Below are 288358 nucleotides of genomic sequence, written 5' to 3'. Positions count from 1 at the left end.
TTACACGAGATTTTTTTTACACATGTAGCTGATGTGCTTCTTCCATGTAAGATGTTCATCAACTATAATACCCAGGAATTTATGTTTATCAATTGTTTCAATTGATAACTCTGGCTCAGTATCCACTTGTCTTGATTTGTAATTTAGCATTAACTCCATTAGAATTGTCTTTTCCTTATTTAATGCCAATTTATTTTTAGTCATATATTCTGTGATGAGGCTAGTGTTCTTCATATTATTTTGCACTGCTAGCTGTTTTGCAGGGCCGCAGCTTATGAAGGAGGTGCCATCGGCATAATTCACAAGGTCTGCATTTTTTGGAATTATTATATCATTGATGTACACAAGGAACAGAAAAGGCCCAATAATACTTCCCTGAGGGACTCCACAGTTGAGAATAGTGAGTTGAGTGTGAGGAAGTGGGTGTGCCAAAGTCATGGTATGTTCAAGACAGTCTTTAACCAGATCAAAGGTGAGCTGCATGCACAGGATCCAAGCCATCTTATGTTCACCTGTGGTATTCTTGATGATTCTTAGGAATCAGTGTAACTCTCGGAAGTCCTGCAGCAGCAACGGTTGACAGATGAATTCTGTTCACCATGACATAGGACATATGATGGTAGCATTGATGATATGTCCAAGAAGGAAGATCTCAGTTTGTCGTAGTTGCCATTTTTCTTTGTTAATCAGAACAACTTTATCAGCAATGGCATCAAACACTTGTTTAATACGTAATTCATGTATATCCTTGTCTGGAGAAAATATGAGGATGTTGTCTAGGTAGGCACAGCAGATAGGGAGCTTGAACAAAATACTGTCAATGAACCATTTCAAGGTTAGAGCCATATTCTTGAGGTTGTGTGGCATAAACAGGAAATCAGATAAGCTGAAAGACCATATAACCACTGTCTTGTGAACGTCTTCTTCAGTCATGAGTGTTTGCTGCGATGCTTGCTTCCAATCTAGGACAATGAAAATGGAAATGACTGCAAAGCAGTGGGTAAATGTCAATTATCATATGAGCATTAAGAGCACATAAGTGTACAGCCCTTTCTATCTTGGCCTCTGTCTTAGTGGGTGAAGACCATGAGCTGTCCACAGGTCTCACAACTCTGGCTTTTAGGTCTTCATCAAGCCCTGCCTTAGGGCCACAAAGCTCATCCAGTGGTAACTTGAGCCATCTATGGTGGACCAAGATGACTCAGTGAGGTGGTAATCATGTGTACTATCCTGTTCCTGTACACTGTGTAAACCACACTCACGGCGAGACTGGGGCTGCAGGAAAACACTGCATTTCAGTGGGAAGCACGTGAGCAGGAGGCACATTACTAACCTTGTGCACAAGTCAGGGCTGTGTTTGACAGAGCCACTTCCTCAGAGACTGCCACTGCTGTGCCAAGGCCAAGTTGTTTCTGGTGAATTTGCAGCAGACCCCACACTGTGGTGAGTTCCACCACTGTCTTGTCAATTGCTTATCATATGGTCTCATTTTCCTGTTCTGGGCATAGGGAATCCACTAATGTTTCAAAGTGGTGCAGTTGGACTTGTTGAATTTTGATGAGCAGTGTTATACAGCCTTGTAGATAATGTAGATAATCATTTTCTGAAGTGCAACACTGTGTGTTGTCTGAAGGAGAGGCAGCAAGGATATGCTGTGTTGCTGGAAGGGCATGACCAATGATTCCAGCAACAGAGTGGCCAATGTACTACCAGTCAAATCCAGTACTAGTTGGAAATGGCAAAGAAAGTCATTGCTGATAACAACTTCACTGATTTCCTTGATAAGAAAGTTCTATGTGATCACATCTTTCAGATCGAGATCGAGTGATTGAAGTCACTGTCCCAGGCTGGGGCTGGGATGTTAAAGTCGGTGGAGATTGGTCTGGTTTGGCTGGGCTCAGCTGCAGCTAGGGGGTAGGCATGTAGATGCTGTGGTCCATGTGCAATGGTACTGTTGATGCATTTCATTTCATTTCATTTCATACATACTTGCTAGCAACTATGATAGGATGGCAGAATATGTATTTCTATCTGGCATTCTATTATGCCATAATAAGGCCGTATATCATAACATATTAGCTGAGCTCATAGTGCCAGACAAAATATCATTCAAAATTGAACCAGTATCCACATCAACATATGTAACATGACTATACACCCGTTAGCAATCTGAGTTGCTTCTGGAGTAAATCAGAGACAAAAGAACAGATATTAATTTGTTTATTGCTGGTGATGTATTGATGCATTGTTGGTGTTGAGTACAGTGAAGATCCAGCCTGCTAATTTTAGTTCTCTATCCCAGACGAGCCCCCACCACCTCGCCCCCCCCCACCTCCCCCCCCCCCCCCCCCCCCCCCCCCCCCCCCCCCCCCCGCTCCCATGAACCACAGACCTTGCCGTTGGTGGGGAGGCTTGCGTGCCTCAGCGATACAGATAGCCGTACCGTAGGTGCAACCACAATGGAGGGGTATCTGTTGAGAGGCCAGACAAACGTATGGTTCCTGAAGAGGGGCAGCAGCCTTTTCAGTGGTTGCAGGGGCAACAGTCTGGATTATTGACAGATCTGGCCTTGTAACACTAACCAAAACTGCGAACGGCTGAAAGCAAGGGGAAACTATGGCCGTAATTTTTCCCAAGGGCATGCAGCTTTACTGTATGGATAAATGATGATGGGGTCGTCTTGGGTAAAATATTCCGGAGATAAAATAGACCCCCATTCAGGTCTCCGGGTGGGGACTACTCAGGAGGATGTCGTTATCAGGAGAAAGAAAACTGGTGTTATACGGATTGGAGCGTGGAATGTCAGATCCCTTAATCGAGCAAGTAGATTAGAAAATTTATAAAGGGAAATGGATAGGTTAAAGTTAGATATAGTGGAAATTAGTGAAGTTCGGTGGCAGGAGGAACAAGACTTTTGGTCAGGTGATTACAGGGTTATAAATACAAAATCAAATAGGGGTAATGCAGGAGTAGGTTTAATCATGAATAAAACAATAGGAATGCGGGTAAGCTACTACAAACAGTACAGCGAACACATTGTTGCGCCCAAGATAGACATGAAGCCCACGCCTACGACAGTAGTACAAGTCTATATGCCAACTAGCTCTGCAGATGATGAAGAAATTGAAGAAATGTATGATGAAATAAAAGAAATTATTCAGGTAGTGAAGGGAGACGACAATTTAATAGTCATGGGTGGCTGGAATTTGGTAGTAGGAAAAGGGAGAGAAGGAAACGTAGTAGGTGAATATGGATTGGGGGTAAGAAATGGAAGAGGAAGCCGCCTGGTGGAATTGTGCACAGAGCACAACTTAATCATAGGTAACACTTGGTTCAAGAATCATAAAAGAAGGTTGTATACATGGAAGAAGCCTGGAGATACTGACAGATTTCAGATAGATTATATAATGGTAAGACAGAGATTTAACAACGAGGTTTTAAATTGTAAGACATTTCCAGGGGTAGATGTGGACTCTGACCGCAATCTATTGGTTATGAACTGTAGATTAAAACTGAAGAAACTGTAAAAAGGTGGGAATTTGAGGAGATGGGACCTGGATAAACTGAAAGAACCAGAGGTTGTACAGGGTTTCAGGGAGAGCATAAGGGAACAAGTGACAAGAATGGGGGAAAGAAATACAGTAGAAGAAGAATGGGTAGCTTTGAGGGATGAAGTAGTGAAGGCAGCAGAGGATCAAGTAGGTAAAAAGACGAGGGCTAGTAGAAATCCTTGGGTAACAAGAAATATTGAATTTAATTGATGAAAGGAGAAAATATAAAAATGCAGTAAATTAAGCAGGCAAAAAGGAATACAAATGTCTCAAAAATGAGATCGACAGGAAGTCCAAAATGGCTAAGCAGGCGTGGCTAGAGGACAAATGTAAGGATGTAGAGGCTTATCTCACTAAGGGTAAGATTGATACTGCCTACAGGAAAATTAAAGAGACCTTTGTAGAAAAGAGAATGGCTTGTATGAATATCAAGAGCTCAGATGGAAACCCAGTTCTATGCAAAGAAGGGAAAGCAGAAAGGTGGAAGGAGTATATAGAGGGTCTATACAAGGGAGATGTACTTGAGGGCAATGTTATAGAAATGGAAGAAGATGTAGATGAAGATGAAATGGGAGATATGATACTGCGTGAAGAGTTTGACAGATCACTGAAAGACCTAAGTCGAAACAAGGCCCCGGGAGTAGACAACATTCCATTAGAACTACTGACGGCCTTGGGAGAGCCGGTCCTGACAAAACTCTACCATCTGCTGAGCAAGATGTATGAGACAGGTGAAATACCCTCAGACTTCAAGAAGAATATAATAATTCCAATCCCAAAGAAAGCAGGTGTTGACAGATGTCAAAATTACTGAACAATCAGTTTAATAAGTCACAGCTGCAAAATACTAATGCGAATTCTTTACGGATGAATGGGAAAACTGGTAGAAGCTGCCCTTGGGGAAGATCAGTTTGGATTCCATAGAAATATGGGAACATGTGAGGCAATACTGACCCTACGACTTATTTTCAAAGCTAGATTAAGAAAAGGCAAACCTACATTTCTAGCATTTGTAGACTTAGAGAAAGCTTTTGACAATGTTGACTGGAATACTCTCTTTCAAATTCTGAAGGTGGCAGGGGTAAAATACAGGGAGCGAAAGGCTATTTACAATTTGTACAGAAACTAGATGGCAGGTATAAGAGTCGAGGGACATGAAAGGGAAGCAGTGGTTGGGAAGGGAGTAAGACAGGGTTGTAGCCTCTCCCCGATGTTGTTCAATCTGTATATTGAGCAAGCAGTAAAGAAAACAAAAGAAAAATTCGGAGTAGGTATTAAAATCCATGGAGAAGAAATAAAAACTTTAAGGGCCCGCCGATGACATTGTAATTCTGTCAGAGACAGCAAAGGACTTGGAAGAGCAGTTAAACGGAATGGACAGTGTCTTGAAAGGAAGTTATAAGAAGAACATCAACAAAAGCAAAACGAGGATAATGGAAAGTAGTCGAATTAAGTCAGGTGGTGCTGAGGGAATTAGATTAGGAAATGAGACACTTAAAGTAGTAAAGGTGTTTTGCTATTTGGGGAACAAAATAACTGATGATGGTCGAAGTAGAGAGGATATAAAATGTAGACTGGCAATGGCGAGGAAAGCGTTTCTGAAGAAGAGAAATTTGTTAACATCAAGTATCGATTTAAGTGTCAGGAAGTCATTTCTGAAAGTATTTGTATGGAGTGTAGCTTTGTATGGAAGTGAAACATGGACGATAAATAGTTTAGACAAGAAGAGAATAGAAGCTTTCGAAATGTGGTGCTACAGAAGAATGCTGAAGTTTAGATGGGTAGATCACATAACTAATGAGGAGGTACTGAATAGGATTGGGGAGAATAGGAGTTTGTGGCACAACTTGACTAGAAGAAGGGATCGGTTGGTAGGAAATGTTCTGAGGCATCAAGGGATCACCAATCTAGTATTGGAGGGCAGTGTGGAGGGTAAAAATCGTAGAAGGAGACCAAGAGATGAATACACTAAGCAGATTCAAAGGGATGTAGGCTGCAGTAAGTACTGGGAGATGAAGAAGCTTGCACAGGATAGAGTAGCGTGGAGAGCTGCATCAAACCAGTCTCAGGACTGAAGACCACAACAACAACAACATCCAATGATTCACATTCATGGGTGGTCATGGCAAATTGCTCTTGTGGCGGAAGTTTGACCATCCATAAGCTTTAAAGTGTGTGGTTCAGAATCAGTTGATAATCAACTAATGTGTGCAACACGTGCCAGAGCTGTGATGGAGAACAGTTACCCAGTTGTTCATTGTAAATCATTTGCTGTAGTTGTTCTTCCAGTATCTATGAGAGGCATTGCAGAACAGCTGATTTTGCTGCTATGTACAGGTTATTTATGGGGAGCATAAAGTTAATGTCACTTATCAGATCAGCATGCTCTCCTAAGTGACTGAGCAGCATAATAAATGTAGCATAATCGCTAATGATGTCATACATGGGAGCAGCTGGTTTCCAGGAGCCCAGGAAATCAGTCAGGGATCAGTGGTTCATGTCTTGGAGATAGCAGCACCACCATAAGCTTGGTGTTGGCCATTACAGACTGGACATCATACTACTGTTCAGTGATGATGGGCTAAATCTAGGGGATTTAAATACCACTATCTAAGGCTGATCATTGTGGAAGGAGTCATGATACTGGGTGCGTTGAAATGTCTCAGACATGATAGGTGTTTTAGATGTGGCTGCCGTCACTCAGGAGGAGGTCAATACATAAGTAGCCCACCAATGAGTGTTTGCTGCAACAGGTCTCTATCCAGGACTGCTGGTGGAGATAGTAGCCTGGTTATCTCTCTGGACAGGGCTAAGTTTCATGCCACTACAATGCAATGAACTGCTTAAAAGCCATCAGCATATAGTGCAGAAGGAAAGAGAAATGTTACTGTAGTGCCAGTAAGCTTTAAGGAAGGTTCCACCAAGGGGCCTGGGATGTGACTGGGGTGGGGCCTAACCTTCCTCACAATATACCCACCCCCCTTTATGGAACCCAGAGCCGAAAACAGCCACACAACTCAGTCATGAACCTGACTCTGTACCTACAACATCCTTCCTGAGCACCTGACTAGCTACATCCTCGCCCAGAATTACTACTCTTCCTCTTACAAATAAATTTCTGGGAGAGCAATAGGCACCCACGTGACGTCATCTCATGCCACCTTATTCATAGGCCATCTAGAGAAATCCTTGTGAAGACACCCTGTCTACATTTCTCCAGAACATTAACATCGCCTCCATGCACTTCACCTGATGTTCCTCAACCCAACAAGCCATCTTTCTCAATGTTGGCTTCCCGCTCAAGGATTGCTATATTAGTACTTCTGCCCATGAACCAAAAGCAATACCACCACTTCAACAGCTTTCAATACCTGAAAATCCCCACCATACAGCCTAGCCACCAATGGTTGTAACATCTGGAGTGATGAGCTGTCCCTCTCCAAATATGCCATGGGTTTCACTGGTCTTCATAGACTCAAATTACCCTTCTAGCTTTGTTCAGAAACCAATATCCCATGCTCTGTCCCTCCAGTCACCTACCACCTCCCATATATCCACTGTCCAGCATCAAAAGAACACTCCTCTCATGAATCAGTATCATCCAGGACTGGAGCAGCTGAATTAAATTCTCAGCCAGGCTTTTGACTACCTCTCATCATGCCCTGAAATAAGGAATACTGAACCCACTATCTTTCCCACTGCTTCCACAGTGGTGTTTTGCCATGTGTCAAATCTATGCAGAATTCTTCTCCATCCCTACTCCACCTGTGCTCCTACACCTTTTTCTCATGTCTCATATCCCTGGGATAGACCTACACCCAAGACCTGTCCCATACATCCTCCCACTACCACCTGTTACAGTCTGGTCACAGGTATCTGCTATCCCATCAAAGGCAAAGCTACCAGTAAAAGCAGCCACAAACAAATTTGCAACCACTGTGGTGGTTTTTATGAGGGCATGGCAACTAACAAGGTCCTCATGAATGGCCACCACCAAACTGTGGCCAAGACACACTGGGACAACTGGTTGCTGAACATGTTGCACAGCATTCTGTGCTTCACTTCAATAACTACTTCACAGTCTGCACCATCTGGATCCTTCCTACCAACATCAGCTTTTCTGAATTCCGCTGGTAGGAACTCTCCCTACAATGTATCTTATGTTCCCACAACACCCCTGGCCTCATCTTTTCCCCTTCTCTATACCTTTCTTTCACCCTCTTCCCTTTTCCACTCCCTCATCCATCCCTATGCTGCAATTCATCCCTTGTCCCACCCCATACCACCTCCTTACCCTCACCATCCACCACAGATTGCTGCTTACATCAGACATAATCACAGTCCACACTCGCAGTGGCCGGAGACAGAGCCATTTGTGTATGAGTTATGCTTGTGTACTTGCTTGTAATTTCTATTTCCAAAGAATGACTTTTTTGTCTGAATGTTTAAACATTTAGTAGTTTTCTCATTGTGCCTGTCTACAACTCACCTCCTTCTCTACATGCTGAGTGGCAAGCTATCCTTTTCATAAAAATGCTATACAATACAGTGATTATTTGGCACTGTGAGATGAGAAAAATGTTATTGCATATGAAAGTTGGATGTCTTCTGTTCTGATTTATAAAATCCAGCCTAAGAAGAATTGTGGATTAATAATTGCACATAATAGTACTAACAGAGAAGTGGAACTTTGAGTCCATTTGGGATTCGTACTACAAAGAATCATTATCTATGAGCACCTTCAAAAATGAGCACAAAATTTGACATATGCATCCAACAGAGAATCTTAATTCCAATTAAGTTTTTAATTACAAACCTCCCTGTTAAACAGCTTATGGTGTCTAAATTTGTGTATGCATACAACGTAATCTACATATTTCCTTTATTGACGATGTGAGGTACTGCTTTATGGTGCATATGCCAGTGTGCATCTTTACAGGAGTTAGTTTCAAATGTTCTACATAGACAAGTATAAATTTTAAAGGCCTTCAGTCATACTTACTTACTTACTCACTGGTCATACCGAACTCAAGAGTCCATTTCGCAGCAATGTATTTTCGCTATCTGTCCCTGTCTTGGGCTATTTCCTTCCATTCACCTTCAATACCTAGGCTCCTCAAATCAGCCTTCACATTGTCCTCCCATCTACGCCTCAGTCTCCCCACAGAACGTTTTCCTTCTAGGTGCCCTACCAGTACTCTTCACGCTGCCCTGTCCTCATCCATTCGATCTACGTGACCCGCCCATAGTAGCCTACGTGATTTAATAATACTGATTATGTCACAGCTTGAATAGAGTTCGTGAACCTCTTCGTTATGCAGTTTTCGCCACTCTCCACTAATGTCATCCCTCTTTGCTCCGAAAATTTTCCTCAAAATTTTGTTTTCAAATACTCGAAATGGCTTTTCAGTTTTCATAGTGAGAGACCAGGTCTCACACCCATACAGCATAACTGGTAGAATAATAGTTTTGTATATTCTAATCTTTAAATTGCTAGACAATATCTGTGATGAAAGTAATCTATTCAGTGAGAAGTAGCACACATTTCCTGCCCGTAATCTCTTCTTCAGTTCGGATTAAGAGAAGAAGAAACAGGGATGGTTCATCACGCCATCGCCTGCTCCCCACCGGCTGCCCGCAACTGCTTATTTTTTGTATTTGCAGCTACCCTTCATATCTGAAGGCCGTATCCCCTATCCGCAACCTGGGTACGCGCTGTGTCATGGTCGTAGGGGCCCACGAGACAGAAGGCCTTCAGTCATGCAGTATGATAGTATTTTCGCTTAAAATCACTGAAGTAGGAAGCGTGTTTCAGTGCATTTATTATATTTTCCAATAGCAGGAACAGTAACTTACAGTTTGTTAAAAGAAAGGCAGTTTTTAATTGCACATATCTTCAGCCTTGCTGGTATGGTATATGTTCTAGTTTCATTTTCTTTCAAAATTCATGCAGATTTAAAAGTGCACATGTCTTTAAAGCTAACATAAATTGAGTAGTTTGCTTTTATTTAAAGTAATGTAATAAGACAATTAAAGCCTGCATACATTCCTAACCGTGCTATTATGGAAATGTGATGTACTGTGTGAAAGTCTATACAACAATACTACAGTGCACATAGTTTTGCAGTTGGAAATAGATGAAATCTTATTTGGCTTTAATCATCAGATAGTGAAACTGTGCATCTAGAGTTTTGCAGAACGATTGTAATTGCTAAAAACACAAAGGTTTTAACTTTCCTTACTAAGTTTAGGTACATTAAATATTTTTGTAGTCACAGCTTTACAAGTGAATGTAGTGAACTATCATTTCACCAAGTTCATGCAGGAAGGTAATTTTGAAACATATGCATTATTAGATTCACCATAGAAAATTGTTATTCCATTTTGTAAAACTTAATGCATGAAGACAATTCACAACTACTGTCAGGGTTAACATATTTAATAAAAAGCTTTTACAATTTTTCAAAGCTGAAGTTTACAAGCAGTAATGAGATTCTGATAAAGCTAAGTTTTCAGTCTATAGTCAAACAGTGGAAAATCCAAGATGGAATGTAACAATATTAGAGAAGGAAAGTTGCTACTCACCATATAGCGGAGATGCTGAGTCGTGATAGGCACAATAAAAAGATTCACACAATCATAGCTTTCAGTCATTAAGGCCTTTGTCAGCAGTAGACACACACACACACACACACACACACACACACACACACACACACACTCACGCAAGCGTAACTTGCACACACGTCTGCAGTCTCAGAAAGCTGAAACTACACTGCGAGCAGGAGCACCAGTGCATGATGGGAGTGGTGACTGGGTGGGGGTAAGGAGGAGGCTGGGGCAGGGAGGGGAGGGATAATATGGTGGGAGTGGCGGACAGTGAAGTGTTGCAGTTTAGACAGAGGACAGGAGAGAAGGTGCAGAGGCGGGAGGGGGTAAGTAGCGGAAAGGAGAGAAATAAAAATAAAAATAAATTAAAAGACTGGGTGTGGTGGTGAATTGATGGCTGTGTAGTGCTGGAATGGGAATAGGGAGGGGGCTGGATGGGTGAGGACAGTGAGTAACACTCCCATCATGCACTGGTGCTGCTGCTCGCAGTGTAGTTTCAGCTCTCTGAGACTGCAGACGTGAGTGCAAGTTGTGCTTGCGTGAGTGTGTGTGTGTGCACATGTGTGTATGTGGGTCTACTGCTGACAAAGGCCTTAATGGCTGAAAGCTATGATTGTGTGAATCTTTTTATTGTGCCTATCGCGACTCAGCATCTCTGCTAAGTTTTCAGTCTATAGCTCTCACAGTATTTTAAAAAGTATGAACTTTGAGACAGATTATCTAATGGTAATTACAAGCATCTGTGTTGCTGATATGGAACAAGAATAATGAGGATGGATGTGATGTTATTTAGCAGTGGCCATGGTTCAATGTATCATTGTGTCTTCAGATACGGATGCCTTTTGTGATAATGTACGTCATGGTTTAAGCACACTGGAACTCGTTCAGCAAATAGTGGGATAGTTATTGTGATAAATTTGACATTATTATTAGCATTCCTTCTTAAGTGAAGTGATTTCACTATAAAGATTATGATTTATCTAATTAAATTAATGTAATTAATCAGTCCAATGAAGTGCACAGTACTAACTGCTTGGGTAGTCTTGAAAAGATATTGTCATTACAAGTGAAAATAATTAAGGATATAACATAGAAGTGCAACAGTAGTTGATGCTACTTTGAATTTTGATAACTTATAGGTTTCTTAGAGGGGGGCGAAGGGGAAGAGAGAATAGGGCTATTAGAACCTCAGAGCAACTGCATGCTTCCTGTCACATGAGGTCATCAAGAAACTACTAAATGTCTTTCTCCTTACGAGGAAGTTACCTAATTCTCTCCAGCATGCATGAACAACCTTGCTGCCCATGATGGCTTCACCAGCATTCCCTGCTAACTTTTGGCCCATCATTGTTTCCACCAGGCTTGCCACTGTTTTGCACAAGGTACCGGCAGCACAGTTAATGTGATTGTTGTGGATGAGTGTCAGTAGGCATTCATCCTTTAGTACAAGATGTTGGAAAATACATTTGTCTCTAACTGAGCTCACACCAACACAGTTCACTATGCCACTCTGTCTTCATGACATCACAGGACTTTTCCAAGGTGTTTGACTTATTAAGCCTTGCTGCCCTCCACCCACTACTGAGGGTGCGTGGCCTACCTGAGGAATTGTGGATTACATCAAGGAGCGTTATGAGGGCAGCATGACAGTAATAGCAGGTGGCACTGGTGAGTCCATGGCTATGCAGCCATCTACAGGGCTTCATCAGGGTGATACCCCTGCCCTGTCCTTAACCTCATTGACCTGACCATAGATACTGTGTTAAGTAGCTTGCCATCTCACATCGGGGAGTGGAATCTCTGCTGTCAATTCTGCAGCCTTTGTTGACAATGTACTTTTCTTTGCTTCTTGGATGGTCAATGCCCCTGTCACAGAGAGAGAGAGAGAGAGAGAGAGAGAGAGAGAGAGAGAGAGAGAGACGCTATTAGTGGCCTTGTTCTGTGGAAAGAAGGAGAAGGTGGATCCTGCCATTGTCTTGAATTGCTGGCTACACTGCCAGCATCTGTGTATGAGCAAGTTCTTCTGGTATATAGAGCTGCAGTTCTCCTCTGCTCAACAGTGCCTATTCCGTCGAAGGGGTCACTTGGAGGAGTAGCTGACCATCATTAGCTGGTTTCTTGGGATGGCTCCACAGCACAAGACCACTAACAGCATTTCTCTCTCTCTCTCTCTCTCTCTCTCTCTCTCTCCCCTCCCCCCCCCCTCCCCCCTCTTCTCTCTGATCAGTGTATTCGAGGCACAAGACATCTGCATCAGATCTGCCATCAGAAGACACTTACGTCTGCCAGCAGACACACGCCAATACCACTACCGTGCTCTTACCGCTGAGAGGAGGCCTTGGTATTCCTTTGACACAATGGATGCAACCAACCCACTGGCACGGCAGTCTTTCGACATTGCAGAAACTCAGGTCAGCCATTAACAGCATGGTCCTGAAAGAGATATGGAGGGATGGAGATGGTGGACTCAAGTGCCACATGAGGAGGGTTGGTCATTCATGGAAATTGTCAGTGCTGGTCAACAAGATGTGGGGAGCTTGTCTGCATGTTGCCTTTGACAGAGTAGCCCGGTCAACATCTGTCACGACACCAGAGCTGCACCATTGGGTCCTGTACTCCACTCATTTTCTGTCTGGGTGTGACTGTGTATTGAGCATCTGAACACACATGGACATCTTCCACACAAAGGCAAGGAGATGTTGTGGGCGGGAGGTGGACACTAGATTCTGTGCAGGGTGCAGTGACATGGAGACTGTAGGGCACATCATTCAGTTATGCATCCAGACTCATAAGAACCACATGAAGCCTCACAACACTTCCATCGAGTACTTCTGACTGGCTCTGTGGGGCTTCTTTGTCACTGTGGAGCCCTGTTCTCCAACTTCAGGAGGAGTCCAGAAGATGAACATTCTAGAAGATGAGGATAGAAGCCGCAGAATATCAACATCGAAATTGTCATTAACTGTCTCTGTCTCTGCTGGTGCCACACTAAAAAGGCAGCAAAGCATCAGTAACCCGACTTCCATCATGCTGTCTGGACTTGTGACGTGACGTTGATGAGGTCATGTCATCAACGGGCACCTCGGAATGGCATGGGACCTGTCACCATCCTCAGCAAGGGACCTGCAACAATTTAGATTTCATGAGAGTGAACTTTCAGTGCTCAGTTCACATGTGCTAGTGAGTATGTGGAGTATGTGTGTTATCCATGGTATTTTTGAGAATATGATAGCCTGATTTAGGCTAGAGAGCTGGACTAAATCTCTTCCTGACACCTGGGGCACTGCAAATATATGCAAGACATTTATGATTGAAATTGGTTGTTTTCCCCTAAAGGTCACACATTTTGTGTGGTTTTACTGTAGTTATAACTTTGTGATACCTATGTAATGATATTTTGGAAAAATAAATTTATGTTTAAGCATCATATCCCAAGAACAATCCTTGCATAGGTAACTTGTTTTTCAAATTTCAAGAAAGGAAAATTGTTCACTTTGCTGAGAGTTCCATGCAACATATTTGTCCATAATGTCAAAACTATTCATGATAGCAAACTGAAACTGAGTCGGTTGGAAAGGTCTTGGGTTTTAGCTTTAATTTGATATGTGACATAATAATGTTGATAAAATAGTCTCCCAGCTGGGGACTACTCAGGATGATGCCATCATCAGTAAAAAAAGAAAAAAAAGAAGAAAAATAAAACCAGAAAATTAGAAGTGAAAGAACGTAAGATAATGAGGAAAATCCTAGGACCAAGAACTAAAGATGGGGTACATTATCCAAAACCCAATGCAGAAATATATAAAAATATCTCCAAAATAACAGACACAATGCGCATGAGAAGAATCCAATTCATAGGGCACTTAGAAAGAATGGACTCAAACAGGTTAACGCACAAAATCCATACATTCTTAAAGAACAAAATTACAAGACCAAACTGGTACAAACAGACGGAAAAAGACCTGAGAGAATTAGGGTCTCCAAATCTACATGATAGAAATGAAATCAGAAAAATCACAAACACACGGGGTTTTGAGGAAGAAGAGAGAAAAACTAACCGACATACATGGTCTACGCAACGAAAGCCAGCCCATTCGTTGTTTATGATGGAATACTTGGCGAAAAGGAAGGCCAACAAATGTTGATTACGTGTGGTCCTAAGTGATCCATCCGCGAAGAAGAAGAAGAAGAAGAAGAAGAAGAAGAAGAAAACCAGGTATTCTACAGGTCAGAGAATGGAATGTTAGATCTATCAATGGGGCAAATAAGTGAGAGAATTTATATAGGGAAATGTATGGGTTGAAGTTAGATATAGTGGTAATTACTCAACTGCAGTGGCAAGAAGGGCAGGACTTCTTCTCACGTCAGTAGAGTGTTTTCAACAAAAAGTCAAATAGAGGTAATGAAGGTACCAGACCAAATAACGAGTGTGGGTATGTTACTATGGGCTACATAGTGAATGCATTATTGTAGCCAAGATAGACACAAAGCCAATACCCAAACCAGTACAAAAGTTAATACACCAACCAGTTCTGTGGATGATGAAGGGATTGAAAAGAATATGTGGTGAGATAAAGGGAATCATTCAAATAGTTAAGGAAATGAAAATTTAATTGTGGAGGGCAGTTGGAAGTTAAGGAAAGAAAGAGAAGGAAAAATAGTGAGAGGATGCAGATTGGGAGAAAGGAATGAAAGACACAGTCACCTAGTTGAATTTAAAACACAGCGTAATTTAATCATCACTGGCACTTGGTTTAAGAATCATGTAAGAAGCTGTGTTCATGGAAAAGAGACTGGAAGGTTTCAGATTGATCATGTAATTTATTTACATTTTTGTGTGGAGTCACCAATATTATGGGTTTTGCAGATGTCTATTACATTTATCTCTTAGTATTACAGGTAGCAACAAAACACAATCAAAAATGCTTGTCAAAATACATTACAATCTTTACAACAGAAATCCTGAATTTACCACAACCTATGAAATCTATATTTGATAAAAATCATCTTGTTGATTTCTGAAAACACTTGAAATATCATATGTCTAGCTTGCATATATATATATTTTTTTCCAATACAACAATGGACTCTTAATCTTTGCTGCTTCTAAAATCAGTATGTGAATTGAGGCACCTTTCAGTTAAGAATTTTGTTTTTTTAGTTTTGATTTGAATTGTTTTTTAATACTAGTTTTCAGGGACTGTTGCCCTGTATTACACCACATCAGCCCATTAATGCATGGGGTCTGGTCTGTCCTTTTTAATTTAGTTTTTTCTTTGAAGTAGTCACATTTGGATCTAGTGTTGTGGTCATGTATATCATTACATTTAGTTACTTCAGCTTTCTGGGAGATGAAAGAAGTAGGTTAGGTCATAGACATACAAAGAATAGATGGTGAAGTATTTGTGTTGTAGGAAAAGTTGACAGCAAGGATGTTTACAGCCCAGTCCATACATACTCATAAGCCCCCTTTTTTATATAAACAGTACTCTGTTAGAGTGTATATCTAAAGAACAACCCCATATTTCTATGCAGTGTCTAAGTTAAGGATAGATTGTCCCATTTCAGGGTGTGACCGAACACCAATTTGGACAACTGGCTAAAAAGACACAGGCCATTGCCAATTTTGTTACACACAGCATTAAAGTGGTTAATCTAGACATTTGCAACTGTTTGCTTCCTCTTCCATTATTCCACTTACCTCATTTGTGCAAGAGTGGTATGAGCTACCAGTTGCAAATATTACTATATATGATTTGCTTACATTGACCTTTAGTCCTTGTGTGGGCACAGAGTGAGGTGGTGCTTTGTTTGGTGCATTGGACTTGCATTTGGAATGATGGTGATTCAATTCCATGTCCGGTCATCCGGACTTAGGTTTTCCATGATTTCCCTAAATCGTTCCAGGCAAATGCAAAGCTGGTTCCTTTCAAAGGGCACAACTGATTTTCTTCCCCATCCTGGATACATTTCAAGCTTGTGCTCCTTCTTCAGTGACCTTGATGTCAATGGGATATTATACACTGATCTTCCTTCCTTCCTTTTGCATGGAAATACGTTCTTAATTCTAATACACCATTAGTTGCTGAAAATTCCAGTTCCTCACAGTCTTTGCCAAACAAAAAAACTGAGATGTCATCAGCATAATTTACAGTGCGCAAATTAAAGTGGTGTACAATAAAATAAATATACCACAACTGAGATTGCTTTGGTCCAGTTTTTTACTGTCTTTTTTTATAAGTGACAAGAAAACAATGGATAGTAGCAGAGAGGAAAATTCAAATACATTTTCTACAGTTGTCAAAGACTCCTACTATCAATTAAAAAGGTGTATTAAAATAAATTATATTTTTCCTGTGGTTCTATATATAAAAAAAATTGGTTCAATGTTAACCACACTTGGGGTAATTTGACCAATTCACAAGCAGAGCGCACAATGTTGGGATCATGGATTTACTTCAGACTTTGCACACCTTTAGTAGACCATTAAAACAGCTTAAGCTCCAAGCAGTAAGGTTCACTTCTCTGGCAATTCTGAGAAAATCGCAAAAGAAGTTCTACACATCTATTATGTAGTGGATGTATCTGTGCGTAGCTACTGGACGATAGAGTTCATGGTGGTCAAGTGGTTAGCGTTCATGCTTTGTAATGCAAATGTGTATGAGGCAACAGTTTGACTCCTGCTCAAACTTGATTTTTAATCTTTCTTTTTCTTTTTTATCATTGGTCACATTATTCAGTTTATATGATAATTTGGTAGGTAATATAATTAAAGAAAACCACTTGTACTTGCATGAAGTTTTAGTGAATTTCATGTTATTTGACTACTTACTATTATAAATTAAATTTAAATATTAGAACAAACATATTTATAACTACCAAAAATTAAATGAAGAAATGTGTAGGATTTTCCTGATATTGTATGCCTACTGTGATCTGCGAAATCCCTCATACGTGCAATCTGATAAGGTATCCAGAACTACATTGCACCTTGATGCTTTGAGCTGCAGACACATAGGCAGGCCCCATTTAACATTTAACCTGTGTAGTGGTCAAATGTTGCTAATGTAGCATGAATTTACATTTGTACTGCAAAAATTAAGGTTTGAGTGGGGTTTGAACTGTCGCTGTGGTGTCACCACCAGACACCACACTTGCTAGGTGGTAGCCTTTAAATTGGCCGCGGTCCGTTAGTATACATCGGACCCGCATGTCGCCACTATCAGTGATTGCAGACCGAGTGCCGCCACACGCCAGGTCTAGTCTAGAGAGACTCCCTAGCACTCGCCCCAGTTGTACAGCCGACTTTGCTAGCGATGGTTCACTGACTACATACGCTCTTATTTGCAGAGATGACAGTTTAGCATAGCCTTCAGCTATGTCATTTGCTACGACCTAGCAAGGCGCCGTATTCAGTTACTATGTGTTCTGAACAGATAATATTGTGACTCATGTACTGTCAAGAGTGACATTCATCATTAATGGATTAAAGTTAAGTATCAAACTTATTACATCCGCTTTCTGAATTCTAATTCCTTGTCATGTTCCAGACCTCACGTCAGCTAAAACATGTGCATTTCGGCCTCCTCTAGTAACACGGTGTTGGCCCTTCTGCCAACACAACAGTCGCCTCTTACACATTTGTCTTACAAAGCTCAAACACTAACCATTTGAACACCATGACCTCTAACATGTGTCTCCTATGCGCAGATACATCAGTTTTTTAATAGCCTACTAAAGGTGTACAAAGTTTGAAGTAAATCTGTGATCCCAACATTGTGGCCTCCCCTTGTCAGTCATTTTTTCATGAAAAATTGGTAATATAATGTTGGCACAAAGTGCACTCAATGAATAACTCTAGAGTAGACATTCAAGACCATGAGGGGCAAACAGAACACTAAATTTTGAAAGCAACAACAGGGAATATTGAACTTTAGAAAGTGATGTGTAGATGTACAACTGTGGTATATTTCTCCAGCTGACTAATTCATTTCCAAGTTACATGTTGTACTATGGTAACTATTTTCAAAGGAAATATATCATGTTAAGGATACAGTACAGTATGAGAATGAGCCTTGTTACAAAAATTACTGGAGCTCTGGCACTCGAAAATAACCAAATTTTATTAGTCATGTTGGACTGATAAGACTTATCAAATCCTTGCAAGGATAAAACATTTTATCTTTTTGCACTATCTTTTGGAATAGGATTTTGTTTTTCCCATACAGATCCCTTAACACCCCCACCACTCACGTCAGGATACAGTGCCTGAAAAGATCTAGGTGATGGTCTGCCAGTGTGATGTGAAATCCAATGTTCCACCTACTGTGAGAAGCTTCAGGTGTATAATGTTTGTACATATGTCTTCCCATTGCACTGCTACCACTATCTGCAGGGATTGTGGACATCTGCTGCACATGAACATTCCTTGTACCCCACCCCCCATCTGTGTAAAATGTGGTGAGCTCCACTCTCACTGACACCATATTGCTCAGTATTTAAGCATACAAGAAAATCCAAGAGTGGAAGACCTTGGACATGCTCACATATCAAGAGGCCAGAAAAAAAAGTTTGAGCATTTAATTCCCAGACAAATGACGTGATCTTATGCTACAGCTGCAACTTCACAGTGCCTTCCTCTGTTGCATCTCTTCCAGGGGGTGCTCAGAGCAGCCTGCTTGATACCTGCCCACCAGGCAGTCGGGGCCCCTTCTGGTGCTTGCACCACATCCACTTTATGAGCATTCTCCTCCGGCTTCTCTAGCTTCTTCCTTGGTACTCTTCCTTCCATGGTTCCTGCTGGTCCACAGCAAGATACCTGCCTGTGACTGAAGGAACTTTGGATTGCTGGCTGTCGGACTTCACATTCCTACTCTGCACCCAATTCAGGGAAATCCTCATCTTCTGGGGAGAAGAAGGACAAAACAAAGTCCTTGAAGACAGCAGAAACTCTGGTGGCCATCATACACTGGACTCTGCATGTACACCTGTGCTCAAGGTGGATATCCCGGTGTTCCCTGAGGCACCAGATCTCACTAGACAATGTGCCACAGAACCTATGTCAGTCGATCCCCTAATGTTTCAGTTGGTGGCACTACCTGACCTTCGGTCATAGCCTGCCCCCCCCCCCCCCCCCCCCCACAACCCTCCTGGTCACTTCATGCCCCTGCAGCATTCACACAGTTTTATCCTGCAGTGGAATTGTAGTGGATTTTTCCACAACCTGGCTGAGCTAAAGCAGCTTTTAAGCACATACCCTGCATCCTGTATTGCCATCCAGGAAACATGGTTTCCATCAACTCTGACCACTGCCCTTCATGGCCACCGAGGTTATTTTAAGAATCATACTGACTATGAAAGGGTATCAGGTGGAGTTTGTACATATGTGCTGGACTCTATGTACAATGACCTTGTACACCATTGGAATTGTGGCTTTTTGGGTACAGGATGTACTGTCTGCATTACCCTCTCAGCTTCTCCACTATTGCTAGTCTTGGGTGTCTTCTATGCCGCTAGCCCTTTGAGGGGTGGAGCAATGATCACTGGCCATGGTAAAGATATTGAAACCTTACTAGCACAACTTGATCTTTGCCTCTTGAACTCTGATACCCCCATGCACTTCAGTGTGGCACACAGGATTTATTCAGCCATTGATCTCTCCTTTTGCAGTGTTGATCTTCTACCATCTATCCACTGGAGGATCCACAATGACCTGTGTGGTAGTGATCACTTCCCTGTCTTCCTGTCCTCCCTCAACATAGCTCCCCTGGACACCCACCCGGATGGCTTCTCTATAATAGTGACTGGTATGGGTTAACCTCTGCTGTCATCCTTAGGACAAGGCTGTATTGATGTGGCTGTTCAGCATACAATGGCAGCTATTCTTCTGGCAGTTGACCAAGCCATTTTGTCTTCTTCGTCAGAAGGTGGTACCCTGGTGGACCCCAGAGATCACTGCAGCCATTAGAGATTATAGACAGGCTCTCAAATACCAAAAGCAGCACCCTTCAGTGGAGCACCTCATGACTTTAAATGGCTCTGTGCCAGTGTTCGCTAGTTCATAAGATAATGAAAGCAAGAATCTTGGGAACAGTACATTTCCACCTTTGGATCACGTACCTCTCCATCACAGGTATGGGCAAAGAGCAGACGGCTCTACACCTTACAGGCTCTACACCTCTACAGGCGTACCAAATACTTCCTTAGATGGTGCCATTTATACTGATCCAGAAGTTGTCACTGAGCATTTTCCTGAGCATTAGGCTCATGCATCTGCATCTAAAAACTACCACCCCACCTTTTGGCTACTAAAACAGCAGGAGGAGTGAATGTGCTTATCTTCTACTACTCACCATTGCCCTGATATGGCCCCAGTGCAAGATCATATCCACAACCAAGTCATGAAACTTCTTTCAGTGGATTGTCAGTGCCACATCTTTGCCCTCTTTAGTCGGATATGGAATAAGGCTGAGTTCCCATATCAGTGGCAAGAAACTAGGTAAGTGCCCACTCGAAAAGGACAGTTGTTGCCCAATCAGCCTTATCGACATTCTCTGTAAGTTGCTCGAATTCATGGTGAGAAAGTTTGTGTGTTGGGACCTTGAGTCCTGGGGCAATTTCGCTGCATCTCAGGGCAGTTTGCACAAAGGCCATTCCACTGCCGATAATTTGATTCACCTGGAGTTCACCATCTGAATGGCATTTCTGTCTTTTCTGACCTACAGAAGGCTTATGACATGACATGCCATCAACACATCCTTACTCATTACATGAGTTGAGTCTCTGGGGTCCACTCCCAATTTTTGGCAATGACTTTCTGTTGCACCATATGTTCTGGGTTCAAGTGAGCACTTCACACAGTACCACCCATATCCAAGAGAATGGGGTTGTGCATGGCTCTGTACTGTTCCCCACTTTCTGGTGCCCATCTGTGGCCTAGCAGTATCACCATCCTTATATGCCAACGATTTTTGTTTTTATTATTGCTCCTCTAGTATGGTTGTTGCTGAGCATTGCCTACAGGGTCCATGGGAAAAGCACATTCATCGGCTCTCACACATGGCTTTCAGTTTTCAGCCACCAAGGTATGTGTCTTGCATTTTTGTCACTGTCATACTGTCCAGCAACACCCACAGATTTACCTAGACAATCAATTACTTCTTGTAGTTGAGACGTACCACTTTCTGGGACTAGTCTTTGATTCCCAATTGATGTGGCTTCCCCACTGTGCTGTAGCTGTGTCCAGCTGTTTGAAAAGCACGACAGGCAGAGTGCTTTCACTTCACGTCTAGTTTTTGCAGTGATGCTTTTGGTTTGGCGCACTGCTTGGATCACCACTGCCCTCTGACGGGAGGTGGAGCAAGTGTACGGTCATGTGATGATCGAGGAGTGTGTACTGGGCGGTGACCGGGAGATGTGATGGCACCAACGGGGCCCGGCTGTTGGGGGTTGTCAACTGCTCGCCACGTACTTTGCCTGACCTCTTGGCTGTCAGGAGCTGAGTTTGCCTTACCCGCATGTATGTGGCCTATGAAGCTTAGAAGCCGTGGTGCAGGAGATCAGCGCATGGGACCGTATGTCTTCTTATCGGCCGTTGAAACCACTGGCAGCAGTTGGCTCTGATGAGCATTTGGAAGTGCAACGCATTCCCGGCACTGTGGTGGAGTGCGATATATATATTTCTTCACCAGTGCTTTTATTGGGGTCTTCCCACCACAGTTTTCGTTTGGCTGTCCGTGGGAATGTGGTAATTGCTTCTTCGTCAGGCCGTTTCATTCACACTTTGACTGGGTGATTTAGGGTTGGTGTCACGTGTCTCTGTGCTTCGGAGTCTGTGCAGGCCCCGCCCTTGCTACATCTTCTGGTTTTGGGTAACTCGGGGAGGTGGTGGCTTGTAATGGAAGTTTTGGGGCTGATCTGCTGTGGCCCTGTAGACCACCAATAACTATTCCGCCTATTGTCATTTGGGCCCCTTTACACATGTCACTCCCTCACTGAGCTAAGGAAATTTTTTTTGGGAACTGCCTTTAATGTGAAGGTTTGTGTGCTGGCTTATTCACATTTATCTTGTAACAACTGACAGGTGTAAATTAAGTTATTTAACTGGCGAGAGATAACTATTTTAGCTTTAGTACAAACTAGCTACTTAAAGGTGTTTTTTTAAGGAATTGTTCTCATATAGATATAACAAGTTTAAAATCTTATTGTAGGGAGGTTGTTAATGTCATATCATGCAATATCCTTTACATAGAGAAAATTTGTCAGCTATTTAAAAGAGTTTTTTAATTGTTGTCTTATATATACAAACATCAAGTTAAAAATCTTACTATTGGGAAGTTGTTAACTTGCTGTGACTTACCAAATGAGAAAGATTTGGTAGACAGACACAATAAAAAACACACAAACACACACACACAAATTTCAAGCTTTTGCAACCCACGGTTGCTTCATCAAGAAAGAGGGATGGAGAGGGAAAGATGAAAGGATGTGGGTTTTAAGGGAGAGGGTAAGGAGACATTCCAATCCTGGGAGCGGAAAGACTTACCTTGGGGGGAAAAAGGGACAGGTATAGACTCGCACACACACACATATCCATCCGCACATATACAGACACAGAAAGACATACGTAAAGGCAAAGAGTTTGGGCAGAAATGTCAGTCAAGGTGGAAGTAAAGAGGCAAAGATGTTGTTGAGTGACAAGTGATGTACGAGGGGCGGCAACTTGAAATTAGCAGAGGTTGAGGCCTGGTGGGTAACGGGAAGAGAGGATATATTGAAGGGCAAGTTCCCATCTCCGGAGTTCTGATAGGTTGGTGTCAGTGGGAAGTATCCAGATAACCCCGACAGTGTAACACTGTGCCAAGATGTGCTGGGCGTGCACCAAGGCATGTTTAGCCACCAACAAACACTGTCTGCCTGTGTCCATTCATGCGAATGGACAGTTTGTTGCTGGTCATTCCCACATAGAAAGCTCCACAGTGTAGGCAGGTCAGTTGGTAAATCACGTGGGTGCTTTCACACGTGGCTCTGCCTTTGATCGTGTACACCTTCCGGGTTACAGGACTAGAGTAGGTGCTGGTTGGATTTTTACATCGGGGGCGGTTACAAGGGTAGGAGCCAGAGGGTAGGGAAGGTGGTTTGGGGATTTCATAGGGATGAACCAAGAGGTTATGAAGGTTAGGTGGACAGTGGAAAGACACTCTTGGTGGAGTGGGGAGGATTTCATGAAGGATGGATCTCATTTCAGGGCAGGATTTGAGGAAGTCGTATCCCTGCTGGAGAGCCACATTCATAGTCTGATCCAGTCCTGGAAAGTATCCTGTCACAAGTGGGGCACTTTTGGGGTTCTCCTGTGGGAGGTTGTGGGTTTCAGGGGACGAGGAAGTGGCTCTGGTTATTTGCTTCTGTACCAGGTTGGGAGGGTAGTTGCGGGATGCGAAATCTGTTTTCAGGTTGTTGGTGTAATGGTTCAGCGGTTCAGGACTGGAGCAGATTCATTTGCCACGAAGACCTAAGCTGCAGGGAAGGGACTGTTTGATATGGAATGGGTGGTAGCTGTCATAATGTAGGTACTGTTGCTTGTTGATGGGTTTGATGTGGACGGATGTATGAAGCTGGCCATTGGACAGATAGAGGTCAACGTCGAGGAAAGTGGCATTGGATATGGAGTAGGACCAGGTGAATCTGATGGAACCAAAGGAGTTGAGGTTGAAGAGGAACTTCTGGAGTTCTTCTTCACTGTGAGTCCATATCATGAAGATGTCATTGATAAATCTGTACCAAACTTTGGGTTGGCAGGCCTGGGTAGCCAAGAAGGCTTCCTCTAAGTGACCCATAAATAGGTTGGCGTATGAGGGGGCCATCCTGGTACCCATGGCTGTTCCCTTTAATTGTTGGTATGTCTGGCCTTCAAAAGTGAAGAAGTTGTGAGTTAGGATGAAGCTGGCTAAGGTAATGAGGAAAGAGGTTTTAGGTAGGGTGACAGGTGATCGGCGTGAAAGGAAGTGCTCCATCGCAGTGAAGCCCTGGACGTGTGGGATATTTTGTATAGGGAAGTGGCATCAATGGTTACAAGGATGGTTTCCAAGGGTAGCAGATTGGGTAAGGATTCCAGGCGTTCAAGAAAGTGGTTGGTGTCTTTGATGAAGGATGGGAGACTGCATGTAGTGGGTTGAAGGTGTTGATCTACATAGGCAGAGATATGTTCTGTGGGGGCTTGGTAACCAGCTACAATGGGGTGGCTGGGATGTTTGGGTTTGTGAATTTAAGGAAGTAGGTAGAAGGTAGGGGTGCGGGGTGTCGGTGGGTTCAGGAGATTGATGGAGTCAGGTGAAAGGTTTTGTAGGGGGCCTAAGGTTCTGAGGATTCCTTGAAGCTCCGCCTGGACATCAGGAATGGGATTACCTTGGCAAACTTTGTATGTAGTGTTGTCTGAAAGCTGACTCAGTCCCTCAGTCACATACTCCGGATGATCAAGTACCACAGTCGTGGAACCCTTGTCAGCCGGAAGAATGACGATGGATCAGTCAGCTTTCAGATCACGGATAGCCTGGGCGTCAGCTGTGGTGATGTTGGGAGTAGGATTAAGGTTTTTCAAGAAAGATTGAGAGACAAGGCTGGAAGTAAGAAATTCCTGGAAGGTTTGGAGAGAGTGATTTTGAGGAAGAGGAGGTGGGTCCCACTGTGATGGAGGATGGAACTGTTCCAGGCAGGGTTCACTTTGGATAGTGTCTTGGGGAGTTGGATCATTAGGAGTAGGATTAGGATTATTTTTCTTTGTGGCAAAGTGATATTTCCAGCAGAGACTACGAGTGTAGGACAGTAAATCTTTGATGAGGGCTGTTTGGTTGACTCTGGGAGTGGGACTGAAGGTGAGGCCTTTGGATAGAACAGAGGTTTCGGATTCGGAGAGAGGTTTGGAGGAAAGGTTAACTACTGAATTGGGGTGTTGTGGTTCCAGATTGTGTTGACTAGAATTTTGAGGTTTTGGGGGGAGTGGAGCTGGAAGTGGGAGATTGAGTAGATGAGAGAGACTGGGTCTGTGTGCAGTGAGAGGAGGTTGAGGTTTGTTGGAAAGGTTGTGGAGTGTGAGTGAGTTGCCTTTCCAGTGGTGGGAAACCAGGAGACTGGATAGTTTTTTTGAGGTGGAGGGTGGTATGTTGTTCTAATTTGCGGTTGGCCTGTAGGAGGATGCTCTGAACAGTCGGTGTGGATGTGGGAGAGGAAAGATTGAGGACTTTGATTAAGGATAGGAGTTGACAGGTGTGTTCATTGGCTGAGTTGATGCATATGTGAAGGATTAGGTGGGTGAAGGCTATGGATTGTTCAGTTTGGAACTGGTATAGGGACTGATGGAAAGAAAGGTTACACCCAGAGATGGGAACTTTAAGTGTGAGGCCTTTGGGGGTAATGCCAAATGTCAGACAAGCCTGAGTAAATAAAATATGGGAGCGTAATCTGGCTAGGGCAAAGGCATGTTTGCGGAGGGAATGTAAATAAAACTTAATGGGGTCATTGTGGGGATGTTGTGAGGGTGACATGGTATTAGAAGGTGGAAAGTGTAACATGAGGCTAAAGTGAAAATAAAAATATATGGGGAGAGATAAAGGTGAACTAAAAAGCAACTGGGGTTCTGGTGTGAAAAAATTCGAAAATGTGTTGGTTTAAGCTGATCTATGTTGATCCTGTGGTGAACTTAGGTTGGTAAACAATGATGTGAACAAAGGTTAGGTAGTTGTGTTGCCTCAAAAACACGTTAAAGGGTGGAGAAATTCAGGAAAATTTCGAAAAAACTGCATGTAAATGTATTAAAAGGACTGATTATGTGTTGGCAGATTATGAAAATGAGGCTAACAATTGTCTGACGAAGAAATAATAATGTTAAAACCTATGGGAAGCTGCTAAAAATGATCGGTTATGTGGGAAAAACGGGACTGGAAATAAAATGAAAGTTGTTAGAACTAGCTGAAATGGTGGTTTAATACGTGAAAGGAACTGAATTGTGAAACAGTATTCACGAGGTTACACTTGAAATGTTTGTAAACTGGGAACGGTGGATTTTATAGCAGCAGTAGTGTTGAAACCGTTAAAAATTTTTTGGTTATGGTTTGGAAGTAAATTACGTATTATTGAGTACATATAGGCAGGATAAATTGTATGGTAGATTACGGAAAAAAGGGAAGGTGAATACAAAGTGAAACTACTTGCACAAACAAAAAGAGAAAGTAGGATGACAGAAAAGATTTCGAAATGCAACAATGACAGTAACAAACGTAATTGTTGGGTTCAAATTAATGATATGAATATAATAGAAAGAAACATTCCACATGGGAAAAATATATCAAAAAACAAAGATGTTGTGACTTACCAAACGAGAAAGCACTGGTAGATAGGCACAATAAAAAACACACAGGCCACCAGGATGCTTATTTTGGAAAGGAGGGGTCCCAGAATGAGACATTCAGTCGTTTATATGCCATTGCTTGCTGGAGGTCTGGAACTCAGAATGGTCTGGCCTGATCTCCTCAAACAAACTGAGGTCAATTAAGAACACCATGACTATGTGAAAGTCTTTCCTACATGTTTCTCACAGGGGATTCATCGTCCTCTGTGGACTACACATTGGCCACACTTGTCTGACTCATGGCCACTTTCTCAGACTGCCCACTGCCAATGCAGAGCCTGCCTGAAGATGGTGGCCCACTTACTCAAAGACCACCCTAATTTGGTTGCTTTGAAGCAGCATCTTAACCTTCCAGACACACTCCCACTGGTGCTAGCGCATGACGCCAACTTGGCTGACCCGTTGGTTCATTTTGCCCGTGAAGGTGGTTCCTATTCATCCCCCACCTCCCCCCTCCTCCATGGGGCCCTTCGTGGTCCTTGCTGGGTGGCTCAGCCCTTCCCACCATTTTATTCTCTTTACCATTTATTATTTTTTGGTTTTAATGTTTTGTCTTGAGTGGTCTTTTGATGACTTTTCTGTGCTGTCTTTTTCTCAGCTTTATCTCTGTTTTTTATTGTGTTAGATACACTTAAGCTTTCCAGGATCTTCTTCTGTCTCCTTCCCTTGATGACATCTCCTGGTATGCCACTTAACAGATGAAGGGACTGATGATCTTGCAGTTTAGTTCCTTTTATTCCAAACCAACCAACCAACAATATTGCTTCATGAAACTAACAATGTTCTAGACCATTCTTCACACATTATGAAAGTATACTGTGTTGTTTACTCCATGCTAATGATGCAATTTTAACAAGAAAAAAATTTTTAAGTGTTTTTCCAACCAATGGGTGAAAGTTACCCTCAAAGGGCCAAAGTAACATAGCTTACTGTATGCTAGAAAAAAGAAAGGTCCAAGAAATGAGCCTTGAGTGCCTTTGTGTGTCAATGTTTCAGTTGTGGAGTTGAAAGCTAAAATCTTATCGGTTTTAGATATAAGTTTGGTACACTATTTCCAAGTCATCAGGCACATGGCTAGAAGTTTCACTGATGTGTTGTTGATAGTGTGTACCCTGATTTTTTTTTTTAAGAAAAGCCCATGGTTTACTGAGTCAAAGGCATTTATCAGATCTGGAAATATTCTGGCTGTGTGCACACACTGCTCTGTATTACTATGTAATTCATGGAAGAAACTGGCTGTGTTTAGGTCCATCCTAAATCCATGCTGTGATTCAGTAATCATTTCAAGTCTTCAGAAAAGGGCTGTTAGTTGTGATAGGATAACTGTTTCAAGTATTTTAGTGAAGATGAAGGTTAGTGATATTGGACTGTAATTAGAAACTACTTACTTACTTTCTCTCTTATGGACTGACCAAATTAAACTTATTTTAAGGCACTTGTGTATTTTCATTAATACTACAATTGATATGCTAGGTGAGGAGTTTAGTAATTTCATTAACATATTTCTTTAACACCACATTTGAGATACCATCCCATCCAGATGAGTGCTTGTTCTTTAGCATCTGTATTGCATTAAATATCTCCTGTTGATTCACCTCCACTAATTAGAGCCCTATATCATCAGTGATATTATTGGGTGTGTGAGCCTGTAGATCTATAATAGGAGCTATTTGGTCACAAAAACAAATTAAATTGCAGTTGGATATTTCACTAGGCAGTCTTAATGTCTAATGCTAACTGGTTCATACAGCACCTTGCTGACAGTTTTACAATGTTTATCAATTGGTCTCCAGGATACCTTAACTATGCTCTATTGCATTATTGTTTATCTGTTTCCTCAGCTGTAAAAGGTCTACCTTTAAAGTTCTTTGGCATGATTGTACTGCTCCTTAAATATGTATAGCTTTGTTTCTTTATAGAACTGTTCAACATCATAATATTCTGTCTTAACTTAATTAGCCTAGGTGTTAGTTTCAGTCTACTATTTGTTTCAATATTACAGGTTGCTAGTACCCTGGTTATTTCTTTGAAAGGGCAGCAGTAGTCAGAAACCCTTAGCACTGATCTATAAAATTTACCTCATTTGTTTTCTGATCCTTTAGTTTGGTAAATGGTGTCCCATTTCTTCTCTGTCAGCTTAGTTTTGTTGACACTGGTGTTGGTGACATCCAGAATCCATTTCTTCTCAAATATTTTAATTGTGTTTGTTATAGCAAAGCTTAAGTACCTAACAAGTGACAATAGTGATCAGAATTATTAAACTCAACACTTCAGCAACTGACATAGTCTTTTACATTGCTGTTGACTATTGCATAATCTATTTTATAGGAGCTTGACTCTATTACCATAGTGTCAGGGCTTTTTGAATTTGTGAGATTGTGTGAATTTAATATAACTGTTAGTTTAATTTTGGTTTTACTGCAGGAGTTCATGTCAATATTCAGGTCTCCAACTATAGTGAGATCAGTGAGGCCTGTTTGCCCCACATATCAGTGTATTCCAATAATTCTTTGTTTAGCTAACCTACTTGAATGAATGCTTATATGGATGACATCAGCCTTTCAGTTGTCCCTTCTTTATTTCTTCAGTGTGCTGTGCAACAAATGAGATTCTTTTCAATGTAAGATGTTCATTAACAAATATTGTGACTGCACACACCTTTGTATTGTTGCCTGTTGTAACTATCTGCTGCAAATTGAGCTTGTTTCTAAGATACTGCAGAATTAGTTGCATTATCCTATTTTTGTTTATCTTTTGTTCTGTATAAATCATAACAGTTTGAGGTATGATTCTGATAAGTAAAATTGTTACACAGGTCTTTCACACTGCACTGAACTGACAGTTGATTGACTTCCAAGCTGCTTTCCCTGCCTTGTTAACAGGGTTCTATCACATCCGGGTGTTTAATTCAATACATTCACATTTCTTCTTGTGCATAGTGGAGCCCGTGTATGGTATATTCTTCCCACTCTATTTTGTCTATATCTAGAAGGTCCACATGATTTCATTTTTACATGGTTTCTGTAGCTGAAGTTGTGGCACTCAGTTTCTCTGTTAACAGTCAACCACTGAAGGAGCAGTATGTTTATTAAGGTGACATTTCAGAGTTACTAAATAGTGATATTTAGTAACTTTCCTTGCAATACATCCTACGTTTCCGTAACCCTCCTGGTCTCAACCTTCGTTAGTCACTGTCCTCACCCATCCAGCCCAATCCCCGTTCCCATTCCAGCACTACACAGCCGTCATTTAGCTGCCCCCAGCCTTTTAATTTCTTTTTATTTCTCTCCTTTCCACTACTTCCTCTCCCCCCCCCCCCCCCCCACCTCTCTCCTGCCACTGTCTAACCTGCAGCACTTCACTGTCTGCCAGCCCCACCGTACTATCCCTCCCCCTCCGTGCCCCAGCCTCCTCCTTACCCTCACCCATCATCCACTGGTGCTGCTGCTCGCAGTGTGGTTTCAGTTATGAGACACTGCAGATGTGTGTGCAAGTTGCGTTTGTGTGTGTGTGTGTGTGTGTGCGTCAATTTCTGACAAAGACCTTAATGGCCGAAAGCTATAATTGTGAGATTCTTTTTGTTGTGCCTGTCACAACTCAGTATCTCTGCTATAAGGTCAGTAGCAACTTTCATTCTCTAATATTGTTACATTCCACCTTGGATTTTCCATTGCTTGATTTTTACCTGATGGCTTTTCTTTGATCCTAACCCTGTGCAGTTTTCCTTTGTCACTACTTTCTTTTGCAATGCTACGCTCAATGTCCATCCTTCTTTCTTTTCTTTCTTGTGTCTCTCTTGTTACCTTACAAACCGCACTGCACGCTCTACTTATGAGCCACACTGTATCAACCATCTCGGTTGCGTGCAACAGATGGCCTCAAGACCATGCTGATTGTTGGTGCAGCATCTTTTGTCCCACATTACTCCAGCCAATATAATTAATCCAATACTTTCAAACTAATCACTCTCCCTGCATCAGTTTCCATATTTTTGCACCTCTACAACAACAACTACCAAACCTCCCCCCCCGTCCCCTCATAGTTGACAAACTCTGTCTTGAAGACCTACTACACATACCCCTCCCTCCAAAACTTCCTCCCACCACCACACAGAACCTAAACAGGCCCACAACACAGTCATTCAGTTTATTCACCATTGAACAGGCCCACAACGCATTCAGTTTATTCAGTATTCAGCTTATTCACCATTGATCACTTACAGTGGAATAGGTCTGAACATTAAATATACAATTAACAATAACTTTACAGTAAAGTTTTTACAATTTAATTCCACTTCTTTTAGGAATATTCTTATATACTAATGTCAATGATTATTTCAAAATATTCTGTTATCTTATTAAATGAGTGTTTGAGTAACCAGTCATAAATCTTACGTATGAAAATATTACTGGTCAGTGACCGAGCAGATGCTGGAAGTTTATTGAAGAGTTTTAAACTCATTATTTAGTGTGAGTTTGCAGTCTTTGTGAGTCTGTGTCTTGGTATGTTGAAGTCCAGTTTGCCTCTGGTGTTGTGGCGATGTATGTTCTCTCTGGTCTCCAACTCATTTAAGTTGCTTTTGACATAGAGCAGTGCTGTGTAGATGTATAGATTCACAACAGTTAATATCATGTGCTTGATAAAGAGGGGGCAGCAGTGTTCCTTGGGCTTAACTTTGCTCATTATTCTGATTATTTTTTTTTTAATTTCACTGACAAAGCAAGAATGTCCCCATTCCAATATGCCGTAGGAAATGTGTGATTGGAACAGGCCAAATATACCACTTTTAGATACTCATCAGTGACTCCATCTGTCAGTCTCCAGATGGGATAACACACTCTTGCTATTCTCTTGCAGATATGACTAATATGTTTCTCCTAGTTCAATTTTGAATCAATGTGGAATTCTAACAATTTTACTGATTTGCTTTCAACGGCTGTAGTTAAACCCAGAATTAGTTATTGTGTTTTATTAGGATTACATAGGAGTTCATTAGAAGGAAACCAATTCATTACTAGTTCTAGTTTTTCCTATGTTGCCTGATGCATTTCTGTTGTGTCATGGTGTGTATTGAGCAGTGTTGTGTCATCTGCATAACACACAATTGAATTTGCTCCTACATGGTAAGGTAAATCATTAATTGCAATGATGAACAGAAAAGTATGAACCTTTCCTCCAGAAGCCTTAGTCCCACAGAAATATCAATCTTTTCCAAAGGCCTCGCCTTTTGCCCGACTCCCAAATTCAATCATGCAGAACTTGTTAAAGACCTTCTCTCCTTCTCCTGGTCTCTACAGTGGAAACACTTTTTCGCCACCAACCCGGCCAGCCAGACTCAACCAAAGACCAATATTGAACCTTCCCTAACCCAGTTCACTCCTCTATCCAATTGTGATCCACCCCCACTGGCTCCAAGCCACCCCCTGTTCGCTTTCCAGAGTTTCTTAACATCGAACCTTGCCGCACCATCATTCCCCAAATCCCTCGACATGCAAACTAACCTCACATCCACATAAAAGAACCACAGTCCACCCGCTAAAAATGGATCCGACTTAATAATACTACCTGCAGACAAAGACTCCACCACCGTTGTTTTGAACCGCAAGGATTACCTGGCGGAAGGACTCCATCAGCTGTCAGATACTTCCACCTACAAACCTTGCCACAGTGACCCCATCCAGTAATCCAGCAGGATCTCCAGTCACTACTCAAATCCTTAGGCCCATCTCACAACCTCTCCCCAGAGTCCATCTCTCTACTTACCCCTAACACTCCCCGCACCCCCACCTTCTACATGCATCCTAAAGTCCATAAACCCAACCATCCAGGACGACCCATTGTGGCGGGTTACTGTGCCCCCAAATTAGAGAATCTCTGCTCTCATAGACCAACACCATCAACCTATTATCTGGAACCTATCCTCCTATATAAAAGATACCAACCATTTCCTCCACCAACTCTCGACAGTTCCTGTCCCTTTATCACACAGTACCCTGCTCATCACTGTTGATGCCACCTCCCTGTACACTAACATTCCTAATGCCCACAGCCTGACTGCTATTGAACACTACCTTTCCAGATGCCCTATAGATTCAAAACCAACAACCTCTTCCTAGTTACAATGCCCAACTATATCCTCACCCACAATTACTTCTCCTTTGAAGGCATTACCTACAAACAAATCCGGGGTATGGCTATGGGCACCTACATGCCACCATCCTATGCCAACCTATTCATGGGCCATCTTGAGGAATCCTTCCTAAAAACCCAGAATCCCCCCTCACTTGGTTCACACTCATTGATGACATCTTTGCTATTTGGATTGAAGGTGACGACACCCTATCCACATTCCTCCAGAACCTCAACAACTTCTCCCCCATTTGCTTCACCTGGGCCTACTCAACACAACAAGCCACCTTCCTAGATGTTGACCTCCATCTCAGAGATGGCTACATCAGTACCTCTGTCCATATCAAACCTACTAACCATCAGCAATACCTCCACTTTGACAGCTGCCACCCATTCCATACCAAGAAGTCCCTTCCATAAAGCCTAGCCACCCGTGGCCATCGCATCTGCAGTGACGAGCAGTCCCTTTCAAAATATACCGAGGGTCTTACTGAAGCCTTCACTGACCATAATTACCCTCCCAATCTTGTACAAAAACAAATCTCCCATGCCTTACCTTTCCAGTCTCCCACCACATCCCGAAGTCCCACCGTACAGCCACAGAGGAGCATTCCCCTCCTAACTCAGTACCACCCAGGACTGGAGCAACTGAGTTACATTCTCTGCCAGGGTTTTTATTATCTCTCATCGTGCCCTGAAATGAGAAATGTCCTGCCCACTATCCTTTCCACCCCTCTAGACAGTGGTATTCCGCCGTCCACTGAACTTTCACAATATACTCATCCATCCTTACACAACCCTTGCTCCCAATCCCTTACCTCATGGCTCATACCCCTGTAATAGACCTAGATGCAAGACCTGTCCCATACATCCTCCTACCACCACCTACTCCAGTCCAGTCAGTAACATCACCTATCCCATCAGAGGCAGGGCCACCTGTGAAACCAGTCATGTGATTTGCAAGTTAAGTTGCAACCACTGTGCTGCATTCTATGTAGGCATGACAAACAACAAGCTGTCTGTCCGCATGAATGGCCACCGACAAACTGTGACCAAAAAACAAGTGGACGAACCTGCTGCTGAACATGCCAAACATGATATCCCTCATCTCAATTACTGCTTCACAGCCTGTGCCATATGAATCCTTCCCACCAACACCAGCTTTTCTGAACTGCGCAGGTGGGAACTTTCCCTGCAGTACATCCTATGTTCCCATAACCCTCCTGGTCTCAACCTTCGTTAGTCACAGTCCTCACCCATCCAGCCTAATCCCTGTTCCCATTCCAGCACTACACAGCCATCATTTCACCGCCGCACCTACTCTTTTAATTTCTCTCCTTTCCACTATTTCGTCCCCGCACATCTCTTCTGCCCTCCGTCTAAAATGTAGCACTTAAGATCAAATTCATCACACACAATCACTACATGACCAACTAATATCATTTATCAATTTCAGATTCATGTCTGCACAACTTTTGTGTAATCAGAAGTTGCACTTCATATACTGGACATCCTTCATCATATGCTTTTTGCATTCTTTACATGAAGAGTTATTATAAAATTGCTTTTTAAATGAGGCTGAAGTAGCACAGCACTGACCTACCTGTGCCATCTTGAGATTTTCAGTGTGGAGCTGCCCCATAGGAACCGATGCAGAAGTTACAATACTTGACAATAGCAGAAATTGTGATGGGAGGGGGAGGGAGAGGAAGAGGGGGGGGGGGGGGAGAGAGAGAGAGAGAGAGAGAGAGAGAGAGAGAGAGAGAGAGAGAGAGAGAGAGAGAGCTGCATATTAAAACTGAAGGACCTGAAATAAGGTAGGAGACTGTACCTGGAAATATTGTTATGACTGTTTAAGTTAGTTGAGAGTTTCAGAAGGAGCATTAGATGATTGACTGAAATGGGAAAGCAATACAATAGTAGATGAGTGGGTAGCTTTAAAAGACGAAAAAGTGAATGCAGCAGAGAATTAAAAAATATCCAGTAGGATCTCTTCAATTATACATGAGTTATTGAATGTAACTGATGAAAGGAGAAAATATAAAAATGAAGCAAGCAAATGGGGATATTGCGGTCAAAAAGCTGAGACTGACTGGGAGTACAAAGCAGCAGACTTACCTTAGATTATAAATTAAACAAAGGCAAATCTACATTTATAGCATTGGTAGGTTTAGAGAGAAATTTTGACAGTATTAACAGGAATACTTTCTTTGAAATTATTAATGCAAGAGCAGGAAGCAAAGAGTATTTACAACTTCTACAGAAACCTGACTGCAATTATAAGAACAACATGAAAAGGAAGCAATAGTTGAAATGGGAGTCACACATCATTGTATCCTGTCCCAGATGATGTTCGATTTGTACATTGGACAAGCAGTAAAGAAAGCCAAGTGGAAATTTGAAAGTTGAATTAAAATTCAGGGAGCAGAAACAGAAACATTAAGGTTTACTGGTGGCGTTTTGATTCTGTCATGGACAGCAAAGGGCTTAGAAGAGAAGTACAATGAAATAGACTGTGTCTTTGAAGAAAAAAAAGCTATTATATGAACATCAACAAAAGCAAAACAAGGGTAATAGAATGTGGTTAAATTAAATAAATGATGCAGAAGGAAATGAGAGACAAAAAAGCAGTAAAAGAGTTTTTCTTTTTGGCCATAAAAATAACTCATGATGGCTGAAGTAGAGAGAATATATGTAATCAGAAACAGTAAAAGAAGATTTATTATAAGTCAGTCTGCACAGTTAATATGTAATGGTTTACACTCAGTGGTGGATGGCAATAACACACACAAATGATAAAACAACAAAAACATCTGAAAAATGAAAGTTAACATAAAAAACAAAGTACTGCTGCCTTAAAACAATTTATTTATTTATTTTTCCATCCATAGACAATAAATATTGTATGGTTGTTGTCCAAAAGTACATGTAAATTTATGGGAAACAATTTATGGAAAAGGAACATACAAAACTTTACGTTAAGTAGTACAAAGAATAGAACATACAAAATTGTACAAAAAACATACAAAGAATAATACTTGGTCATACAAGACACATTAATACAACTTTTGTACATGTATACTGACAGTATTGCAATTGCATAGTCCATTTGTCCTAAGGCTTTACTTTCGTCTTCCCTAAACAGGAAGCCCTTATAATCACTGCAATAATTCAATAAAGATATTACCAAACTCAACAGCTGTCAATCAGAGATGCAAAATTAATGGAAACTTTAGGGGATGAAAGACAGTATTTTCAGTTTTGCCTCAGTATAAACATTATCAGAATTATTTATTGGCCTAAATAGTCATTTACCAAGTAAAACCATTGTTCAAGTACAAATTCTTTTAATACTACTTTAAATCTGTTTTCATCGTCTAGCTTTCTGATGTTGGCTGGCAGTATGTTGTAGAGTTTTGTACCAATATGGCTCACATGCCTTTGTGTGCATGCTCTTTTTGTTCATTGGGTATGGAGTGCTGTGCTATTTTGGGTGTTGTAGTTATGCAAGTCGGCATTTGTCTGAAAATCTGCAAGGTGGGCCCTAACATATAACACAGTTGTATGTACACTATGTGATCAAAAGTATCTGGACACCTGACTGAAAATGACTTACAAGTTTGTGGCACCCTCTATCGGTAATGTTGGAATTCAATATGGTGTTGGACCACCCTTAGCCTTGATGACAGCTTCCATTCTCGCAGACATATGTTCAATCAGGTGCTTGAAGGTTTCTTGGGGAATGTCAGCCCATTCTTCATGGAGTGCTGCACTGAGGAGAGGTATCGATGTCAGTCAGTGAGACCTGGCATGAAGTCGGCATTCCAAAATATCCCTGAGGTGTTCTATACGATTCAGGTCAGGACCCTGTGTAGGACAGTCCATTCCAGGGATGTTATTGTTGTGTAACCACTCAGCCACCGGCCATGCTTTATAAACAGGTGCTCAATAATGTTAAAAGATGCAATCACCATTCCCGAACTGCTCTTCAACAGTGGGAAGCAAGAAGGTGCTTAAAAAATCCATGTAGGCCTGTGCTGTGATAGTGCCATGCAAAACAACAAGGGGCGCGAGCCCCGTCCATGAAAAACACGACCACACCATAACACCAACCCCTACGAATTTTATTGTTGGCACTACAGTCGCTGGGAGATGACATTCCCCGGGCATTCGCCATAACCACACCCAGACATCGGATTGCCACATTGTGTACCGTGACTCGTCACTCCACACAACGTTTTTCCACTGCTCAATCGTCCAATGTTTACGCTCCTTACACCAAGCAAGGCGTCGTTTGGCATTTACTGGCGTGATGTGTGGCTTATGAGTATCCGCTCGACCATGAAATCCAAGTTCTCCCTGCCTAACTGTCATAGTACTTGCAGTGGATCCTGATGCAGTTTAAAATTCCTGTGTGATGGTCTGGGTAGATGTTTGGCTATAATACATTATGGCCCTCTTCAACTGTCAACGGTCTCTGTCAGTCAACAGATGAGGTTGCCTTGTAAGCTTTTGTGCTGTACGTGTCTCTTCATGTTTCCACTTCACTATCGCATGGGAAACAGGGATGTTTAGGAGTGTGGAAATTTCACATACAGACGTATGACACAAGTGACACCCAATCACCTGACCATGTTCGAAGTCCGTGAGTTCTGCAGAGTGTCCTGTTCTGCTCTCTCATGTCGTCTAATGACTACTGAGGTTGCTGTTATGGAGTACCTGGCAGTAGGTGGCAGCACAATGCACCTAATGTGAAAAATGTATGTTTTTGGTGGTGTCTGAATACTTTTGATCACATAGTGTATACGAAGAAGGTATTGTTAGAACTTTAAGCTTGTCGAATAAGGGTTTGCATGACTGGACTGATGACCAGCCACGGAAATTTCAAAAAACATCTACACACAATGGGTATAACAGAATAGGACCCTAAATGTAGGATCTGTGATAAAGGTGAAGAAACTGCATCACACCTAATCTTCAAATGGAGAGTAAAAGATACTGAATCTTTGGGACAACTAGACCTGAAGAAATTGTGTCTATTAAAAAACTAGTAGAGGGACTCCTTGCACTATTTAAGGGCACTGGTTGGCTTTACTAGATATACAGGGAGCGATACCGCACAATAAACCTAGTTTCCCTGCGGGCAGTGGCAGGTCACCTAAGCTGTTTTAGCTTCCCTGTTAAAATCAATCAAATCAATCAAGTGTTTGCATTGTGTCTGCAGATGACTGTGTGTTATTATTCAAATAGCCCTCTTCTGTAACAGAAAGATTTGTTTTAGATGGCAAGTGGTGGAACCCCAAAATATTATTCCATATGTTGCAAGAGACTGAAAATGTCAAAATATGCCAGCCTGTCATCCTGTGCAGTACAAACATTTGCAGTAATTCTAAGAGCAAAACAAGCCGAGTTAAGTTTCTTCACAAGTTTCATTACACGGTTATTAAAATTAAGATTTTCATCTACATGAATCCCCAGCAATTTTGTTGATGCCACTCTGTCTATGGCCTTGTCACCCACCAGCAGACCAAGATTTACATTTTGTCATATTTTCCCAAACTGCATATAATTTGTTTTATTTGCATCTAATATCAACTGGTTTGCATTGAACCAAGTGTAGACATTCTTTATTACTTGATCAGTAGTTGTTTGCAGCATTTGCTTTAGTGCACCTATTATCACACTAGTTTCATCTGTGAATAGTATGGCCTTTGCTGCTGCATCTGAGGTGTGTATGTCATTTATGTAGACAAGGAACGATAAGGGATCTAGAACACTGCCCTGTGGCACTCCTGTTTCCACTCTTTTTGCCTCTGGTATTAAATTTATTTTGTGGTTGGAATAATCTGACATCAGTCCTACAACCTGTGTCCTGTTTTGTAGGTATGATTCAAACCACTTTTTCCCTGTCCCATGAATACCTAATGCTTCCAGTTTTTCTATAAGAATGCCTTGATTGACAGTATCAGATGCTTTGGAGATATCTAAATTTATTCCTATTACACAGTTGTCTTATTCTAGATTTTTGATTATTTGTTCAGTGTAGCACATTAGCGCTGTTTCTGATTTTTACGTGCCTGGAAGCCACGCTGATTTCTATTTAGTAGCTTATGTTCATTTAGATATTTGTTGATTCTGTGCTTCATTAATTTTTCTATTATTTTGGAAAATGCTGGAAAGAGGGATAGTGGCCAATAGTTTTCTACCCACCATACCTCTCCTGCTGTATGGGTGTCATACTGTTTCAGCATTGTTGGTTCATGGCAGTCACCTCCCACTGAAGATCCACACTACGAGGATGTGGAGGAGAGGGGGAGAGGGTATGCGGGAGAGGGACATTGCAATGCAACATATCAACCTCACTGACTAATGGCTGTGCTCTCAAGCAGGTGACCTTTTGAACTGAGAGTCTGCTGGAGCTGGTTCTATCGCTGGCTCTTGTATGGATGTTATCTCGTTCTGTGGTTATTTGTGTAATAAAGAGAGTACTGTCTCATACCAGGATGTTATCTACAACCCTGATCCCATCCCAGAGTAGGACATAAAGATATACAATTATACACTTTAACAGTATTCTCACTGCTTCTGCTGTATAAACATTTTATTTACTTTATGTGCAGAGCCTCAGAAGATAATTCCATAACAATGGAGTGAAAATATGCAAAACTAGCCAACACACTTGTCTATATGTCAACACAATGAGAAATACTTCTATTCACATATAACACTAAACTGAGCTTCATGATCAATTTATCTATCTGTCAACTCCATTTTAACTTGTTAACCATCTGGATCCCGAGAAATTTTACAGTGCGTTTTATTTAATACATGACTACTGATGTCTCCTTATAGTGCTAACAGCTCAGTAATGACTATTTTAAATTTGATAATATGAATTTTTGTGATGTTAAGACTTCTATGTGTCTTCAGCTATCACTGGAGCTCTGTCTGCTGAGGTTGGTTTGGGCTCTTTATTAGTATGTCAGCATTACCAGCACACATTAGTTTTTGAACAACCATTTAGTCATTGTAACATCATTTATGTAACATAGACATAAGATTGTGCCAAGTGCCAATGCCTTTGGCATTTCACGTGTTATGTTCCCCCATTCTGACATTTGTTTAATGCCAGAGACATTTTGTCAATGAGACCCTCTGTGTTCTGTTATGTTTGTTCCATAGACCATTTGAACAATTCTTTTATCAAAATGATGTGGAATGAGTCAGTTTAAAGGATATGTATACACAATTAGTGTTGACATTAATAAACACATTATTTTGTTAGTCCTGCTCATGCAACTTCCTGCTACATATTATTCTTACTGCTCACTTTTATGCATTCAGCACTTTCTTTCTCAATGGCGAGCTACCACAGAAAATTATTGCATAAGATATTATTTAGTACAAATATGCAGATATGTCAGGAATTTAATTCATTTATTTCAAAGATTAGAAATAATACAATGGACAAAGGTAGCTAACTGTTTGACAAGCTCAGTATTTTGCCTTTTACAGTTCAAGTTTCCATCAATACGAACAAACAAAAAATTGGAGCATTCTACGCCATTTAATGGCTCCTGCTCATGTGCTACCTCAATTGTTGGTACTAATGTGAAGGTAGAATTCCATCCATGTATGAAAGATCACAATAATGCCATAAGATTCACATTCACTTTAGTGATCTCATATTTCTTTGGGCAATCATAAGTTTTTGATTTTATTTTGCTATGGAAATTTTACAACTGCACAAGAATATCTCAGATTTAAACTTAAAGCTCTTCCTTCATACTGCTGTTCTTCACTACATGCGGTATAGCACATATACAACAAAATATTCACAGTGGCATTTGTTTTAGCAATTTCGGGAAAAGCTCCAACATGACCATAACAGATTTTGATTAAACTTGATATGAATAGTCACACATGTTCCCACAATCAACATCAGCAAAGTTTGACTTTCCACCAATTTAATATTTGAGAGATATATTTAGCTCTAACGTGCAGTTTTCAAGAGTGCGCCCTTCAGTTTTTGGCAACTTTCAAGACTTTATTTCTTTGACAATATTTTCATGAAAGAAACAAAACTAGGCTATCTTGTACAATTTTTTGTGTCCTCTGGTGTGAAATTACATTAAAACATTAAAAAAGTTTACATGAGCAATTAACATATAGAAAGTCGACATAAAAGTTTTCTGGGTGTGGTTGTTGTTGTTGTGGTCTTCAGTCCTGAGGCTGGTTTGATGCAGCTCTCCATGCTACTCTATCCTGTGCAAGCTTCTTCATCTCCCAGTACCTACTGCAACCTACATCCTTCTGAATCTGCTTAGTGTATTCATCTCTTGGTCTCCCTCTACGATTTTTACCCTCCACGCTGCCCTCCAATGCTAAATTTATGATCCCTTGATGCCTCAAAACATGTCCTACCAACCGATCCCTTCTTCTAGTCAAGTTGTGCCACAGACTCCTCTCCTCCCCAATTCTATTCAATACCTCCTCATTAGTTATGTGATCTACCCATCTAATCTTCAGCATTCTTCTGTAGCACCACATTTCGAAAGCTTCTATTCTCTTCTTGTCCAGACTATTTATCATCCATGTTTCACTTCCATACATGGCTACACTCCATACAAATACTTTCAGAAACGACTTCCTGACACTTAAATCAATACTTGAAGTTAACAAATTTCTCTTCTTCAGAAAGGATTTCCTTGCCATTGCCAGTCTACATTTATATCCTCTCTACTTCGACCATCATCAGTTATTTTACTCCCTAAATAGCAAAACTCCTTTACTACTTTAAGTGTTTCATTTCCCAATCCAATTCCCTCAGCATCACCCGATTTAATTTTACTACATTCAATTATCCTCGTTTTGCTTTTGTTGATGTTCATCTTATATCCTCCTTTCAAGACACTGTCCATTCCGTTCAACTGCTCTTCCAAGTCCTTTGCTGTCTCTGACAGAATTACAATGTCATCGGCGACCCTTAAAGTTTTTATTTCTTCTCCATGGATTTTAATACCTACTCCAAATTTTTCTTTTGTTTCCTTTACTGCTTGCTCAATAGACAGATTGAACATCAGGGAGAGGCTCCAACACTGCCTTACTCCCTTCCCAACTACTGTTTCCCTTTCATGTCCCTCGACTCTTATACCTGCCATCTAGTTTCTGTACAAATTGTAAATAGCCTTTCGCTCCCTGTATTTTACCCCTGCCATCTTTAGAATTTGAAAGAGAGTATTCCAGTTAACATTGTCAAAAGCTTTCTCTAAGTCTACAAATGCTGGAAACGTAGGTTTGCCTTTTCTTAATCTTTCTCCTAAGGTAAGTCGTAAAGTTAGTATTGCCTCACGTGTTCCAACATTTCTACGGAATCCAAACTGATCTTCCCCGAGGTCCGCTTCTACCAGTTTTTCCATTCGTCTGTAAAGAATTCGCGTTAGTATTTTGCAGTTGTGACTTATTAAACTGATAGTTCGGTAATTTTGACATCTGTCAACACCTGCTTTCTTTGGGATTGGAATTATTATATTCTTCTTGAAGTCTGAGGGTATTTCACCTGTCTCATACATCTTGCTCACCAGATGGTAGAATTTTGTCATGACTGGCTCTCCCAAGGCCATCAGTAGTTCTAATGGAATGTTGTCTACTCCCGGGGCCTTGTTTCGACTCAGGTCTTTCAGTGCTCTGTCAAACTCTTCACGCAGTATCTTATCTCCCATTTAGTCTTCATCTACATCCTCTTCCATTTCCATAATATTGTCCTCAAGTACATCGCCCTTGTATAAACCCTCTATATACTCCTTCCACCTTTCTGCCTTCCCTTCTTTGCTTAGAACTGGGTTGCCATCTGAGCTCTTGATATTCATACAAGTGGTTCTCTTCTCTCCAAAGGTCTCTTTAATTTTCCTGTAGGCAGTATCTATCTTACCCCTAGTGAGACAAGCCTCTACATCCTTACATTTGTCCTCTAGCCATGCCTGCTTAGCCATTTTGGACTTCCTGTCGATCTCATTTTTGAGACATTTGTATTCCTTTTTGCCTGTTTCATTTACTGCATTTTTGTATTTTCTCCTTTCATCAATTAAATTCAATATTTCTTCTGTTACCCAAGGATTTCTACTAGCCCTCATCTTTTTACCTACTTGATCCTCTGCTGCCTTCACTACTTCATCCCTCAGAGCTACCCATTCTTCTTCTACTGTATTTCTTTCCCCCATTCCTGTCAATTGTCCCCTTATGCTCTCCCTGAAACTCTCTACAACCTCTGGTTCTTTCAGTTTATCCAGGTCCCATCTCCTTAAATTCCCACCTTTTTGCAGTTTCCTCAGTTTCAATCTGCAGTTCATAACCAATAGATTGTGGTCAGAATCCACATCTGCCCCTGGAAACGTCTTACAATTTAAAACCTGGTTCCTAAATCTCTGTCTTACCATTATATAATCTATCTGATACCTTTTCGTATCTCCAGGATTCTTCCAGGTATACAACCTTCTTTTATGATTCTTGAACCATGTGTTAGCTATGATTAAGTTATGCTCTGTGCAAAATTCTACAAGGCGGCTTCCTCTTTCATTTCTTCCCCCCAATCCATATTCACCTACTATGTTTCCTTCTCTCCCTTTTCCTACTGACGAATTCCAGTCACCCATGACTATTAAATTTTCGTCTCCCTTCACTACCTGAATAATTTATTTTATCTCGTCATACATTTCATCAATTTCTTCATCATCTGCAGAGCTAGTTGGCATATAAACTTGTACTACTGTAGTAGGTGTGGGCTTTGTGTCTATCTTGGCCACAATAATGCGTTCACTATGCTGTTTGTAGTAGCTAACCCGCACTCCTATTTTTTATTCATTATTAAACCTACTCCTGCATTACCCCTATTTGATTTTGTATTTATAACGCTGTAATCACCTGACCAAAAGTTTTGTTCCTCCTGCCACCAACTTCACTAATTCCCACTATATCTAACTTTAACCTATCCATTTCCCTTTTTAAATTTTCTAACCTACCTGCCCGATTAAGGGATCTGACATTCCGCGCTCCGATCCGTAGAATGCCAGTTTTCTTTCTCCTGATAACGATGTCCTCTTGAGTAGTCCCCGTCCGGAGTTCCGAATGGGGGACTATTTTACCTCCGGAATATTTTACCCAAGAGGACACCATCATCATTTAATCATACAGTAAAGCTGCACATCCTTGGGAAAAATTACGGCTGTAGTTTCCCCTTGCTTTCAGCTGTTCGTAGTACAAGCACATCAAGGCCGTTTTGGTTAATGTTGCAAGGCCAGATCAGTCAATCATCCAGACTGTTGCCCCTGCAACTACTGAAAAGGCTGCTGCCCCTCTTCAGGAACTATATGTTTGTCTGGCCTCTCAACAGATACCCCTCCGTTGTGGTTGCACCTACGGTACGGCCATCTGTATCGCTGAGGCACGCAAGCCTCTCCACCAACGGCAAGGTCCATGGTTCATGGGGGGGCTGTGGTACTGCATCATAATGTATAAAACTACTGCTCCTGGAGAAAACCCAACATTTTGGCCACACTTGCAGCAGCATACTTCTGGGTCTGTGTCTACGTCTAATAATTTTATGTCGACTGACTATGGCCGCAGAAACCTACGCAATTACGAGGGCTATCCACAAAGTACATTACGTTTTGGAATTAAAAATAAATAAAGTATTGGAATTTTTTTTTATTATATACAGATGAAAGCCACACTTAAATACTAATTTTCTACATAGTTGCCATTTAAATTAAGGCACTTATCGTAGCGATGGACGAGCTTGGAAATTCCTTCGTCATAAAATTCGGCCGCCTGATTATTCCTGAATAACATACGGTTTCTCTGTTGAATGTGGTAGTTCTAATTTACTTGATTAGAAAAATAAAAATAACAAACAGCCATTTGCGGTCCAATTTCAGTCATTTTCTACTAATAATATATTTACATTTTTGCCATGTTGCTCACTTGACCCCCATTTTATTTCTCCTTTGTCTTCATGCAGCCCCCCCCCCCTCCCCCCCCCATTTCCCAGCCCTTCATTGTCTCCCATCCCCCCACCCCCTCCCACTACAACCACGCTACCACCCTACACACCCATGAGTGTGGTTATGCTATGTCTTCCTCAGGATGGCACATACATTTTTGGTGCTTTGTAAAAGACAACTTTGTGGTATGATGTCTTTTACCTGGGACATCTTAGAAATGTTAGAAAAAGTTGTTTGATCTTCACGTAATTTGTAAAAATTGTTACGATGAAGTTTTTATGCTTGTAGAGGGTCAGAAGTGATGAACATTTTTAATTTCCTATTGGTTTGGTTTCTTTTAATGCTAACACTGTTGTTCTCATTAAATGATTTTTATGTGCCAACACGACATACAACTTTGTAATACACACAGCATGTGGCGTTGCTGTGTTTTGCTGTTCAATGAATTTAGTTTTTGGTAAAGGTTTGAAAAGTATTAATTTATTGTTGATGTGTATGGTTATTGTATTAACTATTGTATTCTTAATGGATTGAGAACATTTTAACACACAAAAAAGGTTTCCTATAACCATCCTTCCCGAGGTTTCCTTAAGGCAGTGGAAGGAGTAAACTGCCTGTTATCTGTATGCACTGTAACTGTTCATTGCACGTTTTTGACACGGTTTTCACGTCCTTGGAAATACCATTTTTTACTATGTGACATAAGTCTTGGAATGATATTTCCAGTGTTTCTGGCACACGCTTGAAAAAATTTGCTAATACCAATTCTATACATCAGTGTAAATTTGGTTTTCTGCCCTGTAAAATGATTTGAAAATAGGTCTTGGCACAAAACTAGCTATCAAGTGAATATAAAAGTAAAATTTGCAACTCTGAACTTGTTTTTCATTGTTCTGATTAACAGAAGTTGCTGACAGCTACTCCAGCATACTGGAGGTTCTTAAATATGTGCCATGTCAGGAATTAAGGGATGCATGTGTGTATGTGTACAGAAGGTTGAAATTGGCAAAGGCATGTGCGAAGATACGGTTAAATCAAAGATGTCTCCAGAATGGTAATGTTCTGAAGTATGCAAGGGTAATTGTCAACAAGTTAGGAAGTGCAGTGATGGTGTAAAGGAAGGCGGAAACCATGTGTGGGTTAGGAGTGAGATTAGGATAGCCCATGGTTCAAAAGACAAACTTAACAAAGATCTTCCTTTTGTATTTGAGATTGGTAGCATGTATTGGATATTACAATTCTTACTTTGTAGCAAGGGGTCAGGTTGTTCACTTCGGCTACCTATGTCTGAGAGCGATGTTGCAAATTTGATTTCTGAAGTTAAGGCAGCATGCACATAAGGAAAATTGGATTGCCTTGAGGGGACGTTAGTTGCCGTCAAACACAGGCTAGCTAAGGAGTGTCTCATTGCTTAGGGCAATAGGGCCAGGGATAGTGAGAAACAGGTTTTGGCTGGCATCAATTGTAAATTAAATAGAGAGAAGATGTTAACAATAAAAACCAATAAAGGAAATACATTAGTCATCTTATCAGAGGTAATGTAACAGGATAAAGTCCTGGATTTTTTGATAAATAACGGTATGCAACAATTGATAGGATCCAACAATGTGAATGTAGCTTTAAAAAAGAAAATTTATGATTTGCAATTCTTGATGACAGCAAGGGAAAAAATGGGAGTCTGATATGTATGAATCCAAATTTGCCTGTATAAATTCTCCAGTAATTATAGTGTACTAAATAGTGCAGTTTTCACGGCTGAATGCCAGAAATTTAAAATGACAGATGATATGGTAATAGCTTCTTCTGATATTATGAATTTGTACAACAATACCCCAATCAAAGAAACCCTTTCCCTTATAAAGAATAACATTTTGCATAATGCTACTATGAGTTGAGGAGCTAATTGAGTTTCTCCATCTCCTCTGGTTCAGTCTATCATATAATTACTTTGGTTTTCATAATATGGTCTACCAACAGCCAGATGGCCTTGCTATGGGCAACTGCCTCTCAGGCTCATTGGCTGACATTTTTATTAATAATTTGAAGACTAGAATTTTTAACTGAATCAGGACCTCTGTGATGAAATTGTTTTTTTTTTTTATAAAAGATATGTTGTTGATGATTTCGTGATTATGAAGGGCACTTACGACAAGGTGGTATACATTTTTAATTTATTCAATGAGCACCATCCGAAGATGAAGTACATGTTGGAAGTTGAAATGGATTGGAAATTGAGTTTCCTGAATTTAATTATTGCAAGAAATGATGAGAGCATTGGCTTCTCAGTTTTTCAGAAGTCTACGCAATCTGATGCCATAATATGCAACGATTCCAATCATCCCATCAGACACAAGATAGCCTCATTTTGTACTATGGTAGCATGACTGTTGAGTTTGCCTCTAAATGAGGATGTAATTAATAAAGAGTTAAAAATTTTGAAGTGGGTTGCTCTGGCTAATGGCTATAACCAATTGCTGGTATCTGGTTTGTACAGGAAGCACAAGTGGATGAAGCCACTAAGGACAGATGTTATAAAAAAAGAACCTAATGTTGAAATATAGGGGACCAACCTCCAAAACGTTGGCCTGCTCCTTCCCGAAAAGATTTTAGGGTAGGATTCCGTACAAGTGGCCAACTAAGGCTATAAGTTGACACACAGGCTTGGCAATAAGGGAGGTGGCAAATGTAATTCATGCAGTGTATGTAAGTTGCAATGCCAGTCCTGTAACCATTATATTGGTCAAACAGGTAGAAAATTTGTCGCTTGTTTTAAAGAACATGTAGATCTTTCTAATAGGACTACATTTGGACAGCATTTAAAAAATGAGGGTCATTGGGTTGGTACTATACTTAAGGTTTTGCATCACACATCAAATAGTGTCTGTTGGAAAATTTGGAAGAACTTGAGATTTTTCAGAGCAAAATAAAGGAGCTGGATAAAGCATTGAATGAACAAGTCCATTTTCAGTTTAGTCAGTTTTTTGTTCTGTTCCGGGTTTTCTGCCCCCCCCCCCTCCCGCTGACATCCACTCAATTTCTAATATTCTCATAGTGACATTCTGCTCCCTGGGTTCATTGTCATGTACTGAGTTCAGTTTCCAGCTTTTTCATCTATCTGACTATTGGCCGCATATCGTACTTCCCTGTAGAGTAGGTCTACATAGTACGAGGCGTTGGTTACCAAAAAGTCTTTTAAGCCCTATTTAAACTGAGCTTTATCTGAAACAAAGTGTTTAATAGACAAGTTTTTAATAGTTACTGGCAATTTATTGAAAATGTGAGTTCCTGAATATTGGACCCCTTTTAGGACCAAGGATAGTGCTTTGTCTTATTCCTAGTATTGATACTATGTATGAGCTTCTGGATGGAAACAGAGACATATAATTTGCAAAAAATTTCATTAAGGAATAAAATATTGAGAAGCAATGGTTAAAATACTGAGTTTCTTGAAAAAGCTTCCACGTGATGTTCTTGAATTTACACCCCAAATGAGGCTTGTTACATGCTCTTGCTCACTTTGACAGGTTATCTCAAAATATGATCCCATTTGAAATAATAGAATGAAAGCAAGCAAAGTACGCAAGGTTGTGTTGTGTGTTCCCTCCTACATCTGATATCACTCACATTGCAAATACGGAATTGTTTAGGCATCTCAGCAATTCTTTGGTTTGCCCTTCCCAACTGAATTTATTATCAAGTTGTAATCCCAGAAATTTAACGCTGTCAAAATCTTATCTGCATGTCTTCAGATGTTATACACATGATGGACAGAAATCTCTTACAGATTCTGAAGTGCATATAGTGGGTCTTGTCGAATGACAGTGATCATCTTTACACCATTTACTAATGTCAATGAAACTTTTATTTGCAACCATTTCTAAATCTGTACTTGACTTGCTATTTATTGGAATGTTTGTTTCATCTGCTAACAGAATGAACAGAACAAAATTAGCATCTGGCAATGTAATAGACAAGGTGTCATTAATGTACACTAGAAAAAGCAGTGGACCCAAGACAGAACCTTGAGGTGCAACTGGTACCAACAATGTCAGTGGACAACAATAATGTTGAATCTGGCAATGGAACTTAATTCTTGGGTTTTCCATAACTTAATTCAACTAGCACAAAATTCAGCAAAGTATATATTATGGTCAGATCAATTAGGAATGTTACAAACACGAGTACACTGATAATAATGTATTATGCTCTTTTCTCACACTGCCCTAGTAAGGGAATTGTTTTTTGGGTCAAAGTTCTGAGTCAGTTGAATTATTTTAACTTCAAAAGAAAATAACCAGAATAATTTTATTCAAACTTTCGTGCCAATACATACTAGCAATATTACGTTCCACTAGGACAAGCATTAACAAACTTGACAGAAGTATGGACTGTCACCATCATGACAAGATCATAAAGCTTATTTATGACTAATTCCCCACTCAACAAACATGTATAGCAATGGTGTTAAATGTATGGTAATAAAATTATGCAATCACCTTCCAGCATCAATAAACAAAATTCAGGAAATAAATTGTGCAATCCTAAAGCATCGACTGCACACCAACTAAAGCAGTGCTGTGAAACAGCAGCAAGCAGGCACCAACTCGCGCGCCATGTTCAGCGCCCCCATCAATGATGATTTAACCAGCCACCCATTGCTGGTAGATCCATATCCGTTGAGAGCATCCGTATGGAGTAATAGGAAGCTGATACTTAGTCTGCAGTCTGTCAGCAGTAATAGTAGCTAAAGTACTTGCAAGCAGGAGGCACAGGAGACACTTCATAAAGAGAAGTTACATTTATTTCCTTTTCAGAAATGAAGTATTGCGATAATTTAAGTTTAATGTACAGATCATTTTGGTTTCCTGCTCTCCTCCTTTGTCTGTGTCAGTACTGAATTCCACAGTAGTTGATACAGCACAAATAAATTTTAAATGAATGTAAAATCTCTCTAAATAAAATATTGTAATTCCATGATCCAGGAAATTTTTTGACTCTGACCTGCCCTAACAAAAGTATACCAAAACAGTCATCATATAAGACATTTTCATGTGCTGCTTATGCTATCTATAGAAATAAAAGTAAATGAAATGAAAATGTTACTGTTTCAGCATACACGTCTTGTAACCCAATCGTGTGTCACACAGGAAAACAAGATAATGAACTACATGAAGCTGTAGCTGTTAGAACGTGTGCTATATATGTAAAATACCAATATTATGATGTTCCTGTCTGCTGTTCATAAACGGCCTTTAACAAAACTCTGTGAAACTTTTGTTTGATATTTGTGTTATATATGTTTAATATGTATTTTTGTACTGACTTAACCCATGTAATATGTATTTTTGTTTTCACTTATCCCATATCAATTGTACAAGCTATGTGTCTGATTTTATCCATGGGACAAATAATGATAAATAAATGCAATCTTCCAGCAGCCACAAAAGTCTTATGATCTGGGGTAATTACAACAGACAACATGCACAATTAACCTTCCAATACAAAAAGAACTTAATTAAATCTTGAGGGCCTAATTTTGAAAGTCTGTACATTTGTTTAAAATTCAATTTATAAAAATTCAGGTACAAAAATCACTGAAAGGCTTCACAATGCACAACAAGACAAAGGTTTCAAACACTGCTGTTCTATCTCAACATGAACATCCATATCAACCAATTCAGCAAATACAACAGAATCTTTATTACCCTTCCTGCACGTCCGAATCAGAGTTGTACATAACATGGGCTGAGGCATAATAACTAAGGGTTGGAACGACTACTCACAACTCTTTAACCTTCAGCATTGTTTTTATGTTTACTGTTCCCTGATCCGACAACCTCATGTTTCAATTAACTCTGTCAGCGCTTTGTATTGAGGCCTACGTATACGTTTATAGGCTACCATAATTGTGTCTGCAATCTTTTTATTCAACAGGCGATTCACTTCTTAACGTTTATTGTGAATATGATTTCCGCAACGTGGAATTAAATGACAGAATCAAAAAACCAACGTAAAACCTTGATGGAAGTTTATGACTGAACTCCCGACCAAATAGAATGAGGTAGTAATATCAAATCGTACTTAATGGGTTAACCAGAAGTAGTGCACGGCCTACTTCTTCTCGTACACAGAGTTAGATTACTACAGACTACTTTGAAAATTTCTAGTCTGCCACGTTTACATAGGCTACTGAACTGGAACTACTTCACGACAAGAAAAATATTGTACACCTGTCAAACTTCCGGACACACTCATGCATTCCCCTTCGTCTTTCAGAAACAAATGCTACCCTCGATCAAAGATATCGTGCCGAAATGCATTCTGGTAGTGCTGCCACGTAATTTGTGACGTGTAGTTACTTCCGTTGATAACAAGTCAAGATCATATGTGAAGCTATGTGATAAAACATGACTTTCAAATTGGCGTTAGGATTAAAATTGTGATTGCAGAGGTGGTCGGTGTGTATATTTTCTGCCCGTTGTGTAGCCATTTCGATAGAAGTCGGTTCTATTCTTACATTTAATCCGCATGTTGTAGGAGTTGGCCGGTTTGATGAGATTGCAGATCGTGGTAGCTTTCATTTCGTCTGTCAGTGTAGGAATTGTAATCTTACTGCTGTGTATTACTGTAGCAGAAAACACAAGATAACACATTATTCGTTGCGTAGGATTGCTTGCTATTGTTCCTAATACTGTGATTTAGTTTCATGACATGACATACTTATTCAAGGTTATTTTTTTCATTGGTAATGTAGTGTTTCGTATATAGTGATTTAGCGTTTCTGCTACTTACAGGAGGATTATTGTTGTTTATCAGAGTTAAACACATTTTCACTATGTAATCTTTGAACTAAGTGTGTTTCATGCGCTGTGTAGTAGTGTAATTATTGGCTTTAAAGCTATAGTAGTATCAGCTTATGTAATTCCCTTTTCAGTACTGCAGTTGAACAAGTTCAAGTAGCAAAATAACAATGTCTCAACAAACAGGGTATACGGATACTACACCTGTCATTCCAGGTCAGTGTTTGTCTCGTAATGTTCTCGTCGATTCACTTTAGGGCGTGTATTTTTGAGTAATGTAAACAGTAATTACAGGACTTGGTGCTTCACCAGTACCTACGCTAATACCAAATGGTCAACCTCCTCAATGGACAAAGCCACCAATTTCGTATTCTGCGAAACAGCAGAGACCACCAGTGAATGGGCAGCGGCCTCAAAGTTCAAGTAATCCATTTGCAGCTAATGGAACACAGACACCTCAAAACCCTGGTATGTTATTACTATACTAGATATTACATATTATGTTCTGCTTAGTTGTTTTTGTTGGGGTGCTTTCGTGACTGTCACAGAGCTAGAAATCAAAAGAGTAACTTCATCAGCCTGATTTTTAAAAAAATTCTATATTTCTTTCTACCCCTGACATTTTAATTATTTACAGTATGCATCACAGTTCTTAGTTTACTGCAATAGTGTGTGATTGACGTGGTTATGTGCATATAGGCCTACTGTGTTTCAAAGCCAGTGCAAGAAAGAGGGATGAAGGATGTGAGGTTTAGAGAATGGGCAGTCATGGAAAAGTTGCCGAGAAGCCAAGGTCAGAGGAGATTTAACAAACGGAATGGAAGGAACCAACTCGGAGTGCACAGATTTTGTTTGTTCATTTTTATTAAATTTCTGTGTTATGTAGATCCTAACACGAAGGTGAACATACACAGATGTGTAACTAGTAAAGCTATATACTAATAAAAAGACAGCTGTTTGAAACAAATTCTGTTCCCAGTGATTCATATCAGTAAACTACTCAAGCCCGTCAACTATTTGTGCTTACATAAGCTAGCAAAAAGACTATGACTTTAGGAGAAAAGTTGCCACTAATACCTCACATATACTTAAATGTTTGCAGTTATACCAAATAGATATTTATGGATTATTGCTAGCCTAATATTTAAATGTATTTGTATTGATTATCATTACCTGTGAAATTATTAGTGGAAATTTTCAGTAGTTTGCACCTAGGTAATCGTGTAAGTTGGAGACACAGCTACAAATTTCAGTGTTGGATCATTCCATGTCAAATCACCCAGGTCATGTCACCCACCATCTCAGATTTACATGAAATTTCATTTGTTTGCATACACTTCTAACCTAAGAACTTCTGGAACTTCCTTTTTGGTCTCAGACTAAAACTATTTTTTTAAGTATTGATTTTTTGGTATAGTGATGATCCGGTAATTTCGCTGTGCGAGAATGTCCATGCAAAGTTTTACATATTTATAGAAACTCTCATAACTCAGGCACATATTAAGCTTTTGATTTGGATTTTTTTTCAGAAGTTAAAAGAGGCACATTGTTAACAGAAACACACCTATTTAAACCATAAAGTTACAAAGAAAATTACAAAAACATATTAACATAGGTCACTTTCAAATTTCTAGAAGAATTACAAGGATGTTGAAAAACATTTACGTCACGGTTCTCCAAGCTGCTGGTGATCTAGTTTTGGTCTTAAATAGTTCCCAAGATTGTAGGCTTTCTAATAAAATGAAAATATTAACACAAATAAATCAAGACTTTATTTTGATGAAAAATGGGTCATTCCTAATGAGTGCATGTGGGTCCGATGCCCACTGCCTCAAATTTTCATGAAATATTTTTACTTATTACTTTTGTAATGGCAAAAAAAAAAATTCTTCTGTATATTTCACATAGTTTTTGAAGGAGATGTGGCAAAGTTTTCGAAAAGCTTACATTGTGTCAGAAGCTTCCATTTTGGATTGCCTTACTTTGGAAAAGAAACAGAGCTTAGCTAATTTTCAACAAATCACCAATATTTTTCCACATACCAGAAAAAATTTATCTTTATGGGAAAAAATAGTTAACTGTCTCGACTTCTGGTAATAAAGAAAATCAACTTAAATTCTTATGGCTCAAATAATAGACCAGTTCTTTTAACTGAAATTCAAATATGATGTTTAAAAAACTAAAAAACAGCATGGATTCTGACAAACATAGGATTTTCCTTTTCACTTTCAATTTATTGCGCATAATGTGTAATTTTACATGCATGTGCATTTTCAGCTAAGTGTGAAGTTTTTACAGTTACAATTTTTTACTTTACATTTTTCTTATTACATTATAATTCATGATAAATTCAAGTTATAAGAGCATTTTTGGATAAGCCATTACTTGAATTGCTTTTTAAAAGTATCCCCTGTCAATATCTTAACTTTGTTTGGTGGTGAGTTATTAAGAACAGCTTCTTTGACATAAGTGCTTTTCGCTGTTGAAGTTATTCTCATGTTAACCATATGAAAGTCTTTCCTATGTCTTGTTTCATAGTTGTGAATATCCATGTGTCTTTTTGTGATCTTAGTGTCTTCTCTCACTAGCATTATAGTTTCTAGTATATACATGGCATAAACTGTGAGAATATTGTGTCTAATGAATAGGGTTTTGCAAGACTTTCCTGGTTTTCCATTTGCTATGATCCTCAAGCCTCACTTCTGAAATATGAAAACTCTTTTCATATTAGTTTGGCATGTTCTACCCCACAGTACTATTCCATTAGATGAGAAATGATACACTAATCCATAATATGCAGTCCTTAAGGATTCAGAACTAAGATATGGAGATAATCTTCTTAAAACATATAGACCGGGTGTTATTTTTTTTACAGACATAATCATCTTGCTGCTTCCATGAAAGTTGATCATTATTGCATAAACCCAAGAATTTACAGTCTGTGCAGATTTTTGGTAGAATTTCACCGATCACAGTATTTTGTCTGTTTGGACCACATGGTTTAAAATGGATAATATTAGTTTTTTCTATGTTTACTTTTAGGTTTTCTCTTTCAAAGTGAGCTCTTGCCTTTTCAATAAAGTTACGTACCTCTTCAACTAGGGTCGGCTCACTGTCTGCACAGCAGACACCAGATGTATTGTCTGCATACATAGTGATCAATTACTTATTGTTAAGAGATCTTGGGGAATCATTTACATAGCATATGAATAGGAATAGGCATAAATGGAACCCTGAGGGACACCAAAGTGTATATTTCTTATACTTGACCTTCTCCTCGCCAATATTTCTCCATCAGAGGATATAATTTTCGTGCACTGCTGCCTACCCTTTAAATATGTTTTTAGCAATTGCATGAGTTTTCCAACTTTTCTCAATTTTTGATAGGAGCATGTCATGATGTACTCCATCGAAAGCCGTTGAGAGGTCCAGGAATACTCCTGTTGCTTAGGATGTTTCATTTATCATTTCAAGTACTTGATGGACAAATTGTACTGCTGCTGACGCAGTACTTCGATCTCTTCGGAAACCATGCTGGAAATCATCTAGTATGTCAGCATTGTCTTAATGTTCCAGGATTTTTTAAATATTATTTTCTATATCAGTTTGTTGAAAGTTGAGATTAGGGCAATGGGTCTGTAGTTCTGTATGTGTTTCATTTCACCCTTTTTGTGTATTGGTTTAACTACACCTAGTTTCAACTTGTCGGTGATCAGTGTCCTTGAGAACACATTTCATTAGATGAATTAGTGGTTTCATTAGTTCGTGTTTGCATTACTTCAATAGATATGGAGAAATTTCATCTAATCCTGCAGATTTTTCATTTTGGCGGCTATCAATAAGCTGCAGTATGTCCTATGTGCTTATTGCGAGTAGTTTACTGCAGTTCTGTTTGTTACTGGACTCAATTGTGTGCTGTATATCATGTTTCATAGATACATTATTTTCGACAGTATGTATGATATAATTATTAAAAATATTCCTAACTATAAGGGGATCAGAGATATCATTATTCACAGTTAATTAATAATGTACAATTTTAGTTTCCGTTTCATTGTTTCTGATTTTATTTAAACTGAACGGTAGGGCTTTGAAATATTATCTGAACCTCCTATCTGTTGGCTGATTCTTTCTGCTTTTAAATCTCCTGTCTTCTTTGTTCTACTTATATTTGTACTGCTTGTAGAGTTCTTTATGTAACTCTGAGTTAGTCAGTCTGTGTAGGCTATACATGTTTTCCATTTTTTCTTTCAGATGTTTTGTTTAAAATGTAATGGCGCAGGTTTTGATTTTAAAGGTTAATTTTTTTGTGGAAACGCACTTTTTTAAATGACATGGCTCTATTTAAGTGCTCAGTCAAAATTTTTGTGAACATGTTCCATTTGTTGTTGACCCCAATGGTAGTAATAACTGATTCCCATAATTCCTGGCTTAAAGTATGTCTTAGTGTGCCCGCCACGCTAGCTGCATGGTCTAACACGCTGCTTCCTGAGCGGGAAGGCATGCTGGTCCCCAGCTCAAATCCGCCCGGTGGATTAATGTCGAGATCTGGTGCCAGCCAGTCCGCGGATGATTTTTTAAGGCAGTTTTCAATCTGCCTCGGTGAATGCAGGCTGGTTCCCCTTCTTCTATCTCAGTTACACTATGTCGGTGACTGCTGCACAAACTATGTCACCACATACATGTACACCATAATTACTCTACCATGCAAACATTTGGGGTTACATTCATCTGGTATGAGACGTTCCTGGGGGAGGGGGAGGGGGTTTGTCAGCTGGGGGCTGAACCACACAATAACCCTGGGTTCGGTGTGCAACAGTGACAGGGTGGGTGGACTGCTGTGGCCTGTTATGGGGTTGTGAACCGCTGAGGGCCAAGGCGGGATGAAGCGTCTTCATCGTTTCTAGGCCCCCAGTTTGCATACACAATACACACGATGTCTTAGTGTTGCAGTGTTGTTTGCAAATAGTATTTGCCTGTGCTCATATATTTTTGTTGGTTTGAATTTAATATTACATTTTAGCACTAGTGTTTGGCCTAAACGGTTTGAGAGGTGACAATTTAAGTCTGTTGAGATGATGTGGCCATAATTTGTGATAGCATGATCATTTGAACTACTGTGTGTGTTAGCGATACTAGTCCAAGAAGATCTTTAGCCCCATAAGAAAGGATACATAGCCCATATCAATTCAAGCAGGCTAGGAAGAGAATCTTACCTTCATAGTCTTGGATCTTATTGAATTTAGCATATGTTAGAATGAAGGACTAAGTAAGGAACATACTTTTTTTTTGTTTTCTCCCAAAAAGTTTCTGCTTAACAGCCCTCCAAAGATGACACTGCACATATAATTTTGAAGGTGCAAATTTTGAAATAATTGTAAAATGTTGTATCTCTATAACAGTTCTAGACATTTTTTTTTTTATTTATTTATTTTGAAGATAATTGCTTTATGATTTGGACTTATCTGTCAAAGTTCTTGTACTATAGCATTCTGAAACTTTTTTATAATTCATAGAAAAATGTTTTTTTCAGAAACGAAAATTGATAAATTTTGATAAATTTTTTTCTGTTGGTTAGTACCATATAGTTCTACATTCCATGAAAAAGAGAGCTTCCACTTTTAAGTTGAACAGGTTCTGTAAACAATTGGAATTTTTGCCATACATAAAACCTGTTTTATTACCACATTATCACATAACAGGCTCATAAAAATCAAAACCTAGCCTTATATATCTAAAAACAAAGATGAAGAGACTTACCAAACAAAAGCGCTGGCAGGTCGATAGACACAGAAACAAACACAAACATACACACAAAATTCTAGCTTTTGCAACCAACGGTTGCTTCGTCAGGAAAGAGGGAAGGAGAGGGAAAGACGAAATGATGTGGGTTTTAAGGGAGAGGGTAAGGAGTCATCCCAATCCCAGGAGCGGAAAGACTTACCTTAGGGGGAAAAAAGGACGGGTATACACTCGCGCGCGCGCGCCCACACACACACACACACACACACACACACACACACACACACACACACACCCATCTGCACATACACAAGCAGACATTTGTAAAGGCAAAGAGTTTGGGCAGAGATCTCAGTCGAGGCGGAAGTAAAGAGGCAAAGATGTTGTTGAAAGACAGGTGAGGTATGAGCGGCGGAAACTTAACATTAGCGGAGGTTGAGGCCTGGCGGGTAACGAGAAGAGAGGATATACTGAAGGGCAAGTTCCCATCTCCAGAGTTCTGACAGGTTGGTGTTAGTGGGAAGTATCCAGATAACCCGGATGGTGTAACACTGTGCCAAGATGTGCTGGCCGTGCACCAAGGCATGTTTAGCCACGGGGTGATCCTCATTACCAACAAACACTGTCTGCCTATGTCCATTCATGCGAATGGACAGTTTGTTGGTGGTCATTCCCACATAGAAAGCTTCACAGTGTAGGCAGGTTAGTTGGTAAATCAAGTGGGCGCTTTCACACGTGGCTCTGCCTTTGATCATGAACACCTTCCGGGTTACAGGACTGGAGTAGGTGGTGGTGGGAGGGTGCATGGGACAGGTTTTACACCGGGGGCAGTTACAAGGGTAGGAGCCAGAGGGTAGGGAAGGTGGTTTGGGGATTTCATAGGGATGAACTAAGAGGTTATGAAGGTTAGGTGGGCGGCGGAAAGACACTCTTGGTGGAGTGGGGAGGATTTCATGAAGGATGGATGTCATTTCAGGGCAGGATTTGAGGAAGTCGTACCCCTGCTGGAGAGCCACATTCAGAGTCTGATCCAGTCACGGAAAGTATCCTGTCACAAGTGGGGCACTTTTGTGGTTCTTCTGTGAGAGGTTCTGGGTTTGAGGGGATGAGGAAGTGGCTCTGGTTATTTGCTTCTGTACCAGGTCGGGAGGGTAGTTGCGGGATGCGAAAGCTGTTTTCTGGTTGTTGGTGTAATGGTTCAGGGATTCCGGACTGGAGTAGATTCATTTGCCACGAAGACCTAGGCTGTAGGGAAGGGACCGTTTGATGTGGAATGGGTGGCAGCTGTCATAATGTAGGTACTGTTGCTTGTTGGTGGGTTTGATGTGGACGGACGTGTGAAGCTGGCCATTGGACAGATGGAGGTCAATGTCAAGGAAAGTGGCAAGGGATTTGGAGTAGGACCAGGTGAATCTGATGGAACAAAAGGAGTTGAGGTTGGAGAGGAAATTCTGGAGTTCTTCTTCAGTGTGAGTCCAGATCATGAAGATGTCATCAATAAATCTGTACCAAACTTTGGGTTGGCAGGCCTGGGTAACCAAGAAGGCTTCCTCTAAGCGACCCATGAATAGGTTGGCGTGCGAGGGGGCCATCCTGGTACCCATGGCTGTTCCCTTTAATTGTTGTTATGTCTGGCCTTCAAAAGTGAAGAAGTTGTGGGTCAGGATGAAGCTGGCTAAGGTAATGAGGAAAGGGGTTTTAGGTAGGGTGGCAGGTGATCGGCATGAAAGGAAGTGCTCCATCGCAGCGAGGCCCTGGACGTGCGGAATATTTGTGTATAAAGAAGTGGCATCAATGGTTACAAGGATGGTTTCCGGGGGTAACAGACTGGGTAAGAATTCCAGGCGTTCGAGAAAGTGGTTGGTGCCTTTGATGAAGGATGGGAGACTGCATGTAATGGGTTGAAGGCGTTGATCTACGTAGGCAGAAATACGTTCTGTGGGGGCTTGGTAACCAGCTACAATAGGACAGCCAGGATGATTGGGTTTGTGAATTTAAGGAAGTAGGTAGAAGGTAGGGGTGCGGGGTGTCGGTGGGGTCAGGTGAAAGGTTTTGTAGGGGGCCTAAGGTTCTGAGGATTCCTTGAAGCTCCGCCTGGACATCAGGAATGGGATTACCTTGGCAAACTTTGTATTTGGTGTTGTCTGAAAGCTGACGCAGTCCCTCAGCCACATACTTCCGACGATCAAGTACCACGGTCGTGGAACCCTTGTCCGCCCGAAGAATGACGATGGAACGGTCAGCCTTCAGATCACGGATAGCTTGGGCTTCAGCAGTGATGATGTTGGGAGTAGGATTAATGTTTTTTAAGAAGGATTGAGAGGCAAGGCTGGAAGTGAGAAATTCCTGGAAGGTTTGGAGAGGGTGATTTTGAGGAAGAGGAGGTGGGTCCCGCGGTGACGGAGGACGGAACTGTTCCTGGCAAGGTTCAATTTGGATAGTGTCTTGGGGAATTGTATCATTAGGAGTAGGGTTAGGGTCATTTTTCTTCGTGGCAAAGTGATATTTCCAGCAGAGAGTACGAGTGTAGGACAGTAAATCTTTGACGAGGGCTGTTTGGTTGAATCTGGGAGTGGGGCTGAAGGTGAGGCCTTTGGATAGGACAGAGGTTTCGGATTCGGAGAGAGGTTTGGAGGAAAGGTTAACTACTGAATTAGAGTGTTGTGGTTCCAGATTGTGTTGATTGGAATTTTGAGGTTTTGGAGGGAGTGGAGCAGGAAGTGGGAGATCGAGTAGATGGGAGAGACTGGGTCTGTGTCCAATGAGCGGAGGTTGAGGTTTGCTGGAAAGGTTGTGAAGGGTGAGTGAGTTGCCTTTCCGGAGGTGGGAAACCAGGAGATTGGATAGTTTTTTAAGGTGGAGGGTGGCATGCTGTTCTAATTTGCGGTTGGCCTGTAGGAGGATGCTCTGGACAGCCGGTGTGGATGTGGGAGAGGAAAGATTGAGGACTTTTATTAAGGATAGGAGTTGACGGGTGTGTTCATTGGCTGAGTTGATGTGTAGGTAAAGGATTAGGTGGGTGAGGGCAATGGATTGTTCAGTTAGGAGCTGGTATAGGTACTGATGGAAAGAAGGGTTGCAGCCAGAGATGGGAACTTTAAGTGTGAGGCCTTTGGGGGTAATGCCAAATGTCAGACAAGCCTGAGAAAATAAAATATGGGAGTGTAATCTGGCTAGGGCGAAGGCATGTTTGCGGAGGGAATGTAAATAAAACTTATGGGGTCGTTTTGGGGGTGTTGTGAGGGTGACATGGTATTAGAAGGTAGAAAGTGTAACACGAGGCTGAAATGAAAATGAAAATAAAAATATATGGGGGAGATAAAGGTGAACTAGAAAGCAACTGGAGATCTGGTGTGAAAAAAGGCGAAAAAGTGTTGGTTAAAGCTGGGCTATGTTGATCCTGTGGTGAACTTGGGTTGGTAGACAACGACTTGCATAAAGGTTAGGTGGTTGTGTTGCCTCCAAAACACGTGAAAGGGTGGAGAAATTCGAGAAAATTTCGAAAAAACTATGTGTAAATGTATTAAAAGGAGTGGTTTTGTGGTGGCAGATTATGAAAATGAGGTTAACAATTGTCTGACGAAGAAATAATGATGTTAAATTCTGTGGGAAGCGGCTAAAAATGATCAGTGATGTGAGAAAAACGCAAATAGAAATAAAGCAAAAGTTATTAGAACTAGCCGAAATGGTTGTTTAATAGGTGAAAGGAACTGTTTGTGAACTACAAACGGTGGATTTTATAGCAGCAGTAGTGTTGAAAGTGGAAAAAATTTTTTTCGTTATGGTTTGGAAGTGGGTTACGTATTATTACGTATTATTGAGTATATATCGGCGGGATAAAATTGTATAGTAGGTTACGGTAAAAAGGAGAAGGTGAATACAAAGTGAAACTACTGGCAAAAACAGAAAGAGAAAATAAGACGACAGAAAAGATTTCGAAATGCAACAGTGACAATAACAAACGTAATTGTTGGGTTCAAATTAATGATATGAATATAATAGAGGGAAACATTCCACGTGAGAAAAATATATCTAAAATCAAAGATGATGAAACTTACCAAACAAAAGCACTGGCAGGTCGATAGACGCACAAACATACACACAAAATTCTAGCTTTCGCAACCAACGGTTGCTTCGTCAGGAAAGAGGGAAGGAGAGGGAAAGACGAAAGGATGTGGGTTTTAAGGGTAACCTGCCTACACTGTGAAGCTTTCTATGTGGGAATGACCAGCAACAAAGTGTCCATTCGCATGAATGGACACAGGCAGACAGTGTTTGTTGGTAATGAGGATCACCCTGTGGCTAAACATGCCTTGGTGCACGGCCAGCACATCTTGGCACAGTGTTACACCGTCCGGGTTATCTGGATACTTCCCACTAACACCAACCTGTCAGAACTCTGGAGATGGGAACTTGCCCTTCAGTATATCCTCTCTTCTCGTTACCCGCCAGGCCTCAACCTCCGCTAATTTCAAGTTGCCGCCGCTCATACCTCTCCTGTCTTTCAACAACATCTTTGCCTCTTTACTTCCACTTCGACTGAGATCTCTGCCCAAACTCTTTGCCTTTACAAATGTCTGCTTGTGTATGTGCGGATGGATATATGTGTGTGTGCGAGTGTATACCTGTCCTTTTTTCCCCCTAAGGTAAGTCTTTCCGCTCCTGGGATTGGGATGACTCCTTACCCTCTCCCTTAAAACCCACATCATTTCGTCTTTCCCTCTCCTTCCCTCTTTCCTGACGAAGCAACCGTTGGTTGCAAAAGCTAGAATTTTGTGTGTATGTTTGTGTTTGTTTGTGTGTCTATCGACCTGCCAGTGCTTTTGTTTGGTAAGTCTCATCATCTTTGTTTGTAGATATATTTTTCCCACGTGGAATGTTTCCCTCTATTATATTCAAAACCTAGCCTTATTCAGAATAATCTTAGTTTTGAAAGATGAATAAGAGACTCATTTTTCAAGCATTTTAAATGGTTCCAAAATGTATGTGAAAGGTCCAAAGACTTAAAGGTTTCAATTTATACAACTTCTGCACATTTTGTTTTGTACTGAAATTAACCAGTCAATGAACTAAGTGTTTCACTGCTTCAGTATCTTCCTTTAATATAGAGTTATTCCTTCCTGTTGAACCAGTAGCAACTGGAGCACTTACAATCTTCAAAACATTGTGAACAGGAAGTGAGCACTGATGGCGTTGTTGCTGTCCTTCAGCTGGAAACCTATATCTAGCAGCTGGTCCATGTGGTAACGTAAAGTTCACTACAGTTTCGTTTAACTTGTAACTGGTGTCTATAATCTCTGCAATCCGCCAGACACAGTCATACACACATGCCACAAACATCCCCCTTCTCAGGTTGTGAATCTGAATATTATCCTGCTGTTTCTGAGGAGTTGGCCAAACAAATGAAATTTCTTCTTTCTTGCTTTTTAAAATGCGTGAAATATGAGTTCATCCATCACTTTCAGTCCAAAAATGTGTCTTCTGAATTCCTTTCACAGGAGTAGTTTGTTTGGACCATTCTTCTTTTTCCTGCTCACGGAATTCTTCGATTTTCTCTTTGGACAAAAGAATGAGGGCTGTGGATGTGTAAGATTTCACAACTTGTAAAATCCTCAGCATTCTGAATCACAGCTGTATTTGGTCTGGAAAGATTGCTTTGTGGCATGGTGCTTTAGCAGACCCACACCATCACAAGGCCTGTTCCTGTGACCAGTAGGACTGTATACCCAGTCGTTTGGCACAAGTTACTTACTCCATTCAAAAAGTTGATAACAATTTTTAAAATGACTAGGAGTACCAACAGAAATAATGATGATCTTCTCTACCCCCGTTTGCAGTTGAAGAATTTCGCACATTGCTAGCAAAGCATGTGTTGAGTCATGTCCTGTGTCATCACTTATAACTGCAACACTTGTGGTATTGTATTGAAAATGTCACTCTTGTAAAAACTGAAACCTGGTCATTACTCCAATGATACTTCTTGTGGGAGAATTACACACCAGTTCTCAGCAAAATCACAGTGAAGCACTGAACATAGTTATTTAGCCTATACACATGATTTCACTTTTGCAATGTGTTGTTGCAATTTCTTCAGATGCTGGTGTGTCACTGCTTTCACTGACCATTTACTAAGTTCATCAATGAAACTGTCAAATGCAACAGTTTTCTTAATTAGGCCTTAGTATATTTTCCTCCCATGTTGCATGTGTAATTTCTGCAGAGTTATCTGCTATGTCTTCCAGGCGAAGTGTCTGTAAAGATGGTCCTCCTTTTCCAGGACAGTCACCACATTCTTAAAACATACAAGTCTCTCGCTTTACATCACAGACTACTAATGACTTCACACGCCCAACCGAGGGTTCATGTTATGTGCTCCAGCAAGTTCTTCAAAGTTGCTGCACAAACTTCAAAATTCGCACAGTACGCACATTAACGGACGTCTCTAGGTGGGTGTGGAACTACCCACTTAGGTTGTAGAGCATAAAATTTTGATCTTCCAATATGTGAAGTTATATAGTTGCTCTTATAAATTGCAAAAGCTTCTTTAATACGGCAGTCATGTACCTCCTCACTTTCACAACTTTTTGTCCTTTAACTGTTACAGTTATATTTTCATTTTTGTTGGCACTCTATTGAGAGCAGTCCCATTAATCTTCCAGATACAATGACTGCACTATTTAAACTTGAGCTCCTTCTACAGGATGACCATAATAGGTATCTGGTCTTCCAAAGTCTCCTTTTACAGACCTCACATTTCTTGATTTGTCTACCATGTTCTTCAGTACTGATGGAACGTGGTTGAAAATTGTTTTCTTTGGAAAATCTCTCTGGAAAAATAGTTAAAACTTGCACCTTTTCGCTGTAGGATGCACAATATTCAATAGCTGAATTGATATTTGTGAAAAATTCCTGCCAAGAGGTGCAAGAGTGCTTTGGTTCATTTTCCTCTGAAGATGGAATTTGTACTTTGAAAAGTGTGGTGAGTTTTGCTGCAGTGTATTTCTTGATGCATAAAGCGTATGACTTGACTTCACTGACCACGGTTTCTTAACAGGACTAGCACCTACCTCTGTAGTTGACTGATTCAGGGTATTTAATTCTTCCTCTATTGATGCGAAGTCTGCATCATCTGCACCATGGGAGGCTTCACCTTGGTCAGATACTATCATGGTTGTTATTCTGTGAAAACATTTAGAACACAAAAAGTCGTCACTGGAAACTTCTTCACTTTGAAACAGAGTCTTCAAATGAGAACTCTTATTCCCAACCTGAACAAAGTTTGTTTTTTTTGTGGATATGCAAATATGACCCCAATCAGAAGTCATTTCAGACAGTCCTTTTCGCAAAACACAGTGCAACTTTGTCAACTGGTAAATTCCTCACAAAAACACAAAACTCTCTAGATAGTCTCAGATTTCTTAAAAACTTCTTCAGTAAACAAATTAGCACTGAGCAACTACAATACAGAAACCTGCAATGAAGAATCACGACAAAGAAACTGACAAGAAACTACAACAAATTGTAAGAAATATCTGCAACAATGAAAGTGAAAAGAAATAACTGCAAGAAAGACAATCGAAGTAACAAAGAAATTACCAAGAAACAACTTCAGTGAAGACATAAATTACCCTTGAATGTTAAAAAAAAGATTTTTCAAAATAAAACTTGTCCAACTTAAAAGTGGAAGTTCTCCTTTACAGAGAATATAGTACTACATGGTACTAACCAACAGAAAAAAATCTAACTTTTCTGGATCGGCATTTGAAAAAAAAAAAAAAAAATAAATAAATAAAATTCCATAAATTATAAAAAAATTCAAAAGGCGACAGTAAACTTTGACAGGTATGTCCAAACGTAGGATACCATTGTAATCATAAAGCAATTATCTTTGAAATAAAAAACCTCTAACAAAATACCTAGAACTGTTACAGAGATACAGCACTTTAAAAAATTTTCTTAAATTTGCATCTTCAAAATGGTGTTCAGTGTCATCTTTGGAAGCCTGTATCTCGGGGCAGGAATTTTTTTGGAGCAAACAAAAAATACGTGTTTCTTATTTACTCCTGAATTTTAACATATACTAAATCCAATAACATCCAAGACCATGAAGGTAACCCCCTGCCTGAAGTGATACGGATTATGCCATTTGCTTTCCTGACCATCATGTAAAGTTTTGATATTCAGATCTCCCAGTATGACAAAATTTACACTTCTACAATCTGACATTAATTTACTTAAAACTCCACCAAGTGATTTCAGAAAAGCATCAAAATTTGCACAGGGGGCTCTATATGTACCTATGACATAGAAAGGAACAGTGCAAAATGTGAGTTTAAGAATTGCAGTTTTGAAATCTTTGTCAACACAGAAATTGTTCCCCCATAGCACTTTTTCTGTGGTGGTTATGAACTTACATTTTCTTGAGTACAGTGCAACACCACCACCTTTATTGTGTGTTCTACAGCAGAACGTACCTAGGTTGTAGCCTTCTAATTTGCAACATTGAACGTGTTCACTGTTTTCAGATTTTATGTAACTATTACTCCATGTGGAGATAGTCTTGTGATAAATGATTCAAAAGCATCTATTTTGTTTCCTAAACCCTGTACATAATGCAAAATTATTGTTTCACTGACCTGGCATATCGTCATTTATTCTCCCAAGAATTCGTTATTTTTGCCCTTGAGAGGGATGGCCTCTGTAGCACAACTTGGTATATTCAATTTGCCGTTTACTACTTCTTGGATCCCTGTTATAACTAAGTCCTTCCCTAGTCTATTGAGATGTAAGCCAGGGGATGCGTGGAACCTTCTTCCTGTGCAGCTTATGTTGACAAATGTAGCATTTTTAAATTTCGTGCATATATTTAGGATCTGTCTATTTGCACTTCGCACTTTTTTATTTACACACAACCAGATTGGCAAGTTGTGTTGATGTAAAACAGAGAAGATGATATGTTTGAGCTTCTCTGCTCATGTTGCGTTCTTTTGAGACAGATCACTAGGTCATTTCATTTCTTGCTACATCATCTGGTCCCGCTAAGAACATGAAAAAGTCATTATTTGTTGTTGCTGTTTTCATATCATGGTTCATGGAAGTCACTGCTTGAAATTTTGCACCTGGTTTCACTATGCTAGTTATTTTGTGATTGCATCTAGACTGAAATTCGGCTGCTATGTTCCATGCATGATTATCCGCAAATAAGTTTGTTTTACACATTTTTGCTGGTTGATGATAACTATTTTTAGGCCTGCCAGTACTTGGGTGTTGTGTGGTGGCACTGTTTGTTTTGTAGTTTTTGTCCACAGTAGCTGATAATCCATCTTGAGGGACATTTTATTTTGGTTCACTGTCAGTGACTACATTCACAGTTGAATTTTTTTCTTTTTCCTTTGGTTGAAAGCAGCTCTGTCATTCTTTGTTTTTGATGTCCTTTTTCTTCCCACGTGGTTCGACACAGCTCGTTGAGATACCAGTTTACAGTTTGAAAGCACTTCAAATGGGTTTTCGTGCACAATGAGTGTGTCACTGGTATGTTTGCTGTTTACACGATTTTGCGGGCCTTGCATACTATTTTTGTAAATGATTTTAGTCCACTTTTTGCTAGCAGGCATGATGCTTTGTGGAACTTGTCAGATATTCAGCTCACTTGTTCCAAGCTGAAAATTCAAGATATCCACTTTCAGAGTACTGATTGTAAAATGTAAGCTCAACACAGGTTCCTGTAACTTTGTGATTTTGTCTTTGCAATTTGTATGCACCTTCTTTTTAACAGCAAAATTAACTCTTTCCGCGGAGAAACGTGTCGAACTTTTGTGTTGGCCGCCATGTTGTACCTGTGCCCCTTTATATATTAAAATATTTGTAACATTGTTCAGAATGTCTTTTAAAGCATATTATGTAGACTGCTAAGCTTTAGTACATGTCTCACATTTTGTTAAAATAATAAAAGTAGAGAGGCAAAAGTTATAATTTTAATTGAAATACTAGGTCTACAACTTTGCTTCCACCTTTTTTTCTGGAAGTTCGGGGCTTTATTGTGAAAAACTTAAAACTTATAAAAAAATTAAGATTCATAGTATTGCCCATCACTGGCCACTACATTCTCCCATCTATTGGATAGCATACAAATCCCGTGGCGGGAGAACTGGGCGTCTTTTGGGGGGATCCATGAATCAATTCACCGTATGTACTCTAATCTAAGCCGCACTCGAATCTTAAGCCGCGCCTGAAAAATGAGACTCGAAATCAAGGAAAACTTTTTTATCGAATCTAAACTGCACCTGAAATTTCAGACTTGAAATTCAAGGGGGGAGAGAAGTTTTAGACTGCACCTCCAAATCAAAACAAAGTTGTTCCTTTGTAACATGAGACACAATTTAGGTTGAATGGATGAAGATACAGCAACAGTAGTTTGGTTCGAGTTGAAAGCTTAACAGTTAAGCTTTACCAAGTAGCCATTTCTATGTGTCAGGCGCTCCGTCCGTATTTATACGGGTACCCTTCATTTTTCACGTGCTTCATCTGGTTTGAATTGATTGCTTATTTTGCTTTGATCTGATAAGTGCCGTTCTCTTTGTTATAGGTGTTTACGTCACTCTAAGCTGAAAATGCATTATTGTACTGTGACATGCATTGTTTGTCGCATTCTGACAATAAGTGTTTACGTCCTGTCGCCGCTCGCGGCATGGCTTGCTTTTGTGCGCGCTACTGCCGCTTGCAATTAAAAAAAGAGAGGAATTGTCTCATTAGCAAAACAATGGCAAGAGACTGCTATTTGTTGTTACTTACACTGGTGCTTTTTTTGATAATGATCAACAAGAACCAAATGATAGACTGCGTATGATAGCAGATGTTCTGGATGAGAGTTTACCGAAAATTTTTCTCCGTTTGAAAATCTTTGCAGACACCTCTTCAGTACATTACATTCTGCACAGAAATTAGTCATCTTAAATTTAAAAATCTAGTCAGTTGCTGTGCTTCATTTCTGACTGTATCACTATTCAGCATAAGTTTAATACGAATATAAACATGACATGATATATATATTCTTTCGCGTTTGCTGTTGTCTCACTCTAGTTTCGTAGTTTATTAGGCAGACAGGATTTAAATGAGGTAGCAGCAAACACGAAAGAATAGATGGCATAATGTTTACATTCCTCTACCTTGTCTATTAATTTACTTACTGACACAGAGGTTTTGGCACCAGTATTTATCTTTGTGCCTCCAAAGCATGCCTTTGTAGCGTCACATATATTCGACGGCAGAAGTTAGTTGTGCCGGCACCTACCAACATTTTTCAGAACTTCCGCTTACTTTGCACTCAATTCTAAGCCGCAGGCAAATTTTTGGATTACAAAAACCAGAAAAAAAAGTGCGGCTTACATTCGAGTAAATATGGTCAATTTTGCACTTGTTCGTATGATCGGAAGTACTGGTCAGACGGACTGTATGCCACTCATCGAAAAAGGTATCACTGTATTGTGGCCGTTTATGTATCAGTGCTGGGCTCGAACGCATCAGTTGCTTTCGATAATGATGTCCTGTGACTGTTTTCGTCTGTTTCAGTAGCTACGAAAGTGTTCTGTCTTCCACGTCCATGCCAGTCTTTGACATCAAAATCAGCGTTCTTAAGGCATTGAAAACATTCTCTGCACGGTTTCCACTGATAGTTCCCTCACCATTGTTCTTACCCAGCATTTTAAGAGCCACAGCCGCAGCCACAGATTTCTTCATATTAAAGCAGAAAATTAAACTTCCCACAAACTGCGAAAAATGGGTACGTAAGTTGACGTACTTAACCGAGAATAACCTTATCATGCAATCACAAATCGACTAATATTTTTATGGCCTTATGTTGGCAGATGCCTAAGCTTATTGTATTACACCTATGACCAACCACCCGAACCCCACTTGCCGCTACTACCGTCTATTGTAAAACGGCAGAAGCAAAGTTGTAGATCTAATATTTTCGTTGCTGATATTAACATTATTAAGGGTAGCAAATGAGCATGTTTAAATCACAATTATTCTATGCAGACAAATGTTTAAATTTAAAACTTACATGTTCAGTGAAGATCCTTGGAGTTCTCAGGTGAAAGTTGTAATAACGTGTCTGTTTTGAATACACTGTGAGAAATTAGATTCTGTTGACTTAATATCATTTTCATTAAAATAATACACTCTTACTAATGTGCTTAATTCAGGTGCACCAACAGTACATACAGTGTTTCCAAAGGCACAAAACAAGAATTTTTCTTCTCAGACCAAAAAGAATGACACTGACAGTCCAAATAACAATTATTGAACTATATGAAATAAAATCACCGTAACTTCTGAACAGTTAGCGTCAGGACGTTCAAACTGCGCTATTGGTCGCAGAGCATGATGGGAATTGGCATGCACACACACTTTGTTTTTGTTGGCCATTTACACATGAAAATGTCATGGTACAGATGTCATGGGCCTGAGTGTATAGTGCTTGTGAAGGCCTCTTTGCGAGCACCAACAGCCCAACTGTGGCTCAAAGGAAGTTTGCGACCAAGTTCAAGCTGAAGGCGACTGGTCCAAGTGTGCTAACAATCAAGAATTTGATCCACAAGTTTGAGAGAACAGGTAGTGTTCACCATGATAGTGTTGGCCATGTCTTTCATCTAAAAGGGTGAAAAGTCTGAAAACATTGAGAGGACATGCACCGTGTTTCAAACCAGCCCCAGGAAATTGATCAGACAAGCTGCACAGCTGGTGGGAATCAGTTGGGAGACACTGCGACAAATTGTCGTTGAAGTCCTGCATCTCTTCCCATACAAAATTCAAACCTGTCATCTATTAAGTTGCAGAGCCATAGAACAGTTGTTGTGTTTCACCAACACTATTGTTCACAGAATTGACAGGACTTTGATGTGGGTATGGGTTGGATTAGCAACGAAGCCCACTTTCATTTGGATGGTTTCGACAATAAGCAAAATTCGCGCATTTGGGGGACTGAGAGTCCATGTTTCACAACCGAGAAGTCACTTCACACTCAGTATGACTATGTGGTGTGCAGTGTCCAATCACAGAATAATTGGTGTGATATTCCTTGATGGCATGGTGACTACTGAATGGTACATGAACATTTTTGAAGATGATTTCATCCTCATTATCCAAAGTGCCTGATTTCAGCAAGATTTGGTCCATGCAAGATGGAGCTCGATTCTGTTTAATGCCCTTGAGGAGCACTTAGGGAAGTACATTCTGGCTATAGGTTAGAGAGGCCACTGGCATGGGCCTTGATTGGTCGTCTTATTCTCCGGATTTGAACACATGTGACTCCCTTTTGTGGGGCTGTATTAAAGACAAGGTGTACAGCAATGATCCCAAAATCATTGTTGAGCTGAAAACAGCCATTCAGGAGGTCATCGACAGCATTGAGGTTATGACACTTCAGCAGATCATGCAGAATTTCGCTATTCATCTGCACCACATCATCGCCAATGATGGCAGGAGTATTGAACATCTCATAACCTAAATCTGAATATCTGTAGTGACGTTTACATATTGAACAAAGTGTGTCCATGCTTGAGTCTGTAACTAATTTATGTTTTTCTTTTTTTTTCCCCCCCCCCCCCATGTAATTCAACACTTGTTGCCCTGTAGTTTCTTGAATGTGTTCTTCTTCGAAAAAGAAGTTTTACATTTTGGTGGACACCACAGACACACACTGAATGAGTGCCTGCTGTACCAGCTCAAATACACTACTCTGGTCTTAGTGAACAAAATTTAGAAAAAAACAATGTTAATGTTTGGGTTCTCGCATTTAAAACAATAATATAACTCCTTTCGGCTGCAGTGGATAAATCTTTGTTATATATAGACATTCTTCTGAATGCTAACTTTGTTTTTTGCTCCTGGTTATGTTTGAGTACATTAACCATTTTGCTAAAAATCAGTGACAAATTTTGCAACTTCATCAGTGATCATTTTACCGCTTTTTGGCTAAGGAATTGGTAAAATACCTATTCTGTTTTCAGTTTCCATGCCTGTCGAACTACATACTTTGTAACAAGGAATTCTGACATTTTTCCCTTTTGATCAAGAGGAAGGAGCTAAAGATAAAACTTGAGTTTTCCAGATCTCCCTACGCCAGCTGCTCTTTCTTTCATTAACAATGCCGTGGCATCAAAATCTTTGTTTTTCTTAACAATTTCATCATCCATTTTTTCCTCTACCTGTCAAGAATTTCTGTACTGCAATACAATGCCTGTTACACTTTTTCTTTAAAATATGCTTCACTTTTTGTAGTTTCAGTTTGCAATATGGGGCATTGGGGTGAATTTGGAATGGAATGAAGTTGGGAAAGCACCCAAAATCATCCCAAGTTTTATTTGCATCATTGATACTTTGACTTTCTAACACTGACTCATGAGTTGTCACCTCTGGGTCACTGGCATCACTGTCATTTCCATCACTGATCTAATTTTTTTGTTCACAAATACTGAAACATGACCTGTAGATTCAAACTGAAGAAACTGCAAAAAGGTGGGAATTTAAGGAGATGGGACCTGGATAAACTGAAAGAACCAGAGGTTGTAGAGAGTTTCAGGGAGAGCATAAGGGAACAATTGACAGGAATGGGGGAGAGAAATACAGCAGAAGAAGAATGGGTAGCTCTGAGGGATGAAGTAGTGAAGGCAGCAGAGGATCAAGTAGGTAAAAAGACGAGGGCTAATAGAAATCCTTGGGTAACAGAAGAAATATTTAATTTAATTGATGAAAGGAGAAAATATAAAAATGCAGTAAAAGAAGCAGGCAAAAAGGAATACAAACGTCTCAAAAATGAGATCGAAAGGAAGTGCAAAATGGCTAAGCAGGGATGGCTAGAGGACAAATGTAAGGATGTAGAGGCTTATCTCACTAGGGGTAAGATAGATACTGCCTACAGGAAAATTAGAGACCTTTGGAGATAAGAGAACGACTTGTATGAATATCAAGAGCTCAGATGGAAACCCAGTTCTAAACAAAGAAGGGAAAGCAGAAAGGTGGAAGGAGTATATAGAGGGTCTATACAAGGGCGATGTGCTTGAGGACAATATTATGGAAATGGAAGAGGATATAGATGAAGATGAAATGGGAGATACGATACTGCGTGAAGAGTTTGACAGAGCACTGAAAGACCTGAGTCGAAACAAGGCCCCCGGAGTAGACAACATTCCATTGGAACTACTGACAGCCTTGGGAGATCCAGTCCTGACAAAACTCTACCATCTGGTGAGCAGGATGTATGAAACAGGCAAAATACCCTCAGACTTCAAGAAGAATATAATAATTCCATTCCCAAAGAAAGCAGGTGTTGACAGATGTGAAAATTACCGAACTATCAGTTTAATAAGTCACAGCTGCAAAATACTAACACGAATTCTTTACAGACGAATGGAAAAACTAGTAGAAGCCAACCTCGGGGAAGATCAGTTTGGATTCCGTAGAAACACTGGAACACGTGAGGCAATACTGACCTTACGACTTATCTTAGAAGAAAGATTAAGGAAAGGCAAGCCTACATTTCTAGCACTTGTAGACTTAGAGAAAGCTTTTGACAATGTTGACTGGAATACTCTCTTTCAAATTCTAAAGGTGGTAGGGGTAAAATACAGGGAGCGAAAAGCTATTTACAATTTGTACAGAAACCAGATGGCAGTTATAAGAGTTGAGGGGCATGAAAGGGAAGCAGTGGTTGGGAAAGGAGTGAAACAGGGTTGTAGCCTCTCCCCGATGTTGTTCAATCTGTATATTGAGCAAGCAGTAAAGGAAACAAAAGAAAAATTCGGAGTAGGTATTAAAATCCATGGAGAAGAAATAAAAACTTTGAGGTTCGCCAATGACATTGTAATTCTGTCAGAGACAGCAAAGGACTTGGAAGAGCAGCTGAACAGAAGGGACAGTGTCGTGAAAGGAGGATATAAGATGAACATCAACAAAAGCAAAACGAGGATAATGGAATGTAGTCGAATTAAGTTGGGTGATTCGGAGGGAATTAAATTAGGAAATCAGACACTTAAAGTAGTAAAGGAGTTTTGCTGTTTGGGGAGCAAAATAACTGATGATGGTTGAAGTAGAGAGGATATAAAATGTAGACTGGCAATGGCAAGGAAAGTGTTTCTGAAGAAGAGAAATTTGTTAACATCGAGTATAGATTTAAGTGTTAGGAAGTCATTTCTGAAAGTATTTGTATGGAGTGTAGCCATGTATGGAAGTGAAACATGGACGATAAATAGTTTGGACAAGAAGATAATAGAAGCTTTCAAAATGTGGTGCTACAGGGGTAGATCACATAACTAATGAGGAGGTATTGAATAGAATTGGGGAGAAGAGGAGTTTGTGGCACAGCTTGACAAGAAGAAGGGACCGGTTGGTAGGACATCTTCTGAGGCATCAAGGGATCACAAATTTTGCATTGGAGGGCAACGTGGAGGGTAAAAATCGTAGAGGGAGACCAAGAGATGAATACACTAAGCAGATTCAGAAGGATGTAGGTTGCAGTAGGTACTGGGAGATGAAGAAGCTTGCACAGGATAGAGTAGCATGGAGAACTGCATCAAACCAGTCTCAGGACTGAAGACAACAACAACATAGATAAGTACTACTTTGCATGGACATTCTCACAGGACCAAATCATCAGGACATTGTTATGTAGAAAATTCACTATAAAAAAGTTTTAGTCTGAGCCAAAAAACATCCAGATGTTCTTATGTTATAGGTATAAACAAATACACAAAGTTTCATGAAAATCGGAGAGTGCGGGGTACAAATTCTAGAATTATTGGGAGAACTGTCATGGATTGACCCTTTCGTGTTTTGAATCTGTAAATATTTAGGTTAGGGTGTGATACTGGACAACCGCCTCCCCCCACCTCCCCCCCTCTTCCACCCACATGAAATGTTGGTTGTGGTGACACAGTTCTGTAGCATAGCCTGAGGTCTTTGTTTGGTTGAAAAGTAATAATTTGGTTAGGAGTTGGGGAATCAATGAAAATGAATGCCAAATAAAGGCTATTGTAGTTGAGTGACCTTTAGTGTAGCTTAAAATTTGTTTCTGCTGTATTTAATTGCACTTTACCATATTTAACACACTTTTTATGATAAAAACTATAACTGCAAGGTAAGTCTAGAAACCATAAATTAGATAATGAACAAATCTCAAGACTATTTTGTTCCATATTATGCACATATATTGTACATAAACTATAAAAAATGAAAGGCTCGTCCACATTGTAACTATTATTCTGCGTTATTATTTCTATCAATGTGTGTACTTTTGGCTAGATAAAGAGGAAGAGCCAGAAAACTATTTGAATATGGTTTGTTTGTGTGTGTGTGTGTGTGTGTGTGTGTGTGTGTGTGTGTGTGTGTGTGTGTGATTTTTGACTTCAGTCCATAACTTGAGTAGTGTACCGTAGTGTTGTGTAATAGCCTATAGTATTTGACTAAATATGGAAGAGACAATTGCTTCATTTTAAAATATGTTGTCAGTCGAACGGCTAACACAGTGATAAGTGGTGTTGTCATACAGCAGTAATACATTGAAGAGCCAAAGAAACTGATACACCTGCCTAATATCATGTAGGGCCCCCGCGATCATGCAGAAGTGTTGAGTTGTGACATGGCATGGACTTGACTAATGCCTAAAGTAGTGCCAGAGGGAATTCAAACGATGAATCATGCAAGATGGAGATCTCTTCTGAACAGCACATTTGCAAGATGTGCCAGATATGCTCAATAATGTTCATGTTTGAGAAATTAGGTGTTGACAGGCCCAGGCGAGGCATAAAGCTTTGTGTCGTGCAGTCATCAAGCGTACATGAGTACCGGATTCCGGATATTCACGGTACACTTGTGAAATGGTCATAAGGGAAAATCCCCATTTCATCACTACCTCGGAGAGACTGTGTCTCATTGCTTGTGCACAGACTATAACACCACGTTCAAACTCGCTTAAATCTTGATAATCTGTCATTTTAGCTGCAGTAACCAATCTAATAACTGCGCCAAATAATTTTGTTTTATATGGGCACTGCCGATCGCAGTGCAGTATTCTGCCTGTTTATGTATCTCTGTATTTGAATATGCAGGCTTGTACCAGTTTATTTGGCACCTCAGTGTATAAATAAACAATGAGTCAAGAGAGAAAAAAAAAATTAAGATTTGTGCAAGAAAATGCTCCAGATTCTGAGCTAGCAGCACAATCCCACAATGAGATGCCTTCAAAATAATTAGCAGGGTGGCGACCCATCTGGAAAAATTGAAATTCTTGTGGATTTATATTTTATCATGAAAAATCAGTGAATTTCATAAAACCTTAAGGAATTCTGTATTTCTAATGTAGCACTGAAATTTAATTTTATTGTGTTTTGTAAATCACTAGTTTTAAAATACTTAATATTTCAGTGTTTGTTAATAATATTATCCCATATAAATCATCATTTCCTCCATCCCTGTCCTGTTAATTTTCCTGTAGCTTCTTGACATCCTCTTCCTCCTCGGACTTGAGATTCTCAGGAACCAGAGTGATACAATTTAAGTTTATTTTATTGCTGTTTAAGTAAACTAGGATTTGAACTGTGATTTAGCTCATAAATATTTATCTTGGTAACATACAGAAGCTACTCTTTACGTGTGTACATAGTACAGTCCGTGCTTGCTTGTGTTACAAAAAAAACGATGTGCCCACTTGAAAGTTAACTAGGCCAATTTGACATTTATTTAGTCATTCATTGGCATTATATTGTTTTCAGTCTCCCTCTTTGTTCTCATTGTTGGTTATAAAGGCAAACTGAATTATTGAAGCGTTGTTGATAAATGTGATAAATGTTTTTCGTTGTACATGAAATGATTTTATTGGTGATCATTATCACTAATTTTATACATGACCACTCGTGTCGTCGTGTGTGTGTGTGTGTGTGTGTGTGTGTGTGTGTGTGTGTGTGTGTGTGTGTGTCGCCAAAAATTTGCATGTTTAGTAGTCTTTTTCTTGCGCGTATGTGTGACTCAATATCCCTGCTGTACGGTGAGTAGCAGTCTATCCTTTTCGTAAGATTAACAATGCAGGAAAGGACAGATTGTTACTTACCATAAAGAAGATACTTAAAGTTGCAGTCAGGTACAATTGAAAGACTCCCATATAGCTTTTGGCCACAGCCTTCATCGGTATAAAAACACACACACACACACACACACACACACACACACTCTCTCTCTCTCTCTCTCTCTCTCTCTCTCTCTCTCTCTCTCTCTCTCTCCTCTCCCTCTCTCCCTCCCTCCCCCCCCCCCCCCCCTCTCCTGATGAAGGTTGTGGGCGAAAGCTATACGAGTGTGTCTTTTATCATGCCTACCTGTAGCTTGACGTGTAAGTAACAATCTCTCTTTTCCTACATTGTTGATATTTGTGCCTGAGTTTCCATTGTTTGCTTTGATTTTCCATTGTTATCGAACTAATAAGAATTTATTTGAATCTAGTTGGGTAGAAAAGAAAATTATGACACAGCTTGACTAAAAGAAGGGATTATTTCATAGAACCTTTGCCAAGGCACAAAGGAATCATCAATTTGGTAGTGGAGGGAAGTGTGTTGGGTATAAATTGTAGAGAGAGAGACCATGGGATGAATATAGAAAGCAGGTTCAAATGGACGTGCGTTGCAGTAGTTGCGCAGAGATGAAGAGGCTCGCGTGGGATAGAGTAGTGTGGTGAGGTCCATCAGATCAATTTTCAGACTGAAGGCAACAGCAGTAATTATTGTGATTGGAAATTTTTATCTTCATCTTTGCTTTTTCCGTCAAAGAATAATCTGACTTCATATTGGCTTTGTGTTTGGCTGACACATTGAGAGTCTACATTTGGAAATATTTTGTTCCTTTCATCTGGTACAGTATTGCTTCCTTCCATATTTGTCGGTTCAGTGTGTATTCTGCCAACAAATGTGCATACACTACTGCACTTTCAAATCATTCTGTCTCTTATTGCATTTTGTTTATTGTTAGTGGCAGTGACATTAGAAGCAGACCGAGCGAGGTGGCGCAGTGGTTAGCACACTGGACTCGCATTCGGGAGGACGACGGTTCAATCCCGTCTCCAGCCATCCTGATTTAGGTTTTCCGTGATTTCCCTAAATCGTTTCAGGCAAATGCCGGGATGGTTCCTTTGAAAGGGCACGGCCGATTTCCTTCCCAATCCTTCCCTAACCCGAGCTTGCGCTCCATCTCTAATGATCTCATTGTCGACGGGACGTTAAACGCTAACAACAACAACCACCACCACCACCACCACCACCACCACCACCACCACCACCATTAGAAGCAGTCAGTGAAGTATTGTTACCACAGACATGACAGATAAGATTGTGTTTAAATCATTTACATGAATCGTGAAGTATGACTTCCATGAACTAGTGTTTTAAGTAACTGCTCACAACAACTGTTGCTTCAGTAATTGTGTATAAGGTAGTATAGCTGGTCAAAAGTCACTACTTCCACAATTTTGGAATTTATTCTTTTAGGTTATCTTTTTAGTATAGAGTATGTATGGTTTTGTTTCTTTCATAGATTTTAGTTTAAAATCTTTTAATTTAGAAAGTTAGTCACCAACACTTGTTTGTTACTACTTAAAAAGTCAAGTCTGCAAGTGGAATGAGTGTGAAAGTGCTGGAAAATGTGTTAGGATACTCAGTTCACTGCAGTCTGTTCACCACTACTTTTCTAATTCAACAGTATTAAATTTTACTGGTATTGGTGCTTTCTTTATTTTTCATTCTATCATACAGTTCAAATGCAGGGTGACGTAGAGGAACCATGGCACAAGTAGAACTAATAGTTGACCAAGCACTGGGTAGACATGTATGTAGTAGAGCAGTTTATGATGGGAGGGACCATTCATTGTACACAGTCACTTTGAATAAACAGATACTACTTTATGTAAAACTAAACATAGGGCTGTACACAGGAAGATGCTGAAGGGAATGGGTTTGGCTGTCAAGAGGGGAATATGTGAAGCCATCAAAGACTACACTAGCAGAATATTATTGAGATACCTGGTACAAAACCCAAAGGAATCCTGTCAGATGCAAGAGCAGTTACTGGCCCCAAAGTTAGTGTCTCGACATTTGGGGATGACAGAGGAACTGAAACTAAGAGTAGAAAAGCAAAGCCAGAAATAGCTAAGTCTGTTTTGATATGTTCCTTTGCAAAGGAAGGTACTTAGGTACGGCCCCAGTTTAATTCTCATACTACTGCAAAGTTTAGTGATATATGAGGGTTCAGTGAAAAGTTATGCACCACCTTTGTTTCTTGTGTTTTGATGAGAATATGTTAATAAATCAGACACAGAAATAACCTATAGGATGTTCTCTTTAATATTCGATACTCACTTCAGCACATTATCAGTGGACTACTGAATACACTTCTGTCGGCAGTGAGTTTTCTGAAGTCATCACAGAATGTTGTTTGTAAAACAGTAATCTGGTAGCCAAGATTGCAGGAATTCTTATTATTCCATGATTACCGGTTGCGACGAAACTAAAGCCGCCATCATTGTATCTAGGGAGGACAGAAAACACTATAAAAGTGGGCTTGGATTCCACTTATATGACATGTATACATATAAATTTATTTACATACCTTAGGACATATACAGTTTACAACATAAAGTGGTGATATTAATAGTTGCCTATAACACGCAGGCCTTACAAAATTGTCATACATAGCGCATAGGCGTCCAAGAGAGATGACATAAATGTTAAGAGTCTCCATCACAGAGAAGCGTACGCTAGGTACTACCACAACTCCGGCTCTGTTTTTACACTACTGGCTGTGTCGCGAGATGGTGCTAGCAGAAGAGGCGCCAATGAATGTCCCAGCTTGCGTCATAACAGGCTCTGCGTGTGTGGTAACACTACATCATTAGGGCTTGTACATAATTCTAGATATTACTGTATCACATAAACATATACAAAACTTACGAAAGCAGCAGACCTACACAATTGCACATCTGCCTGCTCACATACACGACCTATCGAGAAGCAAATGCAAATTTCATGAGAAGTGCGGAATTACAAAAATGTAAATCTATCTGGTCCTATACGTAATAAGATGCGATCATACACAGATATTTTATGGGATCTGCAGGGTTATACACTGCACATCAGTCTGGTGATATATAAAATTTACCAAGAGTATATACAAAATTTTAAGAACATTACAGGCTTACACAGTTTGTACCCATCTGGTCATATATAAAAATGCCAATAAAACACACCTTGCGTATGGGCGCAGATTTTTCCAGTCATATCAAATGCACATCTGCCTGGTTACATATACAAAACATACCAAAAAGAAATGCAAATTTTTTGGGACTACAGAGTTACACAAGTGCACATCTGTCTAGTCATATATAAAACCTACCAAAAGTCATATATAAATTTAAGAACACTGCAGCGTTACACAAATGCATATCTGTCTGGTCTTATATTAAAAAACATATGATAAAATACACATTGCGTATGAGCCTATGGGTTTTGCTCTTAACGGGACAGATGTACATTTTTGTAATTCCGCACTTCTCATGAAATTTGCATTTGCCTCTCGATATGTCATGTATGTGATCAGGCAGATGTACAATTGTGTAGGTCTGCAGCTTTCATAAGTTTTGTATATATTTATGTGTTACAGTAATCTCTAGAATTGTGTACAAGCTCTAATGACGTAGTGTTACCACACAAGCAGAGCCTATTATGATGCGAGCTGTGACATTCATTGGTGCCTCTTCTGCTAGTGACATCTCACGAAGCGGCCTGTAGTGTTAGAACAGAGACGGAGTTGTGGTAGTACCTAGCTTGCGCTTCTATGTTATGGAGACACTTAACATTTATGTCATCTCTCTTGGACGCCTTTGTGCTACTTACGACAATTTTGTAAGGCCTGTGTGTTATAGGCAACTATTAATATCACGAGTGTTTGCTGTTTGCCTTGATGCCGTAACCTGTATGTTACTAAATTTATATATAAAAACAAAGATGAGGTGACTTACCGAACAAAAGCGCTGGCAGGACACACAAACAAACACAAACATACACACAAAATTCAAGCTTTCGCAACAAACTGTTGCCTCATCAGGAAAGAGGGAAGGAGAGGGGAAGACGAAAGGAAGTGGGTTTTAAGGGAGAGGGTAAGGAGTCATTCCAATCCCGGGAGCGGAAAGACTTACCTTAGGGGGAAAAAAGGACAGGTATACACTCGCACACACGCACATATCCATGTATGTGAGGATGGATATGTGCGTGTGTGCGAGTGTATACCTGTCCTTTTTTCCCCCTAAGGTAAGTCTTTCCGCTCCCGGGATTGGAATGACTCCTTACCCTCTCCCTTAAAACCCAGTTCCTTTCGTCTTCCCCTCTCCTTCCCTCTTTCCTGATGAGGCAACAGTTTGTTGCGAAAGCTTGAATTTTGTGTGTATGTTTGTGTTTGTTTGTGTGTCTATCGATCTGCCAGCGCTTTTGTTCGGTAAGTCACCTCATCTTTGTTTTTATATATAATTTTTCCCACGTGGAATGTTTCCTTCTATTATATTACTAAATTTATATGTATACATATTATATAAGTGGAATCCAAGCCCACTTTTATAGTGTTTTCTGTCCTCCCTAGATCCGATGATGAGGGATTTAGTTTCGCCGAAACCGGTAATCATGGAATAAAAAGAATTCCTGCGATCTTGGCTAGCAGATGCTTGTTTTACAAGCATCTAGATCGCTCCCACACGAGTACAATGTGCTCCCTACAAAACAGAAGGTTGTTCTGCAACCAGCCTCTCCCAGTTCTCTCCATGTCCTCAGATGCATAGTGGTGCCCCCACATATCTCGTTTCATTATCAAGAATGGATGAAAGTCAGGGGGAGGATTACTTGGAGGATGCCATATGTTGGAGAGCTTCAGGATCTGAATTTCTGCTGTGGTTGCGTGTGAAGTGTGTGGTCTGGCATTGTCGTGGCATACGAGAATATTTCTTTTTTCCTTTTGTACTGTTGTTGCATGTCATATCACAGTCATCGGCATTGTGATTTAACACCCTGAGTTGATTGTTGTTCCACGTTCAAGGAAATTAACATTTATAGCACCATCTGAGGGCTGTGTCTTGATTTTCTTTTTGTGCAGGAAACCTTTGTGTCAGTATTCCTTTGACTATTCATAGTGGTGTACCCACATTTTGTCTCCTGTCACAATTGGAATTCAGAAACACGAGAGGAGTTCCTATCAAATTTCAAGTCTATGTTCTTTAATTTCAGCTATCAACATCTCTAGTACCCATTGTGCACAAATCTTCCAGTAACCGAGAAGATTAAGGTGTTGTAATCATTTCATCTTTAGCTTCAACATTTTGCCTGTACAACTCAGTAGTTGCTGCCAGAAGATGATCAACTCTTTGTCATGCAAGTCTTATGTTTTTTATCTCACCGATGTTAAACACAGTCACCATAAACAGCTTGCATTCTTTGATGAATTTCCTATGAAGTGACACTTGCCATCAAGAATTCAGTGACAGCACACTGCTTTAATCACATTGACCAACCATCTGTGCAGGATTCCATTCTGTACACTATAACAACACAAAAGTTCTCTGCTAAGACTTCGCGCCATTTTAAATTGTAGGTGAGCCTACCTAACATTCCAGTATGTCACATATCAGTGGTGCTATCTTTTGTGGGGTTAACAGAGGTGGAGCATTACTTTTCTTTCAAACTGGGTAGATATTTCTGTCAGTGACACTGAGAAACTGCTAAAATTGAACAAAGCTCCAGGACAAGATGGGCACCCTGCCATATTTTATACAGAATTTGCCACTGATGGGAAAACCAAAAGTAATAATCATTTAGAAAAAGGGTAGTAGATGCCATCCCCAAAACTGTCACCCAAGCTCATTGACATCCATCTATAGAATCTTTGAATGTGTTTTGAAGTCAAACATAGTGAAGTATCTTGAACAGAATGACCTCCTCCACAACATTGGCCAAAGATTCCAAAAACATTAGTCACATGACATTTCTTGTGACTTTATGAAATGTATAACTCAAAGAAATCTTTTGTGCTTTGTATTTTTTTGATGTAAGGAATGCATTTGACTCAGTCCCCCCTGCGGGTCCGGGGGTTAGAATAGGCCCGAGGTATTCCTGCCTGTCGTAAGAGGCGACTAAAAGGAGTCCCTCCCCCTTAAGGGGGTAGTTTGCGCCTGCATCCGGAGATGGACGGTTCCACGACATTTTGGTTTTTCACTTATTCTGGTTTCTTCCTTCCTTTGTTTGGTTCCTTTCTTTGTCCTTCTCCATCTCATTGTCTTCCTTACTTTTTCCCTTCCCTTCTCCTTCTCCTTGCCTCCTCCTCGTTGCCTCCTCCTCGTTGCCTCCTTGTCCACTCTCTGGTCTCTGCCTCGGCATTTGAGACAGTCTGTCCTTTTTCTCCCTCTCTCCCTTTTTTTTCCCTCTTCTTCTTTCCTCCTTGTGTGTGCCTGAAGGCCGACCCACGCGTTCGCATGCGAAGCCAGTGACGGGATAACGCGTAATTCCCCGTCCTGGGTAGACAAGTAAGGCACGCATGTACCCCCTGGTAAAGGCCAGTAAAGGCCAGGCCCAGGGAGGGGTGATTTCCTGAGCTGACACCTTCCGACCATGCTGATTGGTCCCTCCATCCGTTTCTCGGGAGGTGTGACCTGAGGTGTAAACATTCACCTAAGGCGGGAGTGCCCTCTGAGAGGGTCCCCACAAGGAAGGAGCGCGCTATCGGAGACGCTGGCAATCATGGGGAATTCATCCACAATGGCTTTCTCTTCTTCTTCTCTCTCGACTTCTGCCCAAAAACGGAAACTTGACCAGCCACCAGTCACAAAAGTACTACCGCCTGCCACAAAGTTCCTCGTAGTTTCTCGATCTGAGGACGGAAAGGATTTTTCATCTGTCAACCGTTTTCGTTATCCAGAAGGGCGTAGACGCCATAGCCAAATCTGTCAAGTCTTGTACCAGGACGCGTAACAGTACCTTGTTGTTAGAAACTGAAAGCACCTTTCAGGCACAAAAACTGCTTCGGGCCAGACTCCTGTACACATTCCCTGTCCGGGTGGAGGCTCACCGCACTTTGAATTCGTTGCGTGGTGTGGTATATACTAGATCACTCGACGGATTGACTGATGCGGAGATTCAGTCTTTCCTCGCTGAGCAGGCCGTGACGGCTGTCCATAGGGTCATGAAAAAGGTCAACAATGACCTTGTACCGACCCGGACACTTTTCTTGACCTTTGATATTGTTCAGCCGCCGTCGCGCATCAAAGTGGGCTACAAGGTTATTTCTGTTCGCCCCTATGTCCCGACACCTACGTGCTGCTACCAGTGTCAGCGTTTTAATTACATTCGCCAGTCTTGTTCTAATGTGGCTAAATGTGTCACTTGTGGCAGGGTGACCATGCAGCGTCCTCCCGCGACTGTCCCATCTACAAGGATTAACGCTGTATACAGGAAATTCGAGTCAAAGGGAAAGTGTCCACCTCGGCTGCTCGCAAGCTATTTGCTAGTAGGAAGCCCACGCTGCTCCCAGCGGGGAAATACAGTACTGTCCTCACCTATCCTCGGACTACCAGGGAGGTGGCGCCACAGACATGCAATCTGACCTTCAGCACTACGGTTGTCCGTTCGGCCAGTGTTAAGATCGCCCGGTCAGCATCTCCTCTTCCTCCCGTCACCCCTAAGACACAAGCACCTTCATCAGCTTCTTGCCGAGACTAAGACCCAGAAGTCAGATGCACAGGCCTTCAAGAAGGAACCATCCCATGCAGACTTCCTACGTACCTCGAACTCCCAGCCATCGACCAGTACTTCCACTATATGACCTTCCAAGAAGGCTCATAGGAAGCAAAGTTCTCCTTCTCCACCACAGCACGTTTCTTCTCCTGCGGCACCCAGCGGTTGCCGTCCCAGGCCGTCATCTGTTTCGCCTGGCCACACCACTGGTAGTCGAACATCTGGCCGTTCACCGGCGGAGGAAGCTCCCCCTCCCGGCCATCTTAACAAGATGGCCGATGAACCTATTGAACCAGTGGAGGATGACTCTCCACCTATTGATAGTGGCGGCAGTGCTCGCTCGAAGCCAGGCCCTCAGCGGCCTTCGAGGTGACCCCTTCTTGCTTCTCCTTTTTCTTTTTCTTCTCACGATGGCACTTCTTCATTGGAATATTTGCGGCATTTGCTCCAACCTAGAGGACTTAAAGTTGCTCCTACACTTGCACTGTCCGCTCGTTGTAGCTCTCCAGGAAACAAAGCTACGCCCATGCGATCAAATTGACTTGGCACACTATGCCTCTGTGCGTTTTGACCTACCGCCTGTGGCAGGTATTCCGGCTCATGGAGGGGTTATGTTGCTGGTCCGGGATGATATTCACTACGATCCCATCACATTACACACCGGCCTGCAGGCAGTTGCCGTCCGAATTACTCTCCCCACTTTTACATTTTCCATTTGTACCGTTTACACTCCATCGTCGTCTGCCATTACCAGGGCAGACATGATGCAAATTATTGCTCAGCTACCTGCACCATTTTTGTTAACTGGAGCCTTCAATGCCCACCATCCCCTTTGGGGCTCTCCAGCATCCTGCCCGAGACGCTCCCTGTTAGCATACCTTTTCAACCACCTCAATCTTGTCTGCCTCAATACTGGTGCCCCTAATTTTCTTTTGGGCACAACTCACACTTTTTCCCATTTAGACCTCTCTATATGTACTACCCAACTTGCACGCCGGTTTGAGCGGTACGCACTTTCTGATATGTATTCGAGCGACCACTCCCCTTGTGTTATCCATCTCCTGCATCATACCCCCTCTCCGTGCTCAACTAGTTGGAACATCTCTAAAGCAGACTGGGGGCTCTTCTCTTCCAGGGCGACCTTTCGGAATCAAACCTTCGCAAGCTGCGATAGCCAGGTCGTACACCTCACGGAAATCATTCTCACTGCTGCTGAATATTCCATCTACTTCTTCTCCACGTTGCGTACCGGTCCCCTGGTGAACCACAGCATGTAGAGAGACTTTACGTGCTCGTCGACGTGCTTTACGCACCTTTAAATGCCACCCTACGATGGCAAATTGTATCAATTATAAACGATTACGTGCGCAGTGTCGTCGTGTTATTAAAGAAAACAAGAAAGCCAGCTGGGCTGCTTTCACAAGCACCTTCAACAGTTTTACTCCTCCTTCTGTTGTCTGGGGTAGCCTGTGCCGGCTATCTGGGACTAAGGTCCACTCACCAGTTTCTGGCTTGACGGTCGTGAATGACATCCTTGTGGCCCCTGAGGATGTCTCCAATGCCTTCGGCCGCTTTTTTTTGCAGAGGTTTCGAGCTCTGCTCATTACCACCCTGCCTTCCTCCCCTGAAAACAGGCAGAGGAGGCAAGGCTACCTAACTTCCGCTCCTCGAATCGTGAAAGTTATAATGCCCCATTCACCATGTGGGAACTCGAAAATGCACTTGCCCGGTCACGTTCCTCTGCTCCGGGGCCTGATTCCATTCATATTCAGATGCTGAAGAACCTTTCTCCTGCGGGTAAAAGTTTTCTTCTTCGTACTTATAATCCCATCTGGATTGAGGGTCATGTTCCCACATGCTGGCACGAGTCTATTATTGTCCCGGTTTCTAAGCCGGGGAAGGACAAGCTTTTGCCTTCCAGTTATCGACCCATCTCCCTTACCAGCTGTGTCTGTAAGGTGGTGGAGCGAATGGTTAACTCTCGTTTGGTTTGGCTGCTCGAATCTCGACACCTACTTACCAATGTACGATATGGATTTCGTAGGCGCTGCTCTGCTGTTGACCATCTGGTTACCTTGTCGACCTTCATTATGAATAACGTCTTGCGGAAGCACCCGACCGTGGCTGTGTTCTTTGATTTGGAGAAGGTTTACGACACCTGTTGGAGGGCGGGCATTCTCCGCACCATGCATACATGGGGTCTTCGCGGTCGCCTTCCTCTTTTTATTCGTGCCTTTTTAATGGATCGACAGTTCAGGGTACGTGTGGGTTCTGTCCTGTCAGACACCTTTCACCAGGAGAATGGGGTGCCACAGGGCTCAGTTTTGAGCGTCGCTCTCTGCGCCATAGCGATCAATCCAATAATGGATTGCCTCCCAGCTGATGTATCAGGCTCCCTTTTCGTGGACGATTTTACCATCTATTTTAGCGCGCAGTGTACATGTTTCCTGGAGCGCTGTCTTCAGTGTTGTCTTGACCGTCTTTACTCCTGGAGTGTCGCCAATGGCTTCCGTTTTTCTGCCGAGTAGACAGTCTATATTAACTTCTGGCACTACAAAGAGTTTCTCCCACCGTCCTTACGACTCGGTCCCATTGCTCTCCCATTTGTGGAGACAACAAAATTTTTAGGTCTTACATTTGACAGGAAACTTAGCTGGTCTCCAAGTGTGTCATATTTGGCTGCCCGTTGTACCCGTTCTCTAAATATCCTCCGTGTTCTCAGCGGTATGTCATGGGGAGCGGATCGAACCGTCCTACTTCACCTATATCGGTCGATCGTCTGCTCAAAGCTGGATTATGGGAGCTTCGTATACTCCTCTGCGCGGCCGTCCATCTTGCGCCGCCTCAACTGTATACAACATTGGGGTTTACGTCTTCCGATCGGAATGTTCTATACTAGTCCCGTTGAGTCTTCATGCTGAAGCCAGTGAATTGCCACTAACCTACCGGTGCGATGTACTGCTTTGGCGGTATGCCTGTCAGCTATTGTCAATGCCTGACCACCCGTCTTATCGTTCCTTTTTTGACGACTCTCTCGACCGTCAATACGGGTTGTATGTCTCTGCCCTGCTACCCCCTGGAGTTCACTTTCGTCGCCTCCTTCAGCACCTTGATTTTTCACTCACTGCAACCTTTCAGTGGGCGAGAGCCAAACACACCTTGGCTCCAGGCTCAGGTTCGCGTTCACCTTGACCTCAGCTCGCTCCCAAAGGAGGTTACCCCAGCTTCGGTATACCACTCCTGTTTTGTCGAACTTCGTTCAAAGTTCATTAATATGATCTTCATTTATACAGATGGCTCTAAGACCAATGACGGGGTCGGGTGTTCTTTTATTGTCGGGGTACAAAGTTTCAAATACCGGCTCCATGGCCATTGTTCGGTCTTCACAGCTGAGCTATTTGCCCTCTACCAGGCTGTTCTTTACATCTGCCGCCACTGACATTCTGCTTATGTCATCTGCTCCGATTCCCTGAGTGCCATCCAGAGCCTCAGTGATCCGTATCCGGTTCACCCTTTCATGCACCGGATCCAACGGTCTCTTCAGCAGCTGGCGGACGACAGTTCCCCGGTTAGCTTTATGTGGGTTCCTGGCCATGTCGGTATCCCTGGGAACAAAGCTGCAGATGCCGCGGCCAAGGCTGCGGTCCTCCAGCCTCGGACAGCTTCTTGTTGTGTCCCTTCTCCAGATTGTAGCAGGGTCATTTGTCAGCGCATTTTATCACTGTGGCATGCCGATTGGTCTACACTTACTGGAAACAAGCTTCGGGCCTTGAAACCTCTCCCCACGGCTTGGACGACCTCTTCACACCCTTCTCGGTAGGAGGAGGTCGTTTTGGCCAGGTTACGAATTGGACACTGCCGGTTCAGCCATCGCCATCTGCTGACGGCTGCGCCGGCGCCGTTCAGCCGATGTGGGCAATTACTGTCGGTACGCTACATTTTAACGTCCTGCCCGAATTTTAATACACTGCGCTTTGATCTTGGCCTGCTGTGTACTCTGGATGCCATTTTAGCAGATGACCCAGGAGCAGCTGCTCGCGTTCTTCGTTTTATCCACTTGACAACCATGTCTAAGGACATTTGATTATGCTTTTTTTTTTTTTTTTTTAATCGTATGCCTGCTAATGTCTTTTATAGTGTTGTCCCTTTTAGTTGCTGTTTTAACCTTGTGCCTCGCGGTGCATTGCTAACTTAGTCTGGGCGCTAATGACCATTGTAGTTGTGCGCCCTAAAACCACAAAAAAAAAAAAAAAAAAAAAAAGAAAGAATTAGGGTGTGAAACAAAATTTGTGATGAGATTGAGGATTTTATAAAATGTCAAATGAAAGATGCATTCAGCAGTCTATATTTCCACTTTTACTTTATTTTTGTGACCAACTTTATTGTTTCACTGCATCAGCTTATGACCCCTCAACTGATTTGTAGGAAAAATGCAACCTCATGTGCAATTGCAGTAAGGGTCAGCATTCAGTACGTGATATCTTTAGAGGTCTTTTTAACAATGTGTTCACTTTATTGATTCCAGTGTGCAGTTGACGGATGATGAGATTGTGTTGTTAAAAAGAAGTCTACGGATACCCGTTACTGAATGCTGGCCCCTATTTTGATCATGCCTGAGGCCCAATTTTTCGTACACGGGGCCTGAAGATGGCACAGTGAAATGCTAAAACAGGTTACACAAATAAAATAAAATTGGAAATATAGACACCTGAAGATAATTTTGATTTGACATTTTATGTTGAATATCCTAAGTCCCACAACCGTCCTGTATAAAAAGGAGCTTACAGAGCCTTGAGGATTTTGTGGTAGGGAAGACATAGCATGTAATCACAGATGTAGAGTCATCAAAAGAAGTAGAAGTAGCTTCAGGTGTGCCAGAGGGAAGTGTGTTGAGCTGCTTTCTGTTTGTAACTCTTCCGGCTTTCCCGGCGAGATCTTGACATGTGGAATAAACGGGTCTACTGCCGGATGTTTGTGTCGCTCTGGCACAATATTTTGGCCATGTAACTTGTTGCCTTCTTCAGGTGCTACCTCAGACTGCCATGTTTGAGTATCTTGTCCGGTATTTATGCCCAGAGGGCACTGGGTGCTGTTTGTTTTGTGGTAGATAATATTACTACTAACCACAGACTTTTTGCAGTTAATGCAGTTATCTGTACTAAAGAAAATATTCACAAATATCTTTAAGATTTCAAAGTGGTATTAAGATTGGTAAGTTGCTTTAAATGTATGCAATTTAAAATTATGAGCTTCACAAAATGCAATAAAATTGTATCATATGGCTACAAGTTTCACTGTGTCACGCTTAGAACTGGTCAACTCGAATAGAATGGTTTGTAGGGATACGAAATGGGATGACCGCATATGCTTAGTTGTAGGCAGAATGGGTGCAGATGATTTGTTGGCAGTATTTGGGGGAAATGTGATTAGTCTACAAAGGAAATTGCTTACAAAATGCATGCGTCCAATGTTAAAGTATTGGTCAGATGTGGGGGACCCATTCCGAATAGGACTAACAGGCACACAAATGGTGACAGTCAGTTTGGCCCACAGGAGAGTGTTATGGAAATGTTGAGAAACCTGAATTGGCTGATGCTTAAAGATAAGTGACAATTATTTTGCAAAAACCTATTTACAAAGTTTAGAGAACCAATATTAAGTGAGGCATATGAAGATATACTTCAGCCACTTTTGTATTGCCACCATATGGATGGCAAGACTAGGTAGAGTAACTACAATGCACAAAGAGCCATTGAAGCATGTAAGAAACCCTAAAGTGTGATATAATACTAAGTACCCTTTGCTATGCACATTAGTGTTTTGCAGAATACATGTCTAGATGTAGAACTGGTGAAAATATGACATAAAACATGCCACCATCAAGGATGGAGCAAGACAATGCTGAAATTCAGATACAAGTATTCTGAAGCACAGTATCTCCCACAGGCATGCAGTTAGATGTCAGCTGCAAGGAGATGGTACAGGTACACTCTATAACTCATTGAGATTGAAAGTCTTGACAAAAGGGGGAAAATTAATATCTACATAACCACTTGCAGTACTCAGTTCTGATCTACAGCTTCTGTAGAGTTGGATAGAAAGCATCTTAACATTTTTTGAAGAAGTGCAATGAGGAGATTCTTTGGGATCTGTTAAAGATGGACAGTGGAAATGTGAAAACCAAGCACTGTTTCATAATTTTGTATTTGATACCGGAGAAAGAGCATAAGAATATTCTTTGTCTAACCTCGCTGCTCAGATAGTGCACTTTGATTTTAGATTAACAGAAAATTGTTATATTTGTACTGTTTTGTTGTAGGTAGTCTGTCTTCACAATCGTCAAGGGATCCTTCGCCGGCACCGTCAAGTGCATCTACCCTATCGTCTTCTACTCCAAACCTCGCGTCCCTCGATAACACTGGGCGGCAACCTGGAAGAGTGCCTGTATTGCCTTCCAACCCGTACACCCCTTTGCAGACTGGGTCGGGGTCACCACTGAGAATAGCACCACACGGTAGCAGCCATCCACATCTCTCAGCAGGTGCTTCATCTGGCCAGCAAGTGCAGCCAGAACAGAGGTTTGTTATAAGCAATAAGCAAACTATTTCTATTGTGTTGCACATAGTCATTACTTTCCAAGATGTACTTAATCCAGTTATCCTAATTTTCGCAATAAGATATGCTACTATAGTGCAAGTTGTTTTTTAACATTGTTACCAAAAATCTCAAAGTTGTTGACTGATTTACTTCAAATTTTTACACGACACTCTAATAAACATTCAGACAGACGTAGGCTGCATATATTTTTTAACTGATTCTGAGAAAGATAATTCTGCACTGCTGTGCTGCAAAAATGTACAGTTTCATTTTCTTGGACAGAAAGGAGGGAGAAGGAGATTAGGACATGTATCCAGTTCCCAGATAAATATACACCGAAGAGCCAAAGAAACTGGTACACTCGCCTAATATCGTGTAGTGCTGCTGCAAGCTTGCAGAAGTGCCACAGCACGCCATGGCATGGACTCTAGTGATGTCTGAAGTAGTGCTGGAGGTAATTGAAACAATAAATCCTGCAGAGCTGGCCATAATTTTGTAAGAGTACAAGGGGGTGGAGATCTCTTCTGAACACCTTGTTGCAAGGCATCCCAGATATGCTCAATAATGTTCATGTCTGGGGAGATTGGTGACCAGCGGAAGTGTGTAAATTCAGAAGTGTGCCCCTGGAGCCACTCTGTACTGGAATTGCCCAAATCTGTTGGAATGCACAATGGACATGAATGGATGCAGGTGATCAGACAGGATGCTTACATAAGTGTTACCTGTCAGAGGCATAGCTAGACAATTGCACACGCCCCACACCGTTACAGAGCATCCACTAGTTTGCACAGTGCCCTGCTGACAAGCATGGTTCCTGGCTTCATGAGGTTGTCTCCATACCCATACACATCCATCGGCTTGATACAATTTGAAATGAGACTTGTCCAACCAGGCAACATGTTTCCAGTAATCAACAGTCCAGTGTCAGTGTTGATGGGCCCAGACAAGTTGTAAAGCTTTGAGAGACAAGGCATAAAGCTGTGTGTTGTGCAGTCATCAAGGGTACACGAGTGGGCTACCAGCTCCAAAAACCCATATTGGTGATGTTTTATTGAATGGTTCATACGCTGACACTTGCTGATAACCCAGCATTGAAATCTGCAGCAATATGCCGATGGGTTGCACTCCTGTCATGTTGAACAATTCTCTTCAGTCGTCGTTGGTCCCATTCTTGCAGGATCATTTCCTGGCTGCAACGATGTTGGAGATTTGCTGTTTTCCCAGATGCCTGATATTCACGGTACACTCGTGAAATAGCCATATGGGAAAATCCTCACTTCATCAGTACCTTGGTGATGCTGTGTCCCATTGCTCATGCGCTGACTATAACACCACATTCAAACTCGCTCAAATCTTGATAACCTGCCGTTGTAGCAGCAGTAACTGATCCAACAACTGCGCCAGACACTTGTTGTCTTATAGGTGTTGCCGACCACAGCACTGTATTCTACCTGTTTGCATATCTCTGTTTTTGAATATGCTTGTCTATACCAATTTCTGTGTTACTTCAGTGTACTTAGCAATTGTAAAGCTCTGTTGGATTCACTAGCACATTTAAGAGAGCGTACAATATCAAAATAGGAGCAAGATCCCTTAGTCTTTTGTCCAGTGCCCTTTAGTGATGTGTGAACTCTAGCGCCCCCCCCCCCCCCTCTCTCTCTCTCTCTCTCTCTCTCTCTCTCTCTCTCTCTGTGTGTGTGTTTATGTGTGTGTTGTCTCCCAATATTGTAGCCTGGCTGCTTAAAAAGTTTGCACGTCCTTTTTTTATGTGCTTATTTACTGCTAAAGATATCATATGTTTAGTAAAACATCATTCTGTCCTCTCATATGAAATATATTCGATGGTGGGTTTCCTTTATTGCTTATTTAAATAATATTTGAGAGAAAAGGGATGGCTCTGCTTATTAGCTACCAAGATGTAACATTTGGAGAATGGATAAGCCCTGAAGAATATTAAGCCATTCACATTCTACAAAGGTAATGTTACTTGTGTTGCAACACAATTTGACCACTTAAACAGTAGAAAATTTTTTTTGTCCAGGAAAAAACCGCGAAAAATCCAGGAATTTTTCATTGTTTTAATCTTGAGTTAAAGTTTTGTAATTTTGACTGGTAAGAACTGATAGTCTAACAAAGAATTTTACTGTACCCACTACTGGGGAATAGTACTGCAGCAATAAAATGTAAACGAGAGAATAAAACCAAAATAAAACTTACAATAATAAAACTTAAGTTGCAAAAGGTAATGCGCCATTTACAACAACAAAACACAGTGCACACACAAGTGCCTGTCAAAAGCAAAATGTGTCAAAGGCCTTGGGATGAAGACAGTGGAATACTTGATAACAGCAAAATACTTCCAATGAGCCTGACATCATAACTGTTTACATTAAGTTCGGTTTGAGCCAGCGGGCTCATGCGCATGTACAGTTGAGTTGTGTATGAGCAGTACCTTCTGCTTCTGGCTACTTGAAGAGTGGCTGCAGCATGACACGGGGAAGTTATGGGACGCAGAAAAATTTTTCTGGTGCGCCTAAGCTGCCAGATTCGCGCATGTACAGAGCAGTCTGGGTTGTATTGGGGAGGGGGATAGTGACCAGTGTTTACATTTAGTGATTTTGATGCTTTCTCTTCATTTACATTTCATACGACAAATGAAAGCAAAATGGATTTCTGTGGCTGGAAGCTATCAAGGGAATTAAAATATAGTCACATAATTACAGAAGGCTAAAATGTGTCACTAGTTTCAGTTTTCTGATTTTATTTTATTTCTATGTTTTTGACAGTCAAGCATTAATCGCCTTGCACAACAACGAAGTTATTTTTGTCGATTTTCTACATAATTGTGGGTTTTATTAATCTTTGCCACACATGCAGTCAATTTATAAGAAACAAAATGTTTCATTCCACACTATTGGCTAGTTTCAAGTGTTCACTGAATTTAAAGTGCACATTTTCATCTTCTGGCACGTATGACATTTTGTGATAATAAAGAATCAAACATGAGACAACACAGTACTGGTACTCCAAGAAAATTTGCATCCCGAAAAGCACAATAAAAAGCTCAGTGTCAGGTTGTGGCCTACTTCATTGTAAATCTGGACATAAGAATGTATCCTTTAAGCTGAATTATGCATTTTAGTGTGGTTTACAAAATTCCTATATTCTTGAAGTATTCTCTGATGTCCTATTTCCTTTATGATGATGTGTAAGGACTCACTGCCATATGTGAATAAACATATGGACTACCTATATCACCGTAGCTGCCCACGTGCAGTTACGTCTGTTTTCTGGTGCTCTCAGGCAGCTGTTGAAACAACCCATTTCGAAGAGGTCGCAGGAGAATATTGCGAATGGTTCTTTGAGAAGCGTTATTTTCAAAGGAAATTACCTTTTATGCAAGATGAATTGTTATGTGTGAGAATGAGCAATGAATTTTTTTAAATCGTAGAGGATTTGACTCTCATTTAAAACTTAACAATTTGAGTACCAAACCACTTGGAATAATTTCGAGTTCAGAAGACCAGACATTAATGTCATTGTTTGAAATTTTACTGGCACATTTGTGTGTTGTATCTTAAAGTATAACTCTCGCTAAAAAGACTAGTGTTATATGTGAAAGCTTAACTTTTCTTGTAGTTTACTAATCCTCAAGATCAGTATTATTCGTGAAAGCTTAGGTTTTCATGTTGCTGCACTACATACATTAATTTAAGCCATTAACTTTTCCTTTTTGTGTGTTCACGCTACTTAACAGTGATGTTGCTGCTGGGTCACTACATCATATGTCATGCTCTATCTGCTGTCATTGGCTGGCAAGATCACATGAGATGAGCTATGATTGACTTGCAAAAGTGCATTGCACTCTCTATTTCAATTCTTTTGAAATTAACGTGCTGTGTTTGATGGAATTCAGATTTGTACTTCTGTAATATGAAAATATGCAGTGTATTGTAATATGAAAATGTGCAGCGTATGTGTTGCTGCACATCAAAGATCTTTCCAAAATGTGTCTTTTCACCAAGTTTCGTTTTCTAAACTGCTGGGAAGTTCTATGCTGGTGTATAAAACCTTTACCATTCAAAGGATTGTTGTTCTTACTGCTCTGAGGGAAACTACACTGTTGCGTATCATGGAAAAAGTGTATTTTAACCTCAGAAGAAGAGTATTTTCACGTGGGGAAAAGTTCGTTTTTAACCAAGAGCCCCGGAATTTTTCTTTTTTCTTGTCCATGTATACACCCTGTAAAAGTTTTAATAAAGCAGTTTCCAATGCTACTAATTTTCTGTAGTCCTGTACCACCTGCATGAATCTGTGTAGCAATGATACATTTTTGGGAAGCATGTTCTTGCTCCCACTTCAAATGGTGGCCCTAATAACTACTTTGAAACTCTAGGGCACACTATAGTAATCTCTCTTCTGTTAAGGCATTGTGAAAGCAAATGTGCTGTTTGTTTTACGTATAATTCCACACATGTTTTATTTACAGGTACAGTCCAGCTGTTCAGCAGATGGGCTTCTCATCTCCACATATAAATGGCCCAAATGTGGGGATTCCTCCCACTTCGAGGATCGTGCGAACTAATATGGAAGGAACTGTTGCGAGGAGTGATGTGCAGGATGGCTCGGAGCATCTCGACCAGTCACCAAAAAATCAAGAACTGCAGAGACAGGTGCCTTATGCACAACCTGCTGTAACACAGCAGCAAAGCAGTGGACAGGTGCCTTCTTACCCCCAGCAACAAGGCCAGAGAATGCAAGGGGACCACCAGATTTCAGCTCAGTTCATGCAGCCTGGTCAGCATCAGTTACAAGGCCCCCCCACTTTGTACAGTGGTGTCAGTCCTCAGAAGATTCAAGGAATGTCTAATGTTCAGCAGGCATCACCAGTCCAGGCTGCTTTCCAGACTGTGAATCCAATTTTTAAGCCACAGGTGACTGGTCAGCAGCACATGGATCAAAGTTCTCCCTCTCAGCAACTTTTAAATCAGAGGAAGCCAGTCGATAGACCTCAGCCCCAAGGGCTTCAGTCACAGACCCCTGCAGGCAACCAGTATCAGCAGAGCGTGAGTGTCTACGAAAACCAGGGAGCGAATCCACAGGTACAGCAGGCACCGCAGCTAGCGAGGACAAACTTAACACAAACACCAGTGAATCGTTTGCAGGGACAGAATCAGTTTTCCTCTTCTACGACAAACCAACGACTGGTGAACTTGCCGGAACAAACTTTTGTTCAGCCTCGAGCCCAGGGTCCAAGTCAGATAATGCGTCCACCACTTAATCAACCTGTGGGACAAGCTTTCACTTCTGAGCCTCCCAAGAGTGGTACACAGTTGCAGCCGACAAATCAGTTTCCACAGCCTCCAAATCAGCTCTCAGCTGGTGCTCCCACTCAGCAACCGTATACCCCAAATACTTACGGACAGGCCAGGAACAATCCACCTGCGAATCAGTTCTCATACGCTTCGAGTCAGCCGTATCTGCAGAGTTCAGATTCACATGTAAACTCATCTGCCAGGCAGATGCAGCAGCAGCAGCAGCAGCAGCAGCAGCAGCAGCAGCACATTCCAGGTCAGTTCCCTCCACAGCAGCCAGCTGGTGCCTCTTATCAGTCTGGAATCACTGGTCCTGCTTCACCAGGCTACCCAGGACAGAACATTGTGACTCAGATGGGCACACAACAACAGCACCACCACCACCACCACCACCACCACCAGCAGCAGCAGCAGCAGCAGCAGCAGCAGCAGCCACAGCCACAACCAGTACCTTATAAACCTGGAGCATCTGCACCAACATTAACACAGTTCGCACCATCTATTCCAAGGAGTCAAGATCAGGGCCCTTATTTGCCAGCCTCACAGGGACCACCACAAATGACACATCCTCCACAGCTACAGCAGCAGCAACCACAGCAACAGGTGCCTCAACAACTACAGCAGCAGCAACACCAGCAACAATTGCTTCAACAACGTCAACAACAACAACAGCAGCAGCAGCCGCAGCAACAACTGCTTCAACAACAGCAGCAGCATCCGGTAGCTCCATGGCTCAACACGCAAGTGACACCCATTCAGCAGCAGCAGCAGCAGCAGCAGCATCACCCATTGGTCAAAAGGTATCCACAGCAGGTACGTACAAAGTACAAAAATGTGAAAAATGTTAACTTTGAGAGAATAAAAGCTGACTGCAATTATATAAGCACTTTTTAGGCTGCAGATTTTCAATATCTTGGATTCAAAGTTCCATATTCCAGTGTTAGAGAGAATAGATGGAAATTGAGTGGAATGAAACATAACAATGATGTACAGCAAATGGATTATGTAGATAAAGGCAGCAGAGTGTTGCTAGAATAGGGATCACAGTTGATGTAAATGGTTTGCTTTCAGTCAGAGCAGCCTACTGGTATGAGTTGTAACAGGGTTAGTAAATGTTCACAAATAGTAGTGTGTCATAACAGCTGACACAGTGTGTGGAGTTGTGCCCAGCAGCTTGTTTTACTGCTAGGTAGTGGATGGTTAATTATTGGCTGCAGTATGGCAGCCACCGTTTATTTGTGTAGACAGATGGTTGGTTCGGCACGTTATTTGCATACCACATTCATCAGGAAATTGCAGAATGTAGAAGAGATCCATTGCATAAGTGCTGATTGACCAACTAAATAATTATGGAAAGCATGAGGATGCTCTGGCAAAGGCACGGAGTAGGTGCAAGAAATTAGGCAACGAGACATCTGTGAGCTTTTATGGGAGATAGTAGCTCCTGAATTTGAATCTGACCAAAATGTTAGCACTGTCAGGATGACCTTACTGTGTGTGTCAAGGTACCCATGGTATTTTAATCTCTGCAGTTAGTGTTGTAATCTGGTTTTATATATGAGTGATATAATTCTGCATCTATATCTAAATGCCGGCCGAAGTGGCCGTGCGGTTAAAGGCGCTGCAGTCTGGAACCGCAAGACCTCTACGGTCGCAGGTTCGAATCCTGCCTCGGGCATGGATGTTTGTGATGTCCTTAGGTTAGTTAGGTTTAACTAGTTCTAAGTTCTAGGGGACTAATGACCTCAGCAGTTGAGTCCCATAGTGCTCAGAGCCATTTTTTTCTATATCTAAATGCCATGCGGGATTAGCTGAGCGGTCTAAGGCACTGCAGTCATGGACTGTGTGGCTGGTCCCGGCGGAGGTTAGAGTCCTCCCTCGGGCATAGGTGTGTGTGTTTGTCCTAAGGATAATTTAGGTTATGTAGTGTGTAAGCTTAGGGACTGATGACCTTAGCAGTTAAGTCCCATACGATTTCACACACATTTGCACATATCTAAATCTATACTCTACAAACCACAATGAGCTGCATGTCAGAGGGTATGTCCCATTTTTCCCGTTTCTAGTGTTCCTTCCCATTCCATTCACATGGATTGTGGGAAGAATGATAGTTTGAAGGCCTCTGTGTGTGCTGTAATTATTCTAATCATGTCCTCATGACCCCTATATGTGCAATACATAGGGGTTTTAGTATATTTCTAGAGTCATTTAAAGCTGGTTTGTGTAACTTTGTTAATAGACTTTCTCAGGATAGTTTGCATCTACCGTCAGGAGCCTTCCAGTTCAGTTCCTTAAATAGGTCTGTGACATACTTCCACAGATCGAACAAACATGTGAGCATTCGTGCTTAAATTGTTTGTATATGTGATTATACCATGCTTGTCCTATTTTGTATGGGTCCCACACACTTGAGTAAGGTTTGAATTGAAGTTTGTGTTAGGGTGGACATTGGACTTAGGTAGTCTATGCATCTGTATTAGCCCCAACGATACAGTGGCATAATGGCTGGCACATCTGTCTAGTAAGCAGGAAACATGGGTTCAAGTCCCAGTCGTGGTACAGATTTTATTTCATTCCTTTGGGTTCTGTCCTTACCATATTTAAATGGCTGAACATTTAAAGCAACTTGTCAATCTTTGCACCACTTTGATCAAGATCTGACTGACTATTTATGCAGCTTCTTTCAGACAGTACTCCATTATAGATAACTGCATCATCTGCAAAAAGTCTGAAGTTACTAATAATATTGTCTTCATGGTCATTAATATACTTACAACATGAACAGCAAGTGTCCCAACACTCTCTTTTGAGGCACACACAAAGTTACTGCTACATCTGACAATGACTCTCCATCCAAGATAACAGGCTGCATCCTCCCTACCAAATAGTTCTCAGTCCAGTAACAAATTTCCCGTGATACCCCTTATGATCATACTTCCGACAATATATGTAGGTGTGGTACAGAGTCAAATGCTTTTTGGAAATAAATAAATACTGCATCTGCCTGACTTCCTTGATCAAAAGCTTTCAGTTGGCACGTGAGAATTGTTTGAGTAGGATTTTGTATGATGGATGTTATCGGTATATATGCTGGTTGGCATGGAATGGGTCATTCTGTTGGATATACCTTAAGATAATATGTTCTAAGATTGTACAACAAATTCATGTCAGGGGTATTGGATGGTAGTTTTGTGGATCACTTCTATTACCGTTCTTGTGCACATGCTTGACCTGTGCTTTCCTCCAACTACTGGGCACGATTTCTTGTTTGAGGGATCTACAATAGATTATAGTTAGAGAGGGGCTGGTTCAATATAGTAACTGATAAGGATACCATTAGGCCCTGTAGCTTTGTTAAATTGTGACGGTTTTAGCTGTTTCTCAACGCCACTGACACTAATACCTCTTTCACTCATCTCTTCAGTGGTACGAGCATTAAATTGGAGCTAATCTCTTGGGTTTTACATTGTAAAGGAACATTTGAAAATAAGAGTTAATAATTTCAGTGGTTGCTTTGCTACCCTCAATTTCAGCTCCTGTCTCATTCACTAGGGACTAGACACTGACTTGGTGCCACTAACTGCCTTTACATATGACCAGAATTTCTTTGGGTTTTCTGAAATATCATTTAACAACATTTTGCTATGGTAGTCATTGAAGGCATCATGCATTGCTCTCTTGACAGGCAAATGTGTTGCATTCAGCACCTATTTGTCTATAGTCATACGCATTGTTTTGCATCTATTATGCAATAGTCTGTTTTTTCTTTAGAAGTTTCTTTACAGTGGCTGTATACCATGAAGGTTCCCCCCTATTATGAACTGTCTACTTGGTACCTATATATCCAGTGCATGGTCAACTATTCTTTTAAACTTTAGCTATAGTTCCTCTACATGTTCTTGCCCTGGGCTGAAAGTTTGAAGTTCCTCATTGAGATAGGACACTGCTGAATTTTTATGTAGTTTACTAAACATATGAGAGTTGGAACTTTAATAGTGACAACTATTTATTTACAGCTCGTACAAAATAGATGTTGTTGTTGTGGTCTTCAGTCCTGAGACTGGTTTGATGCAGCTCTCCATGCTACTCTATCCTGTGCAAGCTTTTACATCTCCCAGTACCTACTGCAACCTACATCCTTCTGAATCTGCTTAGTGTATTCATCTCTTGGTCTCCCTCTATGATTTTTACCCTCCACACTGCCCTCCAATGCTAAATTTGTGATCCCTTGATGCCTCAAAACATGTCCTACCAACCGATCCCTTCTTCTAGTCAAGTTGTGCCACAAACTTCTCTTCTCCCCAATCCTATTCAATACCTCCTCATTAGTTACGTGATCTACCCACCTTATCTTCAGCATTCTTCTGTAGCACCACATTTCGAAAGCTTCTATTCTCTTCTTGTCCAAACTGGTTATTGTCCATGTTTCACTTCCATACATGGCTACACTCCATACAAATACTTTCAGAAACGACTTCCTGAAACTTAAATCTATACTCGATGTTAACAAATTTCTCTTCTTCAGAAACAATTTCCTTGCCATTGCCAGTCTACATTTTATATCCTCTCTACTTCAACCATCATCAGTTATTTTACTCCCTAAATAGCAAAACTCCTTTACTACTTTAAGTGTCTCATTTCCTAATCTAATCCCCTCAGCATCACCCGATTTAATTTGACTACATTCCATTATCCTCGTTTTGCTTTTGTTGATGTTCATCTTATATCCTCCTTTCAAGACACTGTCCATTCTGTTCAACTGCTCTTCCAAGTCCTTTGCTGTCTCTGACAGAATTACAATGTCATCGGCGAACCTCAAAGTTTTTATTTCTTCTCCACGAATTTTAATACCTACTCCGAATTTTTCTTATGTTTCCTTTACTGCTTGCTCAATATACAGATTGAATAACATCGGGGAGAGGCTACAACCCTGTTTCACTCCTTTCCCAACCACTGCTTCCCTTTCATGCCCCTCAACTCTTATAACTGCCATCTGGTTTCTGTACAAATTGTAAATAGCCTTTCGCTCCCTGTATTTTACCCCTGCCACCTTCAGAATTTGAAAGAGAGTATTCCAGTTAACGTTGTCAAAAGCTTTCTCTAAGTTTACAAATGCTAGAAACGTAGGTTTGCCTTTTCTTAATCTTTCTTCTAAGATAAGTCGTAAGGTTAGTATTGCCTCACGTGTTCCAACATTTCTACGGAATCCAAACTGATCTTCCCCGAGGTCCGCTTCTACCAGTTTTTCCATTCGTCTGTAAATAATACGCGTTAGTATTTTGCAGCTGTGACTTATTAAACTGATAGTTCAGTAATTTTCACATCTGTCAACACCTGCTTTCTTTGGGATTGGAATTATTATATTCTTCTTGAAGTCTGTGGGTATTTCGCCTGTCTCATACATCTTGCTCACCAGATGGTAGAGTTTTGTCATGACTGGCTCTCCCAAGGCCATCAGTAGTTCTAATGGAATGTTGTCTACTCCCGGGGCCTTGTTTCGACTCAGGTCTTTCAGTGCTCTGTCAAACTCTTCACGCAGTATCTTATCTCCCATTTCATCTTCATCTACATCCTCTTCCATTTCCATAATATTGTCCTCAAGTACATCACCCTTGTATAAACCCTCTATATACTCCTTCCACCTTTCTGCCTTCCCTTCTTTGCTTAGAACTGGGTTGCCATCTGAGCTCTTGATATTCATACAAGTGGTTCCCTTCTCTCCAAAGGTCTCTTTAATTTTCCTGTAGGCAGTATCTATCTTACCCCTAGTGAGACAAGCCTCTACATCCTTACATTTGTCCTCTAGCCATCCCTGATTAGCCATTTTGCACTTCCTGTCGATCTCATTTTTGAGACGTTTGTATTCCTTTTTGCCTGCTTCATTTACTGCATTTTTATATTTTCTCCTTTCATCAATTAAATTCAATATTTCTTCTGTTACCCAAGGATTTCTATTAGCCCTCGTCTTTTTACCTACTTGATCCTCTGCTGCCTTCACTACTTCATCCCTCAGAGCTACCCATTCTTCTTCTGCTGTATTTCTCTCCCCCATTCCTGTCAAATGTTCGCTTATGCTCTCCCTGAAACTCTCTACAACCTCTGGTTCTTTCAGTTTATCCAGGTCCCATCTCCTTAAATTCCCACCTTTTTGCAGTTTCTTCAGTTTCAATCTGCAGTTCATAACCAATAGGTTGTGGTCAGAATCCACATCTGCCCCTGGAAATGTCTTGCAATTTAAAACCTGGTTCCTAAATCTCTGTCTTACCATTATATAATCTATCTGATACCTTTTAGTATCTCCAGGATTCTTCCAGGTATACAACCTTCTTTCATGATTCTTGAACCAAGTGTTAGCTATGATTAAGTTATGCTCTGTGCAAAATTCTACAAGGCGGCTTCCTCTTTCATTCCTTCCCCCCAATCCATATTCACCTACTATGTTTCCTTATCTCCCTTTTCCTACTGACGAATTCCAGTCACCCATGACTGTTAAATTTTCGTCTCCCTTCACTACCTGAATAATTTCTTTTATCTCGTCATACATTTCATCAATTTCTTCATCATCTGCAGAGCTAGTTGGCATATAAACTTGTACTACTGTAGTAGGCATGGGCTTTGTGTCTATCTTGGCCACAATAATGCGTTCACTATGCTGTTTGTAGTAGCTAACCCGCACTCCTATTTTTTTATTCATTATTAAACCTACTCCTGCATTACCCCTATTTGATTTTGTGTTTATAACCCTGTAATCACCTGACCAAAAGTCTTGTTCCTCCTGCCACCGAACTTCACTAATTCCCACTATATCTAACCTATCCATTTCCCTTTTTAAATTTTCTAACCTACCTGCCCGATTAAGGGATCTGACATTCCACGCTCCGATCCGTAGAACGCCAGTTTTCTTTCTCCTGATAACGACGTCCTCTTGAGTAGTCCCCGCCCGGAGATCCGAATGGGGGACTATTTTACATCCGGAATATTTTACCCAAGAGGACGCCATCATCATTTAATCATACAGTAAAGCTGCATGTCCTCGGGAAAATTTACGGCTGTAGTTTCCCCTTGCTTTCAGCCGTTCGCAGTACCAGCACAGCAAGGCCGTTTTGGTTAATGTTACAAGGCCAGATCAGTCAATCATCCAGACTGTTGCCCCTGCAACTACTGAAAAGGCTGCTGCCCCTCTTCAGGAACCTCATGTTTGTCTGGCCTCTCAACAGATACCCCTCCATTGGGGTTGCACCTACGGTACGGCCATCTGTATCACTGAGGCACGCAAGCCTCCCCACCAATGGCAAGGTCCATGGTTCATGGGGGGAGGCAAAATAGATATTGGTTTCAAAGTTTCACTGACCTTCAAAGTAGTCACCAGCATTGTGTATAACACATTGCCAGTGATGTGGAAGTCGTAGGTTACTCTTAACAGTGCCAGTTGTGTTGACAGTTCAAGCAGCACAGTCTATTGCCTGACAATTGTAGCAGTTCTGAAGTGAATGCCGTGAAGTGTTTCCTTCAGTTTATAAATCGAGTTGAACTCCCGAGGGCTGAAGTCAGGGGAGTGCACTTAGCAGCTCCATCAGTGAAACAAATCAGTAACTGTATGGTCTTGAGCATTGTCCTGCAAAATGATGGTCAGGTCCTGCAAAAAGTGTCATCACTTCTGTCTCTATGCTGTTGATTTTGGAACACAATCTACGACCAGCTTAGACACAGAAGTGATGACGCTTTCTGCAGGACCTGACGGTCATTTTGCAGGACAATGCTCAAGCACGTACAGTGCAAGATGTTACTGATTTGTTTGACTGATGGGGCTGCTAAGTGCTATGCCACCTACTGCATTCCCCTGACTTAAGCCCTCGTGAGTTCAACTCGATTTATAAACTGAAGGAAACACTTCACGGCATTCGCTTCAGAACTGCTACAAATTCGTCAGGCAATAGACCGCGCCGCTCAAACCTTCAACACAACTGGCACTGCTAAGAGTATCCTATGAGTTCCAAATCGCTGGCAACGAGTTATACACAATGCTGGTGACTACTTTGAAGGTCAGTAAAACTTTGAAACACACATCTATTTTGTACGAGCTGTAAATAGATAGTTGCCGCTATTAAAGTTCCAACCCTCATACATGTGTTTCTGTTTGTTTTAATTGTCCTTTCTACTTTGGTAATCATTGTTGCCACAATTGCGTCATGATCACTCATACCAGTTTTGGTGTGGACATTCTCAAAGAGGTTTTTTTTCGTCACGAGTGGAGTCCCTAACTAGATTTTCGTGGTAGTTTCCAGAAAAGGCATTTAGTAATATCCCACAAGATGTCTTTATCACATCCACCATTAATAAAACTTTTACTTTCCAAATTAATTATTGGTTGATTAAAGTCTGCACCAGTGATTGGGGAACTTACATACAAGTGAACTGAGGTTTTCTCTAAAGTTTTCTGTTACATCTGGAGATGAGTCTGGTGGACAATAGAAGGATCCAAGTATCATTTTATGCCCACTCCTGATACTGAGTCTTGCCCAAAGTCTCACATGCAGCTTCAATATCTACCTTGGTGGATTTGAGTTTCTTGACTACTGCAACAAATAGAGCACCTACATTTCTCGTTTTCCTATCCTTTCAATACACACTCACATTTTCCCCAAAAATCTCACAGCTATCAGTTTCAGATTTCAACCAGCTTCCTCTACCTATTTTTATTTGAGCTTCACTGCCTTTCAGGAGTGCTTCAAACTCTGGCTCTTTGTTGCGAATGCTTTGGCAGTTAACCAATAGGATTTAGATACTTTCACCTGTGGGGGAATCATTTCTATCAATCTTACACTGATTCTTCTTGGTTTCCTACAGCTGTGAGTATCTGGATTGGATGAAGAGTGTACAGTTCTCAACCATATGGCACAAGTTCAGGAAGTCACGGGCTACCTTGTCACAGAGCCTTCGAAGTCTTTCCACTTCACTCTGAACCAAAGGGCTACAATTAGTTCTGGGGACAATCCTGCAGATTGTGAGATTCGTTTAAACTCCATGTGCAAAGCTGATCTTCTCAATCTACTTTGTCAGTCACGGAATGACAAGTATGACCCTGGAGCCCAAACAACAGGCATCATTTGTTCCAGCATGTGCCACAGTCTGCAGTTGATTGCATCCTGTTCGCTCGAGGCCGAACGTTTGAACCGCCAATGTTAATAGATCCTGTATCCTTTTGTGTTTACCTGTGCTTGACAACTACAAAACAGGTTTCCCCAGAAAGTTGAAGTGAGTCCCACTGGCTCAGTCTCAGTGAAAGACAGCAGCTCAAACTTGTTGGTTAGGGGGATCAATACACCACTTGAGTCTTTCCTCATCCCTGTCCATCCTGTACAGGATGCCAAGATCTGTCATTGACATGCCATTTGCGGTAAAGTGGATGAGCAATGACAGATTCTATACTTTCTGCAGAGGAGATAGGATCCGTAGGAGAGAATAGTACTTGAGTTACCACTGGTGCCGGTTCGCAGAAGCTCTTCCAACACACTGATTTGCAGCAGATGCCTATTGTTTGACAGTAGGCAGGGCGATTTCCAGCTTCTTACGTATGTCAACCAATTAATGTAGTTGACGTGTCAGATTGACTCATTTTGAACATTAGTTTTTTCTTGTTGTGCTTCTTTTTGTTATTTACAATAGCTTAACGCCTTTTCTGACAGTGTTACCACAGTCTTATTATGAATCTTGCACCATCCTCCTCAACTCTGCCTGCTGGTGATTAAGATGGTGGTGGAAAAAAAGTGATGAGTTTGTTTTCAGGTGGATGCCGGCTTGTAGATATTCAGTGAGAAATGGTCAGTTTTGTTCATAAGAACTGGTGTAGTAGAAAATGGTGTAATTTGAAGGGGGAAGGAGAGGGGAGATGTGGGGAAATGTAGCTTTGAGATAAATTTCAGATGCTAAGGAATGCATGATATTTTTTGTTCCTTTCTCATTTGTCCCTGTCCTATTGCAACGGAGGATGATACTACTTGGATACTTTTTAAAAGTTAGTGTATCGAATGGTTTTTTAATTAGTGATGCATGAGTAAAGTGTTGCTCACATAGCAAGATTGTTTTGTTGGTATCTTGCTGTTACATGCTTCTGCCGTGTGTGTATTGTTACTTCCTAACTGTTTGCAATGATTGATTGCATTGTTAACTGTAACAGGTAGAAAATGCAATTTTGACTGAGAGATACACTGATGCAGCAGTGTTCATCTTCAGCATGCCACTGTAGAAGTTGGCACAGAAACAGCTGAGTAAAAAATCGGTGCAGTTCACACATTTATTTATTATTCAAAACAACTTTGGAGTTCATGTGAGACAACTTGTGCAAGATGTGTGTGCCAGTTTGAAATTCTAGATTCACACATTTTACTGTTGGCGTCGCTTCTGTATATTCTTTCATTGATTGTATCAATACATATTTGTATTGTGCTATATTGTGAAATTTCTAACACTCCTACTGCCGTGGTAAACTTGTACTGTTGTTGTCAATTGTAGCCTCAAATTTAGCGCTCTTTCAAAATTTTTGAGATCGGTAGGCCTACCTTCATTCAAAACAATCTTTCTCTAATTCCATTGTACAACTATGTGAGAAGCAGATCTTTTTTGAGAATTTTTGGACACTTACAAAACTATTTTTGTAAATTATTGTTATGAGTGTTTTGGATAATTCATTTGATAGCAAATCAACGTTTGTGATTCTCAGTTACTGCCAAATAATAGATCATCACATATTTCATTGTATATCAGTACAAATAAATGAGCATTTTTGAGAATTTTCAGAAGGTAGCATTGTTCTGTGCATAATCTAATTTGTAGTAAATTGACATTTATGATTTAGTTCCTGTAGCAGATATTGTAACTAACACATTATGTTAAAACTTGTTTTCCTTTAAAGAGAACTGTATATTTGTTACATATACTGTAGATTAATTCTATTTTAGGGTTTGCTAACAACTGCAATTAACCTCAGAAAGTTTTAGGAAACTAGTAATTTTTACCGTGGGTTTTTCAGTTGCATTGATTGTAATCTTTGTTTTGTGTATTTGCTTCAGTTCTTAGAGGAAATTAGTAAGTTTCTAGCCCAACTTATTAAAAGATAATCAGCAGCTTAGTTTTAAATTATTTATTCACTGTCCTTTTATACATTGCACCAGCCAAAATGCAGCCCCACTCTAAATGCTGTTCTTGAACATGGAATGAGTTGGGTGACATTTGTAGGCAACTGGAAATCACACTGACTAATGTCAAATGATTGGCAGCTGCTGTGAATTTCTGTGCTGGAAGAGCTCCCAAGAGTCGTGTACCTATGGTACACCTCAAGTACTGTCCTCTCATGTGGGTCGTATCTCCTCTGCAGGAAGTATGGGACCAATTATTTCTTGTCCACTTGACTCCGAGTGGTGTTTCAATGGTAGGGTAGGCGCCCTATAGAGGGTTCACGGGGACTAGGGAGGACTTGGATTGTTACACCAACTCGCTAATAAAAAATTCTGATGTGTTGTCTTTCACTCTAACTGAAACTGAGCCAATGGGACTCAATTCACCTGTTTGGGGGAAACCTGTTGTTTCTGGTGTCAAGGGGAGGCAAACACAAAAGGGGAGGAGTCTATTCATCGTTGACAGTTCAAACGTATGGTGAATGATTGAACCCCGTAGGGAAATGGCAGTAAGGTACAGGAAAGGACACCAGGTGCACTCTTTATGTATGCCTGGGGTCTCATTCCACATGTTGAAGAGGCTATTGCAGCAGCTGTTGAGGAATTAATGTGTAATCAACTGCATGTTGTGGCACACATTGGAACAAACGATGCTGTCATCTTGGTTCAGAAGTCGTACTTGGAGCATTCCATCGACTAGCAGAGAAAGTTGAGAAGACCAGCCTCATGCATAAAAATTCAATGAAGCTCACATTTTGCAGTATTGCCCCCAGACCTGTCATGCCCCTTCACTTCTGCACTGAGTGGAAGGATGGAACCAGAACCTTTGAAGGTTCAGTGACCAGCCAGGCTTCAACTTCCTGGACTTTTGCAATAGTGTTGAGACCTTTTTCTCCCTAATCAGGCCTACCCAGATTTCGGATACACTGAAGGCTTTTTTTTTTTTTTTTTTTTTTTTTTTAGGTTAGGCAACTCTCCATCCAATCCAGAAAACAATGTTGTTGTTGTTGTTGTGGTCTTCAGTCCTGAGACTGGTTTGATGCAGCTCTCCATGCTAATCTTTCCTGTGCAAGCTCCTTCATCTCCCAGTACCTACTGCAACCTACATCCTTCTGAATCTGCTTAGTGTATTCATCTCTTGGTCTCCCTCTACGATTTTTACCCTCCACGCTGCCCTCCAATGTTAAATTTGTGATCCCTTGATGCCTCAGGACATGTCCTACCAACCGATCCCTTCTTCTAGTCAACTTCTCTTCTCCCCAGTCCTATTCAATACCTCCCCATTAGTTACGTGATCTACCCACCTAATCTTCAACGTTCTTCTGTAGCACCACATTTCGAAAGCTTCTATTCTCTTCTTGTCCAAACTATTTTTTGTCCATGTTTCACTTCCATACATGGCTGCACTCCATACAAATACTTTCAGAAACGACTTCCTGAAACTTAAATCTATACACGATGTTAACAAATTTCTCTTCCTCAGAAACGCTTTCCTTGCCATTGCCAGTCTACATTTTGTATCCTCTCTACTTCGACCATCATCAGTTATTTTGCTCCCCAAATAGCAAAACTCCTCTACTATTTAAGTGTCTCAATTCCTAATCGAATTCCCTCAGCATCACCCGACTTAATTCGACTATATTCCATTATCCTCGTTTTGCTTTTGTTGATGTTCATCTTATATCCTCCTTTCAAGACACTGTCCATTCCGTTCAACTGCTCTTCCAAATCCTTTGCTGTCTCTGACAGAATTACAATGTCATCAGCGAATCTCAATGTTTTTATTTCTTCTCCATGGATTTTAATACCTACTCCAAATTTTTCTTATGTTTCCTTTACTGCTTGCTCAATATACAGATTGAATAACATCGGGGAGAGGCTACAACCCTGTTTCACTCCTTTCCCAACCACTGCTTCCCTTTCATGCCCCTCGACTCTTATAACTGCCATCTGGTTTCTGTACAAATTGTAAATAGCCTTTCGCTCCCTGTATTTTACCCCTGCCACGTTTAGAATTTGAAAGAGAGTATTCCAGTTAACATTGTCAAAAGCTTTCTCTACGTCTACAAATGCTAGAAACGTAGGTTTGCCTTTCCTTAATCTTTCTTCTAAGATAAGTCATAAGGTCAGTATTGTCTCACGTGTTCCAACATTTCTACGGAATCCAAACTGATCTTCCCCGAGGTCAGCTTCTACCAGTTTTTCCATTCGTCTGTAAATAATACGCATTAGTATTTTGCAGCTGTGACTTATTAAACTGATAGTTCGGTAATTTTCACATCTGTCAACACCTGCTTTCTTTGGGATTGGAATTATTATATTCTTCTTGAAGTCTGTGGGTATTTCGCCTGTCTCATACATCTTGCTCACCAGATGGTAGAGTTTTGTCAGGGCTGGCTCCCCCACGGCCGTCAGTAGTTCCAATGGAATGTTGTCTACTCTGGGGGCCTTGTTTGGACTAGGTCTTTCAGTGCTCTGTCAAACTCTTCACGCAGTATCGTATCTCCCATTTCATCTTCATCTACATGCTCTTCCATTTCCATAATATTGTCCTTAAGTACATCGCCCTTGTATAGACCCTCTATTAAACAATAGCTGTAGAAAACCCGGAAATATCAATGTAAGATTGAAAGTAATGCCTCCCACAGATAATAATAGTTAACTGACGAAGCATTTGCAACAAAATGCCGGAGTTCTTGCTCCTGAAAAGGAGTGAAGCACACATAATATGAGGAGCAGAAAGCTGTTTGAAACCTGAAATTGATAGCAGTGAGATTTTTGGGGAGAATTTCAGTGGATATTGAAAGGTTGGGCAAATGGGAAATGGAGGTGGTGAATTTGTTGCTGTAGACAAGAAAGTCAAATCCATGAAGACAGAAATTGAAGCTGCATGGGAGATTGATAGGGTAAGACCCAGTATCCCGTGTGGGCATAAAATGGTCTATTGATATGATTGAGAACTTCAGAGAAAACCTCAGTTCACTATACGTAAGTTCTGCAATGATTTATTAATTGTCAGTGGAGATTCTAATCATCTGCCAATCAATTGGGAAAATTAAAGAGTTTTGTTAAGCCATCCTGTGAAATGTTACTAAATGCCTTCTCTGAAAACTATCTAGAACAGATAGTTAGGAGTCCCCACTCATGATGGAAATGTATTGGATCTAATGTCAACAAATAGACCTGATGTCTTTGAGGATGTCCACATCAAAACTGATAACAATGTCTGTGACACTGTTGTGGCAGCAATGAGTACCAAAGTACAAAGGACAGCTCAAACAAGCAGAAGCACATATATGTTCAGCACACTAGATAAAAAATCAGGAGTGTCATATCTCAAGTGAGGAACTAGAAACTTTCACCACAGGACAGGAGTATGTAGAGGAACTGCGGCTCAAGTTTAAAAGTATAGTTGATGATGCAATGGATAGATATGTACCCAGTAGAACACTTCATAATGGGAGGGAACCTCCATGATATACCGTCACTTTGAAGAAGCTTCTAAAGAAACGGAGATTACTGCATAACTGGTAGCATAGGGCTGTTAATAGAGAAATGCTAAATGCAATGCATTTGGCTGACAAGTGAGAAATGCATAAAGCCTTCAATGACTATCGTCTCAGGATACTGTCAAATGATCTTTCACAAAACCCAAAGAAATTCTGGTCGCATGTAAAGGCTGTTAGTGGCAGCAAAGTTAGTGTCCAGTCCCTAATGAAAGAGACAGGAACTGAAATTGGGGGTGCCAAAAAGGAAGCTGAAATGCCTAACTCTATTTTAAAATGTTCCTTTACAAAGTAAAACCCAGGAAAATAGCCCCAATTTAACCATTGTACCATTGAAGAGATGAGTGAAACAAGTCTGTGTTAGTGGTGTTGAGAAACAGCTGAAATAGTTAAAATAGAATAAAGCTCAAGGCTCTGGTGGAGTCCCTGTCAGATTATATACTGAATTTGTGGCTGATTTAGCCCCTCTTCTAACTATAATCTTTTGCTGTTTCCTCGAACAAAAAACTGCCAAGTTCTTGGAAAAAGGCAGAGGTCACACCTGTCTACAGGAAGGGTAGTAGAAGTGATCCACAAAACTGCAGTCCAATATCCTTGATCGATTTGTTGCAGAATCTTAGAACATGTTCTGAGCTCAAACATAATGAGGTATCTTGAACAGAGTGTCGTCCTCAAAGCCAACCAGCATGGATTTCAAAAACATCGATCATGTGAAACCCAACTCGCACTTTTCTTGCATGACATACTGAAAGCTTTGGAGCAATGCAACCAGGTAGGATGCAGTTTTCCTTGATTTCCGAATAGCATTTGACTCTGTACTGCACACACACACACACACACACACACACACACACACACACACACACACACACACACACTTATTGTCAAAAGTACAATCATATGGGATATGAAGTGAAATTTGTGAATGGATTGAGGGCTTTTTAGTCAGGAGGCAGCAGCATGTTATCTTTGATGTAGAGTCATAATCAGATGTGGAAATAACTTCGGACGTGTCTCAGGGAAGTGTGTTGGGACTCTTGCTGTTCATGTTGTATATTAATGACCTTGCAGACAATATTATATTAACAAATGTTCAGAAACGTAAAATTGCGCAATTCACAAAACAAAAAACCATGGTATTCTATGACTATAATATCAGTGAGTCACAATTGGAATCGGCCAACTCGTACATATACGTGGATGTAACACTTTGTAGAGATATGAAATGGGATGATCACATAGGCTCAGTCGTGGGTGAAGCGGGTGGTAGACTTTGGTTTATTGGTAGAATACTGAGGACCTGCAATCAATCTAGAAAGGAGATTGTTTATAAATTACTCATTCTAGTGGTTCTAGAGTATTAATCAAGTGTGCGGGGCCCATACAAAATAGGGCTAACAGGCTATATTGAATGTGTACAGAGAAAGGCAGTATGAATGCTCACAGTCTTGTTTGACCCATGGGGGTGTCCCGCAGAGATGCTGAAGAAACTGAACTGGAAGAATCTTGACGATAATTGTAAACTATCCCAAAAAGTCTGGTAACAAAGTTTCAAGTATAGTTTTGAAGTGAGGGATCTAGGAGTATACAACAAGCCCCTATTGATTGTGAGGATGAGATTAGAATAATTACAGCATGCACACAGCTGCTCTCCATATGTGAATGGAATGGAAAAAAACCCTAATTACTGGTACAGTTGTACATGGCCTGTGCCATGCACTTCAGTGTTTTGCAGAGTGTAGATATAAATGTATTTGTAAATTGCTTGTGAAGCGTAGTATTTTATGGGTAGTTATGGATGAGTTTCAAAGTGGGATATGGAGAACCAACATTATGATGTTGCTACATGGGAGAACCTTGAATAGTGTCCATGAGACTATTTAAGATTATTTTCTCGTCTGATGGACATACCACCTCATGCATACTTCAACGATTTTGTGTAATTTAAAATGTCTTAGGACATGTGAGGCAGATGTCAAATTTGGATGAAAGTTTTGACAACTTTACCTATATTTGGCAACATCAGCTATGTGGTTGTCTCCATATAATTTCTACAGCTTTTGTTGCCTACGTTTCTGTCCAGCTTTTGTCAGAGGAACTGTTGTTTCTGAAACTATATAACTGTGACACTATCTTTGTCAAGTTTCAACAGCATTATATGCCGTTAAGAAGTTAATCTTCTGTGTCCCTTTGGTATGAGAATTCATTTTAAACATGTAAGTAATTTAATTTACTATCACTGATTTTTATATAACAATTTGGTATGCCTCTGCTACAGTAGTTCTACATTGTTGACTAAATTTTTTGCAGCCTGATTATCAGCCTACCAGCCCAGAGAATCTCAGTCAGATGATGTCTGGAATGTCAGTTGCTCAACAAGGTTTCAACAAATTGTGGGTAAGTATATCTCACAATGTAATTGAGTCTCTTGCCTGTAAGAGAAGTTCTTGCTTTCTTCTGCTATACCCTAATTTTTCTGTCTGAAACGACAACATAAAAATTTGTGGAATATAATTGTTAGTGGGTGGTGTTCTCTTTGTAGTGTAGAGAAAATTTTATAACTATTCTAGAGTAAATTTATCTCCAAATAGTGTGTTAGAGGTGGCATTGATTTGTCAACAAACAGTGCACTACATCTGGTGTGTTTTATCAGATTTTTCTCAATTCTGAGGACTACCAGTTTCCAGTCACAGGAAGCAAAGCATTTTATTCTGTTGTGATCAGCTGTGTTCTTTCATTAAATAAGCTAAGAATGTTGGTGTCTAGCAAACTCCTACCACAAGAGATATATAAAGATCTGTACAAGATGTAATAAGCAATAAAAAAGGAAATGTTGAAGTCGGGTAATGTAAGATCGTTCCCAAAGATCAAGGACGTCTTGCAAAGGGCGGCCTACCTGAACTGGCAATGGGCTGGCCACATTGCTAGAGGCAAATATGAGAGGTGGGCAAAACTGGTGATGCAGTTGAGTTCAGGAAGCAGATGAAGGTCCAGAAGAAGACCACCAGACTGGTGAAATAAGGACAAGATCACAGTAGTGCTGGAGGAACCTGCTAAAAGTGCACCTGAATGTTTGACTTGAAGAGCCCTTGCCATTTTGTGATAGAAATGGCTGATCATGATGAAGCTAAAGATATCAGACAGTGATTTTGCATGTTTTTACTGGAGTAATGTTTTCAATTTTGAATTGTTCAGTAGAGATACTTCTGCAATGTTTAGCTGTTTTTGGTAACACTAAATAATTGTTCTGAATTACCTGTATTAATGTGGAAGGCATCTGAAATTTTCAATCTTTTTTTTATTCGGTCTGTTGGTTGGGTATTGGAAAGATCACCACCAGGTATTCAGCCAGGTTGCCAGGTTGCGTCATCCAAATTGTGTGATACTTTGCCAAGATATGTAGGCATCGTCAGGCCATCATGATGCCTGAATATCTTTCTGTGAGTGCCAACTTGTAAATCCTCTCCATGTTATTGAGGAACAAACAGTGGCCATACTTGCTGAAAAGGATGGGAAATCTGCCACTGGAACATGACCTGTGGTTTGTGAGAGACTGCTGAAAACATGTGTGTGGTGTCATTCCAGCACCTCAGTTGGTGTGGCATATGCCATACTTTTAACAGTGAAGACACAGTCTGAATAAGAGTATTCAGTTATATTAAATAGCACATTATTATGATGTACAGTCAAGATCACAACTGTATTTCACCAATTTCGAAAATTACTAGTTTTGGCCTGTGAACATATTATGAAGACTAATGTCTGCTACCAATGAAAGCCAATGGGAGTATCTACATATTGATTTGTTAGCCATTTTTTTTACATTTTGACATATTTATTGTGGACCATTGTAGTAAGTATAGACAGTGTTCCATGATATTGTCTTCCTGTTTGGTAAAGAACATTTTAATCAATAATTAGTCTTTTAATAACTACATCATCATCATCATTTATTTTGCTGGAGATATCTAGGACCATGTTAAGTCTTGTTACATTTGGCAGAGAACTAAGCTTTCTTTGAAGCCTAGATATCCTTCATGCTTTGTGAATGGGCGTGATTGCTCTCCATCATTCAAGGGGCAGCACATCTTTTTATTTCCTTCAGCTTGGTTTAGCCATTCCTCAACATCGACTTCTGGAAGAGATTCCTGTAGCAAGTGACTTTGGGTTTTATTTGTTGGAGTTCAAGGATTTTTTTATTTCTAAACTAGAGAATTGTAGATTTCGGAGTTGAATAAAAAAGTGGAAGATCTTCTGGGTTCACCTGTTCCTGCCTATTCTTTTGAGGTACCTTAAAATTGTTACACATCTTTTGCAGGTTGTCTGTAATTCTCTCTGTTTTGCGATGGATTCCTTATTGGATCAAGTTTGCTGGATGTTACTCATGTAAATGGATGCCATGGATGGTGGTCTAATGATTCTGTGCTCTTTTTCTCCAGTTCTTTGACAAGCCTTTTGTGTGCCTTTAGGGATCGGGTTGTGGCTCCATACATAGCTATTGGCTTCAGAAGTGTTTCATAGTGATGTATCTTAGTGTTTTGTGAAAAGCATTTCTAGTTTTAGATCGTGTGTGATGTTCGATAGGCTATTTCAACTTTATGCTTCCTTGTCCAGTCTATTTTTAGGTTTCTTTAGTCCAGTCGGTAAAAATGGAACCCCCAATAGGATTGTTTTGTTGTCTACGTCTGTCTGTCAGACTGTTCAAATCCCTTTTTCTCAGGAATGGGTTCCCCCAGGGGCTCACTGTTCTTTCATGAGTTATTGCGCAGCACACATTGGGCCCTGAGCTATTGCAGCCCATTCTTCATTCCCAGGCTGCATTTCCTTCACTGTGACCCTCGCTCCTCATCCTCACTCCTACTCTGCTGACCCTTCCTTCCCTTCTCTTGGCATTCTTATTTATGTCAATCTATCTGTCCATGTGGTTCCCTGTATTCCTTGCGGTTTCGTTCCTTTTGCCTATTTGATCTCCACTTCTAGATTTTCTGTCTTCAGTGTGAGCCATTTGAGGAAGAATTCCCTCCCTAATGTCCACGCTGTGGAGCCCTGCCCTTTCTGCCCCTTGCCCCCCCCCCCTCCTCCCCCTTGCTTCCTTGCCATAGCCCCCCTTCTGCCCTGCTAGGTCACCAGCATGTGTTAAAAGTCTGTGTGGTGAAGCTGTTGTATATCTGTCAGGCTGAGCCCCTTGACAACAGAGGTATCACACTACTGATACCTGAGCTGTTGCTTCCCCATGTATGCCAAGGAGTGGTTGCTTGTCATCCTGGAGCATCAGCATCTCTGGCAACAGCCGCCATGCCGGACGACACGTACTGTGGCTGGGTAGCGGCCATGGGGGAGAGCCCCTGCTCGGAGTGGGTGGTATCAGGGTAGATGCTTGGTGCATGAAGTGAAGTGGATCAAGCAGCAAAAATCTGGCTGTTCTCAAATGGCTGTCTTGGGAATGGTACCGGATCATTGACTACTGCTTTGTATGACCCTGAAACCTTCCCTTTCCGGGTCACACCCTGGGAGAAGAGCCGGGTTCGCCATCTTACGATGAAACACTGTCCACACTACCTGGTCTGTACTGGGATGGGTGAAGACACATTCACCACCACAAAGCCATCGTTTTTTTGTGGAGAATATCAAGGACAAGTTTGGTGAAGTGGAGTCTCTCGGCATGATGTGGTTGGATCTCCAGTTAATCAAAGCTGCTTCAGCCACCCAGTCTGCAGCTCTTCGTGCTTGTGATCATCTTGGCGATCTCCTGGTGTTTATTGCCCGTCATCAGTCTCTGAATATGGTCCGGGAAGTGATTTGTAATAGGGACCTCATACTTCAAATTGATGAGTAACTCTGGGCTAATCTGAAACGACACGGTATTCAGTTCATTAGATGTGTGCAGAAGGATCATAAAGACTAATGCATCAATACTGGTGCCTTTGTTTTGGCTTTTGAGGGGGTATCCTCCTAGGGAGGGTCAAAGTTGTGTGTTACCAATGTGGTGTGAAGCCATACGCCCTGCTACCCACAAGGTGCTTTTGGTGCTTGCGTTTTGGATATATGTCTTCGTGCCGTAAGGCAGACTCACTGTGTGGTGACTGGACACCCATTCCATGAGAGAAGTCGCTGTGTTGTGCCACCTGTGTGTGTGCAAATTGTCATGACCACCACTCTCCCTGCTCACCAGACTGCCCTGCTTACAAGTAAGAAAAGAATATACAAGACTGTAAGTCCGTGGATCGTCTATCTTATAGTGAGACTCGTCAGCAATATGACTGACTCCACCCTGTGTCAGTGTTTTCTACTTTTGCCTCTGTTGCATCCTTTCTCCCTCCTATACTTGGTCCTGTCCCCCCTCTCCTGTGGTTTTCCCTTCCCTTTCCTCCTCCCCAATCGATCTCATCTCTTCCCCTCAAGGAACTGCTCCTCCTCCTCAGCCAGAGAAGAAATCCTCTCCTCTGGCTCTTGCTTGGGACGGGGCTCCCTCTTGGAACACCCCTCCCTGGCATTCTCAAGATAGAAAGCCTGTAACCTCGGCTCGGACAAGGGAACCACACTCAAAGGTCCCAAAGCATGTCGCTCTCTGTCCAATCCGAACATTGCTGCCACCTGCTCCCTTAATGATAACACCTCCTTCCACCCTCTAACGGAGGAGGAGAGGAGGAGGAGGAGAAGGAGAAGCAGTAGCAGTGCAAGTCCAAGGATGAGGCTTCCCTGGTATCCTAGGGGAGCTCCACCCCCTCTTCACTCCAAATCAGATCCAGTTTTTATGGATGTCACCCTATCCTCGTGTGTGTGATGACCACTGACCCGATGACATGATGTCTGCTCGGCTTCTTTGTGTCTAACCTGGACTCTCACCACTCGATAATCCAGTGGAATTGCAATGGATATTACTGTCACCTACTGGAAATACAACTAGTTTCCTTTTTTCTCCATCTGTCTTGCTCTTCAAGATATGCACTTCCGTGATGACCACTCTGAAATGTTTGATTGTTATTGGACAGTTCTGTCAGAACTGTGCCGTTACCGAGATAGCATCTAGAGGGGTCTGCAATTTTGTGACATTAATGACTGGATTCCCCTTCTTACCAAACTGGAAGCAATAGCGGTATGAGTGCAAATGATCCCCAGCAATCACTATTTGCAGTGTCGACCTCCCTCCAGGTAGGCCATTTCCTAATGTTGAACTGCCTACCTTAATACAGCAACTCCCGCCCCCATATCTCCCCCTTGGGAACTTCAGTGCAGACCACCCCCCTGTGACTAGAGATCTTCTAATTGGCCAACTTATTACAGACTTTGATATGTCTCCTCAATGATGACGCTCCTACACACTTCAGTGTTGCTCATGGCACCTTTTCTGCCATTGATCTCACGATCTCCTCCCCTGCTCTCATGGCTTCACTACATAGGTCTCACCTCATGATGAGCTTTGTGACAGTGTCCACTTTCCTGTGATTCTGTTGTTTCCCTAACACCGCCAGGCAGACCGTCCCCCATTTTGGGCATTCTGTAGAGCCAAGTGGCCCATATATACATTTGCTGGACACTTTGTCAACTCTCTCTTAGATTGCATTGATGTGGTTGTGCAAGACATCTCTGACACTATTCTTCATGCCACTGGCACTGCTATCCTGCTATACACACGCCCCCTTCATGGTCGAGTGGTACCATGATGGACCGAGGATGTAGCAGTCGCTATCCAGGACCACCAATGGGCACTGCAACAAATTAAATGACACCCTCACAGACTAACCTTATCGCTTTTAAGTGTCTCCGTGCTAAGGTTTGCTACATTATTAAACAGAGTATAAAAAAATACTTGTTTCTTCTCGGGGGATGTAACCCTCTTCATTGTAGGTTTGGTCCAAGGTCTGTAGCCTTCTCAGCAGCCAGTGACTTTCAACTGTCCAGGGTCTTATCCCACAGGGTGTTTTGTGTATTGATCCATCGATCCTTGTAGAACACCTCGCGGCAGCATCGGTGTCCTCATCCTATCCCACTACCTTTCTCTGGCAGAAATGATGAGTTGTAGAACCCACCTCTGTTTCAACCCCACCAAGCTGAATCTTGTAATGAACCCTTCACTGAGTGGGAATCCTGGTAGGCTCTCACTTCTTCACATGACGTGGCCTCAGGCCCAGATTCCACCCACAATTGTCCTTAAATCAGGGAATAATCCAAGGTCTCTTGACAGTTACCAGTTGATTAGCCAGACCAGCTTACTTTATAAGTTGATCAAGAGGATGGTTAGCTTCTGATTATGTTGGGTGCTTGAATCTTGGAGCGTTTTGTCCCCGTATCAGTGTGGCTTCTGGGAAGGATGATCTACAACTGACCATTTACTCAGATTGGAAACAGCAATATGACGGGCTTTTGCTAAATGCAGACACCTTGTTGCAGTCTTCTTTGACCTACATAGGGCATAAATTTTAGTTACCTTCCATGACTGGGTATTTCATGACCCCCTTCAGATTTTTATCTGCGAGTTTTTATCCCACTGGCCTTGCAGGCTAGACTTGGCTTTTCACTCAGCACCCCTTGATCCAGGAGAATGGATCTCACAGTGTTCTTGTATTAAGTGTCACACTCTCTCGATGCCATCGATAGGCTTGTAACTTGTGTTGGAGTTCTGGTTACTCTGGCATTATATGTCGATTTTTGCAGCTGGAGCAGCTCCCACTTGGTAGCAGCTGCTGAACGCTTGCTCCAAGGCGCCAGTTTTCTCCCTCCAAAACTCGGGTCATGCATTTTGCTGTCAACCCACAGTACATCCCGATCCAGAACTTCATTTAGGCAACCACTGCCTAGATGTTGTAGCACAGTCTTGTTTCTTGGGCCTTATATTTGATAAAAAAAAACTAACATGAATGCCCCATATTCACCACCTGAAGACTACCTGCATGCTGGAGCTTAATGCTCTCCGCCTCCTGGCTCACACATCTTGGAGTGCAGACAGTACCACTTTTCTCCATCATTACCGTGCTCTGGTCTTGTCCAGACTAGATATGGTAACCAAGTTTATGGCTCAGCGGCACCTTCCACTTTGAAACTGCTTGACTCCTGTTCATCATTGTGGGGTATGTCTGGCTATTGGTGCATTTCACACTAGTTCCATTGACGTCCTCCTCACAGAAGTGGGGATTCTCCCTCTCAAATATGATGGAGCCACCTCCTGGTTTCTTATGCAATCGCCATTCGCCAATTCCCCGACCATCCAATGTACCCTGTCTTCTTTGCAACGAGGGATGTCTCCCTCCTGACACTTGCCCATGGGTGGGATTGCCAGCTGGCATGTATCTCACTTCCCTCTGTCAGGATCTCCACCTCCACTCACTGAAATGCACCCCGTGTCTTCCCTCCTATTAACACCCCCCCCCCCCCCCCCCCCTCCTTTTGGATGGCGCCTAGACCACAGATTAGGACTGATCTGTTCCAGGGTCCTAAGATCTCTGTCGCCCCTATGATTTTCTGGTGCCTTGTATGTGCCATCCTTGCAGAGTTCCAGGATGCCACCATCTTCTACACTGATGGTTCTAAGAAAATTGATAAGGTGGGATGCACTTTGTCTCCTACTGGCATGGAACGTCATATACTGCCGGAATCATGTAGTGTGTTCACAGCAGAGCTGCTAGCCATTAACAGGACCCTCCATTTTGTTAAAGAAATTTGGAATAAACAAGGTTTCACAGAACAATTAAGGGGCAAAAAATCAGAACATTGTTAATTTGTGATTATATCATGCGAAAAAAAACTTCAGTATTTGTTTGCTATTCAAACTTCAAATATTCTCAAAACTCTTGGAATTCCCGGGATCAACATGTTGCCAATATTGATGTTGATAACAGGCAAAAATCGTCGAGATTTTCGATTCCTGGGATGGATGAAATGTTTATATGCACAATTAAATTTGTATGGAACCCTCAGAGTGAACTCCCACTCGCACCTGGTCAGTTTCTTCTTGATGATCTTACCTAGGTATTTAAATTTTTCTACCCTGCTGATGTCTCTGTATTTCATTCGGAGTTCTTGGGAAGGCCATCTTTGATGTTGATCATCGCTTCTGTGTTGTCAAATTATATGTACAGTCCAGTTTGATTCACAGTTATGTTAGCAGTTAGAGTTGAATTGTAGCAGTTTGTGTCATTTGACAGTATGGCTATATCACTGGCAGAAGTTACAGACTGTCATGATTACCTTGGATTTACTTCCCATTCTCATTAGGTTGTTGTCAGGTTCCATCAGTCTTGGTTACCAGATTTTTTTTTTCTTCTTCCTCCTCAATCATAGCCATATGTATTTAGATTTAGTGGCTTTTTAAATACTAATTGGTAAGTAATTTTTGTTTTGTGAATTTCCCATTTTTGTATGGGATAATTACTATGACTGGTGTTTAATGTAATACATAACACCATAGTGTATAAGAGAGTATTTTATCACGTATGTGATAATAGCACTATCCAGCAGCAGCAACACATCTGTAAAAAAGGGTAATGATATTAACAAGGCATTAGCACATGTACTTGATACCTGCATCATGGTCATGACAAGATACTTTGGTACAAAGATAACACTGAATTTGTATGTTATGTTTTATATTTGTGTGTATTTTATGATTGTTCAATTTCTCATATGTGCTGTTCTGTTTCCATAACAGAAACTAAAGAGATATCTACTGGACAATACTAGTAAATAGGAAAGCATGTGCGACATAATTGAAATCTTAACTGTATATTATAAAATACACTTTACTCTTTCTTTATAATCAAATTGTGTAGCTGAGGTTCCACCAGTTCCTTTTGGAATGCCGGGAACAGGTGAATACATTCTGGGACTGTCTTTCATTGCCATCTGACGAACATTTGAGAGTAATTCAAAATAATCATTCTTTGAAAGTGTGAAATCTCTCAAATTCACCACCACTTGTGAAGCTGAATGAAAAGCTAGGGAAGCTTGGTGGAACTTTTACTAAAGTAGACAGAAAGTAGACTCTTCTGTGCATTGTGTGTTGCTTTTTCAAAATAATGTGTTACAACAAGTGATATATACTTTGTGGAAAACTACATGAATGGGCGGAGTAATAACAAACAACTTATGCTAAGTCTGGTTTGTTGCAGGGACATGAAAGCTGTGATCTTCTACAGAACCGGAACATACTACCTACTGAGAAAATTGAACCACCAAAAATTAGATTACACCAAGAATTTTTGGATAGTGTTAATTGTAGCCCAGAGTAAGTGAAGTTTTATTGTAGTGACTTGCTTTTGTGTTTACTCTTGTGTATGATTTCATGTTTGGCACAAAGTTCTTTAAGGCTAACTCTGTTGTAAATCTACATTTCAGCATTTTTAGGTGCACACTTACCAAAATACCTGAAACGAGTTCTCTTCTGCAGAAATCAAGATTACCTTTAGGAATACTTATTCATCCCTTCAAGGATCTTAATGTAAGTTCAGATTGATCTATCTGATCTTATTTTAGTCTTTCCTTCTTATCCCATCCAGTAAGTCTTCCTGGACCTGGGGTTCTGGTTGACTTTTCCAAAGTCTACCCCTTTTTGTAAACTTCTTCCTGTTCTTTCCCTTTACCCCTCTTCCTTCCCCTACAACCGTTTGCCAAGAGAAGAAGCTGCTGGCTGTGAAAACTTACATACTTAATACGTTTTTTTTTATATGTGTGTTCTTCTGCCCCTGCTTGGGGTGCTTGCGAGTGTGTGTGTGTGTGTGTGTGTGTGTGTGTGTGTGTGTGTGTGTGTGTGTGTGTATAATTTAATGTGACAATGCCAAATGCAACCTGAAATACAAATAATAGAATGACTGAAGATAACACTTTACAGAAGAGGTACTGTGTTCTGTGTAAATAAAGTAGTTGTTAAACATTGTAGTTTAGCTTTTGAATGACACAGGTTTCTGGATCTACATAATGTATTACAGTTGGTTAGTTCACTAAGTACTACATAAAGTCCTGTTCCTTTCATTATGCCTGCCTTTTGTTGCAGCACTTGCCTGTTATTCAGTGCAACACCATTGTCCGCTGCCGTTCGTGTCGAACTTACATTAATCCATTTGTATATTTTGTGGACCACAAACGATGGAAATGCAATCTCTGCTTCAGGGCAAATGAATGTAAGTCATTTCTTGCTCTTCATTTCTTAAGACAGTAAATATTAAACTTAAATAAAAGTCCAGTATATGAAATTTGCTGCCATGACCAGTCTCATTCATTTCTCTTTTCAGTACCAGAGGAGTTCCAGTTTGATCCTGTCAGCAAATCCTTTGGGGATCCGTCAAGGAGGCCTGAGATAAAGTCTTCAACCATAGAATTTATTGCTCCATCGGAGTATATGGTGAGTGAAAAGTTGATGATCTGCTGAAATGAATAACTTGATGATGATGATTGTCTCATTTGCCTATTTATGTAATATTCACAGTACTGGACTGTTACAACATTGTTTTAAACTTTGATTACATTTTTTAGCTACGGCCACCGCAGCCGGCTGTGTACCTCTTTGTGCTGGATGTAAGTGCTTTAGCTGTTGAGTCTGGATACCTTCAGATATTTTGTGAGACTCTGCTGGAGGAACTGGATAAACTGCCAGGTGATGCAAGAACCACTGTGGGCTTCATCACGTTCGACAGTACAATTCACTTCTACAGTCTCGCAGAGGGCCTCAGTCAGCCACACCAGATGATTGTTGTGGACACTGATGGTCAGTAACGCAGCCAAATATAAACATGTAGCTAAGTTGCACATTTTATTGCCTCTGCTTGCGAGAAATTCTCGGGTTTTTTAGTTTATCAAATTTCTCCGTGCAAGTTGATAAACAGTAGTTTTGTAGTAATGTATATTACCTTAATTGCTACTTTTTTGCTTGAGTAATTTTTTTTAATGGATCCCTAAAAAAAAGTTGCAGTTCAAATCTCGGAAATTTTTTAGGTTTTTGGAAGTGTGCGTGTGCACTTTCATCCAGTTGCAACTACATGTAACAGTTTTCCCTTCATGGTATCTAATCATTTCCCACCTTTTTAACTTTATGATTCACCAAGTTTGTGGTCAGCTATTGAGAAAGTTCTTCATTCTGTTAAGTTGAACTACAGACAGGACTTCAGCAACCGTGCAACACACTCAACAATGCTCTGTCACTAACAGTAAATGCAAAGATCATTTCTTTGTAAGTGTGACAGTAGATGCCCCTTTGCCAGCTTGTATATCAGGTTTCTTTAAATGTGACATTGATGAGTAAATGATGTAGTGTAGTCTCTGACATCAGATTTGGAGATACTTCTGCTCAACAAAGTATAACAAGAAGAAACATTTTTGAGAGATATTTAATGCAGTGCATCAATTAAAGCACACTTCTAAATAAGAAAACCACCAAATAAGGCACTTCAGCTTAGCAAACATGTAAATCAGAATGGCATCTGCTTTGTTTTCTTCTATCAGCCCATCAAAACACATTGTATGTGAAGTCATGCAGACATCATTCTCACTGCACAGAGATCAGAAGATTCTAAACCACGTTGCACAAGGCGTATGACAATTCTTATGGAACCAAGTTAATTGTTTTCAAAAAATCTCAACCAAATTATCACCTTTGCTCCTAACTGGATGTATGGCTGTGCAACATATCAGGCTCTCCACAAACTTCACTCACAAAATGATGTGGAACAAATGTATTCATTGTTAAGTTTTTTCACCATAAAAACTGCATGGTGTTGAGTACCCTGTGCTGTGACTGGCTGATAGAAGTGCCTCAATATGTGGTATGTTGATTTATGTGCTTGCGGAGCTCAAATTTATGGCATTTATGCTATTTTACTGTATGACTGATAAGGAAATACGGCACATGCCATAACCCGATCTCCCAAAACTTTGCTCATTGGAAGAGGGGCGAGAATAAGCAAACAAGTATCTTCGGTTATCTGTATATATTAAATTGTTTCTGTGTTGTTGTTGTTGTTGTCTTCAGTCCAGAGACTGTTTTGATGCAGCTTTCCATGCTACTCTATCCTGTGCAAGCTTCTTTATCTCCAAGTACCTACTGCAACCTACATCCTTCTGAATCTGTGAATCTGCTTACAGTATTCATCTCTTGGTCTCCCTCTACAATTTTTACCTCCCGCACTGCCCTCCAATACTAAATTGGTGATCACTTGATGCCTCAGAATGTGTCCTACCAACCCATCCCTTCTTCTAGTCATGTTGTGCCACAAATTTCTCTTCTCCCCAATTCTATTCAGCACCTCCTCATTAGTTATGTGATCTACCCATCTAATCTTCAGCATTCTTCTGTAGCACCACATTTTGAAAGCTTCTGTTCTCTTCTTCTCTAAACTATTTATCGTCCATGTTTCACTTCCATACATGGCTACACTCCATACAAATACTTTCAGAAAGGACTTCCTGACGCTTAAATCTACATTTAGTGTTAACAAATTTGTCTTCTTCAGAAACAACTTCCTTGCCATTGTCAGTCTACATTTTATATCCTCTCTACTTCGACCATCGTCATTTATTTTTCTCCCCAAATAGCAAAACTCATCTACTACTTCAAGTGTCTCATTTCCTAATCTAATTCCCACAGCATCACCTGATTTAATTCAACTACATTCCATTATCCTCATTTTCCTTTTATTGATGTTCATCTTATATTCTCCTTTCAAGACACTGCCCATTCCGTTCAACTGCTCTTCCAGGTCCTTTGCTGTCTCTGACAGAATTACAATCTCATCGGCAAACCTCAAAGTTTTTATTTCATCTCCATGGATTTTAATTCCTACTCCAAATTTTTCTTTCCTTTCCTTTACTGCTTGCTCAATATACAGATTGAATAACCCTAGGGATCTCCCCCCCCCCCCCCCCCCCCCAACCACTGCTTGTCTTTCATAATCCTCAACTCTTATAACTGCCATCTGGTTCCTGTACAAATTTTAAATAGCCTATCACTCCCTGTATTTCACCCCTGCCACCTTTAGAATTTGAAAGAGAGTATTCCAGTCAACATTGTCAGTATTGCCTCACGTGTTCCAACATTTCTACAGAATCCAAACTGATCTTCCCCAAGGTCAGCTTCTCCCTGGTTTTCCATTCATCTGTAAAGAATTCATGTTAGTATTCTGCAGCCATGACTTATTAAACTAATAGTTCGGTAATTTTCACACCTGTCAACACCTGCTTTCTTTGCGATTCGAATTATTATATTATTCTTGAAGTCGGAGGGTATTTCGCCTGTCTCATATCTCTTGCTCACTAGATGGAAGAGTTTTGTCATGGCTGGCTCTCCCAAGGCTTTCAGTAGGTCTAATGGAATGTTGTCTACTCCTGGGGCCTTGTTTCAACTTAGGTCTTTCAGTGCTCTCTCAAACTCTTCATGCAATAACATATCTCCCATTTAATCTTCATGTATGTCCTCTTCCATTTCCATAATATTGCCCTCAAGTACATTGCCCTTGTATAAACTGTCTATATACTTCTTCCACCTTTTTGCTTTCCCTTCTTTGCTTAGAACTGGTTACCATCAGAGCTCTTGATATTCATACAAGTGGTTCTTTTTCCTCGAAAGGTCTCTCTAATTTTCCTGTAGGCAGTATCTATCTTACCCCTAGTGATACATGCCTCTACATCCTTACATTTGTCCTCTAGCCATCCCTGCTTAGCCATTTTGCACTTCTTGTAGATATCATTTTTGAGACGTTTGTATTCCTTTTTGCCTGCTTCATTTACTGCATTTTTATATTTTCTCCTTTCATCAATTAAATTCAATCTCTCTTCTGTTACCCAAGGATTTCTACTAGTCGTCTGCTGCCTTCAATTGTTCCCTAATGCTCTCTCTAAAACTCTGTACAACCTCTGGTTCTTTCAATTTATCCAGGACCCATCTCCTTAAATTTCCACCTTTTTGCAGTTCCTTCAGTTTTAATCTACAGCTCATGACCAACAGATTGTGGTCAGAGACCACATTTGCCCCTGTCGTACAGTGTCTTACAATTTAAAACCTGGTTCCTAAATCTGTCTTACCATTATATAATCTATCTGAAAACTTCCAGTGTCTCCAGGCCTCTTCCATGTATTTAACCTTGTTTCATGATTATTAAACAAAGTGTTAGCTGTGATTAACTTATGCTCTATGCAAAATTCTTCCAGGTGGCTTCCTCTTTCATTCCTTACCCCCATTCCATATTCACCCACTACTTTTCCTTCTTTTCCTTTTCCTACTGTTGATTTCCAATCCCCCACACTATTAAATTTTCATATCACTTCAGTATTTGAATAATTTCTTTTATCTCATTGTACAATTCTTCAATCTCTTTGTCTTCTGCGGAGCTAGTTGGCATATGAACTTTTACTGCTGTGGTAGGCGTGGGCTTAGTGTCCATCTTGGCTACAATAATGTGCTCACTATGCTTTTCTTAGTAGCTTATCCACATTCCTATTTTTTTTATTCATTATTAAAGCTACCCCTATTTGATTTTGTGTGTATTCACCTGACCAAAAGTAGTGTTCCTCCTGCCACTGAAATTCACTAATTTCCACTATATCTAACTTTCACCTATCCAGTTCCCTTTTTAAGTTTTCTAACCTACCTGCCCAATTAAGGGATTTGACATTGCAAGCTCCGATCCGTAGAACGCCAGTTTTCTTTCTACTGATAACGACATCCTCTTGAGTAGTCCCCACCTGGAGATCCGAAAGGGGAACTATTTTACCTCCGGAATATTTTACCCAAGAGGACGTCATCATCATTTAATCATACAGTAAAGCTGCACGTCCTTGGGAAAAATTACGGCTGTAGTTTCCCCTTGCTTTCAGCTGTTCGTAGTACCAGCACAGCAAGGCCGTTTTGGTTAATGTTGCAAGGCCAGATCAGTCAATCATCCAGACTGTTGCCCTTGCAACTACTGAAAAGGCTGCTGCCCCTCTTCAGGAACCACATGTTTGTCTGGCCTCTCAACAGATACCCCTCCGTTGTGGTTGCACCTACGGTACGGCCATCTGTATCGCTGAGGCACGCAAGCCTCCCCACCAATGGCAAGGTTCATTTTTCATGAAGGGGAGGGTTTCTGAAATAACAACAAATAAAGTTTTTGAGTAAATAGTTCAGTTGAAGCAGTGGCATGGTGGTTAGTATTGCAGCATTACACTTTCACACCCCATGTTTGAAACCTAGTTATTATCTTTATTTTTGTTTTTTATTTATCTACCTGTGCCTGTAGATTACTGCATGAATATTTCCCATTGTATATCAGAATAATGGTGTCCTCCTTCATTTACTAATTGTGTGTTCGGTGGATGAATTTTAAAAAAATATGGAATAATTTTTTTTGGTTAAATTACTGTAGTGAATCTTGATTGATAATCAGTTGCAGGTGCCAGTTTTCAAAAAAGTGACCCATTACATGTGGTTTGCTGTGACATTATTGCAGACGTGTGAAATAGTCATCAATGTTAATATTTCTTTCCCGAGTAAGACCGTACAAAGCAATGTCACTGTGGTAAACCTGCCTTCGCGTGGTGCTTGTGGTGTACAGAATTTCTATGTTTAGAATGTATCTATGATTTGTATCATCCAAGGGAATGCAACAAATCTCCCTGAAGTATAAGCATAAAAATAAAATATAAGAGTTAAGAATTGATAAAAGAATAAGATATAAAAATATGAAAATTTAAAAAAAAAAAAAAAAAAAAAACACCAGAAAATAGCGCGCACACACACATTTATAATAAATGTATGACACAAACTGTGAAACCCAGTTGTAATTTTACAATAAATATAATGCCCTAAGTTGATAAGAAGCATTCATGTAGTAACCTTCTATGGGCGTGGGTAGGTAAACAAAAAATAAAATAATAGACAATAATTGGGTTTCAAAAACAGAATGCAAAATTTGGAGGCCGTGACGCTAGTCACTGTGCCACCAGTTTGGCTGAGCTTATCACATGCTGAAAGGCATCTGAATTACGTCTAAAATTTTGATGCTCCTGTCCTTAGAAACGGTAGAGTATCTACAGATAAGCTGGAACACTTTCACTTATTTTGGCTCCTTTTCCACTGAGCGAAGTTTCTGGGAAATTGGGTTATGCTACTTGCTTTGTTCTCCTCTGGAGTTAATGGAAGAAATTTCATTCATAAGTTCGCTCATGCATTTTTAATTTTTTTTTTTTTTTTTTTTTTTTTTTTTTTTTTTTTTTTTTTTTTTTTTTTAAACCAACTGTATTAGAAATCTAATATAAAAATCCCCTGATGCAGTCAATGTTCCAGCACAAAAGTCATGATTAAGGCTTACAATTTGGTATCTGACCAATTTAATTCACTGCTACAATCAAATACTGCTGCTATCTGTGACTAATAAAGCAAAGAAGACTTAGATACAAATCTAAGAATAAACAGTTCTCCCAACTTCAACGCTTGCTAATGAAAAGAAAACTCCGCATATCACATAGCTACTCATTTCTGATTGTCAAAGATTGAAAGTTGAACTAAAAATCTGCATTTGTTCTGCAAAAACAATACAATCACTATGCCTCATAGTAAGAGCTTGCTAATATTCTTTATATGGAAATAATTCAGTAATCCTGGGCTGGCCCAAAGAAAATCAATGTCTGTTGAAAAAGAATAAAAGGCAGACTGAATACAATTAAATTTTTATTCTTCATTCATCACTGGCTGGTTTTCATGACTGTGCCTCTTGTTCCTTACCCATTATTGTGCTCTTTCATTCCATCTATGTTGGATTTGATTTAATTTTGGGAGAACTGAAGGGTGATCTGTTTAATTGTTAAAAATCATTCAACATCCAAAATCACATAAAATATTTATTTTTTAATCAAGCCATCTGGTTTCAACAGACTATGCTGTCGTCTTCAGGTCTTAAAATTTTTTGTTGTAAAACATGTTCATTTTACGCTTTTCTGCGTACTCTGTCTGTTGTGTTGTGATGCTGCCTACTAGCCACTCTTCTTCGATCGCTCAATAAAAATTTTTAATGTATTACTTTAGTTTTATATTTTGAGTGAATGCTGTGCTGAGGAATAGAAAGATGAATATAACTGGACTTTGAAAGTGTCATATTTGGTGTTTATACACACACACACACACACACACACACACACACACACACACACACACACACACTTACTTACTTACTTACTTACTTACTTACCTACCTACCACGAAAATAGTCTTTTTCTTCTTCTTGTTTATCCTGGCTTCTTGAGATCTCTTGTGAAGAGACACGATACAAGAAGTTCCGTAGTGGTGTAGGACAATCAATGAAGTTGCACAACTGTTAATAGTTTAGCTTTTGAAACTACCAGGTTATTGGCATGTATGGAAAGAAAGACATATATGGAAAGAAAAACACTCTCATACTCTCATGCGGTCAGCAAACTTCGTGTAACATTTTGTGTATGTAATGGGCCTTACTACGTCATAAATAGTTCTAATGAATTAAGCTGCTTTACAGTGTTGTTAGGCAATGTGATCAACAAGGTGATAAATGTCTCAGTTAAAACTAGACCTCGATATTTTGAATAAACTTTCAGTTAATTTTTTAAAATCAAAATCAGCACTTCTCTCAAAATTAATTTCCAACTTTGTGCATTAAGTCCAAATGCATTTGCAACTATTGTACTCGATTTACTGGACAGCTCGATCATGCTTTGGCATGTAACGTATTTCAAATTGAGCATGCAGGTTTCAGTTTTCCCTAATGGGCTAAACGATTCTTTTGTAATTAAGAGTTTGAAGATTGCGTTATTGTGAGAAAAGGAATTTTTGGTGTTGAAACCAGCAAGATTTTGAGAAGTATGATAGGACAAATACTTTGTCAGAACAATGAAACACCATGTGTTGTACCTTCATACTGCACTAACAGCTTGTATGACCACAGATCTGTACAATTCTGTTCACGGTCCAAATTTCTTATTTCAGACAGGGTGATAATGATGAACTTGATTCACTGATCAGAGTGTAGATTTGATTAAGGGATACAAATTCCCTTTAGAACTTAGTGCTAAAGCAACTTTCATGCAAGCAGTAAATGTGGACATTGTCAAATGTCTACAGTTGTACTGAATGCAGTTTGTCCTCAGTTTTCAAATATAATGTGTTTTCAGACAATAAAAAAACTGTTGTCAGATTGTCAGCATGATATTCCAGAAGAAAACTTTGTAGTTATGGCAATCTTTCCTTTTGAAAACCTTTCAAATGTATGGTTATAGAAATTTTTTCTTTAATTGGGTTCATTTAATAGATTTGATATGTAAATGTTTCTTTTTTCCATTCTTCTTCTTGTTCTTCTTCTTTTCTGAAATGTTTCTGTACATAAATGTGATGTACCACTGATAGGTAAGTTTTTGACATTCAACATAAAACTGAAAAATGAGGCAGCAATGCCTTTAAATATTTAAAGACAATCAGTAAATAAATAAATAAATAAGACAAAAATGGATGACTTGTGTGTTTCAGAAATAAATGGACAGCAATCAACACAAAAATTAGTGGAAAGCAAAATTCAAATTGGCCTTAAAGTAAACCAATTTTGCCTTGTTCCTACATATAACATATCTCCTCTCAAATAATGTTCTGATCCTGTGGATGGATTTGCCACAAACAGTGCCACACTTCTCAGTGCTGTAGACATTACTGAATGCAAAACACTGGTGTCAAATAGTGATCCAGCAGTGTATGTTACTTAGTCATTTTTGGTCAAATGCTGATGATGAAAATTCCTTTCATCACCTAGATTCAAACTGCTTTCATCAGAGTAGAGTTTGTTTGTGTTCTCAGCTGTTGTGGTAGGTATTTTTGATATGCCTTCAAAGCATACTTTACTTTGTTTTTGGTCAACCAATATTTGTTAAGATTTTTATGACAAATCAATTTTTCACTCCTGAGTGTGTCACACTTGTAACAACCGACATGATTGAAGGTTTTGGAGGGATTATTAATTACAGTTAGTTATTGAGGCTGTCTCAAAGCAATTCATCTTCTTTTTCATGATATGTTTGTGTTCTTAAGTATGTAAACTGCATGAAATTTATGGTTGCAGATGTTTTCCTGCCATGTCCTGACAATCTGCTCGTCAACCTTGCCGAATGTCGAGAGCTCGTGAGAGACCTGTTGCAGCAGCTGCCTCAGAAATTCTCGGTGTCTCATGACAGCCAATCAGTGCTGGGTGCTGCCCTGCAGGCTGCCCACAAGTTAATTGTAAGAAACACATACAAGTTAGTCTTTCTTCTGGGCGTAGTTCTCTGCAAAAGCGTTTGTGCTGTCATGTATATTACTGTCAATTAGTGTACGTTTGATACTTGGTGGCTGATAAAATATTCAATTTTGTTGTCAGAGTATTGATTAGATGCTCTGGAATTGATTCCACAAGTTTGTGGTGGTGAAGTGTGTAACCTTCGATATTTGTTTTAGCCAAACAATTGGAGTACAAAAACCACACATTATTTTCTATTGGGTGTTAGCTATTTTTTAAAAAAGTGACTGAAGTAAAGTTTAGCAGAAGTTAAGACAAGCACATTCCATAGAGTAATTTCCAACTTCTATAGAATGGCAGGTGTGCTGATGCAGGGACAAGGCCTTGTTTTTGTGAAAATCACTTGCTTTGTATGCTGCCATTATAGTGTGTCTACGTGTGTTCACAGTTCTTTCAACATTCTCATCATAGTGCCAATTTAAAATTTTTGTTACTTGCTTAATCAGTGGAGTATGCTCTTTACAAACAGATCAGAAATTAGTAAAATACCTCTCGAGCAGTAACCAGTTTTCTATCAACATTGCCAATGGAGCAGTTGCAGCTCTTAATTTTGCACAGTGTGTTTAGTTTAGATTCTTTGCTAATGCTTCTACTAAGAAATGAAAGTAGATAGTTTTGACTATGAAGAATTCTGATGATGTGTAGATTTCTTTACTTATTTTGTTATGTAAAAGTGATGGAAACATACGGACTTCGCTGTGGTGTAAATTTTAGCACTACACTATGTGATCAAAAGTATCTGGACACCCCCAAAAACTTATGTTTTTACTATTAGGTGCATTGTGCTGCCACCTACTGCCAGGTACTCCATAACAGCGACCTCAGTAGTCATTAGACATCGTGAAAGAGCAGAATGGGTCACTCCATGGAACTCATGTACTTCGAACGTGGTCAGGTGATTGGGTGTCACTTATGTCATATGTGTGTACGCAAGATTTCCAAACTCCTAAACATCCCTTGGTTCAGTGTTTCTGATGTGATAGTAAAGTGGAAATGTGAAGGAACATGTACACCACAAAAGCGTACAGGCCAACCTCGTCTGTTGACTGACAGAGACCGCTGACAGTTGAAAAGGGTAGTAATGTGTAATAGGCAGCCATATATCGAGACCAGCACACAGGAATTCCAGACTGCATCAGGATCCACTGCAGGTACTATGACACTTAGGCAGGAGGTGAGAAAACTTGGATTTCATGGTCAAGCAGCTGCTCATAAGCCACATATCACGCTGGTAAATGCCAAACGACGCCTCACTTGGTGTAAGGAGTCTAAACATTGGATGATTGAACAGTGAAAAACATTGGGTGGAGTGGCAAATGTGGCGATCTGATGGCAGGGTGTGGGTATGGTGAATGCCTGATGAATGTAGTCTGCCAGCATATGTAGTGCCAACAGTAAAATTCGGAGGCGGTGGTGTTACGGTGTGATCATGTTTTTCACGGAGGAAGCTTGCACACCTTGTTGTTTTGTGTGGCACTATCACAGGACAGGCCTACATTGATGATTTAAGCTTCTTGTTTCCGACTGTTGAAGACAATTTGGGGATGGTAATTGCATCTTTCAACATGATTGAGCGCCTGTTCATAATGCATGGCTTGTGGTGGAGTGGTTACATGACAATAACATCTCTGTAATGGACTAGCCTGCGCAGAGTGCTGACCTAAATTCTATAGAACACCTTTGGGATGTTTTAGAACACTGACTTTGTGCCAGGCCTCACTGACCGACATCAATACCTCTCCTCAGTGCAGCACTCCGTGAAGAATGAGCTGCTATTCCACAAGAAACCTTCCAGCATCTGATTGAATGTATGCCTGCGAGAGTGGGAGTTGTCATCAATGCTAAGGGTGGGCCAATACCATATTGAATTCCAGCATTACCGATGGAAGGCGCCACAAACTTTTAAATCATTTTCAGCCAGGTGTCCGGATACCTTTGATCACATAGTGTAGGAATAGGCTTCTTAGCAGTGAACTGCCAGTGCTTTCCCATGCATCTTTATTGTTAAGGAAAGCAGACACACCTGTGTCTAACTAGAATTTAATTGATATTGAGACCTTTTAATTAGATTAAAAAATTGTTCTGCTGCCTGTGTTCCGTAGCAGCAGATTTCTGCGACACGGAGATGCGAACCTTCGCTCGTGCGGGCTGTAATGGTAATGTTGACACGACGTGCACTTGTTGGTAGCTTTGGTATTGCCATCCACCTGACAAAATATATGAATATGACATTGCCTACCAGACTGGAAACATTGTGCATCATGGCAAGGTGAAGCTTATGTATCATACAATGAGAAGCACTGAGAACGAGACATCCTGACTGCACGTGTAGAACACTGCGAGCACCACTAACTGAAAGTTATTACCTCTGCATCTAGAATTAGTTTCAGTATGCCCCCCTTATCCTTTCTGAGTAGGCCTCATGGTTCATTACTCTAATACACATTTCTATGTATACCATAATTAAGTATCTTCCGGTAAAGCTATAAATCTATTTTAAACTTCACATTCATTCTTTAATATATCATTCACTCCCTAGAGTCCTCTACTTATCAACTTCTATACTTCCAATAGATATTACGTCTATATATACTACTTACGTCCCACTATCCTTAAATTCATCAGAGACTTTATTGCACTGACGTTGCTTAATGATCAACCTGACTAATTCTACTTTAGTTTTCTTTCTTTGCTCATGCCTCTCTTTTACTTATCCATTACTCATTACTACTTTATATCTAAAAACGAAGATGATGTAACTTACCAAACGAAAGTGCTGGCATGTTGATAGACAAACAAACAAACACAAACATCCACACAAAATTCAAGCTTTCGCAACCAACGGTTGCTTCATCAGGAAAGAGGGAAGGAGAGGGAAAGACGAAAGGATGTGGGTTTTAAGGGAGAGGGTAAGGAGTCATTCCAATCCCGGGAGCGGAAAGACTTACCTTAGGGGGAAAAAGGACAGGTATACACTCTCTCTCTCGCGCGCATATTGTAAAGGCCAAATGTCTGCTTGTGTCTGTGTATGTGCGGATGGATGTGTGTGTGTGTGTGTGTGTGTGTGTGTGTGTGTGTGTGTGTGTGTGTGTGTGTGTGTGTGTATATATATATATATATATATACACCTGTCCTTCCCGCCCCCCCCCCCACCCCCCTCCCAAGGTAAGTCTTTCCGCTCCCGGGATTGGGATGACTCCTTACCCTCTCCCTTAAAATCCACATCCTTTCGTCTTTCCCTCTCCTTCCCTCTTTCCTGATGAAGCAACCGTTGGTTGCGAAAGCTTGAATTTTGTGTGTATGTTTGTGTGTCTATCAACATGCCAGCGCTTTCGTTTGGTAAGTTACATCATCTTCGTTTTTAGATATATTTTTCCCACGTGGAACGTTTCCCTCTATTATATTCATTACTACTTTATAATCGTTCATTATGTATGTGCACCTCTTCTTATGTATATTCGATGGAGGACCGTCATAACTCCCCATATGTGTGCGCTTAATACCCTATGTACACACATTTTCCCCTACACCACCTGGCGGTTCTCACATCATGACAGGCTATGTCTTATATAATTTAATGTTTGTGTAGAAGTGTATATTTGTGTATATGTGGATGTGTGTTTGTGTAATCTGATTGGAAAAAATAGATGTGGTTGTTAGGATTGAAGAAGAGAGAGAAGATAGCCCCCAAAGACAGAAAAACCCTTCCCACCCCCTTTCCCCAGGATCCCTACCTCTCAGGTACTTGAGTGAGAAGCTGGAGGAGTTTTGGTGTTAAATCATCTCCTACAGAACGGACTTATCCCACCTTCACTCTTTGAGGTCCCTGAAGGAAATCCTAGCAGCCCTATGGAAACGGCAAATGAAGAAGAATCAGGCACTTGTTTGTGAGGGTTGTTTGAAAGGTGTGATGTGTGTTTTGTGTTAGTCATGATTTATCTGTTCTTTTAAATCAAGCTTTTAGCTACAATACCCACCTCTTTCAAAATTTATACAAACCCTCCCATCTGTTTCACATCTCATAAAAGGTATAAAATTCTCTTTACAAAATAGAAAAGTTATACACTTCGGTACAATTGTTCAGTCAATCACATCATAATATATCTTCCACAAAAGTAATACTCTATTCAATTTATTTTGTCTAGACATCACTTTCTTTTAAGCAGTATGATTATAGGATAGATTAGATTTTAAAGGAATTCGGTGCAGGAAAACTGTTTTGGAGGAAACTTTTGAATACTCCACACAATCATCAATAGTTCTTTTTAGGTAGCTGTGTAATTTAGTTCGTGCTTATTTAGGCTTCAGCTAGCAAAAACTATGGTTCTGTGTTCTACATTACTCGGATCCCGTTACTCTCCTTGGAAAAGTTCGGCAGTAATACCGTAATCAGATGCATCTGTCAAAATTTTAAACGGTTCGCCCATAACTGGATGATGTAATATGGGTGCCTCAAGAAGTGCTCTTGTAACATTTTCAAATGCATCATTTGCACCTTGAGGCCAAGTCCATGGTACTCCCTTTTTTAATAAACGTATAATTCTTGGGTCATTTAACTCCTGCCCTTGTACGGACTGTTGATAGTATCCGGCCATACCTATAAATCCTTTTAATTGTCTTACATTTCTGGGTTGCGGACATTCTTTGATAGCTTTTATGCATTCAGGGTCTGATTTAATTCCCTCTGCCCCTACAATGTGCCCTAAGAACTTAAGTTCTAGGCACGCAAAAAACGATTTTGACAGCTTCCCCGTAATACCGTTCTCTTTAAATTTTTTCAGAGTGTTGCACAAAGTTAGTCAGTGTTCCTGCCAAGTAGCTGATATTATTAGGATATTGTCTACATATATTATCAAATTCTTCAATAAGTTTCTCCCTAGTGCTTCATCTAACACACTTATAAATACGGACACAGAGATATTAAATCCAAATGGCAATACATTGAAATGATATGATCTTCCATCAAATAAAAAGGCTGTATACTTTTTGGATTCTGGATGTAATTTTATCTGCCAACATCCAGCAGTCAAATACATCGTGCTAAAGAATCTTGCCTTTTCAAATTTGGATAACAGTTTGTCGATATTAATCGGCCGGTCCCTCTCCATCTCTATATGTCAATTCAATGTATGAGCATCTAAGACTAATCGTAGCCTGAAGCTTTCTTCACCACTACCAGAGGATTATTCATTACACTGGAATTTCGTTCTATAAAATTATCATCAATCATTTTGTTAATCTCATCCTGAACTGCTTCCTTCAAACTCACTGGTTTTGGATACATTTTGCAAAAGAATGGAGTGTCATCTTTGATTTTGAACTTACAAATATAGTCGCTGATATTCCCTGGACAATTGGAAAATACCATTTCATACTCCATTAAAATTTTATACAAATCTCGTCTTTGTTGATCGGTTAATATTAGAGAGTTATTAACTATGTCTTGTATATCAGTTCAATGTGTTCCTTGATCAACATTATCAATTTTTAGCGATAATTGTGCTGTAGCTGTTAATCGCAGACACTGGCACTCTGTTGTTTGTTCCTTAAAGTGACTATTTGTCACAAAAAGTGTCCAGCATCTACTGTCCCCTTTACCAAAACAAAGATGATGTTCATCAAAGCTTAAGATGACTTTAAACTCTAACAACCAATCTATACCAAACAGTATGCCTCTATTAATATTCTCTACTATCAACAGCATTTGACAAAATAACATATTTCCAATACTGTAGTTCACTTGAGTTTTGTATTTTAGAAGTTTACTTTTTGTTCCAGTTATCTCGATTATGTATATTCCAGTCACAGGCAATAACAGTAAGTGCTGTTTGTTCTGTATTGAGTTAAAAAATGTGTTTGAGATGAGTGATACCTCACTTCCCAAATCTATAAATATGTTAACCTTGGAATTTTTTACTGTCCCTGCTATTACAGGTTTTGGGTTATTAGTAGCTAAGCTTGGATCTTCAAATAACAACCTCCTTTGTGGGTGTTTTGTGCATGAAGTTAACATACTTACATGGAATACGGCCTCCTAATGTATTTCCATGACCTGGGCCCCGGTCCTGGATCCAGGTCGAACGACGTTTTCCTCATTACTACTAATTACGGGTTGGTTACCGCAACAAGGTACTACATTCTACTTTGTGTTTTTTGGTTACTTGGTACAAATTCTTGAGAAGTTACTGGATCTAAATTTGAATGTGGATGCTTCTTTTGATAATTACCGTTACAACTTTTCTTATTACAGTGGTGTACTTTTGCTAAGTTTGCCTCATGCCTTTTAAAATTATTCCTGCTATTCTTTTTATAGTTCGAACTTTCACTTTGGTATAAAGTTTCGTTGCGGTCATTAGTTAATGCATCAACAGAAGACAGTAACTCTTCTACCATTTTCCTACCACTATTATAAGATGTCTTTTCTCGCATAGATGGGCAATCGTGTAATTAAAATATATACCAAACCCTGTTCTTCCATTGGCTTATCTAAATACTTTGCTTGTGTTAAATGCCAATCGAAATATTTCCTCACAGTACCCCAAGTATTATTGTAATATTTTGTGTCTCATATATCTGATATCAACTTTTCTTGAGCACTGGCAGACCAGAATTTCTCTTTAAATTAATTTTGAAAGTCCTCCCAAGAGGAAAAATTCTCAATATTTACTGTACCCCATTCTAAGACTTCCCCTAGAAGGTACCCCACAGCAAATTCGATCTTCTTAGTAGCTTCCCAATTTTTTGGTAATGTTTTGCTAAACCTTTTTAAGAAATGGGTCGGATGTACATCTCTGTCTGGCTTAAATTTAGGCAATTGTCTAGATAACCCTGAATTAGCTTCGCTAGTTAATACAATGTTAGGTGAAGATACCCTTTTTTCTACTTTATCTTGGATAAGCTTAATCTCTTTCCACAGGTCATCCATATCCTTCCTGGTATCGTTAAGTTCAGAAGAAGGAATAAAGGAATAGGCGATACATTCCCAGATGTTATTCTATCAGTAACTTTTTGATCTATAATTTCCTCAAATTGTTCCTCCAAACTAATTACATTTACATTATCAGAGTTAGCTATTTTTTCTTTGAAATTTCTTCCTTCCTTCATTATCTACCCATTTATTGACACCTTCAAGTTGTGATTGAATGACTGGCATTAACTCATTCTGTTTATCTACTCTCTCTTACAAAGTATACAACCTGTGCCTTACATCATTATCCTTAATACTGTACACTCTTTCAAAGGATCTCAACTTTTGGATACATTCCGATCCTACACTATTACATTTGTTCTCAATGTTAAGTTCTAACCTTTTTTACAAATCCTGAAAGGTATCATTTTGTTTCTGACTAAGGCCGGTAAACGTATGATTTATGTGAGTAGTCGAAGAGTTTGTCAACTCATTCTTTAGATCTACCTTTTAAATCCTCTACTTTAGTACTTATAGCGTCGAACTCAGTCATCAAAGCGCCCATGCCTTCACGCAGATTACTAAATTCTTCACTTTGAGAGTCGACCTTGGACTTAAGAAACCTAAATTTGTCATTTGAATATTTAGAGTTTCCCTCTGAGCATTTAAAGCTTCATTCTGAGTATTTAATTGAGAATTTATTAAGTGTAGTTCTTTACTTAGAGTCGCGCTTTGAGCTTTGATTAAATTTACCAACTCAGCCCAGTCAAGCATTTCTTTACTAATTTTCATGGTCATAGCTGGGTCTTGAGTTTCCCCAGCCTGTTGTATATTTTCCATGATCTTGTATGCTTTAGCTCTCGAAAGCATTTAAAGCCATCTTTAAATATGATAACAACACAAATAAAGTTCACTCAACAGTATCTTATACCACTTCGTACTAAAGTAATAAAGTTTTGTATCACGCTCACCCGGCGTAGAATTCTCATAGTGTAGGTAAGCGGATTTGGAGGCAGGTCAGCATGCGTGAACAGTAGTTGGTGCCAGCGGCATCGGATTTAGTACATTGGTTTCCGCATCTGCGTCCCCGCGACATGTGTGAGAGCAGTAATTCCCCGCACTGGATCTTCTTGGTTGAAGCATTCTATGTGTATTTCTCATAGACAAATATGTCAAAATCTTCTTTGCTGTTTAATCATTGTGAATTTTTCATGTCTTCACCATTTTTCATTCAAATTTTGCTCCATTAGATACTTGAACATATTCCAATGTCTCAGAGTAAATCCCTTTTCGTATTATGTTTGGTTGCTAGGGCAACATGCAACAGCAGCTTTTCTTGTTTTTGACTGAAAATTCCTGTTTTTTCCCACACAGATTGCCAAGTTCCAATGTTTTGATGAGTCAAAGTGTGAGTGTGAGGGTGGGTCTGGGTTATACTGATTTATTTCCCCAAATGACATTCCACTTCTTTACAAGATGACTTACTTGGGGTTTGCAGCCACTCTTCTTTACTGGGTAGCTGGCTGCCGAAAATTATCTTGATTTCTTCTCCATTGAATAACACTAGGTACAGGAACTTCAAAGCCTCTTTCTACTAGTGAAATAAGTAGCCATACAAACTTTACATTTCGTCAATCAACGATGTATTTGACTTTCAAGCACAATAAAATTTATCAGTTTCATCATAATATGTAACTTCAGTAATTCTCTCAAACACTAGTATGTTGGAAACAAATTGATTTACATTCAAAAGAAAGTCCGCTTGGACACCATGATTTTCAGAAAAGGAGATTGAAAAAACGTCTTGCCTCTAACAAGGCTGAGTCAAGAGTCTATATGAGCAAATTTTCAACTCTTCTTGTTTCACATAACAATAGTCAGGGACACAATAAGCACAAAGCTGCATATAGATTCCATGATTCTTCCATACACACTCACTACCACATCTGTGGATTGCCCGACAGGTACTTGTTGGTGCCGTTCGACTGCCGCGTCTAGTTTTTTCCCGCAACTTATTTTAAACCTGCACACACACAAACTTGTGATGCGCAGTAGGTAGGATTTTACCATCCCACACTCATATCTAGAATACTATGTGTTCGAGACGGTAGAAGGCTGAGTGGTACTAGAATTTACACAGAAATTCTCAAATCACTACAACAATCACATGACATTTGACTCATGCGGTGCTTGTGCAAGAGGTGCACGATTGGCCGGGAAACTATAAACTAGCAACCACAACAATCTGCTGCTGTGCTTAAAATTTGACAATTTAGTGAAACACGAGGATGTAGCATTAAGTTCTATCATCTTGTAAACTATTGTTTGCAATAACAGTTCTCACACATGTATGAATACCATATACAAACATTTATGATGCTTCTGAAGTAAACATTTTTTGATTGAATGCAGGTCAATATTTTATTTGGTTATCGGGGAAACTGTAATGATTTACCAGTTGGTTTGCAAATGAGAAATTTGGTCACTGTTAAAGTATTATAGTACCAGGTTAAAACAGGGTGACCTTTTAATCAGCTATATAACAAGGTGATGACATTCAGGTGAAGCAAGAAACAACATTAATCCAGAATTAAATGTCTAAATAATTAAATAAATTGTATTAAACTGACTGTAATTGTTAACACCAGAAGAAATTACAGCTGCAAGACCAGTTGTGGAGATGATGCTGAAAGACATCACTACATCACAGGATGAGCAGAAGTTTGAGAACTGAACTGAATTGTGATTGTGATCTCTTATTTATGTGGTAGTTGGCATTTTCACACACGAGTGGCACCGTAGAAGCTGTTGCAGTCAGTATTTTTCAGTTGCTCAAGCACAGCACTGCACAGGTGTTGGAGGGGAACAGTGACATCAGCTCAGCTGAGAAGCAGGGAGAAGGGACGAAAGCAAATTTCGTCCTGTTGGCAACCAAGGGACTCTGTATCACACACTTTGGCTTTTTATGAACGTACACCACATTCAAACTACAGTTTGTCTGAACCCATTTGAGTTGACTTTAAAACCGAACAAATGTGCAACAATAGTATACATTTCTGCAGGAGATGGTAAACGTCTAGATAGGGGCCAGTAGTGTACATAAGTGTTTCCTGCATCAGTGTTTCCTATGCTCACTGTAATGTTTGATGAAATGAAAGGGGGTGGGTCAGTTGCTGGTTCTACACAGCCACTGAGAGTGAAGTGAGCAGACAATATGTATGGAAGCAAGAAACATTGTAACATTCTCACGTCGGTATAGAAGCGAAATCTGATATATTTGACAAAAAACACCTGTGTTATCAAGTCCCACTGTAACCACTGCTTCAAAAATCGTAGTATATTCAGAGGGAACAACCAAATATTTGTGACAACAGAGATATAAATTCACAATTGGATTATTAGGAGGGTGGTGATTAAAAATAGTTATACCCCATATGATAAGCTTAAAGGTGGTGGAGATGAAAATTAATGTTAAACCATTTTCTTTGTTTATTTTATTTCTCACTGTGTTATCAAATTGTAGGCAATCAATAAATGGCCTAAAGTTAGAAAAGGTATAACGCTAACGTTTTAGGCAGGTACTTTATGCCAGTAAGACAGTTTGTAATTTTGATTAGTCAGAATTTGTTACAAATAAATTTTTCTCAAGGAACCTCATAAAAAGGGGGGAGGGTTGTCTTATATTCAGAGTCATCTTATACTCAGGTAAATACAGTATGTTGAAATGCCAGGCTGTGAAGGCTTAGAACAATATTTTCTTTGAGAGCGCAGGTGTGAAATGAGATGTTTCCGTGATTTGTCTTGCTGGAAACCAGTGTCTCAGTCGAGCAGGTTGTCTGCCGATTATATTTCCACAGCTCCCTTGGCCATTGAATCCCAGTAGGATGAAGCTGTGTCTAGTATCTTAACTTCCCTGTTATGTGTAGAACAGTCAATGGAAATAGTGTTAAGCCGCTGCAGATTTCTTGGTCTGTAGTAGAAGTGTCTGCTGCTGGTGTTCAGTGCAGTGTTTTTACAATGTATGTTCTTTGTCCTATGTACCTTTTATTGCACTCCCAAGGAATTTCGTTCATACCCACCTTTTGTAAAAGCTGATCATTCTTCACGGATCCCAAAAGAGCTGCTATCTTGACCAGTGCGAGGTTTTCTTAGTCAGTGGAAGGTAGATCACACCAATTTTATGCTGCTCCAGTACACTCTGTAGGATGTCAGTGTCAGACATTACATGTGCCCTGTGTGCTAAAGTTTTAAGTACACTCATAATTTGTGAAGTATAATGGCAGCCTATAAGTATAAATTGCTATGAGTGGGCTACAGTAAACACCATGTCCTAAAAACCCAGCTTCCTTTCATCATAGTAATACACCAGTAGCATTGTATTAACACTGGCCATTCTGTGGACAACAGGAAAACTAAGGTACTGGCCACAGACTCGTAGTACTGGGATTCAGTGGTCAAGGAAGCTGTGGAAATATAATTAGCAGACAACCTGCTCAACCAAGCCAAAGGTTTCCAGCAAAACAAATCATGGAAACACCTCATTTCGTGTCTGCGCTCTCAAAGGAAATGTTGTTATAAGTCTTCACTGTCTTGTGTTCCAACATATATACCCTCTGCAGTAAGCAATCAAGTAGATCGCAAGGACTGTAGATTTGCTGATTCTGCCCATGCTTTGTTTTGTTAGAGGCATAAGGTCTTATCTCTAACTGATGCTCTTGTTTCCAACAGTGTTATCTGTGATGCATGCATGTTTAGTCAATAGTGCAAAGTGCTTTAAAACTGTTGCTAGTGACTCACCTTCAGAACAGCTAAAAGGTTGTCAGCCAAAATATCACTATAAGAGTTAATACTATCCCAGATGCACTCCCAAAAGATGATGCAATATCATACGTGTAGTCATCATTTTTATTCTTGTAAATACATACTGTACTTCAGTAAATCATAAAACTTATACAGTGATTTGTCTCAGATTTGTCAGACACACAAGCATAGCAGATTGTTACTGCTTGTTCCCAAGTTACCAAAACTGTGTAGGCCTGTGAAAGTGGAGGCTAAATGCAAAATAGGATTGGAGAAATAAAAGCATTGTTAATATGTGACTTGCTGGTTTAAGGCTCAGTTATCCATCTTATTTATGATTGTAAGTAATGTAATGAGTGGAGGTAACAACTCACTGTGTAGTTGAGATGTTGAGTTGTCAATGAGCATGTAAAAAAAGGCAGAGAATGTTGCTAAGCATATGGTTGAATCCTCCTTCAGAGTTAACTGTAGGCAAGTGTGTGTGTGTGTGTGTGTGTGTGTGTGTGTGTGTGTGTGTGCGCGTGTGTGTGTGTGTGTGTGTGCGCGCGCGCGCGCACACACCGCAGGAGACTATATACTCCTGTCGGACTTCATTGTGCTGGCACTGCAGCTATTGGCTGGGATGGGGGCTTGTGTCATGTGAAATGAGAAAGAGAATGGGGAGTGGGAGGAAGGGTTGAAGAACGGTTGCTGAAAACAGGGGGAGAGGCAGCAGGTGTACAGGATAGGACTGTGGCACTGGTGACCTTGTTCTGGCCACAGGCATGCTGAGTTGTGTGTGGTGCGTAGCCTGTTATTACATTCGTCCTGTCCGTGTGCAATGACAGGTGCAAAACCAGTTCAGTGCACCCAATCAGCCTATACTGCTGCAGTCCTGCCAGAGGCAGGGCCACCTGTGTGATATCACTCATATCATACTTCGGCTACACAGCATTTATATGGACACAGTGACCAGCTAGCTGTCCACCCAGATCGACTGCATCTTACAAATTGTGGCCAAGAGCAGAGTTGTCCACCGCTTGGCAGAATACACTGCTGAGCGTGATGTGCTCTAGTACAGTATCTGCAGTTTCAACCCATGCCATTTGAATCCCTCTCCCCATCGGCAGCTTCTCTTAATTACATCAATGGGAATTGTTTTTGTAACCCAGCCTTCATTCCCATTATCCTCCTGGTCTCTTATATCCACTAGCCCCATGCCCCACATCCTCCTCCACCCCTGCTCACACCTGCCTTCACCCCTGCCCTGCGACTGATCCTGTATCCACATGCTCTTCCCTGCAGTCTCCCCCTTCTCCTGATCTATCTCCCCCTTCCAATCCTGCGTCTTCATGGCATAATACGCTTTGTCCAGCTCCGCCTGTGGTCAGAGCGAGCTCACTGGTGGCACACTACTGTAAGCTGCCAACATTCTTGCCACCAGTGTAATAGTGTGGATGGGGGAGGGGGGGGGGGGGGGGTTGTACGGGCACTATTATATCCCACGATGACCGCCTCTTTCTCTCTAGGTACAGGGCGATGGATTGCGTAATACCAGCAACTTGTATGCTGTGGATTTGAAAATGCTCCATTAGTTGATACATTCTTTATTCAATGAGTCAGTCATACAGGGGCTGTTGCCAGTGACTTGAAGTTGTGTGTTTACCCGCAGGCAGCAGTGACAGCTTCAGCAAGCATGTGGCGATGCACTTGGCTTGTGGCAGGGTGAGGACACAGGCAGCTTTGTGCTTCCTTGGCAGTAGCAGTGCCAGTGGCCTTGTTAGTGTATTAGTGTAAAGCAGACAGCCACTACCGTGGATGGTTAGGTGGGCACTGTGCAAGTGCATAGGCTCCGTACCCGGGACTCCTGGTAGACACCTAGAGACCAAATGATGTCACTCTGGAGGTGACCCTTCATGATGGCCCTCGCTCGAGCCCCAGAAGCAGCAGTTGTAGCAGTGGCTCAGAAACCAGCAGTAACAGGTGAAGTGACAAAACATAGACTAAGCTGATAGACAGACATGGGACTATCGAGTGGTGTGGAGTAGGCCTTGGTGTCGGCAGTTGTCGAAGATGAGATACTGGAAGGGTCCCAGCGAAGATTACTTGTAGTTGCTGTTCTGGTTTTCTTATGACAGGACATCACTTTTAATTACATATAGTGATGTAAAATGCCTGGGCATTTATAAGTTGAGGCAAATGCGCAGGATAAATGCCGTGGCAAATGCCCAAAGTTCAATTCCCAGGAACTAATGCAATTTAAAGATTGATAAGCACCACTTACAAAAAAAAAAAAAAACTGATATTTTGTATTGGAAAAGGTGTTTTGCAATACTGCTTCTTCAGTGATTGGGTAACCAAGTTGAAAAAGCTGCTTGAGAGTTAGGGGAGAGTTATTAGCGGACTAAATTGGACAGTAAACATAACTTTTTACATCTTTAATGAGGTCGATTCTCGGGGTAGTACATAATTAAAAAAAAGTGGCACTCAAGTTTAATAATAATTTTTGAAATGAGGTATAGTTAATGTTAAGTAGCTAGCCAGTAGGTAGTATTTTTACATATACTACACCACTGCAAAAAATAAAAAAAATAAAAAAATAAAATAAAAGTTGGTCTCAATCACTGTACCTAACTCAAGCACTTTTTTTTGTATTCTGGGGCACCTGAAACACTTTTTGATATGATTTACATTTTTTTTTTTTTGAAGGTGACGGTTTGTATTCCACAAAACAATATTTACAAGATAATCCTTTCTCTTTTAAATTGGAAATGTTGGTAGGACATGTGATCTAGAGTCTAACGTCTGATAATATAATTGCTAATGCCATCGGTATGGTGGACCTTAACTGATGTGTGTGCTTTCCACAAATAAGTGTATGGTCTCCAGTGAGAACATTGTAGCTTTGATTCATATTGTAGCAGTGATATTTGTTTTTAAATCTAATATCTTTAGTGATTGTTATGAAATTCGACAGATAATTTTGCAGTTTTTCATCAGCAGATAGCCACTCACATGGATTATCTTGATATTTTTGTTACATTTTTGTGAGGGAAAAGACAAAATTGTTGAATCCATTTGCTTTACATGCAAACATTATCATGTTAAACGATTCCCATCCAGTCTTAAGTCTTTATTGCCATTGTAGCAGCACTTCCTTTTTCAAAGCTAATGTGTGACAGAGTTGCAGCAGTTAATTTTATACCAATTATTTGTTAATAAGATTAAGTGCATTACTTACAACACAGAAATTATCTATTGCTTCTTCTTATATAGCAAATTAGCTCTAGAGCTTAACTGTATTGGTGTTGTGTACTAATGTTTCTATATTTTATGTTTCATTAGTCCCCAACTGGAGGAAGAGTGACAGTTTTCCAGTCTTGCTTGCCAAATCAAGGGCCTGGTGCACTCACTCCTCGAGAGGATCCCAGTCAGCGAGCGGGGAAAGATGCTCCACATCTTAACCCTGCTACTGACTTTTATAAAAGGCTGGCTCTCGACTGTTCAGGGCATCAAGTTGCAGTTGATCTGTTTATTGTCAACAGCCAATACTGTGACTTAGCCACAATATGTGAGTAGCACCATTTTGTTTTTCCTGCTGTACAATTGCTTTCTCAAATAACTAAGTACATCCAGGTTAGTGTTAAAGGGTTGTCATCTTTGCGGAAATTGCATTTCAAAACCAGAGCAGGAACATAACAAATAAAATAAAAAAGAGCCATGAAGGTTTGGGCTGAATGCCAGTTATTTACAGTTGAGGTGTGAATTGTCTGTTAAATCTTCTGGTTGAGTGTGTATGGCATGTGAATAAATTATTGAAAAGCAATCAATGTAATTTTTATTGTGATGTGAAGTATCAATCAGTAGTCTTGGTAGAGGATTGAAATCAAAGGGCAGTGTAAAAACAAACTGCAGAATTCACATAAGTGAACACTTCGTGCCTTTGGAAAAAGATAATTAGTGTTGCATAATCGTTGCTGGTGTAAACATAATGCCAGAATGATTGTGCAAGTTTGGAGTCAGCATATTGGATTAAAGCGGAGGTGGTCACCAGATCGTAAAATGTGCTGATAATATCAAGAATCTTGATGGACTTCAAAGAAAAAAATAAATAAATAAAATTGTGCACAGATGGGAGCTTCCATCACTCGTTTGTTTTAACTTGCAGCAATTGGATAGATACCACACTGTTCATACTACTAACAGAGGCTGCCACAGGATTCCAGTTGAGGCTTTTTGGTTTGTGCCTATGCATTACTTATGTCATCAGATTATCATACTGAATAAGTAGTACAAGTGTTGGTGTGTGATGCTGCAGGATATCATTGGCAAATACGGCTCCTGTTAGCGCCACATACTCTGAACGGCAGGTGGTGGTGATTTCCTTGTAGTAGAGCTGTTTAAAGTCACACACTCTATAAAATGTAATCATTATGAACTAACCACTTGTATAGTGATTAGCCATGTATGGACAATAACTACTGCTAAACATTCTGCAGAGGTTGTGGACCCACACTTCAAGAAAACTGGGAAGTCAGTACACAAATAGTAAGATATTACTAACAAAAACACTTGAGCACATAATCTATGTACTTTAGTGTTTATTTGCTCCATGATGTAATGTACCAATTTTCTTACGGTACCTTGAGAACATGCTCTGTAGAACAGAGACACTTAAAATGTAGCCAAACACTGCCCTTAAATTATGTAAATACACAAAAAAGCGGTTTCCAACACATGCACTTTGGGCTGTCTGTGTGTTTTTTATCATCTGTGTTTTCTTAGGTCCACACTAACCTTGGATAGTTGGGAGCTTGCTCTGATTTAACAATAAGTGTGAAGGTACATATCTTCCCAGGTAGTACAGCAGTAAAACTTTGTTGTTTTGACATTTTTGTTATGACTTAATTGCCCTGCGGATTACAGGTTATAATTCAATAATATTTTGTTTCACTTTTATTTGTAAAGTAATCATCAGAACTGCGTTGCAATTAAATTGATAGAAAAAGTTTCTGCTTCTGAATTGGAAGCAGGAACAGTCACAGTCACTAACAAAATCATAAGCTTTTAGGTTTGTTTGTTATTTGTGTTTCATTTTTGATTTTCCCCTTCATCTGGTTCTGCTTCCTCTTCCTAATTCAGAGTCTTAAATGACTTCCGATTTTAATTATTCTTGTTTCCTTCATTGTGTTCCAGTTTTCACAAATATACAATTTTATGTAGCATCTCTGCACTGGATATATGATTGCTACTGACTGAAATTAGACTGGTGCAGAGGGATTAATTTAAATCAAAAATAAATATTATTTGATGCACATGTGTAAGTCTTGCTTGCTCTGTTTCTATGATTAAAAATAACATACATTTCTGACCAAAATTATTTTTTTCAGCTGGAATTTCGAGGTTTTCTGGGGGTTGTATTCATCATTTCCCTCTTTTCAAAGCCTCAAATGTTCTTCAAGCAGAATATTTTCAGAGGTCACTGAAGAGGTACCTAACACGCAAGATTGGGTTTGAAGCGGTGATGAGAATCCGATGCAGCAGGTAACTCGCTACACTGCATCAAATTGTCCATGTTATTTTCTTACATCATATTATGCAGCCACCATGTACTCCTTCCCTGCACTCAAACTGTAGAATAAGTGCTGAAATTGCCAAAAGGATGAAAGGAAAAAAAACCTAAAGTCAGAGCTAAGTTAACCCATAAATATTTAAAAACCAGCGTTTTTACTGAGAAAAATATAAGCATTGAAAAAGAAACAAAGTTAAAAATAGAAACTATTTTTTTAACAATACCTAACAATGTGCTTCAAAATTTTTGTGTATAAGGTAGCAAGGAATGGCGATAAGATTCTGTAGTGGACAGTCAATTGAAGACAAGACAGATGGAAAAAAGTAAGTAAACTGTTTATTACTTCAGAAGTAATTGCTGTAACTGTTAATACAATTATTCCACAGTGAGACAAGGTGATGAATACCTTCATGGAAAATGTTTGTGGTTGCCTACAGTACCATGATTGTACACAGATGTGCACTTCATTGCTCGCCTACTTGATGCCAAGGTTGTTTAGACTACACTGCAGAAATTATGTTGGGAAGCCCTTACACGTCTTCCACACAGTCCCCGTCTCTCCCCAAGCGATGTCCATATTTTTGGTGCCCTGAAGAAAGACGTTCATGACCCTTAATTTACTTTTGACGCTGAGGCACACACTTTGGTACAATCATGGTTCCATAGGCAAGTGCAAACATTTGTGCATGGAGTTATTGAACATTTTGCTTGATAGTGGGATGAATGTCTTAACAGCTATTATGTTTACTTCTGAAATAATAAACAGTACACTCACTTTTCCATCTGTCTTGTCTTCATTTGACTGTTGGTTATAAAATCTTATCCATCTGTCTTATTTTCGTTTGACTGCTCCTTGTAGTTTGCTGTTTCTGCTGTATTTGAACAAACAAAAAGTAGATAGCTGAGAGATTTACAAACTTATGTGAAAGGTGGCAGCATTTCCACACTTTCATTAAAGCTTTTGTAATTGTTGCACTATTGCTTCATTTAGTGCTGGTAAGGAGATTCATCAGTTAACACATTTTTGTATGCATTTAAAGTTAAATTTTTGGCAGTTCTTGCCCGGATATGTCCTCATAGATGTCTTACACTGGAGCAAACAGAGAGCAGTGCCATTGTGTTTGTTCTCCTGTATTATAATAAGTGGTGTTCACCCACAATCATCTATTAAGTAGCTCTTCAAGGAGTAAGATATACTAAGTGCACCTTCACAGTATCTTTATTCACCAATGAAAATAAACAAACAATGGAAACTCCAGGTATGAATATCAACAATGTAGGAAAAGACAGGTTGCTACTTACTGTAAAAAAGGCATGTCAAATTGCAGACAGGCACAATTAAGACACTTACGTGAAGCTTTTGGCCACAGCCTTCATTGGTGAAAGAGAGAGAGAGAGAGAGAGAGAGAGAGAGAGAGAGAGAGAGACACGAGCAAGCACACCTCATGTACACATGACTGCCAACTCCAGCATCACTCATTCTGGCCTGAGATGCTCTTTTACTTATGAAGGCTATGGCTGAAAGCTTTGTGTAAGTGTCTTTTAATTGTGCCTGCCTGCAACTTGCTGTGTCTTCTTTATGGTAAGTAGCAGTTTGTGTTTTCCTACGTCACTAATGAAATTGGTCGTAAATAATCCATTGCAATTTAAGAACAACAAAATGGTGTTTACTAACCATCACTAAAGCTGTCAGTGGCTCAGAAGGCATTAAATATGCATCATCAAAAATTTCTGATCATTTTCTCAACAACATAAAATGTCTAACAAGGAGGAGAGAAATATTTAAATCTGACCTAAAATCATTGCTCTTGGACAATTCTTTTATTCCATAGACAAATTTTTGTTTAAATACTGGTAGTGTGTCTTTTTTTAAAAAAATACTGGACAAATATGAGTAGCACTTACAATCTGAGGGTTCTGTGTAAATTTAGTTGTGTGTGTAGATTATGATTGTTATTGTTAATCTAAATTTCAACTTGTATAAAACTAATTACCCATTCCTAAGAAAACTAGGGAGATCCCGTTTTTACCTATTGAGGCATGGAACCCTTAAAAAAACTAATTTTAAGTGTAGTTTTGCTAGTAGGACTAAACGTAATATGTTCAGTAATGTTAAACCTAATGATGTATAAATATCCTGTTAATTAACTCATTCTACATTATTTCGATAATAGAAAATCATTCAGATGATTTATGGAGTGTAAAACTAACTCTTTGTCTACTCCAAGAACTTGGTGGCTTACAGTTCTCCTTTGTACGACATTTTTCCTGCTTGGTGTTTTGCTCATTAAATTTCTGAAGAGTTAACATTAGAAGTTTCATATATATTTTCTTTCAGTCTGATATATTCTTTATTACAGACTTTGTAGTTGTTTACTTTCTTTCACTATTAAAGCATCCCTTTTTCTGTGATAGGAATGTGTGCACATGAGAACATGGCTTGTGCCCCTGTGTTGGTATTTGCCCGGTGTTTCCTTTCACTTTTGCTCATAACTGTTATGTTGGTGCATAAGTTTGTAAAATTTTTCCATAAGTTTAATAAACCAGCAGATAGACGTAACAGGGACATTAGTTAAGAATATAATAGAGGGAAACATTCCACGTGGGAGAAATATATCTAAAAACAAAGATGATGTGACTTAACAAACGAAGCGCTGGCTGGTCGATAGACACACAAATTAACACAAACAAACACACAAAATTCAAGCTTTCGCAACAAACTGTTGCCTCATCAGGAAAGAGGAAAGGAGAGGGAAAGACGAAAGGAAGTGGGTTTTAAGGGAGAGGGTAAGGAGTCATTCCAATCCCGGGAGCGGAAAGACTTACCTTAGGGGGAAAAAAGGACGGGTATACACTTGCGCGCGCGCACACACACAGATCCATCCACACATATACAGATACAAGCAGACATATTTAAAGACCATAAACTTGTGTCTGTATATGTGTGGATGGATATGTGTGTGTGTGCGAGTGTATACCCGTCCTTTTTCCCCCCTAAGGTAAGTCTTTCCGCTCCCGGGATTGGAATGACTCCTTACCCTCTCCCTTAAAACCCACATCCTTTCGTCTTTCCCTCTCCTTCCCTCTTTCCTGATGAGGCAACAGTTTGTTGCAAAAGCTTGAATTTTGTGTGTTTGTTTGTGTTAGTTTGTGTGTCTATCGACCTGCCAGCGCTTCGTTTGGTAAGTCACATCATCTTTGTTTTTAGATATATAGAGACATTAGTTAACAATAATTGACTATTTACAACATTCTGGCAACATTGGGTTAACTTTTCAATTTCACAACTGTAAAAATTGTGTGGTTTAAATGATTAATAGAAAATCTCTTATAAAGATGTGAAACAAATACTAACAAAGAGATAGAGGGGCTGGCCAGTACTTAGCTCAGTACAGCCGATAGATACACACAACAGGACAGAAAATTTACATCCCACATACCCATGGTCTTTCTGCCCTTGAACACTACCTCTCCCAACGCCCACCCGAAGATCTTCCAGAAACCTTGTTCCTTATCACACTTACCAACTTCATCCTCACCCATAATTACTTCACTTTTGAAGGCCAGACCTACAAACAAATCAGGGGAACGGCTATGGGAACCAGGATGGCTCCGTCCTATGCCAACCTCTTTATGGGCTGCATGGAGGTGGCTTTCCTGAAGACCCAACAGCTGTTTCCCCTGGCCTGGTATAGGTTTATAGATGACAGCTTTGTGGTCTGGACTCATGGTGAAGAAACACTCCTTAATTTCCCCCATAACCTCAACTCCTTTTCAAATCTGAATTTCACCTGGTCCTTCTCCAAAACCCAAGCCACCTTCCTGGATGTTGACCTTCATCTTGTTGAAGCTCACATCCACACCTCTGTCCACATCAAACCCACAAACAAACAACAATACCTCCACTTTGATAGCTGCTATCCATTCCACATAAAACACTCCCTTCCCTACAGCCTAGGTATTCGTGGCAAACGTATCTGCTCCAGTGACAAATCTCTCAACAATTACACCAACTATCCTGCAAACTTTGTCCACAAACAGATCTCCAGAGCAATACATTCCTCCCCATCCAACAAAAGTGTTCCTACCCCCAGACCACACAGAAGCATCCCCCATGTCACCCAATATTGTCCTGGCCTCGAATACATAATAAAATTACTCCGCCAGGGATATGACTTTCTCAAGTCAAGTCCTGAAATGATATCATCCCTTGACAATATTCTCCCCATACCATCCAGAGTTGCCTTTCGTCGCCGCCCCCCCCCCCCCCCCCCCCAAACTCCGTAACATCCTTGTCAAACCCTACGATATTCCCAGACCAGCTTCTCTACCCAGCTGTTCCTACCCCTGTAACCGACCCCGCAGCAAAACCTGCCACATGCTCCCCCCACAACCACCTACTCCAGCTCCGCTACTGGTAAAACATACGCAATTCAAGGCAGGGCCATATGTGAAACCACACGTCATTTATCAGCTGACATGCTTGCACTGCACAGCCTTTTACATCGGTATGACGACAACTAAACTGGCTGAGCGCATGAACGGGCGCAGACTAACTGTCCGCCTAGGAGATGTCCAATACCCAGTAGCAGAGCATGCCCTCCAGCATAATTCTAGGGACCTAGGAACCTGCTACAACGTACGTGCCATTTGGCTTCTCCCACCCAGCACCAGTCCCTCGGAACTGCGGAGATGGGAACTTGCACTCCAACACATCCTTTCATCCCGCCATCCCCCTGGACTGAACCTACGTTAACCAACCTCACTCCCATTTACTCTTCAGTCTTCTCCTTTTTCCCTGTCCTCTTTAGCTATTCACGCATCTTTTCATCCTACATAGTTGTGTTTATCTTTATACTATATACCTCTTTACTTCTGTATGCATCCTCTTAGGTTTGAAGCTTGCACAGTACTTACAGTAGAATATCTTTGGCTTCCCTCTGACAACCATGCCTCCATCCTTGCTACCCTCCCAGTTTACCTTTCCCTGTTGCTTCATAGCCTGGGCTGTGAGTAACTGAATCCCCTTTTTTCCCCTCTCTCCTCCCTGATGAAGGAACAAAGTTCCAAAAGCAGGAATGTAAATTTTCTGTTCTGTTTTGTGTATCTATCGGCTGTACTGAGCTGAGGTAAGAACTGGCCAGCCCCTCTATCTCTTTGTTAGTAAATTGTGTTGTTTTCAGCCGAAGAACTTGTTGAGTCTTGTTCAGAGCATATTTTCATCTGGAAAGGAAGTTCTTTAAAGGTTGTTCAATAGAGAGTGAAAAAATTTGAAATCTGAGGGTGCAAGATTAGGTGAATAAGGTGAGTGCAGAAAGACTTCCCAGCCCAACTCCCCTACAGTGTTTTTTGTCACTCTAGGATAATGTGGGCGAGCATTATCGTGGTATAGCATCACTTCACCCAGTCTTCCTGGTTGTTGTTCTTGGATTGGGCCTGCAAGACGTCTCAGATGTTGAGAGTAAATGTCAGTAGTGATGGTTACACCTTAGGGAAGCAATTCATAGTGCACACATTGTCGCTGTTCCACCAGATGCATAACATTACCTTTTTCGGATGTGCACAGATCTTTGTATGGGGAGTTGCTACATTGTTTGGGCTCAACCGTTCCTTTCAGAATAAAGACATGACTGAGCGAGGTGGCACAGTGGTTAGCACACTGGACTCCCATTCGTGAGGACAATGGTTGAAACCCGCGTCTGGCCATTCTGATTTATGTTTTCTGTGATTTCCCTTAATCACTTTAGGCAAGTGCTGGAATGGTTCCCTAAATCCAATGGGACCAATGACCTCGTTGTTTAGTCTCCTCCCCAAAATCGACCAACCAACCATAAACACACCATTTCTTGTCACTGGTAACGATACAGGGTAAGATTGGTCAGTGTTGTTCACCAGCCAACTGATCATGAGCAAGCACTGATACGTATGACCACCCATTGAGTTTTGTGATTTTTGCTTAGAGAATGCTGTACCCGTGCACCAGATTTTTGAACCTTCCCTGTTGCATGCAAATATCGCACATGGTGGAATGACCATAGTTAATTGCATTTGCCAATTCTCGAGTACACTGATTTGATTATTGTGGATTAATGCATTTAAATGATCTTCATCAAACTCCGAAAGTCTTCCTGAATACAGAGAGCCACTAATGTAAAACGATCTTCCTTAAAATGAGAAAACCATTTTTTTTTTCCTTGCTTTATCCAATGGCATTATCCCTATGTGGGGAAAAAATTATTGGCTGCTTCCGTTGCTGTCACCTTTTTATTAAACTCAATTAGAAGAATATGTTGGAAATGTTCCAATTTCCTCACTTGGCACTTGATTTTCTGTCATCCCCAGCTTCACTCACTATCTCCCTATGACAAAATAATAATACATAAACTCAGATAGCAACAGTGAATTGCAAATGAAAAATGAGTCTATAAATGAAGCCATAGCAACCAGCATTCAGATATTCAAAACAAAAATGCTACTAACTTCGACACCAACCTGATATAGTTTCATGCATTGTATTGTTTTACTTTACTCATTGTTGTGGGTTCTTTCATAGCAATTTCTTCTTTACATGTTGCATTTTATTATTCTCTCCTAGAATTTATTCCTCTTTTTCTTCATTTAACTCATCCTTCCTTTCTTCCTTCTTTCTCTTGCTATTTTGAACATTCATTTTATCTTAACATTTTCAATTTAATTTTTTTTTCCATAAATACTGTATGTGTAATTTGTTCTCCCTGTACTCTTGATTACTTGTCCCCAATGCAATTCAGTAAGTTCCTATTCTGAAGTGCTTCAATAGAAGTTGAACTGTCAGTAAGCAAATTATAGCTTACCACAAGAAGTATTTTTAAACTCTGGTTTTGTGTTAGGGCAAGGTGGGATTTCTAAAAGTGGCACAGTACAAGGACGAGTCAAAAAGTAAGTTACACTTCCAAGTTGTGGCCGTTTATTAAACTATATGCACATAGGCAACATGGCTGCGACAACGTAGCCCCCAAGAAACCGTAAACATTTCTCGGAACGGGTAACAAAGTTTTCAGTTCTGGATCCGTAGAAGTCACCTCCAGAGCTATGTAACCACCTGAATATAGCTTCTTTCACCTTCTCATCATTTTGGAATCGTCATCCACAAAGCTCCTCATTTGTTTTGTCAGACACATAATAAACACGTGGCGCCAGGTCCGGACTGTATGGAGGATGTTGCCATATGTCTTAGTTGAATAGCTCCATATCTGCATCCAGTGACACCTGTGGGCTGACACGGCGGCCGGTCCGTACCGTTGGGCCTTTATGGCCTGTTCGGAAGGAGTTTCGTTTTTCAGTTGAATAGCTGTAGCAGTTGGTGGGCCAAGTGCAGTGTTACATTATCGTACAGCAAAATCACCCTGCTGCTGAATTTTTCCCCGCTGTTCTCTCTCTCTCTCTCCTTTTGTTTCTGCAGTGAACCATCACAGAGGTTGAAACAGGGATCCATGACTTCACGAAGTGAGCAACTGTGGGATCCATCTGGCACACAGTTCACAATATCCAAGGTGCTAGCAATGGAAGACACATTGCCATACAAAATGTTCAACATGCTGACAGTTTTGTGCTGCATTATGTGCATATCCTCTCTAATGATCACATCCAGACTGTGAACATTTGCAATGGTTCTGGATGTCGCAGACCTACTTTGGCGATATTTGTTAGTGAGATCAGTGTGTCCAGTGTCAAATTACTTACACCACTTTACAATACCTTGGTGAGAGATTGCATGCTCGCATTATACAACAGTGATTTCACTATGAATGTCAGTGCAGTTGAGCCATGTAGCCCATAGAAATAAGATTATTGCATGAAGGTCTGTAGGATGTTCACTCCAATTTGGAGTGAACATCCAATTGACATGCCATTGAGCCTAGCCTACTCTGCACACAGAACAGGATACCACACTGCCCATCCTATCAGATGTGTCAGCAATTACTGTCTCGTGCTATACATTGTCTACAGTCACAATACTCGGTGTGCTCTCACATTGAGCTAGTGTAACTTATTTTATGATTTACCCTTGTATGTTCAGATATGTATGGTTGTGCCAATGTTAAGATATTTTTGTGAAGTAAAAGATAAACAGAAAATGTGAATGTCACTTTTCCTTACAGAGGACTGGCAATACACACATTCCACGGCAACTTTTTTGTACGATCAACTGATCTGTTGTCACTGCCAAATGTGAACCCAGATGCAGGCTTTGGGATGCAAATTTCTATTGAGGAGAGCCTTACAGACCTTCAGAATGTATGTTTTCAGGCAGCTTTGCTTTACACATCAAGTAAAGGTATTTATTTACAGTGATGGTAATGTAGTTTGTAATGTTGATATTTGTGCAGATTTAGTAATTGTAATTTGGTAAAAGGCTTGCAATTATTTGTACTACATCTAATTTTCATACTGTTTAATTTTTACAGGAGAACGTCGAATTAGAGTACATACACTTTGTTTACCAGTTGCGACTGGCCTGGCGGACATCCTTCATTCTGCAGATCAACAGTGTATTGTGGGATTGCTTGCAAAGATGGGTATGTGATTTTATATGATGTGTTAGGTTTGTAAAGTTCTTGACACATTTGTGGGTGATATTTTGGATCTAAGTATTCTAGTGAGCACATTCAAAAAATTATGGTTAATTACAACCCTAAAATGTGATATTGGTATGTCATTTTGTGGTTAAAAGTATTGATTTTTTTATTTACATTAGGAACTGAAAACCCATGAAGTCAAGATGGCACATGAAATCATTCTTATTTGTACTGATTACTAGTTTTGGCTAACAATCTAGTCCTCTTCAGATGTAAGAAATAAAATAGATGTTTTCGTGTTAGCAACATAAAACAGCTTACAGAACTACACGTAATACTGTAGCAGAGATCAAGAATATGTACAGAAATTAATTACAGAATACATACATTAAAACAGTCTTTATTAGTGTTGGTGCCATATGGCCTCACTCATCATTAAAACCTTTCTTGTAATGACAACATCTATACATGACTTAATTAAAAAAAGCTTTTCATCATTCATGGGCAGTGTAATTGAACAGTGGTCATAAAACTAAAAACATACATTAATGTCGAAGAGGCAATGAAAATAGAACAATATTTACATAAGAAACTATCCGTTAAAATGACTGAATATAAAATATATTTCCTTACCAAAGGCATTATGCTGTTGAGCTGAATGTGACACAGTCAATACTGGCATCATTTCATAACACAGATCATCATGTCTATGTTGCTGTGACGTGTTACATGTGAATAGTATGACTGTTGATGCTCATTACAGTGTTCGTGAACTGCTTCATTCGGCTTATTCATAGTATACACATGTGTGACCAGTACTGTGGTGAAATAGGGACTGACAGCCACAAGCATTTGACACGTTTCTTGATGCGAAGACCGTTAGTTGGCATTATCAGCTAACTATATAACTTACATAAAATCTTCATATTCTGACAACAATTTAAGAAAAAATATGTAAATGTGATAAAATTTAAATATCAGTCAAACATCAGTATAGCTCATGTTATAATTAAACCGACAGGACTTTAATGATAATAACTAACATGATAGAAATCTGTTGACATTATATAAACCAAGCTACTTAGCCATTGTGTTAAAATGTTTTTAACACATGTCTAGACAATGAATGAAAGTATAATGAACATTGCCATCAAGGAACACCGTGGGCCACAATTAAGGTGGAACTAATGACAGACAATTTTTCTATTATTGTGAGGATAACACTAATAACAATAGATTATACAATTATTAAACTGAGAAGGATGTAAAATTTGTGACAAAGCACATGTCTGTTCAAAAAATTCCAGAGTATTCATAATTTTGTGCCAATGGTGTGTTGGAGTGAAATGCAGTTGGCATCCCTGCATGTCTGCATTTAATGTGTAGCTGCTGGAAGTTTCATACTTATATGTCTGTTAATTATTGTTTACTGCTATATTGAGTAGAACGTTGTGTTGCACAGTTTGCGAATTTCAAGATGGCAGAGATAGAGTAGCAACACATCTGCATGAAATTTTGCGTGAAACTCAGGAAAACCTTAACAGAAATACACCAAATGATGTAGAAAGCCTGCGGTGATGAGTGCTGAAACCGTACTCAGTATTACGAATGGTTCACATGGTTTAAAAATGATAGGACAGAAGTTAAAGATGACCCTCGTTCAGGATGCCCTTTGACGTCTACCAACGACGCTCATGTCAGGAATGTCAACGAAATTGTGCATGCCAGTCAAAGACTGACTCTGTGGGTATTTACAGAAGAATGTAACATTTCAGGTACAGAATCTTGGTATGCATCATGTTTGCATCGTGTTGCCGCCAAGTTCATTCCACAGCTCATCAGTCAAGACAACAAAGACCTTCGCCTTGCAATCTGTGGAGAGCTTCCAGATGGTGCAAATGAGAATGAGATGTTTCTTAAGAGAATCATAACCGGCGATGAGACATGGGTCTACATTTATGATGTTGAGGCCAGTGTTAATCTTCACACGGGTTGGGAAAGGTTCTCACAGACCAAAAAAAGCTTGTCAGCTCAGGTCGGGTCAAATGTCAAAACTATACTGGTAGTTGTCTTTGACTCTGAAGGATTAGTTCACCATGAATTCGTGCCACAGGGACAAACTTAATCGATGGGACTATTGGGATGCGTTGAGACACCTGCGAGAAAATGTGAGAAGGAAACATCCTGAAATGTGACAAGTTAGTTTGTGGTTCTTGGATGACATAACGCACCCACACATTCATCTTTGTTGGTGCATGACTATTGCACAAAAAAAGAAATGAATGTGCTGCTTCATCATCAGTACACTCTGGGCCTGGCCCCTGCAAATTTTTTTTATTTCCAAAGTTGAGAACCATGTTGAAAGGATGAAGATTTGCAATGATAGATGAGATAAAAGAAAATTCACAGATGGCGCCTTGTGCGATCCAGCAAGAGGCGTACAGGTACTGCTTCCGGAAGTAGAAACGGCATTGGGAGCAGTGCATTGTGGAGGAGAGTATTTTGAAGGAGACTATGCACAATAAATAAAATGTAAGCGTAGAAAAATTTTGTAGACTATAAAGTTCAGGAATTTTTGAACAGACCTCATATGCTACATGTCTTAATGATGAACCGTGGTTTAAGGAACTTCACTCGTATGCAACATTATGAATTACACTTCTTTATTCGTGTCAGAGGTCCACTAAAATGAACATGCATACAATACATACAAGTTAACTATACAGTATTCACCCAGAATTGGGCAACTTTGATAGCATTGGGTGCTGCAGATTTTAAGTCCTTTATGCTACAGCTGGTTGGGCATGAGTTATATTTGAAGAGATGCTGGATTGTCTGCAATTCACTGCATTTGCACAGTGTTGTGTTGGCAGTTGGAAGTTCCATTTAAGGAGATTGTCCCTCAGTCTTGCAACTTTGGCCCGTAGTCTGTTCAAGGACTTCCAGATGACCCACTTATCCACGTGTCCAGGCAGCAGTGATTCTTGTGGTGTCATCCAGTTTGACAGGTGTTGGCATCTTTCTTTCCACTTGGTGAGTCAGGTAGCCACAGCTGATCCTTCTAAGGGCTGTGAAGTTGTTAGGAAACTCTTCCTGGACTTCAGTCTTGGCTTGGCGGGTTGATGTCCAAAGATTGGATGTGAGGTCAATGTATTTGATTTATGCCTCTCGATGTTAGCAGCGACCTCTCTTCTGATGTCACATGGAGCAATCCCAGCGAGACATTGAACTTTGTCCATGCGGGTTGATCATAGGCAGCCTGTAGCAATCCTACAGGTGTCATTTAAGGCTACATCAGCCTGCTTTGCATGTACTGAAATGTACCGCACTGGGCTAGCATACTCTCCTGCAGAATAGCATAAGGCAAGAGCTGTTGTTCTTAATGTTTGTGGCTGTGTGCCCCAGTTTGATCCCACCAGTTTCTGAAGAAGGTATTTTCTGGATGATACTTCCTGCTTCAGCTTCAGAAAGTGTTCCTTGTAGGTCAGTGTGTGGTCGAGAGTGGCACCAAATACCTGGCTTGGGAACAATACTCTAGTGCAACGCTATTCCAGAATATTTCAAGTTTCCTGTCAGCTTGTTTATGTTTCAGATGGAATGAACACACTTGTGTTTTCTTAAGATTGGGTGTGAGTTGATTCTTTTTCATAGTAAGTACCAAGCTGTTGTAGACCATGTGTAAGCATTGTCTCTACATCTTCAAACCAATTGCCCTGGGCAGCAAGAGCAAGGTCATCAGCTTATATGAAACTTTTGCATCCTTGAGGATGTGGTTGATTATTAGTGTACACATTAGATAAAATAGGTGACATTACGCTTCCCTGTGGGAGACGTTCTTATGAGTTCTCCGTCGGAAGTCCATGATTGTAAATTTTGTGCAGTAACACTGTGGTTTACGGTGTCAAAGGCTGCCGAAAGGTCAACAAAAGCTACACCTGTTATCTTTCTCTGCTCAAAGCCATCTTCTATGAACTGAGAAAGATAAAGGATCTGTGATGTGCAATTCTTGCCTGGTCTAAAGCCAGCTTGCTGCGAGATAAGAAGTGGATCAACTACCGCATATACATAAATGACCTTGTGGATAACATTGACCTATCAAGGCCTCATTGTTTCCTTGCCACTATGCATCACCGCTGTTATCCGTCCCAAAGGTGGACATACCGGCTATTAGGTAGACGGTTGTAATGTTTTGGCTTGATCAGTGTACATGGTGAAATGTGAGTGCAGTACACCATAGTTTCATGTATTTGGCATAGAATTTTCTGCAGTTTGACTCTCAGCAACACACGAGAAATGACACAAAAGAATCGTTCTCTCTAGGATCTTACAGAGATGGCAAAGGAGAGATATTGGCCTGAAGTTCTTTGGATCTGTTGGTGACTTTCCAGATTTTAGTGTCGCAATCACGTGTGCCTTGTGCCATAATTTCGAAGCCAGACAGTGGTTATACAGGTTTCAGAGCCAGTCTTTGGTTGCGGTGCCAAAATGTTTAATTTGCTCTAAACAAATGTCGTCTAATACTGCTGCCTTGCCATTTTTGCATTTGTGAATGGCTTTTAATTCACTTAGGTTGAATGGTCTAGTCAGGTTATTATTCTGAGATTGTTCCTTAAACTCTAATTTGGAGTCCAATTTTTTGATAGGAGATCTTGGTTTAGCATTCTCAAGAATTTTTGTAGCAATTTCATTTGGAGTGATGTTAGCGTGATTGGCATGTTTGGTTGAATTGTATTTTTAGTTTTCTCGGCAGTTTCCAGACCGTCTGTCTACTAATTGAAAGATCTGTTTCCTCCATAAGTTTAATCCATCTTTCTCTTTTGTTTTCTGTTTTGGATGTCATTACTTCTTGACCAACAAAGATGGTTTGCGTATTGAATGGATCTTGTTCAAACAGCGACAGGTATTTATTCGTTTGGGCTGTCGACTGGGTTGTTAATCTGTAGAGGTGTTGTGTTCTGCAGCCCCGTCGCATAGATGACCGTGATACCTTCTTCACTACATCCACAAATTTATCGTAGTTTTCTGGTGTTGCCTGGAGATCTGTTACAACTTTATCCAGGTTGGAACTAAGAAGTTCCCAGTTAGCCTTAGGGAAGTTGTATCTTCTGGGAAATGGAATGGTTCTCGGTTGGGATACTGCAGTGACTTGGCACATCACAGGGCAGTGTTGAGACTTGGGTAGAGGGTGGCAAACTGACTTAACACTCTGTTGGCCTATGTGCTCACTTCTGAAGATTAGGTCTGGGTTAGATCCACATTTCCACCGTCCACTGTTGAAAGATGCAAGGAGTTTACTATTGTGGATGAAAGTTAGTTGGAAGGTACCAGACCATTTCAGCACTTCTTCCCCGTTGTCATCATCTTGTGAGTAGCCCCAAACTGTACTGTGGCTGTTGAAGTCTCCAACTACAAACTTGGTTTGGTGTTTGTTGAAGTTCTCAGGGGTTACAAAAGAGAACTTCGCATTAGGTGGTTTGTAGATGCAATTATTAAGTTCTACTGTGAGTATTTCAGCATCATTGTGTTTAGAGATGGATGTAGACATAATGTGGAGGTTGGGTCATACAAATAAGGCACTTCCATATGGTTTCTGAGGTCAGCAGCAATTCCAGGTGTTTTGGGGCAACACATTTGATCATCTCTGTGGGTTTCTTGTAGTCACAGAACATCACAGCGGCTAGTTTGGTAGAGTTACACTAAAGAGCCAAATGAACTGATACACCTGCCTAATATCATGTAGGGCTCCTGCGAGCACACAAATGCTGCAACATGACATGGTGTGGACTTGGCTAATGTCAGAAGTAGTGCTGGAGGGAATTGACACCATGAATCCTGCAGGGCTATCCAAAAATCCAGATGAGTATGAGGGGATGGAGATCTCTTCTGAACAGCACGTTGCAAGGCATCCCAGATATGCTCAATAATGTTCATGTCTGGGAAGTTTGGTGGCCAGCGGATGTGTTTAAATTCTGAAGAGTGTTCCTGGAGCCACTCTGTAGCAATTCTGGACCACTGGAGTGTCACAATGTTGTGCTGAAATTGTCAAAGTTCATCAAAATGCACAATGGACAGGAGTGGATGCAGGTGATCAGACATGATGCTTACGTACATGTCACCTGTCAGTCATATCTAGACGTGTCGGGGATCCCATATCACTCCAACTGCACACGTACCACACTGTTACAGAGCCTCCACCAGCTTGAACAGTCCCCTTCTGACATGCATGGTCCATGAAGTCATGAAGTTTTCTCCATACCCGTACACATCCATCTGCTCGATACAGTTTGAAATGAGACTCGTCTGACCAGGGAACGTGTTTCCCGTCATCAACAGTCCAATGTCGATGTTGACAGGCCCAGGCGAGGCGTAAAGCTTTGTATTGTGCAGTCATCAAGGGTACACGAGTGGGCCTTTGGCTCCGAAAGCCCATATTGGTGATGTTTTTTAATGGTTCACACGTTGACACGTGTTGATCGCCCAGCATTAAAACTTGGACAATTGGCGGAAGGGTTGCACGTCTGTCATGTTGAACGATTCTCTTCAGTTGTTGTTTGTCCTTTTCTTGTGGGCTCTTTGTCCGACTGCAGTGATGTCAGAGATTTGATGTTTTACCAGATTCCTGATATTCATGGTACATTCTTGAAATGGTCATATGGGAAAATTCCCACTTCATCGCTGCCTCAGAGATGCTGTGTCCTGAGTATAGCACTACATTCAAACACACTTAAATCTTGACAGCCTGCCATTGTAGCAGCAGTAACAGACCTAACAACTGCACCAGACACTTGTTGTTGTATACAAGTATTGCTGACTACAGTGCCATATTCTGCCTGTTTACATATCTTTGCATTTGAAGACATATGCCTATACGAGTTTCTTTGGCACTTCAGTGTACAACAGAGGTCAAAACAATGTCAGCTAATTTTTATGGTGTAACAGCAGTACTAGGTAACAAGGGATTCATTTTATTAAAATGAAATGTACAAAATGCGTGACAACATGAGTAACATAAAGAGATATTATAAAAGAAAAAATAATAATTGCCTTTAGCTCTGTAGCCAGATGCTAAACAACTGCACACATAAAAGTGCAATACATAAGTTTTTGGCACTTATCATAATCTCATACATTCAGTGTACCATTGCTTGACATCCACTTACAGAAGTGTATGTATTTTAACTAACTTTGTATCATACTCTATCAAACGGTTGGTGCTCCCACTCTTAGTAGAAAAACTTTACGTAATCTGGTTTTACGCAATTTCTTGAACGCATTGATGAAATTTAGTCATAGTAGTCATCCACATGCTGGTGGTAGCATTGCCCGAAGTCTTAAGTTCATATCGGTAGAAGGAAGCCATTGCAACTTGACTGTCTTCATAAGGCAAGGCATACTAATAATATTTATATATCTCTGTATTGTACATGCAGTACATATAGTGGATTGAATCCTTTTAATATTCAAAGGCTATTGGTAATTAGTAAACTGTAATTAAACTGTAATTCATTCGATAATTACATTGCTAGTGCACTTGCTTACATTTCTGGACTTCCGTATCATGTGAAGCTTACAACTCACCATATAGTGGAGATGTTGAGTCACAGATAGGAACAACAAAAGGGTTGTGCATATTTGCGACTCAACATATCTGCTTTATGGTGAGTAGCAGTCTATCTTTTTCATGATATTGTCATTATTTCATCCTGGATTTTGTTTGATTTTAAACACAGCAACCTCTTGGTCTCAAAGCATAATGTAAAAGTTTATATTTCAGTAATTACTCTCTTACCTTACTACAGATTTCCATCATTATACATCATCCAGGGGAATTGTTCAGTCATATTGTTTCTCCTGTTACACCCTGTTTTTTGAGGCCTCATACACCTTTCTACTTTGGCCCTGAATGATGATTTCATGGTTTTCGAGCACTAGTTGGTGGTAGTATATATTACATGTTATATTTTGTTCTGGAGAATAGTTCAGTCATATTGTTTTTCCTATTGCGTCCTGTTACAACCTATATCTCAAGCAATCAGTGTTTTCTGTGTTATGTCCTGTTCCCCACAGTCGTTTAATGAACAAAGTAAGAGCATATGGACTATCAGACCAATTGTGTGATTGGATTGAAGAGTTCCTAATTGGCAGAATGCAGCACGTCATTCTCAATGGAGAGAAGTCTTTTGAAGTAAGAGTGATTTCAGATCTGCCGAAGGGGTGTGTCGTAGGACCGTTGCTATTCACAATATACATAAATGACCTTGTGGATAACATTGGAAGTTCACTGAGGCTTTTTGGGGATGATACTGTGGTATATCGAGAGGTAGTAACAATGGAAAATTGTACTGAAATGCAGGAGGATCTGCAACGAATTGATGCATGGTGCAGGGAATGGCAGTTGAATCTCAATGTAGACAAGTGTAATGTGCTGCGAATACATAGAAAGAAAGATCCCTTATCATTTAGCTACAATATAGCAGGCCAGCAACTGGAAGCAGTTAGTTTCATAAATTATCTGGGAGTGGTCATTAGGAGTGATTTAAAATCGAATGAGCATATGAAGTTGATCGTCGGTAAAGTAGATGCCAGACTGTGATTTATTGGAAGATTCCTAAGGAAATGCAATCCGAAAACAAAGGAAGTAGGTTACAGTACACTTGTTCACCCACTGCTTGAATATTGCTCACCAGTGTGGGATCTGTACCAGATAGGGTTGACAGAAGAGATAGAGAAGATCCAATGGAGAGCAGTGCGCTTTGTTACAGGATCATTTAGCAATTGCGAAAGTGTTACGGAGATGATAGATAAACTCCAGACTTTGCAGGAGAGATGCTCAGGAGTAGCGCACTACAGGCTTTTGTTGAAGTTTCGAGAACATACATTCACCGAGGAGTCAAGCAGTATATTGCTCCCTCCTATGTATATCTTGCGAAGAGATCATGAGGACAAAATCAGAGAGATTAGAGCCCACGAAGAGGCGTACCGACAATCTTTCTTTCCACAAACAATACGAGACTGGAATAGAAGGGAGAACCGATAGAGGTACTCAAGGTACCCTCCGCCACACACTGTCAGGTGGCTTGCAGAGTACGGATGTAGATAGATGTATAACGTAACTGTGGGTGACTTTATTACTTTTGCCTTGGATGATAAATATGATCTTTATGAGATCTGGTTGCTGGTAATATATATCACTTATTGATAAGGTGTATATACCTGTGGAAGTTCAGAGTACATCCTGGAACGGCGCAGACCTGGGGCAACTTTCTACTGTGACCGTAAATAATTGATTTGATTTTTACAAGTGCTAGTTGCTAGTAGTATTGATGTCAATTATTTAAATTTTAATTACATTTATGTCTTGTTTCTTAAAGTGTTATTACAACATGTAGATTTTACGTAAGTTGTATAGCTAGCTGCTAATGGCACCTAGAAGTCTTCACCTCAAGAAACGTGGTGGTGGTTTAGAATCATAACAATGTATCTACAAAATGTGTGTTTAGGGATAAAGAAAAAGAAGTTTTGCAATAATATAAATACTCTCACTGTTACCAGCTAAGTTCTCATTGCTGAGAATCAAGGTGCCTCATGGTAGTTAATGTGTTTACATTCATTTAACATTGTCCCAGATTTACATTAAGACAGTGATGAAGCAGATATGTCAAAATGGCAGATTTTGTTTATACATTGTTACGGTCCTAAACCCCCGGTATCAAAACCTAGTGACCATTGTCCCTATTTCACTACAGTACTGGCCACGTTTTTATACTATGTATTTGCCAAATATTGTGTTTCTTGGATGTTGTAATCTGCATAAACTGCCATACTATTCACAGCAACATATATATGATCTGTGTTACTAAAAAATGTAAATACTGATTGTGTCAGATATTAAGCTGTAAGAGCATAACACCTTCGGTAAGATTTAATCATTTTAGTGGAAGTTCCATATCCAAAAATTGTTTTATTTTCACCGCCTCTTTTCAACATTAAGGTATATTTCAGTTTTATGACAATCATTCAATTACACTGCCTACAAACAATGAAAGGCTGTTTTTGATTATGCCATGTATGGATGCTGTCATTTTAAGAAAGATTTTACTGATTTGTGAAGCCAAATGGCACCAACACTAATCACGAATGTTTTATCATATGTACTCTGTAATTAATTCATATATATACTCTTGCTCCCTGCTACAGTATAATGTGCAGTTTTGTAAGCTGCTGTATCCTGAATGAGATTTTCACTCTGCAGCAGTGTGTGCGCTGATATGAAACTTCCTGGCAGATTAAAACTGTGTGCCGGACCGAGAATCGAACTTGGGACCTTTACCTTTCGTGGGGAAGTGCTCTACCAGCTGAGCTACCCAAGCACGACTCACACCCCATCCTCACAGCTTTACTTCTGCCAGGGTCGTCTCCTACCTTCCAAACTTTACAGAAGCTCTCCTGTGAACCTTGCAGAACTAGCGCTCCTGAAAGGAAGGATATTGCGGGGACATGGCTTAGCCACAGCCTGGGGGATGTTTCCAAAATGAGAGTTTCATTCTGCAACAGTATGTGGGCTGATATGAAACTTTGTGCAGATTAAAACTGCGTGCCAGACCGAGACTTGAACTTGGGACCTTTGCCTTTCGCAGGCAAATGCTGGATGTTGCTAACATGAAAACATCTGTTTTATGTCTTAGATCTGAAGATGACTAGATTGTTAGCCAAAACTAGTAATCAATCCCAATAAGGATGATTTCATGTGCCCGTCTTGACTTCATAGGTTTTCAATACGTAACAAAAAAAAGTTTACAACAGATCATGTATCTCCTGCTTGAAAATGTCAACAAACTTGATAAAAGTGTTGAAACTAGATTCTTCCACGGAAGTGAAAAGTTTTTCTCCTGAGAGATTGAATTTGTAACAGTGGTCTTAACCCTTTCACTGGTACAGATGTGCTCTTAGCATTCCTTGTTGAGGGTGATTTTTGCTACGGTAGTACTGATCACCAAATACTGGTGCCTTCACTCAATAAAGAGTTGAATTTTTTTTTATCCATTGTACTTTCTGTGCTGCACCAAATTAAACAGAACTTAGCACAAAATTTTAATAGAGTTTGCAGAGGTAAAAACGCATTGCATAAACTTTGCTTGTGGTTGATTTTAGCTCATACATTGCAGTGAATTAAATGTAGATAAGACACCAAAATTTTATTTAAAATTCAGAGTAGAACACTATATCACTTCATTCTCTACTTACTGGGTTTTATATCCAACTGGTGGTCCTGAGCGAAGTTCCCGTTCACGTCCTCACAAATCGTGTACCATAATAGTCGTCATATCACGTAAATGATTAAAGTTACTGAAATGAAGTTTTTCCCAGATGATAGCATGCAATGAGATAAGTATGTTGTGTGGTAAATACTCAAAACTTTCTTATACATCAAAAAATGGAAATAACTCATCCGCAATAGTGAGAGGTCTGCAGCTCAGGATGCTTGCAGATATCCCTAGCACTGTAGGAAAACCCAGGTGGCATACACGTCCACAGCATCTGGGGAGTGGCACAGCAGGATGTGTATACATGCCCACAACAGCGAAAGGTTCAGCCAGTGGGAGCTGCAATGAGTGCACTCGTTATCGCATCTTCTTACACTGAGGTCTGTTGTAAAACTACATCAGATAATACTTCGCAACTTAGGGAACACCGAGAAGAATTACACACATACCAAGAATGGAAATTCCTGGATGGAATAATACATAAAATATAGGAAACTCAACCATTCACCTGTAGCTGACTGACGTATGTGCCTAGAAACAAGCGACAGGAAACTATTCATACTAGCATCTGATGTTTTGCACTTTCTCAAGGGAAAGACAGACATTCACACACACCACCCAAATGCACACGCTCGTAGCCAAAGCGAGTCTCACAGGTGTGTTTATTTAGGTGTGTGGGGTTGTGTGTTTGTGTGAATGTGTGTATTTCCACTGGAGAAATATCAAAAGCTCAAAAGGTGATACGAATAATTTTCTGTTGCATGTTTCTGTACACCACATATCTTTCAACTATAAGTGAGTCGTTGCCTTTATTTTATGTATTGCCCCAATATCAATATTTTGTCAGACAAAAAGTTTTCTGCAAAGCATCACTGTGTCACTTGACAGCTAAAACTGTAGAAAAATCATTCTTCCAGTTACCCAGCTCTCTATTTATAAAAGTGGAAAATATTACTTAAGAGTACCAAGTAATTAATTTACAGAAACAAAAATGGATCTAGCAAGCCTATGAATGAGTTGTAGATAGTATATAAGCACACTTGCAGCTCAGTTAATTTCACTTGCTTTTGAGCTTTTACTTTTTAAGTCCCAGCATCTTTATGTTAATCCATACAACACCAGCAGCCTGTTGCTGCACATGAAATATTAAAAATTTGTAGTCTTGGCATGAAGAAGCACAATCTTTATTATTAGCTAGTGCTAGACAGGTATTCAGTAATGAGCAAAATCCTTTCTGATTTATTAATGTGGTAAGGGTGCAATGAACTGTAAAGTAGATGTAAAAAATTTTCTGTATGTGAAGTTCAGGTCCCCATTATAACTTTTTTGTGAAAACGGTGGGATAAAGTCATAAGGAGTGTTTTGTATTAATATGTAATTTAATTATCAATCTCTTTGATGTGATGATTACACAGAATAATGGTCACAGAATATATAAATAACTAGTGTATCACATGTAGTGTCAATTAACACCACACAGATATTGGTCGTCACCGTACATACTCATATGGCTCTGTCACTGTGCCATCTATACCTGTATTACTGTAGTTTCTGTATTGCCTTCCAGTAACATTTGCAAGTAACCTCTAGACACCTGGACTGCCATTGGCCACTGTGTGTCCAACGGGCTTGCTACGTAATTGCTTTGCAACATTTTTATATTTTCTTTCTGTTGCTGCTGTAGCTCTTGGGTTTGATTGACACAAGACTTTTTAGGATTCCTTTGAATGTGAAATTTCCTCTAACTTGCATTTTCTATAATTTTGAGCATATTTAAGGGATGTATCGGGTGACATCTTTCATTATTTTGTTATTTTCAGTTTAATACCAATTTTCACATGCATTTCAATGAATATTTTTATTGTCGCACTTAATGTCCCAGTAGTGCTCAAAAGTTGCTCTCAGTGACACCCAAATCGATATCCTAGCTAAATCCTTTTCTGTGCCACACCAATTTGTAACTTTACACAAAAATAATTCATAAAAACTGTGTGTGTACGCACCTACACTGGTATGATTACATCACTGGTGAAACAAGTACTGCATGACAACATGTACGGACTTGATCTGTCCGTTGTGTGCTCATCCATTGCTTCCACATTATTAGTCTCATAGTTATTACCAATTCAGATATTATGTTATTGTTAGTATCGCACAATAAAATTTGATTGATAACCACTGTAATAACAAGTGTGTACATGTTTTCACATAAAGTCATTGACCTGAAGGTTGATTTGAATACCACAGTGGTTTACTAGACTTGGGTCTTATTAGAGGTGGTATGCTGTTACCTTCCTCCGACCTTTGGATTGTCTTACCCAGACAATTACTAAGTGACCCTCAGTTTGATGTGGATTGTGAACCATGAAGTGAAGTGATCAGTCTTTTAAAAGATTGGCTTGCTTTCAGTGCCATGCTCCTCTTTGCTGTAGGCCCTAAACATATAATAGCCACAACTTCTGACTAATATACTCTGATCAACCAGAACATTATGGCCACTGACCTACTATCAATATAAATCTGTCCAAGTGGTATCATTGCCACCTGGCGAGGAGTGACTGCCGGTCAGACACTTGGGCGGTGCACGTAGTATCCGTGAGCATGCTTTCCTTGTGTGGAATGAGGCAGGCATGTGATCTATCTGAATTTGACCAAGGGCAGATTGTGATGACCCAGAGGCTTAGCACAAGCAGTTTAGGAAACTGCACAACTTGTCGTGTGTTTGATGAGTGCTGTGGAGAGAGTCTTCAATGTATGGCGAAACCGAGGTGTAACTACGTCCAGACATCATTACAGATGTAGGCTGGACAGACTGTTAAAGAGGACATGCGGTGTATTGTGGTGGAACTAACATCAGACTTTAATGCCGGGTGGTTTACAAGTGTGTGTGAACACACAGTGCACCGGGCCATGGCAGCCAACGGCTGATGCGTTTGCCAATCTTAATGCCATGATATCGGCATCTAAAACTGAAAATGGCAAGTGACCATCAGCACTGGGCATTAGTGCTGTGGCAGAGCATTGCAAGGTCTGATGAACCCCAATACCTTCATTGTCGTGCCGATGGGAGGGCACATGTCAGTCATCTCCCAGGGGAACAGTTCCTTGACACCTGTACTGCAGGATGGAGACAAGTTGACGACAGCTCCATTACGCTCCAGTGAAGATTCACTTGGGCATTGATGTGTACAGTGGAGCTCGTGCAAGGCACCACGGTGGCCAAGGAGTATCATGCACTGGTTGCAGATCACGCACACCCCTTCATGGCAATCACGTTTCTCGATGGCAGTGGCATTTTTGAACAAAATAATGGGCCGTGTCACAAGGCCAGGAGTACGATGGATTGGTTCGAGGAACAAAGTGGCGAGTTCCAGTTGATGTGCTGGTCCCCCATCTCACAGGATCTGAACCGATCGAACACATCTGGGCTGTGATTGAGCAGCTCATCACCACCCTCCACAGAATCTACAGGAATTAGGTGACTATTGTGTGTTCATGTGGTTTCATCTCTCTCCAGTGACCTATCAAGGCCTCATTGTTTCCTTGCCACTATGCATCACCGCTGTTATCCGTCCCAAAGGTGGACATACCGGCTATTAGGTAGACAGTTGTAATGTTTTGGCTTGATCAGTGTACATGGTGAAATGTGAGTGCAGTACACCATAGTTTCATGTATTTGGCATAGAATTTTCTGCAGTTTGACTCTCAGTAACACACGAGAAATGACACAAAAGAATGTCTGAAAGTTATATCTAATTAAAATAATGAGAAAGGTACATACACACTAAAACGAAAATTACATCAGTGAATAGAAAGTTATATGGCTGAGTCCCTTGAAAGAATCCAGTGATGCCTGTGGGGTGAGGATGACACGGTGGCAGGTTGGTATTGTTGGGCTTGCATGGCCTGTTCGGGAGGAGTTTAGTTTTTGATTCATATTGGCACATACATATGTAGGGATATTACAATGTAACACAATATTAAACCTAGGAAGAAAGGCAAGTAGCTAGACACTAAAAGTCCACAGGAAAGATTTGTCTTTCTACATACTTTGAACGAAAAGGAAAGTTGCCACTCATCATATAGCGGAGATGCCAAGTTGCATATAGGCACAACAAAGAGAGTGTCACAAATAGCTTTCGGCCCATAAGGCCTTTGTCAAAAGTAGATCCCCCCCCCCCCCCCCCCCCACACACACACACATATAACTGCAGTCTCAGAGAGTGTATGTGTTTGTTTTTGTCCATTTTTGACAAAGGCCTTATGGGCCAGAAGCTTAATTTGTGACAGGCTTTTTCTTGCACCTTTCTGTGACTCAGCATCTCCGCCATATGGTGAGTGGCAACTTTCCTTTTCATAATATAGTTGCATTCCAGATGCTATCTGGTGTTGGCTACTAAATAACATGTATACCGAATGCTGTTCAACTATGCAGTTTTCTCGCGGTTAAGGCGCTCAGTCCGGAACCGCGCGGCTGCTACGGTCGCAGGTTCGAATCCTGCCTCGGGCATGGCTGTGTGTGATGTCCTTAGGTTGGTTAGGTTTAAGTAGTTCTAAGTTCTAGGGGACTGATGACCACAGATGTTAAGTCCCATAGTGCTCAGAGCCATTTGAACCATTTGAACTATGCAGTTTACTTGCACATAAGGAATGTAATGTTTCCTGATTATGAACGTTACATAATTTATGGTTGTGCTAGAGTAAATTTTTAACATGTGTGTGACATTTTTGCTTGTATTGAGCTTACATAGACTTTTTGCGAGATTTAAATTTGTTGTTGTTGTTATGTTAACTAAAGTGTACACTGCAGTGTGTGTTAAAATATTTATTTTTAATGTACAGATGTGAGGAAGAAGTGTACTTTATTTAAACCTCATCTGTGGTTTTACAGCTGTGGACCGTTCCCATGAATCGTCACTTTCTGATGCTCGTGATGCCTTCATCAATGTTGCTATTGATGTGCTGTCTGCATACAGATTGGCACAGGGTTCCGCAGCAGCTAGTGGAGGACTTGTTGCACCATTCAGCTTAAGATTGTTGCCTCTCTACATTCTTGCACTTCTAAAATATGTGAGTAGAAAATTCTTTGTTGACTAGTAAATGGTTTATGACCTGCGTGTTTTGTAGTAATTCCAACCAAAAATTGCACAGAGTTCAGTGCAGTGACGCATAATGTAGATTTTGTGTTTGTTAACACTACAAAAATAAACAAAATCTGTCCAAAAAGTTGCATGCAATGGCAACGCAAAAAAATGTGTAAGATCGTATGCTTTCAGAATTAGATGTCTCCTCCTGGCAGGGTAAGAGAGAGAGAGAGAGAGAGAAGTTGACGAATAGCAGATGACTGTACATAAGTTATGAACAAATTAAAAATAGGGAGGAAACTGAGAACAAGAAAAATTTGAGAGCGTAAGATAAATGAATGTAACAGGAACGCAATAAAACAAAAAAGGGGAAGTAGAATCTTTCCTTTTCATTTAATTTATTTTTACCTCATCAATCCATATTGGCACTCTTAATCCTGTATGTCTGTTTGGAGCCGAGATCCTCCTTGTGCCCCCCCCCCCCCCCCCCCTCCCAATATCCTCTTCTGCCTGGAGGAGGTGCATTTGATTCTGATCGCAGTTTTTCGTCTTTCTGCTTTCTGTCCATTAATGTCTGCTGTGCTGTGAATCACTCAGTTTTTCTCTGTAAGTATTTTAATTTTCGGCCTGTTGATTTTATATTTACATTTGTCTGGCATGTATATAATGAGGTAGAGAAAGTGAAATTGTGCCTTGTTGTTTCACTTCTTTATGGCAGCAATTGTTTGTTATTGCTCCTATGTGTAAATTTTGTGTGTTTGTGTGCTATTCTGTGTGTAATATAATGGGTATTTGGAATTCTTCTACTGTGCAAATGTAATGTTATTTCTCACAGAGAAAAAACCTTTTCTGTCATCAGTCACTTCTTAAATGAGTTGTGTTAAGTGTGATATGTTTGGAGACTTTGGTCTCATTCACAAGTATTGCATTTGCTTATAAATAACTCTTATTTATCCAGAAACTTATGTGCCCACCTTGAGCAAAATACATTTTGCTTTTCTTTGTGTTTTGTTTCTGATTTTTTGTATTCATCACTTGACAGAATTTAATAATTGTGTAACACACAAAGCATAAAGTTCTGTACCTCATTTGCAAGAAATGCATTTCACCTAGCAAATATAAAAGCAAAACCACTACAAAAGGGGAACAAATTCTCAAAAAGTGCCACGCATAGTACAATAAAATAATTTTTTAGAAGTTAATGGTATTGTAATTTGTTTGTGTGAGACAGTATTAGTTTACGTCAAAATGAAAGAATCGGTCTGTGCAGTCATTACATCTGTAAAGATTCTTGGTGGTCGTCACAATCTTCAGTGTGCTGCTGCTTCTAAGTTTTTGAATGTATCAGTTACTTATATATACTATAACTCGATTTTGAATTTCATGCAAAGCAACTGTTCACCTCTGTCTGTGCTTAGTTGAATATGTTTCTGTAGGTAATGACCATTTATTCTGCACATATACTGAGAAAATTGGCATGCTGATGAGTTATATGCCAAACCAGAGGTCCCAGGCTTTTGTGTCTGTATGTAATCTGCTGTGAAGCTGGTGACTATTGTTTGGCATAGACCCTCAGTATCTAGGCACCTAGTGTTTTCCACAGGTGTGACATGATGTGGAGGAATATGTGGAATGCCACCTTCAGTATGAACATTTTGCTTAATTCGGATTGCCAGTATCCCAGTTTCTAAGGTTATCCATTAGGTAGATCTGAATGGAATTCTGATGGAGTTTTATTCTACTGTCACACTCCAAAGAAAGACACATAATAACAGCAGTCAGTCTAACCTACGGTTGTAAGTTACAACAATGTGTTAACTTTTAGAAGCGGTGAAATCTTCTCATGTAATTGAAATGGCAAAATTTGCACACAGATTTTTTTTGTGCTCTGTGAGTGAGATTGTGTGCAAGTATGTGTATTGTGTGTATTGAGGAACAACCTGTGGTAAAAGGGTAAAAGCGTGTAAAATATTTGGGTGTGTATCTGGGTAACAAGTTAAAATGGAGTCAACATGTGGATGAACTAATGAAGCTTTTTTAACTCTGTGTTGATGTAAAGACAAGACAGTTGGTTTATTTTTCGTACGAGGTTACCATATGTTCTGAAGATCAGGGAATTTCAAACAAGTCATGCAAATATCAGGGAAATTTGAGAAAACACTGGAAAAATGTAATTTTTGTTTAAACAGATGAAATGGCTTGTTTAATGAGATGATGTGCATCGTTGCTGGCTGGGCACAGCTGAGTAGGGGCACCGCTTCCATACTCCCTCATTCCTGCTGCTTCTCCCCTTCCTACCACTCCCTTAAGCTTGCAGTCAGTGCTGCAACCAGTTCTTGCCCCTAGCGTAGCGGCTGCTGACAAGATGTAGAGAGGCATGAAGAGTGGTTTGTTTGGATCTGATTCTCAGAGACTGTAGATGCAGCGGTCATGTGTGCATGAGTTGTGTCTCAATGATAGTGTGAATGTGTGTGTGTGCTCTCATTTTCTGACAAAAGCTGTGGCAGAAAATTTACTTGTGAGAGTGTGATTGTCTTTTCTACATGCCTGTCTGCAGTTCAGAGATCATCTTTACGGCGAGTTGCTACCCATCCTCATTATTATTGATATTCAGAGTACTTGAACAAGTTATCTGTTGCATGGATTGATTACCATGTTCTCATTTCATTAACATGCTGTCTGTGACTCATGAATAACTGGCCACATGAGTGGATTTCCATGAAGGGGCCAAAACTGCAGGCCATTTCTGTGGGTATCTCTAACAGATCGGGCCCGCTTATCAGAAGCCCTTCAATTCCCATTAATGTGCAGGCCCTACACGTCAGAGCTAGTCTCACTGATTTGTCTGCAGATCATCATCCATCATCATCAGTCTGTTTCTGTGTGGCATTATGCAGCAGACCTTTATCCATGACCCAGGACTGCGGTGCTCCTCAGCAGGCCAGATGCCGTGGTTGATGGATTTCAGGAATTGCGACTGTCTCACCACAAGTACGTTGTACAATGTGGTGTTTTACAGACATTTTATTTATTCTAGTACATTTTGGCATTTCAAAAGTAGTTTATGTATTGGAAAGTATGGACAATAAGAAAGAAGAAAATTGTCAGTCACTGGCGGTTTGTACACTATGTACTCAATATATTTATCAAAAGAAAAATCGCATAGTACCTGTAAAATAATAGATATAACACAATGAGTAAAACTGAGAATAATGAACATAGTAGAACCAACATTTTGTTGGCGGTCACCTACAGTGTTGCTTTACACAATTCTTCCCCACCTTGTACACTTCTTTCAAGAGGCCCACTTTTTTTCTGAGATTATTTCTAAAATCATTGAAGGTATTTTAAATCTGTCTTGCGACTCCAAAGAAGTAGGTATTTCTATCACCTAATGTGTCTTGTTTTATTGAAATAAAATATCAGTGGTCTTAATGAAACAATATACCATTTGCCTTGCTTTCTCCATCTAAAAACAGTTCGTTTGCTTATGTCTTAACTTACCCTTGAAATGTAATATTTGTTGGGGAAAAAGGCTGAAACTTGTCCGTAAATCAGGGAAATATCAAGGAATTTCACTTGAGGAAACTTGTGGCAACTCTGTCATATTTTCACTCCGTGTTGTTATATGGAATTATACTGTTGGGTCAGTGCACCTCAAATAAATGAAGTATTTGTTCAGCAGAAGCAAACGGTAAGGATATTGGGTAAAGCAGATAATTGTACATCTTGCAGAAGCCTTTTTAAGGATCCAAGAATCCTTATGCTCGCTGCCCAGTACGTGTATTTCATAAGTTTTTGTTGCTGATAATAAAAATTGGTTTCAACTGATCTGTGATATACACAGAGTCACAATACAAGACAAAGAAATAACTTTCATGTAGATTTTGCCTCTTCATTCACGGTTGCATACCCTGTTGATGATATATTCAGCAAGCTCCCATCTAAAGCAAGAAATAGGGAATCCATAGTGATTCAAAAGAAAGTTAGAAAAATGTACTTCATTAGTAGCTCTTTCTAAAAATTATTTGAGTAGCTACAGTCAGGGACTGAAAGATTCTGTTGGCTTCACAGCAAGTATACTCAGATTAAAATTACTTTGGGATTGACAGACGGCAGTGGCGGGGAATGGAGTTGCCACCTCCTACAGAACATGCCACGTGCTCGTATGATTGTGATTTGTGTGCACAACAAAAAAGGAATGAATCTCCTTGTTTCTGTCTGTTGCCAACATCTTTGAAAGTAGTGGGGTAAAGCAGTTGTGGGGGCTGCTACTACTGTACTGATGTCGATGCACGAGATAACGTAATCACATGCTACAGGCAAATAACGGCAATAAGATAAGCGATTGCATGAATCTCGCTAAATAACAAATTATCTAATTAAGTGGAGAAAATTGTAAGGTGTGAACACAGCTGAATTTTAGAGTTAACACACTACACCACTGATGAATGAACACCACTAAGTCTTCACTATCATCTGTATGGCCATTAGAAATGCTGTCAAAATTTAGTGAAATCGTAAGTTATTCAGTGTTAGTTTCAGTTACATGTTCATTCTCCCATGCTTTCATTATTACTTCCTTCATCTCTCTTACAACATTATGCCAATCTGAAGACGAAGTTTTGTTGTAGCAGTCTTTGTCAGTCTTTCCACCTCTGCCATTATAATGTTTTTGTTGTTCTTTGCCTCAAAGCCCTTAACTTGAGCCCATATAATTTCAGTTGAATTGAAGTGGCTATGACCTGATCGCAGTCTGAGTATCATATGGCCATAAAATTTATTTATTTATTTTCCATTTCATGTATAACCTATAGAGGTAAATGTGGTTTATTCTCAACTACAAGATCCAATAATTCACCCTTTCAACAGTCTTCTGGTGTGGGAATGTTTTTTTCATTGTCACCAGTCAATAATGTCTTGTTTTCTGGAAGCTAATGTAGACACCTTATTGAGGGTAGTCAAATGAAGAGACATTCTTCATGCCTATTTTGAAGTTTGCTGAAGTTTGTAAACATCAAGTCCTTAAGCCACCCCTGAAATGAAATGTGTCTTCATTCATTTGTTCATGATAATCAGTACTTTTCTTCAATCTAAACATCATTGTGAAGTTTTCCACAATCCCTACTGATGTACTTGCATGCAGAAGAATCAGTCTGTAAACTTTTCTCATGGGTTGTGGAGTGGTGCTAGTTAAACATCTGTCCAGCCTGTGCTCATTGAACAGCTTGCAGTTACTCTTACTTTGTCAAGCCAAATAATATCATCAAATATTTCTTTTGATATTGTCCTCAAAAACTGACACAGCGGAAGATACAGCCTTGCCCTATTTGCGTAAAAAGTATCTTTATAGTGTTACAACTGAATGTGCAAAAATCATTGCATATGTGGTATGGCTTCCCCTGGTCCCCTACTATCTCATGCAGGCCTTGTCACCAGGCAAGGCTCGTGCTTTCAGAACAGACAGTGCAGCGAACACTTCTAGCCAGAGAAAGAGAGCTGCAATTGACTGACCCCTGGCCCCTACCGCTCTACTCATTGGAAATGTCAGTTGCAAAGTAATTTTAATCAGAGTATAGCAGTGTTTACCATGAAGAGTTATAACAAATAGTAATGTATTCAGAAGGGAACTCAGTGTTGATAAGAGTAAAAAAAATTTTTTCTGTGAATACCACAATTGTAATCAAGTAGATGTCACGTTACTAACAGCAGATAAATATCAGCTCTGAAGTAAAAGTGAGGTGGAGGCAGTGGCAGTGGCAGTGGCGGCAGCAGCAGCAGCAGCAGCAGCCCATTTTAAAGTAGCAGCTTGTGCTCACTAGCTTACTACATTAAATGTAGATGGCATAAGTGTGAATAGCATTAATCAGCGTAGTCATTGTTCTGCTGTCAATGTAGTATACAGATTGTGTCCATGATACTTTCTCATGTTAACATTAACCTTGCCTCATTACACATCCCCAAAGCTTCTGCTTCTGATGGGAGTTTACTTCCTCATGGTCTTTTATTGGTGCAGTTAATTCAGACACAAAAGAAGGAATTGGAAAGTAAAACTCTGATTAGCCACTTGAAAATTGATAGTGAAGAAAATATAAACTGTGGCATATTGAACAGGACATCTGCTGCACATGCTGCATGTTCTAGAACTTGCTTTGGAAGTCAATGCAAATTAAGCAACTCATTCTATGATAAATGGTTCTTTGTTTGTTTATCATACAGGATTTTCTGAGATCATACTGAGTACTCAGTTCTAAGTTATTAGTGTTCCATTGAATGTGTGCTTCACTGTGCTTTCTGTGCTCAGTTTAAATTCTTTAGTGTGACTAATGCAGTGACTGATGGTTTTTTGTTTCAGACTGCATTTCGCACTGGGCAGAGCACGAGACTTGATGATCGTTTATTTGCCATGTGCCAGATGAAAAACCTGCCTTTGGCATTACTTATACAAAGCATTTACCCAGATATGTATCCTGTTCATTCCCTCAGTGATCAGGTAATTTTCATTTTTTCTTCTTTGAATTGTATTTCTGTGTGTTACAACACTTAATTTTAATGGTCATCACATTATAAATGTGCTGGCTGCTGTGATTCATTATAGTTTTTAAAATAATTAACATTACAATGCATTCTGGAAAGAGGCCATAGGAATTAATGAGACAATGTCTTTAAATTAGTCAAGTATTATTTTATAATGTGTGTACTTCTCGGCTTCTGTATATGACTTATTCAACAAGACACAACTACCAGAATGCTTTTGGACAAGTTAATGTTACTTGATATTCAGAAAGCCATTAAGTGTTCTGGCATGTTTGTTGTATTTAGTACTGTTGAAATGTGCTGTAAAACATTCTGCAGGCGCAAGTGAAATGTGTATTGGATAAACACTCATGAACATCCAAAATAGTGCTCCAATAGGCAAGAAAGGTACAAACAAATGGTGAAACTTTGCAAATAATAGATTGACATCTGATATGTAAATTGCTCAAGTTTGGTGCCAATGTGCATGCCCACAGACCCTACAGTGGCCCTACAATCACGAAGATGGCCCTGTTTATACAGCACATAGTGGAAGAGTCATACACATAAGGATCACATTTTGAGGGGGTTCTAATCATTGGCATGAAGACCACAGGATGGTCGACATGCTATGTGACTTGCTAGGTCAATCGTTCAGTGTATTCTGTCAGATATGTTGGGAGCAGTGGACACTACATGGCACCTGCATGCGATGTACTGGGTTTGGAGTGACCAGGAAAATGAGGTGAGAGGTTGGAATGATTGTGCTGCAAGTGATCAGGGATCCCGCAGTGACCCACTCCACGATACAGTTGATGTGTGAGTGCCAGTTGTTTCACAAGCCATTTCCGAAGGCCTTGCAGATGTGAATTTGCAAATCACGTGCCATGTACACCCCCTCGGAGGTGTAGTCAGAATTTAAAAGTTATGTGAGATTGGAATACACGGTGCTCGGGTTTAGAAAAAGAAACTGTATTAGTTTGTTTGTTCATGGGGATTACATGGCAAGGATTGCCAGGAGGATGAGAGAAGCTAACTGCAGTTGCCCCAGACCTGTCTTGAAGGAGAAGGAAAATTTCAAAGGTGAAGCAACTATGTAGGCCATTTATCATCTGCTCTAGGCAGCAACACAGAACAAGAGAGAGGTTTTTCAGTAGCAGCTCCAAGAGCTGTCAGTTTCACCAGTTGTGTGATCTGGCAACTGATTTGACTGGCAAGACGGCCTTGCTGATGATGATTCAGCCTGTTCTAGTGTGAACTGGTAGATTGTCGTCACATCAGGTGAAAAGTGACAGACAAATTAGATGAGCTCTTTGTAAATTTTAAATACTAAAACTTACTCACATTTGGGGCATGGAGGTACCTCGTATGGCCCTCATCGTGCCCTGCCATTAACACCAAGACATCTGTGACCCTGTCTACAGTGGTGCCTAGCCAGGATGATGTGGACTGCCACAGACCAGCAAAATATGGTGTTTATTGTTGAATCCTGATTTGTTTTCAGGTGGATGATAACCGGATAGTTGTGTAGGCAGCCTAGTGAACACTACTGTCCCATGCCACTGTGCACCATACCACATACAAAGCTGGTGTAATGGTCTGTCGGGATGATAGCCTCAGATAGCCAGTCCCCTTTACATATGGTGTATGGAACCTTAACAGGCCAGTGTTATGTTGATGACATTCTTTGGCACCATGGTCTGCCAGGGGCATTTTTCCAGCAAGATAATGCGTGTCTACATATAACTCGAATTCTTGAAGACTTCCTATGTCATGTTCCAACTTTTGCATGGCCAGCCTGCTCCCCAGACTTCTCCCCTTTCGACGGTGTGTGGGATATGCTGAAACGCCAGATTCCGCCATGTTGCTCTGTACTCAATTTGGAAGTTGCTGTTATAGATTTGTGAGCCATTCTGCCTCGGGACAATGTTAGACATCTAAACAAATCTATGCCAGACTGTTGCGGCATGTATTGCAGTAAAAGGGGCCTAACGTGTTTCTGTTTTTGCACTGTATCTGTCTACTTGTACTCGCTGTATTTGTTTGTATGTCTTAATTTTGAGATCAATTATGTCTAGTAAATTTCATTTCTAACTAATGCTCCCTTCTTGGTGCACTATTTTCAGTGTTTCAGACTGTATACTAAATGGCACTTACAATGTGTCCAAAAAAGTTGCTGGTATAGTAAAAGATGTATGTAGTATTCGCTTCCAATTGTGTGCCATTTGAAAAGTTTTATTTGTTGATGAATGTTTCACGTGGAAGTTGAAGAATCAACTGAAATGGTAAAAGGCAGTATAAAACAATTACCTTCTTGCAGGCATAAGAAAGTATAACTGTGGTAATCATAGGAGAGAAATAAAGCTGTGAGGGTGGGCCTTGGTCATTCTTGGATGCTCAGCTGATAAGAGTAGCTGGCTGCCACAGGCCAAAGTCACAGATTTGAGTCCCAGTCAGACACACAGTTTGTTTTAAACTGACAGGATGTTTCTAACATAATACTTGTTCAAAGTTAATCTCTGTTATTGCACATACTAGTTTCATCATTTTATTTTGAAAGCTCCTGGTATCTTTAATTTGAACACCACATTAATCTGTTACCCTCAGCTGCTCCATATTGGTGGAGGGGATGGGGTATTCTAGCTGTGATGGGCAAGATATCAGACAACATACCCTGAAATGAGAACCATTCTGTCTGATATTGTGACTGCCACACACAGAATAGCTTTCTGTCACCCCCCCCCCCCACCCCCCCCCAAATCTCTGCAATGTCCTGGTCAGACCTTGTGCTCCTTCTACACCTATTTATCTACCAGTGGTCTGACTGTCCCCACTGTAATACTTGTCGTATACACTCTTTCACCATCTATACCAGCCCTGTAGTGAACAGTACATATGCTATCAAAGGGAGACCCACCTGTGAAATGATGCATTGTGTCCCAGCTGTAATGTAAACACTGCTTGGCCTTCTACACTGGTTTGGCTACCACGTAGTTATATGTTAGGAGAATGGGCATAGACAGAGGGTGTATATTGGCAGCACACAGTATCTTGTAGAGCGTGCTCTTCAGTATCAGTTTCTCAGAATTCCACAAGTGGGAACTGGTGTTACAAATAGCCTTGGCTCTCACCACCGACATGGCCTAAATTTATGTTAATTTCTTCGGTCATAGGATTTGTTTCAGTAACTGTTCCTTTTTCCACTCCTCTTTGGTTTTCTATATCTTTTATTTTCTGACCTCTCTTTTGTCTCCCCACCGCCCTCCTCTTTGCCTGTCTACCATGTATAATCCAGTTAGTTTTACACTCTTGTTAAGTCTGCCATGATGTTTTGTTGGTAATCTCTGTCTTGCGTATTAACCTATCCTTCCATGTTAGAGCTCTCATGTTTTCAAATCTCGTCCAGTGCAGTCCCCAGCAGGCAATCTTTCCTTCTCATCCTGTTCGACAAGTCTCCTTGTTCTTGTGTTCTGGGCAACTTTTCTGTAAATCTCCCCATTTCCTAAATCTCACCAGAGTTTTTCCTTCATCCCTCTTTGTTCACCTTCTACCCTTCTGCTGGGGGGAGGAGACACTGGCTCTGAAAATTTGCACATTTAGTTACTTTTACGTGTGTGTAGATTTTTTATGAATCCAGTTAAGATACACACGTAGAATTACCCAAATTAATCCCAACTCACCAGTTGTGTACTACCAATAAATGATAAAATTTTTAGGAACTAGTGCCTACATGTTATAGGAGTGTATGCTGACATGTATAGCCTAACATAATTATTATTTCCACTGAGTTAATAGTTTACACGAGTACTTTATTAAGCACTAATGGCCATTTCTGAACACGGCAGAAATAAATTACTCATTTAAACCAACAGCTCGGTGGAAATGAGATCATTCTTTGAATTCTGTAGGAGCTTTATTGCCCACACCGAAGAAGTTGGTCTATGTAGAGTAACCATAGGATGATCCATTCTATATCATAGGTTAAAAAAGAGATTAATGGAGAACATAGTTTAATTGCCCCTCTTTTGGCCAGACCAGAGGACCTCCATCTGCTGTGACAATGATATTGCAGATCAACAAATCTGTTCAAGCAAGCTGAAGGGATATTCAGTATTTTTGTCTTTTTGTGTGTCACCAAAAAGAATGGAGGAAGAAGTTGGATTCCAGATATCAGAAGTGCTTCACACCAGTGTGAACCAACAATGGCTGCACCCAAATGCTTTTGATGGTTCCCCATTATTCAAACTGCTGGCAGTAAGACTCATACACAGCTGAGTGTAACTTCAAGACTCAGAAAACTCGGCAGCCACTCACATGCCAGCAGTATAATTTTTCATTAGTATTTAGCATGCAGCACAACTACTGCTCCAATCCTTAATAAGGAAAATATTTGGAAGTATCTTATTTGCTAAAATTTAGTTACATGTATAAACTACACTCTCTAGCAACATACTGACAGTGTATGAGATAATGAAGACAGTGCAATGCTTGAAACAAAACGCTCATTCAGTAAGTCTAATATACTTTTTGTGGATCATGGGCTAGTTAGCTCGCAACTCAGTGCTTCGAAGAAAAATTTAATGTCAACGTAAATGTAGTATTTTTGTGTCTTAGTTGTATAGATATTCACCTTTCACTACTATAATGATACGGGCCTCATAAGTGAAGCCACTGATGTTTTTCCACGTGATAAAATTAGTGCGCACACACATACAGGCCCGAGTGCCCACTAGACACCAAACTTTTGCTGCTCATACTGTTTCTTACTTTTCCACTAGCTCAGTTTAAGCACAGATGTTACCGTTGTTCATTCATGTCCTGTGCTACAAACTGTTTCTTGCATAAGGCTATACAGGTGGACCGAGGTACACTTACATTGTCAAAGCAGTACTTAAAACAACAATTCCACTTACTCACTTGTTGAGCTGAGATTGACTATGAATGCACTCTGCTGAAATTGCCTATTGATTTAAGTGAGGAACTGAACTGCTTGACTTTAGATTGAATTGGATGGACTTAGTTCCAGAAGTGTGACAGCCACCAAAGAAAGAAATGAATCTAAACATTTAGCTGTAATGACTCATAAATGAATTGCATTGGTTTTGTGGAGACCTATTAACATTGGGTGTAGGACATACCATTTATGAAGTATTTCAATCACATGTATTTCATTCCATAATAATTTCTAACTTCTGTTTCCAGTTCCTTTCCTGTCTGTTCTATTGCTAGGGTTTGCCCCATGAATTGCTATCAGTAAAGTACTCCATTGTTTAACCTTGGGGGGCGCAGATATTCCAGAAACTTATTAAAGCTAATATTCTTAACTATAAATATTTCATTGTTCATGAATTTACTACTTCCCTCATCACAATGACAATAAAAGTGTTATTTATATGAATATCACTGTTTGGAAATGTAGTTCTGAGGAATGTTTTACAGTGATGCAAATATTCTCATCACTTCTGTCACTTCATGCACAAAGGAAGTTACTTAGTTTTATTGTTTGTTTGTAGGGCATTCCACAGGAGAATGGTGAAATCATACCTCAACCTCCAAGACTACATCTCAGTGCAGAAAAATTGGATTTTAGAGGAGCATTCCTAATGGACACTGGTGATCATATGATTATATATGTTGGGCGCAATGTTGCTCCTGAATTTTGTATAAATGCTCTTGGTGTTCAAAGTTTTTCAATGATACCTGAAGACATGGTAAGTAAAGTACAGTTTTTTATTTATCATGATAAATATTTTCATATAAGAAAAGATAATTGGAAATAATCAAATGGAGAATTTAATTATTCAGACATTAAGAGTCTGGAAATTGATTTTTGTAGATTTAATTCTCTGGTATTCTCAGCTGCCAGCCTATCAGACAACATTTCAGGAGCATGCTGATGTTAACTTCAGTCAAAAACCATATAGATTCTTATCCATTGACAAAGCTTTATATAATGTTGCAGTTTATACCCATTTTTGACTACCTAATGTCTGCACATTCTTCCATGTCTGTTATGTTGTATCTCCCGGGGTACTTAATGTTTGTTGTCACCATGTTCTACAAACTGAGAGACTCTGGCTCCACTTTTAGTTAATTAAGTTAGTGCTTTAAACAGCAACAAATGTGTGGTTGTGAGGAAAGATATTTGCAGATACCTAGCCTCTGCACCTAGCAATACTAAGGTTATATTTTGGTTTCATGCTTGTGAAATACACTGCAAGAAGGTAACGACTGGTAGGGTGGAAGTAGAGATGATTGTGTGTCAGAAGGCAATCTCCTAGTTTGCTGCCGGCCAGGGTGGCTGAGTGGTTCTAGGCGCTACAGTCTGGAACCGCGCTACTGCTACCGTCGCAGGTTCGAATCCTGCCTCGGGCATGGATGTGTGTGATGTCCTTAGGTTAGTTAAGTTTAAGTAGTTCTAAGTTCTAGGGGACTGATGACCTCGGAAGTTAAGTCCCATAGTACTCAGAGCCATTTGAACCTAGTTTGCTCCCTGCAAGTTTTCCTCAGAAGGATGGTGGTGACCTATTGTTAGCGGTATTGATTTCCGTAAGTTATAATCAGTGTCACGACTCGCTGTTGACATCGCTGTCGGATTAGCACCTTAATCGGCTTTCAGCCCACTCAGTGTAGCTGACACCACATTCTCCATTCCTGGCTGGCTGCTGTTATGACAGTTCACCACCCGCAGTGGCTCCAGCACTGGCCGTACCGCGATGCTGCAGCAGTGAGTGAGTGAGTGAAGGCGATGCGTGTGTTGGGCTGACGCACACCAATTTTGGAGGTGCTATGTCCCTTGCCGCTCACTGCTGTTCTTGTTCACCAGTGTGATGATGGTTGCCATGTAGTGTGATACTCTTGGCCTGCTGTTCAGGTAGCCCTGGTCAGTCCACCAAACTATCAGGAATGCTGATGTCCTAACCCGGGATGATAGGGAAGACACCCTGACCTGCCCATCTGTGGCAATGGCAGGCTGTGGTGTACGCAACGAGTGATTATTGCAGAGTAGCCATCTCTTCCAGTAGCAGCTATCATTACTCAATAGTGTGCAGGAAATCTACAACAGACTTGTGCCAGACATCACTTTACTGTAATCAGGGAATCGAATGTGAACGTTATGTACAATCCATCTGACTGACTGCCTTATGGCCTAAAATGCTGGGATATTTATGGTGCAGAGTATTGGCTAATGTTTCCCCGACGTTACATAGGTCTTCCTATTATGCAGATATCACCGGTTCTCACTCTGCCATGCTTGTTTAATAAGTTTGAGAACTCGTTCATAAAAGCTCTTGGTATACGTTGTTGCACTAACAATGTTTTTTTCATTGCATAGCAAAGGTGATATGAGCTTGTCCAGCTGCTCTAACCTGGTACATTTCTGCTAAGGTCTGCTGTCTGGCTCGCCAGGAGGGTCAGTGTTATGTTTTTTCCTGATCCGCTCTAGTTGGTCAAATGTTGTTTTTTGCACCTGGGAAATGTTGACATTGCCGTAATGTAAGTGAGATAGTTTTCTTTGGGACTTAGAAAATTTTAACAGGTTGCTGCTTTGTACAAGGTTGGCATGCAACATACAACATAATCCCCTTCTCTAAAAAACTTGAATTGAATTTCTAGGAAAAACAAAAAAAATCTGAACCTTTAATATGAAATCTTGCTCCACTTAAAATATTCTTTACCAACTTAATCTATGTTAAAATTTCTGTTTTTCTTCATGGTACAAGCCGTTCCAGAGGAAACTTGTGTAGTTTTTAATTCTGCTTGTGTTGTTTTACATCTTAGGAAAAGGTATAAGATATAGTACTATGATTATACTACTGGCTGTTACACTGGTGGTAATCGTGTTCTGCTTTTGTTCACTGGGACATCTGTAAACATGTCTTAACATTTTATCAACAGCAATTTGCCTATTTTATGCATCAGTTAACTTCTCTGTGCCCTGTAGTACCACGGCATTTAATGTATAATAAAAGTGTATATACCCCGCGACAACTGGGAAATCTGGGAATTTTTTGATCTGGGGAAAAATCCGGGAAAATATGGGAATTTTTCATTGTTTTAGTTTTCAATTAAATTTTTGTAATTTCGACTGGCAAGCACTGATATTTTTAACAATTAATTTTACTTTAGCCAGCTGCTGCAGCAGTAAAACATAAACAAAAGAATAACACCAAAATAAAACTGTAGCTGCAAAGAAAATGTGGCATTCACAACAATGAAACACAGTGCACACACATGTATCTGCTGAAACAAAATGTGTCTGGGGTTTTAGAGTGAAAACTATGCATTACGTTGTAACTGCTGTTATCAGTGTGATGTTACAACTGTTGACATTTCTAAAGGACTCCATACACGAACGACAGATTGCAGCAATCCATTGCGTGGGCAGCCAATGGCTTTGTAGATTGCACATGTGTGGGCAGGTCGCAGCAATCAGTCACTGATCGATGGTAGCATGGAAACCCCTGGCATTCTGATGGATTGCATGTAATTCGTGCACCCAATATGGCTGCCTGGCTGGTTAGCAGCAGCGTGTGGCAATATGGCAGCGAGTCATTTCTCTGTTTATTAAGGATGATTGTGCAGATTTGTCGTTTCATTTTACCCACGTAAAGTAAGAATTTTATGTTAGAATTTATTTATCCGTGGACTGCAAGCTATTCTGAGAATGAAGAGGAAGCCAGAGTTGTCATTTATATTAACAAGTAATACAAATTACACCCTCCGATTTTGCAGTGATTAGCATTTTGAAGCTTGTGCTATAGTAATAGAATTAATGATAAGTTCATAGTCATGATTCATTGGACTCCCTCTTACGATTTTGAGTTATTTATGAATTAATTATACATATTGTTCAAGTTTTTAGGTTCTAAATAGAATGACATATCTACCTACAATAATGTTAAGAGGACATTTAAATTAAAATGTTCAGGGCAGATCTATTATATAGTTATACTCAAATCCTTTGTCATTTCATATAATCTAACTGTTCTTCATACAGTTTATAATATACTTACTGTAATTAGTAGTGCTGCTGTTGACAATCTATCTATAGACACACCGAGTAAATTATGTAAATACTTGCAGTTAAATTACGAGACAATGAATGAAAAGGAATTTAGCAGTAATAAACATAAAATGAATTGTATTGATACACAGGAAAGATGTTCACAACTTATTTGGCATCAGTGAGAAACGTAATATGTTAAAGTAACTTACAGTTCCGAAGAAAAGTGTTTTGGAGCAAATTTAATAAATTATAATTCTTATTTATTTTGAATATATGTTTTGCAAGTATTCCTGGGGATAAGATGATAAGTTGCAGCTGTTGCTAAACATAGCAGTTCATTTTCCATAGCAGAACACAGTGACATTCATAATACTGATAAAAATTGCTTGGCAAAATCACTTGTGTGTGGGGTGTCAAGGCAAATGTTGGGCATGGGGAATGTATGGAGAATTTCTTAAATAACATTCAGAACTTAACCCTTTGAGCACCAACCACATAGAAAAATTTCAGACCCAGGGGACCAACCATTTGTGCCATTATTTAAAATGTTACTAGCACATTTGTTTTTGTTGTATCTTAAAGGGGTGACACACATTAAGAGAGACCAATATTATCTGTGAAAGCTTAGCTTTTTGTGTCGATATACTGTATGTATATCAATTTAAACCAATAACTTTTTCCATGTGTGTGTTTGCACTACTTAACAGTGATATTGCTATTGGCTGACTGTATCAAATGTCCTATGCTGTGAATATCTGCTGGCATTGGCTAGTGAGATCATGTGACATGAGCTATGATAGGCTGACCAAGGCTATCTCAATTTTAGTTCCTTGGAAGCTACTGTGTTGTATTTTTGTGGAATTTGTATTTATACTTTCACAATATGAAAATGTGCAGAGTACATGTTACCACACATCGAAGAGCTTTCCAAAACACATTGTTTTTTTCTGGGTTTTGTGTCCTAAAGTGCCAAGAAGTTAACAGTGGTGTATAAAACCTTTGCCATTCAAAGGATTGGTAACTTTTACAGCTCCAAAGGAAAGTATGTTGTTATTTAACATGGAAAAAGTGTATTTTCACCTGGGAAATAAGTGTGTTAGTAACTGGGAAACCCGGGAAAAATCCTGGATTTGCTCCCCTCCTCTTCCCATATAATTTAGAAAGGAAATATTCTGAAGGGATTTTCTTGTCAATACGGTGTTGATTGTACCGTAGTAATTACCGTAATACATGTGATGGTTGTTCCTGTAGAAGTCTTGTTTTTGTAACAGTTTACCATTACCGGTTGCGGCTCGTACACGGAATAAATCCAATCATTTCTGATTCATAAAATGTGTTCATAACTTCATAACTACCTTCTTACACTCGGGTGCTGTCGGATTCCCCAGAAATAGGTGTACTTTACACAACCGGTTATCTTTTTGAACTACACATGCAGGATGAATAGTAATAATTTCAATAATACACTTACCAGGGTCTTCTACTGATAGCACTACATGCATTTCCCATTGTTTAGACACAAGTAATCCTTCATTAACCAAGAATTTAATCCATCTGCCAGTAAAACTCCATCCAACTGAATATGTTTGAATCATATAACATCCAAATTGTGACTTAAAGCTAGTTACTGGGAATTGCGTGATTGATTTTGTGTGAGAGATTGAGTGTGTGTGTGTGTGTGTGTGTGTGTGTGTGTGTGTGTGTGTGTGTGTAATGATGTGCTGCAGACCTGTACTGTAGGAAATTCCTTTACTGCTTGCAGTAAACCTTGCAAAAATCTTTTTGGTGACAACACCCCAGTGCTTAAATATTTAAGCGTAACATGGTGGACAGCTTCTTGAATTTTTTCCAGTTCTGGTCTTGGTGGACAGCTTCTTGAATTTTTTCCAGTTCTGTTCTAACATTACTATAACTGTTTGCTAGTTCTCTCATTAGCCTAGCTATCCCAACTTTGCTATCTAATGTTTTCGGATGATTCTATATTATACCTAAGTCCTTATTCGTGGTAATCATTCTATCATTAGGATATTGCTGTAATTTAGTTGTTATTTTACATATCATTTTGGTTACATTTAACAATCCTTACTTTCAACTTGTAATTTATGATGAGTGCCAAACCACTGTTGTTTCTGTACCTCTTACTACTTCTTGCACTTGATCTATTGCGCTTGACCTATTGCACTATTCAAACTTGAAATATCGTCAACTGCTGTGCCAAACACAGTTTTTAGCTGTTTATCACCCACATTCAGCCATCCTCTCTTCCGCTGTACTAGAGAATATGGGATTGTACCATTTACTTGCTGCAGCTGCTCTCTATCCCCTATTATACTGCCATGTTTTGCTTCCTGTAGCACTTGTAAGAACATATCTTGCAACCTTTTTCACTACATTCCTTACCTCCCAGATGTCGAAAGTCAGTCTCAATGACCAACTGTATTTCGTGAGGACTACATCCAGCTGCTGTGGAACAAAACCCCATCCAGCAAAGGCTGGTTGACAATTTCTTCTGCTCTGAAGATGAGCAACATTGTAACACTCACTAAACTCCATCTAAGCATCATCCTCACAATCACCCACAGAAAATATTTTACATATACTACTTCTCTCCTTTAAAAAAATGGGAATACAACAAAAAATACTTACATTCCTAAGTACATTACATGGATCAGTGAATACAAAGAAAAAATCCTACCATTACTTATGTATTTTTACATTTCAGACTATGTTTGCCTTTGTCCCAGCCCTGTACAGCCTATTCTGTGATATTTATTTACTCTTTTGCTTCTTAATTCTAGTACTTGGCATTTTGCCTGGTACTTGAGGAAAGGAATCTGTATCCCCACAAAAAGGTTTAATATTACAGATATGAACTACTGAAGTTCATCCTGGTAATCATAACTTTCTTGTTGGCCCGTTTTTATCTTTTGCCAGACACTCTTTAGTTTTTGCAAATACCTTGATGTGTTCACCTTCTTTCTTGTAAGCTGATAACCCTTTTCCTGTATGAGTTTTTGAATTGTAGGCAATAACTACAAAATCTAAATATTTGTCCCAGTCTAGGCGTTCAGAATTCACATAATGGCTTAGCATCTTTGATGTAGTCCTATGAACTCTTTCCATACCATATTGAATGTGGGTGGAGTGCACTCGTACATAATTTCTTAACTTTCAGTAACCGGCACAACTGCTTAATGACATCAGACATGAAATTTGCCCCTTATTCTGTAATAATCATTCGAAGTACCCCAAATTTCAGCATCCAATGATTTACCATAGCGTGAACTACTGTGCTCACTTTCTGATCTGGTATTGCTACCATTATTAAATACGTTGAGAAATGATCAATAATTGTTAATACATACGTGTTACCTCATTGACTGATGTGAAGCAGCCCCAAAGTATTGGCTTGTATCATTTGAGATGCTGAGTCGGACTCTAGTAGTCTTTGTAATTGTATCTGTTGGTGACATAAATCGGCACATTGTGCACATGGAATACTGTTCTTGACATACTGCTGAACATCAGCGCGTTGTATCCTCCACCAGAACCTTTCTGGTACTCTTCTATCCATTATTCTCTCACTCCTATGGTCCAATAACATATAATCATTTACTTGCCGTAATACTTCCGTCCGCAAAGCTGCTTAAAGTATCACAAGTGGTCCACACTTGGTTGTACGCAATATCCCATCTTATATGACACTGTGGCTATTTGTGATACACCTGGCACTCTTACTGATTTTATTTAGATCTTTAACATCAAACCCAGAGACTTGCAGTGACCCAGTCTTCCTACTAACTGTGTCAGCATTTATGTGTTTAACAGATGGTTTGAGGATTACATCATACTGAAATTCATTTAGATTCAAAGGATCTTACAGCCCTAGTAGCTGTTTTAAAGCTGCATGATCAGTAATCGTTGTGAACTTAAATCCTTACGGATACCATCTGAAATAAGAAATACTACGTATTTGTCCCAACATTTCCTTTACAGTGGTAGAATAATTTTGCTCAGCCTTATTAAGCTGATGAAATGCATATGTGGTGGGGTATTCTCTCCTGTCAAGAATAACTTGTGAAACTGACAGTCGGTAGTGTTTACACCCGTCAGCACTTGCATTCTTTGGAATCAGAATTACTATATTGTACTCAAAGTCTACAGATATTTTGCCTGTGTCATATATCTTACCTACGAGGTGGAGTAATTTTGTCATGTCAGGCTCTTCCGAGTATCACAATAAAGTTACATAGTTGTTTGTTTGTTTGTAGGGGCTCATCAGCAATAATAGTACACATTCACACTGCCACAGTACCGTGGTGTGCTGCCACAACAAAATGGTGCTGCCCATTGATAAGATGGAGACGGGTAGCACCATTTTGTCCTGGCTCCTCTAGTGGCATGCTGTGGTAGTGTTGCACAGCAATGTCAGTGTGTACAGCAAACAAACAGAAAACTGAACAAATGGTCCTCAGGGGAGATGTTGGATGTTATCGTGAAGTTACCACAATATTTCTTTGATGCAACTGATCAACACCATGTGCGACAAACATGTTCGTCTCATCAGAGAGTGTTGGTCAGTTGCGCTGATGAAATATTGTGGGGCTTTAGGAATGATGTCAAACATCTCAACCGAAAACCATTTGTATGACTAGTCTGTCGGAAAAGCCTCGAGCAACAGACACGAAAAGTTAATTGTGTAACTTTACTTTTCTGGTGGATTGTTTAAAACTTAGTTTGCTCTATGTATTTCCTCAATTATCTTAAAATATAGGTAATTATTGGAAACAGTTACTCGGATGCAAATTAATACTGTAGAACATTCACAGTTTTCTGCTTTCCATTTGTAATAAGTTGAATAACTCTCCTTTTTCCTATTTAACTAAAATGGCAAAAACAGTGTTGGATTTCTATTGAAGAAATTGGGTAAATCGGCTACTTGTTAAATCCTCCTAAAATGTGGAAGTGATACATCAATCCCCACGTAGCACGCATGCTGCTCAACCAGAGCAGTGTGTTCAATTGTTTCTTTTCTGACTCCAACTTGAGGGGCCTAGCCATATACGAATAATATTTGGATAAGCTGAAAATGTAAGGGTATATTAGAGACATTTAGTGAATTGCACAGAACTTATTATGGACATTTTGAAATAGTTTTGTGAATAACCTTGAAGACGTACTGCAAAGCCAGTTAGCAGTCCCTTAATCAAATAGTAGAGGCTTTGATTAATTGAAAGGTGGGTGGGTGGGAGTAGGAGGTGGGTGGGAGAATTAGGAAAGTGTGTCTGATGACTAGAAATTAGATGCAGTAGATGCATGATGTGTAATGGGTAGGCAGCAGATGCACAAGATAGGAAACGAACATACGGACACTGGCACCATTGAATTAGTGTAGTGCACAAAGACAATGGATGTGGAGGAGTGAATTGAGAAGGAGGAGGCAGAACAGAACAGAGGAAAGGAAAAATTCGTGGTAGAGCGTGTATTTCTAGGTTGAGTGAATTGAGGACCGAGGACAAGGGTAGGAATGGGAGCAGATCAGGGACTAGCAGAGATTGAGGCCAGAAGGATTGCAGTATTGAATGATGTGTTGCAAGGGATAACTCACATCTGTGTAATTTCAAGAAGCTGGTGTTGTGTGTGTGGGGGGGAGGGAGGGGGGGGGGCGCCTTGAGTATCAAGATGGTGTAGGTTGTGAAGCAGCCATTGAAGTCATCATGTTGTGCTCGGCACTATGTTCCACCACTGGATGGTTAACTCTACTCTCCACCACAGTTTGGTGGTGGCCATGGATTCAGGACGACAGTTGACAGGTGGTCAGGCACATACAAAATACTTTGCAGAAATTGCAGCAGAGCTAGTACATGGCACGGCTACTTTCAGAGGTGGCCCCACCTGTAGTGGGATAGGATAAGCATGTGACAGGACTGGATTGAGATGTGCTTGGGTGGCGATACCAGACAAATACTGTACATTGATCTTTGTGGCATAAAAATGGACCTCGATATTGCATAGATCTGGTGGATGGTCAATACCACTTTGGGAAGGGCAGTTAGGTTGTTCCTCGTTTCTGGTCACAGTGATAAATAGCCAAAGCTTCACACACTCATAAAAGCAGTTTTTTTCCCCAATGCATTACTGAAACATTGTTATTGATAAGTGAGATAGCTACAAAAGAAATTCTTATGCCTACTATTCTAACTACTACTATGTAATTTACCCTGAGAGTTGTTCCCTGAATGCTTCACTACAGAGCACTGCTTTTAACATAATTTTGTGATACAACCATTGGGTTCAGGTGGGTATAACACTTGAATTAACTAATGGGCTAATGAATACAACAATGGAAATGAGGAACTTACTTGTTGTGATATGTGTGTCTGTAATAGTGCAGGTAGTGTAAAAAATAAAGACCTGTGTTTTAAAGTTTCACTTTGTTAACATTTGTTTTACAGATAAACTCACAATTTTTATTTTCTGAATGGCCATAATAATAATATATTTGCATTATTTTCATTGTTATTGTTTTAATGTTACAGTATGAACTACCAGAGCTTGAAACGATAGAATCTGGAAGGCTACGTAGATTTATTAACCATCTTCAGTCGGAGAAGCCGGTACCTGCAACTTTAGAAGTTATAAGGTAATAAAGTGAGGAAATCATGTTACATATGTTTTGTCATGTGAAATATGTTGTACTTCTGAGTCTCTGCTCCAAGTAGTAAAGCTGGCTGTTTGAGATCTGGTCCATTATATAGAGTTGGGTTCTTTTCAGCCTATGTGTAGGCTAGCTGGTAATGTGGTAATTGGGAGAGGGGTTCCCAATTGGTAATTAGTTAAAGGTTTTTTAATAGCTTGGGGATTGGAATTATTTGGTCAGTGTTATCCATTGTCCCAGGTGGAAACAAAGTGAGTGAGTGTGTGTGTGTGTGTGTGTGTTTGTGTGTGTGTGTGTGTGTGTGTGTGTGTGTGTGTGTGGAGGGGAGGGGGGGGGGGAGAGAGAGAGAGAGAGAGAGAGAGAGAGAGAGAGAGAGAGAGAGAGAGAGAGAGATTGCAAGAGGGGTGAATGTGGAAGGGGGTGGGGATTATTTTGATCTGTAATGATTTCTGAAAGAATTAAGGAAGCATCATGTCAGCATTGGTTGAGATCATGAAGGTGTCTTCAATAAATTTGTACAACATAATAAAATTTGGATTTTGATGGATAGGAAAGATTGTTGTAGATATACTATGACTATTGTAGCACAGGAGTGCCCATGACTGTGCTGCCGGCGTATAGGTTTTCTGTCCTTTAAATGAGAAGCAATTGCCTATAACTTGAGTTTGATGGATGTTTGGGAAAACATGAACATGTTGGAAGGTGTTATTAGTAGACATGTGGATCATAAAGTGACCATGCACAGAAACAACGGAGAAATTTTAGGGAAAGTTATTCGGGTTTTAGATGTGGATATCTGGGATATGTTTAAGAGGCTGAAAATGTTGGTCTGCAAGAACAGTGGTAAAATCAGAGCCATCCAGTGAACCATATTGTGATCTTCAAGGTAATTGTGTTTTGCATACCAGAGCAGAACATTCATTTCTGAGAGGAAGTAGATAAAAGACCCATGTCCTTCTCCACACATCCCACACATTTTCCCCTTTCTGCTACTACTTTAAAAGTCTTTCGTCACCAGTCTAGATTTAGTAGTATTTTCTTACACAGTTAATATTTTGTCATGTTGTGTGTTACAGAGACGACAGCCCTCGCCGTGGGAAGTTTCTAGAACGACTCATAGAGGACCGTACAGAATCGGCGTTATCTTACTACGAGTTCCTGCAACACCTGAAGTCAAACATAAAGTGATCCTATACAGAACACAGCACATTCACAACATTAAACAGCTGACACTTGTTAGCAAGGCTCTAAACATCAGATTTATGCATTGTGTATAATGTGTTGTGCATTAAAGTTTTTGAGTTCATGGACAATTACTCGTGCTGCGCACTCGTTCGGATACAGATGAAACATGATTACAGTATAGGAATTTGCTGCAGTTTCTTTAAGTTGTGGGCCATCTTGGCTTTTTCTGTTGTTTGTGCTCTATTAAACCACTTGATAGCAAAGTGCACATACAGTGACAACATTTTTGCCATTCTGTTTCTTCATATCTGATAGTTAAAAAAGTGAATATTCTTGAGCTGTTCTTGGCTCAGTGAAGATATCATCAGCTAACTAGGGAACATTTCAGAAGCAAATGGAAAAAAATTCTTCAGCTTTAAAAACTTAAATGACTATGGTGTTGTGATGCCTGAGATTCTCTTTTGCCCAAAGAGTTTATGTAGTCTGATTCTTGTTTTTTCTGAGTGAAGGAAAAGACTATAGTGTACAATGTGGTGAATATTTATGAATGTGTTTGTCTGTAAAGAATGATACTTTTAGGGCAGGGACAGACTTTGTTTAACTGTAGAATATATATATATAATTTTGTTAAATGTAGATGTTTTTGCTGTTTGTACTTTGTTAAATAATTGTTGTGTAAATGGTAGAAATGAAAATGGATAGAAAGTTTCATGTCAAATCTGGAAGCAGTGTCCGGTTAATCTCCCAGTTCGTATGTCCCATATTTCTTTGGAGCTCATACATCTTAACAGAGGATATAGTTTTTAAAGGAAGAAAAGATCAATTTTTTTATTCTAGTCACATATAGACTAATTTACTACCTTTTATTGGTGTGAAGTCCTGTGTGTCCACTTGCTGCAAACCTTTTACAATATACTGTGTTGAAATTTTTTTAATGCATTGTACAGTGGCATTTTTTGAATCACTCTGGGTTGTATTATCTGTATTGAATACCGTGGTAGACTGTTTTGGGTCCAGAATTTTATCACCTCTTCAAAAGATTGTGTTTGTTATATAATTCCTCACAAAAGATTTTCATTTTTTGCATGGTTGGGATGTTTTTTAGTTATTCTTTCATGTTTGACATGTTTTAAGAAGAGTTTGAATGTAATATATTGTGATTATTATAAAATTTGTATCAGATATTGTACTACAAAACTGAACTGGTCAGAAGCTTTTTTATATTCTACTTATGGTTCACTATCAGGGGAGTAATGTAATGACCAGAGTTATATAAAACTGTTGATCTGTGGATTTTGTTACTGGATTGTCCACATGCCATTACAAAATCAAAAATTGGCTATAATAAATTAAATTATCACTTATTCTTTAAACACGAATTATCAGTTACTGATTTTAAATAATGAACAGGAACATCATTTAATTTAGTTATGTGGACTATGAGGACGAAGAAAAGCTGGGAACAGTATATTTGGAAAGAGTGACGTACTGTGTGTGATAGTTCTAGGAAGGTCTGTTATATTTTTCACTTGATAGGAATGTTGTGTTCTCTGCACTTCACTTACAACAAAATGAAGATCTGCAACGAGAGAAATGTGAAGTGGTAACATGAAGGTCTGTAGAAGGTGTTGTGTGAAGAGTGTGTGCTGTGGTTAGTAGATGCTCCAACTTTTGAAATTTTGAAAGTGTTAGTAACATGTCATTGCACGTAGGTAAGACATACCTTCAATAGTATTATGAAGCCTTTGTCTCATCTTACTTCAATTATGGATACTTACTGTTTGGATTTGTTAGTCCTTCATATTTAAAGTTGTTGTATGCAGTCCACCATAAGGAATTCGGCCTTTCAGTTATCATCTTTGTGTTGAGTCTAAAAGTCACCAGTTGCCATTAGTTGGTGGTTCCTTACTTCGTTGCAGGTGTATGAAATGTATTCATTATGCACCAGTATGGCATACTGCTGGTCACTCAAACATGATATGACAAAAAACACATTATTATTATTATTATTATTATTATTATTATTATTATTATTATTTGACAAGTCTGGCTTGTCACGCTGCCGTCTGGCCCTTGCGTCCTTTGATAGTTACAGAACCCATACAAGTCAGTGTAGTACGGTTATGCACTTCAGCACATGTTACAAATACATGGCTTTCTGCCGTGCTGTTTTTCCCTGTGTGTGTTGTCTGTTTTGTGATACAGTAGTCTAAAATTTTCATTGATCAGTTGTGAAATGATTTCTTGATAGTATTAGCTTTGTGAATAAGTGGCATTTAAAATCCTTTAATTTGAATTTTGAATAGTAGTTGATAAATTTAGTTATGATTCAGACATTAACAGCAGTTTTTATCCTAAATTGTATGAGACAAAGTTTCTGGTGATGAAAATAGAGCGCAAAGTTCAACAAGTAGTGTTGATGCACCATGACCAACAAAATTGGCTGCAAACATATCACAAAAGAACATTAGTACAAATCAGATACACCTTCTGATTCAGCACCACATATTCCAAAAAATGTAGACTTTGTTCCATAAAATTACTGTGATGCACATGCGTGTCGCAAAACTGACAAGAATACACTGAAGCTACAGACTGTGATGCAAATCTTATGTCGCTTTGGTTATTTTGACGTTGCAAATAATAAAACAAGATTTGATACAGTTGCACTAGAGCAAGAGCAGCTGTATTCGAGCATCAATCATTTTGTGAAACAACAGTCAGTGAAAGGACAGCATTGATTTCATGGTTTACACAATTCACAGACAGCACAAAATGATGAATTGAAGAAAATCAAACCAACGGGATCTCTGTTTACTCAAAATTTTTGAAGATTTCTTTGCCAAGCCAGGCTATTGTACTACTGAATATCTAAAGGAATTTAGAGGGAAGAATCCATTAAAATGTTGTATAGTGTTCATCAGAGGAAAACAGTGAAAAAGTGTCACTGTATTTACCAGAAACTTTCAAACTGTACCACACCAAAACAAATTTCAGAACCTACATAGTAACACAAAGTTTCTAAAATACACATTCCAGATGCTTAGTCTTCTATATAAATAAAAATGTAAGCATGTTTGTGTTCAGAATCTTAAATCTCCGAAAGATATTCACCAATTATTTCCAAATTTTGATGCAACATAGCATTTTTTTAATACAAATTTTTAAAATATGCATAATACAGGGTGTCCCACACAAACCTCCCTGATTTCAAAGGCCCAGGAAAAAAAACACAGTAGATACAACAGTGAAAAATGCACCACATTGTAGAGCATCTCAAAGAATTTATTTATTTATCATCAATACTCCTCTACATGTGAACTATTTGTAGCACGAAGAATATGGAGTCTATATTCAATTTCTTGCCAAGTTCTTCGTAACATTTCCTCTGTTATTGTTGCAATCGCATTAGTGTTATGTTGTCACAGTGTAGGAATATCATCCACTTTGGTCGCACACACGTGGTCCTTCACGAATCTCCACATGAAGAAATCAAGCAATGTAATTTCGGGTGAACGTGGTGGCGAGGCAATGGGTCTGAACCAACGATTGGGAAATTTCCTATCCAGGAACTTGCGAACAGCTGTTGACCAATGGGGCAGAGCTCCATCTTGTTGAAAAATGATGTTGGGTTGCAAGTCTTGTATCTGCTCCAACATGTCCAGATACACTGATCCATTCACTGTTTGTTCCACAAAGAAGAACGGTCCAACAATGCTGGCCAATGTACTCCAGGTTTTTGCACATATGTGATCGCTGTAAGCTTGTTGACACCAGTGCCTACCAATTTGAATTATATATTACAGCACTGAAGATGGTCACTAAGTGACCGAAAATCGATTTTGCGTTTAATAAAACAAAAAAATACGACCAATGCTGTCTCTCTTTCCAAGTATACCCATTATATGGTCGTGGTGCACAGGACACTCCATGGAGTCGCCAATCAATACATCTATCTGTTTATCTGAATCTTTAACATAATACTTGAACATAGCTGCCCAAGTACCAGGCTCGCCTTTCCTTCCTCTTCGTCTTTTTATGGCAATACTTTCAGTTTGTCACTGTAAGAACATATCTTGTTCGTTCTTAGTGTCAAAGTCTTTCACGTAATTAACTGCTTCTAACAATGCATTTTCAGAAATCAAGTTGAGACATTGTTTCCTGCATCTGAAATATATGATAATTTTTTTATAAACAAGAGTCCACATTACTAGTAATTACCAGTCTCAGTATGCTACAATGATGTTTACAAGAGTATTGCGTACAACAGTATTGTGAAACAAAATTAAATCCAAATTGCTTACCCACAAGTGGGTCCTGTTTGCCTAGCTGAAACTAACTTACCCACACGATTTACGTGCCCCAAACCTTTAACCTTAGCATGCCTTATTGTAGCTGTCTTGTATTCTGCAGCCCTTTTCATTCCTTTCCTCCTTTTTTGGTCATCATTTTCTTCATTTTCAACACCACCAATACAAAAAGAACTGCTGTTAGATGCCATTTTCGTTTTCAACTAACATAACGCAGGCCTACCATACAAACAAAAATAATATAGACATTTTACCATCTTAAAGTTGTATATGAACCTGTTAACAACTATCATTACCTGACAAGCAAAACAACTTAAGTCCTGGACTATGACTGTTTTGCCGGTAAACATGAATGTTCTGCTACTGTAAATAATGTACAGAAGTTAGGGACTAAAGTCTCTTTGGTATTAAGCGATGCGTGTTGAGTATTGGAACGTTGCTGTGCCCATAACTCAAAACTATGAAAATGTCACTTTGCAAATGCACGATTCATTTAATGTCTGTATGCATTTTAAGTAAGAAGGCATGTGGGAGGCTTCTCTTTTGCATAAATTTCCATTTACTGTGTTTACATGTTAGGTTAAGCTTCTGCCAAGTTTCATATATTAGTAAATTATAGGTACGTTAGAATATGTTTTCTTTTTTTAAAGATACTCCATTTTGTAAAAATTAGTGTTTCAAGTACAGGGTGTTTCACACTTCATGTTACACTTCTGGAGGTTGTAGAGGGGACTTAGTAGGTCAAGGAATCCATTTCCAGAAACGGTTTGTTCCCATGTTACAAGGAAATCAAGATTTACAGATTTCACTCCTATTTACTTTGACATTACAACAATTGTTTGACATGATGATCAGAAAGTTCGGTGCACATAGTGTACCCATGCAGTAAGTTTGCATAAACTGAGTCCAACAATCATAGTGTATTGTTTCATCATTTCTGCTGCAGTCATGATCCATGCAACCAGATCTTCCTCCGATTGGACAGGGGTCTTGTAAACAAGGCTCTTCATGTGGACCCACAGGAAAAATCCATAGGGTTAAATCTGGGGATCTTAGTAGCTAAGCATGTTGTCCATCTCAATCAGTCCACCAGTCCCCATAGACTATGTTCAGATGATTTCGGATGCTAACTGCGATATGTACTTCTGCACCATCATGCTGGAACCACCACAATTCCTGCCAAATGTCCAATGGCACATCTTGTAAAAACTCCACCAGCAGTTGTTGCAGGAATATCAAATACCTGGCACTTGTTATGTGGGAAGGAAGGATGTACGGCCAAATCCCACGACCATCGCAGATAGCTGCTCAGACGTTGGTGGTGAATGTGTGCTGAAATCTTCATGTACCTGTGACTGTGGGGCTTTTTGATCCCAACTGTGACTACTTTGAGCATTCAAAAAGCCTTCCCTGTTGAAATTCTGTTTGTCAGCAAAATTCACCTTGGAAACTGAGGAAAAGCCACACAGTGATGTAAAAACCAAGTACAGAAATTGAAATGTGGCACAGAATCTGCCAGGAGCATGGTGTGTACCTTCTGAGCGGTGTATGGGTAGAGCTGCTGTTCATGCAGAACACGCCAGACAGACGAGTGAGAGACATTCAAGTCACGTGCAATGGCGTGAGGACTCGTCAGTGGGTGCTCTTCAACTTGATAAAGCATTTCCTCTTCCCATATGAGCGTGTGCTGCCTTCTTGGAGCACCACACTTTGTTCTGTCAGTGGTGAATTTCCCATTTTACCTCTGCCATTGTTCTACTCTGGCAAATATGGGATGAGATGGAGTCTCACAATTTGGAAAGTACTTGTGGTACAGATGTTAAGCTTCTCTTCCATTACAGCGAGCCTGACTGTAAATTAACATCATATCAGTGTACTCTGCGAACTTGTACACAGGCATCCTGTTACTGCTGCACTGGTCACCAGAATGTCAACTGATGCATCACTAGGAAGCATGAAAACAATGCCAGTGGAGAAAGAGGAAATCACGTGACATCAATACCATTCACGGCGTGTGCAGCCTACATAACAGGCAAACTGCATAAGAAACATCTATTGTGTAATTGAGTAGCTCTTATTTTCATTGTAACATGGAAACAAACCATTTCAGGACATGGATTCCTATGTGAATCTTGATCTGCTAGGTCCCCTGTATAACTTCTAGAAGTGTGTGACGGGAATTGTGAAAAACTGTGTATATTCAAACAAGGCAGAGGTAATGTTTTTAGATTTTCAAAAAGGACTCTACAGGAATCCCTGCATTTAGCTTGCTTTATCATGGAATTCCTCCAAAAAAATTATTCCATACATCAGTAGAGGCTGTATAGAGTACCATTGTACATTGTCACCACCAATCAGCAGCTTTCATTTTGAGTGAGAATCCTAACAGCATAAGTTAGTGTATTAAGTTCTTTATTTAAATTGTTATAGTGCATCTCCCACTTCAAACCCTCCCGAATGTTTGTGCTTAAAAACTTTGCATGACTCACGTTTGAGACACTTTTTTTCTTCAGTGAATTTGCAGGATGGAGGTTTCTTCAGAAGTTATGATGAGAGTGTTGGTCTAGAACTGCTGTGCTAAACTATACATGACCGATGTTGCACTTTCCTGCAGATTTTCCTCTCTGTGTGATTTAATTAAAATATTACTGTCACCTGCAAAGAGTACTGTGGTTCCATAATTTATTTTATCACCTGCATCTTTTACACACAGCAGAAATAGGATTTGTCCAAGAACTGACACTTGTGGGATTCTGTACATGATTTATTTTGGTCATTACTGCAGAAACTAGAATTATTTTTTTATATTTACTGTCTTTGTATCTTATTTCTGTAATTGTTGACAATTGGTGAGGTATAATTGGCTCCACCTTTCAGACTGGCCTCTAATTCCAAAATTACTTTTGCAAGAGAATATCATGATCAGTAACATTACAGACTTTGCTAATATCAAGAAATATTCAGAAACATGTCGTGTATCATCCACAGCTGTCAGTATTTCAATTGTGTTGTTGTTGTTGTGGTCTTCAGTCCTGAGACTGGTTTGATGCAGCTCTCCATGCTACTCTATCCTGTGCAAGCTTTTTCATCTCCCAGTACTTACTGCAACCTACATCCTTCTGAATCTGCTTAGTGTATTCATCTCTTGGTCTCCCTCTACGATTTTTACCCTCCACGCTGCCCTCCAATACTAAATTGGTGATCCCTTGATGCCTCAGAACATGTCCTACCAACCGATCCCTTCTTCTGGTCAAGTTGTGCCACAAACTTCTCTTCTCCCCAATCCTATTCAATACTTCCTCATTAGTTATGTGATCTACCCATCTAATCTTCAGCATTCTTCTGTAGCACCACATTTCGAAAGCTTCTATTCTCTTCTTGTCCAAACTATTTATCGTCCATGCTTCACTTCCATACATGGCTACACTCCATACGAATACTTTCAGAAATGACTTCCTGACACTTAAATCAATACTGGATGTTAACAAATTTCTCTTCTTCAGAAACGCTTTCCTTGCCATTGCCAGCCTACATTTTATATCCTCTATACTTCGACCATCATCAGTTATTTTGCTCCCCAAATAGCAAAACTCCTTTACTACTTTAAGTGCCTCATTTCCTAATCTAATTCCCTCAGCATCACCCGACTTAATTAGACTACATTCCATTGTCCTTGTTTTGCTTTTGTTGATGTTCATCTTATATCCTCCTTTCAAGACACTGTCCATTCCATTCAACTGCTCTTCCAAGTCCTTTGCTGTCTCTGACAGAATTACAATGTCATGGGCGAACCTGAAAGTTTTTATTTCTTCTCCATGAATTTTAATACCTACTCCTAATTTTTCTTTTGTTTCCTTTACTGCTTGCTCAATATACAGATTGAACAACATCGGAGAGAGGCTACAACCCTGTCTTACTCCCTTCCCGACCACTGCTTCCCTTTCATGTCCCTCGACTCTTATAACTGCCATCTGGTTTCTGTACAAATTGTAAATAGCCTTTTGCTCCCTGTATTTTACCCTTGCCACCTTTAGAATTTGAAAGAGAGTATTCCAGTCAACATTGTCAAAAGCTTTCTCTAAGTCTACAAATGCTAGAAACGTAGGTTTGCCTTTTCTTAATCTTTCTTCTAAGATAAGTCGTAAGGTCAGTATTGCCTCACGTGTTCCAGTGTTTCTACGGAATCCAAACTGATCTTCCCCAAGGTTGGCTTCTACTAGTTTTTCCATTCGTCTGTAAAGAATTCGTGTTAGTATTTTGCAGCTGTGACTTATTAAACTGATAGTTCGGTAATTTTCACATCTGTCAACACCTGCTTTCTTTGGGATTGGAATTATTATATTCTTCTTGAAGTCTGAGGGTATTTCGCCTGTCTCATACATCTTCCTCACCAGATGGTAGAGTTTTGTCAGGACTGGCTCTCCCACGGCCATCAGTAGTTCCAATGGAATATTGTCTACTCCAGGGGCTTTGTTTCGACTCAGGTCTTTCAGTGCTCTGTCAAACTCTTCACGCAGTATCATATCTCCCATTTCATCTTCATCTACATCCTCTTCCATTTCCATAATATTGTCCTCAAGTACATCGCCCTTGTATAGACCCTCTATATACTCCTTCCACCTTTCTGCTTTCCCTTCTTTGCTTAGAACTGGGTTTCCATCTGAGCTCTTGATATTCATACAAGTCGTTCTCTTATCTCCAAAGGTCTCTTTAATTTTCCTGTAGGCAGTATCCATCTTACCCCTAGTGAGATAGGCCTCTACAACCTTACATTTGTCCTCTAGCCATCCCTGCTTAGCCATTTTGCACTTCCTGTCGATCTCATTTTTGAGACATTTGTATTCCTTTTTGCCTGTTTCACTTACTGCATTTTTATATTTTCTCCTTTCATCAATTAAATTCAATATTTCTTCTGTTACCCAAGGATTTCTACTAGCCCTCGTCTTTTTACCGACTTGATCCTCTGCTGCCTTAACTACTTCAGCCCTCAAAGCTACCCATTCATCTTCTACTGTATTTATTTCCCCCATTCCTGTCAATTGCTCCCTTATCATTTGCAAAGCATCTTCTGTGGTGATTCTGTAAATATAGGTACATATGTTAGCACATTTTTAAACAATGGAAACTCCAGACTGGAATGTCAACAATATTGGGAGAAGGATAACTCGGTACTCTCCGTAAAGATGACCCATTGAGTTGCTGACAAGCACAATTAAGACGGTTACACATTATAGCTTTCAGTCAAAACCTTCTTCAGCAAAGGAAATGCATACATTCACTTAAGCAAGTACACCTCATGCACATATGACCGCTACCCCTGCCACCTCCAACCGGAATGAAACTGTTGCATAGCAACCGAGTGGGCTGGATAGCAGTGTATGAGTAGCAAGAGAAAATAGCACAGTCTGGTGGGGTCTGCAGGGACCAGATGGTAGCCAGATGAGACTGCCAGCACAGCGTTGGTAGATGCCATGTGTGAGATGAAAATGGGGAACAGAAAAGGGAGGGAAGCAGGAAGGGGAAAGGACAGAACAGGTGCTTTGGCTGAGGGCAGTTCACGAAGATGGTGAGTAGACAGGGGGAGTGGAAACTATTGAGTGGAGGGTGTGGGGATGGTAGCTTACAGTAGATTGAGGATGGGATGATACAGGAGGCAGAGAATGTTTTGTAGGGACAACTCCAATCTGCAAGTTCAGAAAGGCTGGTGTGGAGGGGATGATCCAGATGGCCTGGGTTGTGAAGCAGCCATTAAAATCGGGCATGTCATGTTCGGCTGCATGTTGTCAGTTTGGTGGCGGCCATTCATCCTGGTTCACAGCTGTTCGGTAACCACATCAATATTAAAAGCTGTGAAGTGGTTGCAGCAGGGCTGGAATATGACATGGCTGCTTTCACCAGTGGCCTGTCCTTTGATGAGATAAGATAAGCCTGTGACAGGACTTAAATAGGAAGTGCTGGATGAGTGGATCGGATACGTCTTGTACCTGTGTCTTCCATAGGGATATGATCTGTGTGGCAAAGGGTTGAGACTGGGAGTGGCATGGGGATGGACTACAATGTTATGTGGACTGGGCGGTTGAATAAACACTATAGTCGGAGGGCTGGGAAGGATCTTGGGTAGGCCCCTCTTTTCAGGGAATGGTAATAGATAATCAAAGCCCTGACATTTTTTGTTGTTTTAAAGTAAAAACAGTGTTCCTGTTTAAAGTTTCCACGTATTTTACTTATTGTGCTTCTGAATCTTGTTGTCAACCCTCACAACCTACAAAAAAACAAATGAACAAACATAAACACTGTAATACTGTGCTGAGCGTAAACACACGTAACTGCAGTACTATTACAAAAAGGGTGGTGAAGTGTAAGTAATGCCAATGCAGCATAAGATAAAATGCAAAAACTGCCAAGTGGATGTGTGTAATGAAGTTTCTTTCGACATCAACTTCCATTAACAGAGAGGGAAGAAACAGCGGTTTACGGAACATATGAGCAAGAGGCAGAAACGCTGTAAATAAATTGTGTATCAGTTTTATAAAGGATTATTGGTTTTAATCTGAAACAACCAAAAATGTTAAAGCATATGTATCCACATTTCCAGAACAACCACAGAAGATACTTCGTAAATAACAGGAAAAGTGCATCTCGTGTAAAATTCTCTTTAATTAGTTGCAGTGAGCTTAAGATGTAGAAACTAATAATAATTGGTCATTCAGATTATTTAATGTTATTTCTGTTTCAGTAAGTGTATTGGACAGTGGTTGAACATTCTGGTGGAGTAGTTTAAAATCAGACAGAGGGAATATACATATTTCTTGTCTGATCACTTATTAACTTTTTGTACTAGTATCTCTAGCGGAAAAAATCCTGATATGTGAAATTCTTGATATTTGCCTTTTAGCTGGTAGGTTCACTGGATGTGGGATTCTGCCTCTTCTGTGTTGATGTTTCCAATTTCGATTTTATTACAGTCCAATCCATTAATGAGTGCTTTGTTGCTGTGTTTGTGGCTCAAAATTCAATTCAGTAGTTGTTCAGTAGGGATCACAAATTTAGCATTGGAGGGTAAAAATCTTAGAGGGAGACCAAGAGATGAATACACTAAGCAGATTCAGAAGGATGTGGGTTGCAGTAAGTACTGGGAGATGAAGAAGCTTGCACAGGATAGGGTAGCATGGAGAGTTGCATCAAACCAGTCTCAGGACTGAAGACCACAACAACAACAACAGTTGTGTTGCTGTTTCTTTGTTTCTGCTTGAATACTGGTTCAGTTATTGTTTGGTAGTTTCACTTCAACAGTCACTTTTCAGCTGATGTACATGGGTTAATAATGAAGTTTAAGCAGTGAAGTCTTTCATATTCATGCAAAGAGCTGCCTTTCATTACAGTTTACACCAAGGTTGCAGTTTCACTTCTTAACGAGCCTGATCATAATTTGGTTTGGTAGATTTTAGTAAAGAAAGGAACTCTGACGTCTCCTGTTCCCCCTTCCTAGTTTTTACCCAGTTGTTTTACAGTATTTTAGATCAGTTCCACAATTTTTTTGCGTATGGACCAACATTAGAGTTCTCGCATTGGTGTTCTGTTGCTTCTCCTAGTTGTCATAAAGATCTACCTTCCAAATGAATTTACAGCCATAGCAAGGCTGCATGTTGTCCAGAAGACAGTCATAAAGGAAGGATGATTCCTGTGGCTTTGTCAAGGACCTTCTGCAAATATGTTCAGTCATTCCATATCCACATTGCAAAAGCGGAGGAGTGATGTACCTGCTAGGCACAAAGAAGTGTTGGTATTAAGGGAAATGTCGCTGATACAGCAATGAGAGACGTGTAGAGGATACTAAATTGAATTTTTGCAATTCCATTCCAGGTTGTCATAATCTATCTCCAAATAATTTTCTGTTCTCTGACATGTGAAAATTTGAGGCAGTATATACTGTAAGAAAACCTCAAGCAGTCACTTTCTTTTCCTTGTTCATTGGTTATTGACAGTTTCAATGTGAACTGGCTCATGTTCTGATGGGTGTGCCATTTCTGTTGTATTGAAGTATGAGAGTGCATCAAATGCAAACAGGATTTTTATAAAACAAAAGGAAGTTACAATTTATTTTTCCACATAGTTTCCCTCTTTAGAAGCACACATTACCAGCAAGGAGGAAGGTTCTTTTCTCACAGCATCATATTACGAAGCTGGTTGCGCCAGGAGCCAATTGTGCATGAATTCCTTCCTAGGGCTTCTTTAACCTGTCCAAACAAATGGAAATCACAGGGTGATACGTCTGGGCTGTAAGGAGGATGATAAAGTTGAGTCCAGTGCATTTCCTGTGGTCTGCAGACTACTAGAGCTGCAGCGAGGGCCTGGCATTGTTGTGGAGTAGGATAACCTGTCAAATTGGTAGATCTCGGTTTTTGCAGTGACGTGCATTACTTGTCTTCTTCAACAGCTCACAACATAGACTGGGCATTACTCATGCAAAAAATCAATGATCAAAATGCCTTTCTGGCTGAAAAAACAGTTGAAAGAATCTTGACAGTTGAGTTTGGAACTCTCTTCCCTTTCCTCCTCACTGGCTTGTTTGGATTCAGAAGTGTAATGGTGGAGCCATGTTTCATCACAGATGATGATCAAACTCAAAACTCTTTCATAAACCTTGCTGTAAGCCTGCGACAGACCTCCAAACATCTCGATTTCTGATTTTCAGTCAAAAGGCGAGGGATTCATCTGAAACACACTTATTGTGACCTCTTCTGCAATTTCCGATACTCTCCCCTATTGGTCATCTCAAGAATGTCTCGAACAGCATTGTCTGTTATGCTGGTCAAAGGATGGCAATCGTGTTGCTCATTTTCCACATGTTCTTGTCATTTCTTGAACTCTTTGGCAGACAAACACTCGTATCATTGACAGTGTTTGATCACTGAACTGTGCAGTCAATCTCTGGAAAATTTTCATTGCTAGAACTCCTTCATGTGCAAGAAAATTTATGATTGTGTGTTGTGCAGCTTGTTGCTCTGACATTATGAGTGTTATTGACGGAGCTGGTGGAAGTATGTAATGGCCGACTCGCCCCACTCCTAGCAGCCCCACTCAAAAGTACTAGAAGTGCGGGTCTGGTCCTACCAACTGTTGATGTTCATGAACAAAAGTCCTGTTCATATTTGATTCACCCTCACACACATTGTATACTGCTTATTAATGTAAGATACGAATAATTTGCAAAAGAGTAGGGTGTTTACAAGAAAGTGTTTGATATGATGAGCTGTCTTGGCATCACAAATCACATAATGATTGTTTAGTGCACTAGAATGTACAAAATGAATTAATACATATTTCACCTCTATCTACAGTATATGTGAGATATTTAGAGACAAATCTGCATCCAACTCTAGAGCACTGTGCAGTGAAGACCAATGGTGGGGAGATGAATGGCAGTAAGGCCGATGGTGGGGAGATGCATGGCAGCAATATACAGTATACTACTTGACATTACAGCCAATGTCATCATTCCACTATTTCCATCTGCTCCATATATTACTGACTGTCCTTAGAGCTTTTAGTGCTGATGTTTTAGATTAGTACACATGTTGACACCTATATTTGTCTCGTAGTGTCTGTTGCAGGTGACAGAAAGAAACACAGCAAGTGTTACAATAATAAACTGTAGCTATTATATTCTGTGGTCATGATTTCTTCAAAAGACAACTGGATGCAGATGCATGGCAAGAGCAACTGTAGTGTGTAATATAGCACCGAAGCTTGCATTGGCTATGGGGGCAAGTGAGTGCACGTATTAAAACTATGAATGCACTTCTTTTAAATCACCAGGGAACTAAAAAAAAAGAAGGTAACAGAGATGACTGTGCCAAAAACAGTTTATGTAACAGGATTTCACTTGCACTCTAAATGTTAATGTCCAATAGAAAATACTTTCAATCTACAAAGGAAATCCAGAATTGTATGAGAAGTTGGATAGTATTACAAATATTGAAGAAGATAAACTTCATCAGAATGGTAATTTTTGGTCTCATAACGTACATACATAAAGCACTGATTTAAAGTACAGGAGACACATCAATATAGATACAGCACCAGAGATAACATACAGTGAGTCAAACAAAGGTCAAAACAATTGTAATGTACAACACCATTACAGATTTGTTTCACTACTCAAAAAAATGTCTTCATCATCATTTAAAAATTTCATGAGTGAATGAAAACATTTTTGCACTAGGATGGAGTGTAGTTTTATCTTCAGTAAATCTAGTACCGTACTGTGAAAGTTTTTAATTTTCACAGCCATGCATTGAGGAGTCTGGGAGTAGAGTTTTAGCCTATAAGATGGAATTATCTTTGTTTCTAGTGTCATCCATGTGTTGAAAATGACAGTATTATGAAACAAATAGTTGCTCCTCGCCATAGAGTGGAGATGTTGAGTCACAGATAGGCACAACAAAGAACACACACACACACATTGTGTTTTGTCTGAGCTGATGAAGGCCTGCTTGGCAGAAAGTTTTGTTTGATCATCTTTTAATTATGCCTATCTGTGACTCAGCATCTCCACTATATGGTGAGTAGCAACGACCCTTTTCATAATATTGTTATTATTCCATCCTGAATTTTCCATTGTTTGATATGGTGAATATGGTTTTCTATGAATAATTCTGGATTGGTGTGGATAGAGACAAACAGTTCATAAATTAAATACATGGAATAGTTAGATTACTGAATAAAGATTGGCATGACTGTATAGGCTTAATATTGCACATATGTCGAATAATAGTTGTTTGAAGTAATAATATTCTATTTACTATACTTGCATTCCTCCAAAAGATTATTTGGTATCCTACAATAGTTTCAAAATAGCATGGTAAACAACTTGCCTAAAGTCAATGTCACTTGTGAAGGTCAGCATTATCATTGTGAATGCAAGACTGTGTAATGTTTCCGACTTAAAGGGTGAGTGTGAATCCTGGGTTATTTTGGTTTATTTCCGCAAACCACCTACCACTTCTTTATGAGGTGACTTAACCACTCTTCTTTACTGGATAGCCGGCTGCTGGAAACCGTCTTGACTTCTTTGCCATCGGATAATGCTAGATACAGGAATTTTTGACTCTTTCTACTTATGAAATAAGTAGACATACAAACTTTGCTTATTGTCAATTAATGGTGTATTTGACTTTCATACACAATAAAACTCTCACTTTCAACAAAAATATATAACTTCCGGTAAGTCCCTCATACAGTTGAACATCAGAAACAAATTAAATGATGGTTAAAAGAAAGTTGGCTTTGATACTGTAACTTTTCTTAACATAAATCAGAAAATAAGTCTTGCCTATAGCAAGGTTACGCCAAGAGTTTTCAGAAGTTCTTTTTCAACTGTCTTTGTTTTAATAACAATAGTCAATGACCCAATAAGCACAGAGCTGCATATAAACTCCATGGTTCTTCCTTACACACTCACTAAAACGTCTATGGATTGCCCGACAGGTACTTGTCGGTGCCATCCGCCCGCTGCATCTACTTTCTTCCCGCGACTGATTTTAAACCTGCACACACAAACATGTGGTGCGCAGTAGGTAGGATTCTACCATGCCACACTCATATCCAGAATATCGTGTGTTCGAGACATTAGAAGGCTGAGTGGCTCTACGATCTACGCAGAAATTCTCAAATCACTGCAACTGTGTAGCTTGTTTGCCAAGTGGCTTATATGCGAAGAATGTAATAAACTTTTTCTAAATATATCCTCAGGAATTTGATAGGCTCTGTTTCTCTAAATTATGTTTTTATGGGTAATTTAGAAGTCACATGAATTTGATTTTTTGGTTTTAAATTTTGTAAGGTGGGTTTCTTAATGTTTAGTTTTAATCCATTTACATCAAAAGAATATTCTAAACTATTTAGAATGTCAATAAATCTTTCAGGAATTTGTTCTGTGGTCTCACTTTCAATGAAATAAAACTGAATGGGATGTTATATTATTTACAGGTAAATTACTTACATAAAGTAAAAACAGTATTGAACCTAAAATCGAACCTTGTGAGATCCCTGTGAAAAATACTTTAAAAATATGAATGAACAGAAATTACATTAGGAAAGGAGTACATTGCAAGAGATCTGAGATATTTAGTACATGTTGAAATGTGTGTAAACCAGAATACACAATGTGCTGTAAAATGAGTGATGACCTTATTGGTCTGAAAATTCTGGTGCCTAGAGAGAGCTACCCATTTATTCTTCATGCAACACATGAAGAATAAGATTCTACATCAGTAGACACGTGCTCTATTTCTCAAAGTAAGCTTATGTTTAAGGCATTAATGTGTAAATACTTCTGAGGAGTAACATTGTGAAATGGTACATACCTTCTCAAACAATGGTTTACAAACTATTCATTGCTGTACTTCCATCATGTCTGTTTGTTGTGTTGGACAATTCCAGAATCCACTCAATTTAAACTAACAATATCTCTACTGTGAATACCAGGAAATGGTTGACCCACAAAACAAACTGGCATAGAATTGCTGTTGCTTGTAAACACCCATGAGCTTCAATACCATATTTTTGAAGTAGACAAGGTTGTGAAACGAAGTTATTAGAGTGCCATCATGCTAATCCATTACAATGATATTATAGATGTGAACCGGGTAAAATAAAAAATAGCAGACACTGAGTCTCCCCTATACAGACAGCATAAGACATGCAGAAAAATTACAAAGTTTGTTCTGACATCTTTTGTCTAACATCTATGCGTATCAGGATTAGCGGGTAAGTGTATGGCACTACTTTAAAATAATTAATTAAATAAATTTTTTTTAATATAACATGTTTTTTAAAACATACTGAAATATGTAAAATAATTTCTGCTAGCATCATACAGATTCGTAACCCTTTCCGGGTAGTCCTGAAAATTTATGCTTGTGAATTTTTAATAGCTATGAAAATATTTGTAGAATTTAAACTGAAAACGTGGGATGAATGCAGTAGATAATAATGATGAGGTGAACTATTTCTGCATCAGTTATGTACTGCCTGCATCTCGCATTTTTCATTTCAAATTCTACAGATATTTTCATAGCTATTAAAAATTCAGAAGCACACATTTTCAGAGCAATCTGCATGGGTTAGGAATCTGTATGGGACTAGGAGAAATTATTTTACACATTTTAGTCCATTTAAAAACATGTTATATTAAAAGGTTTTTTATTTAAATATTTTTTTCTTTTTAGTATTGTGTGTGTCAAATGTTTCAATCAATATTAAACGTTTTATGAGATCACAACAGAGACATGCGGTAAATATCAATATTATTTCAATTTCCCTTCTCCTGAGTGTACCAATACATTGCTTCCTCCTTCAGTTATCTCATGAAAAGATCTTAAACATAAAAGAGAGAATGAAGCCAACATGGAGAGATACCAGCAACTGTTGTTGCCACAAAACAGTCACAATTAGAACAGGAAAAGGAGAAAATAACAGTGGTACACAAAGTACACTCCACCACACACCAGACACAAAAGTGAGTTAATAATGCATTGTCATAATGTTCTGAGTTGTGATGAAAGCTTAAACTATCTAGCTGCTTGAGGAGTTAGTCTAAAATCAATTGTAAAGTTCGTACCAAACAAACAGAAAAATGTGACCTAATAAAAACGTTTTCAAAATAGTTGACCACACACTTGATGGTATGTATCTAGTAGAGCAGTTAATGATGGAGAAACCTCTCCATGGTAGGTGCTCACTGTAAAGGAAGTGACTGTTCCACAATATTTTTAAAACAAAACATAAGGCTAGAGATAGTTGCTTAATGAAACATGTTTGGCTCTCAGAAGAGTAATACATGAACCCTTAAATGACTACCATACCAGAATCTTATCAGAAGACTTCTCACAAAACCGAAATCAATTCTGGTCATAAGTAAAGGCTGTCAGTGGCACCAAAGTTAGTGTCCAAACACATATGTATGTGAAAGTGGAAAAGCAAGTGACAATATGCTGAACTCCAGTTTCAAATGTAACTTTACAGAGGAAGATACAAATGTTCTACCACAGTTTCCCATAATACTGTAGAGGTGACAAGATATTAGTATCAGTGACATTGAGAAACATTGTCAGATTTGAACAAGGCCTCAGTGTCTGACAATACCTAAGAGATTCTATACAGGTTTGGCAGCTGAGTTCACTGATTTTGAGCAGTAATATAATGTAGATCCTTGCGCAGAAAAGTGGCCAATGGGTGGAAGAAAGCAAAGGTCACATCTTTCTATTAGAAGGGTAGAGGAAGTGATCCTCAAGACTAGCATCCTATATCATTGGCACTCATCAAGCAAAATGACCTCCTCCATGCCAGTCAGGATGTAGTCCATAAACGTGTCGTGCAAATCCGAACTGGTGATTTTCTCGCACGATGTCCTGGAAGCCATGGACCTAGACAGTTAGGAAGAATGAGTATTTATTGACTTCCATAAACCATTTCACTCAATATTCCAGCAGCAGTATATATTGCTTGCAGTAATACCATACCAATGTTAGTAATTAAAGTATGATCATATGGATATCAAATTAAATTTGTGACTGAGAATTTCTTGGTAGGAAGGATGCAGCTTGTTGCAACGCATGGAGAGTCAGTGGCACATTTAGAAGTAGATTAGTTGTGTGTCTGAAAAATGTGTGATGGCTCTCTTGCTGTTCATACTGTATGTCAGTAACCTAGGAGACTGTACTAACTGCAACCTCGCACTTTCTGCAATAGGTAAAATATTGTTTATAATGAATACTGGTAATTTCTTTAAATGTGCAGAACTGTGAAATTGTGCACTTCACAAAATGGGAAAATGTAATATCCTATGACTATGATATCAGTGAATCTGTTGGTATCAGTCAGCTCATACAAATACAAAGTCAACTGAACCTACCAATACCAAAAGTCGGCTTTGTCCTGTAACTTGACGATGATGATGATGATGATGATGATGATGATGTGTGTAATTTCAAAGACTCACAAACAGGTAGAAAAGAGCACACTGACAATATTTCTTTTCCACCTATATTATTTCTTGGAAAGTAGTTTGTGGTGACATACTGATCTGTAGTGTAGCCCAAGATCTACGTTAGGTTGAAAGGTGACTGAGTGAGAGTTGAAGACGTGGTATTGAATACTTCAGTTAACATCAAGAACCTGTTTGTAACAATTTGTGTGAATATTAAATGGAATGATTACTTCGGCTCAGTTGTAGGTAAAGCAGGGGCAGGCTTAGGATCATTAATAGGATTCTTGGAAAACACAGTCACTCTACTAAAGAGGCTGCTTACAAAAACTCATGCAGACCATGCTGCTATATTATGAGGGATCCATGCCAGATTGCACTAACATTACAGAGGAGAGCACAGCACAAATGAAACAGATTTGTTTGTCCAACAGGCAATATCATAGATAGGACGAAAAATCTGAACTGGGATATTCTTGAAGACAGACAACAGCTATACAGTGGAAGCTTACTTACAAAGTTTCAAGAACCAGTGTTAAATGAGGAATGTATGAAAATCCCCAACATAGAGCCTCTGTAATAGCCACAAAGAAACAATTATTCCAATTACATTGCACTTCTGCATTTAAGCAGTTATTTGTCTCATCTTGCAAACACAAATGGTATGGGAAGACACCATAATTTGTGATATAATCAGAAGTATTCTCTCCCATGAGCTTACTGTGGTTTGCAGAGTATAAATATATGTGTAGATCTGATTCATATAAGTTGGACAGTGAAGATAATGCCATGGCTATATGAGTGAAGTAAGTATTAAAATACTTACAAACTTATCTGTGGAGTTTGTCTAACATTGGACTGTACATCATTAGTAGTTAAGGATTTGACCTGGGAACAGTACAAAGTTTCATTTTTTATTTATAAGACAGCATCTGCTCTCTTTAAGCCTGATTTTTTTTATAAAATGAGTCAGTACAGATTTCACAAAATAAGGAAGTTTAAGACTATTAGGACCCATCTGATTTCTAAGATTAATTTTAATATATAAAAGGCAACTTTGTGATGAACAGACAGAATCAGTTCTAAATAAATCACTTAAAGGGCACTGCCTTCAGTTACACTGTCTTTTATTATTTTTATTTTTTTGCTCAGATATATACATAGCAGTATTGTAACATGCTGAACAATTTAATTATTTAGTTCCACATTCGCTGAATATATTTGTAATTTGCACTCAGACAGGCCATTATTAAAATTTACTCCTGTCTTTGGTTATGCATATATTTCCTAAAGTTTTCACAACTGGAAATTATTTAGGAAAGTATTCTTTTTATTTCTACCAGGGATGTTTGTCTTAGTGGCCATACATGATGCTGTGTACAAAAGCATATTTATTGCACACAGTGCTTCCATTAAGATGAGAGATTTACCAATAACCATGTATATATGTATACACAGACACTTCAGCCTTCTGCCTATTACTGAAACAAACGGCAGCACATTCAGGGCAAACAACTCTCTCTCTCTCTCTCTCTCTCTCTCTCTCTCTCTCTCTCTGAAAGCTGTGGTAAACTGAATTCTTACACCCTAACCTCCAGAAATTAGACACTCAGATTGCTACCAAGCATTGTGTGTCAATAGAGTATCAATCAAAACACTAATTTAGTTTGTACTGTCGTTCAGCAGAAGACATGTAAATGATAATTAAAAGTAACACCAGAACTACTGAGTACAGGAAAAGCCTATATGAGAGCAGTGAATGTGAAGATCATTGGTAGATGAATTTGATTGCCGGCACAGTAGCTCAGTGTATTTGGTTAACTGCCCTCTGTAATAAAAAACTGAGTGAACCGATCAATGATGAACTAAAACAGGTGTCATGGGACATCTGCCCTGATCAAATGCAATGACCAATAGTGGTTGGTAAAGTGTCAGATGGTCGTACAAACGATCCCGTGTTCGAGACCACCTAAAGGTGAATTATTTTTTTAACAGTCTACGAGTGGAATTTTTATATAGGAGAGCACTTTTATGACATTTAAAAGGATGTTTTGGAGTTTGTAGCACTGTTCTCTTGGCAGTTTGCTTTCACTTCATTAGATGAAAGTAGCAAACCTATAGCATACATTTGTATAGATAACATCACACCTATGTATACAGATGTACTCTATAGGTTTGCTACGTTCAACTAACCAAGTGAAAGCAGATTTCCAAAAGAACAGTGCTACAAACTCCGAAATGTCCTTTTAGATGTCAGAAAAATGTTCTCCCATACAACAATTTCACATGTCAACTGTTAAAAAAATTCGCCATCAGTAGGTTAGGAACTCAGCACCTTCAATATCACAATCTTACACTCTACCAACTCAACTACCATGGATCTCCATGTTGTTCTGTCACAGATACGTTTTTCCCCCCTTCCGTACTTCTGATGTTACTTTGAATTACCATTTACACACATTCTACTGTACAACAGCACACAGCATGAACTAAATCAGTGTTTTGGTTGACGCTCTATCGACACACAGCATCTGGTACTGATCTGAGAGTCTGACATCTGGAGGGTTGTGTGTTTGCTACAGTGACAGATGTGTATATAGAAAGTATGCTTTTTATTTACATGCACATTCACTATGCTCATGGGCACCCATATGCAATAATAGTTACATATAAGTGTAACTAAAAATTGGTAAAACATGCATTTCCTCAACACATCCTTCATTAGATTTCATTTTACATCACTTCGGACGCATGCTATTTGATCTTATATGTCTTAAGAGTGTTGCCCCACCCACCATGAACAATGGACCTTGCTGTCAGTGGTGTGGCTTGCATGTCTCAGTGATACAGATAGCCATATTGTTGAGAGACCAAATGTGTGGTTCCTGTGGAGGGGCAGCAGGATTTTCGGTACAAACAGGGGCAACAATCTGTATGATCAACTGATCTGGCCTTGTAACTTCGACTAACACAGCCTTGCAGTGCTGATACTGTGAACCGGTGAAAGCAAGGGGAATCTACAGCTGTGATTTTTTCTGATGGCATACAGCTTTAGTGTACGGTTAATGATGATGGCCGGAGTGGTCGAGTGGTTCTAGGCGTTTGTCTGGAACCGCGCGACCGCTACGCTCGCAGGTTCGAATCCTGCCTCGGGCATGGATGTGTGTGGTGTGCTTAGTTTAGTTAGGTTTAAGTAGTTGTAAGTTCTAGGGGACTGATGACCTCAGATGTTAAATCCCATAGTGCTCAGAGCCATTTGAACCATTTTTGATGATGGCATGTTCTTGGGTAAAAAATTCTGGAGATAAAATAGTTGTTCATTTGGATCTCTGGGCAGGGCTACTCAGCTGGATGTCTTCATCAGCAGAAACAAAACTGACATTCTACAAATTGGAGTGTGGAATGTTAGATCCCTTAATCATGCAGGTAGGTTAGAAAATGTAAAAAAGGGAAATGGATAGGCTGCAGTTAGACATAGTGGGAATTAGTGAAGTAAGGTGGCAGCAGGAACAGGACTTCTGATCAGGCGAATACAGGGTTATAAATACAAAACCAAAAAGGCGTAATGCAGGAGTATGTTCAATAATGAATAAGAAATAGGAATAACGGTAAGCTACTACGAACAGCATAGTGAACGCATTATTGTCACCAAGATACACACTAAACTGACTTCCAAGACACAGTAAAAGTTTATATGCCAACAAGCTACGCAGATGATGAAGAGATTGAAAAAATGCATAATGAAATACACGAAATTATTCAGATAATTAAGGGAAATGTGATGGAATGCTGGAATGTGGTAGTAGAAAACGGAAGAGACGGGAAAGTAGTGCGTGAATATGAAGTTGGGGAAAAGGAATGAAAGATGAAGCCGCCTGGTAAAATTTTGCACAGAGCATAATTCAATCATCACCAACACTTAATTTAAGAATCATGGAAGAAGATTGTATATGTGACAGAGGCCTGGAAACACTGGAAGGTTTCAGACTGATTATATTATGGTTAGATGAAGATTTCCGAACCAGAGTTTAAACTATGAGGGTCGTCCACACAGTAAGTTCCGTTTCTATTTCTACCTGCGGCAGCGCTACGATCGCAGTTCCGAGCTTTCACGGCGGTTACTCTGGCTCAAGGAGATGGCATGAACGTCATTTTCAGATCGCTGCTGCCAACGTGTGCTCATAGTACTTCTTCATAGTTTTTGCCGTAATTGAAAATGCCGCTGCGCAGCGCAATTTCTTAATGGTCTCGAAGTAACCATGTGCATTGATTGTTTGGCCTCGTGGTAAGAATGCCTTTTGTGTCCCAAAAAACGGTGCACATGACTTTTCAAGGTGTCAAGATTTGCTTAGGCTTAACCTTCGTTGGGGATGAAGTGGGCCTCCGTTCCACTGATTTCCGTTTTGTTTAAGGGGTGTCGTAAGATACCCCAGTTTCATCTCCCGTGACTATAAGAGAAAGAAAACCATCGCCTTCATCGTAGCGTGTCAAAAACTGAAGTGCACTACCCATCAGTTGTTTTTTTGTGTTGTTCGGTAAGAATTTTGGGTACTCAACGTGAGCCAAGTTTTCGAAATTTCAGTTTTCCAGTAATAACTTCATGAATTAGTGATCGTGAGATCTGCGGAACTTCCATAGCAAGGGCACTAAGTGTAAACTTATGGTTGTGCTTAATCTTCTCCTCAATTGTGTGAACCAGTTCATCAGTAACCACAGACGGACATCCACTTCGTTCTTCATCGTGCACTTGATCACGTCCTTCATTTGAACAGTCTGACCCATCATCTAACCATTGAATCACTCACAGCGTTTTCGCCGTAAACCTCGCAGATTTGCTGATGAATTTCCTTTGGTTGAAGTTCCTTTGCATTTAGAAAACGAATCACAGATCTGATTTCACCCTGGCGGCATTTTCAATTGCGGCTGACATTATAAAGAAGTACTGCAAAGCACACGTCGGCAGCAGCGATCTGAAAATGGCGTACATGTCTTCTCCTTGAGTCAGAGTAACTGCCGCGCATTCTCTGAATTGTGATCGTAGCGCTGACGCGGATAGAAATAGAAACGGAACTTTCTGTGTGGACGAGCCTCGTATAAGACATTTCCAGGGGCAGAAGTGGACTCAGCCCATAGTTAATTGGTTATCAACTGTAGATTAAAACTGCAAAAAGGTAGGAAACTGAGGAGATGGGATGTGGATAAATTCAAAGAACTACAGGTTATTGAGTGTTCCAGAGAGAGCATTAGATAACAATTGACAAGAACAGGGGAGAGAAATACAGCAGAAGACAAACGGGTAGCTTTGAGAGCTGAATTAGAGAAGGCAGCAGAGGATCGTATAGGTAAAAAGACAAGGGCTGGTAGAAATCCTTGGATAACACGGGAGGTACTGAATTTAATTGGTAGATGGAGAAAATATAAAGATACAGCAACTGAAGCAGATGAAAGGGAATACAAACTTCTAAAAAATGAGATTGGTAGGAAGTGCAAAATGGCTAAGCACGAATGGCATGAGTGCAAATGTAAGCATTTAGAAGCCTATTTCACTAGGGGAAAGATTATGCTGCCTACAGGAAAATTAAAGAGGCCTTTGGAGAAAAGAGAAGCAACTATGAATATCAAGAGCTCAGACAGAAAAATAGTCCTAAGCAAAGAAGGGGTTGGTGGAAGCAGTATATGGAGGGTCTGTACAAGGGAGGTGAACTTCAAGGTGGTATTATAAAAATGGAAGAGGGCGTAGACGAAAATGAGATGGGAGATATGATACTGCAAGAAGAACTTGACAAAGCACTAAAAGATGTAAGTCCAAACACGGTCCCTGGATTACACAACATTCCGTCAGAACTACTGATAGCCTTGTGAGAGCTAGGCACGAAAAAACTATCCCATCTGGTGTGCAAGAATTACGAGACAAGTGAAATACCCTCAGGTTTCAAGCAGAATGTAATAATTATAATTCCAAAGAAAGCAGGTGTTGTCACATGTGAATATTACCAAACTACAAATTCAATAAATCTTGGTTGCAAAATACTAACACAAATTCTTTACAGAAAAAGCTGACCTCAGCGGAGATGTTTGGATTCTGGAGAAATGTAGGACAATGTGAGGCAATCTGACCCTGTGACTTATTTTGGATGATAGATTAAGGAAAGGCAAACCTGCATTTGTGAACTTATAGAAAGCTTTTGATAGTGTTGACTGGAATACTCTCTTTGAAAAGCAGGGGTTAAGTGCAGAGAGCAAAAGACTATTTACAACTTGTACAGAAATCAGATGGCAGGATATGAAGTGGAAACAATGGTTGAGAAGGAAGTGAGACAGCGTTGCAGCGTATCCCTGTTGTTAATCTGTACATTGTGTAAGTGGTAAAGGAATCAAGTGAGAAATTTGGGGGAGGAAATGAAAATCAGGAAGCAGAAATAAAACTTTGAAGTTTTACTACTTGGACAGCAAAATAATTGTTGATGACCGAATTAGAGAGTATACAAAATGCAGACTGTCTATAGCGTGAAAAGCAATTCTGAAAAATATGAACTCAAATGTTAGGAAGTATTTTAGTTCAGATCAGAAGAGGGTAGAAGCCCTTGAAATTTGGCGCTGCAGAATAATACTGAAGATTAAATGTGTAGACCATGGAACTAATGAGGAGATATTGAATATAATTGGGGAAAACAGAAATTTGTGTCGCAACCTGACAAGAAGAGGGGATCGGTTGGTGGGAGACATTCTGGGACCTCAGGAGAACACCAGTTCAGTGATGGAGGGAAGTCTGGGGACAAAAATCGTAGAGGGAAACCAAGGATCTAAGTTGCAGTAGTTACTCCGAAATGAAAAGGCTTGCACAGGATCGAACCATTCTTCGGACTGAAAACCACAACAACAAAAACAAAAAAAGTGTTGCTAGTGGCTGATCAAAAATGCTGTAACCATACATATTACACCAGCCCTCTGCATATCTTCATCTACATCTACATCTACATGGATACTCTGCAAATCACATTTAAGTGTCTGGCAGAGGGTTCATCGAACCACCTTCACGATTCTCTGTTATTCCAACCTCGTATAGCGCGAGGAAAGAATGAACACCCATATCTTCTCGTACGAGCTCTGATTTCCCTTATTTCATCGTGGTGATCGTTCCTCCCCATGTAGGCCGGTGTCAACAAAATATTTTCGCATTCGGAGGCGAATGCTGGTGATTGGAATTTCTTGAGAAGATTCCGTCGCAACGAAAAACGACTTTCTTTTAATGATGTTCAGCCCAAATTCTGTATCATTTCTATGACACTCTCTCCCATATTTCGCGATAGTACAAAACGTGCTGCCTTTCTTTCAACTTTTTCGATGTACTTCGTCAGTCCTATCTGGTAAGGACCCCACACCGCGCAGCAATATTCTAAAAGAGGACGGCCAAGCGTAGTTTAGGTAGTCTCCTTAGTAGGTCTGTTACATTTTCTAAGTGTCCTGCCAATAAAACGCAGTCTTTGGTTAGCCTTCCCCACAACATTTTCCATGTGTTTCTTCCAATTTAAGTTGCTCGTAATTGTAATACCCATGTATTAAGTTGAATTTACGGCTTTTAGATCAGACTGATTTATCGTGTAAAAGAAGTTTAACGAGTTCCTTTAGGGCCTATAACACTACCTTGGGGAACGCCAGAAATCACTTCTGTTTTACTCGATGACTTTCCGTCAATTACTACGAACTGTGATGTGTCTGACAGGAAATCGCAAATCCAGTCACATAACTGAGACGATATTCTATAAGCACGCAATTTCACTACGAGCCGCTTGTGTGGTACAGTGTCAAATGCCTTCCGGAAATCCAGAAATACGGAATCGATCTGAAATACCTTGTCAATAGCACTCAACACTTCATGTGAATAAAGAGATAGTTGTGTTTCACAGGAACGATGTTTTCTAAACTCATGTTGACTGTGTGTCAATAGACCGTTTTCTTCGAGGTAATTCATAATGTTTGAACACAATATATGTTCCAAAATTCTGCTGTATATTGAAGTTAACGATACGGGCCTGTAATTTAGTGGATTACTCCTACTACCTTTCTTGAATATTGGTGTGACCTGTGCAACTTTCCAGTCTTTGGGTACGGATCTTTCGTCGAGTGAACTGTTGTATATTATTGTTATGTATGGAGCTAATGCATCAGCATAATCCGAAAGGAACCTAATTGGTATACAGTCTGGACCAGAAGACTTGCTTTTATTAAGTGATTTAAGTTGCTTCACTACTCCGAGGATATTTGCTTCTACGTTACTCATGTTGGCAACTGTTCTCGATTCGAATTCTGGAATATTTACTTTGTCTTTGTGAAGGCATTTCGGAAGGCTGTGTTTAGTAACTCTGCTTTGGCAGCACTGTCTTCAACTCTGGATTTTCTGCCAGGTTTCGAGACAAAGTTTCGTTGTGGAAACTGTTATAAGCATCTTACATTGAAGTCTGCGCTTCTTTCGAGTTTCTGTAAAAGATCGCCAATCTTGGAGATTTTGCGTCTGTTTAAATTTGGCATGTTTGTTTCGTTGTTCCTGCAACAGTGTTCTAACCCGTTTTGTGTACCAAGGAAGATCAGCTCCGTCGTTTGTTAATTTATTTGGTATAAGCCTCCCAATTGCTGCCGATACTATTTCTTTGAATTTAAGCCACATCTGGTCTACACTTATATTATTAATTTGGAACGAGAGGAGATCGTCTCTCAAGAAGGCGTCAAGTAAATTTTTATCTGCTTTTTTGAATAGGTATATTTTTCGCTTGGTTCAAGAATCATAAAAGAAGGCTGTATACCTGGAAGAAGCCTGGAGATACTGGAAGGTTTCAGATAGACAGAGATTTAGGAACCAGGTTTTAAATTGTAAGACATTTTTAGGGGCAGATGTGGACTCTGACCACAATCTATTGGTTGTGAACTGTAGATTAAAACTGAAGAAACTGCAAAAAGGTAGGAATTTAAGGAGATGGGACCTGGATAAACTGAAAGAACCACAGGTTGTAGAAGGTTTCAGGGAGAGCATTAGGGAACGATTGACAAGAATGGGAGAAAGAAATACAGTAGAAGAAGAATGGGTAGCTTTGAGAGATGAAATAGTGAAGGCAGCAGAGGATCAAGTAGGTAAAAAGACGAGGGCTAGTAGAAATCCTTGGGTAACAGAAGAGATACTGAATTTAATAGATGAAAGGAGAAAATACAAAAATGCAGTAAACGAAGCAGGCAAAAAGGAATACAAACTTCTAAAAAATGAGATCGACAGGAAGTGCAAAATGGCTAAACAGGGATGGCTAGAGGACAAATGTAAGTATGTAGAGGCGTACATTACTAGGGGTAAGATAGATACTGCCTACAGGAAAATTAAAGAGACCTTTGGAGAAAAGTTCTAAGCAAAGTAGGGAAAGCAGAAAGGTGGAAGGGGTATACAGAGGGTCTATACAAGGGCGATGTTCTTGCGGATAATATTATGGAAATGGAAGAGGACATAGATGAAGATGAAATGGGAGATATGATAGTGCGTGAAGAGTTTGACAGAGCACTGAAGACCTAAGTAAAAACAAGGCCCCGGGAGTAGACAACATTCCATTAGAGCTAGTGATAGCAGTGGGAGAGCCAGCCATGGCAAAACTCTTTCATCTGGTGAGAAAGGTGTATGAGACAGGCGAAATACCTTCGGACTTCAAGAAGAATATAATAATCCCAAAGAAAGCAGGTGTTGACAGGTGTGAAAATTACCGAACTATTAGTTTAATAAGTCACGGCTGCAAAATACTAACTCGATTTCTTTACAGACGTTACCGACCTTGGGGAAGATCAGGTTGGATTCCGTAGAAATTAGGAATTAGGGAGGGAATTAGGTTAGGAAATGAGACGCTTAAAGTAGTAAATGAGTTTTGCTATTTGTGGAGTAAAATAACTGATGATGGTCGAAGTAGAGAGGCAGCAAAGGACCTGGTAGAGCAGTTGAACGGAATGGACAGCGCCTTGAAAGGAGGATATAAGACGAACTTCAAAAGCAAAACGAGGATAATGGAATGTAGTCTAATTAAATCAAGTGATGCTGAGGGAATTAGGTTAGGAAACGAGACGCTTAAAGTAGTAAATGAGTTTTGCTATTTGTGGAGTAAAATAACTGATGATGGTCGAAGTAGAGAGGATATAAAATGTAGACTGGCAAAGGCAAGGAAGATAGATTAAGCAAAGGCAAAGCCACGTTTCTAGCATTTGTAGACTTAGAGAAAGTTTGACAGTGTTAACTGGAATACTCTCTTTCAAATTCTGAAGGTAGCAGGGGTCAAATACAGGGAGCGAAAGGTTATTTACAGTTTGTACAGAAACCAGATGGCAGTTATAAGAGTCGAGGGACATGAAAGAGAAGCAGTGGTTGCGAAGAGAGTGAGACAGAATTGTAGCCTATCCCTGATGTTATTCAATCTGTATATGGAGCAAGCAGTAAAGGAAACAAAAGAAAAATTTGGAGTAGGGATTAAAATCCATGGAGAAGAAATAAAAACTTTGAGGTTTGTTGATGACATTGTAATTCTGTCAGAGGCAGCAAAGGACCTGGTAGAGCAGTTGAACGGAATGGACAGCGCCTTGAAAGGAGGATATAAGACGAACTTCAAAAGCAAAACGAGGATAATGGAATGTAGTCTAATTAAATCAAGTGATGCTGAGGGAATTAGGTTAGGAAATGAGACGCTTAAAGTAGTAAATGAGTTTTGCTATTTGTGGAGTAAAATAACTGATGATGGTCGAAGTAGAGAGGATATAAAATGTAGACTGGCAAAGGCAAGGAAAGCGTTTCTGAAGAAGAGAAATTTGTTAACATCGAATATAGATTTAAGTGTCAGGAAGTCTTTTCTGAAAGTATTTGTATGGAGTGTAGCTATGTATGGAAGTGAAACATGGACGATAAGTAGTTTAAACAAGAAGAGAATAGAAGCTTTCGACATTTGGTGCTACAGAAGAATGTTGAAGATTAGATGTGTAGATCACGCAACTAGTGAGTAGGTAGTGAATAGCATTGGGTAGAATAGGAATTTGTGGCACAACTTGACTAGAAGAAGGGCTCGGTTGGTAGGACATGTTCTGAGGCATCAAGGGATCACCAATTTAGTACTGGAGGGAAGCGTGGGGTGTAAAAATCGCAGAGGCCAAGAGACGAATACAGCAAGCAGATTGAGAAGAATGTAGGTTGCAGTAGTTACTCGGAGATGAAGAGGCTTGCACAGGATGTAGTATAATGGAGAGCTGCATCAAACCAGTCTCAGGACTGAGGACCACAACAACAACAACATATTTTTCGCTTATTTTTCAAGGATTTGGGGATTACAACATCCAGTCTCGCTACGACAACCCTGTGTTGACTAATCCCTGAATCGGTCTTGATGCTCGTTAGTAACTCAGGATTATGTGTTGCTAAGAGGTCAAGTGTGTTTTCACAACCGTGTACTATTCGCGTGGGGTCGAAATAATTTTTCAGAGAATGCGTTTATCACAATTTCGCGTGATATTTTATGCGTACCTCCGGAATTAAACATGTATTTTCGCCAACATATGGAGGGTAAATTAAAGTCACCACCAACTATTATCGTATGAGTCGGGTACGTGTTTGAAATCAAACTCAATTTTTCTTTGAACCTTTCAGCGACTGTATCATCTGAATTGGGAGGTCGGTAAAAGGATCAAATTATTATTTTATTCCGGTTGCCAACAATGACCTCTGCCCATTCTAACTCACAGGAAGTATCTACTTCAATTTCGCGACAAGTTAAACTACTTCTGACAGCAACAAACACGCCAACCGTGCTTAGCCTGTCCTTCCGGAACATAACTATTTATCACAGCAGTGTTCACGAATGGCTTAGTGCAATTTCTGATATTGTTCACAAAGTCATATTGTGCATATTGTATCAGGTCATGTATCAGGAACAGTAATGGTCCTACAACAGGTCATGTATTATGAACAGTAATGGTCCTACAACACTCCTTTGGGATATGCACATAATTACTTTCGCAGCTGATAAGTTCTTGTTCTTAAGAATAACAAGCTGCATTCCACTGATTCGAAAATCCCCAGTACAGTCACAAACCTGGTTTGATATTGTGATAACACATATCTTATTCTCCATGCTTTTTCAAAGCTGAACGCATAAAGTGCTTTAGAGAGTTCTCGGCAAGCATGCATGGAAGAAGGAATGGATTACTCATATGACAAATATACAGATTGTTTAAAACAGTGTCCCACATTCTTATACAAGATACGAGTACTGGCAAAAAGTGGAAGAAAAGTTGGGAACATATACGTATTGAGGTATGGACCATTCTGTCCTATGGCAGTACAGGAAGTGATCAAACAGTCCACAGGTATACTGCCAGTTCATAGTGTCCACCGAGCGAGGTGGCGCAGTGGTTAGCACGCTGGACTTGCATTCGGGAGGACGACGGTTCAAACACCTCTCCGGCCATCCTGATTTAGGTTTTCCGTGATTTCCCTAAATCGTTTCACGCATAAACCGGGATGGTTCCTTTCAAAGGGCAGGGCCGATTTCCTTCCCTAATCCGAGCTTGTGCTCCGTCTCTAATTATATCGTTGTCGACAGGATGTTAAACACTAATCTATAATGCTATGAACCGGCAGGACACCCATGGACTTTTTGCTCAACTATTACTGGAGAATCCCACTGCAGCCCGTGCGGTGTTCACTGCAGTCACCACTTGTTATTAAACAGCCTCCAGTTCTCTTTCTCAAAGAATCGTGTATTCACACGAACACACCTGGCTGCCTTGGCATTGTTCACTTGCTCGGGGTACACTCATCTGTAATGTGCGTGTTGTTGACAACAATACCCGGAGTGCGAAATGTACACAGTTTGAAGTGATCCATTGTGCTTGTGAGTGAGCCCGTGTATGCCAAGTCACTAGAACTACCTGCTGAACATTTTATCGGATAGAACATACCATTGGAGGTATTGTTCTGTGCGTGTGTCACATGCCCGTCAATTAACATCGTTGGCTAAACCATAGCAGAGTAGCACGTCCAACGTTTATCGCTCTGAATGGTATGGCTCTGTGACGTGGAATGACTAATGTAGGAGACAATGATAAGTGCTAAGTATCAACAGTAGCCGCAATACTAAACGCTAGCAATAAGAAATTAGCGATTACAGTGGAACTTCAATTTCATATTATCCGATTTTACATTCTTCACGATTCTGTGCCATAAATTCGCAGCTCCTGCGCAAACCCCATAAGATCAATGCTAAAAATTCCACAGGGTATATACGACCCAGGGGATCCGGGAAAAATCCGGGAATTTTTTCATCCGGGAAAAACCCGAGAATTTTTTAGAATTCCGGGAATTTTTCATTGTTTTAGTTTTCAGTAAAATTTTTGTAATTTTGACGTGTAAGAACCGATACTCTAACAAAGGATATTACCAAATCCCGCCGATGCAGAATAATACTGCAGCAATAAAACATGAACGAGAGAAAAAATAAAAAATAAAAACTTAAATTGCAAAGGAAATGCTCCATATCCCACAACAAAACACAGTGCTCATACAAACGTCTGCCAACAGCAAATTGTGCCAAAGACTTTATGAAGACTATGTAATGCTTGATAACAACAAATTGCCTCCGATGAGCGTGACGTCACAACTGCTAACATTAGATTCGTTTTAGCAATTACAAGCGGGCTCATGCGCATCCGCAGGTGAGTCGTGTATGAGTAGTGCCTTCTCGCTACAGAAATGTGGCTGTTGGCTGTGTAAACAGAGGCGTCTGACCAACACCGACTCAAAGGAAGGCCTCGGTGCTTGTTCGTGACGTCATGTCAGCTAGGCACGGCGAACGCCAGGTCTGTTGCGGGCATACTCATAATGGTGGTGTCCCCCTCTCTGACACAGGAAAATGTGAAACTATTGGCGGTAGTTGACCAACACACATTGTTCTGAGAGATTTCTGCAATCAATTAATTGTGCAATTCATTACACTTCTTAACAAATAGTGTACTCCTGAACTTAAATTTCCACCTGTTTAAGGATTGACATACAAAAACAAGTTCATGGTCCAGCAGCAACAGAATTCGTGCTTCTTTATCTTATTTGTAAATCTGAGGAAGTTACGTTTGTACTGGTTTGCTTTTACAAGAAACTGTGAACATATTGGTGCTCTTCTTTAGGTATCTTGGTTGACTATGGGGTGAGGAGCACTGAATGTTAATGAAATATCTTGCGATTGTACACATTGGGGGAGGGGGTGGGAGACAGAAGAAGAGGCAAAAGAGAGATACTTGTTTTATCAAATAAATTTTTTTTATCTTATAAAGTTTTTCCTTTGAGTTGCAAGAGGGGAATATTTATCTTTTCTAATGTGCATGTTTAAAAAAGTTTAAGCTCAGCAGTATTTTCGATGTATGAACCTATTTTGTTTCCTGTTTAGAATATTTTTGTTGAAAACGACTGTAATCTAATGACTGGCAACAGTTGGACATTTGCACATGTAAATTAGTTCACATTTCCAGTGACGATGTCAAACGAAAATAAGTAAATAAATAAAAGAAACGAGTGCATTGTAAGGGGGTTGGGGTAAGTTTCGATAACAAAATGGATGAAGTAAATATAGTTACTTGAATGTAAATTTCCCGAAGCTTGCAATGGGGCAAAGCATCTTCTCATATTGATCTACGTTTGTTTCGACAGGATTCAGTAATACAGAACTATGATCTTCATTTGCAGCTTTACGATAGTAAGAAAATCTTTCATCTAAATAAAACTGCAGAATCCAAAACAATACCAAACATTTTGTCCAAAAATAAGAGGTTTATTGTGATAAGCACGCCCAGGCGTTTTTGCCTGCAACAGACAGTCACCAACAAGCGCCGAGGCCTTCCTTTGAGTCGGTGGTCTGACCCGTGTGGCAGTTTCGGTGAGGGGGGGGAATTCACATTCATGAGGGAAAGAAACCTTTGTTTCACAAAGCGCCCAGCATCCAGCGCACATTGGTCTATCGTTTACTCGTATGATTTTGAAACGCATCCCTGTTGGTTTTTGAACACATTTTAAGCTGGTTTTCTGAATGAGTCATAAGCTGATTTTTGAATGCGTGCATAGTGTACGTGGTGTCTCTGTCAGGGGAATCCTTGTCGCGTCAAGAAATACGCTTTCCCGCAAACAAAAAGGGATGGGGCTATGCGAGCTGAGCGGAGTAAAGCCGAACGGGTGAATGCCAATCGCTGTCTGATTATGCGGTTGATTGTGATTGCGAATGATCAGCGTTGTTATAGGTACTAGAGAAATCCATAGCTTCAGACTACCAGAGTGGAAATAAACGACTAACAGAATAGGTTGTTTTACAAAAAGTATCATGGGGTTTCACCTTCATGTCAGATAGTTAGCAATGATACCTGGTTTTCGGGAAAAAAAGTTCACAAATGTTGATAGTAAATCGTGCAGTAAATGTTTCTGTCAGACGCTGAGTTCATTTACAAAGTTTTCGTGCGTAGCTCGTCGCAGTTGGTAACAAGTCAGGGTCATTGTTGACGTCAATCGCACGATAGTAATGTTGCTTGTCAGAGAGTCTGTGTATTTTCGCTTTGCACTGAAGGTTGGTTATCCTGACTTTTGTTCTCATTAGATGTATGACTAATGTCCTATCGTTAAGTTTTAGCGTACATTTACCTTCAGCTAGATCGATAACGGCACGATTTTTTCTTAGAAAGTCCATTTCTAAGAAACATGGAACAGACAAATTCTTAGCTACTAAAAATGTGCACTGTATACAGTCGGATTCAAATTGTATCGGTGCTTGTACTTGCAGGCTAACCTTCTGTTCCGCCCACTGCTCCGGATACAGTATATCCTTGTACAGGGAGTGAAGGAATTTTTGTTACAGAGCACACCTTTTTGTATACGCACATAGACAAAGCACCTATGTTTGCACCTGTGTCGATAGTGGCAATGGTAGATATATCAGAGATGTGAATCAGAGTTGACGCCTGGACTTGGTTCTCCCACAGGTCGTCGTCGTCGTATGTTTTCTATTCGTCTAATAGGTCGTCCCGTAAGTCGCTGTCTTCTTCGTATCTAATTATGTTGATATGTCCTTTAATGAAGTTGCCCCCCAAATGTTCCGCAGCTTCTCCGTGGAGGCATAAAGAAGCTGCTACTGGTTTTCCATCTTGGGTGGAAATGAACTTTCAGTTATTTTTAACTGATTAGTATTCTCAAACGTTTTTTATTCCAGTCTCTGATCACAATATCAATTCTTTAGACGATGACCGGTTTCAGTCCGTAATGACCATCCTCAGATTACACCATGAGGATGGTGATTATGGACTGAAACCGGTCATCGTCTAAAGAACTGATATTGTGATCAGCGAGTGGAATAAAAAAAAATTTGACAGTATTGGATCACTGTCTGTGTACGCGATTATGTCGCAGTTGGTGAGATTAGTATTCTGTGTCAGATTTGGCTGGAAATTTGCGTTCGTATTCCATACGAACTGTGAATCACTTGATTGCGGGTCATTTGGCATCGCGTTTGTTGCTTGATTCGCCTGTGTGTAGAAAATGGTCAGGTTTCCTTGGTTATTGTAACTGGCGGTATTCGGAAAAGCACGTGACGGATTGTTTTGACTATTGTTCCTCATCTGTTGATTAGGTTGGTGCGAAAATGTCGCATTCTGACAAGGGAACCTCCCCATCGCACCCCCCTCAGATTTAGTTATAAGTTGGCACAGTGGATAGGCCTTGACAAACAGAGCACAGATAAATCGAGAAAACAGGAAGAAGTTGTGTGGAACTATGAAAAAAATAAGCAAAATATACAAACAGAGTAGTACATATGCAAGATAGGCAACATCAATGACAGTATGAGCTCAGGAGCGCCGTGGTCCCGTGGTTGGCGTGAGCAACTGCGGAACGACAGCTCCTTGATTCAAGTCTTCCCTCGAGTGAAAAGTTTAATTTTTTATTTTCAGACAATTATCAAACGTCAGGTACTAACACATAATCAACTTCGCTCTCTAAAATTCCGGGACATTTTCAGATTTGCTTGGACATATGCAAGATTTGACGGTCTACACACGGAAAAATCTGAAAACGTTAAAAACATATGCTTTGACAGAGCAAAGGGAAACTGTGCGACTGTGAAACTGTTGCATTCATTTGTTGCAGTTTATGTGACAAACTCTTATGTTTTCATCACTTTTTTGGGAGTGATTATCACATCCACAAGAAAACCTAAATCGGGCAAGGTAGAAGAATCTTTTTACCCATTCGCCAAGTGTACAAGTTAGGTGGGTCGACAACATATTCCTGTCATGTGACGCACATGCCGTCACCAGTGTTGTATAGGATATATCAGACGTGTTTTCCTGTGGAGGAATCGGTTGAACTATGACCTTGCGATCAAATGTTTTCTGTTCCCATTGGAGAGGCACGTTTACTAATCGCACGGTTTTGCGGTGCGGTCGCAAAACACAGACACTGAACTTATTACAGTGAACAGAGACGTCAATGAACGAACGGACAGATCATAACTTTGCGAAAATAAAGAATGTAAACTTTTTACTCGAGGGAAGACTTGAACCAAGGACCTGTCGTTCCGCAGTTGCTCACGCCAACCACGGGACCACGGCGCTCCTGAGCTCATACTGTCATTGATGTTGCCTATCTTGCATATGTACTACTCTGTTTGTATATTTTGCTTATTTTTTTCATAGTTCCACACAACTTCTTCCTGTTTTCTCGATTTATCTGTGTTCTGTTTGTCAAGGCCTATCCACTGTGCCAACTTATAACTAAATCTGAGGGGGGTGCGATGGGGAGGTTCCCTTGTGAGGTTGTGAAAAATTCATTTGGTGTGAGGGAGTGAAGTTACTTTGCTGATTAAACTATTGTGACCTGTAATAATTGTTCCATTTTCTCCCCACGTGGCGATTGCCATTGTGTTTCCTGTTGTTCTGATACTGGTAATTACCGTTGGAATTAAAGGGTTAATTACCGTACTGTCGCTGTGTGTTTTGATAAATCGGGTTGTATCTATTTTGATCTGGGTATTTGGCATATGGTTTCTCGTTGCGGCAATTGAAACTGTTATGATTACTGTAAGGCTGCACGTTTGGTGGTCGGGTGTTATGTTGGTATGACATTCCGTTGGCACTGTTTACTACGTGCTGTCGCGGAACGTGCGGTCCATTGTTGTAGATATTCCGCGCACTCGCAAGTACGTTCTCGTACATCATATCCAAGTTGTCAAGAACGGAAAGGAAAGCTTCTTGGTCATCTTCGCTTACAGTGACTAATTTTTCCCTTATTGACACTGGAAGTTTTGACATTAGGATCATATGACATCTTTGGTTGAAATGAGCGTGTCCCAATACTGAATTTTAGGCAGGTATTTTTCGAAATAATGCCGCAGACCCCGTCCTTTGGCGTTGAAATGTTCGGCGTTATAGACCTCTTTTCGATGTCTTTGTTGAATACCTGAACTCCAGAATTTATTAAAAAAAATGTCTTCCGAAATATGCATAGCTACGACATTTGTCTATTATTTCTGTATCCCAGAGTGATCCTTCTCCATGTACATACCCTAATGTGATCTGTATTCGCTGTTTGTCATTCCATAACTCGGGAAAGGCAACTGAGAATGATTTTAGAAATACCATTGGATGTATATTCCGTTTATCAGGTATAAATGGCTGGAAAACTCAATGTTTCAAAACACTCTCATCTCGCATTAGTTCGACAAGTGTCAGCTGATCAGTGTGACTACGTGACGTTGAAGTTTTTTTCACGCATATTATTTGCTGTTGGTGAGAATTGCACATGATATTCCGGATATTGCCGAGAATCTGGTTCTGGCAGGAGTGAATAGTTGCTTTCATTATCGCCTTGCAATTCGATAACTTGTTTCTTAAGCTGATCGATTTCATTGGTCAGCTGTTTCTTCCATTCCGGAAGATCATGACTGAATGCTCGTCTGATTTCGCCTAGTTCAGTGGTTAGAGTTTCATCAGAAGTTCCGGGAGCAGTCAAAATTTCTATTGTGGAAGATTTAACTGCGCCTTCCATTTCGGATTGTACCTTACTCTCTATGTACTGTTCTTTAGATTGTATCCACTCTTCAAACTCCCTATTAAGTTTAGTGCTCATGCCTGCGGTGACATATTTGATCCTTTTGTCAATATTGACATGTGATATACACTGGGCAAGGTTTTCAACTCGTTCGCCAATGTTATTGACACCTTCTATCAATTGACTTACTCTCTTTGAAACATCACTGTAATTCTTCAAAGAGTCACTCGCAGTTGATTTACATACGTCTATACGTCTACTTGGGCCTGCAAATCCGTAAACTTTCTACCAATATTGGCATCGGCGGATTCCACCATGGAGAGAAAACTGTCAATTTTGGCATTTACGCTTGCGCTTAGCTCGCTCGCGTACGCAGTGGTAATGGCTTTAATTTTCTCTTCTATGGTGTCATTCGAACTTTTGATTTGGGCTTGGATGTCGGTGATAACGAAATTTATGTTAGTCATGCGCACTTGGGTATCTTCTGTTCTCAATTCTAAATTGTTTAATTTGGTGTCAACTGTTCTGTTTTGCTCCTGCAACCTGGCATCGACATCCGCTATTTGAACTCCAAGATTACCTATGTGAGCCTCAAGATTGCCAATTTTATTCTCTATCTGTACCATTCGAGTGTCAACATTACTCATGTGTGTTCCAAGACTCGTTTTCATGTCAGTGAACAATTTTAGCATATCTGTTAGCAAGCATTCACGCGATTGCGACGTGGACTGTGGCGCCGACACATCGCGTACCACTTCATCGCCCGTTAGTCGTTCACTACGAGTTTCAGGTTTGTTTACACCTGTGTGCGATCTAAGTTGTCTGTGTTACTCATCTGCCATCTTAGATTTAGCGTGGTTACTCCACACGAGACAGAGAAGATATTTTATGATTATGATTTTCAATTGTCAGGCGCGAATGTTTTCGCGTCCTGATTTCTAATATATTGCTTCCACGTAGTGAACAGTTAAATCTCTAACACACGAAGATGCCAATATGGTATCCGGAGAGATAAAATAAACGAAAAACACTTATGCAGCACTGAAACTGGTGCAGATAGCATCCATTATGATTCACCAAAGTTTACAACAATAAAAATTCTTACAAAATTATTTCTAACTATTTTAAGCGATATGATGTGAAAGAGATTGTTTTAACTGGAAAAAGGAAACCGAAATTTGGAATTTAGAGAGCGAAAGGAAAAGGAATTAAGTGTAGAGAACGGTTTCTCATTAGCCGATTGAATAATTTGTGCACAAAGCTTTAAACGGAATGAAAAGTTGTACTCAATTTCGTTGTCTTGAGCGCTGCAATTTACGGCTGTTGTGGTTTCGTACTGCGAATTTTTTTTTCATTTACTGATTTTTCTGCGTCTCGCTTCCAAATGTCCCCCAGTTGGTTGCGTGAAAAATGAAAGGAACAGATTAGTTTTTAGTCAAGTCCCTGTTCGGGCGCCACATCTAGTGTTATAGATGTTGCTATTCACAAACATTTAATCAAATATAACAGTAATGATGATAATGTCTGGCAGTGTTTGCCGACAAAATAAAGAATGCAGCCTGTAACACTATATTGCGTACTCACGGCAGTTCTGCTTTGCCGTTTTTGGTACGACTTTGAAAAAGAGAAAAATTAATGTGTGATCGCCGATGTGTCGGTTCTCGATTGTGTTCAGGAGACGTAAGGTTTCTTTACGCGAAGGTGGTTTCGTGACTGACGTTCGACACGGATTGTCTTCACGCAATCAGTATCTTCGATGAAAATACCTAAGGTACCTATTTGAATAATTAAAAAGAAATGGAAATGAATGCAAAACAGTGAAATTTTGTAAAAAGTTATCAGATTGGAAATTGAACACATTAAAGTCCTCCCGAATACAATCGAGATACCGCGATGAAGACCTTACATGTATTGAAAAATCATGGCGAGTTTAAAGAAATGAATAAGTAGAGATTTCTGTAAAGTGAAGCATCAATATATTCTCATAGAACAAAGGCGTTGCACTAATAGACGTTAACAAATACACAATGAATACAAAACTTAGTTTCATGTTTCTCTCATACATGGAGCAGTCCAACAATCGTTGCTTTTGTCTGTCCGAGATTTCTTAAAAATTAAATGTTCTGGCGTGCGCGTAAGTACTTTTTAGCGTCACACGGTTTACCGAAACCTTTTGCTTGGTGATTTACATGTTTTTTAACACTAAATAAAATATAACTTGTAGCGGTGCTACACAACACGTCTTAACAAGTCGGCGACCAAACGTAAAAAGATAATGAAGTCTCTAGAACATTTCTTAACAAATGATGGATTGTTGTTTCAAACGTTTGTTGCTATCGAGCGCTGTGGCAAAGATTTAAATATCTGTGCCCAGCGGGTCATAGTGTTTATTTGAAATATTTTAACGCTGGACGCGCGTCTTGGTGTAGGGGCACATTATAAAGCATTTCGTCTCTTCACACATGCGTTGTGATGCTTAATATTTTTACGAACTACAGCCCGATGGCTGTCCCTTTCTTTTATGGCAAATATCTCATTTGCAAATTACCTGAAATCCAATAATATTACAAGTTGTTCAGTATCTGGCTAGGAGCCGCATAAGTTCTATTCTGGAAGTAGCGCGGAAAACGCGTTGTACGAACATCTACCAACGCCTAACCGGAGAATAATCGCGGGCTAACTAAACCGGTGATTCTGGCAGGGTTAATGAAGTTAACCGGCGAATAAGTTTTGACAATGGCAGGAGTAGTTCCAGAATTAGTGACGACAAGATTGTTTGTGAGAACGAGGAAGAGGAAGAAACGGGGACATCATACAAATTATGAAAGAATATGACTATTCCAAATTTATATAAAAATTTTGTACTACTACTTTTCGATCTTGTGCTTGAGAAACTGGAGCGTATGAATGAAATGTGAAACTATTTCCTAACATAAAGCTTTTTTCTTGTAGTAGGCCTAATAGACATTTGATATTGGTACTTCGTGTATTATATTCTGACGTTTTATAAAAATGACCATATGTGCCAAAATAGTCTAGTTTATTTGATGTGTGTTACAATTGCTGCAATATTAGAAAGGCCTACTTTGTTTTATCTGGCAGACAGTGACAAAATAGACATAATCAGATCGAGAAACCACACCACTCTTCGATGCTATTTGTATTAACAACCTTTGCGGTATTAGACAACGGCATTACGGTTTTCATGTAGCTAAACGTTTGACGAACTTTATTGAGGTAATAGATTCTTTCGCAGAAAGGAAAGCACGCCATGTCAAGCAATAGCAAGATTAGAGAGAAAAACAATGCTAGGAGCTAAGGATTGAAGAAATGTGTGCTGTCTTACTTGTCTCTTGTCTTTACTGGTTTTATGTATCCTATATTTAATTTTATGTCACACAAAACAGCAATTTATTAAGTAATAGGTTTTTTAAATGTTTGACGTCCTAATTCAATCGCTCGAGGGAGAAGGGGGGTGGGGGGGTGGGGGGGGGACGCCACTTCCTAGTATTCCTCGGGTTCGGAAATATCGACAGATCCGGGGCAGATGCGCAAGAGCAGTCCGAGTTATAGTGGGGAAGTGTGGTAGTTTCCACGTGATCCGGGTGTACAATTAATGATTTTGCTGTTTCCTCTTCGTTTACTGCTCTCACGTCAAATCAAAACAAAACGGATTTCTGTGGCCGGGAGCTATCAAATGAATTAAAATATATTTACATAATTACAGAAGGCCAAAGTATGTTATTAGTTTCAGATTTTATTTAATTTTCACCTTCCTGACAGCCAAGCATTAATCGCGTTGCAGAACAATGAAGCTATTTTTGTCGGTTTGCTAAGGAAATTTGGCTTTTATTAACATTTCTCCTGAGCCAGTCAATGTGTATGAAACGAAGTGTTTAATTCCACACTATTGGCTAGTTTCAGCTGGTCGCTGAATTTCAAGCGCACGTTTTATCTTCTAGCACGTATGGCATTACGCCATAATAAAGAACCAAACATGAGATAATACAGTACTGAAACTCCAAGAAACTTTACATCCCGAAAACCACACTGAAAAGCTTAATATCAGGTCGAGACCTACTTGATTGGGAATGTGGACATAGGAATGTGCACTTTAAGTATGCACTTTAAACGTGCACATTTTAATATAATCCACGAAATTACGCTGCTCTTGGAATATCCTCTGATGTCTTGTTTCTTTTATGACATAATGTAAGATCTTTTAATGTTTTACACGTACGAACATACGGGCTTCCTGCGTCATCGTAGCTGCGCAAGCGCGGTAGCGCCTGCTGTTTGGCGCTCTCTGGCAACTACTGAAACGAACCTATTTCTAACAGGTCGTGGGAAAATATTGCGAATCGTGGTTTGAAGCGTTACTTTCAAAGTAAATTTCCTTTTACACAAGTTGAACTATGTGCGAGAATGTATGATGAATTTCTTAAATCACAGAGAGTTTGACTCTCATTTAAAAATCAAGTTAGATGAATTTCGAGCCCAGAAGATCAGACATTTATGTTGTTATTATGAGCAAATTGATGTAGTGCTACTGGCAGCCCTCTCTCCTCTCTGGTTGCTAATTTATCAGTGGAAAACTTCGAGGACAAGTCACTGGACTTAGCTAAAAATTTTACTGGCACATTTGTGTTGTACAGTATCTGTAGCTGTTCGCAACACTGACAGGGGTCGCACAACACTGAACATTCACTTTAAACAGCACTCTAGAGGCGACATGGTGGCAGATGGGGGCGGGGGAGGACCCAGACCGATGAGGAGGAAGAAAGGGGGGGAGACAAGGAGAAGAAAAAAAAAAGGGGGAGCCGATGGAGGGAGAGGACATAGAAAAAGGGGGACGGGGCAGGGCAGACGCGATAAGGAGTGGGGAAGGCAGTGGAGGGGAAAGCAAAAGGACTCGGTGGAGAGAAGGGAGTCAGAGAGAGAGTAGGCGGGGAAATACGCGTGAAAAAGATCAACATTATATGTGAAAGCTTAGGTTTTCTTGCAGCTTGTTAACTGTAGAGGCCAATATTATATGTGAAAGATTTGCTTTTCTTGTAGCAACACTATGTATATTAATTCAAAACATAAACTTTTCCTGTTTGTGTATTCGCACAGCTAATTGGCTGACTACATCACATGTCCTATGGTCTGTGTTGTGACTTAGCAAGACAGCCAAGTCACAATGAGAGGAAGCCGAAAGGCACGCGTTAAGCTCACGCAGATTGCCGTGAGGTCTGGAACAGTTAAAGGAATTAATAGTAGCAAATAAAGTACGTAGTTGATGTAATACTTAACTTTAATCCACAATTGTAGAACATCTCTCTTGACGGTACATGTTATAACCATAATATAAAATAATATCAAATGCTATGGCGCCTTGCTAGTCGTAGCAAATGACGTAGCTGAAGGCTATGCTAACTATCGTCCCGGCAAATGAGAGCGTAGTTGTTAGTGATCCATCTCTGGCTAAGTCGGCTGTACAACTGGGGCGAGTGCTAGTAAGTCTCTCTAGACCTGCCGTGTGGTGGCGCCCGGTCTGCAATCACTGACAGTGGCGACACGCGGGTCCGACGTATACTAATAGACTGCGGCCGATTTAAAGGCTACCACCTAGCAAGTGTGGTGTCTGGCGGTGACACCACAGTCTGAATATCTGCTGTCATCAGTGGGCAAGATCGCGTGACATGAGCTATGACTGGCTTACAAAAGCACATTGAAATCTTGATTTCAATGGTTCGGAAAGTAACATGCGGTGTTCAGTGGAATTCGAATTTATACTTTCTTAATATGAAAATATGCAGCGTACATATTCCTGCACATCAAAGATCTTTCCACATCATGTTTTTTTCATGAGTTTCGTTCCCTAAAGTGCTGATAAATTCTACGCCCATGTATAAAAACATAACCGTTGAAAGAATTGATAAGTTTTACAATTCTGAGGGGTAACACACTGTCACGCAAAGTGGAAAAAGCATGTTTACCCAGGAGAAAGTGTACTTTTAACCGGTAAATCTACGAAAAATCCAGAAATTTGTTTCCTTGTCTGTGTATACAACCTGTTCCAGGAGTTTTTTTCCTTTATTGCATTTAGGAGGGGGGAGGGGGCTGGGGCTGGGAGCAGCATAAGAGGCCACTCTAGAGCCTACAGAAAAGTTAAAAAACATAATAAGAATACAAACAAACAATAAAAACAGGTGATACAATGGTGACATTGTAAAAAGCTATAAAATGGCAGAAAGTTGTGGAATTTAAAATATAAAAACACAGCGTTGACGATGCGGATGAAGACACACAGTAAGTGGACAGGCACAATTAAAAAAAACACGGTAATAGTCTGGTCTCTGTTCGCACGACATAGAAAAACACAACTACTGACAGTATGGTGGCTGTTCGCAGCACTGGCAGGGGACACACAACATGAACATTCATTTTAAACATCACTATAGAGGTGACATGGTGGCAGATGGGGGTGGGGGCAGGATCCGGACCGATGAGGAGGGATGAACGGGGGAAGGCGAGGAAAAGAAAGGATGGAGGGAGAGGAAATAGAAAAAAGGGGGACAGGACAGGGTGGACGCGAGAGGGAGTGGGGAAGGCAGTAGAGGGGAAAGCCAAAGGACGCGGAGGAGAGAAGGGAGTCAGAGAGAGGGTAGGTGGGGAAAACAGGATGGAAGGGGTGGGGGGAGAGGGAGCCAGGGAAAAGGACAGAGGGAGGGAGGGGGAGGTGAGGATCGGAGTTGATAGGAGGGATAAATGGAGGGAGAAATGGAGGGAGAGAGGACATAATCCGGGAGGGGGAGTTGACGGAAGCCACCTTGGGAAAGTAGATAAAGGGTGTAAAGGTGGAGGGTAGGGGGGGGGGACAAACGGTGAAGGCGAATCAGAGGGCAGGGGTTAGAGAGGAGAGGAGCAACCAGGGGATGAAGGGGATCAAGTCGGCATGAGGTGTAGAGGACGCAGATATGTTCGAGGAGAAGGGGCAGGTGGGGGAAAGGAATCAGGTCATAGAGGACCTGCGTGGGGGACGGGAGGCGTATACGGCAGGCGAGGCAGAGTGCATGGTGCTCGAGGATCTGGAGGGACTTATAGAATTTGAGGGGGCATTGCCAACGCAACTTGCAACGTTTAGCTTCACTGCACAATGATGATGGGTCGAGTAGTTTTCACATTAATTTTTGCAGGAACTGACGTAATCGTGATGTGGCGCGATCAGGAACGAGATTATCGATTTGTCGGTTGCTATAGTGCCAAGTTGATGTTTATGGACGTGTTAGTGACAGGCAGTGAGCTCTCTACGAAGCAAAGCCGCAATGCGTGACGTAAGAGTCGGCGTGTTAAACTGGGGTAAGGTGTCAAACAGTTCTGCTACATAGAAAAATGTCATTACCATTTATGTACGCTATATGAGGCTGTGTGTGTGTTTGATTCACTATTAGCTATTGCGCTGTACCTTCTAACACTTCCTTGCAAAATTAATTTCGCAGTTATTCTACTGTGTTTGCATAGGCTATGTAATTTCTGTACTGTTGCTAAGGCTGCTGAGAAATTATGCTTCTCAAGAATCCTACCTCTGTGCGACAGATTTCTTTTGCTTTCACTTTTCGAATTTTATTTCCTGAACTATATAGCAATAAAAAAGACCAAAACGTTGATATGAAAAATATCTTATTATAGTTACCTCGTCAGATGCGTAGCGAACTAGCACTCAATAACACATTTGATGCATAAGTGCGCTTCACTCTACACCTAATGAGAAAAGTTCTGTACACATCATTATGCAACAAAACTGCTAAACCATTGCTCTGTTGCAAATTTCAACTACTAAGAGGGGAAAAAATCTTGAATGTTAACATGAATGACTTTACACGTCATGTTAACTATTTACAGGCAAGAATTTTGCTAAAGGATGGAGGTGGTCAAATTAGTAACATGTAAACATCAAATTTTAATTTTTATTTATTGTTCTGCTTAATTCAATATATATAGTCACATGACATACATTGGCAAATGTAATTAGCTTCTGCAACCTCCGCCTCGTGACAGAACAGTTACCAAGTTCAGCAGCTGTTGCTTTTTTCGTGTGTGCCTTTAATCTGATCTGAAGGTACACAGTAGCAATAGGTTGTATCGTGCATGCATGCCTTCACGGTCAGTGGCAGAGACTAGTCAGCGTATATGCTTTGCCAACTACATTGGCTTGCTCACCAAAGAAACAACAAACAGAATTAATAATCCTGTCACAAAAATGGATTGATTTGAAATAAACCTCACTAGAGCGCCGTGGTCTAGGGGTAGTGTCTTTGATTCATAACCAAAACGTCTTCGGTCCCGGGTTCGATACCTGCCCCTGCCTAAATTTTGATAAATAATCAGCATTGGCGGCCGGAGACTTCCGGCATAGGAAGTCAGCCTCACTCTGCCAACGGCCTTGTCAAAGAGGGCGGAGGAGCGGATAGAGGTTCAGGGCAGTCTCTTGCCCTAGGGGTGGGAAATTGCCCCTAAAGGCGGAAGAATCAGCAATGATCAACGCCATGAGGATGCAGAAGGCAATGGAAACCACTGCATTAAAGACACGTAACATGTATCCACAGGACATGTGGCCTGTAATTGAAGAAGTGTCATGATGATCTCTCCATTGGCAAAAGATTCCGGAATAGTCCCCCATTCGGATCTCCGGGAGGGGACTGCCAAGGGGAAGGTTACCATGAGAAAAAGATTGAATAATCAAGGAAAGGATAACGTTCTACGAGTCGGGGCGTGGAATGTCAGAAGCTTGAACGTGGTAGGGAAACTAGAAAATCTGAAAAGGGAAATGCAAAGGCTCAATCTAGATATAGTAGGGGTCAGTGAAGTGAAGTGGATGGAAGACAAGGATTTCTGGTCAGATGAGTATCGGGTAATATCAACAGCAGCAGAAAATGGTATAACAGATGTAGGATTCGTTATGAATAGGAAGGTAGGGCAGAGGGTGTGTTACTGTGAACAGTTCAGTGATCGGGTTGTTCTAATCAGAATCGACAGCAGACCAACACCGACAACGATAGTTCAGGTATACATGCCGACGTCGCAAGCTGAAGATGAACAGATAGAGAAAGTGTATGAGGATGTTGAAAGGGTAATGCAGTATGTAAAGGGGGATGAAAATCTAATAGTCATGGGCGACTGGAAGGAGTAGAAGGAGTAGAAGAAAAGGTTACAGGAGAATATGGGCTTGGGACAAGGAATGAGAGAGGAGAAAGACTAATTGAGTTCTGTAACAAGTTTCAGCTAGTAATAGCGAATACCCTGTTCAAGAATCACAAGAGGAGGAGGTATACTTGGAAAAGGCCGGGAGATACGGGAAGATTTCAATTAGATTACATCATGGTCAGACAGAGATTCCGAAATCAGATACTGGATTGTAAGGCGTACCCAGGAGCAGATATAGACTCAGATCACAATATAATAGTGATGAAGAGTAGGCTGAAGTTCAAGACATTAGTCAGGAAGAATCAATACGCAAAGAAGTGGGATACGGAAGTACTAAGGAATGACGAGATACGTTTGAAGTTCTCTAACGCTACAGATACAGCAATAAGGAATAGCGCAGTAGGCAGTACAGTTGAAGAGGAATGGACATCTCTAAAAAGGGCCATCACAGAAGTTGGGAAGGAAAAAAAAGGTACAAAGAAGGTAGCTGCGAAGAAACCATTGGTAACAGAAGAAATACTTCAGTTGATTGATGAAAGGAGGAAGTACAAACATGTTCCGGGAAAATCAGGAATACAGAAATACAAGTCGCTGAGGAATGAAATAAACAGGAAGTGCAGGGAAGCTAAGACGAAATGGCTGCAGGAAAAATGTGAAGACATCGAAAAAGATATGATTGTCCGAAGGACAGCCTCAGCATACAGGACAGTCAAAACAACCTTTGGTGACATTAAAACCAACGGTGGTAACATTAAGAGTGCAACGGGAATTCCACTGTTAAATGCAGAGGAGAGAGCAGATAGGTGGAAAGAATACATTGAAAGCCTCTATGAGGGTGAAGATTTGTCTGATGTGATAGAAGAAGAAACAGGAGTCGATTTAGAAGAGATAGGGGATCCAGTATTAGAATCGGAATTTAAAACAGCTTTGGAGGACTTACGGTCAAATTAGGCAGAAGGGATAGATAACATTCCATCAGAATTTCTAAAATCATTGGGGGAAGTGGCAACAAAACGACTATTCACGTTGGTATGTAGAATATATGAGTCTGGCGATATACCCTCTGACTTTCGGAAAAGCATCATCCACACAATTCCGAAGACGGCAAGAGCTGACAAGTGCGAGAATTATCGCACAATCAGCTTAACAGCTCATGCATCGAAGCTGCTTACAAGAATAATATACAGAAGAATGGAAAAGAAAATTGAGAATGCGCTAGGTGACGATCAGTTTGGTTTTAGGAAAAGTAAAGGGACGAGAGAGGCAATTCTGACGTTACGGCTAATAATGGAAGCAAGGCTAAAGAAAAATCAAGACACTTTCATAGGATTTGTCGACCTGAAAAAAGCGTTCGACAATATAAAATGGTGCAAGCTGTTCGAGCTTCTGAAAAAAGTAGGGGTAAGCTATAGGGAGAGACGGGTCATATGCAATATGTGCAACAACCAAGAGGGAATAATAAGAGTGGACGATCAAGAACGAAGTGCTCGTATTAAGAAGGGTGTAAGACAAGGCTGTAGCCTTTCGCCCCTACTCTTCAATCTGTACATCGAGGAAGCAATAATGGAAATAAAAGAAAGGTTCAGGAGTGGAATTAAAATACAAGGTGAAAGGATATCAATGATACGATTCGCTGATGACATTGCTATCCTGAGTGAAAGTGAAGAAGAATTAAATGATCTGGTGAACGGAATGAACAGTCTAATGAGTACACAGTATGGTTTGAGAATAAATCGGAGAAAGACGAGGGTAATGAGAAGTAGTAGAAATGAGAACAGCGAGAAACTTAACATCAGGATTGATGGTCACGAAGTCAATGAAGTTAAGGAATTCTGCTACCTAGGCAGTAAAATAACCAATGACGGACGGAGCAAGGAGGACATCAAAAGCAGACTCGCTATGGCAAAAAAGGCATTTCTGGCGAAGATAAGTCCACTAATATCAAATACCGGCCTTAATTTGAGGAAGAGATTTCTGAGGATGTACGTCTGGAGTACAGCATTGTATGGTAGTGAAACCTGGACTGTGGGAAAACCGGAACAGAAGAGAATCGAAGCATTTGAGATGTGGTGCTATAGACGAATGTTGAAAATTAGATGGACTGATAAGGTAAGGAATGAGGAGGTTCTACGCAGAATCGGAGAGGAAAGGAATATGTGGAAAACACTGATAAGGAGAAGGGACAGGATGATAGGACATCTGCTAAGACATGAGGGAATGACTTCCATGGTACTAGAGGGAGCTGTAGAGGGCAAAAACTGTAGAGAAAGACAGAGATTTGAATACGTCAAGCAAATAATTGAGGACGTAGGTTGCAAGTGCTACTCTGAGATGAAGAGGTTAGCACAGGAAAGGAATTCGTGGCGGGTCGCATCAAACCAGTCAGTAGACTGATGACAAAAAAAAAAAAAAAAAAAAAAAAAAAAAAAAAAAAAAAAAAAAAAAAAAAAAAAAAAAAAAAAACAGGGCAAAATTTTCGGGATTCAGTGAGCACTCAAGATTCTTCAGTGTCTGAATGTTGACAACAGCACAATCACACGTCACTGACCAGACAGGAAAACAGCTTCAAGTGTACAAACTCTCACCATTTCAGCGATTGGATCTAATGACAATTTATCCACAAAAAATATGCAGTTGGACGGTAACGCTTTACAGTATATGATACTATCTGAAAAATCAAAGCTTCAGTTACCAGTTCCTCTGCATCTATATTCACAATGGCGCCCAAATCAACATAGCCTGGATACACTTTTTTGCTGTTCCGTACAAGTTGCTTCCTAACAAACACACTATAAAAAAATAAGTGCAAACTTTAAGATATCTTTTGTCACTGGTATTATGTTATAGATACCTGAAAATCTGTTGTAGATACCCTGGTTCAAAATATACTGGTTGTAGTGACTTGGCAAGACAGCCAAGCCACTCGGAGGGAGCCGAAAGGCACGCGTTTAGCTCACGCAGACTGGCGTGAGGTCTGGAACAGGACAATGTCTTGAGAATTGCAAATAAAGTACGAAGATCTTGGAATACTTAACTTTAATCCATAATTGGAGAACATCGCTCGTGTTGATACATTAATATAATCTCAATATAACTGGTAATGGCGCCTTGCTAGGTCGTAGCAAATGACGTAGCTGAAGGCTATGCTAACTATCGTCTCGGCAAATGAGAGCGTATTTGCCAGTGTAGCATCGCTAGCAAAGTCGGCTGTACAACTGGGGCGAGTGCTAGGAAGTCTCTCCAGACCTGCCGTGTGGCGGCGCTCGGTCTGCGATCACTGACAGTGGCGACACGCGGGTCCGACGTATACTACCGGACCGCGGCCGATTTAAAGGCTACCACCTAGCAAGTGTGGTGTCTGGCAGTGACACCACACTGGTGACACCCAACTGCGAAGAATACTGGGGTGGGGCAAAGGAAACACAGAGTGTACAGTTCTATATGCCCTAGGAGATAGAAATACAGAGTGAGGGCAAATTGTTTGATTAGTTCACCGTATCGCCTGGACTGCTTCTTTGTGCAACCGTTTTTCATTAGGCAAAAATGAAGTCTAAAGGAAGGCCACTAAAAAGTTCCCGAAGAACACTCTCCAGGTTGTTGTTCTGATAAGACCACATTTTCGTCCTCAAAGCCCTTTTCGTCGCTGGACGCATCGCCGCTGACGCCTCTATCTTTACAGAGCCGGCGCATTTCATCGCCGATTTTGATATGAAGTGCATTAATGCAATATGGACTACACTGAACAGACATACCGCCAAATTTGAAGCAATGTTGACAATTTCTCTTGGGCTGGACGTTAGTTTTGGAGCGTATCTACAAATGAGACTATTGAAACTTTCGTTCACATTTTGAGTAAAGCCGCCCAGACAAACCTCCAGCAAATCAGGTTTACTCACATCGGTATAAATAGATAGCGTAAGCGCGGAACCGGTTCTCTAACGCTCGACTTCAAGCGCTCACAGAATCGATACTTTTTGCAGGTCGCGCATAATATTTTTGGGGAATAATTCTTCAACGTGTATACATTCATATTACGTAACAAAAAAAAATTTCGAGTGTTTTCCACCGTCATCCTGTCGTTCTCCCTTAACGGACTCTTGGATCACCCTGTATATGAGGTGCGCAAATGCATACTTTCCTATAAATCGAAGAAAGAAACTTTTTCGACTGTGGTGATTCAAAATATCTTAGTCTTTCATCCTATATTTGACACAGGCGAGATGGCAAATGTGAGCCGAACCGGTTATAAGAAGTTTCGTCTATCCACGTGCCTAAGGGGGTTAGAGAGCAGAGTCTGGAGAGCGCAGACGACCTCGCCAGCGTATTCACAGATTCACCTGTTAGAGCGGGGCGGCTGTTTAATATTGCTGTTGGCGTCTCCAGGGGTCAGGCAGGCGGCGACCGTGTCACGAGGGGTCGTCAGGAAGTGAGGGGGGGGGGGGGGGGAGGCGGGGAGGGGCAACGTAGAGGGAGCCGCGATTTGCATTCCCGTTGGGGCGCGTTGCGCGGTCTCTCTAACTCCGCACCAAACAAACCTATTTACTCTCGGAGCAAGCTGTTCCCTTGCCGTGTTCGACGCGTGAAAAGAGAAACTGCTTCCGTCTCGTTTTCTCGCGCGGCGATTACTGCTGTCTTCGCGTCATCAGTCTTCTGATTGGTTTGGTGCAGCCACCATCAATTCTACTCTCGTGTCAGTCTCTTCATCTCAGAGTACCACTTCCTCAGTTGGATGTATTCTAATCTCTACTTTCCTCAGGTTGATCAGTCATCTGCCCCACCATTATTCTGTCCACTTCAGCGCCTACACAACATTTCGGTAAGTAATAGTCCCACTCGTTTCCATATCCATTCATGGATGTGTGCAGTCTACAACCTAGCTTCAGCTACGTAACGATCGAAAATCGGATACACGTTCATAGAACTTTTTTGGTTTACTTCCACACGTAGAATCACCTCATAAATTATGTGTCATTCCTCCTGAATTACTCAGCACGCTATGTTGCTTTCAAGGTAGCAGAATCCCTTCGTGTACTTCGTGATCACCAATTCTGATATTAAGTTTATCACTAATCCGCCACTTCCCATTTCTTAACGTGTTTCTTCGGTTTACTCTCGACCCACATCTTGTGCTCATTATACTGTTCATTCCATTCCTGCGATTCTTCTTCATTTTTAATAAGAATAGTAACATCATAATCGAATCTTATTACAGATATATGGCCGAGCGGTTCTAGGCGCTTCAGTCTGGAACCGCGCGACCGCTACGGTCGCAAGTTCGAATCCAGCCTTGGGCAAGGATGTGTGTGATGTCCTTAGGTTAGTTAGGTTTAAGTAGTTCTAGGGGACTGATGACCTCAGCTGTGAAGTCTCATAGTGCTCAAAGCCATTTGAACCATTTTACCGACATACACTCCTGGAAATTGAAATAAGAACACCGTGAATTCATTGTCCCAGGAAGGGGAAACTTTATTGACACATTCCTGGGGTCAGATACATCACATGATCACACTGACAGAACCACAGGCACATAGACACAGGCAACAGAGCATGCACAATGTCGGCACTAGTACAGCGTATATCCACCTTTCGCAGCAATGCAGGCTGCTATTCTCCCATGGAGACGATCGTAGAGATGCTGGATGTAGTCCTGTGGAACGGCTTGCCATGCCATTTCCACCTGGCGCCTCAGTTGGACCAGCGTTCGTGCTGGACGTGCAGACCGCGTGGACGACGCTTCATCCAGTCCCAAACATGCTCAATGGGGGACAGATCCGGAGATCTTGCTGGTCAGGGTAGTTGACTTACACCTTCTAGAGCACGTTGGGTGGCACGGGATACATGCGGACGTGCATTGTCCTGTTGGAACAGCAAGTTCCCTTGCCGGTCTAGGAATGGTAGAACGATGGGTTCGATGACGGTTTGGATGTACCGTGCACTATTCAGTGTCCCCTCGACGATCACCAGTGGTGTACGGCCAGTGTAGGAGATTGCTCCCCACACCATGATGCCGGGTGTTGGCCCTGTGTGCCTCGGTCGTATGCAGTCCTGATTGTGGCGCTCACCTGCACGGCGCCAAACACGCATACGACCATCATTGGCACCAAGGCAGAAGCGACTCTCATCGCTGAAGACGACACGTCTCCATTCGTCCCTCCATTCACGCCTGTCGCGACACCACTGGAGGCGGGCTGCACGATGTTGGGGCGTGAGCGGAAGACGGCCTAACGGTGTGCGGGACCGTAGCCCAGCTTCATGGAGACGGTTGCGAATGGTCCTCGCCGATACCCCAGGAGCAACAGTGTCCCTAATTTGCTGGGAAGTGGCGGTGCGGTCCCCTACGGCACTGCGTAGGATCCTACGGTCTTGGCGTGCATCCGTGCGTCGCTGCGGTCCGGTCCCAGGTCGACGGACACGTGCACCTTCCGCCGACCACTGGCGACAACATCGATGTACTGTGGAGACCTCACGCCCCACGTGTTGAGCAATTCGGCGGTACGTCCACCCGGCCTCCCGCATGCCCACTATACGCCCTCGCTCAAAGTCCGTCAACTGCACATACGGTTCACGTCCACGCTGTCGCGGCATGCTACCAGTGTTAAAGACTGCGATGGAGCTCCGTATGCCACGGCAAACTGGCCGACACTGACGGCGGCGGTGCACAAATGCTGCGCAGCTAGCGCCATTCGACGGCCAACACCGCAGTTCCTGGTGTGTCCGCTGTGCCGTGCGTGTGATCATTGCTTGTACAGCCCTCTCGCAGTGTCCGGAGCAAGTATGGTGGGTCTGACACACCGGTGTCAATGTGTTCTTTTTTCCATTTCCAGGAGTGTATTTTCATCTGGAATTTTAATACTAATCTTGACCCTCTCTTTTAGTTCCGTCATTGCTTCTCCGACGCACAAATTGAACAGTAGGGGTGAAATATTGTATCCCTGTTTCACACTATTTTCAATCCGAGCATTTCGTTCTTCGTCTTCCATTATTCTGTTCCCGCCCTGCTTTGTGTACATATTGTATATTACACGTCTTTCCTACAGCTTACTGCTATTACTCTCAGAATACAGAACATCTAGCAACATTTTACACTGTCGAACTCTTTTTCCTAGATCAGCATTAGTTGTGACGGCCTCTTCATTTCCGTTGCTACCATTATCAATCGCAACGTCACAACTGACTGCCTGGTGCCTTCACCTTTCCTAAAGCCAAACGGATCGTCATCTAACCGATTCTCAGGTTTCTTTTCGATCCTTCTGTAAATCATTTTTTCCAGCAACTTGGGTGCATGAGCTGCTAAGCTACCGTCGCTATCTTGGGACTGTGAAGGTGATATTTTCCTAAAGTATGATGGTCTGTCTCCAGTCGCATAGTTTCTGGACACCAACCTGAGCAGTCGTTTGGTCCGCAAGAACGCCATGAGAATTTATTAACCTCACTGTACATTAACGTATCACTTGGTACAGAACAAGCTACTAGTCTCTTCTCACAGAGTACAATGGACTATAATTTTTTTGCCGAGTTCTGATGGTTCGGTTGAGAGACTATCCTATCGTCTTCGGCTATGATTACTGACTGGGGCCCAGTACTACTGAGCTCAGACGTACACTACTGGCCATTAAAATTGCTACACCACGAAGCTGACGTGCTACAGATGCGAAATTTAACCGACAGGAAGAAGATGCTGTGACATGCAAATGATTAAGTTTTCAGAGCATTCACACAAGGTTGGCGCCGACGGTGACACCTACAACGTGCTGACATGAGGAAAGTTTCCAACCGATTTCTCATACTCAAACAGCAGTTTACCGGCGTTGCCTGGTGAAACGTTGTTGTGATGCCTCGTGTAAGGAGGAGAATGCGTACCATCACGTTTCCGACTTTGATAAAGGCCGGATTGTAGCCTATCGCGACTGTGGTTTATCCTATCGCGACATTGCTGCTCGCGTTGGTCGAGATCCAATGACTTTTAGTAGATTATGGAATCGGTGGATTCAGGAGGGTAATATGGAACGCCGTGCTGGATCCCAACGGCCTCGTCTCACTAGCAGTCTTGATGACAGGCATCTTATTCGCATAGGTGTAACGGATCGTGCAGCCACTTCTCGATCCCTGAGTCAACAGATGGGGACGTCTGCAAGACAACATCCATCTGCACGAACAGTTCGACGACGCAGCATGGGCTATCAGCTCGGCTACCATGGCTGCGGTTACCCTTGACGCTGCATCACATACAGGAGCGCCTGCGATGGTGTACTCAACGACGAACCTGGGTGCACGAATGGCAAAAAGTCATTTTTTCGGATGAATCCAGGTTCTGTTTACAGCATCATGATGGTCGCATCCGTGTTTGGCGTCATCGCGGTGAACCCACACTGGAAGCGTGTATTCGTCATCGCCATAGTGGCGTATCACCCGGCGTCATGGTATGGGGTGCCATTGGTTACACGTCTCGGTCACCTCTTGTTCGCATTGATGGCACTTTGCACAGTGGACGTTACATTTCAGATGTGTTACGACCCGTGGCTCTACCCTTCATTCGATCCCTGCGAAGCCCTACATTTCAGCAGGATAATGTACGACCGCATGTTGCTGGTCCTGTACGGGCCTTTCTGGATACAGAATATGTTCGACTGCTGCCCTGGCCAGCACATTCTCCAGATCTCTGACCAACTGAAAAGTCTGGTCAACGGTGGCCGAGCAACTGGCTCGTCACAATACGCCAGTCACTACTCTTGATGAACTGTGGTATCGTGTTGAAGCAGCATGGGCAGCTGTACCTGTACACGCCATCCAAGCTCTGACTCAATGCCCAGGCGTATCAAGGCCGTTATTACGGGTAAAGGTGGTTGTTCTGGGTACTGATTTCTCAGGATCTATGCACCCAAATTGCGTGAAAATGTAAACAGATGTCAGTTCTAGTATAACATATTTGTCCAATGGATACCCGTTTATCATCTGCATTTCTTCTTGGTGTAGCAATTTTAGTGGCCATTAGTGTAAGTAAACGAGCCGATGCGGTGGTGTATGGAATCACTTCAGGGCATGTCTGTGGTACCAACCCTCATTCGTCGTTGCTTCTGGCAGAGACGTGTTTACTTGTGGTTCAGCTGTGGTGTACCAACCTTGCTTTGGCACTTCATACGACGGACGACACCGCCTTCGTGTAGTGCTGTGTGACGTGACGACGGCAGGAGAGAGGCCTAGATGTGGACGTGGATGAGGTACAGGGAGTGGAACGTCAGCCGACGCCAGATCCCTGTTAGCACCCCAGTACCTACCTTGCGAGTGACTTGGGTCACGCCTAGATACGGTGACGCAGATGATGTGGTTGGCCGAACAGCAAGGGGACGTTCCGGAACGGCGCCTCTAGTGACACCAGCAGCTCGGGCTGCAGGACTGGCGCCAGTGTGTGCGTGTGTGTATGTGTGTGTGTTTGGAGCTAACGGGTGCTCAACGACGAGGTTATCAGCACCCATATGCATGTTATTAGAAACGAATGTGGAGAAAGTTAGGAAAATTTGTGTCACAGTGTGAGGAGGAAACTCATGCATTCACTCCCAGCTCAAACATATTCACTCACACGATCACTCTGATGCATACGCCTTAAGACAATGGCGAAAGGGTGAAGTTGCTATACCTGGGATTAAATCACACATGAGCTCAACAAAAGGTTCAGGGACGATTGACTCGCTGACCACTTTCTAGAAAAGTGGGTGAGCCGGTCACGCTGTTAACACGTTAAAAACATCTCCCAAAATTTTCTGGAAACAAGCTGGACAAATTACAAAACTTTAAAACTCGGCCCACATTCGTTTGAACGTTACGTAAAATAGAGGGCAGGTGCGCCGTCAAAGCTGCTGCTGCCCGCTGGTTGAAAAAAAAAAAAAAAAAAAAAAAAAAAAACGCAGTGTAATAAAATGTGGCGCACATTGATCTGTACGCCACAAGCACCGCATATTGGAGGGTCCTCTCGTCAGAGCAGGAAGCCACGCGTCGTAGGGTTGTGGCCTATGCGAAGACGAGTAAGGAGGACCTCGTCCCGTTGACGTGGCTGGAAGAAGGCAGGCCACGGCCGCTTAGTGGCCTTTACTAGGCGCAGCCATTTATCTGTCACTTCCAACTACTTCCAACCACAAGATTGTATCTCATCAGCGAGGCGATAGCATTCAAGGGGATGGCTGTGGCCGCGCGGTTCTAGGCGCTTCCGTCCGGAACTGCGCTGCTGCTACGGTCGCAGGTTCGAATCCTGCCTCGGGCATGGATGTGTGTGATGTCCTTAGGTTAGTTAGGTTTAAGTAGTTCTAAGTCTAGGGGACTGATGACTTCAGATATTAAGTCCCATAGTGCTTAGAGCCATTTGAACCATTTGATGGCACGCCAAACTTACTGAAGATCGCGACTCCCCTCCCTGGCTACTACATCTTCCCTTTCATTCCCCTCGATACCCATCTGCCCTGGCACCCAGCAGAAAGACACCTCCTTCCCCAGCCGTTGGAGGAGGGCGTGCTGGATATCCTGAATTACATTATCAGGTGGATATAAGCGTTTCAGAGACTGAAATGCAGCAAGAGAGTCGGAACAGACGAAAAATGGAGCAAGTATAGCAAATCTCATCTGCTCCAGCGCCCTCAATGTCACGGATGGATCGCCATCAAATACGGTGATTCAACAGGCATCCGAATCTTGAGGACATGATCTGGGAAAATAACAGAGCAACCAACGAAGTCCCTATGTTTAGACCCGACCGTGAAGGCGGCAACATAGTAGTGGTGCTGATTTATAATGTCGGAAAATGCTATATTAAACACAGATGCAGGAGTGCAATCTCTGCTCTGCTGCGCTAAATCTATAATTTCTCAGGGTGCCACTCGGTTAAAACCCTGGGTTTGAGCCTGTACATGCTGCACACCAAAGGACTCCAGCACACATTTTGCATGGATCCCAAACAGCCTCATTGCCTGTGAACAAATCATAAAGAGGGGTTCCATACCTGAACGAGCAGTGGTATGGCCTCCTGGGGAAGTGGGAGCAGTGAGGAGATGGCACGCCTGAGGCATAATGAGAGCCGTTGCCGGATGGTGTCAGTTCACCAGACTCAGCACCAGCACTCACTACGGGACTGGCCCCGTAAGCGCCCGTGGACAACTCGCTCCCCTCATGGCGTGCAGCATCAATAATTTTCAGATACGAAGGCCTTGCTGACCTGTACACTGTGCACCCACAGTCCAGCCGCGATCAAAGGAAAGCCATATAAAACAGCAGCAGACGTGCCCTGTTCGCTCACCAAGGCATGTGGCTGAGACACTTCAAAATGTTCAGTGCCTTCTGGTCCCTTGCCTTCAGGTACTTTGGGTATCGTAACCACGACACCTTGTAGTAAAAAATGAGGCCCAAAAGCTGCAGCGAGTCTTTAAAAGGGAGAACGCTGTTCCACCTATGCAATTCAGGTAAATTAAGAAATACGACGAGAACAATTAAAATAAACAGACTCACACTTCTCCGCAGAAAAGGTAAAACCAGTCTTTGCAACCCACTTCTCCAACCTCTTCAGTTTTAAGTTGCAATACTGGAAGACGAACAGAAAATTGCAAACTCGTGAACAAATAAGGACTCCTTACCATAGTCGTGACACTGTTTACAGCTTCGGCAAAGGGGGTAACATTTAAAACAATTCCCTGAGGAACACCATTCTCCTGCTCAAAACTATGTGACTGCACGTCACCAACTCATTGCCAAAAAAACCGCTTTGTTAGAAACGACCGAATAAAGATGGGAAGATGACCATGGATGCCCCATTGGTGGAGTGTCCTAGAACAACGTGTCTCCAAATAGTATCGAACGCCTTACTGGCATCGAAAAATATACCCACAAAATTCTGTTTATGTAGGAAAACCTACTGAACCGGCGCCTCTAATAAGATCAGATTATCGACAGTAGATCGAAATCTCCTGAATCTACACTGAGAGCGACTTGGGAGCTGCCTGGTCTCCAACATCCAGACCAAAGAACTGTTAACCATTCGCCCCAAGGTCTTCTCTATACAGCTCGTTAAGGCGACGCTGTGGTAACTACTGGGACACGGTGGGTCCTTTTCCAGTTTGAGAAGAGGGATCAAAATTGCCTTCCTCCACGGTTGGGAAAGTTGCCTGCCTGCCATATCGATTAAAAACATTGTAAGAGGATTTCCTTGGACACTGGTTTCAAGTTCCACAGCATGCTGCGTCGGATTTGGTCATCACCTGGAGCAGTATCACAAGCAGCAGACAGTGACACATGGAGAATGGGCAATTATAGGACTCCAGATTGTTAGACCTGAAGTCCATTCACATCTTTCCATGGTGGCTCACTAACGACGGAAGGCAGGGTCATGGCTAGTAGTGGCAGTAGTCAGCGGAAATTGCTCTGGCATTGTCTATACAATGTCTCCCAGTGTTGTTTGAAGACACCCCTGATGGCCGGCCGGAGTGGCCAAGCGGTTAAAGGCGCAACAGTCTGGAACCGCACGACCGCTATGGTCGCAGGTTCGAACCCTGCCTCGGGCATGGATGGCTGTGATGTTCTTAGGTTAGTTAGGTTTAAGTAGTTCTAAGTTCTAGGGGACTTATGACCACAGCAGTTGAGTCCCGTTGTGCTCAGAGCCATTGGAACCATTTGAACACCCCTGATGCAATAACGCTGCTGTAGGTAAACGACTGTCTCTACCGGATATCCTCCTGATAACTTCCCTAATGTAGTAGAACAATTGGAACGGTTCATAGAGTCCAGGAACACATGCCATGACTTTTTCTTGTTCTCCTTGATTATGCATCGAGCCTTTACCGTTGCTAATCGAAAGACTTCGAGGTTTTCCGCCATTGGGCGGCTCTTAAACCGTCACAGAGCTCCACGACTGACCCAAAATGACTGAACAGCACTCATCAGCCAACTAAGATACAAGGGGCCTCCTAGGATAATGAGAGCATTTTGCGATGGAGAGGTCAGCAGCATGGTGGATTACCTGTGTGATGTGGTCTCCCCACACCTGGATGCTGTCACGGCACTCAGACATAGCCAGGTGACCAAACAGCATCGACTTGGCTGTGCTGATCATTCATTGTGACAGTGTCCTTTCAGGGAGAGCTCCATCCAGGAGGTGAATCCAGAGTGGCAAGTGGTCACTGGGATGAAGGTTGGCAGTGACTTCTCACTCAACAGAGTCCACAAGGGAGGAGAGCAGAAAGAGAGGTCGATGGCTGAGAATGACCCAGTACAAGCACAGAAATGAGTGTGAGAGCCTGAGGATGCACAGCTAGAGAGATATAATGAGGCTCTCCAAAACCTGACCCTGAATGCAGATAGCAGTTAAACCCCACAATATGTGATGGTCATTTATATCTTGTAGTAGGCAGCAGTTGAATCCCACAATATGTGATGGGCACTGAAATCTCCCTGGAGGAGAAATGTTCAGGGGGTTGGTCCATAAGACCTCCAAGAGCCTCAATGTCCATTGTGTCCTGCAGAGGAAAATATAGCGAGCAAACAGTTACCCTCTGACACACATGAACATCAACCACAACTGCTTGCAGGGCAGTAGCTAGGGGGAGAGCAGTCGAGTGGTGCACATTATTGACAAACAAAGCGACCCCTTCATTGGCCCTTTCCCCAGTCAGGTCATCCTTGCGATGGAGTGTATAGCCCCTCATGACAGGGTCATTAGGCACTTTGAAATGCGTTTCATGCAAACAACAGTGAGCGTTCATGTACTAGTAGTTTCAGTTCCTCTACATATGTCCTGATCCCCACTGCAATATGGAAGCCATTTCAACAGTGAGGTTTTACTCCGTCTTTCCTGTTCTCATTCCACCGTGGTGGCGAGACAGCAGCGGAGGCAGAGAGAGAGGGGGGGGGGGGGGGGAGGGGACTTGAGGGACTCATAGGTTCTCTAAGGCAAATTCGACGCCCATGATTGTCATCAGATCCATCAGACAGCAACAAGATCGCATGGTCCAATGCCTTAGAGCGGACTGCTCCGGCCATTTTGCCTTCATCCACAGCTTGGATTTTGGGCACAATGGAAAAGCCGATATAACAGAAACTCTCTGCCAGGTCTCTTCTGATGCCTGTCATGAGGGTTTGATATCTATGCTGACGTTCTTTTCAGAAACTTTCAGTGCTTCAGCGATAGGAGGACTGGGATGAAAACCAGCGGAACAGGCTGGCAGCTGCATTTGCAGGTGTAGGCAAACGTGCCCTGCTCAGCAGTCATAGTCTGGATGCTAACGCTGACCTGGACAGGCTGCTTCGACGTCAAGGCAGAAGACGAAATGACTTTAATTTCCTGAATCACATTTTCTTCAGTGAAGGCAGGGCAATCCCTAATCCATATAGGATGGACCTGGGAACAATTAACACACCTGTGTGGGGCAGTGCATTGAAAACCTTCAGCAGTTTGCCATGCTGCCACATCAACTACATGTAGCCTAACTGTTAGAACCCACAGTGGTGTGACCAAAATGTTGGCACCTGAAGCAGCTCTTTGGATGTGGGACATAAAGTCTATCCTTAAGGTGGAGAAATCCTGCTGCAATATACTCTGACAGCTTCAGCAGATTGAATATCAGAATAAATGATGCTGTCTTTTGGAGCTCACCATCAATCCTTATCATAACATTTTGAACATCAGTCACCCTTGCACTTTGCATTCCTGATGCAGTTCTTTCGCATCCATATTCTTAATGCCCTGGTATGTGACAACATCTTTAACACTATTTAACCCAGTATGCAGCTCAATGTGATGGGTTATTCTCCAAGTGGCTTGACATTCAACAGCTTCTGCATTTGGGGAACCTCCATTGTCTCTAGCAGAGACAGTGCCATTCCACAGCCTCTTGATAGATTTGAGCTGCCCTGCAAGTCCCTCAAGAGCTGCATGGATGTAAAATGGCGACAATTTTTCAAAAGAATAGTCCACACGTTTCATTACATCAAAAACATTATCTACCACAGGACGTGCTCTCTTAGTTTGGTTACTGTCATTGACAGTTAGAGATGGCGCAGGTGGACTAGCCAGACGTGGGTTCTCGTGATTTTGGGTGTTAATACTGCCCAGCGGCCCACCCGGACTGCTGGAAGTAGAAACATGAAATTTAGGCCTCATGGTGTTCCCACGAGTAGCTAAGGAAGGAGGTCCACCCAGACAGAGCCCCACTTGTGTAGGTGAGGTTTTACCATCCTCGTGATCCAGAGAGTTAAGCAAAGATCCCTGTTTTCTTTGATACACAACGTTCCGCCACCGTTCCACATGGTGGTTGCTGAAACATGCCCAGAGCCTATTGTACAGAGGACCGGCGGTGCTCACCAGTCTCCAACTCAGGGACCCTGGTGTTGCCAAGGCCGTACCCAGTAGACGAGTGCTGAGCCCCTGAGGGCGCGTCAGTGACAGCAGCAACTGGTGCTACAGGTGCAGATGCGGCAGCATGATGCCGATCTCCATGGGCACCGCTCTGGATGGTGCCGGCTGCAGATTGCGGAGAGGTGGAGATGACTGTCCTCGTTGACCCCAGAGGTGTGCGGGCGAGAATTCTGACGCACAGTCACTGACAAACACATACGAGTGTTACGGCTGGTTCTTGTGACGTCGGTGCAGCCCAGCAGAAGCTTGTACGATGTAAGACACCACAATCCCAGTGTTATGCCACCATACTCCCTACGCTGTTTCTTCCCAGAAAATTTAAAGAAGACTTCATCCAGCAGTGAAATTTTGTGGGTTCTACCGGCGACTTCCCATCACTGAAGGCAGAAGATAAAAGACAAATCCGATACTGTACTAGCAGTGGTGTTGGTTATCTTGGGGACAACAAAGCGAAATTAATTGTATGCGCCTACAACCAACAACGATCACGTGTGTCAGAATGGACCTGTGAAACAAATATGGATGTATTACCACGGCCAAGACGGATGCCGCCAGTCGGTGTTGCAGCAGAGGTGTCTGAGGTTCTCACAAACCTTCCAGGAGAGCTCATTTGCTCAATCGAGGCACCCACCATCCACGCCCTGCCTAGCGCGTAGTACAATGAGGCCAGGCGAGTATCGTGCGATCTATGCCCCGATGACATACGTGCAATGAGGACTAAACCACCCGCTAAAGGGAGTGAGGAATCACAATGCTTGCGTCGTCATTCTCTGTATGCAACAGCAGACAAACCTGACGCCGTGGATAGCACATCACAATGCGAAAAGCAGCGACGTGCCACCGGGTGGCGAATTTCTTTGAAACTAATCGGCCACTCGTGGCGCACGTATTGCAAAATAATCAGGACCAGTAGACGCAACAATACGCTGAAAATGAATAGGAAAATTTTGAAAACTTTTGAAGACCTAAATATCGATTTGATAACATGATTCCTCAGGAGAATTAAACGCTTTGTCAGTACCCATCGCTGAGAGGATACAGAGTGGTAGCCGAGACACCAAGTCAGTGTTCGGATGTTGTGTAGTGGCCTTCTACAGTAACCCGTACTGATAATTAGACAATATCAGAGCCCAACGTTGCAATTTTTGCGCTGTTGTAATATTAGTAATTTTCGCCTCACAAACATTAATATACGCTCAATAGTAAACGCCTGATGGCCTAAAGTTATCAAACAATTGTAAAGTAAAAGAAATGAATCATCGCATAGCAGTGACAGAATCTATTATTCTTTATCTTTGCCGTTCTTGCGCGGTGCCAGTAAATCTCTGTGTACATGTATCGATTATTGGTATAAAAAAGAATTCTGTTGTTTCAAGACAAATGAGGCTTTTGGCGCCTCACCTTTTACTGTTTGTATTCCATGAGAAGCGGACGCGGGCTTGCTGCGTTCCACAACTGTATTTTATATTTGATGTGAAAATATTGAGTGAATATGCTAATTGTTATTTTTTCCAATCAGAAAAGATGTAGTTTCTTGTAACTGATATCGAACAGACAGCATCAAGAGGACATTTTGACTGTTATGTATAAAGTATTTAACCACAATGGTCATCTATTGTAATTTAATATGAAAAGGTACGTAGCATTAAAAAAACCGTGTGTTAAAGATAAGTGTGCTTATTTTCGTAAATTAACCTTGATGAGTCCATCTCCTTATTTACTTAACTGTTAATTATTTTGTGTTACTTCATCATCAGAAATTACGATCACGCTGATGGGCCGAACGCAGCATGAGGCAGAAGGAACATTATCGTTTTCCTATTATTTCTGAACCAACTTTTTTTTAATTGTGTAGTGTTGCATTTCTTTTAAAGTCTATAAATCTTCTGGTCCCTTAGTGTTGATCCGGGTATGACTACATCGCGACTATAAAAATGCACAGAAATGATAATGTTTCTTCCGAGCGATCTCAAATATATGTATATATATACATCAATATGCTGCTCTTATTCAGGTATTTAATGGTCAACGTATGTTATTATAATAGCGTAATAAATCCCTGATTCTGCTGCCAAGTGGCCCACCAAAAATATTCACCTTTTCGACATTAAAAAAAAAGTAACAATTCTTTTTATTTTCGTCCCCCAAGAGCAACGCTACACTTGGCGCCCGAACAGGGACTTGATCAAAAATCATTTCATGTATGTGTTTATTAATTTTTTAGTGCTTGTTCTAGTAATTATTTCATTTTTTCATGTGGATGCAATTCAACCGAGAAAGAGAAGTGGGAAAACCTTTTAATTTATTCAGAAGAACGATTGATGAAATTACCAAAAAACGCGAGTATCCAGTTGTATCATTATCAAGACAGCCATAGTAAGTCAAATTTTTATACCCAGTAGCCAAGCTTTCGTAGTGACGTAGCATCTTTCGAGTTGATCAGAACGTAAACCTGTCTTTCCTTGCCTTGAAACAGCTTTATTTCAATTTGTCCATAGTCCATTCTTACGTAGTTAAATTCAGTGAAAGTGTAACATTGTTGTCAGTGCATAAAAAAATTACGATATGGCGGATAACTACGCTCAAAACTGGTAAAGCGTGTGATATTTCATTTGATTGTAATTAGTAGGAACCATCTTGTCTTCTTGGCGTAAATGAACGTCAGTTGTTACCCAGAGTTAAAATTTTATCTTACGTCCCAGTAAGCCATAGCACTACGTCACAGACAAACGACTGACGGCAGTGACAAACAATATCTGTAGCATTTTGACGTTTGACAAATAATTCATGAACATGGCTGACGGTAAACAGCGGACACAAACAAAACCAGACGACAGCGGTGATGCGAATGGACCTCACTATCCATTACGATCACGCGCGATAGGTACACGAGCGGAGGCAGAAGCAGCCTCGACCCAAGTTTTAGAAGCTGGTCCTAGTGTGCAAACTATTCCCGCTTTTGAAAAAAATGACTTGGCCGCAATGATCGAAGCAATAATGGAACGCAAGTTCGAAAGTCAAAGACAGAGAGAGGCGCAAAGACAGGAACGTGAAAAGCAGGAAAAATTAGATGAAAAGGCCCGCGAAGAAAAAGAGAAGGCCGAAAGACGGCATAATAAAAATCAGGTCCTTACAAATCTGTGCAACTCAGTAAAAGCAGACATAAATTCAGTAAAAACAGATCTGCAAACGGAAATAAATGACCTAAATACACGGTTAAATTCGGTAAAGGCCGAACTAAAGGCAGACATAACAGCTGATTTAAATACCCTGTTGGGTAATGTCCAAAGCCAAATCAGTAGTCAGATCACGATCATGAGGCTAGAAATTGACACACAAGTAGAGTAAAAAATAGAGGATATTTCAAAACGGTTAGATGAAAAAATCGAAGTAGCCAAGGGAGAGATAAATTCGAAAGTGATGGAATATCAAAAACAATCTGCGACCTTAAAAGAAGATTATACTGCAATCTCTGATGAGGTCAAAGGAGTTAAAACCGCAGTAGACACGATCGAGAATGTTGTTGATGATCTTTCCAAACAGATTGAGACTCTTAATGTAGAGGATCAAATAAAGAATACTGTTAAGGCACATGCTGAAGCATTGTCCGACCACTACCAAGAGTGGATTAAAAACAAAAACGGATTCATAGAAAACAAGGTCAAGAACGAACTCAGGGAAACGGTCAAAAACGTGGCCTTTGAAATATTGGCAGCCCCTGGAAAAACAGGAGACACGGTGATGTCAGAATTAGGCCAGATACGACGAACGTTAGCTCAAGATTTACCTGAATGGCGTCAACAGGTAGTTGATGAAGTTCGTACACTAAAATGTCAAGTTGAAAATTCCCCGCCTCCCGTGTCAGGAGACTGGAATAATTCACCACGAAGTAATGAACAACAGAGGGTACATTACCGTTCACCATTTGATAACGCTCAAACTCATAGTTCTATAGAAGCACAAGTTAACCAGGGTACCAGCCCACCCACTTTTGTCAGTTTGATGCAGGAGGAAAGCGTGATCAAACATCGTATTTTTCCGACCTTTCACCCACAGAAAAGAGAAATTCATCCTATAGTGTTCCTCCGAAATTTTTCAGGAATTTTCCCGAATAGCTGGAGTGACCGCCAGCGAATTCAATTCGTTAGTGGATTTATCGTAGGCGATGCTGCCTTATGGGGAACCGAAATGGTCGACTCTTGTAAAAGTTACAAAGAGTTTGAACAGATGTTTTTAGCTAAATTCTGGAGTTCTGGTGTGCAGCAGCGCCTGAGAAAAGAGGTTTACAACGCCGAAGTGTTTAACAGTAAGCACGGTAGTTTGAGAAAATATTTTGAAAAGTATTTAGCGAAAATCAAGTTCTGGGATTCGCCGATCACCGCCAAAGACGTTATTATGATTCTAAAAACTAAGCTACCGATTGCGATCAGAGAAAAGTTAGTAAACGTGTCTGAGGACGATACGGACACTTTCCTATCTGTGTTAGACTCGTTAGATCTGATTTACGAGGACGCTAGAGTTGATGTTGGTAACGCCCACTTCAGTGCAGGCGGCCAGCACAATACAGAATACGCAGGCAACAATGGTGGCCGAGCGAAAGCGCGTCACAGCGACAGCCAGTACCAACCCCACAACGGTTTCAAAAATAAACACACTACGTACTCCAACAGCAAATACAAAAATAAGTACAATAACGGCCAGAGATACAATCCAATATATATTTCGTCACCACCTCAGTACGAAAATGCACATTATAACACACAGCCCCAGCAATATGGAAACACGCAACCGATCAACGGTAATCATCAAAACGATCAGTCTTACGATTCAAATCGTCAGTGGAAAAGAAATAAATGGCATAATCAAGGTGGAGACCAATGTACACCTTCCAGTAACGGTTACAATCAACACAAGCCACAGCAAAATACCTTTCAGCCACAAAATATACACTTCACGCAACAAGCGAACGGACCTTCGGGAACTCTGAAGCCTAAACGCCCGCATAATACGCAAATTTATTATGCGCAAGCGAATACGCCAGGACAACAAGATCCGTTTCCAACCGAGTTCGTACCACAAAACCAACACCAGTTCCAGACGGAAGAAACATTAAGAAATATAAATCAGCAGGAAAGTAAGCGTCGAGCGGAAAATTAAAAGCAGCACCTTTGAGCCTCCTAGAGGATGCTGCAAGTTTGAATGGGGACACCCTGTCCCTTAGTCCACACGAAATTAAAGCAATTAGGTATGACAAAGAGACAAACTTACGGGATGATCTAGTAGCAGACACTGAGACGAAAGACAATGATGACGTATGGGACGAACAAGTTCAAGCTTCCATAAGAGTATCAATTGCCAACATACCAGTAACAGCCATTGTAGATACAGGAGCTAATATAAATGTCTTATCTTTATGTTTATTTAAGCAAATATCCTCTGTATGCAAAGTTTTATCACTTCCAATTCAAGGTTGCACCGTATCGGGAGCAATTGGTCCACTAACACAACGTGTAAATCTTCAGACTCAGCTTCAAATCCAGATAGAGTCTATTTCAGTAACGTGCATTTTTCTTATTGTTAAAAACCTATCAGTGCCATGTATCCTGAGTATGGAATTCTTGAGGCAGACGAAAGCTAAAATTGACATCGAGTGTGGAATCTGTACTCTAGTAACGAGCCAGCAACAAGTAACTGTAGATTTGTTAAGAAGTAAGGTGAAGACAAACTTTGGGGTGCTTCAAATAGCAGTACGGCCATGGACTAAAAGACAACAGTACAGTCAGACAGAAGACATGACAGATCTTGAAAGTGTTAATGACGATGAGTATAAAGACCTAATTCCCGGTCAGAATGAATTATACGGTAAAGCTAGTGAGTCCATTGAATTATCCAAACAACAGAAGAATGAGATTTACAATTTGTTAACAGATTACGTTCAAGTATTTTCTAAGAAACCTGGACTAATAAAAGGCTTTGAATATCGAATGGATGTCCTGCCCCATTCGACCTACTGTAGAACAAGCTATTCCATTCCATATGCGAGACGCGAAGCTGTCAAGTGCGAGATCAAGAAAATGTTACGCTGGAATGTGATAGAAGTATCTCATTCACCTTATTCGAGTCCTTTATTGTCTGTGCTAAAATCAGATGGTAGCGTAAGGCTAGTCCTAGATGCAAGATTAATCAATAAAATTATAGTACCCATAAGAACGAGACCAGAGGCTCTTGAAGAGCATCTACAGAAGTTTCTTGGAGTTAGGTATTAGTCAGGACTCACTTTAAACCATCCCTGTTGTTAAAGAAGAATCGTAAGTGGCAACATATTTATGAAGGTCCCTTTGTGATAATGAGGAAACCACACATTGGTAGCTATTTGTTATCTGACCCTGCCACGAATAAAATCAAAGGATTGTTCCACCATCAAGATTTAAGAACTAAGTTAATTTAAGCTGTAAGAAAATTCTAAGGTATTGGAGATCAGGATTAACCAATGAGTAACAAGAACGGAACTGAACTGACTACGGACGTTAACCGGTGCTGAAAGGAAACCTTATGTATTAAAACAACGCGTCTGGAAAATAAAATACATAATAAGTTATAGACAAGTATTTACATGAATAATCTTTATGCAAACAGGAGGACATGTCCTAGAGGCGATTTTCAATTTTAGTTATAAGTTAGTATGTAAAAAAAAATGATGTACTCGAGAGGTATTAATTAGCCCCCAGGTACTAAAATGAGGAAAGAGGAAGGAGCGAATAATGCACTTCTCTCGCTAAATAGTAATTTGAGAATGAGCAGGAAGGAGCGAATAATGCACTTCTCTCACTAAATAGTAATATGAAAATGATGATTATATGTGCTTAGTATTAGTAAGTGAAATTTAATCGAGGACAAATTAATGACCTGTTTTAAAAGGAAATACTTAAACGTCCAGACAAAAGAGGAAAGTTGTAAGAAAAGATTCGATTCCATGAGGTTATTCCTTATTTTCAAATGTGACGTAAATAAGGCACCACCTGTTAGCGCAAAACAGTCGGTAGATTTAACTTGTAAATTCCAGCACAGTGCTGTGCCAGCGATAAAATAACATCTCTTTGAAGTGAACAGATACCTAGGATTAAGCATGAACAGATTGATAACGCAGTGCAATTGTTCTAAAAAGGCCTGACGTTAACCTTAAGTAAAAGCGTGATGGAATAAAAAGGAAGTTTATTATATAACGCAAAGTAAGATGAGTCCAGACTATAAACAAGCTTAGTAAAAGAAGATATGAGTAACATGGTTTATTATGGCAACTTCACGGTACTATTGAGCATTAGCGATACTGCAAATTCACAAGCTAGCAGCACATAGAATAAGGATCTCGCCCAAGCTTCACAGGTAGCGACAGCAGCAAACAACAACACTCTAGTGAGAGGCTTATATATACAAATGATAATTAATACCCAAATGCGTAATGCATAAACTTGACTTAGTCTAAGAAATGAGCAAAGAGTAGTAAGCAAGCTGCAGCAAGATACATATTAGATATACATGCTTGAAGTGATAGATTTTATTTTAAGTGTACACTGCCATATTTATTGTTTTCTCTGTGATTATTGAATCCCTTTCCTAAGTGCAAATCCTTTAAGATCCTTGATCCTATCACTTCCTCAGGATCAACTTGTAAAGATGCACGTGCGCTTGGGAAGTGAGGCACTACATATAAAAATGAGTAGGTTCGCGACGCGCAAATTGCTTTTGTAATGCGTAATGTAAATCAAATTTTCGACCTGGTTGAGGAGTAATTTAAGTTCTGTCGACGATCAGCGAGTAGGCCCGCTTTTCCCACTTTTCTTTTTTCGACTGTTTGTATTTCTACACGAAACTCAGAGGCGGAATTGCTATTTTCAAATCTGTCCTCGAACTTTCTTTAAAGACAAGCACATACGAGAAAAACTTTTGACATAAATGAAGCTCCCCTCACAAGTCACTAAATAAGACGAGCACTAAAAAAAATGTATTGGTCCTACCAAACGAATAAGCAAGCGTGATAAAGATTACTATGAATGAAATTAATTTGTAAAGGAGATTGGAATGGATTTGGTCAAAGAAAAAGGACTTATAATAGCCTACCTGTGACCGTAGGCTTAAATTAAAAAAAAGACTAATTAAGAAACAATTGTTTTGATTCAGAGTGGTCAATTAGATTATTTCTCGATTTAAATGAACTCTTGTAAATATTAGTATGTAAATCAACTTGTAAACACCGTGTGATGTTATGACGCGAGAATTTCTGTTAATACACCGTTCACGCAGACGCTCACCACAGTGCAAGTGAAGTTTTAAAGTTCGACGATTTTCAGTGGCAGTATTCTACTGCACCATATGTGTGAAAATTTCGTTGATGTGTGCAGTATGTAATAATCAGTGTCATTCCACACATGCAGTTGCAGCGGTAGCTACCACTTACCTGTGAATCCGTAACTGGATAGTGGACAGGAAGTGATGTGAGGCAGTTTCGGTGGCAGAAGCTCCCTCCAGCAATCTAAAAAGCACAAAGCCACGATCCGCCGAACAAAAGCGACGCACGGCACCTCAAGCGCGAAATCAACGCTCTGCAAGAAAGCTCCGGTCACGTGCGCGCGCACAGACTGAATTTCAAGATTGCTCGCAACAGTGGAGGCGGACAGCCACCACGTGACGAAATAATGTAAACGTTCAACCGCCAACACAGTTGCTGTGCGCTACATTCTGTAGCAAAAACATTCACACCCAGTACTGAAAACATTTTGTATGTATCATAAACCTTCCGAGAGACTCTAAGATAGAGAAGTTAACGTAATTATTATAATGAGTGATTGTACACAGAGACAGGTCACAAGGTCACCTCTGAACACTGTTGAAATGTAAACTTTGACGAGAGGTCACGATACGAATGAAAATAAGCACACGAAAATACGTCAAAGGATCCGATCCTTCCTATATCCCATCCCACATGTATATAAAATTAGTTTTGTAAGCTATTCTAATATAAGATATTTTATCTGTTTCATATGTGAAATAATTCGGAGAGCCACACTCGAGCCCTGAAAGTGAAAGATATGGACTTCCTTGTCGAAGCCATCACCAGTGGCCGCTCTACAATCCAAGTCTATCATAAATAGTGTATGTGCGACGAAAATAAATGTATAATTAAGTGCGACGACGGACAAGCCAATCAATCGACAAGACGATGACAATATAATGAATACTTTCAAAACAGAAAGTTGTGTACCAGTTGTGATAGTCAAATTACTTTTGCAACGATGAAAAATGAAGTGTGACTCTATTTCCTTATAAATTTTGTAAATATGTGTACTTATAGCCTTAATTTTAAGAATCATCAAGATAGACTGAATCCATACAAACACTGATAGAAACACAGAACAAATTCACAATGATCCACCGTCAGTAATTACAAATTGAAACGTTAATTCTTTTATTATGGAATGAATATGAAATGAAACTTTTAATAACCTGTATGTTACATCCGAAAATTACAAATATTCCAATGGGCATGAGGATGAAAGTAATACCTTCGGTATTCCTTCCCTCCTCATGGGAGGCAGTGTAATATTAGTAATTTTCGCCTCACAAACATTAATATACGCTCAAAAGTAAACGCCTGATGGCCTAAAGTTATCGAACAATTGTAAAGTAAAAGAAATGAATCATCGCACAGCAGCGACAGAATCTACACTCCTGGAAATGGAAAAAAGAACACATTGACACCGGTGTGTCAGACCCACCATACTTGCTCCGGACACTGCGAGAGGGCTGAACAAGCAATGATCACACGCACGGCACAGCGGACACACCAGGAACCGCGGTGTTGGCCGTCGAATGGCGCTAGCTGCGCAGCATTTGTGCACCGCCGCCGTCAGTGTCAGCCAGTTTGCCGTGGCATACGGAGCTCCATCGCAGTCTTTAACACTGGCAGCATGCCGCGACAGCGTGGACGTGAACCGTATGTGCAGTTGACGGACTTTGAGCGAGGGCGTATAGTGGGCATGCGGGAGGCCGGGTGGACGTACCGCCGAATTGCTCAACACGTGGGGCGTGAGGTCTCCACAGTACATCGATGTTGTCGCCAGTGGTCGGCGGAAGGTGCACGTGCCCGTCGACCTGGGACCGGACCGCAGCGACGCACGGATGCACGCCAAGACCGTAGGATCCTACGCAGTGCCGTAGGGGACCGCACCGCCACTTCCCAGCAAATTAGGGACACTGTTGCTCCTGGGGTATCGGCGAGGACCATTCGCAACCGTCTCCATGAAGCTGGGCTACGGTCCCGCACACCGTTAGGCCGTCTTCCGCTCACGCTCCAACATCGTGCAGCCCGCCTCCAGTGGTGTCGCGACGGGCGTGAATGGAGGGACGAATGGAGACGTGTCGTCTTCAGCGATGAGAGTTGCTTCTGCCTTGGTGCCAATGATGGTCGTATGCGTGTTTGGCGCCGTGCAGGTGAGCGCCACAATCAGGACTGCATACGACCGAGGCACACAGGGCCAACACCCGGCATCATGGTGTGGGGAGCGATCTCCTACACTGGCCGTACACCACTGGTGATCGTCGAGGGGACACTGAATAGTGCACGGTACATCCAAACCGTCATCGAACCCATCGTTCTACCATTCCTAGACCGGCAAGGGAACTTGCTGTTCCAACAGGACAATGCACGTCCGCATGTATCCCGTGCCACCCAACGTGCTCTAGAAGGTGTAAGTCAACTACCCTGGCCAGCAAGATCTCCGGATCTGTCCCCCATTGAGCATGTTTGGGACTGGATGAAGCGTCGTCTCACGCGGTCTGCACGTCCAGCACGAACGCTGGTCCAACTGAGGCGCCAGGTGGAAATGGCATGGCAAGCCGTTCCACAGGACTACATCCAGCATCTTTACGATCGTCTCCATGGGAGAATAGCAGCCTGCATTGCTGCGAAAGGTGGATATACACTGTACTAGTGCCGACATTGTGCATGCTCTGTTGCCTGTGTCTATGTGCCTGTGGTTCTGTCAGTGTGATCATGTGATGTATCTGACCCCAGGAATGTGTCAATAAAGTTTCCCCTTCCTGGGACAATGAATTCATGGTGTTCTTATTTCAATTTCCAGGAGTGTATTATTCTTTATCTTTGCCGTTCTTGCGCGGTGCCAGTAAATCTCTATGTACATGTATCGATTAATGGTATAAAAAAGAATTCTGTTGTTTCAAGACAAATGAGGCTTTTGGCGCCCCACCTTTTACTGTTTGTATTCCATGAGAGGCGGACGCGGACTTGCTGCGTTCCACAACTGTATTTTATATTTGATGTGAAAATATCGAGTGAATAAGCTAATTGTTATTTTTTCCAATCAGAAAAGATGTAGTTTCTTGTAACTGATATCGAACAGACAGCATCAAGAGGACATTTTGACTGTTATGTATAAAGTATTTAACCACAATGGTCATCTATTGTAATTTAATATGAAAAGGTACGTAGCATTAAAAAAAAACGTGTGTTAAAGATAAGTGTGCTTATTTTCGTAAATTAACCTTGATGAGTCCATCTCCTTATTTACTTAACTGTTAATTATTTTGTGTTACTTCATCATCAGAAATTACGATCACGCTGATGGGCCGAACGCAGCATGAGGCAGAAGGAACATTATCGTTTTCCTATTATTTCTGAACCAACTTTTTTTTAATTGTGTAGTGTTGCATTTCTTTTAAAGTCTATAAATCTTCTGGTCCCTTAGTGTTGATCCGGGTATGACTACATCGCGACTATAAAAATGCACAGAAATGATAATGTTTCTTCCGAGCGATCTCAAATATATGTATATATATACATCAATATGCTGCTCTTATTCAGGTATTTAATGGTCAACGTATGTTATTATAATAGCGTAATAAATCCCTGATTCTGCTGCCAAGTGGCCCACCAAAAATATTCACCTTTTCGACATTAAAAAAAAAGTAACAATTCTTTTTATTTTCGTCCCCCAAGAGCAACGCTACACTGTCCGTGGTGAGACAGGCTTTAAAGGCTAACAATTCCGATGACCTGTAAGCAGGTAGAACTTTCTACCGTACAAGAATTGGTGGAACTTGCTTCCTGATCGTGATTACACTTAATTTCTGAATAAAATTAGCTGCTGAGGTTTCTTTACCACTTACGAACCGCAGCAATTTAACATCTCCATTACTTACGTGTGGTCTGTATCTGGCAGAAACGAGAGCAGCAGATTGACATTTCGGAGGCAATGACCAGATTGTATGTAAGTTGCATTTGCTCAGAATTATTACAAGCTACTGCTAAATAGCCATACTGGCGTATCATCTGGCGTGATGGTATGGGGTGCCATTGGTTACACGTCTCGGTCACCTCTTGTTTGCATTGACGGCACTTTGAACAGTGGACGTAACATTTCACATGTGTTCCGACCCGTTGCTCTACCCTTCATTCGATCCCTGCGAAACCCCACATTTCAGCAGGATAATGCACGACCGCATGTTACAGGTCCTGTACGGGCCTTTCTGGATACAGAAAAAGTTCGACTGCTGCCTTGGCCAGCACATTCTCCAGATCTCTCACCAATTGAAAACGTCTGGTCAATGGTGGCCGAGCAACTGGCTCGTCACAATACGCCAGTCACTACTCTTGATGAACTGTGATATGGTGTTGAAGCTGCATCGGCAGCTGTACCTGTACACGCCATCCAAGCTCTGTTTGACTCAATGCCCAGGCGTATCTAGGCCGTTATTACGGCCAGAGGTGGTTGTTCTGGGTACTGATTTCTCAGGATCTATGCACCCAAATTGCGTGAAAATGTAATCACATGTCAGTTATAGTATAACATATTTGTCCAATGGATACCCGTTTATCATCTGTATTTCTTCTTGGTGTAGCAATTTTAATGGCCAGTAGGGTATTATTCACAACGATTCTATGTGGTCGCATCACGCCTTGAGTTCCACCAATACCATGAGCAACCAGGTCAGTCACATCACTCGTGGATGACGGATTTGCATCGGCTGGTTCGACGTTGTGATTTCACTTGCACAAACCCATCTTGCAAAAGCTCATATAGGATTACTTGATACTAGATGTGGTGGTCCAATGGGCCCCCTGATCCAGTACTGCAGTGCTCAAGCTGGACAATCCTTCTTTGGACAATATTTTGAATGTCGCACGCTCTTTCGAGATAGAGTAGGCAGCAAATGAACGCTTTGTAGCTTGTCTCCAGGTAGCAGCGGCTCAATCACCACCAAGGGATCGAAAAGTTTTCGAGTCCTTTTCCCGACAGCGACGTTGTGAGTCGTTACTTTCGGACGCGTCAGTGGCCTCCGAGCAACCACTCACACTGCGTTATAAGCTGTAGGATGAACCATCATGTCCTGAATGTTTCACAGTGCACCATCGTGCAGATTGTCCTGATCACTGGGCTTAGTGCATCCACTGTGGAAAGTATGGGCATCTCCAAACTGTCTGCCGTCAAACAGTTGAACCCCACTCCGCAATTGAGTCCAGGGCTGGTGCACAAACTCCAGGCCATTGTTCCCCAGGACAATCCGTCCACCACCAAGTTGTTTATTGATCTCACGATTGCACATCAGGACATTAGTTTCAAAGTGGACACAGGAGTAGTAGTTTCCCTGGTGAACCTCCAAATATAAGCTCGTCTGGGTCACCCAGCACTGGCTCCACTCTCCTGCAGGTTGGTTGCATATGGTGACAGCTGTCTCCTTCAGAGGTCAACTCACAACAGCAGAAGGATACGAGAAGGTTACATGACCGATAAAGCTACTTGTCGTCGGTAGTCATTTGGCTGGCAACATTTTCGGCCTGAATGCCTTCTCACTTTTTGGATGCTCCATCACAAACGAAGTTACATCAGACATGGTTCCCTTCCAGGAACTTAACGACCTTTGTTCCTCGTTTGCGTCTCCGTTCGAATCTGTCTTGTGGTGCACCACCAATTTCAAGGTGCATATTTCTCTACATCCAGATGCTGTGTCCATTTTATGTTGGGCATGTCCTCTTCCGGTCTCCCTATGGATCGCAGTTAAGCTGGAAGTCGATGTTTTTCACGAAGCCTGGGTAACTGAAACTGTCAAAACTACTGTTTGGGCCATACCCCTAGTAGTGGTTAAGAAACGAAATGACTCCTTTCGACTGTGTGGAAATTTTGGGTCAACAGTCAATGCCCAAGCACACTTGGAAACCTACCTCATAGCATGTGCAGAGGACCTTCCCACAGAGCTTGTTGGAAGTGAATATTTTTCTGAGATAGACCTTGCCAGTGCTTATTTAAGGATCCCACTGCATGAGGAATTGCAACACATTATGGTCATCAGTGAACTCTTTGGCTTGCACAAATACAAACATTTCTCCTTTGGGATCTCTTCTGCTCTGGCAGTCTTCTGGAGATACCCATAACAGTTAACCATGTCCATTCCAGTTTGTACCAGTTACCCATATCACGTGATAGTTGTGAGTGCTATGTGCCAAGACCACCTGTGCAATCTCTGCACTCTCTTTACCACACCGCATAATGAAGGGCTCAAGTGCCACCCACACCAATGCCTGTTCTTTCAGGAGTAAGTGGTATGTCTTGGACACTTACTCATCAAAGGCAGACTTCAGCCCACTGACTGCAGCATTGTAGCAGTTGACTCTCTCTGACATGCCCAAAACCTACAGGACCTGAAGGCCTTTATGGATAAAGTGAATTATTGTTCTAAGTTCTTCCCACAAGCTGCTGGCGGTTGGCTGCCTATGAGTATGCTTTCACCCAACTTAAGCACATTTTATGCTCTGTGCTCTGCCTTACACCCTTTTCTCCATCCCATCCCCTTGTTTTGGCTGGTGAAGCTTCCACCTATGGCATTGGTGCAGTGCTACCACACTATAATGATAATGGTACTAAGCAACCCATCATGTATGGCCCTATGGGTTGTAGACACTGACACCTGCTCAAAGAAACTACTCACAGATCAAGAAAGAGGCTTTGATGGTAATCTTTTCCATTACGAAATTTCATGTGTACCTTTTTGGGAAAAAGTTTACTGTCATTACTCACCCTCTTTGGGCTACACTCTCGGCTTCCATGGCGGACAGCTCAGAGGCTCCAGTGTTAAGCTCTTTCCTCAGTTTTTACACTTTCACCACCAGGTGCAAGACTAGTGTGCAAAGCACAAACACAGATGTCCTCTTTTGTCTATCCTTAGGACCAGAACCAGCATTTGACCAACAGGAGATCTCCTGTTTCCACATTGTCATAGAAGACAATGCACTTTCGGTGGATTTCCCATTACTGCTACTCAAATCGCTGCAGACATGCACCATGACCTTTTTTATGGCGTTTTGTGCACTATGTGCTCCATATGTGGCCAACTTATTTCTCAAAATCTGCTGAACCAGAACTCCAGGTATGGGCTCACCTTTCACATCATTTGTTGTCTCCAGTGTTCTCCTGCTGGATGCGAAGGAGGATACCCACTGTGTTATCATCCTGACTACCTTACCCCTTCACATCTTGGAACTCTTCCATCGTTGGTATTGGGATGAAAGCCCTTGTCAAGCGACTGGCCTACTGGTCAGGACTGAACAAAGACATGGAGGGCATGGTGCACAGTTGTTTTGCATGTGACCAACATGTCTGCTCCACATCAGTCTTTTGCCCACTGGCTCACTACTCATTGCCACTGTGGCTGTATTCATCGGGACTTTTCTGGTCCGTTTCTGGGCTCTATATGGCTCATCCTCATTGATGCTTGTTCCAATCACCCATATGTGGTTAGCTGGCGTTCACCACTATAGCCACCACACTCAATGCAGTCCAGATTCTTCCCTTCAAAGGGCTTCCCCAGATCCTTGTGTCCAACAATGGTTCCCAATTCACAGCAACGATCTTTGAACAGTTCTGCAATGCCAGTGGCATTAAACACCTGTTTAGTCCCCTCTTCACCCTTCCTCCAGTGGTGAAGTGGAGCAGTTGGTGCAAAATGTTTATAAAACTGTTGAAAGCAATGGGCACATCCACTGCCACCACTTCAACGGCACTCACATTGTTCCTGAACTACAGGACCACCACCGTCCATGACCACACTCTGGCAGAGCTCCTCCATGGGTGACAGCCAGTACTCTCCTCCGTCTCCTGGACCCACAGCCCCCAGAACACTGGATCTGACATGCTGGATGATAACCCTCAGGTTCAGCGGTCTGGGCACGTTCATATGGAGAAACATCTTCGTGGATACTGGCTATGGTGGTGGCCACACATGGGCAACACCTTGGGACAGTTGATACTCCAAAGGGTTTGGAGAATCGGCACACCAACCAACTTTGTCACTGCATACTGACTGCACCACCATCAGTGGGTTGGTCAGAGATGGAATACCCACCCTTCCAAATCCCTCAACAACGTGTGTGTGGAAGTTGAGGCCCGACCATCTCCTCAACAGTCATCTCCCACATTCTATTCCCCTGTGGATTGTCAGTGCCAGATGACCTGTGTTTCTTCTACCAGCTGGTGGGCTCCTCTCCTGGGACACCAACCATGTCACTAGCTCACCTTCTGGAACACCAAGCAGGGCACCTGAGACCCTACACGCCCATTTTGTGGGGGAGGAATCTGGTATCCATACAATGAAGGCTTTCACGACCGGATGTTTCAGCTGCCGAGAATTCTTCCGGATTGTATGGCTGGGGTCCATGGAACTCTTCTATCCTTGACGTTTCGTCCAAAGCTACGTTGGACATCTTCAGAGGTGCTCCTGGTTGTGCTGAGTCTTGCCGACTGACGATTCGAAGAATGGTCTAAGTACTATGGAAAGTGGGCGTGGTCTGGATTTCACGTGATAGCAGAGATAAAGCTTGTCAGGGATAAAATATACCTATCGATCATAGTACGTCAATGATAAAAACTTCTCATTGACTCTGTAGCGCCACTGTACATTTATCGATGAGTTTCATAGCTTCTTCTATTCTTTTAAAATTATCCCCATGTTTATATATTTCGATGGCTTCTCTATATAGCCGTGGACAATAGTTAGTCATAGTACATAAAACTTCAGTTTCCGAAAATTTCACTACGTGATCACTCGACTGAAGAGCAGGTTCCGCCATGGCTGACTTGTCTGTTTTCCCTAGTCGGCAAAGACTTTTATGTTCCTTCAACCGTGTATTCACACTTCTCTTTGTAGTTACAATGTAGACCCTATCACATGTATCCCACCCTGACAAATTCCAAATCCTGTCAGAATGCGTGGACCTAGAGGACAGCCGCTTGTCAGCGCTCCTGATGTTTGCAAGTGCTGTTGTCACTGCCTCAGTGCTAGGCATATACCATGTCCCCGTGGCAGCCTATAGGCGCCTGCAGCTGCCCTGTAAAGCTAGCACTGCAGGGGACCAGACGTCTCTTGTGTTAAAGTGTGCTCTGGTATTGTTTATTGTACTCAGCATTGCTTAGTTCCTGATACTACTACATCTAGGTTCTCGATCTGATTCACTCTCCAGACTGATCATTCTGTCAAGTTGTCTTCATTCCTCGTCCACCACTGTTGTCTTTCTGTAGTTTTCGGTGACACACTGTAGACGCCCTCGGTCTGTCAGCCAGTATCTCCCACTTGTATCCAATTCCGGTTTGTATAGCTTGTCATATGAAGGAACTCGAAGGCTGATGATATAAATACTGTATGTAATGGTGCAGCGCCTCAAACCCATGCAAACTACTGAAAAAAGGAAGGAATGGTTCCAAATATTACTTCTATTCTGTATTCATGAGTATGGTATACCAAGCCACTGCGAATATTATCTGTGAGTTAAGTAAATTTTGTAGAGGTCTGCACAACTTATTTTAATCCTATTAGTGTTCCAGTTGAGAGTACAATCTTGCATAACTGTCTGGAACATGTATTTCAACTTATAGTATTATGCAGTTTTTTTCTAAATTTCTACATTTTGGACTTTCATTAAGGTTTCGGGTTTGTACAGAGTAAGGCCAATATTTTTTTTGTCCATTGTGGTAATTTAAGTAAATTTAAATTACTGTAGATATGTTAGGTTCCAGAGTAAGTAATTGTCAGGTTAGGTTATTTGAGCAATATTGCAAGATTGGTTACTTCTGGATTCGCGTACTGAATACCCTACTGCCCATTAAAATTGCTACACCAAGAAGAAATGCAGATGATAAACGGGTATTCATTGGACAAATATGTTATACTATAACTGACATGTGATTACATTTTCACGCAATTTGGGTGCATAGATCCTGAGAAATCAGCACCCAGAACAACCACCTCTGGCCGTAATAACGGCCTTGATACGCCTGGGCATTGAGTCAAACAGAGCTTGGATGGCATGTACAGGTACAGCTGCCGATGCAGCTCCAACACCATATCACAGTTCATCAAGAGTAGTGACTGGCGTATTGTGACGAGCCAGTTGCTCGGCCACCATTGACCAGACGTTTTCAGTTGGTGAGAGATCTGGAGAATGTGCTGACCAGGGCAGCAGTCGAACATTTTCTGTATCCAGAAAGGCCTGTACAGGACCTGCAACATGCGGTCATGCATTATCCTGCTGAAATGTGGGGTTTCGCAGGGATTGAATGAAGGGTAGAGCCACGGGTCTGAACACATGTGAAATGTTACGTCCACTGTTCAAAGTGCCGTCAGTGCGAACAAGGGGTGACCGAGACGTGTAACCAATGGCACCCCATACCATCACGCCGGGTGATACGCCAGTATGGCGATGACGAATACACGCTTCCAAAGTGCGTTCACCGCGATGTCGCCAAACATGGATGCGACCATCATGATGCTGTAAACAGAACCTGGATTCATCAGAAAAAATGACGTTCTACTATTCGAACACCAAGGTTCGTCGTTGAGTACACCATCGCAGGCGCTCCTGTCTGTGATGCAGCGTCAAGGGTAACTGCAGCCATGGTCTCCGAGCTGATAGTCCATGCTGCTGCAAACGTCCTCGAACGGTTCGTGCAGATGGTTGTTGTCTTGCAAACGTCCCCATCTGTTGACTCAGGGATCGAGACGTGGCTGAACGATCCGTTACAGCCATGCTGATAAGATGCCTGTCATCTCGACTGCTAGTGATACGAGGCCGTTGGGATCCAGCACGGCGTTCCGTATTACCCTCCTGAACCCACCGATTCCATATTCTGCTAACAGTCATTGGATCTCGACCAACGCGAGCAGCAATGTCGGGATACGATAAACCACAATCGCGATAGGCTACAATCCAACCTTTATCAACGTGATTGTACGCATTTCTCCTCCTTAGAGGCATCACAACAACGTTTCACCAGGCAACGCCTGTCAACTGCTGTTTGTGTATGAGAAATCGGTTGGAAACTATCCCCATGTCAGCACGTTGTAGGTGTTGCCACGGGTGCGAACCTTGTGCGAATGCTCTGAAAAACTAATAATTTGCATATCACAGCATCTTCTCCCTGTCGGTTAAATTTCGCGTCTGTAGCACGTCATCGTCGTGGTGTAGCAATTTTAATGACCAGTAGTGTAATTATCATGGTTCAGTTTTATTAATGTAGTAACTGTTTTGGTTGTGTCACAATTTTAAGAACAATTATTGCACAGATAACAAGTTTAAATTCTCTAAAACTGTGAAAATATTAATAAATATGCAATGTTTTAAAATAGATGTGGCTCAGTCGTTTCCACCCATTTTTGTCCTATGACCCCAGTCAACGCTACAGCTGAAAAGCTTTCTTGCCAGTAGCTAGCAAAAATAACGAAAAATATAGCACAATGTAAAAACGTTTTCTATTGTCAAAACATGTAATGGCGAAATGGTATGCAACAACTGAAGCAGCCAACGTGTGCGCTCCACTACAGAGTGGTAGAACCATGAACTGCTCTCTACACTTGGTCCCACTAGCATTCAGGAGATTGAAGAAATGAGAGACGGGGGCGTTTGCTTCAGGGGTAGAGTCCAGTTTCGGGCACTTGCCTCTATTAATTTTAACCCTATATGGGGTTGCTTGTGCCCTATCAGGCGCCTCCACGTGCAGTTGATTGGGGGGGGGGGGAGGTCTTCCAGATATGAGTGGCACTGGGAAAGTGAAATTCCCAGGGGAAACCATAGCTAGCAACACAGGCAGTTCCTGTTCTGCACTCCTCACTAGGGGCAGATAGGAAAATTATACCGCCAATTCATTCCAAAGTAAGCATCGAGATTATGGTTCCAACCTGTGAGTCATGATGTACGACAGTAAGGTAAAATGTTCTGGAGTTAAAGCAACCCCACATTTGGATCTCGAAGTGAGGCTGCTTTAGTGTCAATACTAAGTCTACAAAACGAAGGACGCAATGCTTTTAAATATGCACATACAATTGCAGCTTGCTAGTGGGAGAAATATAAGAGGAAGTAGGAAAATTTAACTGAAACATTATTGCCTTTCGTGAAGTACGTTGTAAAGTTGAAAACCGTTATCGACTCATTTCACGAATTCTCTTCTATCACTGTGGTGAACCATATGGAAAACTATATGGAGTCGTATTTTTTGTGAACAAAACCATAGCAGACAAAATAGCAGTGCTGGAAGGAACTTCAAGCAGAATTTCACGTTTCGTCCTAAGACTACTAGAAAAGCATAAATTCCAAATAGTTGAAGCTTATGGACCCACTTCTAGTCACTCGGATGAGAAGACCAAGTGGAATGGAGTCCATCAATGACTGTCTGAAAAAATGCTTGTGAAAATGGCAGAGAGAGTTTTCGTAAACTAATAATTGGTGATACTAATACCAAAGTTGGAACGCACAAGAAAGGTTATTCGGTCATTGGCGGATATGGAACAGATGAAATAAATGACGGAAATGAGTGATTAAATTTGCAGAAAGTATGGAAACACCTATTATGAACGTGGGCATGAAATATTTAGCGTCGGAGTCTTTGCATGAAAAGTTCTGATTTCATTTGCGTGTCAAATTCAGATAAAATTCCAATCTGAATTTCAAGACGATGCCGTGTAGAGGATGACACCCTAGATTTGGCTTCTGCTCTCTGTCTAGTGTCGCTTACAGCGTCTTCCATCGCATCAGGCCGTAAATTACGAGAGGTATTCCTCTGGGTTTTTTCCTTGTCAATTTCATACTTCCATGAATTGCTAATTGTCTCTATTGAAGTTGTTTTCTGAAAATCTGATTTTAGCTGCCTCTCTGATCACGGAGTCGCAATAATTCAATGCATGAGCAAGTATTCTCGTTTGCTCAAACAAAACCTTTTCCTTGTTTAAAAGGCTGTGCTCTTCCATTGCTGGCGTCATCCTCCGGTTAGTACCTATCGCCTAGTGCATATACTATTTCTAGTTCACTTGCTGCTATTCCCCTTACACCATAGACCGATAGAGACAACTCCCCTATGCTTTGCGTCTGTACATCTGTTTATTTTACCATGCATTTGAGACTTCTTCCGTGTGTGTGCTTGTTAATCGTCAGTTTATTCTGCCTGAGAGACTTCTTTATGTGTGCCTGTTCATCGTCACTCTGTGTTGAGCATCATTATCACTGCAGCCGCCTTCGTCTTGCTGCCGTTTCATCGCTGCTCTTCTTCCGACGACGGCGGCGGCGGCGGCGTCGTCACCGCCGACGCCATCTCTGACCCTGACTTGGTCACCCATCCATCAACTGGTAACTTCACCACCACCATGCCTTCTCCAGCCACTACCATTGTTTACGTCTGCCCCTCTCAGCCCCCACAACCATCACTTGGCGCACTTACACCTTCCGTCAGACCTACCTCCCTCTGCCGGTCCCCTCCTCTCCAGGCATGCCACCCTCAGTAACACTCTCTTCAGATCCTGCACAAGGACCAGCGTCATTAAACACAGCAACACCACCATACATCGACCCTCATGTGCCATTATCATCAATTCAGCTGGATGTTTCAGTAACAGGCTCTTGGATTGTGGTACCTTCTTCATCCAAACCCCCATCCAAACAATCATATCACCTGTTCTCCCAGTTGTATCCACCACTCCCTCCTAACTGACACCCCTCAGGAAAACTTCCAAACACCTCAGCACAGACGCTGCCCCCATCCCTGGTCCCAAAAGAAAAACCACCAAAACAAATGGAAAGCCGAGACTTAATGGAGTGCCAGGCCATTTCATCTGACCACAGAACTTCACACTTTCTCTCCTCTCCCTTCCTGACTCCAACTTCCTCAAATCCAATACCCTCCTCTTAGAAATCAGAAAATGTATCCCTTCCTCACCCATCACTTAGATCATCCCTAGGAATGACTCCATCCTCATCAAATCCTCTGATCCCGAATTCCACACTAAACTTCTCCAGAAGATCCCCTGTGTCACCTTCTGTTCTTATGCAAACTTCACACCCTTTCCCATAACAGCCTGGACCAAGGAACCACATCCTCCTCACCATGCCCCTATCCTTACCATCATGGTCAAAGGATCAACCCAGAGACCACAATGGACGAGGTGTAGTCCGAGCTCATTCCTTATCCTGACCTCAAAGTTCGGTAAGCACTCTGTACCTTTGACGATTCTGGCTCAATCTTCAAAATTCGCATCTTCGCTAAATCACCATCCACCATTTACCACTTTCTCAATCTTGGGGTCTTGATCTAAAAACGATGACACACTACTGAGCCATCCAAATCCATTCCTCAATCCTACCACTGCCAACAATGCCTAATGTATAATGACCACCTAACCACTCATTGCAAAAACCATCCCACTTGCCCCTATTGTAAATCTGACCTTTTTCTCAAGTAATATCCTAACCTTACTTCCCCTCCCTCATATAATATCTGTAACCTGGTCCACCTAACATATTCTTCGAAGTGCAAGACTAAACCTCCACCTCCCAAACCTGAGTTGACAGTTCCCATCAAACCTATTGACAATACCATCCACCCCAATGACGCCATCCACCCCACAGCTGAAGACATCATTCATTCCATGACAATAGTTCTTTAAGACATCCACCCTTTTGGAGGCCCCACAAAAAATGGTTCAAATGGCTCTGAGCACTATGGGACTTACCTTCTGAGGTCATGAGTCCCATGGAACTTAGAACTACTTAAATCTAACTAACCTAAGGACATCACACACATCAATGCCCAAGGCAGGATTCGAACCTGCGACCATAGCAGTTGCGCAGTTCCAGACTGTAGCACCTAGAACTGCTCGGCCACCCCAGCCATCCTACACCAGATTTCCATTGCTCACCACTCTGTCTTCCACTTCAACATTCAAGGCACCGATTCCTTCAATCAGATCCACTTTCTTTTCACCCATCTCGATACCCTAGTTTAAACCCACACCAGCCACCACCTTTTCTTTCTCACACTCATGGTGTGGCAGCATCCTATTCCACAGTATCCCTCTTTTCAGTCAACAAACCCCTGTTCATGCCTCTCCCAACATCGTATTGATGCTTTCATCCTGAATGAAACCTTCCTTCAACCTCATCATACTACCCCCTCTTCACCATGCATCCTCCACTGATTGGATAACCTGCTCCCTTTGGCCCAAGGTGAAATTGCTACTGGCCATCACAAGAAACTCCCTGTGGCCACATCCCCTTTAAAACACTTCTACTGAGCACCTTATTCTCTCTCTCTTCCTCAAAACCGTAACCGTTACCTGTGCTAGTATCTATATCCGACCTTATCATACCATTCCATGTTACTTCCTCACACACATAGATTGTATCTTTCAACCCATATTATTGCCACTGGCCGGCCGCGGTGGCCGAGCGGTTCTAGGCGCTTCCGTCCGGAACCGCGCGACTGCTACGGTCGCAGGTTCGAATCCTGCCTCAGGCATGGATGTGTGTGATGTCCTTAGGTTAGTTAGGTTTAAGTAGTTCTAAGTTCTATGGGACTGATGACCTCAGATGTTAAGTCCCATAGTGCTCAGAGTCATTTGAACCAATATTGCCACTGACCTTAATATCCAGCAGTGGCATCGGTTTATTTACACCCTCCATGGTGATATGGTCCCTCTTCCACTCCATACCCACTTTGAAACTGATGCCACTCCTAATGTTATCTCTCCTAACCTCCTTGGGCACATTATTGCAGCTGGCAGCGACCATCTCCCTCTCCTACTCACCATCCTCTACACTATACATCCCACCCATGCACCCACTCCTCCTGCCTCTCCCAAACACATCCAGGACTACTTTTGTACCGACTGGGATGCCTACAACTCTGAAGCCATCGCTTACTCTTCTAACACCCCAATAACATCCACCATGCTGCCATGTTCCTACGACAGATCTTTTCAAATACGACAATTCTCCACATTCTGATGAAACCCATCTACCCACATAGATCCACACGCCTTCCACATGCACTCCGACTCCTCCATGAATCCTGTCGCTTTTACAGATTTTTCCTGCAGACCCATGACTGACACACACTTACACGCCACTGATGACTGCAAAAACATATCTGAAATCTGCAGACTTCAAAGTAATGTCGCGTTTGGCATCAAACATGCACTGATCTTAACACTGGACTGTCCATAAACTCTTCCAGGTACTGTAAGGCAATTCTCTGCATTTCTGGCAACAACCCTTCCTCTCCTATCACCTCCTGTATGATAATAACCTTCCAGCTGACAATCTAAGCAAAGCCAACCACTTTGCATCGTGCCTCTCTGACACCTCCACCATCCCTGGCGACTCCCCCCCCCTCCCCCCCCCCCCCACCGAATATTCCTCACAGAACTCAGTACTTCAATAACGACACAAGACATTCAACAGATGCTCTGTACCAAACGCAATACTGCAACTGGTCACGACTGCATAACCTACAGGCACCTGAAAAAATGCCCCCTTCCCTTCTCCAAAATCCTAGTCACCCTTCCCTTCTCCAAAATCCTAGTCACCCTTAATAAGTGTTTCTATCTTCAGCAATGAAAAACCTCACGAATCCTGCTCTTCCTCAAACCTAATAACCTATCGCTATCGTCTCTTCCTTCCATCCCATCAGCCTCATCTCAGTGTTTAGCAAGGTTTTTGAGTTCATCCTATCCCACCATATGCGTAAACACCTACAACAACACCTACTCATTCCTGTTCATCAATGTGGCTTCCATACCAGTTTCTCCTCCGATGACCGAATCCAGTACCTTATTCATTTCCTGCACCAGCAAATAAACAACTGCAAATCCGCCCTTTTTGTCTTCCTCGATCTCAAAGCATATGGCCATGAATGGCATTCCAATCTTCAGTTTAAGATCCAGATCTGTGCACTTGCCATCAATTATGTCAGCCGTATCAATCCATTTCTCTCTAACCACCCATCTTATGTCACTGTCAACAACACTAACTCCCATATCTTCTATCCCAGTGAAGGTGTTCTCAAGATTTCATCCTTCCTCCTCTCCTGTGCGTCCTCTACACCGCTGAGATGCCAAAGCCCCCTCCCCATTATCATCTCCTCCAGTACGCCAATGACACCATGTTCCACACCCTATACCCTATCCTCCAGAAGTTCCAACGATCCCTGCAGCTGAAACTCAGGCGGTTCACTTCCTGGCGCAACAAGTGGCTACTCAAAACCAACCCTAACAAAACAGGCAATAATTATAGGCCAAACCATCCGCAACCACGGCTTGTACCTTACCATGGGAAATTTGTGGTAAGTTCCTATGGGACCAAACTGCTGAGGTCATCGTTCCCAAGGCCTACACAGCACTTAATCTAACTCAAACTAACTTGCGCTAAGGACAACACACACTTCCATGCCTGAAGGAGGATTCGAGCCTTCTACGGGGGGAGCCGTGCGGACCGTGGCAAGGCGCCTTAGACAACACGGCTACTCAACATGGCCGCCTTACCATTTACGACTATCCTATCCTGTTAGTAAACACATTAAAATACCTCGGACTAACACGTGATGGCTGACAAACGGGGAAGACCCATCTACTTACCATTCAACAGAAAGCCCACAATAGAGTAAAATTACTAAAACTACTAACTGGATGAATGTGGGGATTACACCTTTCCACAGTCCAGTACATCTATAAAACCTCGATATGACCCAGTTTCCGCTACTCAAATGTGGCATGGATTTCTGCTCCTCCCTCCTTCTATTATGTCCTGCAGATCCAGGACCACCATGCACTCTGCCTAGCCTTTTGCATCCGCTTACACTCTCCCACCCACATCCCCTACCAACTCATAAAATTCGCGTCCCTCTTCTTCCATCTTGAACCTCTCCAAATAGCCTACATTACCCATAAACTCAACACTAACTACCCCTAGTTTCTCTGCTGCTCACTGCTCCTGAAATTCACTCTGACTATGGAACATTAATCGCCTTCCGTTATCCGATCTTGAAATCTGCCCTGATATGTACCCATCATACCAGATCTAAAAGAACCCACCTCACCTCACCCTCCTAAATTCCTCCTCCAAATATCCACCCACACAAACACCCTCATACGCACTACCACAACTGCTACGTTCCCATGATACCCCTCTTTCTGGTAGTCTAAGCCCATTCTTTACTTCGCTCATCTATGTATCTATTTGAATCAGTGGACACACTGGCTTTTTAATTTTTAACTTATGCAACTGTCTCTCTGTCCTTTATCTTTTGTGAAACATTCATTTGCTATTTCATCTGTGTCGATCTTTTAATTAATCAACAAATCCTCCTTTTATATTTTAAATTATACAACTGAAACTACGTCTTTTTATTATGTCAAACATTCATTTTGTCAACTGCCATGTCCAATTTTAAAATATATTTTAAACATTTTACTTTCATGTGGCAGAGTGGCGACTTGCATGGGCTGACAGCCCACATCCCACTGCTATGGGGCGACAGGAATGAAATGACAATAAAGAAAAAAAGAAAAGAAAGTCATTGCTGACTTATTCAAATTCCTGTATTTGAGAGGACGTTCATGCTCGATGCAATGATCGGCAACTGTCCATATAGACTGGCCCACCTAACTGTTTCCACATTCACAAGAAATCTTACAAATTCCCGGGAGTCTCAGGCCGAAATTATCTTTAATGTTCGCAACATTTTTCAAAATTTTTCTGGGTAGCCAGAAGACTGGTCTGATTCCATGCCTCTTTAGGGCCCTACCTATCTTGCTAGTTGTTGCACCATAGAATGAAAGCAGCTCTATGTGTTGGTTCTCTTGGGGTGAATACTGGGATTTCAGACAGTGGGAAAGACAGAGGTTTAGAAGGAGTAATGGTGTATGGGGAGGGTAGTGATACAAGAAGAAAGGGATATGAGTTGTGGAGAGCAAAAAGGAGAGAGAAGTCATGATGTGGAGTGGAATAGTTGGGGAAGGATTAAAATTGGTAGGAGGGATAACTATCAGGATGGATCTCATTGTCTAGGAGAGGGAGTTGTTTGGAATTATACTGAGGTAGGATATGGAGTGTGAGTAGGTGTAGGGATGAAGGGACATGTTTATGAAGGTGTGGCAGCATACTATGGCTGGTGACTGGAAGTAAGGTAATGGGGTTATTGGAATCTAGTTTGTGAACAGTGTGTGAGTCTAGAGGTGTTTGATGTAGGTGAGGAGGAGTGAGAATTTGGTAAGATGGTAGAGGATCCATGTGGGGGAAGGTAAACGGAATGGAAAGGAAGACAGAGTGTATGGCATTCCAGGATGTGGAGAGACTTATAGAACTTTGGTAGGGCAGAATTCCATGCAACATTTGCATAGCAAAAGATAGATTTTGTAGGTAGGAAGAATAATGGAGGGTGTAAACCCCAAATTTGGCCTCTTAGTAGTTTCAGTAGTTTTAACCTACTGTGGATTTTCTGTTGGATAGTTAGAAGGCGAGGATTCCACAATAGTTGCTGCTCAAGGATTAGTCTAAGATATTTTACTGTGTTAGCTAACTGGATAGGATGGTCGTAAATGGTAAGGCAGAAGTAATGGAGGCAGAAGATGTGAGTGGTATGTGCTATAATGATTGTCTGGGC

At 40.9% G+C, this 288358-nt stretch overlaps 1 protein-coding gene across 2 annotated transcripts; it reads left to right on the top strand.

Annotated features, from left to right (window-relative positions):
• The first annotated feature begins 51027 nt into the window (after positions 1-51027).
• LOC126419119 (protein transport protein Sec24A) lies at positions 51028-198785 on the top strand. Of its 2 annotated transcripts, none has more exons than XM_050086217.1 (21): positions 51028-51148; positions 51625-51706; positions 51785-51958; positions 90356-90614; positions 95123-96761; positions 112939-113025; positions 121734-121849; positions 121960-122062; positions 122615-122741; positions 122853-122962; positions 123094-123325; positions 131667-131824; positions 146911-147136; positions 148956-149109; positions 157279-157454; positions 157585-157695; positions 173851-174029; positions 180399-180536; positions 186073-186270; positions 196109-196212; positions 197304-198785. In XM_050086217.1, exons 2-21 carry the CDS (start codon positions 51661-51663, stop codon positions 197413-197415), a joined length of 4449 nt encoding a protein of 1482 aa, XP_049942174.1. In that variant the 5' UTR covers positions 51028-51148; positions 51625-51660; the 3' UTR covers positions 197416-198785. The 2 variants fall into 2 exon arrangements, with proteins under 2 accessions (XP_049942174.1, XP_049942175.1); XM_050086218.1 differs by lacking the exon at positions 51028-51148 and adding an exon at positions 51292-51419.
• Positions 198786-288358: the final 89573 nt, after the last annotated feature.

The sequence above is a fragment of the Schistocerca serialis genome, chromosome 9 (genome assembly GCF_023864345.2).
Source record: "Schistocerca serialis cubense isolate TAMUIC-IGC-003099 chromosome 9, iqSchSeri2.2, whole genome shotgun sequence".
Lineage (NCBI taxonomy): Eukaryota > Metazoa > Arthropoda > Insecta > Orthoptera > Acrididae > Schistocerca > Schistocerca serialis.
The sequence above is the reverse complement of the archived record's forward strand: the minus strand, read 5'-3'. Positions and strand labels throughout refer to the sequence as shown.

Coding starts and splice junctions, on each gene's coding strand:
- LOC126419119 (XM_050086217.1), top strand. CDS start 51,661: ATGTCTCAACAAACAGGGTATACGGATACTACACCTGTCATTCCAG. Junction 180,537..186,072: donor TTCATTCCCTCAGTGATCAG/GTAATTTTCATT, acceptor GTTTGTTTGTAG/GGCATTCCACAGGAGAATGG. Junction 196,213..197,303: donor GCAACTTTAGAAGTTATAAG/GTAATAAAGTGA, acceptor TGTGTGTTACAG/AGACGACAGCCCTCGCCGTG.